This window comes from Manacus candei, unplaced genomic scaffold (assembly GCF_025592945.1).
Source record: "Manacus candei isolate 608988 ecotype Guabito, Panama unplaced genomic scaffold, ASM2559294v1 h1tg000028l, whole genome shotgun sequence".
NCBI classification, from domain to species: domain Eukaryota; kingdom Metazoa; phylum Chordata; class Aves; order Passeriformes; family Pipridae; genus Manacus; species Manacus candei.
Window position 1 is genome coordinate 41,154,112 of NW_026138076.1, and position 288,358 is coordinate 41,442,469.

The window sequence follows — 288,358 nt, forward strand, 5'->3', positions numbered from 1 at the left end:
ATGACTCGACAAGAGTATATCCCTGTGCCTTTCTGATCAGTGCCTGAATGAGGAAATAAAAGCTAGTTGCAGGGTTTGCAGTTTATCTCTTCAGAGGGCACAAGAGGAAATGATGAGGAGAGAAAGCTAATATGTTGAGGGGAAAGATTTGCACTCCAAATGAAGGAACACCCTCAGGAAGAGCTTGTGGGAAGGGACTGTTTTCCAAGAGCCTTCACTGGATGTTTTGAGAGAGCAGGGTGGTTCATGCAGAGACAGCAAGCGTGCAGTAACACTTAGGACTGTCTTCTGTCAGAGGCCCATCAAATTCCGGAGGGCCCTGCCCTTGGTTTCCTACTGCTGACAAGGTACAAAACTGTTGTGTGTTTTGAGGAAGAAAGGATCACGTGATGTAGGGGAATAGATAAGAGAATTAAAAGGGATATGTAAGCTAGTATTTGTACTTTTTGGTTAGCTGATTTAAGGGGGGGAAAAAGTAAGCTTAAAATCATGCAGGGAAACTGCTGCCTTTCAAACCCAAGTCTTCACATATTCACACGTTATCCATCAGCAATAAAATAAATCCACATGTTTGCTATTGTTGGGGTGAATGTACATCTTGCAAGGCAGTGTTCAAACCCTGTCCTGTGTGTGATCAACCTGTATGTATGGCTGGCGTGAACTTCAGAAGCGGATTACATCAAGCTGCAACCTCTTCTTCTGCCTCAGGAGGTAAAGTTACAGAATCTGCAGCTGGGGATTTGGTTCATTTTTTCATTTTTAGAAGCTACATTTTATATTTGATAGCGGTAATTGGTTGTTGAGAGAAGAACCCATTCTTTTAGGCAGTATTGAAGCATGAAAAATTTAAATAAAAAGCATAAGAAAGCTGATGCCCAAGTACCAAGCTGGTGGTAGGTTTGCCATGGGACATTCATACATGGCTTCTTCCAGAACTGGTTAAACATTCATTTTCCCTATCAAAAGAAGAAACTTTTTTGCCAAAGCTGGTTGGCTAAAGTGATGAAACCATAAAAAAGCCAAGAGTCACTTCTTTCCTGTTGTGACTCAAGGCAAAGTGTCATTTTTATATGCTTAAAGTAGCACATGCTAATAATATTCAGATGGACAATGTTGCTCACAGGTAATTATCTGTACCCATCTGCATAATTCAAGGAAAAGCTTAAATCTTTCTCTTAAGTCTGCAATCTACGTTTTGCAATGCATGAGGTGCACTGAGCAAGGACTGTAGACCAATTGCTAGAATATTCTGAGAAACCAATTGGGTTTGTAAGGAAATAGCATGGTATCGTGGTAACATGGGCCCAGAGACTAACATGTCTAGTCCTTTCAAAGGCACTGGGTAAGTGATTATAGATAGCATGAAGTGTGTTTTGTTATCCTCAAGACCATGCAAACACACCAAGGCTGTAGCTTGTCTCTACTACAATTCACTTCTCTGGACACTGGATGTTATCCTTATCTTAACGTGGATTTTTCCAGTGGAGATGTGGACCCTGTATATTGGGTTAATACAAGCCTTCTGACAAGACACAGGTTCTTTCCAGTTATGTTTCTCCTGGTTTATTCAGAAGTACTCCTTAGCCACCTAGCATTCTACTACAGAAAACTCTTATCATCTCCTTTGGGAATAGTCAAAAGTTTGGCTAATAAGAAATCTCTCTGAATCACCTGGCTGACGTGATACAGCTGGAGATGGAGGATGCACCAAAAATGCTTTTCTGTGTGAAGTGAAATGAAATTCCCTTCCCAAACTGTAACTTGAAGGGAGATTGATGATGGAAGTTGCCATTAACAAGGCTGCCACAGGCACTGAGAAATTTTTGTTGTTGTTTCTTGAAACTAGCTTTATATGACATGGCTAATAATATTAGAAAGGCTTCAAGTTGCTTGATTTATTCATGGGCAAGGGACTGTCAAAGAAATTACTCCTCTACCGTAAGCTATGTACACATCTAAAAGCGCCAGACTCCCTCTGTGTACCCACAAGCAATTCTAATGCTGTTGAAGAGGAAGAAATTCCAAATTCTTCCAGTGCAACATTAGTCATGTGAGGATCTAGCTCCATTTCAAATGAAAACATAGGGGGTTTAGGAACAAATGTGTATAAAGTGACTGTAAAATACATTAAGGCTAGGAACTAAATGGAAGAAGTATGGTACCATGGAAAGAGCAAGTTTCTGGAATAGCCTTTCTGAAGTGACAACAAGTTTCATACACTCATGCAGTAACTCTTCCTTTTTTTCAGAGAATGTTAGTAATTTAGTAAAAAGGTTAACCTGGCTTATTGTTTTCAAAGGGCATGGTAAATAATAATAAACAGTAAGAAATAATAAATATTTTTAACTAATGTGTTCCTTGACAGCTGGAATAAAAGCAGTCCCCTCATGACTTAGGAAATGAGGGTGCTCTCAATTTATTTCGTCTCACAATTTTCTGTACTTAACAAAGTCTGTGCCATGACAGCCTCAGGTTGTCTCCAGGTACGCATAACAAAAACCTGTGGTGGCAAAGACTTTGTCTGGCTGCATCAGTCACTCATTGGAAGAGAGGAAGCTAGCAGTGAATTTGCATCTTGATAAATCAAATACTAAGGCTGAACTGGGAAAGTACATGTTAAGGCAGTTACAACAAAGCCCTTTTAGTTATAACTTTACAAATCTCTTTTCTTTGCTGGCAAACATGTTCCTTCTCTTTGCTCTGCAAAGTTTTACAATAAATCCTTTGGAAGGCTGTCTGGTCCTTGGATTACTCCATGACTTTGAAGCTGTTCTTGGATTAGAGTATCTTCCTGGGAAATCGATGGTGCTGTGGGAGTTAGTTTATCTGCAAGAGTGGATTTCATGCCTGAGGTTTTGTGACCATTTTGTTACAAAAATGATGTGTCTAAAAATAAATAAGGTACATAACCCACTTTACTCAGTTTTCTTCCAGTGGGAAGCTGACCTGCGGCCCTCAGATTTTCCATTGGTCAAGGGATAAACAAATTTAAGTTCCCAGAAAGAGCTATCTTTATGACTGGTACATCTAAAATAGAGCGATGTATGGGTTTTTATTTGATCAGTCATTTCAATCTCTCCAAGCTACCATTATGGCTTTCTGTGAAAGCCTGTAAAAATAAAAATATCTTAGACGAAAATAACACTCCCTCATTCTAACACTGTGGAGTGTCTCAGTACACATTTGGCACATCCTCTGAGGCTGTATCAACAACAATCCAAAATAGGCTGATGTAAAAGGCAAATCATAAAAATAAGTGGTGTTTGGTGTCTGGTCCTGTATCCTCTGAGGCTTCTGACATGCACTAAGTATAATCTACAATGCTCACAGGATAAAATAGTGGGCATTAGAGGTTGTGCAGTGATGGTCAAGGTCAAATCCAGTTCTGCAAAAGAAATGCATTGAATTCTTGTTCTGTTAAACTTTTTCACAAAACCTGATAGCAAAGAGCAGCTTCTTCATTCTCTTTGAGATGTACTTTACAGACTTCAGAGTTTCTTCTGCTACACAGTAGTAAAATAAGTACATATGGGATTTGTGATAGGAGAGCATTTTGCAATCTCTTGGTGTGAATATGCATAACTTCATCAAAATAAATAAGGTGCATGCTATTCTCAGACATAAGTGACTTTGTTTAAAACCATCTTTCCTAAAATTGCCTTAAAGACTACATTAATACAGATATTCCTCTTCTGGGCAAACCACCATAAAATGCACTTTTTCAGCCTGTTCGTTTTGAGACTCAACGTAAGCCTTCACAAGCTAGTTTTTTATATGCCATGTGGAACGGTAACACCTCTGAACAACAAAAAGATAACTGGAGGTCTGTAGGACTGAACCAGCAGCACTGACACCACTGCAAGTGAAGCAAACCATCAACATAATCCCCTTTTTTTTTTTTTTTTTTTTTTCTCCAGAGGCACCAGATGGCAGCATTTTTCCCTCACTCTGAGTGTGATCTCATCCTCTCGGATTCACTCCTGGGATCATCAGGCTTTGAGGCTGCGTAAGCCACCATGACCTCAACTGAACTGCACCTTCTCTGTTGCCACCTGCTCCTTTTCCCTACTTTCATTGGATGTGCAGAATCACATTCCAGTGGCCTGAACACAATCCAGGCACTTGAAATCTAGGTTGCCTTTTGCCTGTGCAGGTCCAAGAGTCCATAAGAATCATTAGCATACAGGCACGTAAAAATTTAAACCCAGTGAATATGGCTCTGACCTCTAAATTTTCAATATCCTCTAAATATTAAGTAGCATGCAGTTTATTTGCCATTCTTTTTCATTTCCCATACACACACATGCACAGTGTAATACTTGTTTGCAAGCAAGTTTGGCATGTGTCCTTTTCTATCAATGCTTTATTCTTTGAATCTTCTAATAATATCTCATTGTATGCAAGTTATGTATGATGAGTAACCTTTGTAGCAAGAACTATAGAGGGGTTTTTTTGAGAACTGCAAGCTATGGTTTCTTTTACAGTTACAGAGGTGGCCTAAAGGTTTGTGGGCTGGGAATTCTATTGTCACACTCTCCACTGTCCTGCTTCTTCCCCTAATCCTCATGTTCTTGCTTTCAACGCTGTTTTATCAGTGGTTTTTCCACAGAAAAAAAAAACAACCACGTATTATGTCCAGCTGTAAAAAACTACTCATAAATTGTCCACCTTTGAACTCCGATTCTGAAGCACTGGGATGCAAATGTTTATTTATTTGAGCTGTGTGACTAACATCGACAGACAGCAGAAGAAAGGCTGTTTATCCAAAGTGGAGCTGGATTCCTGGGCCCCAGAGGGTGAAGGAGGAGTAGCCCTGGCTGCTGCTTTCTTTGTTACTCCATCAGGTTGCTGGTGTTTCTGCTGTGGTGACTGTTTTAATGCTTTACAAATGCTATGAGCTCAGCAGTAGACTATTTGGGAATTGTTTAATTTACTAACTTCTGACAAACGGGCCATTATTTTTCTGAAGAACATATGTGACAAGGGAATTTACTTTTTTTAATTTCCCAAATTTCAGCCAAATTCAACATGATTGTCACAAGACAGGGGCACTAGACCCTTCAGTGCTCCACCCTTCCTGTTATTTAATGCCAAAAATTATCTATCAACAAGGAAGAAGGACAGAGGGAAGAGCACTTCTCAAAGGAAGTCAAAAGAATCTTGTATGATGAAAATGTTAGGCTGTGCAAATTTGGAAAACGGTGCTATTTTCTTCTGTTGAGAAAATTTTAATGAAAAAAATGGCTAAAATTCTTCCAATTTTATTTCATTTCCTTGTAGCAATTTCTTTCCAGTTCTGGATTTGCCTGTACTTTGGTACTAGCTAATATATGCAAACAGGACAGATGTAACTTCACTGCCCAAGATGTGTGAAATAAATGCAATGGAAGTACGTGAGTATCTCACCTGAAAGCTGTGTGGCATTACACCACTGAAAGACAATTGTGTGGGTTTCACCTTGCCTTCTAATAAAGGAGGCAAAGAAATTTAAATATATCTCCACGGCTTTTAATGAATGATGCAATCCCTTGTGCACAGTTGCTTTGGAAAGTGGAAGAAAGATTAATTGTAAACACTTTCTTTTGTCTAACTATAGCACTGTAATTACTATCCTGCATCTCTTCTGAGAAAGAGGAGCAGGTACCTGTGATGAGCTTTGCAAGAGGAGAGATGTTGAGGACGTAAAAGGAGTGTTTGGTGTCACTCAGTATGGAATGTTACAGCTTGCCATTATTTCTTTTGGAGCAGTGACAACTGACCGAAAGATGGGAACTATAAATAGGAATGCAATGAACATTAGCTGCACAAGAAGAAAGCAATATAAGCTGGCATGCAGCAAAACGTGTATCTGGCACACAGCTGTCTGTGCAACTCCACTCCCACTGCCATCCTGGGGGATTTTTCTGATTTCCCACTACCAATAATGAATTAGGAACAGCACTATCTCTGTTAGCTTTGGTTCCTACTCAGTAGAGCTGGCTAAGATAGGTCTTGTTAATCGTTTACATATGAAAGAGTCAAGTACCCTTCTACACATAAATTACAGAGAGAAGATTGTTTGTTTTGTGAAGTGTAACTGCCATGTACCATTCACAGACTGCATCTTGCACAGTAAGTGAAATAACTGTTGGAACAAGCTGATGAAATCAATGCTTCCCTTTGCTACAGTCCAGAATGAAAATAGACCAGATAGGGCCAAATTCCACCTAGGAGAGTGCATTGCGTTCTTGCCACTAGACTGGCATGGCTTACACGTTAAGGAGAATGCACCTGTAAAAATTCAATGCATGTTAGCTCTGAATGGGCTGAGACACAGACTTTGGCTGTTTTGTAGCAGAAATATACTCTCCACTGACTCTGAGCTTAGCATTCAATCCAGGGGCAAATTATTTCAGTCTGGTATGTCACTCATACTTTTCCTTCTGTGTATATGTTACTCCATGATGCATACAAAACATGGTGAGTGCCCTCAAAAAGGCATGCCCTGAAAGCAAATCTGTAGTTTCATGTTTTGACCATCCTCACTTTCCCTTCCTGTTCTTGTAACGTTTCTCATATGGCCTTAGCCATAGAACACCATTTTTTTTTCCATAGCAGACAGTGACAATTACTTGTATTAGCAAGTGATGGGGAAGAGGAGGCTGCAAAGGGAGGTTGGGAAGAAGCTGTTAAAATGCTCTGTGTCCAAAAGGTAGGCAAAAGTAGGCATTTCATTAGGAGGGACAAAACAAGATATACATGGCATAAAATTTAAGTTTTTTTCCAGGGAAATGAGAATACCAACTGTCTAAGAGCTTCTGCCACTGATCATATTACAGTGGCTGTGGTAGGACTATGGCTGACATACTGCACATGATTTCTCCCTTGGTGCATATTCTTCGCTGATAATCCTGCACAGGAAAATATACAGGGTCGGTCATCCCCATTCGAATCAAGCTATAGCCTGTTCTCCTGAGTTGGGCTGGATGTTGCTCCGGCTAATACAGTGAATTTAGGATGTCTGAAAACACCTTTAACAAGAAAACATGGCATTGTATAGTGTAGGCAAGGAAGATATACACTTGTTCTTGCTTATTTTGTTTTGTCAGTTGGGAGAAGTAGGCTTTGTTTGTTTGGAATTACACTTTTGCCTTCAGTGAGTGCTCCTTAGCAGCTGAATTAGAGTTAGCCTCACTCAAGACAATTTGTAAGTCTTAAGTAGAGAGTTTTCAACACCTGAATGGGATGAGGTTGATTTCCACTGCCAGCTGAACAGCAGTACATCGGCCATTAAAAACATTGGGTGGATTTACATGTTTGATGCTAACGGCCAGAAAAGGAGGAATGGATAAATGGTGTTTACTCCATTTGTCCTCAAGCACAACAGAGTACACAGCTTTGTTTAACAAACCCCCGTAGCAGAGGCAAGAGGCAATAGTCCTGCTTCCTGGTGCTTGTGATAATTTGCCAGTGAAACACAGAAGTCTCGGATGGTTTGTGCATTGTTTATTGCAGCTTTTACCCCCCCCCTCCCCCCGCAGCCAGATTCTCCCAAATGCTATTTTGTTTTTTTCAATGAAGACTTCAGAAAGGATTTTGTAAATGAAAAAATACCCTCAAAAAACCTGCTGGGGGTGAATGGCTGTTAGCAGCTGCTTTCTTGAAGGAGGCAAGTTTATAAGTGACTAGAAAAAGGCAGAAGGGTATCTGGTCACACACGTGTGGACACAGCTTTGCACTGTTCCTCGGGACTATCCAAGTGGATGAAGCTTGCCTTGGGGTTGCAATGACTCCCTGTGCTGTGTGCCCAGCACCTGGCTGAACTGTTGCTTTGCTCTGCTGACAAAAAGGAGTCCTTTGGCCGTTGGGAATTTAACTGAACTTCTGGATTAAGTAGGAAAAAGGTAATTTCTGTGTTTAAACATCTAGATTCTATGGATGAGACTGGTCGGCCAGCACAGATGGTCGACACTAGGGATATCCAGTGGATTTTCCCTAGATGTACGCCTGACTAAAAGCGAACGGAAAGCACCTAAACCCCAACTCGAGGGTGGCTTATTTGCTCCGGCATTGACCTGCATTCCCTTCCTCATCCCACATCCAGGCTCCTGCCCGGGACGGCTTCTCCCGGCGTATCAGCTGCTCGGGCCTGTGTTGCCGGGGATGGCGGTGGGACAGAGGGGAGAGGACACGGGCGGTCAGCGCTAGAGGAGCGGGATTCCTGTCAGACAACGAGGGGAAGCCAAACCCACCGCTCTGGAAAGGTGAGATAATTGTAAAAAGGCCCAGAACTAAGAAGGCGACCCCGGGCCTGCCAGGACGGACCGCCTCTCCCCTGGCGGCCTCGCCGGGCCGCGGGAACAACCGCAGCCAGCCGGGAGCAGGAGGAGGAGAGGGAGGAGGAGGAGGAGCAGAGGGAGGAGGCAGCGCTGGCAGCCGGGCGGGGAGGGGGCACTCGGTGCCGAGGAGGAGGACTAAGATGGCCACCAGCCGCCGCGGGGAGCGGCCCCGCTCCCTCCGCGGCCCCCTCGGCCCGGCCCGGCCTTGATGGGGCCGGGACGACCCCGGCGTCCGGACGGTGCAGCAGCGGCGGCGGCGGCGCCTCCCGCCGGAGCCCGCCCGGGGGGAGCCGCCCTCCCAGCCCGGCCCGCACCGCCCGGCCGCGGCCGCCGCGCCGCGTAACCCCCGCCGAGCCCAGCCGAGCCCTGCCCGCGGGAAGGAGCGGAGAGAGAGGGAGCAGAGGAGAGCGAGGAGGAGCCGCCCCCCGCCCCCTCGCCGGGCCGGGCACAGCGGCACGGCCGGGGACCCGCCGCCCCACGGTGAGTGCCCGCCGGCCCTGCTCGCCGCCCCCCGGGCCCCAGCGCTTTGTTGCGCCGCCGGCGGGCCCGGGCAGCCCCGGCGCCCCCCGCGGGCCCGGCCCGGGCGCAGGCCCCGCTCCCCGGGGATGCCGGGCCGGGCGGGAGGAGGGGGCGGCGGCGCAGGTGCCGGGGGCGGCGGAGCATTGTCACTGCGCGGGCACCCCACCTCCGGCTCTAGCGCCGGAGCTGTGCCGGGGCCGCAGCCGGGGGGGCCGCGGGAAGCCCGGGGGTCGCGGCGGAGCCCCGCGGGCGCTGGGCCGCCCCGGCCGCCTTTGTTGTGGCTGGGGCGGGCGGTTCTCCCGCGGGAGCCTCGGCGGGGAGCGGGAGGGGCCCGGCGGCCCCGGCCCTGACAGGGCCGGTGGGGAATGCGGGGGGGGTCGCCCTTCGCCCCGGGCCGGCGCGGGCACCGAGCGGCTCCCGGGCCGGGGGTCGGGTCGGGTTTTCCCCCCTTTGTTTTATTTTTATTTTTGACGTACGGGGTTATTTTGGCGGCAGTCTCGAGCTGCCGACCCCGCGGTGCGGCGGGGACATTGAAGTTGTAGCACCCGACAGGTTTGTCCCCGGCGCGTCCCCGGGGACAGGGATGTTGTGGCTCCCAGAGGGTTCGGGACACGGTGCGGGGGGATTTGCGGAGGTGCCGAGGTACTTGCTGCATCTCTGCAGCGTGGGTTTTTGCCCTGCCGTTGTGGGAGGTGATACACGTACATGGAGGGGTTTTCATAGAGACCAGTCAGTGGTGCTGGGTGCTGAGAATCCAGCGCGATGTTCACCTTGAAAGATTAGGACCATAATTTCTAGCTGTGCTTATGTTGCCTGCATAGGGAAAGACTTACGGAAGAGATAGTGCATAGGACTAGATGTGTTTATTTTGACCTGCGGTTTTAATGAATAATTTCTTAGCTAACTAGGGTAACTCACACGGTTTCAGTGTAGACCTGTGAGTCCTGGCCTTACTTTAATGATTGAATTTAGGTTTCTTGGCAGTTCAGGTTTGTGACAAGGTCTGTGTGTGTCCATGTATTGCGTGTTGTAGCAAACACGAGTTATTTTTCTGCACCAGAGCTGTGTTGCTCCCTGGTGCCTGTGCTCGCCCCTGTGCCCAGTTATGGCTGTACAGCTGTAGGATGTTTCTGAGCTCACAGACTCCTATGGATTCAGTCAGGCTCTGCAGAGAGCCAGCTTGATTGCATCCTTGGCACATTTGGTGACAAGCTAGCAGTATGTTGAAGTAGGCTATGTGAACAGACTGTACAGTTTGCATGAACTGGTGTTTCTGCAGTGTTTCCCTCAGTCTGTGCAGTCTTGGTAAACTTGCAGCCTTTGCAAATAGGAAACTGCCCTGCTGTGGGAACTGGTCAGTCGCAGTAAAGCAGCCAAATCCCTTTCTGTGCTTTTAGGTTAAAGGCAGGCGTGTTTATGGTGCAGGACTTACTGGGTGCTGGAAACACGTGTCTGTGTTAATGTAGCGTTGTGCCTTTGCTCCAAGAGCTGGTAATCTAACTTTGGCTGCGTGTTTGGAGTATGAGTGGGTGTCTCCTCATTATGTGGTGTGGGTGTGTTGAGCTCAGTTGGAGCCAGCTCTGGAATTCTTAACACTGTTGATAGCAAGGTGTTTTGGGTAGAAGAAGCCCTCAAATATCGGTGGTAGACCAGAGGTCAGTGAAGAGTATTCTTCAGTTTGGTATGTGTTTGCTAGGAACTGATGTGTTTGCTCTTCTAATTTGCTGGGCAGTTTTTAGGCTGCTAGACTAGGAATAAAAAATGTAGTATGTTTTGGGTTATGTGGTCATATTGCATCTCTTAGCCAGCTGATTATCTAATTGGAGCAAGTTAAGCACAGTGCTGCTGTGATTTTTAATATCTTCAGCACCCATTTAAAAATGTATTATAACATTTCTATGTCAGGGTTTAAGTAAGGGCTGGTGTATCTGGTCAATTGTTTTATTTACAGTTCAGTGCATCAGTATCTGCTACTTGCTAGTAGTGATAAAACATAGTACTATGGGAAAGGAACTCTTATTTCTTTCCTTCATAACAGAAAGGTGCTAAATAACAAAATCATTATAATTCTTAGTATTTTTGACGTGGAAATAACAGTTTTAGATCAGAAGGCTGTATTATCTTGTTGCATCTTGCTGCATGAGTTGTCTGAGAAGGTAAGCCAACAGCCATCTGTGGGTAAGGAAACCTTGGTGTTTAGCTCTGGTTTACTGGAGCCAAACTGCCAGAAGTATGCAAGGCAAGCAGGTCTTCAGGATGTATATATTTGTGTTGCTGTTAGAGGAATTCAGCAACGCATTTCCCACCCACCAGCCTTACATTAACTATTTCATAGTTCTCTGCAGGCGTTCAGTGAGATTTTTTAGCATACAGAAAACTTCTGTGGTGCTTTATGTGCAGGGTATGGGGTTGAGCGTGGGCAGATATTCTGCTTGCCCTTTGAAATGCTCAGGACTGTCATGAGATTGTTTGGAAACTTTGGTGTTGGAACACGGGGTTTCACTTCCCAAATGTTTGTAACTGTTCTGTGGTGTTGGGTTCTGGGGATTCACTTGGGTTTTTGAAGATGTGCTAAGCTGAAGATGTAAAGAAAAGCCAGTAATTTCCTCTCCGTTGGGTAAATTGCCAAAGACAAATCTGCTCATGTTAATTAGCAGTTTCGCTCATCTTTGTAAGTGATTTTTAAGTTCCTATTGCAAAATAGTGGAAATAGTGTTTCAGCAGTGGCCTTTGACTTGCAGGACTTCCTGCTATGAGGAAGTCTTGTGTCATTTGTCCAAAATAAACAGATTTTTGAGAGGGCAGATAAAGTATACTGTGAGAAACCATACATCTAACTCACAATTTACCCCCTGGTGCTTGCTTGTTTTTCTGATAATTAGAACCACAGAAGTCTATTCATATGGTATGTTACTAGAATGAAACTTGTGTTTGGCAATGGGAAATAGAATTTTTTGTTGGTCCATAGTACAATTTTTGGATAAGTGTGTAGGGGGAAAACAAATTATTTCTTCATGGCTTTAATACAGAAGCTATTAACTTCACTGGTTTCCTTCATGATTCTTTTTTGGTGATAGTGTTGCTAATTGCAGTAGTACGCTATTTAAAATGTCCAAGTTGTGACAAATACTCAATAGTATTAGTTTCTTTGAGGTATTTGTAATGCTGATTGTTTTACATACTTTTTTGTTACTTACCTGTCCTGAGTGACCAACAGCTTGAGTTATAACCATAAGCCTCCAGTGAAGGCTGAGGTGTGCTGATGTAAGATTGTCACATCCTCTGGAACAGCTCACTTTAACTTTGTCATTTGGTTTATAGTTTTCATCTTGTAATAAACAGTTTCACTCTTGTGTAGCTCCTGTCATCTTTACATCCTGCTGCTGGGCTGTTCACACCTTGTCCAGGCTGCGTAGGAGAGGACAGGACATAATTACTTAAGGCCCCTGGGCTCACTGGTTGTAACCAGCTTTCCCACAGACAGTATAGAAAGTGTTGCTGAATTCCTATTTGTGCTCTCCTTGCCAAAGGTGCTGATATTGTGTACAAAATTCTGCTGGTGGCTTGTAACATTTTAACTGAAGTCATTGGTGCTGACTTGAGAGCAGCTCCTTGGCTCAGGTGAGAGCACTGCAAGCTTTGCAAGACTGAGTATGCATTATTGGTGATCCACCCTTGAGAGCATCTGTTTGGCAAGCAACCCATGTTTGGTGATGCAGTAGTGCAAGGTTTTTGCTTGTTGGTCACATCCCCTGTTCTTCTGTGATATTACAGGTAAGTGTGTACAGCACTTTTCCTTTTTCTTTTTTGACAGAGGAAAATGACAGAGGACTTAGAGACTCTCTGTGTTTGGGTCACCTGTCAGATGATGGGGATGATTATTTAAGCCAAATTTAAATAATTAAGTGAAGATCTGTAGCACAGTTGTTGAATATCTCGCTCAATCTTTTTGCTGTTACTGTATCAGAGCTTAACAGGTGAAGAAGGAATGGGAAATACTGTGTAAAACTCTTGGGTTAGTGTTGTGTAGCATTTCCTGACTCAGTGGCTTGTTTAAACCCTCTATGTTGATTTGATACTCACAAAAGGAGTTTTTGGAGGGATGGTGCTAATTTGATTGTGATACATATGCCTATAAAAGCGTTCAAATATGTAACTGTAAGGATTGAGGGAACTTGTCTTTTCTGCTTGGTCCTTAAGGAAACTGAATGGTATAGGGGAATTCTTGGTTATTCCCTATGCCCCTTGCCCAGCTCGACATACCTCCGTTTTCGTGAGAGTTAGTCAGAACGTAGCAGATTTGTTGCTCAGCTGAAATAGGGTTTTGCTCACATACTGGATGCCTTTTTCTTCCTCTCTCTCTCTCTAAAAGTTGATACAAACAGGGACTTGGTGGCTGCTGTGAGGACTTGATAGTAACATCTTGGTGAAGAGGCCATGGCTTTGGTCTCAGGTGCTGGTGTCACTGCTGGGGGAACTGCCTTACACCTGCTTGGAGCTCTTGGCTGGTGCCAAGGCTTTTGAAACAGGTGCGAAGGGCAGCTTAGTCCCGTTGAAAGAAGGAAGAGTAGGTCTTGTTCCTATTCTATTTGCTTTGCTCTAAATGTGCAGGAGATTTTTTTTTTTATTTCTTAAGTCTTTTGTGAGTGGAGATGACCTACATCCTTTATTTTTTCCCCATGAACAACTCTGGGGCAAAATTTTCTGATTTTTGTTCTGTGTGGAAATGTGCAATTGCCACAATTTTTGACAATTGTGCTGATGTTTTTGAACAGCAGGGAATATTTTTGTCTTTTTTATGGAGTAAGTTTTTTCTTTTTTCTCTCCCTACCTGTTGAGCAAAGCTGTGATTGTGGAAGTAAAACTGTCTGTATTGAGATTTAGGAGGAAAAAAAAAATTTGCACTTTCTTTGGAATTGGATTATTCCAGTGAGAGCTACATGTCATCTTTTGGGATGTTTCTCTTTTGAGGGAGAATGGTTTTGATTGCTTTGCTGGTTTTGGTATTTCATCACTATCTGGTGATGGATTTCAGCCTGTCTTAAGCATGTGACTTCTAATGCTTCTGTCATACCACAGAATAGGAACAGATTTGCGGAACTTACTGCAGCACATGTAAAAAAATAGCTTCTGAAATTTCAAAAGCAGTGGAACAGTGTTGTGCTAGGAAGGAGGGAATTGTGTGGGAGAAATAAACAATAAGGGTTGTTGAATGGTAGGAGGGCAGATAGCTTCACATTTCTGTGCAAATATTAAGAAATGCCAGAGGAAGATAAGATGGATGCATCTGAATTACAGCAGTTAGATATACATTAATAGAATGTTTAGTTCTTATATCTTCACAAATATTGTTATTTCCATGTCATGCATTTTTGTTACAATACAACAAGGAAAAAGCTTCGATCAGGTTGGCTAACTGAGTATATAGACAATAATGAATTTGAAAACACATGGAAGAAGTGGATTTTCCAGGTGGCTTATTTCATCCCTTTCTTTCTTACTCTAGAGAAATTTTATGTTACACTGAAAGCATGTAAGAGGTAAACTCCTACTTTTTCAGGTTGAGTGGATATTCATCAGTTACATGGGTAATTTAAGCTTCTTATTCCAGTTCTAAGACACCTACCTTAGAGAAGTCAGACCCTTTGAACTATCAAGCTGGTCTCTCTATTGAATCATCCATTTTCTTACTAGTGGCCATGCCAGTTCTGATTTTGAATGTGCATTTGAGGCCTTGTAGGGAAGAGTTTCAGAGTACAGGGGGAGTTACCAAAATTGATCCTTAACTGAAAGCAGCTATGTCAATAAGCAGTTGTAAAAAAAAAAAAGGCAAAACCTTCAGAGCTGACAGTTTGGTATGGTGAGATAGACACGTGGCTAGAAAGGGAAGATACTCCCACATGTTCCTTAGGAGTTTTTTTAGGGTCCTTCATTTTTGGAGTGGTATGTCTTCACTGAGAATGTGGATCAGAAGCTCTTGAGAGAAATGTACATCTGGCTTTCTGTTTCACTGCAGGTTTTGTCAGAGTTGTCACCAAGTATTGGGTGTTAGTGGGTAGCACTACCTGGATTGTCTTGGTGTTACTTTTCTCAGTATCATTCTGCCAGGTGGAGTGTGGGTGCAAGTGAACCATGTTTTATGTTCTTATATTAGCAGAGGATTTATTATTTTCAAATGAAGACATGGTAGAAATCTTGGTATAATTCAGAGCAGGATGGTTTGATTACTTTACTGTGTAAAGTAATAGGTGATGGGATCTTGCTTCAGAAAGTGGAATGTATTTGAATGCCATGGCATTACCCCAAGTTGTTGCTGAGAACCAAAATCTTAGCTCTCAGATGGGCTGTAACAGGAAGGGGGAGCTTGTACAGCAGTGATGTCCTAAAGGTTTTGTTTGGCTACTTGGCGCTGTAGTCATATCCTTTTTTGTATAATTTGAGATTAGGGGAATAGAAAAAGAAATTGCAGGGCTATAAAAATGCTTAGGGCTGTTTAAAGGAAAAAAATGCATACAGAGGGATAAAATATGACAAAATATCATCTTGGCTTTCTAAAAAGACTTTTCAAGTCTTGGATGATGGACAGTCCCAAAAAGGAGAAGGACTGTTCAGAATGTCTTAGGAAGGGTAAAAATCATTAAGAAAGTTAATTGGATATAAGTGCACTCGGCATAATCAGCCTTAGCTTTTGTCTGGAGTTTATTAGACTGGTGTTGGTATTGGCCTTTGGGTTGTTCATTGTAGGTGAGCTGTGCTGGGGGAGACTTTTTCTTATGATAGGGAGGCATCAGTGGCAGTACTAGTTCAAGTGGTTCCAGTAGCCAAACTGTGCAGAGCAGGGGGCAGGTGTTGTATGGAAATAAACTCGGAAATTATTCTTAATTTTGGAGAAAAAAAAGCACAACAAAAAGAGGAAGAAAGCAGTTGTCTGAAGGACAACTGAAGGAGTAATGGGAACCAGGGCATGGGAATTCACCACCTTCACAGCATTCATAGTGCCATTGATGGTCTTAGGATTTGGCTCTGCAGTTGTATGCTGGCCAAGACCTATTGACTTCTAATGGAGGTTTTATGGAGGTCCTTGTGTCTTCATGTGAGAGCCAGGGACGAGGTCAAGGCCTTGCTTTGGGTTTGCATGAGTGCACAGGGTGCAGAATGTATGGCATGGCAGAATGACAGACAGAGCAGGTAACATTTCTTAATGTAAAAGTGAAGCCTTTTTATGTTCTCAGCGTTGCCAACCTAAGAGTTGAAGTGTCATGGTGCAGGCCCTCGGTTGTGAGATTGACTCAAGTTATGGCTTTTAAAGCATTAAAACCACAAAACAAATGGATTTGCTTTTTGATTTTGAGCGTTGAGCATGCAGTTGTCAATTTTTTCCCCTCAACTGTGAGGGGGTACAACATTTTTGAAATCTTCACATGGCAAAACGCTCAGAGCTGAGGTGCCACGGGTATGGTGAGGTTGAGAAAGCTGTGATCAGAGCTGGTAACACTCACACATCAGACTTTCCTGTCTGATAAGGTGACTGAAGAGGAGTGAAATGCATTTTATTTGGGAGTTTCTTTATACTCACAGAAGAAAGGATGCCTCTCTGAACAGGCAGAAGTAAACATTCTTTATAAGCAATCATGTGGAATGGGCATAGAAACAGTTTTGGTATTGCATCACAAATTAAATGCTAATACTTGAGTCAGTAGCAGTTAAGCAGTGAGCCACACTAGAAATGTAAAAACAAACTCTCTGTGGATATGATCTAAGAGAATGCTAATTTGCTTGTTAATTAGGTTTGCAAAAGTTTCTTTTTCACAGTTCTGAGCAGTGAGGCTTAGCTAGTGAAGAATATTTAATTTAGGTTTTGAGTGGGTCATGAAGTAACCAGGGAGTATCTCTTCAAGCTTTTCTTTATTAGAGCGTGTAAAGGCACAGTAGCAACATGTCTTACTTTGACCGTAGTAATTTCTGGAGACAGAAATATTTTGCTTTAACTTTCTTACCAGGAACATAAACATGTCCCCAGCAGTGTTGGAGGGACAATGGAGGACACAACAAGGATGCATACAACTCCAAAAGGCTTCCTTGGTGTCTGAAATCCCTTGCAATTTCACTGGTGATGTTCCTGTACAGACAGGACTCTGGATGTCCTATATTAGTAGCTGGAATTTTTTTCTTAGTTCTAGTGTTGTACAGTGTAGTGGTTTCACCCCAGCCAGCCACCAAGCCCCATGCAGCTGCTCACTCATTCCCCACCAGCAGGACTAGGGAGAGAATCAGAAGGGTAAAAGGTATCTCACTTCTGGGGTGAGATAAAGGCAGTTTAATAGGTAGAGCAAAAGCAGCACATGCAAGCAAAGTGAAATGAGGAATTAATTCACTGCTTCCCATGGACAGGCTGGTGTTCAACCACCTCCAGTAGAGCAGGGCCCCATCACATGTAATGGTTACTTAGGAAGACAAACAGAGTTACTCCACACATCATTCTTCTTCCTTCTTCCCCCTGCTTTATATACTGAGCATGATGCCGTATGGTCTGGAATATCCCTTTGGTCAGTTGGGGTCACCTGTCCTGGCTGTGTCTCTTCCCAGCTTCCCAGTCTCCAGTGTCACCAGTGTGGCAGTATGAAAAGGCCTTGGCTCTGTATAAGCCCTGCTCAGCAATAAGAAAAACATCTCTATATTATCAACCCCATGTTCAGCATAAATCCAAAATACAGCCCCATACCAGCCACTGTGAAGAAAATTAGCTCTACCCCAGCCAAAACCAGCAGATACAGTTTCCTGATGTGAATTGGGATAGCCTGCTGATCAGTTAAACCACCTAAAGCTATAACCACTTTTATTTCAGTAAAGCATGTATATATGTGTGCTTCAGATACATAGGATGATATGAATGTTTAGGTTTTTGTTTGTGTTTAGTTGGGGTGTTTTTAGTGAAAGGAAGCAGATGTGTGTATTGCAAGTGATGTACTTGGAAAAAGCTTTTTTGTCTAGCTGTGTGTCTTTAAATTGTGATCTTTCTTTGCACAAGGAGATCAGCATAGTTAATGTTTTTCTGAAGGAGCTCAGACTGAGTAGAGAATATACCAAGGTGAGGGTTTAGCTTCCTCTGGCAGAGAATAAATTTGAAAGATGAAAACTCTCCTCTGCTTTCTCATCTATTCTCTTTGTCATCATTCTTTGCAGAACAAAGTTGAACTTGCTGCCTGAGTAAAGATGAACATTTCAAATGAAAACATAATAGCACAATGTACAAAAATAAGCTTACTTAAATAAAGTAAAACAAAAAAGGATACCATCATTAGTTTGTGTTGAGTGAAGTTGAGTTTAGATTTCTGTTATTGCGTTAAGCTGAGAGTTGTGGTGGTGAAGTGGAAATCCCTAGTCCTGCTTGTTTTCTACTTTCGTGGTATTCCTCACAATGCTACCTCTGAGTAGGAAAGTGGAGCACTTCAAGCAGTGTAGGGTCATAGTAATTTGAAATACATCTCTTGATTTTGTTAAAGTTCCTGGTTTTTACCAGAGAAGTTAACCAGCCTGTGAATCCGTATGAAGGGCCAAATATTCGGTGTCCAGAAACCAGTAGTCTTTTTTTGTTCTCTGTTGTTTGTAACAGGATGAAGGTTATTTATAGAAGCTTCCTTGAAATACAGTGCTTTATTACTATTTCAGTGAATAGTTAATGCTGTTACACAGCATTCAGCTGTGGTTTGAGACTGTGCTGGTGTGTGTGTGGAGAGAGAGGGATGGATGGATGTCAGGTCTTTTTACTTTCACAGCCTGCCTCTGCAAACTTATCCTTAACAGTGTGTTAGGAGGCATTAATTTCTCTAATGCTTGGAGGAAGGCTCTCTAGTATTTATCTATTATATATCAGGAACATGTTGAGGGGTTTATTCTGGCTTTAAGGATGGACTTGGGTTCAACAGATTAACCGATGCTGTCTTTGAATACTCATCACTGTTTTGTGATGTGAGGAAGGATTTATCTTAAATTTTAAGTTCACCTGGGACAGTTGAAACATGACAGAGACATTTTGGTTGGAAGGATCATCTAATCGTGCTTGAAGGAGGACGTTTGCTGGAGCGTTTTAGTTGGGAGCATGGGATTTAGAGGCTTGGCTTTCTGGAGGAAGAGATAAGGGTGTAGGACGAACTTTTTGTGTGCTTTAAGCAGCAAATGAAAACATGTGAATCTTTAAGATAATTTTTAATTTGATGGGCTATGAAAGTACTGGATACTTTACTGTAACTGTATTTTTTTCAGTGTTGGGCTTATAACTGGTCCATTGCTTAGATTTATTCTGTGTTTGCTCTCGCAGTGGAGGGCAGCAGTGATGTGTCAGAGGCTGTGAGGTCCTGGTAGTGGGAGAGTTAGCTCAGCGTTTGGAAGGCTCTTACCTCTGCTGAGGAGAAAGCAAACTGCTTTCGAGAATTTAAACAAATTATTTATGAACAATAAGTGTCTTTTGACCCTTTTACTTTGCTTAGGGTGTATGTTCAAGGAAACAACCTGTGGTTAATCGGGGGAAGAAGGACAGGAGAGAGACATCAGGAACACCATGACTTGACTGGAAGTTTAGTGTTAACCTGAGACATGGAAAGAACGTTGGTCGGAAGTCGTACTTTCTTGTTAAAGCTTTAAGTAGTGTTTGAGGAAAAAAGCCTCTGAATAACCCAGGTTTTTAAAAGAACTGCATTGTTTGGGATTAATGAATGGTCTTGATATTTAAAGAAGAAAAGTAGGCACACAGTACTGCGTTTTCTTGTTAGCATGTGAAAATTCTGTGCATGGTTTTCAGGAAGATAGCTCTGTCTACATAATGGAAAATGGAGGCCTGATAAAGACTTATTTTTTCTGTGCTATTTTCTCATTAATAGGAGTATTGTTGCTATTTCTTTATGTTGGACTAGAGGCATTTGTCTGCAGATACCTTGAATTTTGTAGAATTCTTTCTCCCTTCTTCTAAATGACTACTTTAATGGCCACATCCAGTTTGCCAGGTAACAAGCAAAAATCTGCCAATAAAAAGTAAAAAAAGCAAAATAGATCCCCTTCCCTCCTCCCTTGGTTTCTTTACTAACAACATTTAAGTAGCAAAAGAAAAAAAATAAAAACAGTATGGCAAACAAGACATGAGAATTTTGTTTTGACCAGTTCACTGTGACTCTTGAGTGTTGGGGTAAAAAAAAAAGTTTTCTCTTGCCCTTCAGTTTTCTCAGCAGATACTGTTAGAATAATGCTTAGACAGAGCTGTGTGGAGCCTGTGTGCTCACATGCACTGTGTTAGTGCTGTTCCTTATTTCTCTCTTACAAAAAGAAAGTGGTGTTCTCGCCCTCCCTTTCTGATTTTCATTGCCATGCTTAAATATTTTGAAGTTAGTAAGTAAGTAAGCTTCTCACTTTTCATTATACTATTTGTAATGAGTACTCCCAAGATGGGAATCCTAAGACCTAACAAGAGTATGTTAAACAGGGCTGGGAAGAAGATGGCAAAGCTTCATCATGAGCTGAAGGCTTGTACTAAATACAGAGTACTGTCTCAAAATTTATACCTCTTAATAGGTTACTCTTATTTCCTGGTGTTTGTTTTGCAATGTCTTGTTGATTCATCTTGAAGAATAACTAGCCCAGTCTAAATTAAATTTTTTTCAATAAAAAGGCTTGGAAAAGGAGGAGGAGAGAAAGACAAAAGGACCGAGAAACGTGGGTGTTCCAGAGCAGCGTCTGAAAAATGTGTGTACTGGAGCAGTATAATTACAGTGCCTGACACCTTTTCACTCTCTACGGTGTCCTTTCTTAGTTCAAAACAACTGCTGTTTGAAGAATCTGGTACTTCACTGGTGATCTTTGGATGACTGTGATTTTTTTCACAATAAGAAATTATTATCCCCACAAGCAGTGTTGCACTGGTTGCAGCATCTTTTATTTGAATGGAGGTGTCTCTTAAAAAGATGTCCAGTGTGATTAATGGCTCTGAGTTGGGGGGAAATCTTACATGGTTAGAAATCTGTTCTCTCGGTGAATTACCACTCTCCTAAGAGGTTTTTATTCTCATACTGAAAGTGAGTTTGCTCACCTTCCAGTACATGTTGTAGTGCCATTATCTGCTTGGTCAAAGAGCCTTGTGCTGTGTAAATGCAATCTGCATGCAGAGATGACCCAGTCTCTTTTTAACTTTCTCTTGACCTTCAGGAATAAATTCAGCTTTCAGTGAAAAATAAAATATATTTAAGCATTTGGTAGTCATTATTTGTATTCTTTGTATTCTGGTTGCCCTCTTGAGCTATAAGAAGAATGACCTTTAGATGTCTCAGGGTTGTCTGTTGGCATCCTGATATACAGAGAAATATTTATTTCCTTCTTTGAAACCCTCTCCTCCTTCCCCAGTTTGGAGATGCCTCCTGCTGCATCCAAGGGTCATGTTGCCGTGGGCTTTCTGGTTGTCCTTTTGGGATTTGTGTCCTATGTATTTGGATCCCTTTTTCCTGCTCCAGTTCCTAGCATGCACTCATGCATTTCACTGTACTAAAATGGATGTTGTTAGAAGGTGCCCTGTCTGGAAAGAGATCCAGATAATTGTTTCAGTTCGCAATTACCACGTACCCCTTCAGTGTGCTCATCCAGGTGCATGAATTATTGGCTTCTGTTAATATATTGGTTACATTAGCTGGGGTACCTTTAATGTGATTAAAGGGAGGTTGCTGAGCTGAAGGTATCAGTTTAATGATGCTGAGCAGCCCGTGGCAGCTTTGGTAGTGAGTGAATATATTCATGTGAGGATACCACATTTATCTCAAAATGATCAATTTAATAATGTGGGTGAGATAGCAAATATAGACGTCTTTGAGAAAGATGTCTGGAAAATCTGAACTAATATAGCTTGTCTAAACAACGTTATCATCATCACCTACAATTCAGTCTCAAAATGGTCGAAATTTCATTACTCAACCCAGTAGGTGAAGGCTTGGAGGGAGTTGTTTCTTTGAGTTTGTTTCTTTGTTTTGTGGGCTTTTGTTGTTGTTTTGAGGTGTGGGATTTTGTGATGCTGTTTTGTGTTTTGTTGTTATGGTTGTGTGTTTTTTTGTTTTGTTTTATTCCCCCTGTAGTTGAAGCATGTCAGATGATTTCAGAATATGAGATCCTCCCAGTACTAAACCAGTTTGTTTCTTTTTGGCTTCCAGCATGCTGGTTGTGTTGTCAACAAGGCAGGGAGATGGAGGTGGAGACAAAGCAGTGCCATTTGTGCCACAGTAGTTCTTGGAAGACAGTTTCTCTTCTGAACGTTCTAGAGAAGTTATCTTAATAGATCTGCAAGCCTAAGAAAATTATATTGCAGTCATCATGCAAAACTCTTCTTCTCATCCTCATCAGTTTAGGAAATAGCACTAGTCAGTCTCACTTGAACATAGAGAGGGATTTGTTCCTGCTCTTTAACTGGAAGAAAAAGTCTGGGGATTTGAGGAGGCAATATGTCTTTTCTGCCTCTGACACCGTTTGCTCTTCAGTCACCCTGAGTTTTTATTTCTACTCTTTGTTTCCTTCTTTCCTTCATCTCACTGTAGTCAGATAATTCCAGTTACCAGTCGCTTTTGGGCACCTCCTGCTGGATGGTGGAGTTCTTGATAGAGGAGGAGGTGCTGTCTGAATTACACTTCACATTATCAACATGGTTATAAGTTTTTCAGCTGCTTCCAGGCACTGTGCTGACAAGTCTGGACAGGCAGACGGAAGGAATGTGTCAGCTTGCCACAAGTAAGAGAACCCAGGTTAGTGACCCATCTCTCTTTCACAGTTAGTGTTTCTCTTGCAGTGTTTGTTCTTGTAAGTCTGGCAAGCTCCTGGGAGTGCTTTAAATGAAACAAATGCATTAATTCGCTTTCCTGTTTGGGTTTCTTTTTCATATTTTACTCTTGAAAAAACACTGCATATGAGAACAAAAGTGTGTTTGTGTGCTGGTTTGTCAGAGCATTCATTTATCCTTTCTGGTGGTTTGAAGGATTTTTTTGGAGTCCTTTTTTGTGCATGTGTGTGTCATAATCTCAATTCTATGCTCTTCCTGATGTGCTCTTGAAAGAAAATTTTTTTATGGGGGCTTTCTGCAGGTCTATTGCTGATCGAGTCTGCTGGGCTTCTGTTTTAAAACAACTGCTTTGGATTTATGCCAAAATGTTGCTTGGAAAAAGATTGCTACAGAGCATTCCTCCAGTGTCCTCCTGGAAATGCGTCAGAGCAGGGGAGAAACCACAGATAGCAGTGTGGAACTGATCCACTCAGATCCTTCTCAAAACTTGCCCCTCCTCCCTGCCTTTTTTTTTTTTTTTTTTAATATGGAGATCCAATTAATTATTCCCCCTCCCCGATTGCTTCTTATAATTTCATTTCATTTACATCCAGGATATCACTGATGTTCTAAATATTATTGCCATTTTCAGAAAGGCAATTTTTATTTTTTTTATTTTATTTTTATTTTTTATTTTATTTTTATTGCTGTTATTTTTATTTCAGCATATACATGCCCAGGTAATGTGGGATCAGCATAATTGTTTCTGATTAAGAGAATCTAGATTGGCTCCCTTTTGTCCATAGGATTGGTGATCAGTGAGTTAATTCAGTTTTATGCAAAATATATAAATCCTAGTTTTGTTTCTTTGTGTTCATTTCATGTTGACTGGGATGATATAGGGATGAAAGTTTTATATTTCTTTTGCTGGGGAGGAGAGTAGCTGTTGAGACTTGACAAGTTTAGGAAGTGGTATGTTCATGTTTGTGTTCTTTTCAGGCCAAAACATAATAAGCTTTGGGATTTCCTAGATTATGCTACTGACAAAGCAGGCAAAAGCCTTTTAATGGTTTTAAGGGAAAAACAAATGACAGTTATTTTCATTACTTTATGCCATTGTTGCTTTCATTTTTTGACCTCTTCCCAAACTAAGCTTTAGAGTTATAAAGCAGGAATAATCAGATTTGAACATCTGTGTTTGAGCTTCTAGTGGTTTAAGTAAATAGATTTTCAGGACTTGTGTGCCCACAAAACTGTGGTCTGTTCCATTTTGCATCTCCTTCATGTCTCCTGGATGCATCTCCTTTTTCCCTCCTGCATGCAGAACTTACCTGCTCAATTTTGTCATTGTTTTCCAAGTCACTAATAATTGCCTTTTTTTTTCCTCTTCTGGTTTGTTCTTTTCTCTCTCCCCCCTTTGAAGAAAGAGGTAGATTTAATTTAATGGGGAAGACTTTTCAGGACCCAGAATGAGTCTCAATTATATTTGCAAAGCCTAAAGACAAATTACCTGGATGTAAAATGCTGAGTGTCTTATGAGGGATTTTGCAGTAAGTCTGGGTTAGTTGTCTGTCCGTTCTTTATTGAGAAAAAGGTAATTATAGACTTGAAGTATTTGATATTGGATAGTGGGTGATTGAGTTAGAAGAAACTGCTCATTAGCTGAGCTGCACAGAGGGCAGAGTTCACCTCTCATAAGTGTGTGGACCCAGCTGTCCATAATCAAGATAGAGTGTAGAATGCCCTTATAGCCCTGGGAGGAAGTAAATACCATTTACAGGTACTTAATTCCCATTACCTTAGACACTGGTTTGAAGATCACACTTTCAGAGAGCTGTTTAATGAGAAGTTATCAACTATAGAGCAACCCTAGGCACCTAAGAAGTGAGTAATTTGATTGTCTTTTAGATGTGTAAATTTACTAATAAGACACATTTTTATATAAACCATTTATATGTGCATTAGAAAGTGGGTAGCAGAGTAAAGAGCATTGGAATCTTAACGATGAGCTTTATCACTAGCTTAGTTTTTAGCATTTAGGTATCTGTCTTGTAAGTAAATTTATTACAATACCAGATTTTGCTTGTTGGAGTCCTGGAGCGCTTCGTAATTTTTCTCTCCTTCTGCTCCTTCCTTAGCACCAAACCCAAAAGGAATGGGTGTGTGTGTAGGATTTTTATATCTTGTCTTTCCACAAAGAAGGTCATCACACACTTTATCCACAATAGCTGTTCCAGTTGCACTTGGATTAGTGTACAGTAGTGTCTTGAGAGTTGGCTGGAGTTGCTTTACTCTTTGAACAGGTAAAATGGTTCCCCTGAGTCCCGAACATGAGAATTGTTCAAAGTGTTTGCCAGAGAGGGAGGGGAGTGAGGGGACTGCTGATGAAGTTGGTGTAAGGGGCGCTTGTTGCAGAGCAGGTCATTAATCAAAATTCGGAGTTGTTGCAGAAGCATTAGGAAAGGTAAGTGGCTTACTTAATTCAGAACTGAGACATTACAGATAAACCCATGCTGCTTTGTAGCATATTCACAGTAAGGGGCTTTAAGGATTGGATTATTGCTATCTGTAGCAATCCCTCATATGCAAAAAAACAACCAAAAACCCTGAAAGATGGAGTTGGAATGTACTGCTCTCCAGTTAAGGTGGTTGCTAATGAAATGCTGCTGTGACCTGGCCACTGCCTCTGAAATTTTAACTGGTCAAGACAGTCTGGTGCAGTGTAGTGAGGATGGTGTGTCAGAGCAGCATTTACATCATTTTCCTGAGGCAAGTTCAGGGCTGGTAAGTTAAGCAGAGAGAAGTGGGCCTTTCTCTAATTGCTGGTCCCTGAATATCTTGGATGTACAGAATCAGTGTGTGGCCAGCATATTCCTTGGTGCAGGCTGTCAGGTTAGCAGCTTCTTTCCCTTGACTAGAGATGGTGCTGTTCTCATCTGTCTCCTTACCCAGGAGCTGACAGGCTGAGTGATGGTGAGGGGAGTATAGGTTAGGTGTCTCCCTTCCTTCTGAAATTGGTCTGGGCTTCCACTGCAAAACAGATCCTGGTATTTCCACTTCGCTTCAAGGGGAGCTTCTGATTCCTGAAATTGTTTCTGGAAGTGGTCTGTGCTGAGCACAAGGGGGATTGCTTGGAGTTCTAGGGGTGAGTAGAAGGGTGAATGTTTGTTCTGTCTTTGCACAATCAGTTAAATTTGCAATGTTCTAGACACCAGCTAGAAAATAACAGGACATAAGTGTCAGGATGGTCGTCTTAGTGTCATTGTTATGGGGGTGGGTTTTTTTATTATTTTTTTCTGAAATACCAGGAGCCTCTTGAGTTTTATCTGGATGGCAGCGGGGATTGGATTATCAGGGATTGGCAGCAATGACATGTACCTCCACATCCAAAGAAATTCAGGAATATTGCTGCATCATGTCTTTTCTGACTCTGCAATGCAGTAGCATTGGGCTGTGAGCCCAAATTATGGTGAGAAGATGTAAAACTTCTGACCCAGAGGTAAGAAGAACCAAATGGACAAGACTTAACAGCATAGGAGAGATAATCACAGAGAAATGCAAATTTTAGATGAGGAGATAAAGCTTTTGTTCTTTTGGTCCAAGTCCTTAACAAGAGGGCTATAATTAGACTAGAATTATCTTTACAGATTCAGTGCTGGCAAACTAAAATTCAACTGCCTCTTAATCTGAATGCAGTATCTTTGCTGTCTTTCACATCTGACAAACCTCACTTTCACTCTGTGCAATGCCACAGCCTACAGGTCTGCACATCACATGACCACTCAGGAAAACCTCTTTCCTGCTCACTCTTCAGTGATGTGTCATTCCTTGTAGGTTGATTTGTCTTCATTCCTCTTTGGAGTATTGTGCCAGTTCTGCTGTAAGTATCTGCAAAATACCCAGTTATAGAGTTAGCACTGTCTTAGTGCTTGGGATTCTTTTGTAATTTATTATTTGGGTTCAAATGTCACGATAGCCACAGAAGTTGTAATGTTCTACAGCAACAAGAGACATCACATTTCATGCAACTTGGCCTTAGGGACAGTTTTCTCCAGTGCAAACATGTCTTCTGAGAGCAGGGCTGGAAAAGCCAGGTGGTACATTCCTGTGGCTTGGCACTGGTGCTAGGACGTGTTGCTTTTAGGGGAAATAAGATGTTTTGAGTAAGGGTCAACATAGAATTTGATGGTTAATGCTTCAGTAAGCTAAAAAGTAATGTTTGAAACTACAGAGCTCCTCCTCTTTAGTAGGATTTAACATGTAGTATTTCATTTATTAGATGCTGTGCCCTAAAAGGACTTTTTTTTGTTGATTATTTGTTTTCTTTATGGCGAGAAGGGCGGACATTGTATAACTTCTCAGGCAGCAGCGATTATGCAACTGATCCTGTTATTGTGGAGCCAAAGTCCTTCCTAGTCCCTGAGCACCAGCTGCTTGTGTTCTGGTTGCTGCTTTTTTCCCTTTCCTTTCTTCCTCCCTGCCCCCCTGCTTTGTTTGCGAACAAGTTATTTTCTTTCCCATGTTGCTGTTTCCTTCTCTTTCCAATGCCAATGAGACAGTAGCTCGTTTGGGTTTATTCTTCAATTCGGTCGCAAAATCAAACTGTCTTTGGGAAGAATTAAATGTGTAGAGTAGTAGAATTGCTTGATATTTTACGGGTATGTAAGGAAAGGCATTTGCTTGGATCTAAATAAAATACTGCAAATGGCCTTTCTTGAAACTGAGGTCAAAAGTTACAAGTTCATGTTCTCATGATATTAGAAACATGTAAATAACTGGTGTTTGCTTGGTTTGGTTTTTTTTTTCCTTCCTTCAAAGGGTGGGCCTGAGAGAAATTTTAATTCTCCTCCCCGGCCTTACCCTGGGATCACCAAATAAAATATAGTACTCCTGTGTATAAGATGAGGTGGTTGTAAATCTTATGCTTTTAGAGCCAAATGATCTCACTGCAGTATAATAAAGGCAGTCAATATACTGTAAAAATGCTTGCCCTATTCACACTTCATTTTCAGTTCACAGTTTATGTCATGTTGTTTCCATTTCATGTTACATGGCTTCCTGTGAGCTTAAGTGACCAAGGCAGGCTGTTTTGATCCGTGATAAACATTTGGAAACCTGCCTGTACAGTACTGCGTGATGGGACAAGGGATGGTAGACTTCTAGTCTACAGTGCTGTGCTCTTGCTGCTTACAGACGAACTGAGTCCACAATATACGAGTCCCAATAGAGGAGAAATAATAGTTGATCTGTGATCCCCCACTGTGTGCTACACTGCTTGTGTTTCATGTCAAATGTGGTCTGCATCAGTCGTAAATAGGCTCTAGCGCTTAGTGTCCTATATCAGGAAATAAATTGGGGTTAAGGGTTTAAGGTCCTTATTTAGTTTGTAAATCTTATGCCAAACAAGTTATAGGGAATACAGAGGATGCATTTTCTTGCTCCTGGTGTCTGTACTGTAGATCAGGTATTTGGGAAGATGGCAAGATGCTGTCGTTTGTATGAAATTGTGGTCCTTTTCTTCTGAGCTGTCTGTGCTGGAATTTCTTTGCCTTCAGTGACAATATACCTCTGCTTTTGGCAGACCAGGCACACGGAAGGCATTTTCTTTTGCAACCTGGACTCATAGCATGTATACCTCAATCCTATCTACTCATACCTCTACCCCCCAAGTTTCTCATGACAGGGACATTGAGTTCTGCTTATGAAATATTGTATGCTGTAGCCATGTTTGTCACTGAGTCATTTGATTATTTCCAGTGTTAGTGAGGATTCTGCGAGAATTCTCACCTCGGCCCTGCAGAGCTGGTGCTATGAATGCAATTGTACTTTACCAGAGCACCTGGTACTGGGGAAGCCCAGAAAGTAATGATGAGAAGGGAAGGATTGAAAAGATTTTTCTGGAAAAATACATCAAACCAAAAATAAAAACTAGATATCATGGCTGGCTCTTTGTCAGCGTGGTGGTGGGAATGACCTGGTCTAACGTAGAGTTCACAAAAGTAATGCTTGTGTAAGACCCAAACTTCATTGAGAATTTTGAGATGGCTCTTCAGACCTTCTTAGTGAGATATTCTGTGGTCCTAATCTCGGTGTATTCCTGGAGTATTTGTTGTTTGCCTCCATGTCTCTGCTTTATGCATGTGTTTTTCCAGTTGATTGATCCTGAGTTTAAGTGGTGTGATCCTCCAGAAGCATTTGATGACTTTTTAGCAGTTTAAATGAATACATATATAAATTAGTATGTGACTCTCTGGTTGTAGTGATGTGTTTGACAAGGTCTGGTATAGTCTGGTAACTTAAAAGATTTTTTTTTCTTACTATTTTTGAGTTAGAAATCTTAGGAATTGAACAATACAGGAGGAAGATGTTTCTTTGCTACTTTGGAGAAAAGATTCCCCTCCGCCCTTTACATTTTCCCTTAGTGCACTGTTGAGTTTGGTTATTGGAGAGTTTATTTTCTGTTGGAGGCAATGGAAAATGATAACACTACACGTGCTTCTATTGAATTGCTGGTGAGGATTGGTACCAATTTGCAGTGGTGTTGGGAGCACACTGGAAATGAACAGCAGCTCAAGTCCAGTAACATTCTTGAAGAATTTCTTTTTCAGCCTGTACTCTCTCGTGTTATGTGCTGTTTGGATTTTCTAATTAACTACTAAGGACATATTCATGTAATGTTAATTCTCCTAAAAGAGAGTTCAGAGTAATCTGTCCATTGCACCTGTACTCTTCCAGGAGGTAAATTTCAATTGAGTTACCTGGTAAGAAGAGACTTGAGAAGAATTTTGATCAAGAGTGGTACTTGATCACACTATTTAGAGACTGTTTCCACTTCAAATTTTGATCAGGAAGAGAACTGAACCTTTTCATTGCAGAGACAGTAAAATAGTATTGCCTAAATTGGTCTCTTTAGAGAAACTAATTCCAACTTGACATCTTGTGACAGACCTGGGTTGCAATATGAAAACCTGTGTTGTTTGGAAGTTGAAAAGCATGAGGGTCTAGTGTTTTATCTTGGTTAAGCTTTTTTTTTTTTAAAAGAAACAAGTGAAGTCTGTATCAACTAGGAAGGTGATGACATCAATAAGCTTAATGACTTGTCTCATACAAGACAAGCATTTATGTTGTGTCCTGGTTCTGTGATACGTTCCTTGAGCTCTGTTTAAGTAAATCTCGGTTTATGAATGTCATTATTCTGGTACCTTGCAGTGTTCAGCAGTGCTCCTTGTTTTGTCAGAGGAAACCTAAATATTTCCAGTTGTGTCACAAGAAGCCAAATTCCTTCAAAATAATACCATGCGAGCTTTGGTGATGTGGACAGCAAGCTAAATGTGACATTTCTTTACAGAATTGGTAGGAATCTACAGTCAACAAATTATGATTAGCTGGTGTCTTTAGAGGTATTTTTCAAAGTAACTATAAGGACACTTCCTTTCCTCTGGAAAAATATATCCAAACACAAATAAACAACAGTTTAAATAGTGTTAACAGCTTTTATACCTTACCAGTTTTTAACTTTCCTTTTACTTCATGTTCACTTATGTAGTAGAATGGTAATGGAACTTTATGATATTGGGCTGGGGTTTGTTTCTTTTTTTCTCCATTATGGACATATTTTTTTGTTAACACTTTGGTTAATGCACAATTAGTTTTAGCCAGTCATGCATTTCTGGTTTACTCTGGTCATTCTAATGCAGAATTTTCAAATAGCTCTAACTTTGCAATAGGAAAAATAATTGTGATCAACTTAGATTGCATTTAGTATGAATAGTAGGATTTTTTCATTTGGTAAATACTCCACGTGGATAGTAGAGAAAGAAATTGTAGAAGGATGGTATTGTTGGTGGCTCACAGGCAGAGGAAGAATAAGTTCTTCCATTATATTTGCAGCAAGTTGAGTAAGAATGTGTTAAGGGCAAGGAAGGATCAAGATGTATCATCAAGCTGTTATATTCCTCTTCCTAAATGTTGTCCCATTTCCCTCCCTCAGCAAAAAAACCAAAACCAAACCAAACAACCCCCTCCCCAAAAAACCCAAGACAAAAATGCAGACAGAAAAATAAAATTCATGCATACACAAACCCAATAACTACAAATCTGTTAGAAAAATGTACTAATGAAGTTGATTCTGTGCCCAAGTAACACAGAGGGCTGCATAACTGTGGAAAAAGAGTTAAAATTCTGATCTGTTGATACTTAAGAGGTTTTTTCATGGTTGGCCATGCAGACCACTCCAATAGTGAGGTAACTGGATGACTGGAGAGGCACTGTAATTTCATATTGATGGGTGACATTTCCTCAACTTTAGTCAGTACATGTACCATTTTTTTTGCCCCTGCATGTATTAAAACTTACCCATTGGAAATGGTCTGGATCTGAAATTTGCACCCATGTCTTTTTACAGATGTTTGAACATTCACCCATGTTTTTCTGTGTAGACATCATGTCTGAAGTCTTGGCAGGACACTTTTTGTGTGGAGGACATGCTTGGACAGAAAGAAAACATGGAAAACTGAATGTGTTTATCTGCATTCTTACACTTTCAAGTTCTTAGGATTGCTAGGCAATACATCAAGTTACACTGTTAATTGGAGGATAAAAATAGGTATTATTTAGGGGTCAGAATCTGATTTACGTTAATAATGCTTAGGAGTGTGTATTATAAGATGTCTTTGTTGGCCTGTGATCTCTTTCTCGGATCTGACATCTCAGAAGAAATGAATGAATGAACTGAGGAATGAAGGGATTGTCTAGGGAGACACTTTCGAGAAACAGGACTAACATGTTTCAAATGCTGAGTGCTGCTTTCTGAAAGAAGAGAAAGAAGTACGTGGTCATAATTTTTGCAGATGATTTTAAGAGTGACTCCATTTAGACCCTTTTTTTTTTTTTATTAGGACTTGTTCTGCAGTAGCTTAGTTTCCCTTTGGTTCAAGAAAAAAAAAATCAATTATCTTAAATTTATTGAGTGCCAGTGATGAGCCACATTGGCAGGTCTGACCCCTCCATTTGTGTAGGGGATCCTGTTCTACTCGGGGGTCACTAAATGAAAAGATGACTTTTTACTTTGGACACTCTTTGATTTCACATTGCAGAATGAAGCAGTTATTGGGATATTCAGTGTCACTTTAATCTGCTAAATTTTTAAAAAAATTTTTAAAAATTTTATTTCTAACACTTGTATTAGCTGGTCAAAACAGGACGAGTTTGGTTCAAAATGAGGTCTCTGGCAGCTGTCAAGAAGGCAGAACCCAAAGCTGTGAGGACTTTGCAGACAGTGTGCAGAACAAGCTCTCCCAGGAATACAGTAAATAATCTTGGACAATATTCAGAAAGTCTGTCTTCTGTCAGGACCGTGGTAATAGTTAAATGGATTTCTTTGTTTCCAGGTAACTACTGAAATAAGACATCGTCTCATTTACCGTCAGAAGCTGGTAAACTGTACAGTGAAACAGGCATTTATGCAAGTTGTTTTCTTAATGTTCCTTTTCTAACATGCCTTGTTACTTCATTAAGTCAGGAGATACTTGGATGTGGAGAGAGCTGTCGGAATATATACTGGTCTTGCAAACTCAGAGTACAAAAGACAGGTTACATATGGGAGTTCCAGGAGCTGAGTAAAAAGACTCTTTTGTGAGATGAGAATCAGAGTTCTGCAGAACTCTTCTGAGATGTGAAGGCTGGCAAATTGTGGTGAGATGACCAGCACCACAGTAGCTACAAAACATGTTACAGCTGTACATGTACTTTGGAAACAGACTCTGGGAGCTGAAGATTTCTGGTGTAGCATGTGATAGAATAAGTACATCTTTATTATTAGGATTTACGTCTATGATCAACTTTGACTTGTTCCGTTACAGTGTTGAACAGAATCTTTAGGTTTTTTGTAAACATTTAAATATGTACTGATCTGTTCCTTTGGTGTTCAGGATGCTAATTGCCTTATCTCTATCGGAGCTGACAAAATTCTCTAGCAAAAAGAGATGTTGACCTAAAGACCTTCTCAGAACAGTAACATTTAATTTAACAACAAGGAAGCAGTTTCTTGAAATATGTACAGTTCAAGATTTGGAATCCAGTGTCACTGACCAGAAAAGAGTTCTTGCAGAACACAAATAGCTGGCTGGAAACCCAGAAATGAAAACTCCTCTGCAAATTGTTTCCTCTGATCCCTGGATATACCTGGACACCAGCTGTGCAGCATGCATTGTGCTTAGCCCAGGGCAGGGGGACTGATGGGAAGTTGAGCAGCCTGGCTGGCCAGGTACCTGGAAGTCTGCTTCCTCTTTGCCTGGTGCCCTAATTTTCCTTTCACTCAAGGAAGAGGCTCAGTGCCGTGCCTGTTTTGAAGCTTTGTCTGAGGCATTTTGGGGAGGGCACTGTTGAAGAGATGCATGTAGGCTAAAGCTTCTGTCTGGAAAACACAGCTACATCTCCATTATCTCTGGGACAATTTCCCCATATCACACATGGACAAAAGCAGAGATGCACAGATGCAGGAGTTAACTGGGTGCAAGATCAGCTCTTGCCTTTCTGAACATGTTACCTGAAGGACAGCACCATGCAAAGAGCTGTGCTGTTGTCAAAGGCAGCTCACCAAGGACAGCTGCTTTTGGGTAGTACCCTAGTCTGGGCTTGACTCCTGGTAGGACCACCAAAATGTTGCCATGCTATGATTGTCTGTGATCCTTGTTAAGGAAGGGTTGTTAGCACAGGTTAAAATGTTGCCCCTGTGCTGGGGTTGCTGGAGAAAAACCTCTCACAGGACTCAGGTGCTGTAGTGGGTGCCTTGAGGAACTTGCTTGAAGTTTTTAGGGCTGGGTGCGAGTCAGATACAGGAGACTCTCCTAGTCAGTAGTGAGGAGGTCTGTATGCTTGGGAGGGCCTGTCCTCTGCCCACCATGGTCTATAGTATGTCTGCTTTCTGTTCTTTTCCTCCTGTTTTTCATTTACTGCAGACTTAATGGCTGGTTTTCTGGCCTCCAAGCAGATGCCTGGAGAGGAAGTTATGTCCACTGGTGAAAGGTTGCCTTCCCTGTTGTAGAGTAACAGAATTGACAGGAAGCTGAAGGCTTCAGAGGGAAAAGAATCTGTGCAATTGGGAGATTTGGGAAAGCAGAGTAGTAAGTCAGCTGACTTTGCACATTAAATGTTAGATTGGGACACTGGGATTAAGACTCAGTATATACATGACAGCAGGGAAAAGACCCTCTCAAGATGACTCAGGTTGGAAGAAACCTTGGCAGGCCCGTAGTCCAACCTCCTGCTTGCAGCCAGACCAGCTTTGAGATGGCACCAAGTTGCTCTGGGCTTGATCCTGTTGAAAACCTCCAAGGCTGGAGACAGCACAGCCTCTCTGGGCCCCATTCTGGTGCCTCTCCATCCTCAGTGGGCGAAGAAAAGCTTCTCTTTAGAGGCAGTCTGAACCTTTCATGTATCAATTTATGCCTGTTGTCCTTTGTCTTCCCACCATACAGTGCTGTGAAAAGCCTGGCCTTTGTCTTTGGTTTGCCAATAGCCTGTGGCACCTTTTAATATAGGTCAGCCTTCAGTCCTTGTTAGGAAGTTGTAACTTTGTGATTAATTAAAGTAAATAAAAATGAATATGAGCTTGGAATTAATGGCAGGGATAACATAGTGATATATTGATTACATTATGCAATATAACATCAGTGAGTGTAGCTATATTGAGCAAGCTAGCATGTAAACACTAATTGAGAGGGAAAAATCTTTATTTACTTTTGAGTGTATTGTTTGGAACAACTTACACACTTCTCTTAGTAGAAGAAACAAATAACCACCCCCCACCATTGAGGCAATTGAACATAGTACTTAAAATTGTGTTGCAAGCCTCCAAATGTCATCAAGGTAGCTGATCTGTTCTTAGGAATACCAGAGCATCTGTCCTCCAGGCAGGCATCTGACCTTTGGATTTCAGAATTTTAGATACCAGTGATTTAGATAATCAGGGTTTGTCTCTATATCCAGAGGGTTTTATTCATTCCTGTGGAAAGCTAAAGGACTAGCCAGGCATTAGCTTCCTGAAGTATACAGAGAACCCCTCTCTATTATTCTGTTTTCTGTTTCCAATTTGATGAAGCAAAATGTTATGTGTGTTCAGTAAGATTTATTTATTCCTTCATAAATAAAGTAATAGCTTGTATAAAAAATACACTTACTATTTGAATGTGTATTTGGCTGATTATGGTTCCTGTCCTTTGATATTTGATCAACTTATAAAGTATTCATATGGTCATTAATCTTTATTTTAGAAGAGATGACCACTGTAGAAATTTTGACTATCCTTATCCTCTTGGAGATGCACAGGGATAAGATGAGAGGCACTGGACATGAGCAGCACAAGGTCATTTACAACTAGGCTAAAAATTTATACCATGAAGGTAAACAGTGGAGTTGGTTTCTCAAAGGGGTAATGGGATTTCCACCCTTGGAGGTGCTCAGAGCTCACCTAGACCTCTGAGTAACCTGATCAAAGCTGACCCTGTGCCGGGCAAAGGTTGGGCCACATGACCTTCATAGGTGCCTTCCATCCTGTATCGTTCTGCACTTACATGTAGACAACATCCAGCATTTTGTTGACAGAAATCATAGTGCTGTAACATTAAGACGCAGTTACTTAATTTGAAAACCTCTATGTAAAAAGATAATGCTTCTTATCAAGCAATATAATTGATGAAATTTTATGTCACAGGTGACCTGCAAGTCAGTTTAACGTATCTACATAGGGAGCATCTGGAGTTTAACGCTGACACATTGTGATTTATTCTACGAGAAGCACTTTTCTTTGCTCTTAAGAGCAGAAGACTGTTTATGGGTGACTGTGGATTAATGCATCCTTGGCAAAGACTTCTGTAAATTGAGGATCGAGTACGGTAGATGAGAGTATTCTGAAGACAACTTGAAATAAATTTTACTAATCTATTTAAATGCACGTGGATTTGATGGTTCATTTGGAGGGGGAATTAGCATTTATTTCCATTTGGAGCATCAGCTTATAGTAGTAGATATTATCAAAGCTTGCAAATTTAATTAGGGAGTAATTAAAAGGTGAAGGAACATGAAGCGTGTATGACAATTTTCTTGTTCCTTTTTCAGACTAATTTTGGCTTTGACTTAATATAAATGCACAGTTTATGGAGCATTTCTTCTTCTTTCCAGTGGCATAGAAATCAAGGCTTGCTTTAAGTTTTCCTGACTCTTCCAAGTGACTGCAGCTACACTGAGGCAAGATTTGGGCTGTCCAACAGAGCTTACCTGCAATAAATGAGACTGGATTTATTTCCTTGACTTTAATTTTCTTGCATTAAAAAAGCTTGAGTTGTTGGTGTTAAACTTCTCTTGCTTTTGAATTCTACCCAGTGCCAAATTGTTCAAGTTTTCTTTTTATGTTCTGCTCTCTGTGTATAAGATGCTTCTGGAGGAGATGTGAATGCAGCTGCAACTTGAGCATTTTCTTTAGGGTGATGTCTCCCTTTATTGTACTTAGTTGGCACTTTGCTTATATATCTTATCAGGCCTTGCTGTGTTGGAAAGAATCTGGCTAAAATGCCAGACTAGAATTTTTTAGGAGGAACTATTGTTTGAAAGACATAGGAATGTGTGGTGCTCGAGATACCTGTCAAGGGGTCTGTAATTTGATTGTGTTGAGCTCTTGGATGACTTCAGTGGAGAGCAGCAACATTTAACAGTTGTACGTATGTATTAAAGTCATTGTAATGGTCATTAAGACCCCTTTCCTGAGGGTCCTCCCCTTTGCTATTGAGTGTGAGAAAGTGTCTGTGTTTTCAGGGTTAGTATGGAATTCGTCACGTTGTTGAACAGAGTGGGAAAACCTAAATTTTTTTTTTCTAATATATTTCTCCTTCTTCTCTAAACGTGATTAGTTGTTTGAATTATATATTCCCCCTCCACTTCCTGAAATTTGTGTTTAAGGTGTGGTGGTGTTTCCTCCCTGCCCACCACTGGTATCATCTTTCTAGTGTTTCCAAGCTGTGTTACACTGGGTCTTGGGAACAGCAAAAACAGAGTTATGGATGATCATCTTCTAAGTTGAAGATGGATGGAGTAATAGTTGGTGAAAATTTTTAAGCAGTCTGTGGTGACAAGTGTCTGTGGACTTATTTGTGTCATTTTTTGCTGTTTTATAGGAAGGTGTAGTGTTGCCTTTATGCATTTCCTTTCGTCTCTCCTTGAGCATGAGGAGGTTAATGGAGTCTTCAGTAGGAAGCATGCATTCATTTGGAAGTATGACAAGAATGCCAAGAGTTGGATTTAAAAACAAAAAGCAAAGGAATCCAGTAATACCTGTGAGGAGAAGAAAGTACCTGGATTGCTGGAGTTGTGAACTTTATTGAAAACAGATGTGGTATCTTTACTTGTTCCTGCATGCCGTTTTACAGTGCTAGAGTTTGCTTTAGCAGAAGCAGTGAATAAGAAACAGTAACAAAAGAGGGTTTTGGAGGGAACCAGACACTGAAGTTCTCTACCTTGAGGTTTTTATTTTTATTTTTTTTTTTAAGAAATGAAGGTGACCCTTACGTTGGCTTTTATGGTCTCGTCTTTGTCAGAGGGAAACATCTGGGTCTTTCATCCTGATCCTAAGGTTAAAACAGCTGGAGGTCCTTAGACAACATATTGCCCACATTTGTTTCTCTTCTAACAAATTATATGTACAGCAGAAATAAATTGTTGCTAAAGTTATTTCTTATCATTGTAGGCAGTATGAATTCAGATGTTGGCTCCTGCTGGTATCTGGTCCTGACCTCTCACCTTATGTGGCTAAAGATGGTCTTTGTCATCATGTCCCTTTGTAGTGCATCTGAGAGTGCTCCGGTGAGCTAAAGAATACATGCTAAGCATACATCTTTACTAGAAAAGGCAGAAAATGCACTTGGATCACATAATGTTTGTGATCCCTTTGATTTCCTTCAGTTAGAGGCAGGATTTTATCTCTGGATGTGGAGTAAGTGCTAGCACTCAATTACTGTAATTCCTAGCAACAACTGTTTTGGGCTTCAACATCAGTGCTTTGTTCAGCTCTCACTGATGTGTGTTTAGTTTGTAGGTAATGTCTTCCTTGATTTCTCTTTGATAAAACGTGTGAGTTTTGTAACATGGAAGCAGGTAGGAAAATGGCTTGTTAGGTCTGAATAGGTTTCTGTTGAATACCTGTGGTGTGTGGCACAGAAGACACATTTTAGGGCTTTCATTTTTTAATATTCTGATGCCACTAGTACAGTATACATGAACTTGATAAACGCAGTTTATCCGCAGAGGAATACTTGAAAATACCTCAAATAAGGGGAAAGCAGCTAAGATGGAAGTCTGAAAAACATTTGTATTTCTTTTTCAGAAATGAGATATACATAAAAACAGATTTTTATGGTGTTACTTTATCAATTTTCTTCTTTGCAGGAATCAAGGGGTTTGTGAGTGCTGAGATTTGTTATTCATCACTTTTTGTGTGATGTCTGGTGAGGGAAGCAATCAACTTCTGTTTGACTTGTTTAGATCTAGAAACAGTGAGTGCTGAGATATTCAGTCAAAAGTAGAGACCTAACTAAGCTCCTGGTTGAATACCTGGTGGGATGCAGGTCTGGAAATGTTTGTTACAACAAGCAAATTATTTAAATGACAAGGACAAAGAAGTAATGGCAGCTAAGAGAAATATTCAAGTCATGCATCCATATTATTAGAATTGATTTAAATTTACCAGCATCAGTTCTGGAGAAGGATGTTTGGATAAGCAGTAGTCAAAGTTCGGTTGACTATATCCTTTGTCTTAACAAAAAGATGTGTATATTAAAAGAGTGCATTTATTATAAAACACATATTGACCAAATGCATTTTGCAGTTAAAAGAACCAAAAATCTTTTATTCCTACATAAATAAACTCTTCGAGGAGTGCCTGTAGATTGGGAGTTGTCTGAAAAAGCAAATATCTGTTAAAATTAATGATAACTGTTGTGAAGTGTCACTTATGTTTTTATTGTTCCCACTCAAGCTGGCCACCCTAATACTATGTTTTGGGCAAACAGTTGCAAATGACACGTTCTAACTCTTGGAACCAAAGGAAAGCCCTTCAGTGCAGCAGGGAGCCTTATGTAAGCCATGGGTGGGGGAGTGTTTTTGGTGACTTGAAACTTGTTTTCTGAATGACACTTGATTTCTGGAAAATAAAGGCTGTGGCTGCTGCCAGGGTTCAGTGGTGGGTCATGGAGATGAAGTGACGCAGAGCTGGGAGCCGGCAGCAAGGCTTCTCCGTCGTGCTGCCGTCTGCTGAATCACACGCTGCCTGTGCGTACAGCCGTGCGGTGTTCTGGGGATGAGAAGTCATGGAGGCTTTTGTTTGCCTCTGCGAGGGCAACCGCGGTGCTCTCCGTTATATTTGTTACTGATGGTTTATTTTTTCATGAGGTAATTGCCACTTGAGACGCTTTTGAAATGGGCAGGAGAAGACACCGGATATGAAATGGGCAATTGGGTTCTTCGCTCTGCTGCTCCTCCATTAGGCGTTTCAGCAGCCTCTGGATAGTGCGCTAATGGGAAAGCCATTAGCCAGAGAGCAAGGTGCTGTGTGTCTGGAAAGGTGCAGTCTGATTCAGGGGGAACTTCTATTCCTTTCTGCGCCCTTTCAGTGGACAGAGGTGGGTAAGGAAGCCTGTAGGCAGCGCAGCCATGGAGTACCATACGTGGCTGCACGTCACATTGTCCCTTTGGAGAGTCAGGAATCTGGTTCGGATGGAGAGAGGGCCAATACCCTAAGGAATCTAGGAAAGGTGAATCTGAGTCGATTGTTTGGAAAACATAGATCCTTTCCTCCAGCATAAGGAGAGGAAGGGTTTGTTTTCAGTGTTTAATGCCAGTCAATGTATTTGCCAGAGGTGTTTCTCCTGTAAGTAAAGTAGGGCTGCTTTATTTTTGGCACAAAGAGAGGCATTTAGTTCTTGTTAACTATGTTTAAACAGTACCTCCTGCTCCCCTGTGTTTATTGGTTTTGAGACTATAAGTCAAAACAACTCTTTTTGTGTAGATAATTTTGATAAAGTGTTTCTCAAGCTATTGTGACCCTGACAAAATATGGAAGTAGGATAAATGTAAGGGACTCAAGATTTAGAGACAAGGCATTCCAAGTGTACTGTGGGAATACATATAAACTAGATAAATTAAACTTTTGGTTCAGGACCAAGTAAATAACACATGTGAAAGAGGGTTGCAAGCCGTCCTCGGGGTTTTACTTCCTAATGTTGTTCTTTACAGTTTTAGCTGGAGAAGGTGCTGATGTTACCCTTTAATTTCTGCTCAAGTAAGCTTGTGGGTTTTGAGTTCTTGCAGCCTAACTGGTCGTTTGAGCCTTGCAAATATAGTAAGTGTTAATTAAGTTTGACACAATCACAGTCTGATTTATTTGGAGCCCATACCTGAGACCTCCATTGTCTGTATTTAAAAATAAAAATCTATTATTTTGAACCTGAGAGGTTGTTGGTTATATAATACAGTTCTTAATAGAGTAAAATGTAGTTGAAGGTAGCTGAAACTGCAATTCCCTATTTGTGTTAAGGTTTACTGCCAAGCTTGTCACAGTAACTGTTTCTCTGACAGAAGGACTGTTTGTTTATCCTCTTAGTTTAAATATTTACTTGCTTCTGTAGAGATAAAAGTGCTCACCCTACTTCTTGTATTTCTGAGTTCCACAGTCCGGTTTCTACTGTTTCACACTCTGTGCACACACATGGTATTTGGTACTGACTGGTGACTCCTTATTTTTCCCTATGAAGAGATGGGGAGACAAGACAGGTAGGAGCAGGATAAAGGCTTTCCAAGGACATTGTGTTGAATAAAGCGAGGATACCGTAGGGTGGAACTCTGGGCTTGATGGTTCTGTGTGGCAGTGTGAGCCTGCGGTGTGTTGCCCAGGCCTGGCATTAACCTGGACTTTCACACTGGCAGAGAAACCTCTAAGATACTGCATAAATCATGGGCATTGGTGCAGTGACACTGTGTGGCTAGATTCTAGGATATCTGCCGGTCTTGAGTTTATCTAGTTTATTTTATCTGTGCTGACCACTGCAGGTGGGAGCTAATCTCCTGAGAAAATGATTGTAAGCAGATGCTGTGTGAGTAGGAGAGGTAGGTGAATTGAAGTAGCGAAGATACTTGAGAATGTTAGTGAGGGGAGCACATTAAGTGCCTGAGTGGATGGATCCCTCTGGAAATTGAACTCATTAGCCCATCATCCTGTGTGCTGGTGGGCATTGGTGTATTCTTCGTGCTTGTTGCTCAAATGTTTTTACCAATTTCCTAGACTAAAACAGGAGTATTCTCTCTAAAAGCAGTCTTCAATCAAAAAGCAAGGGCCTTTAGCTTTACAACAAAATAAACAATTTACAAACTCCAGAGAGTCTCAAATGGCATATTTTGTTAACTGACTTCTCATCCCTGTACTAGGGGTAGCAGAGGGTTTTATGGTCATGGAGGATGGAGTTAGAAGAGAACTTCTGCTTTAGTTGTTAATGCTGAACTCTTGCACTTGCCAGCAAGTTACTTCAATTTTTATTGCATACAACAGCATTGTAATAAAATGTTTTATTGTTTTAAGCTCTGCAACACCTCTCTGAGCAAGATTTTCACATTAGTGCCATCTCTCTCACAAAACCTTTCGAAGGTACCTGATGCTGTGCTGCCTTTTTTTACCCATGTCAATTTGCCCCCGCTTCACAATATCTTCCCTGCTCCCTTTCATGTACCAAACAATAAAACAACAAATGATGTGAATTGTAGTGTAAAGTTTTCCCAGTTACTTTAGGTTTGTACTGTGGCCTGTACTGTGTAGTGGACTGCATTGCAGGAACACCTGTACTACTGGTGCCAAATGGGGCTGACTGGGAATCAGAGGTAAAATAATCAGAGGTCTGCCATCTCATGGCTAATTAACCAAAGTGCAGCATTCCTCCTAATTGTTTACCAGGTCCTACAGTGAATAGTCCTGGTTTTGCTGCCTCTGCCACCTGCCTTGGGTTAGCTGGAGTATGTCACCATGATGGATTCATGGAGTCAGACTGAAGTGAGCTCAGACTTGGTGCCCCTTGTTGGCTTGTGTGTGTCCACTTGCAAATCCTAAGATGAATATTTTATAACTCTGAAAAAAGAGTCAGACAAATTAGGGGAGAGGTCAGGGAAAGCCAGGCGCATTCGGGAGCTTCACATTTGCTCAGCTGGGTTGGGGTCAATGCAACTTAGTTCTTATTCTCCTGCTCTAATGATGAGAAATCACTTAGTTCCTCGGAGGGATGCTCTTGCTGATCACGGGCTGTCAATGCATTAATTAGTGGTCTTGCACTTTGTATTAACTCTCTTAGCAGTTCATGTGTTCTCAGCGAGTACCATTTAATCGGGGAGATAATGCTTATTTAAGCTTACTGCTGTGTGTCAGTCTCTAGTTTGCTACAGTTCCTTTCCCAGGAGCTATTTAAAAGATTTCTTAGGTTTATGAAAGTCCAGTTGTCATAGGAATGACTGCTCATCCATTTCAGAACAGCAAAGCTCTGTGATTTTATTGTCACATTTATATTCTAACCTTTTTCTCTTTTACCTAGTGAGAGAGCAGCTTTGGTGTTGAAGAGAAACCCGGAAAGGAATGGGCCCTGTTCTCTTGAAGCTGTTTGCCCTGATCCCAGGAATGCTGTAGAGGTTAGTGACGTGAATGCTGAAGGGCTTTTGTGGAAATTGCCTTTTGATTTGTAATTGGCACACTCTTCAATAAATTCTGCGTGCAGCAGTTCATTTGCCTGTCACTGAAAGAGAGTTAATTCAGGCACTGTCAGAACACAGCTTAAAATTGCTCTACCCAAACAAAATTTAGGGTTCTGTTTTTCTGTGTAGATGCTGTAGAAATGCATAGCTGGGTGGCCACAGAAAGTTTTGTGGGTGCAATGCATGCTCAGAGACAAGATGCATTAAACTTGAAGATTTTAATTGATAGATTAAAAAAACCCAAGATGAAAATGATCTTAATACATGATTTGTTTTTGAGCTTCTCAAGTCTCTCATTTTTACTTTTGAGAGAAGAATGCTGCTGCTCTTCACGGGCTAGGAAAGGTCCATTCTGTATCCACACAAAGGTAAAGTTATTTCTGTCTCAAGTGACTTGATTTCAGTATTCTGTCCTAGTTCCTTTGGATTATGTACAAGCTGTATAGACTGATTACCGTGAGTGTTTTTCGCAGTAGCTCTATAGTCAATCCTGCTAGAAATATCATGGCCTACAAGAGGCTTCCTCTTGAAAGTAGAATATTCAATCTAGTTTGCTTTCACGTTTTTTGGGAAGCTAAAGAGGATTAAGTGGATTTATCACCCAGTGGATTTCTTCTTAACTAGTGAAGTCAAAAAAAGCTTGTATAGCTATCAAATCCCGTAATGCTTGGTTTTGCTGATGAAAAAGAAATGTAGCAAGTAAAATTAGATGAAGTATTGGGAAGGGGAGCGGAAGTGGTAGGCCTGTTGAAGTGCTTCTAAGCAAAGGGGTGAATTTCCATGGGAAAGTTGAGTTAAAAATCTATTAAATCTGTCTGGTTACTGTAAAGGATTCTAATCTTTGTTAGTTTACTTTAAAAGCATAGATGTGCGTGGTGTGGCTGCTGAAGAGTAGTGTCAAAGCTTTACTAGAATGCTCTTTAAGATATAGACCCTTTTGGAGCAAAAAGAAAAACAACACAGTAGAAAAAGGGCTGCAGCACTTCACAGACACAGAAAGTGAAGAGATGACCCCAGTGGGAAAAGGCATTAGTACAAGGAAATGCTAGCTGACATTGCTCTTTGAGGCATGTAGAGCTCAACAACTACTCTTGCAAGGGGTACCATTTCTTGAGAGCTTTAGTTATTTATATGTTCTCACCATCTTATTTCATATAAAACTGAGAGTTGTAAAGTGTTGAAGGCGAGTTATCACTTCGAGTTTAACAAAAGCATAAGGAAAGACAAAAATCCCCAAACACTTCCTTCCATCTGAAATCCTGCATTCCAACATCAATGCTTTCATTCTAGCTCTGTGCTGCTGCTTTTGTTTCCAATGTTTTATTCATTAACAAGAAAAAAAAATCTGTCCACAAGGGGGTCTAGTAGAAATATGCCTTTTTTTACTTTCATAGAAAATACCTCACTCCCTTCAACCTATTGTGTTTAGATTCTTTTTTATATGTATATATTCTCCTTTATGGAGAAAAAAAAAGATGAAAGGCTCATCTCCTCTCTTGTTAGCCTCCCCCTTGACTTAGTAGAAATTTCAAGCAGACTGTTGAGTGCAGGCTATTTTGTGAATCTGTGAAGACTGTCTTACTAGTATCATGATCTGCTGTTCAGATACTTATGGAGGAAATACTTCCTTGAAACTTAATGCATCCTGTTCTTCCAGTTCCGAGGACGTGCAAGAACTGGCAGAGCTTAACAGCTGGGGTATACCACTGCTGTGGTTTTATCCCTTTCAGAGCTGAGCCTGCTACATTTGATTTGGTTGAGCTCTCCATGGGGCTGCGTTGAGTTTCGTTCCAGCTGTGGCCTGACTTACCTGCAGCTACGTGGATAAGAGTAAAACATTTGATGCAGTTATGAGCACATAGAAGATAATGAGATAGGGGAAGGCAGCCAACCAACATGAATTTGCCAGGGAGAAAATTGTGTCAAACTGATTAGTTTGCTTCCTTGACAGATGAATTAGATTAGTGCATAAGGGAGGGAAGGGGTAGAAGTGATACAAACAGAAGGGTGTGAGGTTTTGAAGGATGTTCTTTTGAATGTAGTACGTGTAGTGGTTTTTTTAAAAATGGAATCTTCCCTAAATTACTATATTGCAAGAGGAAAATTTATTAAAGTGGTTGATTGGAGCAGTTAACAGGGATTCAGGATCACTTGGAAAGGCATTTGAAGTAGGCTTCTGTAGTAGCTTGCCATGCCTGGATTTGTCACTAATGGCATCCATGATTTAGATCATGGAGTACAGTTTACTTACAAAATGAGCAGATGATGTCAGCTTGGGAGTAGAAGGGTGCCACAAAGGGTTTATATGAAGGTGTTTGTGATTGGGGTGAGCCAAGTGTTCGTGTGTGTTCATTTGACTTGACTCACCCAATGTTTGTTTGTCATACTACAGTAGCTCAGCCAGTGTATATAACTTTACTATGTTGATTTTACTGAGTTGGATGGCCTCTTCCAATACAGTTTGTGATAATTCTCTATTCTTTAGTAAAATTACAGCACTGAAACCCAGAACTTGAGTGGGAGTGGTTGTTACTGTAACAAAACAGTGTATCTGGATTTGGGGTCTTGGGGCATGGCTGAATTATACACATGGAAAGTAAAGAACACTTCTGGAAAGTCCCAGGATTTTTCTCTTGTGCCAGAGGGAAGGGAAGGTTGGGCACTGTAGAGTACACAGCTGCTCTTGCAGGCTTTTAGGAGTGCCACCTCCTTATCTTTCCACCCTTGGCACATCAACAGACCCAGCTGGGAACCTGACACTGGGGCTACCTCCCTCTGCTTGGTCTCCATAGTGCAGCTAAAGCAGCTGGTTGGACTAAAAGCAGGTGCTCCTACAGCCCCTCTTCTCTTCCTGCATTTCTGTGAGCATAGTTGAGAGCACACACTGCCATCCCAGTTGCTGTATGAGGTTCAGGAAGGATGGAGGGGCAGGGGATGGGGAAAAGCAATGCTTGAGGTATTCAAGCTGTGAGTTATTGTTTGCCTTGTTGAAGATGTACAATAGGGAAAAATAACTTCTATATCATTTTTGCTAGGTTGCTGGAGGAGTTAGCAGAGCTTCCCTCAGCACCTCAAGCCTTTTTCCTTGCAGGATGTTGCCCTAATGTTTGTTTATTTATAGTAGTTCCTTTCTGCCACAGGGAGAAAGTGCATGAGTAGGGAGGAGTGACCATATTTTTTAAGAGCTTTTGTAGAGTAAGATATGAAATGTGGAAATAATTATCATCTGGGATGGTGTTAGAGAAGTCTGACATGCTGCTTTGTTTTAAAGTCCCGGTGATAGAAAAGGATGTTTGTGTGCCATGCTTTTGTATACACAATGCATTTCCCATAGTTGTCAGGTTATCGTGAAAGATTAATTTCCTGGCTCCCTTAGAGGTAAACACCAATATTTCACACCAGCTCAGTAATTTTTGCTAGTGGTAGATTAATGCCTGAAACTCCTCTTGACATGTTCCCATCTGTTGGTGATGCCATAGTCTCTTACAGATGTGAAGCATAGTGAGGGGAAAAAGTTTTCGAGGTTATTTCTGCGGAGATGCTGCTCGCTGTTTCTGTGATCCCTGCTGCTGTTTCCGTGACTTCTTGGAGTATGGCTCTTTCTCTTTGGGATCCTAGTAAATGTTTTTCTAGCAAAACTACAAATTAAACTGATGATAGATACACCTTAGCAGCAGAAACCTGGTGCACCAGTGGTGTAATTGGAATGACAAGAATGCTGTGAATGTTTCATGCCCCGTCTTCTGTCCCAAGTAGAGGGTGCTGGAAGAGCCACTTCTGATAAGTGATAGCCTGAGAAAGGCAAGCCTTAGGCAGTCCCTTGGAAAGTCTTTTAAGTCCCATGAACTGAAACAACTGGAGGCACAGTAAACCTAGTTTCAGAGCTTTCTCTTGTTTGATTATAACTTCAAAAAGCTACCTGGGAGAAATTTCAAAGGCAGGTTCCTGTAGATGCAGGAATAGCTGTTCAAAGCTGGGAGATGAAACTTCTGTGTAGCGGTTTTTATAAGTGAGGAGATAATAGTGGAAAAGTGGGCTGCTGTCTGGCTGTATTGCAGTGAGAGTATATTCAACTGCTGTTTACTCATCAGTGTTGCTTAAAGGTCACCTTAGGGGAAGACAACAAAGTCACCCCTGTAGTATCTGCATGAGAGAAGTGCTAGGAAGAGACTGCTGCTCTCTGCTTTGCTCCATGGTTCAGGATGACAGAACTCTTTCCTGTGATAGAGATGGCTATCTTACTACACCTTCTATCTAGTCCTCTAACATGGAAGCCTTACACAAATAGTCTCTCTAAAAGGCAGGATTTAATTGCAATAATAATTCCACAGCAAAGGCTTCTTCTCTTATACATCCATATAATCCTTTACGTTTTTGTCATACGTTCCTTTCTTTGACTTAATTTTACTCGTCTGTCAGAATTTTCAGATGTTCTCTCAAATACACACTCCACGTTGCTCCACCTGGGAGTAAGAGAAAGAGGAGGAGCTGCACCTGAATGCTGCTACCCCTCTGAGCTCTGTGTAAATTACTCCGCTTTTAGAGCACCCTTTCTCTGTTCAAATAATAGCTGTTATCTAACAAGTTGATGTAAAAATCCTGAACACCCTCCTATTGTTGCAATTAAATCCTGGTATTGGGCATTTATTTACCTAATTCTTTAATGCATCTTTATCAACTTATTGCTGGGTTTCACTCTGTTTATTGCATTGTGTTTGTCTTAAAAATAAACGAGCAGTTATCTTCATTCTGTGCAGTGCCACTGCTTGCTGTCAAAGCTTCAAAGGGACACAAAACTAGAGAAAAAGGGATAGCATTGAAAAAGCCTTGTTTTCTCCCTTGTGGAGAGCAAGTTCTGTTCCCAGGTTCTTTGCATCCAGAAGCAGCCAAGCCCTGTGCAGGTTGTCCAGGTGAGCCCATATGCTTTCACAGATGCACTGCAGAGGCCAGGACTTGAATTAAATAACTAGTAAGTGATTTCTGTAGCTGTAAATGACATTACAGTGCATTTGATATATAATTACTGCCTTTTTTTTTCATATTGGTGTTTTTTCCTCTAGCAGTGAAGTGTATTTCCTTAGTGTGTGTATTGTGTAGATGAATCCAAGGGGAGAATGTGAGTAACCTCCACTGCAGTAGTTGTGCTTTTGCTAAGTGGGTGTTTAGGCTTTTTTCTGGGGTAAATTCAGTTAAAAGCAGTGTCCACTGTAGTCATTTGAGCATCCTCCTGTGGCACTGTGAGAATTCTTTTCAGAGAGCAACAGCTTCAATCCTGATTTGTTTTCTGTACCTTTGGTTATTACTGGGGAAAGGGGCTAGTATAGTGTCAAGACATAACATGCAATAACTATACCCATAGTTGTTGATAATGGATCTCCTTGGAAAATACTACCACTTCTGAATAGTTTTTATTAAAACAAAACAACTGGCAGTTCTAGATTGTATGGTGCTGTGCATGAAAGTAGCATTGCAAGCTAGAATAGTAAGCACTGTGAAAAAAAACCCAACAAAACCCCCAATAATAAACTCCAAAAAAAGCAGAAAAGTTAAGAAAAATCCACATTGTATCTGATACAGATTCTAGTAAGGAGTGTCTCTTGTTCCTCCCCCCCAATAAAAATTAGTTCTATTGTAACAGAAATTGAAACATATTTACTTTTCTATGAGATAAATAAAGCAGGAAAATGTCCTCTTACAAATTCATTTGTCAGCCGTGATACATCGTTCTCGTCTGCAGTGACTGTGTTGCAGACCAGATGTCTTTTTGCTCGACTATACAGTTTGTCATCTTGTTCTGCTGCTCGTGTGATTTTTGGTTTATTCTTTGTAAAGCAGCTGTGTCAGTTACCGTGGCCTGGGCAGGAGGAGGGATCCCTTCCCTTCATCCACTGGGAGGGACCAGCTGCTCCTTCCCTGACAATCACGCCCGCCTGGGCACTGGTACAGTTGGCACTGGGGGATGTCGGCGCAAAGCTCGGGAGGTCCAGCTGACTGCCAGAAGGATGTTTACTAACGAAGGGCTGGCAGTGGCTTGTAGGCAGAGGAACTTGCTCTCTCCTGTTAATGGTATCTTGCAAGGAGAGGATTTGAAAAGTAAGATGCTTGCGCTGAACTTCAAGAATTCAAGGTAGGATGAGACCTAAATGAATGCAACTACTCTTATTTCTTTGCATGATACTTTTTCGACCCCTAGACTAGCATTTAATTACATGACTGGCTTGTGAAGTTGTACTACTTCTTGTCAGACTCTTCTGGAGTTGTATTTGCTATTGCAGGAGAAACTGAACCAAATGACAAGCTGAGATTTAGTCAAAGTGTAGTGATATTTTGCATAATGTAAGTAATAGTGCACAGTTTTCTGTGTTTAGGGTGTTGGCTGCACAGAAATAAGTCAAAAATAGGTAAATTATGTTTGTCATTCCACCTAAGGAAGAAAATAATTGATTTTAGTTTGACATGTGCATAGTTTTTGAAATACTGGTAATATGAGTCTGTTCTCAAGTGCAGTAGTTCTGCTGTGAAACAAGCATGTTATCCACAGTATTCTTAGAAATTTAACAAAGTCAGAGAACTGGTCATATTAAAATAATATTTTCCTCATCTCTGAGTGCTATAGGCTTCAGTTTTTCTCTTTGAATAAGAGAAGCTCACTTTTTGTGGATTTCTAGCTGTCCTATTTAATCTTGTAGTATATTGGAAACTTCTGTTGAGAAGGCATATATTCACTGTGAAATACAACTTTTTTTTTGGCATTATTGCCAAGCAGGAATAGAACATTGGTAATGAAGAGAAAAAGAAAAATAGTTTTAAAAGTAGTTATGGTAAAGAATAAATACACCAACCCCTTTACTAGCAATAAAAAGTAAGCTAAATAAGTATGGATTTTTTAAAATGTTGCAGTTTTGTCCCTGTACGAGAGACTCCAACTTTAATGTCCAAGAATACCTACACCCACTTAAGTCATTTAATAAGTATGCCAGTGAACATCAGAAAAAAATTGTGACTGGAGAACTAGAGAGAACTGGAAGAGTGCCTTGACTTGAGCAATTAATATTGCTTTAAAAGTCTGCAGTTTTAGTTTGCTTTGTATGTTTGTATTTGTGGTGTTTGTGTTTTTTGTTTGTTTGTTTGTTTAGGTTGACCATGACCTCCCTGGGCAGCCTGTTCCAGTGCTCTGCCACCTCAGTGTTAAGTTCTTTCTCGTGTTGAGGTGGAACTTCTTGTGCTTTAGTTTATGGCCATTGCTACTTGCCCTGTATTGGTCACCACTGAAAAGGGTCTGGCACCATCCTCTTGACACCTACCTTTGACATATTTATATGTATTAATGAGATCCCCTCTTGGTTTTCTCTTCCCCACACTAAACAGGCCCAGCTGCCCCAACCTCTCCTCAAAAGAGATGCTCCAGACCTCTCGTTGTCTTTGTGGCCTCCGCTGTACCCTCTCCAGTAGCTCCTTGTCTTTCTTGTATTGAGGAGCCCAGAACCAGACAAAGCACTGCAGATGTGGCCTCACTAGGGCAGAGTAGAGGGGGAGGATCACCTCCCTTGACCTGCTGGCCACACTCTTCCTAATGCACCCCAGAATCTCATTGGCCCTCCTGGCTGCAAGGCCACACTGCAGCTCATGATCAGATTGTCACCCAGTAAGCCTCCAGGTCCTTCTCTGCAGAGCTGCCCTCTAGTAGGTCAGCCCCCAGCCTTTGCAGGTACTTGGGCTTATTCCTCCCCAGGTGCAGGACCCTACACTTGCCCTTGTTGAACCTCATTAGGTTTCTCTCTGCCCAACTCTGCAACCTAACAAGGTCCCACTTAATGGCAGCACAGCCTTCAGGTGTATCAGCTACTGCCCCCAGTTTCACATCATCAGCCATCAAATGGCCTCAGGTTGTGCTGGGAGAGGTTTAGATTGCATATTAGGAAATATTTTGTCATGGAGAAGGTTGTCAGGGATTGGAAGAGGCAGCCCAGAGAAGTGGTCAGTCACCAGATGGTGACCTTCAATGACCATTGCTGGAGGTATTGAAAAGAAGTGTAGATGTGGCACTTGGGGACATGGTTTAATGGTGGGCTTGGCAGTGCTGGGTTAACAGTTGGACTTGGGGATCTTAAGGGTCTTTTCCAACCTAAATGGTTCTGTGATTCTGTGCTGTATGGTTTGCAGCAGCTGATTCCAGTGGAGCCCAGTGGATGTCTCTGGACTATCCTAGTTTCAGTGTAGGGGAACCCCATCTAGGGAAAGTCATCTCAAGAAGAGTCCATTAAATGCCGTGTTCACGGTGCCCAGCTTCCTCACTGTTTATGGAGGGGCCTTTGCCTAGGGATGTGTAGGGAATGGTCAAGTTCAGCAGCTTCCTGTTGGGTGCAAACAGACAATGGAATAATGTAGTATTTGGAAGAGATCGGTTACTGTCTAAAATGCAGTAGAGTTGTATCTGCAAGTACTTCTGCTGCTTTTCCATTCATCTCTGGCCTGAACTGCTAATTATAAGGTCTTGGGCTGTTTTGTTTTGCACTTAGGAATACTATGAACACGCAGCTTAAGACATTAATTTACTTCCTATTGCTTTAGAAATAAACAAGCATTTGTGCCCAGGGTTTAATGCTGATTTAAATGCTGATACGCTGCTGTTTTTGTTGCCGTCTTTCTGACTAGATGGTAGCAGAGAGAGGAATTTTATTACATCAGCCAAACATGTGCTGGTAGGATCACTTTGTTGTTTTTCTTATCCATGTTGTTAGAAACAAGGGCAGCTCTATGGAGACAAATTTTACAGGTAATGGGCTTCTACTTACTGCTCTTTCATATGCAAATTTCCTAAAGGCAGAAGAAATGTTTTTCTTTTGGGTATATAAATGGCTGTTTTACATGGCTGGAGGAACTCCATGCTTTAGATTTCTGTTGGGAAGAAAAACCACTGCAACCACCACCACAGATGGAGATCTGCTCTGTGTAATACCACGGTCCTTTAAAAAAAAAAAAATCGGTGGCTTTTTTAGCTAAATATGAAAACTGAGCTTAGACTCGCTATTGTCATTGCTGAATTTGCTGTGTGGGGCTGCAGTGCTTTGTGCATGGCCTTGCTGCTGGGATGTACAGGCTCTCTTGTTCCAAGTTCCCTTCCCCATCTTCACCACCGCACATCCCCACCCCCCACTGCTTGGAAAGGCAAACGAACCAAAGCACTCTTCCCCATTCCTAATAACAGCTCACTGTTTCATTATTGATTCTAATGCAGTAACTTTTCTAGGAAGGCTTTTTTTACTTTGCCTGTTTACTGCGAATGCCTGAGCCACCCTCTGGAACACTGATTTTTTCCTACACATTTATTGATGTCTGCATGCCAGCCAAGCACACACACTTGTCTCTTAAGGTCCCAGGCGTTTTTTACTTTTTTGTTTGTTTTTCTCTGTGTGTGCCTGCTCTCCTCTCACCCCCTTATCCCTTTTTTTTAATTTATCAGGAGCTTCTTAGCAGCATTTCCTCTCCTGAATTGCATGGTTTAGTCATTGCCACGCAGGTCAGGTTGGCAAACTAAAATTTCAGTTCTGCTCTATTCCCAGCGGGCTGTAACTAGTACTCTGTTTGTCCTATTAATCCAAATCAGTTTATATAGGCCTTCTGAAACCAAACCAAAACAAGAAAACCAGCATTCAGAGGTGCTCAAGATATTTTACCATGAAACATATCAAGAATTCAATTAGAATTTGCTCTCCAAGAATATTTTGGAAGCAAATAGCTTGTTCTGTTTTGGTTTGGGTTTTTTAACCAGTTGTTACCCATCTTTATAGTATTATGCATATTTTTCCTGACACTGCATAGGTTAGTTGGTTTATAAGCTTCTCGTGTAATGCTCAGATTGATTTCTCCATTTTGGATGATTTTGCTGAGGTGTGAATGTTTCTGAGATATTTCAATTCTCCAGTGTGTTCAAAACCAGAACAATGTTTCAGTTCTTGCTTTTCTTCATTATATTTTTCAGCTGTAGGTTTTTATAGCAGTATTGAGGTTTGCAGGATAATAGGGGTTTGCTTATCTGCTGTGTTGCCAGTTCAGCAGGTGTGATTACCACTAATCTGGTGAATTTTAATTTCCACAAGTGATCTGCTGTGTTTACAGTATATTCCTAAGGGTAACATTGAAAACCAGAAGTTTTAATCCGTAAGTCCATAACCTGTTAACTTACTAGGCATAATTGTCCTGTAAATGAGTGTTCCAAAAATACATGTCGGTGGAGACATTTCTCTTATTTTTGTCATCTTTTGTGTCTGTTCCAGACAAGTTGGGACTTTGCTTCTGCCTACCAGGTTTTTTGTGTTACATGTATTTTTGTCTCCTCAGTTACCACATTTCTCTGGCAAATAGTGTCCTTTACACTCCTTGAAGGAGAGGAAGAGTTGTATGTCCAAAGCTAGTTCAGACTTCGTGGCAGTCAGAGCTGGATTGCCAGCTTTGAGACCACATTGGAACAAGTCAGGGGAGTGGAAAAAATGCCATAGTGGTGTGATTGCACAAGCATGAGCAAATAGTTTCTTGGAGCCTGAATGTCTATGAATGAACCACCTGAATGTGCTATTGCAAGTGTCTCCTTTCTAACACAATACCTGTGTAGAGCCAGTACTTTGATCTTTACTGTAACCTGTGGTTAGGGTTAATGAAACATGGCAAGATACATTTATTTTCTGGAGTGACCATTCCTCATCTTGTAAAGCAGAAAGGCTTCTTTTACACATGAAGAGTTTTCTTTGGTCCTCAGCCCTACAATGGCAATATATTTTGCCTGGCACAAATTATTTAAAACCTCTTCCTGGTACAAATATTACCTTTTTTTTTTTTTTTTTCCAACCCGAGGAGATACTGTGGAGTGAGAACACTTTGAGGTATGGAGTTTTAGACTTCCTTGATGGCTAGCAAACCCAAACTGGTTTTTGGAGATTAGATCTATGTTTGTATGCAGATGAGGTGGTTTAAGACTTTGCATTGAAATTCAGAGATGAAGCTGTGTAGAACCCAGCAGTTAAATGTGGATTTTGGGTAGCCTTAGGGTTGGACTGTATTTGTTGGTATTGTTTTGTGAAGAGATGAAGGACTGTCTATACTGTTATAGGTACCTCAAAGATGAGGTTTTCTGCACAACCTGGTTGGATGTTGATACAATATTTATTACATGCTATTTGGTTTCTGAAAAGTCGGAATTACTCATTCAATTTCCCTGACCTTTTTCAAAAGCTGCTTTTAAACAAATGGTGGATGTACCTATTCAAATGCTGACAATGCAGATTTACCTTTTGGTTCTCATGGTTGTGTGTGGTAGTTCAAGATAAAATAAGAATTCATCTTTCATTTTAGTTGAAAAAGATGTAGAGTAAAATATACCAAGGCAGAAACCTTAAATGAATATATGTGGTCAGTCTAAAGAGCCTATATTTGAGCTTTCTGGCAGTTTGCTTTGTTAGCATTTGCAATTCTGCAGGTTGATTATCAGTTCATTACTGATGAAAGTGGAAGTCTTGTTAAAGTCTTCCTTAAAGAAAAGCAGTACTGAGAATTGGGTTGGTGATGGTGGCAGATCTTAATGGGTGCTAAATGAAGATGTAGGAAGCAAATTTATCATCATCCAGCCAAAAATCCCATTCTAGGTGCAATGTGGACAGATTTGTTCCTCGTAGGAAAAAGTGACCCTCATGTTTGCTTCCTTTTGCACTGTCTTGTCTTTGCTCTCTGTAACAAACATGTTACTCGTTTCTGTTCCACTAAGTTAGGAGTTTTGAACACCGTCCCCAGATATCTATGAACAACGATTATAATCACATCCTTTGCCTCCACATGTGCATCAGGACTCCTTCATGCTGGGCAGCTGTTGTTCTGTGCTATTGCACTAAAAAATTATGTTGAAGTAGGCTCTTCAGTCGCAGGGGCAAAATGGATGGTGGGTCTGCGCTTGAGATGTTGAAGTTGTCTGTGCTTTTTGTGTACAGAAATAGAAAAGAAGAAAATTGATGAAACTTGAACTGTGGTTTGGAGAAGTACTACACGTTATTTTCAGCTGTGGTGGGATTCAATACTTTGGTTTACAGGCTGGATTTTTCAGAGGTGGCGGAAGAAATGTTTGTAGTGTGGAAATATTTTGTTATAGTGCTACAAGTAATTTTTGGAAATTTTGTGGTTATTAATTAAAGCATTAGAAAATGCAATGAAAGGGTTGTCTTCTAGACGTAAGCTTCTACACTAGTAAGTCAAGAAAAGAATAGACTATTTACAGAAATCAAAAGCAGTACTTTATTTCCTTATTTGAACCAGATGAAGTTCAAAAAGTTGATAGAACTAAAGGTCATTTTCATTTAAGTTAATACTAAATAAGAAATATGTGCATTATTAGTCTTTAGCAGACATCTTTCCTCCATCCCTGCAGCATAGGTCAAAAGTATCACTGTTATTTAATTGTTGTCCTTTTACACTGAATATAAAACATTAACCTTCAGGAGGGTACAAACCACAGGAAATCTATTCTATCAGCACTTGCTATTATGTGTCATTATCATGAATAATTTGTGGGAAATGGACCTGCAAAGAAGACTGATAGTCCTTGTTTTATATCTTTTATCTTTCTGACTAACCAGTTACTAAAGTTCTTCATATTTGTTGAAGCATAAAGAATTTTTGTTTGCAGGGATTTCAAGGCATTAAGGTCAGATTGAGCATAAAATAGCATTTCTAATGTTGCAAATAACAAAAGAATTGTATCTGTAACTGTCATCTGATTTGAGTTCAGAGAATAGGAAAAACATGTCCTGAGTTAGGATAGCAAGCCTTTTATTTTCTTTTCTTTTTTTTTCCTTTCTTTTTCTTTCTTTCTTTTTTTTTTTTTTTTATTCTTAGAGGTGTTAAAGCAAAAAAATAACTGCACTGAATTCTCAGATTTGGACACTACCTGTGAACTGAGACACCTCTGTAAGCATCTCTTCAACACATGAAAACAAACCAGTATTTCATTAGATTGACCTCTGCACTCTTATATTCATCTAAGAAAGGGAAGTTTAAACTTTTAGGTGATAACATTAGGTTCCTTGAGATGAGTTTTAAATTATTTCAGTGTGAAAGAAAAGAAAAGCAAAGCACACACCAAAAATCATCCTGAAATAATCGTGTGACCTTGCAAATTTTGGACTGAAATAGCTCCTAGCTAGATGACCAGCTGTTTAACAAGAGGGAAACACAGTATGGGAATAGGCACTTTTATTACTAGGGCAACACACTGGATTTGTTTCAAGCCCTGTCTTACAGGGACCAGCATAATATTCCCCAAACGAGGGTGTGCTAGTTCAGTCTGTCAGGGAGAGCTCATGGCATCCTTTTCAGCAACACAGCTTCCTTGTGCATGATTTTCTTTGTGTGTACATAGCTGTTTTGTTTGGTGGTGGTTGGAATGGCAGGAAGTAGTTGTGTTCCTCGCCTCCCCTCCTGCTGATGTTTTTGTCTACAAAGAGAATTTTTTATTCCCGCTCAGTTCTAAGCACAAATGGATGTGTATCTAGCCAGTAACAGCTCTTTATTGTTTCCTTTGAAGGCCACACAATGTCCTTTTGAATAGTGCATATCCATGATCATCTTCAGAATGTTAGTATTAACTACATGGCTAGGGAATCTGAAATTAAGGAAAGAAATAACAGACCTAATGTGGAGGGAAATAGCAGGTGTGGAATTTACTGATAGTAATGGACTTCTGTGATTCATTAAAACAAGAAGACTTTAATTTCATTTTTCTAAGATAGTTGGGGTGGAGATGTGTGCTGGTGTCCCATTATAATGTGCAAAGAAAGAAGTTGATTCCTGTTTCACTGCTAAGCTGCTGATGTAATACCAGTACAGTGCCTGGAGAGACACTTGTGACTGTAATTATGAAGCAGATAATTACCTAGCTGCTTATTTAAATAACACCCTTTTGGAACTAGATGCACAGCTTGGACCTGTAATAGTTATTGTGAAAATGAGCGTGTCTCATCCAGCTTCTGCCTGTCTATACTTTTTTTTTCTTCACAAATGTTTTGATAGCTCTAGTAGTACTACCCATACATTATCATACCCTAACTTGTGTTAATGATTAGTGTGCATGTTGTGTTTTTCTTGCAGTGTCTGTTTTTGAGCTTTGTAAGTTGTTGGTATTTTCTGTAGCATAATTTATGATCACTTTTCCAACAGCTTCCACTAACAGTAGGAAAACTTTTAAATATTGTGAAGCATAGAAGTTACTTCTTGGACTAACTCCTGTGAAGCTTCTTCAGAATCTCTTGCATTCATCTTGTGGGATTCTCAGATAAATTTAACAGAAAAGTGAAGAACTTGGTGAATGGCTTTATTTCAGAGATGCTGAAATAGATCAGCCTCACTTATGCTCATGGGGAAATGTGCAGCCATCTGACAGCCAGTGGAAGAAAACAAAGGGCTTTCAAAGTAAGGATGCTTGTGCTTTGCCTTCACTGCTTGCTCCGTTGCTCTTCTGGTGGAGGGAGACACTTCTGCTTCTACCACTAAGAGAAAAGGATGTGTTACAAGAGCGGTGTTTTGATTGTCACTGTCTTTGTGCATGTCTGAAATCTATTCATTGAGTGTCTTATTTTAGTTTTGGTCCATACATAGCACAGCTGCCATTAATTCACATTTGTATCTCCAGAAGATGGGTGCAGTAGATTGAACTGCTTCAACCCTCCTGATAAACTGTGTACCTGTCCTAGTGAGGCTGCGTTAGTCTGCTCTTGCTTAGTCTACTCTTTCAGAATAAATTCTGACTTCTTCCTCAGCTCAAAAAAGCCAAAGACTCAACAGCTGGAATGTCCAGCTCACAAATTTGCTATGAAGAATGTACCTACTTGGACCTGCTGGGGGAAGTAACTCATCAGGATGATGATGTAAAGAACGTGTGGCTGCAGCAGGCTGAACGTGCCGGAAGAGGGAATATGAGGCAGGGAAGAGCCAGTCTCCTGTCCTGAGAACTCGTTTCTGTCCTTGCCTCTTCCACAAAACTCCTCTTGAGGTTTTTGGGATTGCCCTCTAATTGCAGCCCTAGTGTACTAGGCGTTTAGCTTTGAGATCACAGGCTGAGAGGAGGAGGACATCAGCTGGTCTCTAAGGGACACAAGGCAAGCAAGCAGAAAGATTCAAGCATTGGAAGACAGCATGCAGGATTAGTTGCTCCCCAAAGTATCCTAAACTAGATATCCAACTTATTAGACATCACCAGTTTTAGCATAAGGGGGTGAGTGTGTTCATTGTGTGTATATTGAGGCTGTTAACATGCCTGTGCTGTGGGGCAGGTTTGTGAAAATAAGTTGGTTTATTGGTTGTGAGTCATTCTGAACTGGCAGTGATGAGTGGGACAGAAGAATCCATGAGGAAATTCACTGCTGGGTGTGCAGAGCAGCCTTTCTGTCCATGTTGCAGTAACTAAGGTGTATCTGAGGGATGAAGTAACAAAATACTGAGCAGCTGCTTATGAAGCATCTTCTGGGAGAGGCAGGAGGCTCTTTGGGGACTGTAGGAAGTGAGTGTGCAATTTAAGACTGTACTGTAATGCATGTGCAGAGCCAGGACAAATTCAAGCCCTACAAGCAATTACAAGGCAGGTGTTCCTTAACTTGCGAGATTGCTTCTCTTAATTGCTGTGCAGGGTGCTTGATTGTCATGTGCTGTAAACAAGCAGTTGTGAACAGGTGACTGCTACTGAAAATACTGGAATCATTTAATTTTTGGCATTAAGGAGAATGCAGGCCTTAATGCTGAACTCAAGTCATGTGTAGTGGTTGCAACTGACTGTGAAGACTGTGCACATGAATTCACTCAGTAGAACAGGAAAGTCCTTTCTTCTGCATCTTTTTTGTTTGTAGGAAAAGGTTTAGGTGTACTGCTTTCTCTTTTGCAGGCCTAAAGCTAAACAAAGAAAACCTCAGTCAAAATATTTATACAGGAGAAAGTAGCGACATGTTCTTTCCCTGTTCACTTTCACATGTCTAAGACTTGGGCCTAATGTTGGAGCTCCCAGAGCCCACAGCTCTCTTCCTTGTATATCCGTAAGTAATCTGTACAATGATAATGAGAGAGAGTATCACTGTATTTGAATTGGCAAAAATAACTCACAGAAATTCTTTCGGCGTTCAGGTACAATATATTTCAGATGATGATGCAAGGAGCCCCCACTTGCCTTTTTTCTAATAGGACAGGAACATAGTAGGATTCAACTCTGGAATAATTCCACAAGTAGTAACTACTCTGAAATTTATGTAGTGTGTACATTCAGGTTGATCTGCAGTGAAACTGAGGGTAGACTTTCCATGATTCTGAAGACTGAGCAGAAAATACTGCCAGATAAAACAGGTCCAGAGGGCAGGTAATATCATTAAAGAAAAGAATCGTGTATTGTAAAGATCTCCAAGTGTAAATATCAGTATTACTACCCCGTCTTCGCTTCATACAATGCAGCATGGACTCTGTATCTGTGAAAAATATCAAGGAAGTGAATATTTTATTGTCAAGAGCGTTCCCAAGGCAATGTCTTCTAGGAGGGTTTTCTTGAGCATTGCAAGGGTGTCTTTGGGACAGTAACCTGAAATTCCTTGGGCATTGTGGTGCTTTGGTGTGTTGTTTGGTTTTTGGGTTGACTTTCTTCTTTTTGGTGGTGGTGGGGGGTGGAGTTCTAACTCAGTTAAGTACACACAGGGAGTATATTGATTTTTGTAGTGTTTTTTTGATTACTTCTGGAAAAAAAAGCCAAAATTAAATCAATGTGAATGTTATTTATACTGTGTTATTTCCATTCTCCCCTCCTCTCTGCCCCATCTTTTACATTGAGGTTTAATACTTGATCATACTATGGAAATAGACAAGAAGGGACCATGGCTGTATTAAGAAAATGAGAGTATTTCAATTGTTCTCTGCATTTGTCATCCCTCTGGGTTAAAACTGCCCCAGTGGAGGTAAATAGATCTCATCTTGGAGATGCTGTCCCAGTAGACTCCTGTTACACGAGGAAAATAATGTGTAACAGTTATTTGGACTTCTCTGACTGTAAGATAATTGCCCCATCTACAGCTACAACTATGTGGCTGAACAAGTGCATATACCTGTTCTAGTGTGTGCTTAGGCTGAAGACAGCAATGGGATTTAAAAGAGAAATTGTCCACACTAGCAAAAGTCTACGGCAGTGGTGGATTCGATGACAATATCATTTTGGGTGTTGGATTTAGAGTTCTCAGCATTTTGTTAATCATAAAAAGAAATATAAAACATTATCTTTAAAAGATTTTATGAAAAAGAAAATACAGCTTTTTTTCTTGCTGCTTAGACAGTGAAGCTTTGGCTCTTTGAGCTCACGTGTGGTATTCTGTTAGTTTACGTGTTGTTACAGCGAGAGAAGAATTCCCAAACTGAGAAGCTGGAAAATGCTTTGGGTTTCTGGAGGAGACACCTCCATTTTTAGCTGCATGATTCATGCTGATTTGAAGTCTTACCTGTGTTATTTCTTAGGGACGATACACTAAAAGACAACTGCAGTTCTGTCTCATTTTTCTTCAAATGTAAAAAGCCAATGCACGTTTCCAGCATGGGCTGACAGTTTCTAGCTTGTACATTGGTGCGGGGTTTTTGATGGCTTCTCATTTCATAAATTCTTTTTTTGCATAGTACCAAAATGTTCAGTAGCAATTAGTTCCTTTTTTTTCTTTTGTGTTAGTAAAATGCTGTTTTTTGAACGTATTCCAAAAAGGTATCTCTTTCTTGGGTTAGGGGGAAAATATTTTTCTTTTATCAATGCTTCCTACTAGTAGTTGATTATCTTCATTTTTACAGGCATAACTCCAGTTTGTTATTGGTCTTATTTTCCTGGCTTTAGTACCCAGCTATCATCTTTCATCGCAACTTAATCTCTGGATTTGAGTTCTTCTTCCCTGTTGCTTTAATCACAGCACTTTTGGAATCATCACTTCTCCTTTTAATAATTGACCCTTCATGGTAACATCTCTTTTGGATAATTGAAATAATTAAGTTCTCTAACTTTCTTGCTGTGAGGCATTATCTACTCTTTAATAATTCTTATAGCTGCTACTGACCTTTAGTTTTTTGACTGCCTTTAAGCAAAGAGATGTAGGGCATTACAATTCTGTGGAGTATTTCACTGCTGGTGGTCTTAACTTTGGGTATGGAGCCGAAACAGTTTCCCTTGTTTTCCCTTACCCTTTTGCTTTCTTGAACCTCGCTGTGAGAATAGTCCCTTCTGCTGCAGTGTCCAGTTTGCTACATGTGTTGAGGGATTATCTGCCCTGACCCTTACAGCTCTTGTGCAAGATCCTGCCTGACAGGCTTTAGTCTCACATTTGGAAGATTTGGTCTGTGTTGTTTCGAAGACTAATAAAGGACTAAATACAGATGTTGTATCAATGGGATGTTTTAAAAATTGGGCACACATGATGTGGTAAAGCTGAACCTGGGCAAGATCAAGCAGGAGTTCAGAGCCCTGAGATCATGAGTGAGGGGGACAGGGGCCCAAGTGATCTTCTACTTTATATTTCCAGTCAGGGATTGGAGTACAGGCCCAGAGCTGTAACTTCTGTGATAACAGGACATTCTTCAAAGAATGCAGGCTGCTGGGGAGAGATGGGATCCACATGCTTATAGAGCAAAGCAATCTGCTAGGGGACTTCAGCCACCCTGATGTCTGCTGGAAAAGATGGTCTTTAAAGGTCCCTTCCAACCCAAACCATTCTATGATTATAAAACAAGTTTTCTTGTGCTTCAAGAGAAGACTGAGGTGTTATTCTGCAGGCCCCCAGTAGCTGAGGTATGAGATGGACGACAGCTCCATTGGATAGCTTTGTCTGTTTGCCATAGGAAAGTTAGGAAAAAATTTAAGCATGTCTCTCTATGATAAAACCAATGTCTGAAACAGTTTGAAGGTCTTGTGTGATTAGATTTTAAAGTATATAACTGGTACTGATTTTATTCTAGAATTAATTTGAGAATACTTTGCAATAAGTAGATAACACTGCTGTAAAAGATGTGGAATGTGCACCTAAGAATTGTAAAAATGGTCTAATAAAAAGTACCAAAGCATTTTGCAGTGTTCAAAGCCTGGCAAGCCGTGCTTTCTGCTGAAGGGTATCGGATCTTTTTCAAAAGTTGTTGGCTTTAAATCCTCCAGGCGCATACTAATCAATGCCTGGCATATAAAATTAGCTCTTAACTGCAGTGTGGTACGTACTGTGGGAGAGGGTGCCATCCATTTAAAGGCTTTGATGGAATGATGCCTCAGTCTCTTGTACTCGTACTCAGTAAGTTCATTTTCCTTTCTGAACAGGATACAAGGGAGCTTCCAAAAGTCAGTCAAGATGAATATGGTGAAGAGGATCATGGGCCGACCGCGGCAGGAAGAGTGTAGCCCCCAGGACAACGCACTGGGCCTGATGCATCTGCGGCGCCTCTTCACAGAGCTCTGTCACCCTCCACGGCACATGACCCAGAAAGAGCAGGAAGAGAAACTTTACATGATGTTACCAGTGTTCAACAGGGTAAGCTGGAGAATCTGCAAGAGGTGTTTTCTTTACTTGAATTAGACTGCTCATGTTTTGTATTCCCAAGACCTTTTTGGTTCTAGCACAACAGAAGGTTTACAAAATTCCACTGGCATCTTTTCAGTTCTCCCCTTCTCGTCACATACTGTTGTGTTAGTGCATAAACTTGCCTTTGGAGATTTTCTTCTAATATCCCTTTTTCTCAAGTGCAATCCACAGTACACAGACTGACACAGAGCTTTTGTGCAGAGCTCACTGTTATTACAGAGTCATCTGATTTCCAACTTGAACTTCAGTAGCAAGTTTATACCCATTTTTTTTGTGACAGCACTGTCCTTGACACTAAATAACTCTTCTCTCGTCTTTGCATTTATTGTACCATTGCATATTTTGAGTCATAGTATCTCCTGTCAGCTTGGTTTTGCTGGGCTACTTGAGCTGAACAATTTTAATCTCCTCATGTGATATATTCTCTATATTCTCTTCACCCTTGTAAACCTTCTCCTATGTACTGAGTTTGAATCCCCTTTCTTGGATAAGGGAGATTTTGAACATGCAATCTGTAGGGAAAATATAATAGTCACTTTTGCAGTGGCATTCATATTTGACTACTCCCTTGTGCTCAGGCACTGAGATTTTGTTTGGAGACAGGACTGTGGCAACTGTCACTGGATTAAATGAATAATCCTCCTGATGTCTTACATCACTCAGTTACGCTGCCACTCTATTGTGAATAATAATTTTGATGGTAGTTTTAGGGTCTTGAAAGAGCAGTAGGTACAGATCTAGCTTTCTTATTTTTTAACCTGCTGTGACCTGAACCCTTACTCCTGAAGTTCTTCTTGGGTGATGGATTTGTGCTTGTATATGATACCATAAAGAACTGGAATAATCCAAAAACTGAAATGCAAAAGCTCCACAGAAAAATCAATACAACTTTCTCTCTGGATGCTTTGCAGACAGTATGGCTTATAATGGTATTAGACACTGCTTGTGTGCTTGCATGCTTGTGCTGGTTTTGGCTGGGCTAGAGTTAATTTTTTTCACAGTAGCAAATATGGGCTGTGTTTTGGAAATAAAGTTGATAATACAGGGATATTTTAGTTATTGCTGAGCAGTGCTTACACAGAGTCAAGGTCTTTTCCGCTCCTCACCGCACCCCAGCAGCAAAGAGCCTGGGGGTGCACATGGAACTGGGAGGGGACACATCCGGGACAGCTGACCCAACGGATATCCCATAAATACAGTGCCATGCTCAGCATATAAAATGGGGAAGAAGGAGGAGAAGGCAGGGAGTTGTTCAAAGTGATTTGTCTTTCCAAGTCACTGTTAGGTGTGATGGAGCTTTCCTGGAGATGGCTGAATATCTGCCTGCTTGTGGGAAGTAGTGAATGAACTCCTTGTTCGGCTTTGCTTGCGTGCACAGCTTTTTACTTTTCTTATTAAACTGTCTTTATGTCAACTCACGAGTTTTCTCACTTTTACCTTTCTGATTCTCTCTCCCATTCCACCTGACAGGAGTGAGCAGGTGGCTGTCTGGTGCTTAGCTGCCAGCTGAGGTTGAACTATGAGAGTGTTGTGAAGAAAAATTAATCCTAGTAAGGACATAAGATTAATAGGATTTTCAGTCTAATAAGTAGTATGCTTTAGTGGATAGATCACCTAAATGTCATTCTCTTACCCTAGGTCTTATTTCTTTGGGTAACCTGTTGCGTGATTGTGGGAGAAGTAAGCTCAGTTCATCTGCTTCCTCTTTAATTTATCTACTTGGATTATATGCCCTTTAGTTATAGACTTTCTTAATTTGTTTTTTACAAATTAGCACAGTGGAAACTTAATCTTGCCTTGAGCCTATGAAGGTTATTTTGATGCTGTTATGCTTAGAAATCTCCCCCTGGTGGTTACAGGTGGCTGATGCTTCTGGAAAAGAGGCTCCTCCACTAGAGCTGCTTCAGCACTTAGCTGTGATCTGCAGGTGGAGAACATTTTTTTTTCTTGGCCTTTGTGACCAAGTAGCTACTGGTCAGTAGCATTGTACCTCTGAAAATTGCAGTTGGTGATATAACTGGGTTTGAGTAAAACCAGTGTAGCAGTGCACATCCTATTTCTCTACAGCAGTCTAAGGAGAGATTTTGGTTAGACTTCAGAGATGAAAAAGAAGAGGTTCTAATTTCTCCATTGCTTCTGCCTTTTTTCCTATTTTCTTTCTTGCTGCACTTTCTCCCCCGTCTTTCACAGCACTTGCTGGCTGTGTCCTCATTCTGAGTCCCTCTGCTGGACTCCATTGAAACCTAGTTGTAGTTGCTCGTGTCTCTGCACCATTGTTCTCTCTCACTGTCCTTCATTCAGCTCATGTGTTGAAGCATTCTGAAAAACAAACCAGTAGCCCCAAGTTTTCTTCTTACTTTGTCAAAGTCAGCTCTTGCCTAAGTAGTCTCAGGTGCCGTTTCGATTCCTGAAAAGATTAATGGTTTCTGTGATTTCTGAGTGAATACATCTTGGCTACTCTTTCTTCCTAGTTCCTAGTTTTTCCCTTGTTTTTAGTAGTTTTTCCTTCCCCAGATTCCCTGTGTCTCTTTTCTATTCTATTATTACAGAATCCATCTAATTTTGAGGATGGGCTCTATCCTCCAAGTCCTAGAGACTCTTTTGTACCCTTCTATAATGAAGTGAACTTGATGCTGAAGACACATTGTTTTGTGTTTGCCATGTTTTGTTTTTCAGTCCTACCTTGGTTGTTTTCCTCCTCTTTTTTTTTTTTCCCCTCTCAGTTTCCTTGTTTGGTTTTAACATTGCTATCTTCAATCTCTAGAGGTTTTGAACCTGTGACCTTCTTGGAGTTGTCCTTCATGCCACAAATACAGGCTGTTGCCAGATGTTGTCACTTCAGTTTTCAATCTCTAAAATGTGGATCATAGCCTGGCACACTGCGGGAAACAGGCATTGCTTGTACTCTTTCACTTCCATTCTCACAGTCCTTGATAACCATTATCATTTGTCACACACTGTTAGTGTAACCCAAACAAAACTGATTTTTCTTGGTCAGTCAGATCTCATCTTGTCACTATTATAGGGGGTTTTTTAGCTTGCCTTTCATATAAATGCATTCTTGTCATCCTGTGTTCAAGAGGCTGAGCAGTTGTGATGTCAGCTGTTTCTACTTTCACAGTTTACCTTTTAAGATTCCTGGCTAATGCCACCTTATTCTTTTGATGTTTACCTGTAGAGTCTGCTGAGGTTTCCTTGGCTTATCTATTTTTTTTTTTCGTAGAGAGTGTCATCTGTTGATGGTACAGCTTGTTTTGGAACAATCTTTCTAGCTTTTAGTAACTCTGCAAGTCATAACAAGACAAACTCTGAAATTGATTGGAATAAAAAATAGTACAGAAGAAATTTAATTTTCTGAAGAGTCTTGGAAGAGATTTTCTGTGGCAGATAGGGTAAATCTTCATTCACTCTAAATTCTGAGGTGACTTCCCTCTGAGAAAGGAATCTTTTGCTGACAGGAAAAACATTGGTATAAGTTCCTTTCTAAAAATTTCCTTATTTCTCAAACATAGTACTTAGCTGCAAATGTTTTAAGCGATCAGTTAATAACTGAATTCAAATTAAGACTCTGAATCCCTCAGTTACTTTGCATAGTTATTTTTATTCTGTTGAAGATTTTTAAGAGAGATTGAGTACTTTTGTGTTAGTGCCTTAAGCAAAGACCATGATGATGTACCATAAAAGCATTATCTGTTACAGGATTGGGATGTCTGTGTTAGGAGAGGACTCCAAATAAATTGTGGAGCTCAGATCAAAACTTTGCCATACCTTGATGTATATTCCAGAACGTCTCTTAAACCACAGTAGTGAGCTGTTGGAAGTGGGAGCTGCACGTGTGTGGTTGGAAACGGGGCAGGGTGTCTGTGCATGAAATCCAGTAAATAGGGTGGAAGACACATTATTTTTACTGACTGCAGAGATCTAGAGTGAGGAAGGTAAGCCTGCTTCCCATAGGCATCCAAATGGCTGGCAACAGGCAGCCAGTTAAATAACCAGTGTGTCCAGGAGCTCTTTTGAGGCTTTCATGCTTAACCATGGAGGTAGGTTTTTTCCCTCTCTTCAGATATATCTGAAGTTTTGGGTGAAATGCAGTTTCATTTTCTTCCTGATATTTTGAGGATTTTTAATCAGTAAATCCAGAAGAGCTAAAGCACTCTTAACTTTGGTTTATAGATAGAGAATGTCTCAAATGTGCTGTAGGTAAAACCATCTTTCTAGTTCTGGTAATGAATGGGTTTACAGACTGTTCCTGTTTCTTCATTGTTCAGAGAGGCTTATGAAATGATGAATCACATAGTAATGAAAAGCTAAATTGGTGCATAATTAACAATTAAAGATTGGCCCTGTGGAAGAGTACTCAAAAGGCTCCTTTCAGAGTTCCACGAGTTCGCAGAAGCATTGCTCCACCGACGTGGTAGTAATGCTTTTGCAGTATATGAAAAAAGTGGATGGGATGATGAAGGGGCTGGTTTTGAATAAGTGGTACATTGTTTACATTATCTTGAAAGAACCTTGCTTTTCCTTATTAAAAAGATGATTTACTGGTAAAATGTGTAATATCCTGTTCCTGGCTTTTACTACCATTTTTAGTCAAAACGGATATAAATATCCAATGGAAATGCTTATTCTACCTCGTGCAAACTTGGGACAACTAATTAAAATTCAGTTGACCTCAGTTAACCTTTCAATGTAACTTTGAGCTCTCTGCATTTCCTGGGGTCTGCTGACAAATTTGAGCAAACTCAGGCAGGTAACAGGGCTATTAGTTTTTCCTCTTCCCTTGGTCTGAGTGGAAGAGCTTTAAACAATTAGTGATGACAAGATGCTCTGCCAATGTGCATCCTGATCTAGATAATCTTGCTTATATTCTGTCAGTGAATATGCAAACCTCAAGGGCCCTCTTCCTTTCTTACAGCCTCGTGGAAGTTAGCTACTCCCTGATGAACTGGGAGCTGATGCAGACAACTGCAAAAGGAGGTCTTGTGAAAGATTTAGGGAAGTTTGGGTTGTCTGTACTCTGTGATTCAAATGAGAGGTGTTTTTCTTGATCTGCCTAAAACAGTTGTCTGCCTGTAATGTCTCAGCTCCCATTTGCTTGCTTTTATTGATAGTGCTGGTTGAAATGTTCTGGATGAGAAATACTTATGCCTTTGATGAAAATTATTTTTGTTTTGAGGAAACAGAGTGTTCGATTTCATTGTTGTATTTCTGGCTCCATTTCATCATGACTTTGCAGTGCAAGTAGGCAGGAAAAATATTTTTGGCTGTTCTGTGATGTGCCAGAGCAACTGATACTAAGGGAAGTCAAACTTAGACAAAGGTTATTCTGTCTTCTGCCTTTTGAGTTTTCCTCAGTAACTTAGGGGTTCCATGGTAAGTTGGCACCATGATTATCTCTGTTGGCTGTAATCACAGATTTCAGTGGATGTCCCTGGACTTGAGAATGACCTCAGCCAAGTATGTCAGCAGCTCAGCTGTAATAGTATAACTGGGTCACCCAGAGAAAGGAGATGAGGGTGAAATAACTGTGGAGTCCAAATCAGTTGTACTGTTGAGATGACATCCACTTTCTGAGAGGCCAATATAACCTGTTGAACAAAAGTTTTACTAAAAAAATACTGTCATCTGGTGACGCTCCTGAAGGTTACATAAATAGCTACAAGGGAGAAAAATGTAAATGAGCAGAGATTGTTCAGGTGTTGAGCAGTCTATTCTGTTTCTTCAGCACTGACACAAGAGGTGATACCAGAATTTGGACTGCATGCTTTGTTTGATAATGAATATTGTGGGTTTATTGTGACTGTTTTAGTGCAAGTTTTACATGGGAAGTGTGGATGGAGACTACTTTTTGTGTGCAGTCTTGAATGAAAAGTAAATTACTGCAGTAACTGGCTAACTCCATTTTGAGATAATGTTGTGTTCCACAGCCTAGTGCAATGCCACAGCATTAACACATTTCTCCCTGTTAAATGTGATTTAATACACGATTTAATAACCTAATAAATACTTAATCATGAAGAATAAGTTACTAGAATTAAGTGACAATTCATAAAAAAACCCACTGCTGTTACGTTCAAGAAGATCTCAAAAGAGGAGAGTAAGTCCTTGGGGTATCAGCAGCATGAGAGGCTTCCTGGCATCATCAGTTTATTGAGGAAAGACTTAACAGGGCAATTCTAATTCCTAGTTCCTTTTAAAAGGTTTTACACGTCATTCTGTACATGCAGTGCACCTCTGTGGGGTGTTTAGGTCCAGCAGATAGTAAAGGAGTTAAAGAATTTGATCTGGTATCTGATCTTTACCCCATTATGTGCAGTCCCAGTCTTTTGGGCCTCTATGGGGTTTTCATCTTGCAAGAAAACTTGCAAATCTCTTTTTCCCTTTCATTCATCAGATCATACCCCCCTGAATGATGTCGTAATTCCAACTATGAATATATTTTAGATCATGCACTGTGAAAACCAGCACAGTGATGACTGCTGCATCATGAAAACAAAAACTTGTAATCTCCATAGGAATACTTCCTCAGAAAGGAACATGGCAGTTTGTAACGATCCTTGTAACCTGAATGACTTTTTAATGCATGCATTTTCCTCTTGTTGTAGGTGTTTGGAAATGCTCCTCCAAGTACAATGACAGAAAAATTTTCGGACCTCCTGCAGTTTACTACTCAAGTGTCACGATTGATGGTGACGGAAATTCGACGGAGAGCATCAAATAAATCTACAGGTATTTATTGCGTGGGGCACAAGTTTGGGCTTTTCACATCTGTGCCTCTTGATTTTCAGATTAGTTGAAATACTATGAGCTGCCATTCACAGCAGCTGTGGAGGCTCAGAAATTGAAGTCTCTGCAATGAAAGTGTGTTGTGTTTTTTTTTTTTTTTTTTTTTTTTGGACTGAGATAGGGGAAAAGGAGGAGGTTAAAGGTTTCCTCCCTGGGTTGCAGAGAAAACTGAGTTCCATGAGCTTGACAGCAGATCAAAGAGAGAGGAGTGAGCTCAGTTGCATGACCTGCTAGGAGAAAAGGGCCAAGAACATGCATGTCGACAGCTGCTGTATCTTGCCTGAGGTGCCTGTTGGTGGTGTGTTGTGTCCCTTGGATATGTTAAGATTCCAAAACCACGCATTTTAAATTAGTTGCCAGCCTGGAAGCTAATAAGATGTGAAAGTACAGCAGGTCCTGCATTATGACCAATGCTGCCAGCCCTAGAAAAATGTGAGTGGACTTCTCTTTTGCTCTGATTATTAAATGTCAGGGTGAGATTTGGTTCTCTTGAACCCTGAATGTGTGAGAACCTGACCTCATATTGGGAGTTGCATAACTGAGGACAATGCACTGAGAAGGCATGGTTCATTAGCTTTCCTCTTTGATTTCCTCTTCTGAAGAGGAACGATTCTGAGAAGTATCAAGTCCTTGCCTACTAGATAATTTTAAGATCTGTGCTGAGTTCTCAGCTTGGATTTGGTGGTAAATAAGGACTGGAAAAGGCTGTGAAAATTATTATGCAGGAAGTCAGGAGTCACAAACTGTGCCAATTACAATATATTTCCATTTTAAGTAGAGTGACTAACAGTGAAACATTCCAGATGGCTAAACAGATATCATAGACAAAACCTGTTCTCTATGGGTAAACAGGCGCAAAATGTCTTTTCTGTGGGTATTTTGGAGAAATAAATGTCCAACAGCCGTGTTGGCAGAATGGTGGTGTTCGCTTGACCTTTCTTCCTGGGGAACATCTGTTATGCCCGCTTGTCAGTGGCATTCTGCTGGGAATAACCATTCTTGTGTTTTTATTACTTCAGTTGTTACCCTTGATTTTCATTGGCAGTGGTTGTTTTGGGGTTTTTTCTTCTTTTCTCCCCCACTTAAAAACTTGACCACAATGACTTAAAAGATGGTTTGGGGCTCTTCTAAGCCTTAATGTAATGAGTACCAGTGTTTCTATTAAAACAGAAAACAGTTGTTTTTCCTCTGTTAGCAGGATTGCTGTTACTCTGGTCAGTAAATTCTTTTTATACCTCCTTTAAGAAAGCCTGGTAGGTCCATGTTCTGTAAATTGCATTGCAAGTCTTGATGGGACTAGGGAATTGCAGTGTCCTCTCCAGAATAACCAGTTAACAAGCTGTTAAAACTCATAGTTCATAGACTTCTGTGTTAAACTGATTAGAGCTAGATATACATTTTTTGTGGTACTGATTTAAAAATAGAAATTATTGGCTGTTTAAAATACATTTTATGTAAAAGCATAATATTGTGTCTATGGATTGTGAGGGTTCTTGCATTATTTTTTTTCTGAACTTCCATTCTTTCTGTGTCCCAAACAAAACAATAGAGCATATCTTAATAGCTGTTGACAGGTATTTATATCTCCTAGCATGTTTTTAAAAGAGAAAAACTTCAGAAACAACTACATGAAGGAAATGTCCCTGGTAATATACAAGTGCAAATTCCTGTTTGTGTGAAGTGCACCATTTAAGTCTACAAAATTGCTGAGCTTGTTTTAGCTTTCCATGCAAACATAATCAAAATTCAACTTCAGATATTTAATGAAAGGAAAGAATTTTACAAGAGCTTGATTTCTATAAATGTGTTGGCAGTATTTTACAGTTGGGGAATGTCGTATGATCAAATCTTACCTGTCAGTGTGTTGTGGTTGGGGTTTTTCTTCCTTTTCTTTTTTTTTTTTTTCCTCCTCTATCTCACAGTGGAACACAGGGCAATTATTTTCATCGGGCCTTTGAATATTTATGCTAATAGCTGTGTGAGTAATGCCTGCCATCGTGGAGGCATATCTCAGTTATTCTTGGCAGACTGTCCAAGTTTCCTCAGAACGGCGTTTTGTGATTCAGTGGTAACTGTGCCAGCACCTTATCTCAAGTGGTCTCTTAACATTGCCACTGTAGTTGTGTGTTCAACTACAGTTTCAACTGTCTTATTTCTCTAGGATGGATGTAATCTTGGAGTAAGGAAAACACAGCAGTTAAAACTGAGTTAAATTATCTTTCACGTTTAAGTCTTTGGTGTATAACAGTGAGCATTTTCAGGTGGCAGCAATAATTGTATCTATGAGAATAAGTGAATGGTTTCCCTTGCCATGGGGTATCTAAGTCTGTTTTAGAAGATGGTGAGGTCATGGTTGAGATACTCCTGTATACTCAAGAGTTTTAGCTGCCACATTTTCCACAAATAAATCCAATTTTGTGTTGAATTGATCAAAAATTATGGTAGTGCTATGTAAAATGTATGTTCAAACATCTATGTCTAGGGTAGTCTCAGTTCTGAAATTAATCTTTCTTTTGGGAGCAAGTGCATCTGGCTCAGAGCTGAAAAAGACTTCTGAAAAAAGGGAAAGGGACAGCTGGAATCTTTAATAAATGTGGTTACTAATGGCTACTTTGGCTGGAAGGGAAGCAACACTTTCATTTAATGTATTTTTGAAAAGACATATCCTGGATGCGATTGGTTCGTCTGATTTTGCAGATATTCCAACAGCATGTCTTTAAAATTGCTGGGAAAAAGGGAGCCTCAATCCATCCCACTCCTACCACTTTGATGCCAGTGTCAGCAGGTGATACCGAGAGCCCTGGAGAGGGATCACAGGTCAGCAGGAAAGCATCTGAAGAGCAGCACAAAGGAATTCCAGTCACACCAGCCAGTAGTTTGGCTGCATCAGAGACACAGCTAAAATGTAAATGTGTCTATGCAAATGCATAGAGCATGAGGATTAACAGGAGAAATTAAGAGACTGCACACACTGCAGAGCTATCTATACTAGCATCGTGGAGATAGGATGGGATGGCTCCTGTGACTGGAGTGTTGCAATGGAAGGATACAGGTTCTTTAAGAAGGGCAGGCAGGGAGGATGAGGAGCAGGTGTCATTCTCTCTGTCAGTGATAAGCTGGAGTGTGTGGTGCTCTGCCTGGGGATGGATGAGCTGACCAAGATAATATGGTTCAGATTTAAAGAGAGAGCAGGCACAGGTGATGTTATATTGGAGGATTGCTCGACCGGGAAGACGGAGTGGATGAGGCTCCTGTAGACAGACAGGACCAACCTCACATTCACAACCCCTGGTCCTCATGGGAGACTTCAACAACCCCAATATCTGTTGAAGGGACAACACAACAGGGCATAGGCAATCCAGGAGGTTCAGAATGATTCCCTTAGTGATGGGCAGTCCTGCATCCTGGAAGGTCATAGCCCAATCAGAGTATAAGTAAGTGTTAGGACAATCTGTGAAACTGTGCAGAAGGGTAGAAAATTGAAGGGTGAGAAAACAAAATGGTACAGCACTGGGCTGGAACTTCTTAGCCTCCTCTCAAAGTTAATTTCAAAAGTTTGGGGTTTTTAATGATTTTACATGTGCTATTCTGTGTATATCACTGTTTTATGCACCTCTTAAATTCAATTTAGTTGTGTCTTCGTTAACTTCAGTCAGTGCTTCGTTTTGTATTTACAACTTTTTCTTTATGCAATTGTCTCAGTATTTACTATTTAATGCCAAATTTATTTTTACTATACTTCTAGACTGTTCAGCTAATCCTTCCTGCCTCCAGAAACAACAATTTCAGTTACTGTTTATACCCTCTGAATGTTGTGGTGGTGTGGTCTTTTCGTGGGGTATTTTGGTTTTTTATTTGTTTGTTTAGTTGGGTATTGTGGGTTTTTATTTGTTTGGTTTGTTGGGTTTTTTCCCCTGTTTTATTTATTTTTGGTTTGGTTTTGTTTTTTAGGTTTTTTGTGGTTCTGCCCCCTGCTTTCTCTCTTTTCCTCTTAATTTCACAGATTTACTTAAACTGTTTCACCACTGAATATGCTTTAAACCTCTTTAGGCACTTCTCTAACAGATCTGGTGAAAGACTGTCATTATCTCATCTTCAAACCACTTTGGGAGATCAAATTGATAAACATTCATCACCATAATGTTTAACTGTTGCAGAAAATCACATCAGTGGTTTATCTTTGGCCTCTGACAGTGCCTACCTTTATTCTTCATAAAATTCTATTGATCTGCAAACTCTGTTTTTATTGTTCATTTTTATTGCAGTTTATCACATCAGCAGAACTAATTTAATATTTGTCCTAAATACCCAAAAGTTAGTGTAATTTGTCTCAGTGCATCTTGCATTTGGGTGAATTACAGATGATAGTTAAAGGAATCTTCTTATCTTCTACTGCTAAGCAGCCTTTCGGGCTCCTCCCACAATGGAGCCTGAAGTTTTCCTCATAGTGTTACTTGCAGTGTCTGCTTCTCTTTGAAGAGTTGAAGAACTTCCTTGATAAAATAAGTGGACCTAGGGGCAACTTTCAGACTTTTTTGGTAAGTTAACTTTTCTTCTGCTGAGAAGAGACTTAGGTTGAAAATCTCACATGCTATGGAAATCTCATATGCTCTGACTACCACTGTCTTGGCTTTTTCGTTATATATGTATCTTTTTCCTGTGGTTCACTTTGCTTTACAAGGCGATTCTACTTTGAATTTATTGAAATGGCTTTGAAAGGCAAAAAGAAGTGTCCTATCAGCTACTATTCATCAGGAGTCAGTTCTGATCAATGACTTCTATATCTTACTACTTTTGGTTAACTTTCTGTTTACTGTTGGTGCTTTTTAACAGATCTTATGGAAGGTAAGTGTAGTGCAGTAGAGAGCCTTTCCAAGAGATCCTAGAAAGCCCATTCTTTTATCATCTGAGTTACAGAGGCTAAATGCTGGCACAGTTGAGTTGTTTATCTTTGGATGAGCAGCCCTCCATTTTTGCACACTGCAAAGGCATCAGCCACTTCATATCTGTGACTTGTGATGACAGCCCTGTTCGATCCCTGGTGATTGAAGGCAGATGTTTTGCCATCCCATTTTCATTTGGGTTGATACTTCTCTATTACTACGTGGGTAGTTGGAGTGATTTGTATTCTGTAACTCTAGATATCTGTGTTTGCAGGTATTCTCCACAAGAAGTAGTAGAGACTTCTTGAAGGTTCAGTTAGAGAAGGGATCTCTGAATTCAGCCTCACCACCTCCCCGACACACCCACCCATATCTCCCACTCTATCTTCCCCCTCCTTGGCATATGCACGGACTTTTTTTCATTATTACTCCACTCTAGAATAAGAATAAGCTATACAAAAGTCTGATGACACTATTATATGCTGTTTAAGGTACTGGAACATCTAACTAAAAGCTTCATGTACTGAATTTGTCCTTAGTGCTATTTCTATAGGCAATAAGGTTGCTTGTAGTGCAGTACTGATTTTTGCTCGCAGTCTGAATGGGTCTAATCCCATTGCTTTCTACCTGCTGGTTTTCTGAAGCCCAGGATGCAAAGACCTGTGTCATCTCTTACATATAAAGCAAATGCTGGTGTTTAATCCAAGCCTCTCTCCTGTATATTCTGAATCCATGCTGAAAAACCTGACTCCTGTGTATTAACATGTAACCACATAATCATGCTCGTACTTACGTGTACGTGCTTGCACAGGTGTCACAAATATGTATGTTTACACATTATTTTATAGGTTTTTGTCTTTGCTTTTTTACTGTTTTTACTAGATAGATATCCCAATCCTAGAGTGGTTTCTTCTGCAGCAGAAGTTGAAGGGCTAAGGACATCTGAGTAGTGCACATAAAAGATGTTACAGTAAAAGGTGACTCGAGCACTTCAAGACCTGGGAAAAGGTACAAGAAATAAATTAAGACCAGTGCTGATGATAGAAATTAATCTTAAATGATAGTGCTATCAAATTTGCTCTGAGCAGATGACAGGAGAACGTCTTCCAGCACTTAAAATGCTGTCTGTGTTTTAGGTAGTGCTTAATTAAGACTGACAGTTTTGAAACTGCTATTTATAATGTTCAACTGCTATGCCATTTAGGATGCCAGCAGCATGACAACTTCCTCAGAAGCATGGACTTAACCCCTGAGTCTCGCTTTCAAAGATGACTAAAGGAGACCCTGGTCCACAGGTGGCTTTTGGAGACTATTCCCAAAGGAGGCTGTGCACACCCTGTTTGGCACCAGTTGTACCTGCCTGAAGTCAGAGAGTGCTGGCCCAGCTCTGTCTTTGGTCAGATAGAAAGAGAACAGACCTACAAAACCACACTTAACTCTGGGCTGGTGGGGTATGGTCACTGTAGAAGCAGTGCACGCTTTAGGCATGCTTGACTCTCAGAATTTAGGAGAACTGACTTTTTCAGAAATTCTGGCATTTTGCCTATGCTTTTAGCATAGGAAATGTGGCATGGTTGTTGGGCTTTCTGAATTGATCTGCTCGTACACCCAACCACCTGACTAATGTTTTGCACTGGTAGTTTGGGGAAACAAAGTGCCCACCAGGTGCTTCAGGTCAGCATGCTGGGAAATTGCTGCTTGTCCACATTTGTGTGAGTTTTAAAAATTGCTTTACCTTTCACGTTGGTATTTCAAGCTTTGTTTTATCTCAGTCTCATGTAGGGAAGCAGTAGGGGCCTCTCCTTACTTCAGCATTACAATTGGAAAAGCCAGTGGTTTGTACAAAATTCTGTTACAGGAGGAAGTCTGCAAAACAAAAACATAGGAGAACCATTGCACAAATGAAACAAATCTGGATTTTTACCTTGAATGTGTTTCTCTGTTTTTTGGTTTTTTTTTGGTTTAGGGAAAAATATATCCTCTTTGCACTGGAAGAGAATGAAACTTGCCAGCATGGGTGATCTCAGAGAGACTTCACATCAAATAGAGCTTTTTCTGTGTGAGAGAAAATCACAGAATAAGAGAGGTCTATTGCCCGACCTCCTGCTCACAGCTGTGAAATGGGACCAGGTTGCGCAGGGCTCAGTCCTGTCATGTCCTGAAAACCTCAAAGGGTGGTTACAGCACCGCCTCTCTGGGCCTCATTGCAGTGCATTTCTGTCCCTGGGGCAGGGGGAAATGTCTCCTTATATTCAGTCTGAACCTCTCTTGATTTAAGCCAATTTTTCTTTCCCTCCAGCCATATAATGCTGTGAGGAGCCTGGCTCTGGCTTCTCGGCAGCTCCCTCCACCATGGACTCTGAGGTGCTGCTCAGTTTGCCTAAGGCTGTCTTCTCTCCCAGCTGAGCAAGCCCTGGTTCCTCAGCCTCTCCTTACAGGGTGGGTGCTCCAGCCCCCAGATATCTCAGTGGCTCTCAGTTGACCTCCTATCGATCATTGTCTTTCCTGTATTGCACTGGGACCAAAACTGGATGCAGCATTCCACACGTGATCTCAGGGCTGTTGTGCAGAGGGTAGTTCTGCACTTCACCTACCTGCTGTCCTCCTGTTGATAAGAGGGTTTCTTTACACCTTGACTTTTGTTACGTTGATTCACCAGGGATGATGGCTGATGATGTTGGCTCCGCATGGTGGTTGTTGCTCTTGTGAAAAGTTAAAGTTAGGAATGTAAACCAAACAGTTTTAGACATCTTCTAGGATCACCTACTTCATAGGTTTTTTTAGTCCAACATAACTTACAGTCTGGTGCTTCAGAAAATTATCTTCTCAATGTAGTCAGTGCTAGAAGTTTGATAAGTACTTTGCCCTATGGAATGTGTTTACTTTCGAATAAACTCTGTCACAGGTATGTGCTGGGAAATTTTGACAGCAGATGAAGCAAACAAACCAATATTAAAATTAGATTTTTCTTCAGTTGTGGATTTATTCCTGCATTGGAAATTCCTTTGCAATTTCTTTTTTTAAGAGATACTGTTCACCTTCCTTTTCTGTCCTTCTTGACACTAAAAGCACTGAAGATGATTGATACACAGTTACTAATGCAAAGTGGTTTTAGGTTTCCCTTAAAGGTAACGGGCAGTCATCACAACTGGCATTATGGACTTCTTAACATAAGTGTGTATTCAGGCAGCAGTGAAATAGGATTACATTTTCTGTTCATTTATTTATTGAGGCTGATAACTTGTTTACTTGGCAGAATATATGTCTGGGACTCTGACTGATATGGAATAGCATCTAATTCCAGAAGTGATCCCTGGATCATAAGAATTAACCTTCTTAGTGTTTTCATTTTCCAAAAAATGTAGGATGGGGATGTTGTAATTGCTGATCTCAGTCTTAATTTTACTTTTTTCCTGTTTTTTATTCCTTTTGTCTTTCTGCACCTTTCCTTCCTTCCAATCTTTTCCCATTATTCTCCATGCTGTTGTTTCAGTGCAGTGCTTTTTTTCAGGTATTGAATATCAGCTTTTTCCACTGAGACCACTAAGTGATAGTGACATTTTGACTTTGGGAAGGACTATGTTGTATTTATTAAAGCCAAAATACTCAAACAAAAGTTGCTGCCTGTTACTGAGATCTGTCTGGTTACAGGATGATGCGTGACCTAATAACGTACTTTTTGCAACCTCACTGGTGTCAAAGCTAAGTGCGTGTGGACGACTGGAATGTGTGTCTGGAAAGTGTAGGCCTAAGCCTAGTCCTTCTTTTCAAGTAGTGTTGTAGAGGTGAATTTATGCTCCGTACTTGGGACTGCTGGGAGAGGACGTGTTCCCTTCTGCAAACTATCAAACTGAATTCTTACTGCATTTTTTTAACTGCCCCCTACAGAGGCTGCAAGTCGTGCCATAGTCCAGTTTCTGGAGGTCAATCAAAGTGAAGAAGCAAGTAGAGGTTGGATGCTGCTCACCACAATCAATTTACTAGCTTCATCAGGACAGGTTAGTCTTAAACTGCAAAGCTAAAAATAAATTGGAGGGTGGGAGAGACAACAGCAGTAATATAATGAACTGCATGAACACTCACTAAAAGATGTAACTATATTCTGCTTACTGTGTTAAAATCCTTTTTCTCTTATACTACCACGGGACTTCTGCTTTAGTTTCTTGGTTTCAGTTGCCTAAAAAAAATATAATCATTCTGGAACTTTAATTTATAATGTTCTTTTGAATTATGCATGCAACTTCTATTGCTTCCCAAAGGCTTCTCTTGCATGCTGCTACTTAGTGCCCCATGAGATACATGTCATTTAACTCACCTAAATAGTTCAGACTTTGAACTTTGGGCACCTCACTGAAGGAGGGCAACAGCAGTTGCAAAAAGCAAAGCCAGCAGCAGTGATGAGTGGGTGGTGCCGTGAATCATTATTGCCTCTGCTTCTGGTGCTGCCCTCCCAGGGAGCCGATCTCTGGCACTTTGCTGGACAGCTGCGTGGTTTGTTATTGCTGTTCTAATCTACCTTTGTAATTCAGCACATCATTTTATCTGTGTTTTAGTATGTCAGCAGCCTCCATTCCAATTTGTCTTTTTTTCCCCACTGATGCTTTCATATTTTCTACTACCTTACTCCTTATGCCAGTTTATACCTTCATGCAAGTGAGAGCATAAATTGAATAGTCCTCCCCTCCACTCCCGTCTCCACTGCTACAAAGAATAGATAACTGATGAGGGCTTGGCTGAAGGTCTTGTTATTAACTTGTAAACTTCTGTTGGCAGAGACTGACAGGTTTTGTTTCTGTCCTGTGCAGTGACTGCTCAGAACTGTGGCAATTAGATGCTGTTGTCCTGTAAATAAATTATCCTATTTTTAAACTTACTGTTTAGGTAGGCATTCAAAAATAGATGGTGAATCTGTACTGTCACGTGAATACCTCACCAAAGGTGTGAGAAAGAAAAACCAGCATTTCAATCAACTGCATTATAGGAGTGTGACTTTTTAAATTGAGTAATATGCTGAACTGGTGTTCTTTTTTTTTTTTTTTTTGTTCTGTTTTCTTCTTCCTCAGAAAACCGTGGACTGCATGACTACAATGTCAGTGCCTTCCACACTTGTTAAATGTCTATATCTGTTTTTTGACCTTCCACATGTGCCTGAGGTAGTTGGAGGAGCACAGAATGAACTACCTCTCGCAGAGCGCCGAGCGCTACTACAGAAAGTCTTTGTACAGGTAAGAAAGGTAAAATAGGTCATGGAATCTGCAAGAGGAATGGAAATGCTGCTATGAGAAGTCAGAAACTTTTCACTTGAACCAGGTTTTACTCTTCCTTGATTCTTCACAAACTGATGGCACAGATGAGGTTAAATTTCCACTCCTCCAATAGTTTTTGTCCTTGGCAAATACTTCTTCCACAGAAATGCATGCAGCTCTGCCACACAGATGCTTAAGAGGAGCAATATGTGCACTGTTATTCTGTTTTCATCTAAGTGGTCCTAGTATTTGGTATCTTTGGCTGTTACTGATTGAAATAAACATAGTGAAAAACATTAGTATTGATAATAATTTATATAACATATGCTATTTTCCCCTATAATTATGTGAAAAAAGCCCTCTGACTAATTTAAACATGAGAGCAATCTGAGCTTGCACTTACTATTAAAATTACCCCTCAGATTTCCCAGGGAGACCAAGGACTTAATCTGACTTGCTCCTTTCTCAAGTTCCAGTTGGAGATCCTGCAAAGAAATTCCTGTATGTTCTCCTGATGAAACTTTTAGAAGGAGCTGACAGTTGCTGTTAGAAGGGGGTCAATGGTCACACTACCTGTGTCAGTGTGCAAATTGGGTACATCTCTGTGCAAGGTTATCGTAGCCATGTATGCAAAACCATAGAGGTCTGTCAGAACTTGCATCCTTCAGGAATTTGAGGGCAGTGGCAGGATTTGTAAGTATAATGTCTGACAGGCATTTTGGTGCTGTCTTCCAAATCAGAAATCACGATGTGCTGTAACCTATCTTTCAGAAATTGCTCTGTTGTGTTTCAATCAGCAGAGTTAATGACCAGTGTTACCACATAGGGTCCCCCCCAACCTACTACTGCTCAGCTCTTTTCTCTCCCTCTTCAAAGGACTCAAAGTGGTGCTCTCAAATAGGCTGGATGGAATAGGTGAGGTTTCAGATAGCTTCCAGACCTGCCCTTCCAGATGCTGACAGCCTTCCAAAGTTGTCTTCTAGTTTTCTGAAAGGAAGCCTCAGCTTTTCCTGCACAAGACACAAAATGGAGATCAGATGTCCTCAAAACACACAGAAAAGAGGGAGCAATGTAGTAGGTTCACTTGTGTGGCTGCATTTTGTCTTGTTTATGGCAACTTGGAAATTCAGATCCAGGTGCCAGTTATTGAGGTAGGTCTGCAGTGTTGCTGTAACCTTTCCTGACACGCTGTTTTGGCTGTTTTCATTTCACTAAGATATTAGGGATGCTGCTCTGCCAACAACCCATCGATAGCCTTCTTCCTGCCTTAGGAAGGGATACAGCAGTTTGCTTCACAGAGCCTCTACCTAATGCAACATTTAGCCTAATTGTAAACTAGGCAACTGGTAGATTCTCCAAGAATGGAATATCATGGTATCCATACAAGTATGCTGTGTCAGGTGAAGAGATTTGAACTCTGCTGCTAATCTTTTGATAGTCATTTTAAACTGAACTGGGACTTAAAATAACCAAGTGTTGAATAACCTTGTCTTCAGTTGGAAATACAGAAACACACAAAGGGAAAATAGCTTGTTACTCTTTTTAATGTGTTTGCTAAGTGGAAGAATGTTTCATCTTTTCCTAAGTCTAGGCAAAAATAGCAATGATCAGGGTGTTAATGCTAGTTGTTTAATGACTTATTATTTCAGATCCTGGTAAAATTGTGCAGTTTTGTGTCCCCGGCGGAAGAACTGGCTCAAAAGGATGATCTCCAGCTTCTTTTCAGTGCAATAACCTCATGGTGCCCTCCCTATAATCTGCCTTGGAGGAAGAGTGCAGGAGAAGTACTAATGACCATATCTCGTCATGGCCTTAGTGTCAATGTAGTGAAATACATTCATGGTATGCATTTCTCTTCAGTATTATTTGTTGGGGTCTTTTCTGTTCTTCTTTTGCAGTTTTCTTAGTTAGGAAATAGGCATGAAAATAATAGCTCAATAATATTTACATACAGGTGAAATTTCAAAGCCCTTGTGTAGTGAGAGAGTGTGTCTCATTCACATTTCAGTATAACATTGGAAGATAGAGTTTCCCCTCGTGTTTTGGTGTAGAGTTTATGATGAGCAAAACGAAAAGCTTTCAGTAACTTCAGTAACTGCCTGTATGGAAAAATATTCATTGGGAAGATGCATAAATTTGTCATTTTTGCTGTGAGCATTAATTCTTAGTAGGAATAAGTTGGGTTTAGTCCTGTGTTTGAATTGTCAGCAGCAGCCCCTTGTAAAGGCACGAGGCAGGCTAGCAGTGCCCTGTTTACAGCTGCTTGTCTGGGTACCACTATAGCTGGCAATAAAAGTGTAGAGACATCTGAGGAAGCCACAGGAAGAGGAACCAACTCCATGTGTTCTGCTGACGCAGTTGGAGCTATTAGAAGGCCATGAAAGCTGCTGCCCTGTAATAAATGCTGGTGCATTATGCAAACCAGGGAGAGCTAATTTGGGTATGCTGGGAGAAGATTCTTTCTCCAAGACAACTTGCTTTTGCGGGAAAAGGCTGGATGAGGCTGTTAAAACTACTGCTGATTTGCAATATACTCTACATTCTCCAGAACATTGGGAGTGGCATATCCTGGTAACAGCAAAACTGGTGTAATATGGTCACTAGGAAATGCTCAAGGGAACATGGGCACAGAAACACTAGACTACAAACCTCCAAGTGCTGATGGATGGAACAGGCAGCTGCTTTCCTGCCCTGTGGTCCAGCCCATCTTCCCCAAGCCAAGGATGTTGTCCCTAGAGCCTGGCCCAGGGAAGCTGCTCTTCACTTGGCTGAGAACCACAGCTGTGGTGAGACAGTCTCTCAGTACTGGTGCTCCTAGGAAGCTTACAAGTAGCCTGCCCTAGAGCCTGTGTCACAACCAAGTGCAGAGATTTTGGGACTCAACTAGGAAGAGCCTGGCTGCTGGATGGGTTTGCAGCCCCTTTTTCTCTGCTGTCTGACTAGACTGCTGACTGTTCAACCAGCCTGCATTTCTTCCCCAAGTCTTCCCCACTTTGCCATACAGCTTACAGACTGCATGTTGTGTGCATCCTGAAGGCCAAATTAAAAATAACTCATGGGCTTAATCCAACCACCAAAAGAACGAAGTATCCAGAGTCATTCCATTTTACCTCCTGTCCCTTTTTTGAGGCAAGCAGCATCCTGACTGTTGCAGGCATGGAAACTAGTGTACAGGGGTATTTCTCTAGCTGTTTACAGATTTTGGTAGCTAATAAAAGTAGTGGTTTACTCATCATATATCTTACAAGACACTGGTAAAGAGGAGGTTGCCAAGCTGGTTCATGACAAAGAACTTGGAAGAGCAAAACAAGATGAAAACCAGTGTTGGAGCTGCCTGGAAACAGCTTTGCATACAAAATACTCAGGTTGCATTAATTGAAAACTGCATGGGTGTTTAGGTATGTAGGACTTGGATTAGGAACTTTGGTAAAATAATGTTTCTAATATTATATTTGAGGCTTTTAGACTGTAGGACCACATAAAAGAAGCATTTGTAGTTTTTAAATTGGACCGACTGTTGAAATGAACTAACATCCTTATCATATATTTTAGCTGTGTACACCTACTGGAAAAAAAGAAACCCACAGTTTGCTCACACCCTGGAAAGCAAGTAGTTACAAGGCTCCACAGAAAGAACCATTTTGACGGTTTATTAAATACCTCAGCCTGCTCCCAAATACTTCACAGAAAATTTCAGTCTGTGTTTTTTCTTGGGCTAGCAGTGTGTTTCCAGTTCCAGTAAAAAAGATGTGAATATACAAATATCACTCGAAAGCACAGCATAGTCATCAATTAAGTATTTTCAGAGAGGGCTTAAAAGGTGATAGGCTTTTTGCCACATCTGTAACAGTCTTCTGGTGGGTTTTTGGTGAGTGTAGCAGGTGTATGTGCATATGTGAAAATGTTATGAAGGGCAACAAAGAAAATAACTAGACATTTGACTGTGTCATTTGGCATATTACAGCTACTACTATTATCTCTTTTCTGTGGGCTTCATCCACAGAGGAGTGAAGCTGGCATGTCAAAAGATACTCTAGGTTCTTTAGAAAGGGAAATAAAATCTTAAAACCAGTCAGTGTTCCCTCTCACTTGTTGAATACAAAAATGAACATGACTTAAGAGAGAACATCTGTCAAGAGGCTCATCTCATATTCAGGGAAAAAAAGTTAAGACATTTCATCGTATGCAAAGGAGCATCCTTTCACTATCTTATGCTTTAATTTGACCTCTGGGAAATTTTGTTATCAGTCTAGCTAGAAAGATTAATGCTTTTGCGTTGCACATGCTGCAAAGTTAAAATAGCAAATAATTGAAGGGGGAACATTTTTAAAATGGAGTGCAACCTAAAATCTCACTATAGATTGGGGAAAACCTTTTACTACTGACCGATGAACTGATGGAGTGAGAGAATTCTGCAGAACAAGACAAGCTGTCTCTCTTTGATACCAGTCAAAGAAATGCTAACCAGAACAGCGATAAAAAGACATGGTGTAAAGGCTTATGTGTAGGGTTTTACCTAACATCAGTAACAGTTTAGGTCAGTGTTTTGTACAGCTTTGTATTTTAAAAGAAAAAACTATGTTTTAGAATTATTTACAGTTGCCATATTTGTCTTTTTATTCTGTTGAGTTATCTGGTCAGACTTTTTAGGTAAAAACCAGTTAAAATCTACTAGTTAAAAACTAGTTAAAAATCTACAGTTTCCTCCTTACAAGGGTAAAGACTATAAAAGGGAGGAAGGGGTTGGCAAAAAGAGGTTAGAGTTCAAATCCAAAGCCACTTGAGGATCCTTCTCATCTTCAAGTACTCAGTGATACTCAATGTTACATGATAAGAGATACTTGAATAAGTTACCTTATTACTGTATTTATAGTACTAGTTATACTTCTAGTTGTGATTGATGTGAGTAAAATCCTAAATTTCTTAATTGCAATTCTTTTCAGAAAAGGAATGTTTGTCCACGTGTGTCCAGAACATGCAGCAGTCTGATGACCTTTCTCCCCTAGAAATAGTTGAGATGTTTGCTGGACTTTCTTGTTTTCTCAAAGACTCCAGTGATGTATCCCAAACGTTGTTGGATGATTTTAGGATATGGCAAGGATACAACTTCCTCTGTGACCTCCTCCTCAGGTATGTAAAAGTGCTTGAAGAAATGCAGACAGATAGCTGAGCTTTTTTTAAAAAAGCTTTCATAATAAAGAATAGGTGGTGAATGGGTTTGAACAAACAAGTGATTATAGATTATTATGGAATGAAGATATTACATTATGTGGTTCTCTCGATTTATGGAACTACATTGTTTAACTTTTTAGTCTTTAGTAGTGATTTATTACTAAATATTTCTGTGTTTAGTGAAGAGAGCAGATGCTTAAAAACAACGGTACTAAATATTTAGAAATAATTTGGAACATAAAATTTTGGCTGCAATTAGTGATTTTTGGATTTGGTTGGGGATTTGTTTTGTTTTGTCTAGGGACATGATTTAGTGGTGGGCTTGGCACTGCTTAGTTAACAGCTGGACTCAATGATCTTAAAGGTCTTTTCCAACCTAAACAATTCTGTGATTATATTATTGTCTTATCATGCTATCATAATGAAAAATCACGTATGTAAGTGGGGTGCATGTTGCAAGGGAATCAGTGTGTATGTGTGTGTATGTATTTTATTTTTTTTTTTTTTTTTTTACTTTTTATTAAGGATGCTACTAATGCATCAGAAAATATGGTAATGAAAATGCCTGCCCAAACAAAACTTGGACGTATGATCTATCCATGATTTTAGTTCTTTCTGTGGAAGAAACTTCTTTCTTTCCTTTCTCAGTCAACAAATTAGTGTCTGTTGCTTTATTTGTGTAAAATCTATGATCAGTGTATGTTGCTTTGTTTGGATATGAAGATCTGAAGAAGGATGCTTAGCTGTTGAAATATATGTGTTTTCCAAGTCTGAGATGGAAACTTGGAAATTATGTTTACAAGTGTGTACCTTATGAAGTATACTTAGGCCAAGGGTGCTAAAAAACACTAGGTCTTAATGAGAGATGTTAATGCTGTTATCTCCGTCTCTCAAGTCATTCATTTTTGGGTACTAGGATGCTGGGGTTTGGCACCTAAATATTTGAACTAGATCTTCCACTACATAATTTTGAGGGATTTTTGTTTGTTTTAAAAGGGTACCAGACATAGACATGGCGTTTGAAATTTTTGATCGTGGTCAAAATTATTCATAAATTATCTTTGATACCACAAAAGCTAGAATGCCTACTAAGGAATTGTTGGAGTTTTGAAGTATGTTATATTTACTAATGCATTAATTCAAAACTGTGTAATTCAAGTGCAGTTGTTTCCCAGAAACTGTCAGCCAAAGTTTAGGTGAAATATGAGGGGAATGCACTGTCATTAGCATTTTCATCTTCAGGTACAAAAGTGATCCTCTGTAGAGCAGGTGTTTTCACCAAACTCTCTCCTGAGCTTACTTATCCTTTAAATCAAAGAATGGGAGATCCCTGACAAAGGTATAGGAAGACTTGAGATATGCATGTCTGATCATCAGGTGACATCAGTGAAGGTTAATAGCATAGAAATATGTTATCCTCACTTCTTCCCAAGGTGGTCTTCCAGAAGCAAATAAAGGTATTTTTCAAAAACCAGTCATTTTGAATAAGCCTGTGTATTGGTCAGTGATGAACAACAGTAACATATTCTCCCTGGACACGTTTTGGATCAAACCTACTGACAGAGACTTGTCCAGCTCTAATGGCACTATTTGTGAAGATGACTGTCACGTAAGGGTGTGAAATATGGACACTGGGCCTCTAGCTACAAAAAAAAAAGGCTTTGGAGCTGGAAAACCAGAAAGATGTGTGAAGAAGGTGGCTTAGTAAGAAACTGCAGAAGGTTTTTGAGGGGCTGGAGGAGCAAGTGTGTAATTGCACCTGGAAGGTGTGAAAGGGCAGGGAATGTGGAGGATCAGTAGAATGCCAATAGATCAGTGCTTCTGTAGTGACTGTTTGCAGGAGGTTCCTGTTTAAAGGAGATTGTTCCTCAGCTATGTCTGACTGAGAAGAAGATGGAGGATGAAGAATGAGCTGCTTCTAAAGGGCTCCCACGATCGCTTGTCAGCAGGAAGAAAAACAGAGCTTGCGTTGCATAAGCAAATAGGAGATTGTGGTCCCCAGCTTACTCCTGGGATCTGCAGAGGCTATACAGTTAGCAAATAATTAAACATGGTGTAATTTTTGATGAAGTAGAAGGAAAAGGAGGATGGTTCTAGGGTTCAGAGTCAGTTTTTAGGGTTTGGTCTGATGGTGAGCTGCTGGCAGGAAACTGGTTGGAATGGGATGTTACATTTCCATTCTCTTGCGCTCAAAGGTAAAGTTTTGGAGTTCTAATGAGGGTGCTTCATCCAGTGCTTCTAAGTGTTAGGCTTCTACCAAGATACCATCTCATTAACATAAAATATTAACTCTAAAGTGGCAGCTGTAATCTAGCAAGTTAATTATGGATTTATTTAATTACAGACTATATATTTGCTTTCATATCCAATAGCTTCATGTCTGTGAGAGGATTTTTAAAGTAATTTTCATGTCTGTACTGCTTTTTAATAGACTGTTGAGTTCAAGGAAAGATTTATGAGGTGAATTTCTATGGCAAATAACTACACTCTTCCAAGGTCAGTGTTTGACTGACTTAATGGTATGACATACAAACATGTAAGATACTGCAGGATAGGGCAGTAAAACTGTGGTCTCTAAACTGAGGAAAATGGGTCTCATTGAAGTGATTTGAGGTGAAATAAACTAATGCTGCTAACCTGATCTATTGTATTTTCTTTAGATTAGAACAGGCAAAAGAAGCTGAATCTAAGGATGCTCTGAAGGACCTAGTTAATTTGATCACTTCCTTAACAACATATGGTGTCAATGAATTAAAGCCAGCAGGTGTTACCACGGGAGTACCTTTCCTACTACCCGGGTTTGCAGTCCCACAGCCTGCAGGCAAAGGTGAGTCTGTTTGCTTTCTCTCTCTGTATGGCTTTTTGTTGTTTTAAATGTAAACAGCAAAATACAGAGAAGCTGTTTACTACACAAACTGTTTGCAACTGAGTCTAGGTTTCTTATATAAGATTGGATTTCAAGCTGACACTTTCTGCGTGGATGTTGTAAGAGATTATCATAGTGGAGAGATGCACTGAGTTGATTTATTGTGTTTTAAGCTGGTCTTACTAAACTGATATGAAAGACTGATGTGCTAGCTTGATTTTTTTTTTTTTTTTTTTTAATCCTCCTCCCACCCCATTTTGCATTGTTAGCTTTTTTCAGCTTACGCAAATGTAACTTGTGAGCTGGAATCTGTTGTTTCATCACCAGTGTTCACAGTGATAAAATCTGTAGTTGTGCTTGCAACCACAGTCAATTATGATCCAGAGATAAGGTTGAGGAATTCCCAGGGGAGAAAGGGTTTTATAAAAATAAACTTATGTTTCATGTCCTCTGCATAAACTTAAAATTCAGTTAAGTCTTGTATGTAACTAAGGAGTTTGGAACGTAATAGTCATTGTGGAGCTAGTTTGTTACTTGAACTTTTTATGAGATTTACTAATACCACTGATAAAAGAAAAAAATTTGTGATAGGATTGCATTTATAGATTTATGGGCTAATGGATTTATTTTCACTGTTTCTCATGTTCCTTGAACAATGACTTCCTTTCTCTGGTATTGAGAGAGTTCATTGTTCATGGGATTTGTTTTTCTTTTGCACTAAATAGAGAAAGGTGGTGATACACTCACAGTTTAATTTCTCCATGTTTTGGTAATAATATTAATTTTTGTTTAGACTAATCAGTTTTTCTGGTACAGTAGCATAAGAGAACCATGGCCTGTTGCAATTTGCAAAAGAGTTTTTTAATTTTGCGATATTTATCTTGACATCTCTCAGTTCCTTTCACCTACTTTTCATTATAGGTGGAAGTTGTCTTTTTATAAAGACCATACTCATTTTTTTTTAATTGCTGCTGTTTAAATCATGTTAGTTCTTGAATTCTGAAGAGCTGGTTAAAATGTCATTTCTTCAGGGGTCCTTATAATAATCAAAGTTAATTTAATAATCTTCCTGATTGCCTGGAACAACTGTTGATACTAAATTAGTGTCAGATATAACTATTTATATTCTATGTTCCTGTCACATTTAATAAGCTCTAAGTCCTCCTTTTTGACATTTTTTTGTAGTAAGGAAAGCATATTAAAAAGTCCTTTTAGAAACAACTGACTGTAACTTATAATGTAACTAATATTCTTCCAGTATGTGAAATTGTTCCATGTTCATTTTCAAGAGAGTTTCCTGTTGTCTTCTGGAGAAATACTAGCATGGGAAGTGGTGAGGCTAGGCATGAACATAATTGAATTTATTGTTAAATTGGACAGCTTAGTTTATAAACAATTAAGAGAACAGTGTTCCACAGAGAATATGTAATAAATCAGAATTCTTTGTTTATGAAAGGATTTTTAAATCAGGTTATCAGTTTGTGTAGACCTTGCTTGAAAATAAGATTTTATTGTTAAAACATCCTAAATGCTTTGTTTGGAATGTCTTTAAAGTCTCACTCTTGATTGTCTATTTTGTTAAAATTATTTTTTACCACTAGTTGTTTTCTGTATCGTGGGATTTGCCCACTGTGACTTGTACTGTTCCTACAGAAGTTAAAAAAGCTGTCTTTGAGGCATTTTTAGTAGACTAAGAGTAATATCTGCCCATAGAAAGTTCTGGGAACCACAGGGAGCACTCATAAATGAAGCATTCTTTGGCTGAATGAATGAGATTTTAATCAGCTTGCAGGTACCTATAAGCAGAAATTTGTACAAGCTGGCCTTATGCTGCCCTGTGGAGTTTGTCTACACTGGCAGTTGCCAAAAGGAGAAATCAAACAGAGAATTTGGTGGCCTGGCTTTGATACTAACTGACAAGGACTTGTCATTGCTTATTGCTCTGCTGAGTGAGGGGATGTAGGTGGCTGTTGTTCTAAACTTAGCCTGCCAGAGTTGTGTTCTGCCTTATGGAATACAGAACATTTTACTGTTGCTTTAATGTGTTCTCCTATGGCCTGGGTAGATGACAGGCAGGCTTTGTTTTGTCTCTAGAACTTATCCCGTTGTACATTTTAGTACTAAATCAGCCTATTTAGCTATTTTAAAGAAATTGTCTTTGGTTTAGCTGCTTAAGTAAACACTTTCAAAGCTGAAGATGCCATTGTAATGAACAGGAGATTGTAGGATTTGCAATGTAAGTGGTTGTGTAGAGACTTCTTTTTATACATGAAATATATTGTTATTTAATTCCCACTTGTTAAAATGCATGAATCATTATTAATAAGTGTACTCATTGTTTATGATGATTAAGAACTTTCTTTTTCCTTTTTCCTCCCATCCCACTTTGTTTCCTGATTTAGGTCATAGTGTGAGGAATATTCAAGCATTTTCTGTCCTCCAGAATGCATTTTTGAGAGCAAAAACCAACTATCTAGCACAAATCATCCTTGATGCCATCACGAATATTTATATGGCGGACAATGCCAACTACTTCATTTTGGAATCGCAGCACACGTTGTCTCAGTTTGCAGAGAAAATTCCTAGACTTCCAGAAGTGCAGACCAAATACTTTGAGATGCTGGAATTGGTTGTCTTCAGCTTGAATTACATACCCTGTAAAGAACTGATCAGTGTGAGCATCCTTTTAAAATCCAGCACTTCTTTTCAGTGTAGCATCATTGCCATGAAGACACTCCTGAAGTTCACCCGTCATGACTACATCTTTAAGGATGTCTTCAGGGAAGTGGGACTTCTGGAGGTGATGGTAAATCTTCTTCATAAATATGCAGCCCTTTTGAAAGATCCCACTCAGGCACTGAATGATCAAGGTAGCGTGTCCACTCGTATTTTTCTAATACATGTCTTTTCTTGATTTGGAATAGTGGAATCTAGCACTTAAGAGGAGGAACAGGAGAGTCTGAACGTGTGCCTCAAGGGCTGAATCATGCTGGGGGCTGCTGTGCCATCTTAAAAGCTCATTGGAATTGCTTCTCTCTTAATGTCCTCAGAGAGGCTCGAGGCAACCTTTAATGAAAAATGCTATATGAATACAAAATAGTAGGAGTTAGTATTTTCCTTTTTAAATGTTTTTGTGATGTGTTGGTTTAATATCTGTTACTTAACATGAAAAAAGTAAAGGAGCAATGCATAACATCCATATTCTTCCTAACAAAAAGTACTTGTGGGTTTCCTTGTGTATGTCTAGCCCCAGCTTTGAAAAAATACTAGAGAGCTCAAATTTAAGCTCTTAATAGGAGTTTTTATTGAAGTTTGCAGACTTTTATAAATTGGGTCTACATTTTTCTAAGCATTAAAAAAAAATATGAAAATTAGTTATCTCCAGAATTGAACATCACAGAGATAAGCTGCATAGCTGCCAGGCCTGCAAAGCAGACACTGCCAAGAGCCATAGGAACCTACATGCACACACACAGAATTTTTGTGGGTTTGTTTTGGTTTGGTTTTTTTGCATTCTTTGTTCAAACTGCAGTCAAGTTAGTGTTAATCAGTGTCACTTACTTTTTAACCATAGCTGTTGGGTGTTTTACCTGAGTTTAGCTGTGTGAATCCTCACTGAGTGGTAGCTGCAGATTAGAGTTATAAGGCTTTTTTTTTACCAGCAGCTCTGTTGAAAAACACATCAATTCTCATGTTCTTGTGAATAAATGGACAAAGTTGTCATATGATTAGGGTGCTACCTGGGCACACATGCCCTTGTCTTGTGGCTTTCCTTTTATTAGAATAATTAAAAAAACCCAAAACACCCACTTTTTTCGGGAGTGTGATGCTGTGTGTGACATGCCATGTGTGATGTTGGTTGGTCTGTTACACCCGTTGAGTCATAAGCATATTTGCTGTAATTATGTGAGTGTAGTTTTGTTTGGAATTTCTCCTTTGAAGTACTGAATACTGAACAAGAGCAGATCCTGTTAAGTCTTCAACTGTGGTTTGATTTTGTGGCTTTGCAAACAATAGCTGAGGATGTGAAACTACACCTACAGCTGTAGTGTCAGACTGCTGAGCTCGCAGTGCTCACAAGTTTCCATTTAAATTCTCGTCTTTATAAATTAACTTTTCAAATGATTCATAGCTAAGCTAAGCTTTCCCAGTACTTTTCCCATGTGTAGACTGAATCTTAATTTGCTTTCGAATGGTTAGGCTGCCTTCTCTCTGGGGAAGCAAAGAAAATAAAAGTGTTGGTGGAAAGTATCCACAGGCATTCTAGTGTGATATTTACTATGACTTTAGCTTCTGAAATTATTTTTTAGTGGATTCAAGAAACAGTTCATTTGAGGACCAAAAGCAGCTGGCTTTATTGGTTATGGAGACCTTGACAGTACTACTACAAGGATCAAACACAAATGCAGGTAAGTAGAGAGATTGCTGCCAAAATATGTATAAAAGAGTAACACAGAAAACCATGTCTTGACTTTCTATCTTCAGACAAGTAATCAAACACACTGAAATATACACTCTCTCTTGCCATATTTTTCCAGTAAAGGGAATAGACAGCATAATTTAGAGTGCAGGAAATAAAGGTGTACAAAATAGTGTTTTAACTTGTGTTTTTTTGCTGTTGTTTACTTGAAGGCAACCACCACACCCCATCACTTTCCAACAGTACTATAATAATCTGCAGTAGTGCTTTTAACACAGTTTGTGTATCAAAAAAATTAGCTTGTAATTAGGAATGTAGTTCAGTGTTCAGTGTCACATCTTCTTAAATGTGATTAGCAATGCTTGCATCTTTAGTTAAAGTTGTTTTTTTGATTCTTAAAGGCTTGTTCCCAGTCAGTATATATAAATAGGGCTCTGTTATGATTGTCCTCTTCTAAATCAGGCAGTTTTATATTATGCTTCATTAGCCAAGACTTAGTGATTTTGAAGTAGACACTATGTGTACCTCAGACTGGTAAGAGCCATCTCTGAGAGATTGAAATAGCAGATTGAATAAGGATGACAAATGTTTTTAAACTACTTGTTCTGTTAGACAAAGAAGAAAATGAGCAAGTGGGAGGGGACAGACTCCACCCTGAGGAATCAGGGAGTTTCTGACCTTGGAGGCCACGAAACATCTTTATTTCGGCAGGTTTTTTTCCTCTTTTTCAACTTTGACTGGTGTTTTCTTCTGGTTTTGTTCATATAAGTAGGAGAAGCTACAGTCTTTGATAAATGTTTAAGAGAGAAATCTTGACAATTTTCCAGCTTGGTTGATAGCTCACTGTTTAAATATCAGTTTATGGGCTAGTGACTTAAAGCTTGTAACTTGTTTCTTTTCTGCTTTTGCCTGGGAAATTTTCTTGTTTAAATTTAGGCTCAGTGTTGGAACAATCTCCAGTGGTGTCTGTGTCATTTAACTCTTGCACTTGATGCGTTGCATTTCAGCTTATGGTTTCAAACCACTTCCAAAGATGACTTTTGAATTCTTCCCACTGAGCATTTATAACATCTGCCAGCTTGGCTTTGTCCACATTTTTGATAAGCAAATTCATCATTCCATCAGGAAAGGCATTATTCATGGCACTTGAGATAAACCCCAGTTGCATGCCCTTAGTCAAGCCGAAGGGCATTGCCATGAAGCAGAGATTGCTCTGTGTAGGTGTTTGCATTGGTTTTACATTCAGTCTGTCAGGATTGCACATAGACCATTTGGTTGGGTTCCTTGTGAGAAAGCTGTGGATGACGCTGCCAGAAGCTTTGCTGAAGCTGTTGTGTGTCTCCTTTGCCACTTCCCTTTTGTCCCCCAAGCTACTCCTCCTGTCAAGGGAAAGGAAAAAAAAACCCATCATTTTGATTTACTAGAGGATTCTGTTCTGTGATAAACAGTAGCAAATTAATAGGCTGAAATAAGCAGGTTTTAGAGAGGAATTGGTATTGGTCACAGGTGAATTGTATTTATCACTCATCTTTGGTTTTGCCAACATGCCAGTACATGGTTTTGCCATGTAAGAAAAGGCAGAATTAGAAATGAATCAGAAAGAAGTGGCATGAAGGTACATGTGGGGGCTTATATATATGGAGAAATTGGGCAAAAGGTGGTTGAGAAACCATTTCCCAATGTCTGTGCAGCGTGACTGGGATGTGGACTCAGTGCCATTGTAGCCAAAGGCCAGCAGAGGTTACAGGTCATCACAGAGGCATAAGTAGGCATTGTGCAGCCTTGTAGTGATTCATACCATATTCAAAGCTTAGTTTCTGTTGCTAAACCAGTGTCTCTGATAAAGTTTCCTGAATATTTCATAACTGCTAACCAAATTTCAACAGAAGTTTGAGTCTCCAGACTCACATAGGTTCCTTGGATAGATGAGAACCAATGCCAAGAGTGGGAGGGGTATAAAATGTTACTTCAGTCTCTTTGAAAATAAGAGACCTGACTACTGAGGAGATGCACTTTGAATGTGAGGGGATGGAACCAGCTTACATGTCTCAGGGTCTGAGGCCTCTCCTTTCACACTAAGTCCGTATCTCATCCAAAGGACACCAGAGAAAGCAAGAGGCAGGAAACTGGAAATGCATAGTGGGATTATGTTTGTTTATGTACATTAAGGGGAATAAACATTGTCTTACTTGTTAATCCTGAACTTGGTCATTTAAACAACCCTTTTGGTTTATGGTCACAACGAAAATGATCCTTTTTGATGCAGTAATGCAGCATTGATCCATTTTCCTACTCTGTTTTCATTTTCAGTAATTAACATAGGGCAGTGCTCTGGGTGCGACAGTGTACTAAACACACATTATATATCATATATATTCCACTTACGATGATTTCAGAATCAATTTTCATATAATTTTCGGTTAATATTGCACATGTGTTGTTCTGAGTAGCCAATAAGCTTGAAAATCATTATTTGACTTAAGCCTAATCTCTACAGAGATAAGTCTTGCCACCGGAAGACAGGATTCTGCAGAATCCTACAACTCTTGCGGATAGACAGAACCATTTCTCAACCAATGCTCCTACTTTGGTCATCTTGTCCAGAAACAACCTAGTTATATTTTTAGTTCATATTACATTTAATTCATTGCTAAATGTAATATAAATGTTACCCTTAACCAAAACAGTGTATAGTCTTCACAAAAGATGGAGGACTTGGTATATTTTTTATTTCATCCTGAGACTCTTTGAGCTCTAGCATGAAAAGAGTAACTACTGTTGGAGAAACAGGATTATTGAGGAAATCCTTAGAACTGACTTCCATCCTTGTACTCAACATCTCTAATGAAAAATATTGCTAGAAGGTATTAAGTTGTATTTTTATTTGTGGCAAGAGAGGAAAGACAGCAGTAAGTTACTAAATCCCTAAGGCTAAAACTCTGCCATTCAGTTTCTAGAAACGAAAATAAACACCTTCTGCGTTGTTTTGTTGTCATTATTTGTTACTGATCGTATTTTTCACACTCCTTATCCCCACCCCTCTTTCCTAATAGGTATTTTCAGGGAGTTTGGTGGCGCGAGATGTGTCCACAACATAGTGAAGTATCCGCAGTGCCGCCAGCATGCCCTGATGATCATCCAGCAGCTGGTGTTGTCACCAAGTGGAGAGGATGATATGGGCACCTTGTTGGGACTGATGCACTCGGCTCCACCTACGGAACTGCAGCTGAAAACAGACATCTTAAGGGTAAGGGAACTGTTGTTGTTCGTGATTCTTGCTCCTAAGATGATGTTTCAGAAAGGAAAACACTGAAAAAGGGATTGAATTGAGTTGGACTGTGTGGATGGTGTTTAGCTACTGAATGTAGATCATCTCTTGAGCTGAAATGTGTAGATTTGATCTGTGATTTTTATTTTCTTCCATCTGTCCATGGTAGATTTCAGAATCAGAGGTAAAGGCTAGTGAGTGAGTAGGTTTTTGACATCATTATTGGCATCAGTCTTAGTGGATAGGAAATGAGGTTCTACAGTTATGATAATCTTTCCTGGTGGGGTATTGTTCAGTTAAAAATAATGAGAATGTGTGGGGAGAAAAAAGCAAGCATGTTACACATAAGCTTATTTTCAGTGCTGGCTTGCATTTTCCTGTAGCAAGCTTATTTTATTTTACCAATTTTTTAGTTATGAATGCTGAAATAATTAATATAAATGTAAGTTATATTGATCATAGTAGAAGATAAAGCCAAAAAACTTGCATTCTTAAGGAAAATAGTGAAAAGGGAGAGAAGTAAGGCTGTTAGTGGAGGAAGAAGTGAGAAAACTTTTATCTGTTTCCTTGTGTATTAGGATTTTTGTCTGTTAATCTAGACCCAGAATTTCTTCTCAGAGTAGCTCGTGTTATTTTTGTAAATTGGCATAATACCATTTATTTTAGGGTAGAAAAGGTGAGGTAAGTACTCATAAGTAAATGAGTCTTACTGGAGAGAGCTCAGAGACATCTAGGTTTGTCTCTGTTCAAAGGAGCTTTACTATTTCTCTGGCATATGAGCAGCTTTATATTATTCCAAAAGACAGAAAGGAAAGCTAGTAATAAAGTTATTCATTTGCAGTGTTTTGTCTGTCAAGGTATTCAGTCATTTTTGAGCATGTGTTACTTGCAATACTTAAGGGGAGAGAAAGGATATTGCAGTTCCCCAAAGAATTTAACATAGAAAATCAGGATTTCTGTCTTTCATGTGATCTGTTGTACTTGTCTTCCATCAGTGCTGTTTTCAGAAGTTTTGGTTATGGAACTGACAGTCCAGAACAGTGTAGTGATATGTCTCTTACTGTTTGTTCAGGTTTGTCAGGAGATGAGATCCTACCTTCAAAGGAATGACAGTCTACCTATTTCAATACCCATCTTCTCAGTGCTTAAAAAAAAATAGCAACACGATTCTGAAAAAGTAAACTTTTGGTCATGGAAGACTCCCCACTAGCTTATATTGGTGTTTCAGTAACATTTTTCTGTTGTTCACAATGCTTCCTATAAGAGATTTTTTTCTTCTGTATTCCATATTCAGATGTGGGTCGAACTTCCCATGACGGTGTTTTTGTTTGGTTTTGGTTGTGTGGAGGGGCTTTTCCACTCCCAGATTTCACAGATAAATGCATATTATCCTCTAGTACCCAGGTTAATGTAGTTTCTGCTGTTAATGCTGTGCCTTTGTATTTATTTGTTCAACAAGTAAGGTTTTATCCACTTTTGTTTCTCACTCAAGCTTATTTTTAGACAGCAACTCTTAGAATGAAGTCTCGCTCAATTCAGAGAGTTATAGAGGAAAGCTAAAACTTTTTTGGCTAATTTTTTGCTACCTGAATTCACTAACTGAATTGTTATGTTTGAGTGCTGTTCTGGCTTCATAGCTGCCAGGTGCTTCTGCGTTGTAGATTTCTGGGTGACTTGTTTTAGGATGCTTCAAGGTTTAGATTCCTCATTGCTGCAAGCAGTCATTTGCCCGCTCTTGTTTGAAGTTGTTTGTGAAGTGTGATGGCACAGAAGATTCCTTTTCAATACTATATTCTCCACTTTATCACTAAGAGAATTACTTGAAAATTTTGGGTTCCGTTCTAGGCTTGGTCAAGTCTTTTCTGCTGACAGGTTTCTTTCTCCTTAATTTCTTATTTCTAAATTAGAGGCAATGCTCTACTTTCCCCCCAGCTCTTTCTTTTTATTTTGTAAGCTTTTGAGTATGAGGACTCCTGCAGTACAAAGTTGATCTGTGGAGACTTCAGGCATTACCCGGTTCTGACAAATGACATGAGGATTTTGCTAGCACAACAGCACTTTGTGAACAAAAATGTTCCTACCTTTTTCCAAGCTGTTTGTAATGCTGCTGCCTTGTTGTTGTTGTTTCCCTGTTTTGATTGTTTGTTTTGTCCATAGGCCCTACTCTTGGTGCTGAGAGAAAGTCACCGCACAAGAACAGTTTTTAGGAAAGTTGGTGGATTTGTGTATGTCACATCTTTACTCGTTGCTATGGAGAGATCTTTGTGCTCGCCTCCTAAGAATGGCTGGGAAAAAGTAAACCAGAATCAAGTGTTTGAACTGCTTCACACTGTGTTCTGCACACTGACTGCAGCAATGCGCTATGAGCCAGCCAACTCTCACTTCTTCAAAACAGAGATCCAGTATGAGAAACTGGCAGATGCTGTTCGATTACTTGGCTGCTTCTCAGACTTGAGAAAAATAAGTCCCTTGAATGTCTTCCCTTCAAATACACAACTATTTCAAAGACTTTTGGACGATGACCTAATATCCCTGGATTCTGTTTCACCTACTCTCAGACACTGCAGCAAACTTTTTATTTACCTCTACAAGGTAGCAACAGATTCTTTTGACAGGTATGAACTTTGCTTCTTTTTTTTTCCCCCTTGCTTTTTTTTATCTTCTCATCCTACCTGCCCCCCCACCAGTGTTCCCCAAAATAATTTTTCTTTCTTCACTGCAAGCTTTTGTATTTCCATTTTAATCTATTTCTTTGTTATTTCACTCCAGTGAGGGGATTATAAGATGGCAACATCTGACCAAATAATGACTTAGCTTACTGGTGTTCTCCAGGGTATGCAGCATTCTCTCTGGTGTTGAATGTTTTTGTCATGGTATCAGTTAAGATAGAGGTACAAGGTTATGGTTATATTTGGTGTTGTGAAGCAGCCTGTTGGTTGATAGGCTGGCAGGTTGCGTTATCGTACAGAACTACAAAATTTTTATGCTTTTATTAAGTGAAATGGAAAATTGGTTGTTCAATGTCACGTCTGAACTTCATGTTTCCTTTGATACAGAACTGTAAGTGATTAGATAACATTGTGATTAGTTCAGAATCATAGAATCATTTAGATTGGAAAACTGTCTAAAAATCCAACCTAACTAGAAAGCTAACACTAACAAGTGCACCACTAAACCATGTCACTAAGTGCCACATCTGCAGGTCTTTTAAAAACCTCCAGGGATGATGACCCAACCATTTCCCTGGGCAGCCCATTCCAGTGCTTGATAAACCTTTTGGTGAAGAAATTTTTCCAGATATCCGATCTTAACCTCCCCTGGTTCAACTTGAGGCCAGTTCCTCTTGCCATAATGCTTGTTATTTGGAAGAAGAGATGAACACTCTCCCTGCTACAATCATCACTCAGGTAGTTGTAGAGAGCAGTAATGTCTCCCTTGAACCTCCTTTTCTCGTTGCTAACACATCAAGACTGACATCTTGTTTTAGATGGATTTGCATGTTCTTTAAAGTTCTAGTCTGTAAATTACTTTTTTTTAAAACACAAATGTGTGTCTTAAAGTTGATTCAAAATGACAGCAAAACTTGGTGAAGTATATATTGAAGTTTGGCTTGTCTTAAAGTGGTTTTTGCCCTTAATTTATCATAATTTGTACCTTAATTTAAGGTACAAAATAGTAAAATGCAGACCTAAGCTTTGTATCTGGGACCCTTGAAGCTTCTGTTTTAATCAGATGGACTGTCTAGTTAGTCAAATACAGGGTCTGATTTTCCAAGTGTTGAAGGTATGGCTGTGTATGTTGATACATTAACAGAACTGCCAGTTAAAACTCAGTGACTGGTAAAGTACAGACTTGATGCTTTTGGTATGAACATTTTGCCACCAAAGCAGCAAATCTTAATGCTTTTCTCTTCTTTAAAAAAAATGAAATATAAAAAACCACAACAGTCTTCTTCCCCCCACCCAAAACAAAACTAAGAGCTAACTCCAGAAATCGATGTATTTGATCTCATTTTAAAGTATTATTAAAGCATTCAGATAGTGGGAGGAAAATTTGTATTAAGAATGTATTACACATCCTGTAGAAGTTATGACACTGGCTAACAGTAGAGAATGAGGAAACAGTGGGGTAAGTAAATCCCATGGTGATGTTGCTTAAGATACCTATGTAAGTTCCTTTTTGGGTTTTTTGGCTGTTCTTTTCAGTGACGCATTCTTCCTTCTTTTTTAAATTTCCTGATCGTCATTCATTGTAAAGTTTACATTGACTTTATTTCCTACCTTATTGGTTATACCTAATTTACTGAGGCTTCACTTTCTCCTCTGGACTTCTGCTGTTTAACACTGGAAGATGTTCTGCTTTACTGGTGTCAGTAGATCTCTTCAGAGCAGTGAACAAGCACTGCAGAGTCATTCTGCAAGAGCAGTACACGCTTTGCATGTCTGGATGTTTACCTGATGCTGTCATTCCATAGCGTCCTGCGTCATCCGTGTTGTTTCTGAAGAATGGATCCTAGTGAAGATTTTACTGGCGCTTTTGTAAAACTAACAAGCTTATGTATGTATGGCCTCTGGTTTCTTCTCTAACCTCTCTGTCCTACCCCTGTCTGTTTTGTCTGTAGTCGTGCAGAACAGATCCCTCCTTGCCTGACAAATGAGACTTCTCTCCCCTCTCCTTGGGGTACGCCAGCTTTGTCCAGAAAAAGGTACCAACCCTTCAAAGAGAAGTTGATCTCGCTTCTGATTTCTCTCTCACTGTTGTGTTTCTTAGTTTGGTGGTGGGGAGGGGCAGTTCTCTCAAGTTGCAGTTTTTTTCTGAGGTGTGCATTTTCACTTGTGTGTTTACTGGATAAAAGTAAGGGCATGTTTCACAGCCAGTCTTGGGCAGTGATCTTGATGGATGAGAGTAGAGGTGTCTCCAGACTCCCAAAGCACTGAAAGTTAGATTCATGATTCAAAACCAAGTAAGGCCTAGTATAAGAAATTATCTAAGGGCAGTATACATGATACTCTCATGAGCAGTTTAGAGACAATCAGACTAAGCTTGTAGATCAATGAATACAACAGGATTTATTTTGCTCGACTAATTTTTCAAGAAGAGATATTTTAAGTAGGCAAGTGAATGTCTTGTTAAGGTGCTCATTTGTTAGTAATTGCACAGAATAAAAAGGAAAGAATGAACCTGTCAGTACTTGACTACCAAATAATGTAGAGACATGCTAAATTAAAAGGTTTGGAAAGAAAGCACAAATGGCACAATTCAGAAATCCTAGTACCCAGTTCCACTCCCAAGCTACTGTCTTTTCTTATGCATCTTAATGTGTCTGGTAGATTTTTATTTTTTTTAAAGTAAAGGTTACTGTTTGAACAACAGTGTTACTTTACGGGCTTGTTCAAATGATGAAAAGATTTTTCCCAGAGTCCCTAGGGAAGGGAGCAGCCCTTTGCCATCTGAAGATGTAAGTTAGGCAGAGATTTGCTTTTGAAAGCTAAGAAGACATTTGAAAGACTCAGGGTTATCTGAGGTGCAGGTGCCATGTGTGGAGAATACAACAATTTTCACTTGGTGTACTGCTTAAAATAAGCCATCAAGTTTCATGTTTGGAATGTAAAGTATTTTGCAAAGGGAAGCATCCAAAGATGCTTTTAGAAACTGCTTTGAAAGAAATGTTGATACTCAAGCAGGTTAGTAAAGAAAACCCTTTTTTTGTCTTGCTGAGTGTTGTTACCCAAGTCGTACCTGGGTATTCTAGAGGGAGTGGCTTGGACAAGGCCACCTTCACAGTAATCCAGAACCTCTTAGACTGTCACTTTCTTTCTTTTCTAGCACATTTAGGAACAAACGCTGTAGTTTACAGAGAAAAAAACCCCTTAGCTGCCAACCTCCTTTCCCTCTCATTTACTCTGAAGAAGCTTGAAAGAAAACAGCATTTCTTAGGGAGCTCTTTACAGCTTCAGCCCTGATACTAACCTCTAGTTGTACAGATTGCCCTTTCCTGTACTACATTTTGCTGTTCTCCCAGGTGTAACAGGTATGGCTGCTCAGGTTCACTGAATTACTCAAACACATGGATATGCAAAGGCTTGCAGCAGAACACATACAATGCCTTCCAAACAGGAGCTGATTCCAGTGTGTAGTGAATAAAGAGTGCCAGATGGGTTGTTGACACAACCTGATAATTAAAAATAAATATAGCTATATGTGAATAGATATGTGAGGCTTCCCTGGTTTTTTGTAGTACTGAAAATGAAAGCAGTTATTTGAAAACCCGAGGCAAAGATTGGGCAATTTAAAAAGTCATTATCTCTGTGGGGTGCCTTGAGCAATTCAGGTAAGCACCAGTATAGTAATCTAGGTACTTGCTGGGGTAAAGAGTGCCTTCGACAGGGATTTTCACAAACCAAAAAGGCCTTTGGGTTATAACAAATTGTGTAAGACTCAAAGCAAAACTGGACAGAAATGATCATGCTGACCTGGGTGACTTTTCAAATAGTTTCTGCAAAAGCATTTTTTCAAGTAAAAAAATAGGACTAGAGTTTCCAAAAAGCTGTTCTATTTGAAGAGCTGTCTGCTTTCTCACAGTTGTTCAGCATCGTGTTTGTCATTCCTAGTGAATTCAGTGCCAGTAGCTGGGATCTTTCTACTTTCAAAAATAAGCAGCTTGGGGTTTGTAGTCCAGTGTTATTTTTTCCTCCTTCTAAATGTCAGACACGGTCAGATTCTCTCAGAGTTGACTCTTCGGAGAGAAGTGTTTGCTCTTCTCTTACTGTTTTCTGTCTCCTTTACTTTGCATCCCTGGGATCTCCCTTGCTGTTGTGGCCTGGTTTTCTTCCTTTTGACTTGTAAGACAGATGCCTGAGGGAGAGCTCTGTGGTGTTTGGCTAAATGAGCAAGCAGACACTGTGCACACAAATAATTCTTATAAATAAAAATAGTACAGTTCTGGTTCTGCACACAGTTTAGAACAGTTCTGTTTGCACTGATATGGTAGTACTCTCTCTCAGATATGTCTTCCACTTCTGAAAGCTCTATTTCCCTATGAACTGGTGCCCTCCAAGTGTTATCCTTTATAGAAGCAGAGCATGTAGGACTCCTGCAGCACAGGCATTGGGATGGCAGTATATGGCTGTCAGCCCTATTACATGAAATGCATTATTCTTCCACACCTGTATAATTTTAATCAAGAACTACAGCTTTTTCAGTTGTTTGATTGCTGTAAATTTTGGCAGAAATAAACTTATCTTGACAGGACATTCTCATAATTTTTTTTTTTTGGAGAGGATACTTTGGGCCTGACAGGATGAAGTAGAGAATAGAATTTAACTTTGACCTTGCAAGACTTTTAGATGTTATTTTTAGAAGATTTGGATGCTGATTACTCTTGGCAAATCATATGCAGAGGTTTATCTACAGTAAATTTTACTTATTTCTTTCCTGATGAAAATGCTGTTGTAATTCTTATCAAGAGTTGTAATTAATTTTATAACTAAAGTTTCAAGTTTTCTTCAGTTATAGTTTTTGTTACATTAGATGGATCTGTATGTCACCTTCAGTACACTCTCATTTTCCATTGTCCACTTCTTTTCTTCTTCCCTAAAGGGGTCATATGAAGAATGTAGGAGCATGGCTAAATTAATTTATTTCAGGTTCCTCACTGGCCCATAGACCTAAAACATGCAGTTAATATTTGGCAGGATTTTGTAGTATCTGTTTTTTCTTTCCTGCCTAGAGATATCTTTATGAACTGGTGGGGGTGTTTTCCCCCATTGTATTGATACAAGTATTCCTTATGTGGAAAAACTAAATACAGAAGATATTTTAAAATTATATGGAAAACTACAGTAATATATGCATTAAGGACATAACAGAAAGCCTAGTTTTGAATGTATTTCCTTTTCAGTTGTGTAGTGTTGCAGTCCAGGCAGTTGGAAACTAGGATCACATTTGTGTTTGTGAATCACACTGAGCAATGGCTCGGGTTTTTATTATGCTCCCCCCATTACTACTGTGTTATAACCTAATGTACCTAATGAGTTGAGTGTGATAGTGCAAATCAACATGCTAAGAAGTAAAATTTGTGCTTAAAAGTAGACAGAAGCTTTGTCTTCAAGAATGTGCTGGAGAATGGAATTTCACTAGACTGAAGAGCGTTTTTAAATGTAAATGGATATTTACTTTTTAAACTGCATCTGTAAAACTTGCATTGAGATGCTCAGGGTGACATTGGAAAGAGGGAACAGTTTACTCCTTCAGATGAAGACCAGTGCTGTTAGAATGTATAAGAAACAATTGCATTTCAATCTCTGCATTAAGACAAGAGAAAAGACGTGAGATAACATCTCTCTGTGATAGTATTATCAGTTGTTATGCTGCTCTTAATGCAATTTAACTTAAAAGAGACAAGTCCTCCTTACCTGCCAGATGTTTCAATCAATGGGTCTGATAGAGAAGTTTAGGAAATTAATGGCTAAGGGTTTATAAAAAACACTAGAAAAGTTCATTTGGGCAGATCGTTTTCTTAGTAGTTGGTTTCAAGAGAATTGCTGTACTATTTCATGATTGCTGTAAGCATTAGCTGAATGAGTAAAGCATCGGTAATTTAATTTTTTGTAAAAAACCTCTGTTTTGAACAGTACTCTTAGATTGTTCAGGTGCCAAGCTTTTTGGTAGGAACCCTTTTATTGGAACATTTTTTATTGAACCTGTTTTCCAGCCAGCACACAGTACTTCCTAGTGCCCTGTCTTAGGCTAAATAATCCATTGTCTCAGCCTTCCCCCACATATATATTTCTTGCTGAGTGGGTGGACTGTGTATGTGTGTTTAGGATAGAATTGCACTTGCAGCATTCCTTATCTCCAATCTATGTCCTCTTTTTCCCAGGAGAAAAGATTGCCTCCTTGGAAGTGTCTTAATGGGTGAGGCACAGCAAGTCTCCAAGCGTTACTTGTGTTAGGGTTTAGATAAATCTCTGTCACTGAGAAATGAAGAGAGGAAATGCCTCTTTCAACTGATTTGGTAAAAAGAGACTCTTTTTGGCTGGATCCACTTCTTGTAAAACAGAAGGCAATATGTGATCTTCAAGAAAAATTGTTACACAGAGTTTGTTCTATTTCATCTTACAAACAAGTGTTTATGATAAATACTGTGAGAATATGAGTGGTTCGGGTTGAGGTTTTTCTGGTTTGTGGGTTTTTTTGTTGTGGGTTTTTTTTTTGGGGGGGGAGTGTTGGTGTAGGGTTTTTTCATTTGTTTTTTGGTTTGTTTTTTTGTGGTGAACATGAGCCTTTTGATTTCTCTTCTGCTTCTAAAGTACAATCTTGAAAGCACAGGCTCAGTAAGCTGCTCGTGCTGTTTGTGGATTGAACCTCATGCTGAAAGAAGAATAATGGCATCAAGCTGATGCCTCCAAGAGTTTCAGTGGGGAACATGGCTACACTTCTCAGGACAAGTCATTGCTTCTAAGTCAGTGTGTCAAAGCCTCTTTTGCCTGGATCAGACTGAAGCACCTTAATGTAAAACTAAATTGCCGTAGCAGTCATGGAAAGACTGAGAGCATACGGATTGCTGGCACGAGTATGCACAGAGACCAACTTTCTGTTCCCAGAGCTGATTGGAGATTGTTGAGAATTTTGTTATAGCGAGTTGTATAATCAGTTGTTAATCAAAAACAAATGGAGAGAAACATATTCAAAGCTGAATTCACCCCCCAGAACAGGAGCAGTGGTAGGTTGCACGCTGCAATTTTTTTGTGCTACCACTGCAATTAGAATAAAAAGAGGGAGGCAATAAAAACAACCTCTTAAGTTTGTCAAACTATGTAGCACCTGGGGAAGAGGCTTCTGAGTTCAAGAACAGTTGAGAAATTGAAATTCTACCAGGCTGTCTTTAGGGAAACATACCCTACAGGTTTGAGAAGAGGAACACATTTGGTCTGTCTGAGTGAAGAGAAAGGACAGGGAAGTAAAGTCTATAGGCCAGTACAATTTTACAGCTGTTTGAAAAATGCAGAGCTTGTAATAGATGGGTGTTGTAACCATGGGATGTTTTCTGTCCTGCAGGCACGCATATCATTCTGTTTCAACACCTCCTGTTTGCCCTCAGAAAAACATAGCTGATATGAAACTCCAAACAGGAACCACGTCCATACAAAGCTCTGATGCGGTCATTATTCACCCTGGTGCTATGCTTGCAATGCTGGATCTTCTGGCCTCTGTTGGATCAGCTACACACCCAGAGGTAGGGAAAGAAATTCTGTGGTCTTCAAGCTTTGAGAGTGATCGGGGAAAAAGGATGGCTGTGGGAAATAGAAAAGCTGATCATGTCCTCTCGTTTTGTGCTGAAAAACTAATATATTTCACAGACCGTTTGAGTTGAATGACTGGTGACATAGAGGCCTGATAGGAATTGTTTTATTTCACAGGCTTTCTTTTGTTTATCTGCTTCAAACTCCTGGCAGCAATGTAAATTTAAAGAAAGGTCTGAAGTGGCCATCAGATATGTTTCCAAACACTGGGATTAATTCATGTTTTCTCCGATGTATCAAGTGTTACTGCATAGTATGAGGAGGATGCAGGATTGAGCATTACAGCTTGGGGCATATGTGCTGTTTGCATGTATCTTACATTTTGTAGAGATTATGATGATGGCAGGTAGCAAAATGAAGCCTGTGCAATCAAAGCAGAAGTGGTGAGCAACCTGGTACCCCGCTTATACACACACACAAGTCTGTGGGGCTGATGGGACCTTCCCAAGGGTACTGATAGAGCTGGTGGAAGGGCTCACTAAGCCACTTTCCATCATTTATCAGCAGTCCAGGCTAGTTGGGGAGGTTCCAGTTGGGTGGAAATTAGCAAAATGTAATGCCCATCTACAAGACTGGCTGGAAAGAGGATCTGGTGAACCACAGGTCAGTCAGTCTGACCTCAGTGCTGGGTAAGGTTGTGGAGCAGATCATCATGTGTGCCAAGACACAGCATGTACTGAACAGTCATGGAATCAAGCCCAGCTAACCTGGTCTCTCCTATGACAAGGTGACCCACTTAGTTGATGAGGAAAAGGCAGTGGATATTGTTTGTGTGGACTCAACTTTTGACATAGTTTCCTACAGCATTCTCCTGAAGAAACTGGCTGCTCATACGTGGTCCTGCCCTTGGGTCACAACAGCCCCATACGATGCTACAGGCTGGGGGAAGAGTCGCTGAAAGAGTGTCTGGTGGAAAAGAACCTGGGGGTGCTGGTTGACAGCAGCTGAACATGAGCCATCAGTGTACCCAGGTGTCCAAGAAGGCCAATGGCATCCTGGCCTAGATCAGGAATAGTGTGGCCAGCGGGACTAGGGAAGTGATCGTCCCCCTGTACTTGCCATTGGTGAGGCCACACCCTGAATTCTCTGTTTGGTTTGGACCCCTCACTACCCGAAGGACAGCACGGTCCTGGAGCGTGTCCAGAGAAGGGCAGCAAAGCTGGGGAAGGGTCTGGGGCAAAAGTCTTATGAGAAGAGGCTGAGGGAGCTGTTGTTTAGCCTGGAGAAAAGGAGGCTCAGGGGAGACTTCATCACTCTCTACAACTACTTGAAAGGAGGTTGTAGCCAGGTGGGGATCAGTCTCAACAAGTCAAACAAATCATAACATGAGTAAATGGCCACAAGTTGTGCCAGGGAAGGTTTCGGTTGGATATTAGGAAAAATGTGTTCACCAAAAGGGTTGTCAAACACTGGAACAGGCTGCCCAGGTATTTAAAAGGTATTTAAAAAAACGTGTAGATGTGGCATTTGGGAACATGGTTTAGTGGTGGACATGGCAGTGTTGGTCTTTTCCAACCTAAGTGATTATATGTTTCTATATTAAGTTACTAGGTCACAAAAATGAAAGTCCTAGGTTCTCTCCAAGCACTAAGAACTTCCAAATTGATTCTCTTTTCTGCTGAGAAGTAGAGATGAATTGTTTTTCTTGACAATAGTTGTGATAATCCCTCATAAAACTTACTACTCTTTTTTGTAAAGAGTGTTTCTTCACACAGACATGCACACATACCCCCAAAACACACACATCCGTGCACATAGAGGTCATTTTGTGTAGTTATTGCTAATGGTAGTTTTCCTTTTCATTATTATGCATAAGGCTTTTATTTTATTTTCCTTTTCAATTTGCCCTTCTGAAGTTTCGTGCTGTTCTTGTTTTCAGCATGCGCTGGATCTCCAGCTGGCAGTGGCAAACATCCTGCAGTCTCTGGTGCACACGGAGAGAAACCAGCAAGTCATGTGTGAAGCCGGGCTCCATGCACGACTCCTACAGAGATGCAGCGCTGCTCTGGCAGATGAGGACCACTCACTGCATCCACCACTCCAAAGGATGTTTGAAAGGCTGGCCTCCCAGGCTCTGCAGCCGATGGTGTTGAGGTCAGAAAGATAACCTTGGAAGTTCAGGTGGACTGAGCCCCCTGCCCGCGCTGTCGCTGGCTCACTGTAAATGGCTTGCAGTGTAAAGAGCCTAAGTGACCTGATGTGGTAGTTGACAGCATAAGATCCCATTTTGTTTCTCATCAAATAGACTGTCTTGCTTCTGTTAATCAGCATGTAACCCTGGAGACATTGGTATTTGGAGAACAGGGAGAAGTATGGAGTGGGGAGATCTGGTGTTTTTCACAGAGATTGTACTGAAGTTAAATGATTGTTTTCTTGCTGCAAATCTTGAGAGGCTATCAAAAATGCTATCCCTGGCTATGTCCTCTGGAAGAGGAAATATGAGGATAGATTCCTTGTCTTTTCTGTGCGATGCTAAATACCTCAGATTAGAAAAACTTCATGCCAGCACTTTTATTTAGAACTTTATGTCTGTGAAGGAAATGCAGGAATGCGATACAAAAGGTATCTGGGGATGCATAGCTTTAGAAGGTTTATCTTTCTGCGTAAAAGCAGGCTTGAAAAGTTTATGAGCATATTATGAATCATTTGTTAAATACTCACACAGCTGTATGATAGTTTGGATTGCTTGTTAGATTCTGGGGAGACCTTCTTGAGGCCTTTCAACATGAAAAGAAGGCTTGAAAGAATGACAGGGAGAGACTTCGTACCAGGGCCCATAGTGACAGGACCAGGACTGAGGGCTGGATTTAGACTGAACATAAGAAAGACATTTTTTACAGTGTGGTTGGTGAGAAAAAGCTTGTCCAGAGAAGCTATGAGTGCCCTGTCATTGGAATTGTTCTAGGTCAGGTTGGAAGGAGCTTTGAGCAAATCAATATAAGCGAAAGCTGTCCCAGCCCACAGCAGAGTGCTTAGACTAGATGACCTTTAAAGGTCCCTTCCAACCCAAACCATCCTGTGATTCTGTGATCTCAGCTGTAATAAGGAACTTAATTGTATTATCTCCTGTGGATTGCGGGCTGGCTGACCTGCAACCAGGACAGCTGCTTGGTTCACCTCAGTGGCATGGAGCTGTGTCAGAAGTGGTTCTGCAAGTGGACTTGCTGCTTGTCACATCACAGGACTTAGGCTTCTCTAAGCATAGATACCAATAGCCTAGGTAGCTGTATATATAGATAATATCGTTATCTATAGATGCAGATGTTGATAGCTGTGAAATCATTCCCCCTACCAAACAGGACACAGGGATAAAACAAAATTGAGGTCACTTACTTCAGCCTGTGGTCTGCCTCTCCAAAGGAGTTCACCTTGCTGAATATGCATCATTGAGTATCCTGATGTTCTCCTATGGGGTGCAGCAGCCTCCTGAAAAGCCTTTGGAATGAAGAGAAGGAAATTAGAAACTTTATCAAAATTGTTTGATTAGTTAAAATAATGTCGACTTTTTAGACCCTGTATTCAAACATTAAATAGTTTCAAATGGATCAAATATCTTTCTTTTAATTATGCATTGGTTTATTTTCTTACTTGAAAGTTATGTTTATTGCAAGTAATTCCTGTCTTAAAAAAAAAAAAGGGGTTAGATTTGGTGCTATTATGGGCAAATAAATAGACAAAATGATTTGCAAATTTTTTTATTCTCTTTCTTAGGGAATTTTTACGCTTGGGAAATCCTTTGAATTGCGGAGCCTGGGACAAAAAGCTGTTGAAGCAGTACCGAGTGCACAAACCCAGCTCACTGAGTTTTGAACCAGAAATGAGAAGTAGGTGCTGAAGTGCTAAAAATTTGTGTAAAGAATGCTTCTCTTATACCCCCCAATTGCACACTTGGGTAAAATCTGTAGATAACCATCCATAAAAAGCTAAGTTCACCCCAGCTTCCTATGAATGTGAAATCATCAGAACAGTTTGATTGGATAAGTTCTAAAAGCAGAATGTAGTACTCTTATTTAGTGTTTATCCAGCAAGATGATTATCATTTCTTATTTTAAGAACAGTACTGTTAAATATGGTAATAGTTTGCTTTTAAGTGTAGAGTAGATCCTGCATTTGTAGTTATTTAACATTATTTTTTTCTCAGATCCTTTCATGTGCACATCATGTTCTGAGACCCACAGTAAATCTGTGTAGTATCATCTCTCGTGGGTTCAGTAAGGTGTCAGATAAAATAGCTGCACTCTCTCCTATTGTTATCCATGAGGTGTAGAGCTCAGGAATAGCTGTTCATGTAGTATAGGAGAGTCTTGGTAAATTATAATACAAAGAAATTATTGAAAAGTTTCCAAAGCATGTGATACTTATTTCTATGTGTCAGCTGGGTCATTGTATGGCTCACTGTAACGCATAGTTAAAAATATCTTAGTAGAAATGTTTTAATTACTTTAAAAGGAACTAGGATGTATCCTAGGTGGTGTTGATTAAACATTAAATAATGACATAAATAAATTAATTAACCGAATTTGTGTTGTATCATTGTGTTCAGTACATTTTAGAAGAGGAGAGAAGAAGAGATTCACCTTATCCCTCGGCCAGAGCTTTAGTTAGTTAGCTACATTAGGGACCCTTTGCGGATGTCAGGGAATGGGATGGCCTCTTGGCTCAGTGTTTTGGCTCTACCACAACCTTTCCATATTATATTGCACAATATGCTCATCTTTTTGCCTGGGTTGAGTGTTTTTATAATGGAAGCAACCAAGTTGTTATAAAGTTCCCAACCCATCACCTTCTGAGAGGCTGAACTAGTTGATGGTGTTTGACAATTCAGCTCTTGCATCGGAAGCACTACTTGAAAAGTCCGAATACAGTCTGAAAAGGCCTCCCTTTTGCAATGCTGTGTTGTTTCTTGGCTTCTACTGTAGATAGCATGGTTACCTCAATGGAAGGTCTGGGTTCTGACAGCGTCTTCGGCGTGCACGAAGACAGCCACTACCGGATAAGCAAGAGCCTGCTCAAGCCAGCAGAAGGGAGCACAGTACCCCTGACGAGAGTGAAGTGTTTGGTCTCCATGACAACCCCACATGATATCAGGCTTCACGGATCATCGGTCACGCCAGCATTCATCGAGTTTGACACGTCTCTTGAAGGGTTCGGGTAAGGTCCCGCGGTGCTCTCAAATAACATGGGGCAACACTGCAATGTTGTGTTACTTTCTTTGTTTTCAAATTGTAACTTTTAATAGGCTGTTTGCAAGCAAAGAACAAATGAATTCTTTAAAGAAGGGAAAGGAATACTTCAAGTCACATAAATTCATTCTCATTCGTTAATGCCTTGAGAGCAAATGCTTGCCATGTGTGAAAGTAGAAGTAGGTATGTATTTAAACATTGATAGGGCCCTCTCAGTTCTGGGTTTCACATTCCTTTTAAAACAAAGGAATGCATGCGTACCCTTGAAGGATTACTGGGATTTACGTATGACATTTGGATGGCCCAGTTGTTCTGAGACCCACCTAAAATTGCTGAAAAACTTGGAAATGTGGAAGTGGGCAAATCAGAAATACAAGTGAAGCAGACAAGGCAGCTATGATGAGTTCAAATAACTGAAAAAAGTAGTATTAACTGGAGGCAGAGCCTGAATATCATGCTTAACTCATTTTTTTCTTTTAGCACCCAGTATCACTTACTGTTTTTCTCTCTCTAATTAAACACTTGCTGAATGAAGCACTTTATGAGGATCATGTAATATGATTTAACTTGACTGTTCAGAAGGTTAAAACATTACACCATTCTTAGCGTCTGTTTAAGGAAAACATTTTGTGTTTTTGGTTACAAAAGTGGAATAGAAAACTCTGGATATTTAGGAACTCTGTTGCTCTGCATTCTCTTCTCAGCTTTCCAAAGCAAGAATGCAACACCCATTTTACATCTAGCCTTCATATCTAATATAATCAGGGACAGACCTTTTTTTTTTTTTTTTTATAACAAATGGTACTATAAGCTCTGTTCTACATCCTTCATAAGAAAAGAGAAAATGCTTGGAACCTAAGAACAACTTACAATAAGCTTGCAAAATGAATTGTCACTGTCATTGCTTCCAGAGATTTGTAGGTGCTGGTAATGAGTCCAGAAGTAACTCACATAATGCAACTGTGACTTCTTGTAATTTCAGCAAGTCACCTAAGAAGGCTGCTGTAATCACTTAAAAAAAAATCTAAAACTTTTTAGTTTATTTTTAGGTGCCAAGAAGTTTCACGAAATCCACAGTTAGCGGACCCTTGCAAGTTACCTGCTTAGAGGGAACTTGCTTGTAGTACCATTGACCACGGGGAATTCACCCAGAGAACAACATTTTCAAGAGAGAGGAAAAAGTATATAATGACAACTGTAATCCAAAAGAAGATAGTAGTGACCAGAATCCTGGGTTGTTGTTACTTTGGAGATGAGTGGTCAAGTTAACTCTTTATGGAGAGAACAAAATAACTCTTAACACTGTCAGGCAACTCAGCTACAGTATACTTAAACAGGTGTAAATGTCAACAGAGTGATGACTCTCAACAAGTGGAAGAGCCATCATCTTTCCTCCAGTAGGACTGTCTATACACATTGGAAGCTGAACTCCTGTGGGCATTCACTCCATTTCGGATGGGTTGATCACTGAAACTCTTTTAGTACCTAAGGGAGGGACTCCTTATATTGGTTTCTGTTGTGTCCACAGCATCAGTGGCTATTGTAAGGACCAAACATTGCTAATTTGGTGAAATATGTTACTCTGAGAGCATACATCAAATAAGAACACCATAGTATGCAATTGCCAGATCTTTTGAATATTTAGCTGGCCTCTTAGAGAGTCCAGAAAAACTCAAAGGCTGTAGTGAGTTATGGTCGCCCACAGAGGAGCATCTTACTCAATGGAACCACATGGGCATCAGTCTCTATGCCTTTACACCAATAACATACACTGCCAGAGCTCTTCATGCAGGAGATAATTTAGCCTCACAAAGAGGCTCTGCTGCTCACAAGGAGCAGTCTTGAGAATTCATTTCTATTTTTCATTAATACATAAAGTCATGAAGAGTGATTGTGTGCTTATAATATATTTTCCTAGGCTATATTTTGTTTGTATTGAACTCCACTTATATTGACTTCCATAAACTCTGGTGTGTTGCTGGTCTTCTGTTTAACAGCTGCCTGTTCTTGCCAAGTTTGGCTCCCCACAATGCACCTACAAATAATGCTGTTACAACAGGACTTGTTGACGGTGCAGTTGTTAGTGGAATTGGAACTGGTAAGTACTCAAGTATGACTGTCAGTGGTGTTTTGTATCTGATGTTTAGTTCTCTTATGTCTTTGTTAGCTGTGAAGTTGGTGTTGGACACTGTGCACTCATAATTGAGAACTTCTTGTGTCTTTTTCTGTGTGTGTGTTCTTGCCCCCAGGGCAATGAAAAGCAATATAAAATACAAACCTGTGATTGCTTTAAAACACAAGGCTCTCAGCAGGTGAAATTGTAATCAGGCAAGCATATGAATAATGAACCTAGGTGCATTAAGAAAAAGTTGAGGTAGTAGTGTGAAGAGCATAGGAAACATGGAATTAATTATGATGCTGTACTTGTGACTTTATTTTGCTGAGTTCTTGACTGCATTGATTACAGGTGTAATTGCACACATCATCACAAAAATCTCATCAAAATTGTTTGCTTTTACATGTTGTTATAGGCTATTCACCCTGCAGGAACCTGGTGTGCTGTGGGATTATTTGAACATGGTCACTTAGTTAAAAAAGGTGTTAAGTCTAAAAACTAAGTTGAAGGTTTACTGCAGTAAGACAGAATTAGTGGGAGCACCCTAGGAGAGATGAAACAGTCAGATGTTTGTGGTGGAGAGATACTCCTCCACAGAGGCTTCTTCGGCAAGTCACACCTATGGAAGAAGCACCTCATCATGATATTAGCCATTTCTGAGTGCCTGATCCTTTTCCACTTTTTTGGTCTAGGGAACTGAAACTGGGTTGCTCTGAACAAACACAGCTTCAGAGTTGATTTATTTATTTTTTTTTTTAGAATAGGAAGGAATAGTGGGCAATTCTTGCTTTACTTTGTTTTGAAAGAAACCCCTCTGAGCTAGCTTTATGTGGCTTTTCCTGCAAACTTGAGTCAGAAATGTAAGTAACACTGAAGTCCAGGAAGGAAAAGTTTGAGAAGGCAGAGCTGGTGTCAGATACGGAAAAAGAAACAGGTAGATATCCTAAGTACTACCTACTGCAACTGTGTAATGGGCTTTCTTTTTTGATTTTAGGTGAGAGATTTTTCCCACCACCGTCTGGTTTAAGCTACTCAACTTGGTTTTGTATTGAACATTTTAGTACCCCTCCTAATAACCATCCTGTGAGACTTCTGACTGTAGTGCGTCGTGCAAACTCCTCAGAGCAGCATTACGTATGCCTTGCCATTGTCCTCTCGGCAAAGGACCGGTCACTGATTGTTTCAACTAAAGAAGAATTGCTTCAAAATTATGGTAAGAGTTGTGTCATGTCATCAGCTAATGCTGACAGTATTTTGGGGATGCTATAACAAGTTTATTTTAAACCTGGTGTCGAGAAGAATCTTGTCTGATGTAACTTTTGTTGCAGCTTCACCAGTTCCTAGTGGGTTTTGACCATGGAAAAATGTAAAATTTGATCATTCGTGTAGAAATTAGGGAGCCTTTATAATTTCCAAATAAGATGTCTGTATATAAAGAAAAAAATTTGCCAAAGTACTATATATTCATTACATTATGGTTTTGAAAGGTTTTTGCCTTTTAATTATCTTGTAGTGTTCATTTTAGACATCGTGTCTCAAGGTGCAAATTTCAACTGTCTTTGCGTTGAAGAAGTTTGGAAATAGTAAACTAATGGGTTGTGAAGGTTTTTTTCTGGAAAATCCCAGCACTGGAGGGCTGTTTGAAAGCAATCAATCATTCATTGCATGTTTTAATGCTGTGATCAGTTTTCAGAAACAGTTTGTAGCTTCATTCAGTATCTGTGACCAAAGGTGGAATTACAAGAGATGTAGTGAAGATCTAGGTGAAGCTGGTGATGCCAGTAAATCTGCTAAAGAACACTATCAGTGCAGTCAGGGGCTTCAGGATTAGCCATCTCCTCTCTCCTGCCTTGTCCTCCATCGGAGCCTCCCAAAGTGGTCAGTTTTGACAGGCCAGTTTACACACTGGGCCTATGGAGGGAGCTGAGAGGAGTAGGACAGCCTTCTACATGTGTTTCAAGCTTAGCTCTTCACCAGACCAACACACCGGGTTACAAGTGGTTATCAAAAATCTGCTCCTGCTTTTTTTCTTTCCTTTTGAGTAGCAGGCACTAATAAAGAATTTATACAGCTGTTGTTATTAAAAAAAACCCAAAACAACACAAACAGCGAAGTGGACTGTTACCAAGAAAATAAGGAGTATTTTGTAAGCAGGCATTCACATCATTAATGGCAGCAGTCTCCCTCACTAGAAGTCAGGTTCAAAATCTGAAACTTGGGAGCTGAAAACCCCTAGTATGAAGGAGGAATTAAACCTATTAAATTACAGAGGTACTGGCAGCTTTTTCTTTCTCAGAAGACTGAATTCTTAGAAAATGAAACAAGTTTATCTTCATATTAACTGCTTTAGCCTGCAGTGGAGCTATAGATCATACGGTTTCAGTTTGTAAGCCCTTACTGTCTAAGTCCTTGAAAGAGATTGGATTTGAAGTGGCTTTGTCAGAAAAGATCTGAAGTTGTCCAGCTAAAAGACTGATTTTTAATTGGACCAGGATACTTTACTTTACTTGTGTGTTACCCTGTTGTGGCTAAATCATAACTGGTGGTTTTACCATCAAGTGCTGAGCAGGTGAGTACCTGAGGAACTGAGATGACAGGCCCACTAACACAGGGACTGGAAGTGCTGGCAGTCTGTTGTAAGAATAGATGAGGTGGTTTAAGGACTGGGTAAGCAAGAATTATTCTCAAAGATGTTTTGCTGAGAGAACTTGAGATTATTTTTGTATCTGAAAGTTAGTTCCAACTACTTTGCTTTTATGATTTTCCTTGTGCTATTTCTAAAGAAATGAGTGTTCTCTCTGTTCAGGCAGCTGTTGTGGTTAAGAGGATTAATGGTTCCTTTTCCTTCAGTATGAAAGAATGAAGAGAGATCTGAAAAGTTCCTGTTTTCTATCAAACTATTCCCTGGGCTTTCTTTTTTTTTTATTTTATTTTCAATCTTTTTTTGTTGGGGGGACTTCCAAGTAAAGTGTGGGTCATTCTGTTTTGTGATGGAGAGTTAATGCACCTGCAAACTGATCTTGCCCTCTGGCATGAAGTCAAAGGATGCCTTTTGGAGAAATTAAAAAACTCCGTGCTGAGGACTAAAAAGTATTTCAACAGTCAGGAGAGGAGAATTGGACACCCATTAGTGAAAAAAGTCCTGGGAAATGCTTGAAGGGTGTGGATGGGTGAATTAGGGTTGGGTGGTCAGCAGCCCCTGTGGAGGCCGGGAATGTGTTCCTGTGTCCATGTGTCTGGAAGGCTGGCATCTGTCTGCGACTCCTCTCACTGTTGGGGTGATGGTGTCCACCGGAGCTGTCGGTGCCATTTGCCTCATCCCACAGCAGCTGGTGCTTGCCCTGACTCAGTGGCCTCTACAACCAGGGCTCCTGGAGGTGGGAAGGGAAGGGCAACTCGCTGTGGTTACAGGACTGAAATGGAACAAATAAGGCATTGTGAGGTCTTTGGTTTGACTTGGGCAGAAACGTCTCAGTCCTGAGCTACCCCTTCAGTGGCAGTGCTTCAGAAAATTAATTTTCCTTAGAACTGCAAAAAGGGAACAAGAAAAGCCACCGTGCTTAGGCTTGAGTTACAAGTACCCCCGGTTTGTGCTTCATGTATGTCTTGCCAGCCAGACATCCTGTTTGTGGCTTTTATTAAGGAAAAATGTCTCAGGCTTTCAACCTCATCTTTAACTTCACTTATGCTTTGTGATTTAGCATGATTTTGATGCAGACACTTTGAAAGGCAATCTTTTCACTTGTATTTTCTTTTATGTGTGACCTAATGGCTCAAGCAATATAGTGATAAGTTCATACTGAGTTTCTGGCCAGGTGCAGGGGATCAAGAGGAGGCTTCTGTGGGGAAAGGGCCAGTGCTGCCCCATGGCACATATAGCTGGGTTTGACCAGCTCCACAGCATATTCCCTGCAGGACACAGCTGAGTCCAGCAACCAGGCTGGGGAAAAAAGAGTGAAACACTTCATGGTGCAAGGAATAAGGGGAAAAAATGTGAGAGAAAGCACCCTGAGGACATGAAGGTGAGAGCAGAAGGAGGGGAGAGGGTGTTAGAGGCACTGGAGTGGAGATTCCCAGTGGCTCTTGAAAGAACCACACTGGAGCGCTTAGTGGGACCTGTGGAGGAGACCATGGTGGAGCAGGGAAAACTAGGAGGAGAATGTCTGGAAGTATGGGTATCCTTCTCTCCACAGTGTGAGAAAAGTGAAATAAAGCTCTGTGGGTTTGGAGAGACATCTTTTTATTTCTTTGTGACTACTGCAGTAAATATAAAAACTTGTTTAGAAAAACAGCAGATCTTTCTGTGACTTGCATGGTGGCATGAGAAAGTTAGTAAATACTTGAGGAAACTAGTAATTCCAGGTAAAGTTTCAAAGGGAGGGGAGAAGGTCAAAAGTCTGAAGTCTGAACGTATCCTGAGAATTTTCTTAGAGAAGGCAAAGGAAGTGGAGTTGCTGATAATACCAAAACTGTAATGGTTTGTTAACATGCAAGTATTTCAGGATGGTCAGCCTGTCAGACTGGGACTATTTGGTCTGAATACTTTCCCAAAAAATCTGATTTCATTCTTCAATTCTTGTATTTGAAAGTCTAAAGTAATACTTTTTAATTGTATGGCTTTATTCTTATATTGCTGTGTTTTTTGTTAATTACATGCTTTCAAAAAAGCTGGCTTTAATGTACTGCCGTAGTTCATATTGCATAAATTCTGATTACATATTTGTCTGTTTTAAGCTCTTACTGGTGCCCACTAACTGGTACTTTCCTTTAGTTGATGACTTCAGTGAGGAATCATCATTTTATGAAATTCTTCCATGTTGTGCCCGTTTCCGCTGCGGTGACCTCATTGTGGAAGGCCAGTGGCATCACCTAGTTCTGGTCATGAGTAAAGGCATGCTGAAGAACAGCACAGCTGCTCTCTACCTCGATGGACAGCTTGTTAACACTGTTAAGGTAATATAAATCTTTCAAACCTCATTTTTACTGCTTGGAGTGATTTTTCTCTCTCTGTGCATAGTATGTGCACAAAAACCCCACAAAAAATCAAGAACAAAACAAACCAACACTATCCCCTCTCCCCCCAGCAAAAAAAAACCCAACAAACTCCCCCCCCCAAAAAAACATCATTTGTCAAGTATAGGCTTTAAGGGAGAAAGCAAAACCTGGTCTGGGGTGTAAATTAGCTAATGTTACTGTACATAGGTACAACCATATGTTGTCTTTCAAAGTTTACCTTCCAATATTCCTTTTACAGAAGGAGGACTGTAGTAACTTCTTATGCTAATAGCTGTGATACATGAGCGTGTATCTGGCCATCTGTCTTGTCATACATGACTACATTCAATAGCTGGTAACAGAATTTTTACAATGCAGATAGAAAAGGCCTGTGAGATTATTACTGTCATTATATATAGGCCGGGATCTTACTCATGTATTTGCTTTATGGTTTGAAAAATATTGCCTAATTTAGTTCATCACGTTTGCACTTTAGCTCAAAACAGTATAGTTACCAAAGGTATGTTTTCACTGGGTGAAAAAGGAGAAACAACACAACTTTGAGGTTGTCCTACTGTTTTTGCAAAAAACAATGATGGTCATAGAGCACCATGTTTTTAGAATCAAGATACAGCCTCTTTAAGCACAGAATCCGTGTATTCTCATCCTGTGTTTTCATACACAGCTTCATCTTTTGAAAGCCCCTTAGCTTCTGGTCTTTGCATTTACTTTCAGTTTAATGTTTTTCACTGCCTGTTTCAACACAGTATCAGAAGACCATATGTTACATAGCAGCTGTCTGATACATCCCCTGGTGTGCAAAAACGCTTTCCCAAATTTCTGATCTTGTCGTCGCGGTACCCGTGCTCTCTCAATAACTTCCCCATGTTTCTCTCCTTTGCAGCTTCACTACATTCATAGCAGTCCCAGTGGCTCTGGTTCTGCCAATCCACCTGTGGTCAGCACTGTCTATGCCTACATTGGCACCCCGCCCGCCCAGCGCCAGCTCTCGTCCTTGGTGTGGCGTTTGGGCCCTACGCATTTCCTGGAGGAGGTTTTGCCTGCCCCAGGAATCAGCACCATTTATGAGCTGGGACCAAATTACGTCGGAAGCTTCCAAGCGGTATATGTACCATGTAAGTACAGTTCACGTGACTTGGCCTGGGTGTAGTGGAATCTTTTGTGTGCAGAAGAGGTGAGAGAGTATGCAGTGGCAGAGAGGAAAAGCTATGGCTGTTCACAGGAAGAAGATTAGTAGCTGCTATTGAAGACAGTGATAGAAATCCAAATTACTGTTTTAACATACTTCTGGTAGTTCTTGTACTGAGATATGATAGGTAGAAGTGCTTGTGTTCCTCACTTTGGTTTTGAACTAGTTGGAAACGCTTAAAACTGTCATTATTCGTACTGTATATTATATTTATCTGTAGAAAGTGAAATTAGAAAGGCATTTTAACCTGTCAGCTTCTGGTGATAACTCTCATTTGCTAATCTGCAATCTGCTCTGTATTTCAAACACAGCTGTCTTGAAATGTCATTCGTAAGGCCCAAATGGGTCAACTGAGAAAAAAATGTTAAAAAGGCAGAGATTGTGGTGCAGCAAATAGTTTTTAAGTATTTAAACCTTTAAATATTCGTAGCTAGCAAATATGAGCAATTTTAAGTGTTCTTCTCTGAAATTGAGGGGAGTGCAACACAAAAAGATTTAAATAACCTTGTTAGAAATGTGTGCCCATAGCCCTGTTTTTGAATATGCAGACACCCAAGTGAACCATTCTTACTCAAGTGAGATTTGACAGACTTAACAAATTATGTCAGCACCCAGCTTCTCTCTTTCTGTGTTAGGTGAGGATCCTTCATGCTTTTCTAATTCCATTCATGTGGTTCACCAGAGTTGCACCTTTTGACCTGACAGGAGCTGCAGAAGTGAATTTCTCTGTTGAGCCTTTAAGTGCTGAGTTTTGCCTGCTTCCTCTGAGGTTGTAGACAGCTGTCAATCACAGTGCTTGCAGTGCCTCACAAGAAGCATCCACTTTCAGAGCAGTGGATAGAAAATATTAAAGATACGGTTATGTATTCTCCTTGAATCTTGCATCTTTTGTGCCATCCTAAAGCGGTTTTTCTAGTAAACCATTGTAGAAAGTCTTTTCACAGGCAAAGATGCAGATGTACCCAATAGTTCTCTGTTTTTTGATTACTTTGTTTTCCTTCAGATGGGAAGTGAACAGCCCTTAGGCTGGACAAGATTACATCTCAGCTATTTGTCAAATCTTTCCTCTATACTTATTCTGCAATATAAATTTCTTAATTTTACTCTTGAAACTGAAAAGGAAAACAGTGGTGTTACTGAAATGAACTTTTATTTTGTCTTTAAGGCAAAGATTCGAAGTCTGAAGGAATCAATCCATCTCCAGTATCTTTGGTACCAGAAGAGAAGGTGTCTTTTGGTCTCTATGCACTGTCAGTTTCTTCATTTACAGTGGCAAAAATAAGGAAAGTTTACAACAAGTTGGACAGTAAAGCTATTGCCAAACAGGTATGTTGGGAAATTAGTTGGTTAATGTCTGTGACTTGTTCCTTTCTTTTAACTTCTTTGAAGACAATTTAGTCAATGCAACCAGGAACAATAATGTACTTGTCAGAAAAGTTGTCCATGATGACTGTCGTGTTTGGGGGGGGAGGAGAGGGGGAGAAAGAGGAAGACTGTAACCCTAGATTTTATTCATATTCTTGAAATTACTCCTAAATTTTATACACATTCTTGGATTTACTGTTAACCATGTATCTTAGCACCTTTTGGGGGTATTTTGGCTTTTTGATGTAGATGATAGTTGTACTCCTATAGAAACACAGTTAAGATTATATTGTTCAACAATATTTCTACTGTTGCATATAACAGAACTGATAGATTACTCCTCTAGCTGTGATTCACATCTGGGAACCAGAACATTAGTTTACTTTTTCTTCAGAGTACATTAAAAATCAGTGAATTTTCAGTTCAAAAGACCATCTATGAGAAAAGACTGAGAGACTTGGCCTGGCTCAGCCTGAAGAGGCTCAGGAAGACCTTATTGGCAGCCTTTCAATACCTGTGGGAGGCTTATAAGAACAATGGAGAAAGACTTTTTACCAGGGCCTGCAGTGGTAGGACAAGGGGCAGTGATTTCAAACTGGAAGAAGCTGGATTTAAATTAGGCATAAGGATGAAGCTTTTGATGATGAGGGTGGTGAGGCACTGGAAGAAATTGCCTAGAGAAGCTGTGAATGCTCAGTTCCTGGAAGTGTTCGAGGTCAGGTTGGGTGGTGCTTTGAGCAACCTGATACAGTGAAAGATGTCCTTGCCCACAGGAGGGGGATTGAACTAAATTATTTTTAAATGTCCCTTTCAACCCAAACTCGTTCTATGGCCTGGTGGGATTGTTTTAGTAGTTAGACTCATCTTCCTTAACCTTTGAGACTGGAGATTTCTCTTAACTTCAGAGAGTGTCTTAATGACTCTAGTTCTCTTTTGTTATATGTTACTCTTTATCACAGGAGGAAAATACAGAAGTTATGTCTAGATTTGCATTAAAAAAACATCTTCACTTCAGCCCCTGCTTTTTTTTCTTGTTTTCTTCAGCTGGCGATTTCTTCTCATGAAAATGCCACACCTGTGAAGCTGCTCCATAACTCAGCAGGACATTTGAATGGACCAGCACGCTCCATTGGTGCAGCTTTGATAGGGTATTTGGGTGAGTTGAGTACTTGAGAATTATGTTCAAAAATTATTAATTACTTGTCAATAAAAACTTAGGTCTAGAAGATAAATCATGTAATTGATGAATGGTGCATTCATGTGGTATAATGGTGCATTGTTATATTTATTGAACATTTTTATATTCCATGGAAATACTATTATCTTTTTTTGCTAGCATAGGATGCTTGTTTCAGTTTGTATAATGTATCATTATGAAAATATATTTAATTACTTTACCTTAGGTCATAAACTATTTTCCAGTGCAATATATTTCCTTCACATCCTTTTCCGAGGTGTCATAGTTCTTCTAGTGACATTCATTTTGTAATTCAAGCAATGCTAAAATGCAAAATGCTTTCATATTTTCACAATTATTTCCTGCAGAAATTAGATTTTATTTTGCTTTAATTTATTTTCTCTGCCTATGCTTAGGAGTAAGAACATTTGTCCCCAAGCCTGTTGCCACTACACTGCAGTACATTGGTGGAGCTGCTGCTATTTTGGGACTTGTAGCCATGGCATCAGATGTAGAAGGGTTGTATGCAGCTGTGAAGGCCTTAGTCTGTGTGGTAAAGAGCAATCCACTGGCCAGCAAAGAGATGGAAAGAATCAGAGGTTATCAGGTATGTAAGAAATGTCTTAAAACAGATCACGCTGATTGAATTTCACTGTCTGTCACAGCAGTTCCCATGGAAATTCCTTGTGTTGTGGTAGCCTGAGTTTCTGTTCTTAAGTTTACTGAGCTCTTGGCTAATTAGCACAGATGAGTTATTTAGGATGGCTTTTAAAGGAGAGGGGGGAAAGTGTCTTTGCCATGTCCTTGTGCACATTTAGGTGCTTTGGTGAAACTGAGCCTTCATTAACAGCACATAAGAGCACAACTGTGGTACTTAGATGGTTCTTTTTCCATGATTTTTGAACCCACCTCTGCAAGCCTAGGAGCTTCTGTCTCTGTGATCTACCAGCAAGAGAGGAGGATAGGGATGCATGAAGCAAACCAAATAAGTGGACTCCTAGAATCATCATTCTGAGGAGACTGCACAAACTTTATAGTTGGTGATGCTGTTTGCTTTCAAGCTGAAGACTTATTACTTCTCCATCAGAATGGGGAAAGGGCAGTCAGTTATGCAGAAATATTGGTTGACTGACTTGGAAAGATCTTCACATGAGCAATGAATTTTATGTTTCTCATGAAGACTGCTTTACTGAAATGGAAAGTTCTGTGGTTTGGGCAGCGCATTTACAAACCTCGTGGTGTTAATGCCTGGTATAGTTACGTCAAAACATATTATTCCAAGTAGCCTGTTGCAGACCTTGGCTTACATTGACCAAACAAACTGAGACAGTGTCCTCCTTGTACCATAAGTAGTCAGTGGATCATCACATATGACCTTACATTCCACTTGTATTGACATCACCAAATAGTGTGGTTTGAGAGAGATTCTTCAACTGTGACTGACTGCCAGAGGGCTGAGAGGTGTGTGTGTGCACCTAATCCTCAGGGCCTAGATACTGTCTGCAGTGTAGAACAGATGTTTTATGAACTGGAGGGGGTCCTGGATATGCCCCTTTTGTAGCCAACTGTAATGCCACTTTCAAGCCCTTTTATCAAGAGTATCAGATGTACTTTAAGGGCCTTCTAAGAAGGGATGCAGACATTCATCTCTACCCTTTGTACTTAGACAACATTGCTGCGTGCTCACTGGCTGCTAATTCCTTTTCTGTTTACTTGTTCCAGTTACTGGCAATGCTGTTAAAGAAGAAACGATCCCTTCTGAACAGCCACATCCTCCATCTGACCTTTTCCTTGGTGGGAACTGTTGATAGCGGGCATGAGACATCCATTATTCCAAATTCTGCTGCCTTCCAGGATCTGCTCTGTGATTTTGAAGTATGTAAAGCTGCACAGAGAAGTGGTGATGATGCTGGATAGTGATTACCTTAAATATTGAACAGCAGCAAACTAGGTTGTTATGCTGAGAACTTACTGTTTCTCACATAGTACAATAAAGCAGCTGAGCAACAAGATTATTGGTGACTTTTCCTGCTGAAATGGCTTGAATCACTGCAGAAGCACTGAATGGGTGCCACAGATGTTTCTGCTTTTTGTTGGTTTAGAGGATACATTTTGTAGTTTTTGGTTCATGAACTTCTTTTAACCTTTGTGTTCTACTGCAGTACATGTATCAAGGCATGAAAGATGCACTGAAAATAACAGTAAGAGGTAAACTTTCAACATAAAACATGGTAATCATTTTATCATACATCTCCTGCAGGAGTAGTAAAGGAGTTAAAATTCTTCTTGCACAACCCATGAAATATTTAAGTGTTGTTAAACTAAGGAAAGTAGCAAAGTTGAGAAGGAAATGCTAGTGTGCTAGAGGGTGATAAACGATTCGTAGACCTTGTCCTTTAGCGTTTGCTCCTTTGGTATTATCTGTACCTAACACAGACTGAGTAAAAGAATTCTGACTCACATATACTAAAATAAATAAATAAAAATACTACTAATGCTACTAAGCTAGTTATAGATACTGACTTAATATCATAAGTCCATCTTGCACAAATGACTTTACAGACTTAACCCATTTCCTTTTTTTAGATATCTATTTGAGGGTTTCAGAGCACTCCTGGAAACGTTATGGAAGGGTCTTGTCTATGAAAAACTCTCCTGCTGCTTACTATAGCATTTATTTTAATAAAATCAACTGATCTTGTTAGGTTTACTTTTTATGACCTTAAAGGTCTTCAATGCACCCAATGCCCCCACTTGTCAAAATCAACAATATGCTATAATTGCGACACATAGAAAGAGGAAATGAGCCTTGGGGTTTTTAACTTTAGTGGGGTTCTAAACCAGAGGAAATTTGTCATCCAACAAAGTTTCCTTTTTTTTTTTTTTAAGTGTAATGTTAAAACTAGGTATAAGCTTGTGCTGTGTCTAAACATAGGGTTTTCAGTATCATGTGACTAGTTAATCTTTAACAAACCTCAGAAATTAAACATAGACTTAATAGAAGTTACTTCATGTGCAAGAGATGATGTTTGTAGTAGAGATCTTAAGTTAGGTGAACGCTTAGCAGAGAAGAGTGTGAATCACAGCCCAACTGCTTCTACAGCGAGGCTGTAAATGAATTCTGCTGAAGACTACTCTTCTCTCTTTTTTTTCCCCTTTTTGTTTTCTTTCCCCCATAAAAGAACCAGCTGAGAAATTTCATCAGTGGTGTATAGTCACTCAGAAGCAACTACAAAAGATTCAATTTGTTGTTGTTTAGTTTGTGCCTGTCTCTTTTTTCCCTGAAGACCAACTGAAGAATGAATCCACTTAACAGATTAAAATAAATTTAAAAATGTGCAGGCAGTAGGTCTGTGAGTCACTAAGAAGAAACTTTTTTTGGTTTAGTTGGTTTTTTTGTTTGTGGGTTGGGTTTTTTTAAATTATTTATTTTCTTCTGCATTCAGAAATCAGTGACCCAAGCATTTCACTTAAATTGGATAAATTAGATGTTCTTACTCATGCAGAACAGGGAAATGAAAAGATTTGTTCTCATCATTTTAGATTATAAGATTAGAAGAAAAGCAAAAGCTAGAAACATTTTTATTTAAACCAGTTTTATACACCAGAGCACAAGTATTAATTATGCTTTGTTCAATGGCAAGTCAATTTTAAGATTGGCAGCTGTAACTGAGCTTTCTGGCTTTTATATCTTTTATTTCTTCTATTGATTGAACAATCGATTTTTTTTTTGTTTTGTTTGTTGGTTTGGGGATTTTTTGCTAGGGAATCTAAATAATTTAACTGCAGGAAATGCTGGGCAAAAAAAATCAAAATCAGGGAAGACCTTGAGTTTAATCTAGGCAGAGGATAGTAAGTTAATTTTACAAAAGACAAAAATCTTCAGTTAAGCCAAATAAACTTAACACAGCGTTTCACATCAGCTTTGTAAACCCCAATAACTGCTTTGCACCATCTGTTTAAAGAGGTGTTCCAGACAATTGTGTAACTTTTTGTCTAGAACTCTTTAGAAGTTTGCAACATGATACACTGACAAAGAATATAATATGTTTGGAAGTGTGCATTTTTTTTATGGACAGGTAAATAGTCGTGTACAAGAACAATTTTAATCTCTTCAAGCCTTTTATAACCTTTGGTATGTTAATGTCCTTTTTTATTCTACAAGTCAGTTTGTGTACCCAACACATCATTGTTTATTCTGTATTTCAGGTCTGGCTTCATGCACCCTATGAGCTTCATCTGTCATTATTTGAACACTTCATTGAACTTCTCACTGAGTCAAGGTATGAGCCAATGCAAGCCTGGTAATGGGACTTACAGGATTAGGTAATATGTAGAGGATGCCCCAATTTTAAATTGCCACCTCCTTTCTTTCCTTCTTCCAGTGAAGCAGCAAAGAACGCAAAGTTAATGAGGGAATTCCAGCTCATCCCAAGACTACTCCTGACTCTTCGAGACATGTCTCTGTCCCAGCCCACTATTGCTGCAATTAGTAATGTGCTGAGCTTTTTGCTTCAAGGCTTCCCTAGCAGCTATGACTTACTCAGGTATCCCACATCTGTGATAGTTCTGTCTTTCTTGTTTTTATTATGTTAATGATCTCTGTCAAAAATACTTAATGGTCATATGGCCATGGAGTGTGTAACATGGAATGCTCATGAACTGATTTTTTTTTTTTGCTTCTCGAAGAACTAGACTGAACTAGACATAACCAGTATGTTAAAGCCTTGATTTGCATATTATTTTCAGTTTGTATCTGATCAAGTATGACTGGATTATCAAACTGGCTTAATGTTCTACAGGTGAGAAGTTAAAGGTGCTGAATTGCAGCTCCCTTGGTCATGTGAAGCACTGAGCGCTTCTCCTAAATACCATTATTGAATATTGAATATTATTAATATTACTTGAGATGAGCTATAATGATACTTCAGGTTAAAGTGCAGTTTTAATTACTATCCTGAGTGAAAGGTTTAGTTCCAGATTTTTTCTTAATCATCACGGTATAAAAAAATATTTAAGACTGTCAGATAGGTTACCATTAATTCAGACTGATGGAAATTACACCAATTATTGCAATTCATACATACAGGAGTATATGAAATGCTTTAAAATTAGTTGAACTCCTTGATAACGTGATTTTTCTCATCTCCCATTTCATTATAAAGAAAATGGATAAAATATTGCAGGGTTTGGGAGTTCTTTGCATACAAATGGTCATGTTTTCAGCTTCTCACTTTAAGTACAATTATAGGTGTCAGAAGCCTCAACCTGAACATGTGACCTGTCTTTGTTTTAATTATACAGAAGAAAAAAATTATTCAAGAATATAACCATTGATTTTAAGCTTAAATGGTTACAGAACAAATTGTAGGATGTCTGTCTGAATTTTCCTTGTTTTCCTTCCTGGAAATGAAAAATGAAAAATATTGCATAACTTGGGAAAAGTTACACTGGCTAGGGATCATTTCAGGTTAGTTGCAGCAGAAAGGGGAATATATTGCATCTCCTTTCTTTGAGTACATCAATGTCTTGTCGTGGAAAACCATGACCTTGTGTTACATAACCTCAAGCTATAGACATAAATGTTATTCCAGAGTTGAGTAACCACTGTAATAATTGATGTAATAATTGTTCATCTGTAAAGGGTTGAGAATAATGTTTTTGTTCTCTTCTCTTTAACTTGAGGTGTTCATTTTACTAGGACTTGGTGATATCTCTGTTTCCTTTCTTGAATCTTAGCATTTTCTGGGTCCCTTACCTGCAGACTTGTCTGCAAAGATTCCATTAATTACAACAAGTTAATTTGTGTTTTGGCTAGTTACTTTGATTAGAGATGATTTTCCTCAATCTTTAGATGTGAGAAAGCTGACATTTCTGGATATCACCCTGTCACTAGTGTCACAGTTTTATATTTAAGGTGAATTATTGATAGATGAGAGTGCATCTGTCATACCAGTGAGTGATGTTTTTTCTATATACGTCAAGGTTTGGACAGTTCATCTCTTCCACTTTACCTACGTTTGCAGTCTGTGAGAAGTTTGTGGTCATGGAAATAAACAATGAAGAAAAGCTTGACAGTGGTAAGTGTTGACATCACTTAGAAGCAGTAGAATAAAAATACTTTGTGATCTCTTCTGTGCTTGAACACATGAAACGTAGAAATAGTGCCATTAGCAATGTCATAATTTTGTTATAACCTGGCTGCCTGTTAGTACTGGTACTTTGGTTTTCAGTATTGAGTGCAAAGCAGAGCAAAACCTTTTCAGCTTTCTTTTGTTTCCTTCATATAACACTGTATAGTTTTGTTCTCTTTCCTCCACTTGCTCCTTCAAATCAGCTGTGCATCTCTGCTTCTTTGTGAGGAAAGGGAAAAAAAAGGCAACTTGTTACTAGGTGCATCTTTACTAGGTGCATCTTCCCTCCAGGTGTAGAAGAAGTGAAAGAATTAACTAAGACAGCCTAGTTATTTTTCTTAGGAAAAAAAAAATGTTACTGTCCTTCAATAATTTTTATATTGAGTTATATTGAATATATTGAGACCATTTCTAGCCTTGTTTTCCTTAAGATAAAAGGCTTATGCAGTTGCATTTTCCATCAGTCTCCCTGAGCAGAAATGTTTTAGTCCCACAGTAAATGTCACCCAAATAACTAGAAGGAGTACCTTAAGATCCTATGTTTCTGCATCTCTTGGGAATATACTGGTGAGCAGGGACAAGTGAGAGATAAGTATTTCTGCTATAAAGTTAGTTTTATTATCTGGTTTCCTGAAGAACAAGGTTTAGGCAGACTGCACTTTCTGGAGAGGGACTTTCCGCAAGGGCATGTAGTGATGAGGCGAGGGGGGACTGGCTTTAAACTGAAAGTAGGTTTAGACTAGATATTAGGAACTAATTCTTTACTGTCAGGTGGTGAGGCACTGGAACAGGTTGCCCGGAGAAGTTGTGGATGCCCCATCCTTGGAAGTGTTCAAGGCAGGTTGGGTGGATAGAGCAACCTGCTCTACTGAAAGGTGTCCCTACCTGTAGCAGAGGAGTTTGGAACTAGATGATTTTTAAAGCTCCCTTTCAACCCAAACCATTCTGTGGTCCAGTGAGATTCATCATTATTCTGCTGTGCCTCACCTCTTCCTTCTCAATACCTTTGCTTTTTGTGGTCTCAAAGATGATTAAATTTGAGCTTTTTAGTAAAAAAGAGGCTGTGGGTATTGGAGAGAGATCCAGATTGATGTTTTCACTACAGGCCAGCCATGATTTTTTTTTCCCCAGGCTAACCACAGCCTGGCTGGTTTTTTGCCTGTCTAGGGGACTGAAGAACCTTGGGGAGAAATTCAGGATGTGGCAGGAATAGAGAGAGAAGCTTTTGAGGCAGAAGACAAGAAATTTTTAGGCTAGTGGTGTTCACCAGTTCTTCTGTATTTCTGTCATAGAAGATACTTGGTGTTTGCATCTTGTGTACAAAACCTTGGCTCAGAAAGTATCCATTTATCTGTCTTTATTTTTGTTCATATTGCCTCAAGTTGTGATTTTATTGATTTTAAATAATGTAAAAGCATGGCCCTCCTCTGATAGTATAAGGTACAGGAAGAGGAATTTGCAAAATAACTGTGAAGCTAGTCCTGAGCTGCATGGATTTGCTTGGCTGCAGTGTGTTTTTCAACTGATGATGAGCTTGGGGATCTGTTAAACTAATTTTTGTCTCCATTTCTTAGATTGGGAGGGATTTGGGAAGTATCAGGATTCCCACCAACCTAGCTTTCAAAATGCTAAATGTGCATTTAGTTAGCATGTTACGCAGTTTTGAGAGAAGGGAGGGGAATGTGAAGGGTATTTGATTGGTTTTGTATATCTGCCTGCCAGGAGTGACTACTTCAGTTTAGATTATTGTCTGAAGAGTTGTGATTACCTTTTACCTGTTCTTCAAACTGCCCAAACTGTGTGTGACAGTGGTAACGGGGCACCAAACATTTCTCAGCGGTGTATGTGTACTTAGTACACCTTCCTTTGCTTATGGATGGAATTTATGAATTGTCTTAAAATGAATAGTCTTAAAATGCCCAAGTTCCAAAAACCTAATTTTGTTTTTGTTTTTTTTTTTTTTTTAAAATATTTAGGAACAGAGGATGATTTTGGAGGACTTGTTTCAGCTAATCTTATTCTACTACGGAACAGACTTTTAGATATCCTTCTGAAGCTTCTATATACATCTAAAGAAAAGACAACTGTTAATTTGCAGTAAGTACAAAAAAACCCTTGAGGTAGAGAAAGGTTATAGTTTTTTATTTCAAGGGTGAGAATTACACAGACCCCATTTGATTCACTGAATTACCTTTTAATTACCTCTACCATGCCAGTAGAGATGGAATACATGATTCATGATGCTGTTTTCTCATAACTTCATGTGTGGCTATAGAGAAAATAAAATCTGTCAAAGAGGAAACTTGTGTTTTTAGAGAAGTGGGGTAATCAGCTTCTCATTTGACTGAGATCAAATGGCTCCAGCAGGGGTTATTGTTAGGATCATTGACCGTAGAATGCCCCTTAGTTACTTAAAATTGCATGTGAGGGAAGAATAATACTGTAGTTTAATGAGACCATAGAGTCATATGGCAAGATGGAGAAGAGACATTGAATCACTCATGTTAAACCTTGACAAAATACAGCTTTCAACCCAGTAGCCTGTCTGGAGTCTGTTGATGGCATTTTGTGAATGTATGGCATCTGTAGATTATGTAGGGATTGATGGACACACAACCCAAAACTGTTTAAGCTTTTAAGGAATAGTGCTTTAAAAAAAGGGAAAAAAACCCCATGTATTTTCAGATATTTTCCAAGCAACTCTTCCCTTAATAAAACCAACCAAACAACATTCCTTCACTTTTTTTAATACCGGTTTCTAAGAAGACTTCTGAAAACTTCCTGTATGGCTTAACAAAAAGTTTCCAGTTCAGAATTCCATATTCGTTATCACAAGCAACAGTTGGAGAAATATCATGCAATGCAATAGTCCCAGGAGCTGTAATTAGTTTTTTCTTTCTTCTAAATAAATACAACTTAACTGTTCCATCTAACAAGATTCAACGAGTGACATTCGTGTTTGTAGCAAACTTACATAAGAATTCAGTTAACTCTTTGATAGATCTGAATTTGCTCTCGAAGTTTGCCCTGCACTGGAGGACATTGTTTTTTGCTGTCTAGTAGGAAACTAAATGCTGTAAAATGTGACTTTTTTTTTTTTTAACTCTCTTTACTTAGGGCTTGTGAAGAACTGGTCAAGACACTGGGTTTTGATTGGATTATGATGTTTATGGAAGAACATCTGCATTCCACCACAGTCACAGCAGCCATGCGAATTCTTGTGGTCCTGTTGAGTAATCAGTCCATCCTTATCAAGTTTAAGGAGGGTCTCAGTGGTGGAGGCTGGCTCGATCAGACGGATTCTGTCCTGACCAATAAAATTGGTACTGTGCTAGGTACGCATCTCAACTCCTCAGGATTTAGGGATTACTGGGAGCGTCTGTGCTCATGTGTTGAGGGAGGGGGGTTATTGTATGGATGCTGTCTGGGAGGTGCATCCTTTCTGTTACTGTCTGTGTCGCAATCAGATGCTTCTGCTCTTTGTTTTTCTTACAACTAAGAGTTAAGATTTCCTAGGCAAAAGGGAGAGGTTTTACAAAACTGCCCTCCAGTTGACATTGCACAGATGTCATCTGCACAAAACCTGTGTAACCAGTTGTTTTTTTCTGTTACCATCATGGTAAGGTTAAATATGTCCCATGGGCAGGCACATCTAAGCTATAGATGAAAAGGTAGTATAGCATAGGACCTTATGTACACAGCTAACAGAGATCCAGTAAAATTTACTTATTTGTTTACTTTTATTAGTTAGAGCATTGTGTGGTGTTATACTTGAACTGCTTTGTCTACTCAGTTCTGTGCCAATCAGATTTACCAATCTGGACTTTTATTTTCTTGGGAATTTCTGTGTTCGTGGTATCATCTCAAAGTTTCTTTCCCTCTCCTATGTTCGGCCATACGCAAACATGCTCTCTGTTATTAAAGACTTTTTTTGCAGGTTCTTAAAGCCTCACTTATCAGGGTTATCAGACTTCTCAGTTACCCCATGTGACCTAGAATTCAGTGTATAACACTTCAGTCTACAGGACCCATTTTGAGCATCTCTCAACTGTCTGAAATGCATCTCCAAATGTCTGAAGTAATGGATGTCAGTTCTTTGTAGACCTGGGGTTTTTTTCAGTCCAAATAAGATGGAATGTTTTAGATGAATGTCCATTCAGGCCCTGGTGCAAACCCACTGATTGACATTAAATGGGAGTCTTTCAGGAGCCTGAGTAGCCTTTAGACCAGAGCACTTGTATCACAGTACTTTCAACTTAAAGCTATTCCTAAAATAACTGTACAAGGAACCACCTCTCTGTGTTGCAGCAGTGTATGATCTGTTTCTGTGCCAAAGGCTTTTCTGAATTGGTTTATTATAAGGAAATAATTGTGAAGTGTTGTTGAAAGTGATCTTACTTCAGGAAGAGGGCTCTTCCTGAAATGAAAGTATAAAAATATTTAAAAAAAAAAATATTCTGCTTTGTCTCTTTGATAGGTTTCAAAGTATGCCATCTTGTTGTTTTTTTGCATAAATAAAACTCTCCGTTAAGTTTGTATGTTTACAGTTTCCCATAATATATCCCTTGGGATATTCAGCTAGGAGCATAGGATGGTTCTTTCCATTAATAATGATTTGCATTAATAATTAGGAAGATTAAAGAAAACAGCATTTCTGAAACCGTATAACACATGCAAATATTTATTGTTATCATAAAAAGCATCTGTTGTTTGACTAATTTTGATTAATGTTCTGTATTTTGTTTAAGAAACAGTTTTTGCACAAGCATTTCCCTTGCATGATTGTGCCTAAAAACTTGAAAACCACTGGTATTTTGGGCAATAGACTGTTGTTTATTCAGTGTCTGCTTTAAGCATCCAATAACATAAACACTTTCTTCAGTCACAAAATCTCTCTAAATAAGATTTTGATATACAATCACATTTGAAGAGCATTTGTAGAGTTTTCCTATTTTTCTTATTATATATATTTTTTTGGATTCTTATTGAATCCAAGCTAGACTAAAATATCCAAACAGATATTTTTAAACTTGTGTCTCATCAACTGATAGTGACAGATTATCTAATTTTTGTACCCTGTGTTTTTTAATAAGACGGAACATATTGGCTCCAAAATTTCTCATGAGGTGAAATACGAGCCATTTTTGTTGAAAGTTACTGATGGAATTCCCTCAAATTTGTAGCACAGATTTCACTGGTCTGATTCCTGATAGATGTTTTCTGTTTAAAAAGTCAGTTTCCGGTGGAAAGTGTATCTGTATTTGAGTCTCAGAAAAACAACCTGACCTCTGGCATTGTCAGAAGAATGGCTCACTCTGCTGATGTGGAGACTGAACTGTCTTCCTGCCTTCTTCTTTACTTGAAAATAAGAACTTCTGCCATCCTGATGTTTTGGTGGTTTTTTTTTTCATTAAAGAGGAAATTCAAATACCTAGGTAGAAGTGGGGTCACAAAAGGTGGCTCTGGCAGCACTTAAATTAAACAAAATAAGAGCACTTAATACTTAATACCAGCTGATTAATCATTAACAAAACATCTGAAATAAGATGCCCCTGAGACATCTTTGGAGAAAAATTAGCTGCCCATAGACTTAAATCGGCCATGGAATTGCTGCTTGGTAATATAAGTCTGTAACTGAGATTAAGGTGATAACTTCCCTCTCAGCCAGCAAAATATCTTTTTTCAGAAGCTTGGGTGTTTCAGAAGTCAGAAATTGTGGTCGCAGCCAGAAAATGGATCTGTGTGTTATAAGCAGTAGCATTGGGCAGTCTGTATGGAGCAGTGTCATCTATGTGGTACTGGAAGGCTATAATTTCCTTTTTTTTTTTTAATTGTTTAAAAAAAGTGGACATCTGAAGCAGAATGGTGTCATATGTGTGTGTCAGTCTGTATGCACACATTCATTTTTTACAGCATCAGTTTCTGAGGAGGCACTCTCTCAAGTTCACTGCATGGGTAAGAGTGATCTTCACAGGCAATTCCCTGTTAACATTTTTGTCTTTGTGTGTTGTTTTTCATCTTAGGGTTCAATGTGGGCAGGAGTGCTGGCGGCAGATCAACGGTCCGGGAGATCAACCGGGATGCTTGTCACTTCCCAGGCTTTCCTGTTCTGCAGTCCCTTCTCCCGAAGCACACTAATGTACCTGCACTCTATTTCCTCCTCATGGCCCTTTTCCTGCAGCAGCCAGTCACTGAACTGCCTGAAAACCTGCAGGTCAGTGCACCTGTCATCAGCAACCAGTGTAATCAGGGTTGCCAGGTAGGGATTATCTAGTAAGATGTAAATGTAGTTCTGTCTGTCATGAAAGAAAATAACGGATTAACCAGACCCCCTCCTTCTCCTCTGCAGCTGACTCAGTCAGGGTGTGCTGTTTAGTGCTGAGCTGTCTGGGGTGGGAGGATGGGATACCCTGGGGGTATGTGGAAGCCAGGCTGTTATGGCTTAGCCATCATTTTGGTCCATTTCGGGGTCAAATGAGAACCAGATCCCTAGTTCAATCTGATGGGGTATAGGCATTGAAGGGAACATAATTTTTTGCTTGCTTTCTTTGGTTGTGGGGTTTCTTTGTGGTTTTTAAGAAGTAGGGAGTTGTTGTGTTAAAGAGGGCTCACAAGGTTACAGACAAAACAAGATAGCTTTCATTTCAAAAAGTTTCTGTGGGTTTTTTTTGGGAGGCAATCCAGTTGTTGCTGAAAAATGTTGGTTGCTCTTATTCTGAGCAGGTTGATTTGGGGCTTGTTTGAATTATATGTAAATGAGTATATAGTCTACAACAGAGTCCTAGAAGGCCTAGGGTAGTGCTTTATGATGAAAAACCACACTCGAGATAGACAAAGTGCCTGTTTAGAATGGATGCAGTGCTAACATTTATTTATCAGTGAGAACTGAAAAGTAAAAGTTTTCAGACCAGGTAGTATTCTGTCTGCCTGTATTCTCAAGAGCAGTACTTGACAGCACATTCAGCACTGTGCTAACATGAAGTAGAGGCATGAAGCTCACTCATCTGTTTACAGCATTGAAGTATGACACTGTTAAATCAAAACTAAATTCTGCCACTTAGTAGCACTCTTAATGCAGGAGGTGGGAACTTTGTTAAATGTTTTAATTCATTTAATTGTTTAGACTTGCTGGAAATTGCAACTTGATTTTTTTGTGTTGTTTGTTATCTTTTTTTCTTTCTTCTGTGGAATACCATGTGGGTTTTACTGCTAGATGCAAGAAGTAAACTGAGGAGATTGTGCAGCCTGTGTACTCTTTTGTTTCAAAATACTTAAATACTTTGTGAAGAATTGCAGTTACATTAGCCCATTGTTGAAAGAAATTTTCTTCAGTGACATATGACTTTCATATGAAACTTATGGTGATAAAGTCTGGAGGATGCAAAACAATTTTTTAAATACTGCCAAATGAGTGCATTGTATGTGTAATAAAAAGCAGTATCCAATTGCACAAGAGAAAGGGATTATTTCATGTCTTCTTTTTTCTCTTTCACCTCTTACAGTTTGATTTAGACTCTATTTGGACGTTCATATTTGGAGTTCCTGCCTCCTGTGGCACTGTTACCTCTTCAATACACAGTGTTTGCACAGAAGCTGCCTTCCTGTTGTTGGGAATGCTGAGGAGCATGCTGAATTCTGTAAGCATTAAAAAAATTTTGCTTGCATTTGAATATTATGAGTTGAGTTTGCCATGTGGTGAAAAGCCAAATTAGAAAAATTTTTTGTGAAGTGTCACGACAAAACCAGCTGTGAGATAGGCTCGTAATACTTGGGTGAAAACTGTCATTTTAGTGGGTTATTCTATGTTACTTTTTTCCCAGTGTCTGTGGAAATATTAGTGGCCACAAAAAGACTGGGCTCTGTGTTTAGCTGCAATTAAAACAAAACAAGAAAACAGAAGGATAAAATGTCCTTGGCAGAGATAATTGAATTTCTTTCCCAATTAACATCGTGGGGGCATGTTAGAGAGAGTATATTCCATCTGCTCAGAGCTATGCGAGTTGCAGATTTTGTACACGAACCTTCCACATGCAGAGAAGTCCCCTGACTATGAATAGCCACATGCTGGAGGAAATGAATTTACTGCCAGAAAAATGTGTCATCTTCTCATCTTTGAATCTAATGTCAAGAGTAGTGGAAGTTGGTCTCTCAGTGGGAAAATTCTGTATTTCCTTGAATCTCGAGTGTGTTATCTGCTGAAAATTATCTCAAAAAATGCTTTAAAAGCAGCACCTGTCTGGTTATCTCCTGTTTGGTCGTCATGTGTTTGTGATGTGCTCCATTGCTTGCATGTTTCTCCCATGCTAACATGTTTAGAAGCATCTTCTGGACATGTGTACTGGTTATGCCTTCATGACCTGCTGCAGGGCACATTCCTGTTGTCACATGGTCTATCTCTTGCTGGTCACCTGTCGTGGTGGTTGGTCACATGTTTGGTCGGGTGTTTATCGTATGGTGACATGCTTAGATATGTGTTCTATCACATTGTGTCAGGTTTGTGTTGGTGATGTACTCAAACTCGTTTTCTATCACTTGTTTGATCAGTTATTAGGTCACATGTTCAGACACTGCGTCTTCAGTCAGGTGTTCTGACAAGTCCTTCAACACACAGTGACATGTTCTTGATGTGCTTTCCACAGCTGGTCATGTGCTTGGCCCCCTATTCAATCACTTATGTCTGCTCTGCTTGAACAAGTGCTTGTCCATGTGGTTGGTCACATTTGGCCCCATCTTTCATCACGTTACATCGTGTATGTCATTGCATGTTTGACAGTGTATTTGATTGCATATTTGACCCTGCAGCTTCTCTTCCTTTCTGAAATAAGCATTCTTCAATTAGTGCTATCTGTGCTGATCTGGTGTTTGTTTTTCAACCCAGCCTTGGCAGTCAGAGGAGGAAGGCTCCTGGCTTCGAGAATATCCAGTCACCCTGATGCAGTTCTTTCGGTATTTGTATCACAATGTGCCAGACCTCATTTCCTTGTGGATGAGTCCAGAGTTCCTGTGTGCGCTGGCAGCAACAGTGTTCCCTTTCAACATACGACCTTACTCTGAGATGGTAGGAAATCCAACTATTTAGCTGTTTGTTTTTCCCCTGAATGTTACTTTTGAGGATTTATCAATTAACAGTCATAACTCACCCTGCAAAAGAGGGCATTGTCAAGGCTGGGCTGGACATTTTGTACTTGGGTTTTGGAGCTGAAAGAAGCACATCACGTGTTCAACAGAACAGCATTTTAGGGGGAACATACACAATTTGTTTGTTTTCTAGTGGACCATTATTTTCAATTATATGAAAAATATTAGCTCGTATTTACAAAAGCTAAAAAGACTGAGTCAGCCTGTGCATTCAGCCCTCTGCTCTGGAGGATGTGATAAAATCTAAAACTTCTTTTTTCTTCCATTTACCATTTCTGCTTTTGTGGTCTAACCACAAAACAGTGTTCTTGCATTTCCCGGAACTTCTGAGTTCAAGCCAGGAGAGGGTGTGAATTCAACATTGCTGCCTAAAGTATTCTTTGAGCTTAGTGCCATTTACAAATAATACTATTTCTAGAAAATGAATGGAAAGAAACAGGTACTGCTAGCCAACATCTAAAAGTAATTTTATTAAGAACATGGAAGGATAGTTGGGCTACAGGTTGCCAAATGCTAGAATAATGGAGGGTATGATAAAACAGTTCAGGAAATACTTACTGGTGGTATGCTATCGTTTTGTCAATTAAAGTGGGAGATCAGTTTTTAACAGAGCATGCTGATGAGTCATGAAAAATAGGGGTTTTTTTTTTGCTTTTATATTAGCAGGAGCTTGGTCTCTCTCAAAAAAGTGCTACTTATAAACTAGTAATGCTGATTTGGCATTCACCTGTAGAATTTTTAGAGGAGCCTTGTGTCTCTGAGCAGATTTTATTTTAACTGCTAGATCCCTTGGAACTTTGTATAGCTGCCTGACAACTTGAGCTCTTCACAGTTTGAAGGCTCTCGTGACTCCAAATTGGTTTATTCCTCCAGCATTTCCCTCTGCCTAAATCAATCCCTTGTGAAATAGCTGAATAACAGCCAGGTTTCTGCAACGAAACATTATAATCCAAATTCAGCCTTGAGAGAGAATTCTTAACTGATCTTTCAACTTTTCTGAGACAGCTATTAAAACTAGAAAGAACACATATTTGGAGTCCTCTTAATTTCTTGGGAAAACTCTCCTACTAAAGCAGACCAAATGTCCAAAATGTTTGGTTATTTCACATGTGAGTTGGCAATGGATAAGCTTGTTGAGGGAAATCATGTTGTACCTTCTTTCACTTGGAGGAGGGAGTTACATGAAAAGAGTCAGTCTCTTGGATTTGACAGCTTTCATTACTGTTTGTGCTTTTGTTGCAGTCCTCTTTAAGAGCTAGCCTCTCAAAGGTTTCTGTTCATCAGAAATGGGAAAGCTGTGGAGACCCTTTTTTTTTTTCTCTTTTTTTAGAGATTTTTGGGAAACCGGCTTACCCATAACTGCACTCTGATGAAGGTATCGTATTAAAAAAAGAAAAGGCTCAGTTACTTTTTTGTTTTCTGTTATGTAAGCTTGATGGCCTTTTTTTTTAGTTGGTTTCTGTCTTGGTTTTATTTTAACTGCTTTAGTTAATAACTTTTCAAAACTTTATTTTTTTTTTTTTGTTTTTGCAATGAGAAAATTTATTTTTGCCAAGTGTTTAGAAATTGCTCAAGTACTTCTGTTGGTCAGTGAATGTGAAATGTAACTCACACCAGTCTTCACTGATGATTGATTGCCTTGGGAATCTGAAACTGGATGTTTCTCCTGTTGTGTATTAGGAAACTGATCCTGAACATCATAATGCTTCTTAAGAAGCAAAATATGAAGCAAAAAAGCCTTAGAAAGACAAGCAAATAATAGAAAAGTGAAAAAACTGCCATTAATTTGCTGATCTCTACAGTTTTAATGTGCTCTTTTCCACAGGTCACTGATCTTGATGATGAAGCTGGGTCCCCAGCTGAAGAGTTTAAAGCCTTTGCAGCTGATTCTGGCATGAACAGGAGCCAGTCAGAATACTGCAATGTTGGCACCAAAACATACTTAACCAACCATCCTGCCAAAAAGTTTGTGTTTGACTTCATGCGTGTGATGATAATTGATAACTTATGTCTCACACCAGCCAGCAAACAAACTCCACTGGTAGATCTTCTGCTAGAGGTAGAGTTTCTTTGAGTTTTGTGTTTTGTTTTGTTTTTTATTATTTGAACTTATTGTGAAGTTGTAGCTTTCTTCAAGTTTTATTGTTGTGAAGTATGTTTCATTTGTTAAACACTTTTCTGACCATGACAGCTGTATTGACTTTGTTGAGAATATAAAATCCCTGCAGAAATATTAAGGTTTCTGTTTTATTCACATTAGATAAAAAGAAATGTTGCCATAGATGGTACCAATTAGATAAAAACACATATGGTGCCATATGCTATAAAACCTCACAAAATAACTGTGTTATCTTCCTGTAAATTATCTTTTAAAGCTTGTTACACTTGATGAAAGCATCATCCTGTTAATGGTGAGGCAGGGAGGTGAGGAGTTCAGTTACTGTTTAACTGCCCACACCTCCTTCAGACAATGTATTTTGAAATGTTCAGTTCACATCAGTTCTCACTCTTCCTTGACCTGCCTTTTTGCCACCTCATCTTATGTATTGCTGAGTCTCCCTGATCTTTTTTGAAAGCTGCGGGAATTTTGGACCATGCTTGTACATTTCCTAACAAATTTCCTGGGGCAATTGGGCACCTCTTTGCTGTCACAAAGCAAAAAATGAAATGTCAAAAGGTGCAGTTATCCACTGACATCAGAAGGAGAGTTTGAGACCATATACTGTTGGTTGCCATTGCTTTACAGCTGTTTTAACTTGTTATCACTCATCAATGTTACTGGCCCCCTAGAATAAAGAGAATTGGGTATGTAAACACTGCCAAACTTAATGCTATATTGCTTTCTAGGAGTGTTCAAGTGAATTGTTCAGTTAGGGGTGATCGTGTGTTCACTGACCAACACAAGGTGCTAAAGTCATTTTCCCCTTTAGTTTAGCCCATATATCTATTATATGACTTTATCAAGGCTGATTTAGTAATATGCAGAACCCCACATAGAAGTGATGATTGATTACATTTGATCTATCCCATTTACTCATTTTACTGAAGGAGGGGTGACTTTGTGAACTGAGGAGATCAGAGTTTAACCATATGTTTAACTATAGTTAGAGTTTTGTGCACCTTTTCAGAATGTGTTCTTTTCCAGTTCCTATTATGGCAGAAGATAAATGTACTGGATTTAAATAGGAATAATGCCTGCTCTGTAAGACTGCTTGCAGCCAATGTATCCTTGACATGCACGCTTAAATTTTTAGATAAAGCCAAAACTTTTTACTTGGGACAGAATGTTAAGAGAAAATAAAAGTAGTTCACAAGAGCTGAGAAAAGAGGAAATCACCTAGGACAGCCTTCCTCTCCCTCTTTTTTTTGCTCAGAGATATTAATTATCTGAATATTATCTTCATATCTTTTTTCAGGCTTCCCCTGAAAGATCAACACGGACACAGCAGAAGGAGTTTCAGACATATGTTTTGGATGGAGTGATGGACCACTTACTTGCAGCTGATGTTTTATTGGGTAATATAACAAACTTTAATCAAAACACAAGGTTTTGGTTCTATGACTTTTTCTTTTTTTGTTGTCCTGTTATTTTGCATCTTGATTGTCTTTATTTTTCTCTCTGCCCTTTCCTCTCCTCTGATGTGTAAATGGTGTTGCTGTCCTTGCATGTCCCCTCACTACCTTGATTGTGCCGAAGCTGTAAAATAGGTTATTCAAAAAAACTACATGGCATAAATCTTTTGGATATGAAAGTCAGACAAATTGCAGTCACAGCAGAAAGAACTGAAACTGGATCTTGCATAATCTGTCATGTCCTTATTACCTTGGTAGAGTATCTGGAGTTTGTGTCAATTTATCACAGGTTAAAAGTTAGCTTTGTTTCCACTCCCTCCTACTGTAGCTTTATTATGAAGGCAGCACCCCAGAAAAAAGGATTAACACTCCATTGATAAATGGATAGGAAGAGAATTAGAAGCTTGTAAGTTGGATGTCAGTAGGGTAGGCTGTTCCACCAATGCATGGATTTAGATGATCAGGAAGGGGCCTGTAGGAGTATGGCTGCTCGGGGGCCCAGTTGGATTTCATGGTGGCCTGCTGGACTTCCCAGGAGCTCTAGGTCTGCCCTGTCTCCATCCTAGGTGTCATGGGGCTGTATGCATTTCTCTTCAAAAGTGCTTGTAAGGCTCCCCATTTCTTGCCATAGCAGTGATTTGTCTTTCACTGGGTAGAGTCCATTAATAAAATAAATTCAGAACTATGTTTGCTTACCATCAAAGCTTATTGTAGGGAAGCCATGAGGTTTTAACTTTATCTTTGACTGAATCTCTTTTGCAGAAGTCTAGAAAGCATGAACTAATGTAAGTGTATTTATGCAGATGGGTTTTTCTGATAAATGAAGAAAACTTTTGTGTTCTTTGTTACCTAGGGGAAGATGCATCTCTGCCTATAACGAGTGGAGGAAGCTACCAAGTGCTGGTGAACAATGTGTTTTATTTTACACAGCGTGTGGTAGATAAGCTTTGGCAGGGCATGTTCAACAAAGAATCCAAGCTTCTTGTGGACTTCATAATCCAGCTCATTGCACAGGTAACAGTGTTGTTCTATTAGCCTGCCTGCAAAACCATTTTTGAAGGTTAGGTTGAAATGCATGGAGTGGTGTCACTAAGCAACCTGCTAGTGACACATGTCAGGTCAGCATAGAAATATGCTTTTCTTCCCCAGGCTTCCTCTCTCTTTACTGAGCTTTCTTAGCTCATCTTGTCAGTGTGGAGTGCTTTAATATGGGTAGTTGAGTAAAAACTGCTCTCAGATGACATTATTTTTTAGAAATCCACCAAAATAAACAAATATACCTTGCAGGAATTTTGGGAAGCTTCCTAAATTTACCTTGATGTTTTTGGAAAGCCAGTGTTCTCCTCATATACTTTTATTGGAGATTGTTAGAAGACTGTGACTGTTAGAAATTAGCAACATCTTTATAGATGTTAGAATTATAAATGTATTATCATTAATGTAATTTTTGTCCTTGAAATTCACGGGATTGACACTTTTGGTAAAATACCAATTGTGAAAAATGAGCATGGGTCAATTCAAGGGAAGATTTTGTGCCAGTAAAATGATTTTCTGCTGCTATCTGATCATGATTTTTTTGCTCCTCATCAGTCAAAAAGAAGATCTCAGGGACTATCGCTGGATGCCATTTATCACTGCCTGAACAGAACCATCTTGTATCAGTTCTCAAGAGCGCACAAAACTGTTCCTCAGCAAGTGGCTCTCCTTGATTCCCTAAGGGTCCTTACTGTGAATAGAAACTTAATTTTGGGACCTGGGAATCATGATCAAGAGTTCATCAGCTGCCTGGCTCACTGCTTGATTAATCTGCATGGGGGAAGGTAAATATCTCAGACAGTTCATTCAAAATCAGGGCTGTGAAGTACAAAAATGTCCTGTTCTTTCTCAGTAATGGTGCTCACCTTGAAAATACATCAGCAAATTCTGGATAACTGGTTGTAACTTCCCAGCCAGTGAATTACAAACAAGCTGAAGAGATTCATTTTGAAACAAAATCAGGTTTGAAGATCCTGGGTATAGAGACCGTTTTTACATCCTTTTACAGAGGTATTTCAAAATGCTGACAAGTGTTTATCTAACCATTTTGTTATTATCCTTTTGTAATTTGAAATGTTTTAAAGATAGAAACACTGGTGCTAGGTAATTAATAAAGGTCCCATCACTTGATTTATTGCCTATTGAATCATTTCATACGAATTCTGTATCTTAGTACTTTTATGTAGAGCATTGAGTAAGTCCAGTCATGCATTAAATCAGGTGTCCATGACAGATGCTGTAGACACCCACTTTTCTGCATTGCTTCAAATGCCAGCCTGGCATTTTCATTTGTTCTTTCCAAAAAGATGCACAACTTGTGTTTCATCCAGAGACACTTGGCAAGCATCCTCAAACCCTGTTCTCTATTTCTGGCCTCGTCTGTTTTGTGTTTCTTCAAATATCACCATCTTCCTCTAGTGACACCAGTGTCCATGGCATGTCATTGTTTCATAAACTTTCAGTTCAGCTTGTGACCACGGATTGTCAGAACTCAAGTGAAGATATTTTGCTGTGGTAGCATGTATTAGTCTTTGTGATACTGTTACAGGGGATCAAATGCTTTAGCTTGGTATGTTGTTGGTTTTTTTTTTTCTGGTGGTTGTTAATTCATTGTGTGTTTGTAGCAATGTTGATGGGTTTGGATTGGAAGCAGAAGCCAGGATGACAACTTGGCACATTATGATCCCCTCTGATATAGAACCTGATGGAGTCTACAATCAAGATGTCAGTGAAGGTAAACTGAGAGTGACAAAGCCACAGATGTCACATAATGATGCTTCTGTATTGTCACCACTAATCTTTTACCTCAGTAACTCGGGGCAGGGGGTTATGGCGGGGGTGTTACCCAGTTACTCTCTGGAAAGGTGTGTGGGCTATGTGTGTGTATAAAAATATATAAAACATTAATGAAAAGACACTTGGAAATACCAAGACAGACATATCCAGGATAAGTTAGTGTTCTGTTAAAGTAGTAAGAGGTATTTATTCTTGTCTGGACATGCACCAGAATTAGGAATACTGCATTATTTGCACTGTGTTAAATGCAATGGAAAGTGGGTTGGTATAAACTATAAAATTATTATTTAGTGGCATCCTCAGGATCTTCCACTCAAAGGAAATGTATGAACTAGCTGTGGAAGAAAATATTCAGTGAATTTTTTTTTTCTTACATATGTACATTTAATATTTATGCATGTATGTACTTAGGCATACAGTCGTGTAAAAATACTCAAGCATATAGACACAGACTACTGTAAGGTTTGTTTCAATCTCATTTTGTTAGTAGATGGATGTGGGAGATGAACCACAGCTGATCAGAGCCAGTGTTTCAAATTCACGGGGGAAAAATGGCCAAAGTTAATTGATAGCATATTAATGGCAAAAAAAGACAGTCTGACCAAAGGCATTTCACACATCATGCAAGAGGGGAAGAAACTAGAGTATAATTGCAGAAATTATTCATTTCACTACTGTAAAAATACCAGTTCTGTAAGCGCTATAGAGAGCTTGCTGCTTGTGATCTTGTACTTGTACAGGTCGCCAGCTTCTTTTAAAAGCCATAAACAGAGTGTGGACAGAGCTTATCCACAGTAAAAAACAAGTTTTGGAAGAAGTTTTCAAAGTGACTCTGCCTGTCAATGATCGTGGCCAAGTGGACATAACCGTTGCAAGACCTTTTATTGAGGAAGCGAGTTTAAAGTGTTGGCAAAATCATTTGGGTAAGTATAGCAGTGATGCTATAGCTACTTCTTGACTCAGAAATCTGTTCAGCATAGGAAGCAGTTTTCCAGGAAAAGGACCTGGGATTCCTGGTGGACAACAAGTTAAAACAAGTTAGTTCTGTGCCCATATAATAAAGATGGTCAACTGATGCTTGATTGAATTAACAAGAGTTTAGACAGCAGATAATAAAGTGCCATAGATGTGACTCCTTTGATGATTACACAGTTCTGAGGTAATTGAGGTTAACCTGGATGTATGGAAAGACTTTCTGGAAACTATCTGGAACCTTCTGGAATGCTTGGTTTTACAGTCTCTGTATTTCTGGATATGCTTTGTCCCTGGCTGACGTTTGCTCCATTTTCCAGTATCTCCCTGATAGTATATTTGCAGAAATGTTTTGAGTGGAGTCAGGCCTTTCTGAAGCAACAGAAAAGGTTGAGTTTTTTTAAAAAACCCAACTGTAATGGGGGGCGCTGTGGAAATACCTAAAAAGCGCTCCCAACACTTTGTTTTTCAGCTCATGAGAAGAAATGCATCAGTAGAGGGGAGGCTTTGGTTCCAGCCACACAGTCCAAACTTTCACGAGTTAGCAGTGGCTTTGGCCTCTCTAAACTGACTGGTTCCAGGAGAAACCGCAAGGAGAGTGGGCTGAATAAACACAACCTCTCTACACAGGTAATTTCTGTCAGTTAATAACATGCAGTCTAAAATCCAGCAGTGTGTGTTCAGGGCTTGTGATAAATATCCCAATGGAGGGAATCTTGCAGAGTGTGAAGTGGTATCTGGTGCTTGGTTTTCTTTCCCTTTTTTGACTGTCCAGACTGGGCATCTTGCTGCTGTGTGTCCTCATCTACTAGGTCCATCTGCATATCCTTAACATTAAGCCAAGAGTTAAACTCTTTGTTGTTGGTGAGACTGCTCAGGTGCTTCTGGATACATGTGTGCTTTATGCCTTTGCTAGTCTGGGTCTTCAGTTCAGTTTGCACTACTGCACTGAAATGGAAGCTGTGAGGCAGATGTTTGTCCTCTTTTCCATCCTGCCCTCAAGATTATGTGGTTTAGGAATAATCCCTGTATGACCATGCATGTATAATGACCAAACAAATGCTGCTTTGTGCTGATTTTATTGTGCTACAAAGAAGAGTTCAGCAAAGCAACATGTGATGGTAGAAACCTGCTTGCTTAAAAAAAATTCACTTTACAAACCTGCTTGCTAAAAAAAAATAATTTAAAAAGAAGTCCAGAGCAGAGTAGCACAGCAGGGGTGCTGGTGCTCTCAGTAGAACTGTACCTAATGGGGCAGTGCAAAGAGTGTAAATTATTTGGGGCATTGAAAACAAAGGAAAGAGGGGTTTGAAAGTTTTAGAGGATTAAGTTCTTATTGTATTTAGTACTTGAAACACTGGGGACATGTTGGTTCAAGGTGTATTCCTGTCACAAGGAAATGTTTAACTCCCGTTGACTTAATCTGCGTTTGTGTCCTCTGGAAAAAACATGTTCCTAGTTTTCTTTCTGATCTGCAAACTAGCCAATAGGTTTGATAAAACAAAGAATTCTCAGTGCTCTGTCCTTTCCCTGGTGAGCAGGCATACACTGAAAGTGAAAGGGAAGAAACTCACCAAGAGCTGATGGGAACTGTTGCTGACTGTGTCAATAGAGGAAGCAATAATTGAAAACAGGCATATTGTGGGACAGAGTGAAGAGGGATGGGTATCTTCAGGATTTCCAGCGAACAAGGGAGCATCCACAAGATATTACTTATAAGGAAACAGGGAAAAGTAGTAATATTTGTCAGTGCCAATGTTTGGCTGTTTGGGAATGTTCTGAGCTATTAGTCATGTGTTTCAAATATTTTCCAAATGTTTGCCAGGTTTTTTTTAAAGGATATTCCTACACGTAATTTTATCCCCTTTAGAAAAAGGAACAAAATAAGAAAACACCAAACAAAAACTTAAATACTGCTGTGTGCAGCAGTTTGAAATTCATCATCTAAGTAATTTTTTTAAAAAAACTATTATTTGCAAGCAAATTTAGCAAGGCGATGAATTCATACACCTTTTCATACACATTTATTCATACACATTTTCATTCAAACAAAATTTTCATAAAGTGTCATTCTGTCTGTTCTCTTATCTTTGTATTAGGAAATTTCCCAGTGGATGTTTACTCACATTGCAGTGGTTCGGGACCTGGTTGATATGCAGTATAAAGAATACCAGGAGGTATGGTGGCTTAGAGGATTAATTACCTGACACTGCTACTTTGGTCTGTTAGGTTATGCCAATGCCATTTCTGGCATCATGGGGCTTGTAAAATATTGGCTTGTCATAGGTGAAACACTTGAATGTTTAGATACAGTTGTTATTTTTCAGGGGTTTTTAAGTGCAGTCCAATAAACAAATGAGGAAACTCATTTTGATCTGGTTGTAGATTAAAAGTCTTGTAAAGAAGCTTAAATAGTCTTTACTTAGAAGTGCAAAGAAAAAATAAAACAGGGAACAAAAAGAGATTGGAAATACGCTGTCTTTCTAAAACATTGTGCAGAAGGAAGAGAAGATGTGGAGAAGCATAAAATTTTCTGATGTCATGCAGTGATAATAAGTGGCTGCTCTGTGCTTTCCAGAATGAAATTGTTGCACCCTGTGATTTCTTCCAAACATTCTCAAAGACATTTGGTTCAAAGTAGTTGCTGAGCTGCGTGCTTATATAAATCTTAAGAAATCAACTTCTGAGAGAAACAAGTCATTGAAAGCAATTAGTTAAAAAAAACAACCACCAAACTCTGCTTCATTAAACTTCTCTCTACAGTGCAAATATAGGCAGGAAGACCTCCAGAACTATTTCATTCTTAAAATCCTTTTTCAACTTCAGAGTGGTTTAGTGTTAACATTTCTTTCATGTTTGCCATTTAGAAATATATTCAATTAACAATGCAAACCAAAAAGCAGAGTTTTTACCGTCTTCTTTTATTTTTTTTCTTTTTTCCCCCTTTCTTTTTTTTTTATTTTAAGAAGATTACAGTATGACACCTGCTTTTATGGTAACTGACACCACAAATACTAGAAAATGGTGCTGGAATTATTACTTACTACTTGCTTTTCTGTAGTGTGGTTGAAATGTCTCTGCTCATATCAGAGACAGGTTTAAAAGCCTCGCTCCTGATTCATTTACCAATGTCTTTGTGTTCAGCGTCAGCAGAATGCATTAAAATACGTGACAGAGGAGTGGTCTCAGATTGAATACGAGTTACTCCGAGAGAGAGGTTTGTGGGGTCCCCCCATTGGCTCCCATCTGGACAAGTGGATGTTGGAGATGACTGAGGGTCCCTGCAGAATGAGGAAAAAGATGGTGCGGAATGACATGTTTTATACTCAGTATCCCTACATGCCCGAAGCTGAGCAAGAAACAAACTTGCTGGTAAGTGTTCAAGAGTTTGTGATGGGTAGTTTTATGTCCTGCTGCAAAATCTATTTTTTTTTTATATAAGTTTTTCCTAAGAAATGTATTTTGCTCTGTTGGTATTATGTGGTATTCTGTCTATGTCGTAAATGCTTGGTAAAGCACTTGGCTCAAAACTAAAGGAACTTGAAGATTAGCAATTGCTACATCAGGTGAGGTATGCTGAGTGTTCCTTCCAGCAAACAACACAGGCACCTTCACAAGCCTCTAGAGGCTGAGAAGTACCATAACTATGGGAGATTTCAGTCTGAGCTCTCGTCCTTGTTCTAGATAATGTGGTAAACAGGGGTCTGGGAAAAAAAAGGAAGAAAAACCAAACAGAATATGGTCCTTGGTCTGTGAAATGTACTTTCATCCATCTGTGATTATGAAGGTGGGCTGTGTAGCAGAAATGTGTGTGGCCTTTGAAAGCTTGGCAGTTAGCTCCTTTTCATTTTGGAGCACAATTTTTAAGAAATGGAGCAGTCTTTATCGTGTCTTTTTAAGTATATGTATATGCATGCAGGAATTTTTTTCCTCAAATTAAGCCCGAGTGTCAAAGTACTTAGAACAAGTCAGTCACATCAGTCAGTCAGTTTTAAACCATCAAGTATATTTTGCCTGCTTGTGATCTGACACACAGTAGCTGTGGTGACAGTCTAGTTCACATGAAGTAGAGAACTGCCATCATGCATTCTTCTCAAAAGTGTTCTTTCTCTGATGCTTATGTAATTGATGCCCTGTTTTCAGTCTGACTTCTCAAGCAGACTTCCTGAGACATCTGATGATACCATTCCTCAAAAGGTAAAGAAACAAGTACACTGACCGAAAGAATGTCAAATAAATACAACTTTTTTCCTCCTGCATGTTAGGCAACCTTAACAAGGCTTCTACATTTGGCTTTCAACTTGCTCTTTCAGTACATAATTCCAGGCCTAAAGGTTTTTTCAGTAATCACATTAGAAGACGTTACTGTGCTTTCCTCAACCTTCACCTAATAAAACTTTCTGTAGATCTTACCTTCTTTGCTGCACACTAACAGGCTGTGTTGGGCTGTGCTACCACTGTTCTCACTGTGTGAAGTGTTGTGGCTTTGGGGTCTGAACTAATGGTCGGTGGAACATGTTTAGTAATGGGCAACACGATCACTGGGAAGCACTTAGTGGGAAAGTGTTTCTAAGAGAGGATCTGGTGAGCATTTTTTCTCCTTTTTGGCCATAATGGGCTGTAACAGGCCTATTTCTGTTAAAGCCCTTATTAATTTTGTCTTAGCTGGCTCTTCTCAGTTTTACTCTTAACGAAGTATACATATTTGTTTAAAAAGTGTGAATCCTGCCTTGAAAAGACCTGCTTGGAAGTGGCTTTTCTGCAGTATTACTCTTTTCAGGATTATGTGCTTCTCTGTTAATTAGATTTGCAGTCTTGCCCATCACTAAGTACAATGTGTAATGTGCATTCACTCATTTTGAATTACCGTCAACAAGAAACTAATACGTATAAATGGAAGTAATTCTATTATACAGAATATCTAATATAGATTGTTACTGTTGTCCTTTCTTCATCTTAGCAGTGCTATTTAGGCTTTCTCTTTCTAGGCTATAGATAAATTGTTTCCACAGGCGTTTTAAGCATTGTCTGAGTGGCATTTTTGTGGTGATAAGGAGTGAAGGCTTGGCTGAACATAAGTGAGCAAATTAGATCACAGTGCCTTAAATTTTTTATTTTGGGAACAGCCAGTTTTACATGAAATAATAACTCTCCATCTTGCTGATCTTAATCACTTCGTCACCCCAAGCATCAACTTGTAATAAAATTAGTTTGATTTTGATTTTTTTTATGAGTCGTTTAGTTTCCCACTATACTATTATACAGTTAAACACAAAAAACTCCAGTAATTTCTTATTTTAGGTATGTCCAGTTAATACTGCAAAAGTGGAGAAGAGAAGATCTTGACTTAAATGGCAGTGATATTCTACAATTCTGCATAATGTAAAGCACTGAACTGGATTTCTAATAATAGTATTTTGTCATTATCCCAACCTAATTTTGAAATTCATGGGAGATAATGCTGCAAAACAACAAAAAAAATTATTGTGATGGAGAACTGAACAAATTGTAAAAACTTTCTAGAGTTTGAGTGTGGGGTTAAACAGTAGTCAGAGAAGAAAATTTCCAACTGCAGTATAAAATCAATGGGTTTTCATCCATCCGTGTGTTTCAGTTTTGAAAAGACCCTTGGCTCTCTAATAACACTTTTATCTTCACCTGTATTTCCCGTGATCATTCTAACATATTAATTGTCCTCATTTAGTTCTTCTGAATGTTGCCTCCATAATCAAGTGAGGAACATAAGAATTAGCGTGTGATGGGGAAAGGGATGGACAAGGAGGGGAAAAAGCACCACAGACACACAAAAAATTCCAAACCAAACCAACAAACCCTCAGCAAAACAAAAACCCCCAAACCAAAAGACCAAAAACACCACCCAAAGGTACAAACAGTGCTCAAAGAATTGCTTCAGTTAAATGCATACTCTTGTACCAGTCTCCTGCCCATGAACCATAAGAATCTTTACCAAAAAAAGGAACAACTGAATTAGTGAAGAATTTTTGAACCTTAAAGCAGAGCCCGTTAGTGCTTTTAGGTCATATCAACTTCCACATATCTATATCTTTCCTCGAGGCAATTTTTTATTCAGACTATTGCCTTACAAAGAAGTCATCTGTCTAACAAATAAGCTGCAAATGTTGTAGGGAGTTATGAAAGGTGACGAAATGGCCATCTGATCAATCAGTTTTAAGCACAAGAATCCCAGCCTTTCATGTCAGTTCATAACATACTGGCCACACTTCTTATTTCCCATGTTGTAGGTTTATCTGCAGGCTTTTCTGCAACCCCACTATTACTTGAGTGGCTTAGTAGCTGCCTTGCAAATTAGCTGACAGATCAGAGATCCTGAGGAGTCCCTGTTCTGTATATGTGTTGGTGTATGACTGAGCACGCACAAAGCACTTGATGGGCATGCACTGTGCTGCACCCCCTGTTCCTGAAACACCTTCACTGAGTGAGGAGTTGACTGACCAAACAATTTCTTCAATTATTTCCAAGAAACCTGCTCGTTACCGCAGAGCCATAAGCTATGACAGCAAGGAGTACTACATGCGCCTGGCTTCTGGAAACCCTGCAGTCTTCCAGGATGCTATTGAAGAGAATACAGTGGGTGAAACAACTCAGCAGGAACCAGAACATGGGGAGGACACTATTGCAAGGGTCAAAGGTTAGATCATTTTGTCCTGAACTGTTTTCTTGAAATTTATCTGCCTTTATATCTTCTCATGCGTTTGCATAAAGATAAGCATAAGGAACCTGTAGGACTCTTGTTTTTCTGTCTTGGCATTGGGTCAGTAATTTGAAAGATGATAGGTTTTGTGAAGTTGATTTTTTATGTTTCAGGGTTTTATTTATCTGTCTCTGTTCTTCTTTTCCAGGCCTGGTGAAGCCTCCCCTGAAACGATCTCGCTCTGCTCCTGATGGAGGAGATGATGAGAACCAGGACCAGTCACAGGATCAAATTGTTGAGGGGAGTTCGATTGATGAAGAGGAGAAGACTGACAATACAACTTTGCTTCGACTTCTTGAAGAAGGGGAGAAGGTACTGTGTACTTCAAACACACTAAGAAGTTACTGCATTGGAATTTCTGCATTACATGTCACAAGCATGAATAATGTCCTATATAACTTCTCTGATCTGCAGCTGAATTTGCTGTATATTTCATCAGTTTCTTCCTTGAAACCAAATGTGGGCTTTGGTTCAAAGAGATCCTGACCCTGAAAACCCTGTACTGGGAACATTCTTTTTTTTTAACTTCTGCCTAAAAGGGAAAAACGAACATGTCCTGAAATGAAAGCTGTGAGTTATCCCATGCTTGGAATATAGTGTCAGCTTATTGAGTCTGGACAGAAAATATACAGAAAATATGAATGCTGAACTTGGCACACTGTCTATAATTAATTGTTCTCTTCATTAGAATGAAAAAGATTGATAACTAGTATTTTATCCCCAAGAACAACTTTGATTTACCATGCTGTATATTTAGACTTTGTCCATCTGAAGTATACCAGTAAATACAGTTGTGAGCTTAGTTGAGTGGTCTACAGGTTCTAAACTATGTTCAGGAAGCATAGTGCAAGTGGATAAATTGGTAAATAGATAAATCTGTATCATACTGAGAAGAATTTCTTTAACTCCCTCCCCAATTGCTAGTTGCAGGCATTATCTCTGATTAAGGGAGAAAATGACAGGATTTTTGCTGTATCTACAAGTGATCAAGGTCTGTGGCTTGTTCTAACAAGGCAGTGGTCTGAGCCTGAGCTCATTAATGGGTTTTCTCGAAGTGTTTGCCTTTGATTACAGATCCAGCACATGTACCGCTGTGCCCGGGTCCAGGGCCTTGACACCAGCGAAGGGCTGCTGCTCTTTGGGAAGGAGCACTTCTATGTCATTGACGGATTCACCATGACAGCCACCAGAGAAATACGGGACATCGAGACGCTGCCTCCTAAGTGAGTGGATTAACAGAGTTTCCTCAGTCTTTAATAGCTGAGCAAGAAGTATTTAATGAGATTTTTGAGAAGTCAACTCCAAACCAATGTAAGGTGCAGGAAAAACTCAGGTGCAACTTCCTCTGTGCCTATAAATTGCTCCATGTAGTATGGGATATTGTGAAAATCAGATTTTTCTGTAACTAGACTCTTACGAATTAAGAGAATAATTCTTTTAATTTCTCTTCTTTTTAATCACTTCTCTCTTGCCTGTTTATGTTGATTTACAGGATGCATGAGCCAATCATACCTAGAGGAGCAAGGCAAGGTCCAAGCCAGCTCAAAAGAACTTGCAGCATTTTTGCATATGAAGATATCAAGGAAGTGCATAAAAGGAGATACCTTTTGCAGGTAACTTGGACACTGTATTTGGATTGAGGAGACAACTTTGAAGTTTTGTGACAGTGTTGTCATTTTTAAAAACTAAAACCAGTATGTAACTCTCAGTGTTTGGAAAGTGAAACTATTGACTGTGTTGAAGTGTTTAAGTTGGGCATCCTTGTTGGCTCACCCTGGTTATTGTGTGTGTCAGTGAATATAAGTGGTCCAAAAATAAGACATCTGGCTGCACTAAGCAAAGTCTGCTTCTACCTAAGTTGGTGCCAGATGTAATATGACTAAGCTGGTCTGCACCTGACCTCCAGAGGTGATAAGTTAGTGTTGACATGGGTTTGTCCTCTTTGTTTTCAGCCAATTGCAATTGAAGTTTTCTCAGGGGACGGACGAAACTATCTTCTAGCTTTCCAAAAGGGCGTTCGAAACAAAGTTTATCAAAGGTATTGTAAAATAAGTTGGAACATTTAATATGAGTATTTCCAAATATCTGCGTTGAGCCGTTTTTGATGCCTGGTGGCACCTCAGTGCTGCACGAAAGAACCACTAGAAGGCGCTAAATGCCTTCAGCGAGAAACCTGTCATTTGATTTTGTTGATGTTCTGTAGCAGACTCACAGCAAAGTCTGTAACGGTACTAATTAAACTCTGATTCTCAGGAGATGACACACCCAGGACACAAACACTGATTGTAATCTCCTTTTCACTGCTGATGCAGGTTTCTGGCTGTGGTGCCATCTCTGACCGACAGCTCGGAGTCGGTGTCGGGGCAGAGGCCAAACACCAGCGTAGAGCAAGGGTAGGTGACTCTGTTCCTCACAAGCTCTAGAGCTCATCAGTTTCCAATACATGATGCTTGCATTAATGTCAGGATTATCTGGGGAGTTCTGCAACCTCTGTTTATAATTGGGCATCTCCAAAATAAGTAACTAGTGATGATGTGGTCCAGTTACTTTTAAGTGTATTTAAAACAAACACACAAACAAAATGACACAAAATGTCAAAATGAAACAAATGACAAAGAAAATGTCATTGGCAGCACTGGTGTATCCTCTTACTAGTTAATATAGAGTTTCAAGATTAATGTTGTCAGTATGCAGATACATTCTGAAAAGAATTAGAGTGCTGAAGCCATTAGATGTGTCCAAGTTCTTAAAAATATTTCATGCAGTAGACACCACTGGCACTGAATTGCATGGTTAACATGCATAATTTTTACAGTATGTGTTTAGAAGTTAAAAAAGAGTACTGCTAAAGACCCATTTCTCTAATTGTTGCAATTTACAAGATTTATTCCTGAAACTTTGAATTGTCTTGTGAAGATGTAAGCCAGATCTTACTGCTAAGTCAAACAATGCATGTTCTTCTTCCCATTAGGTCTGGCTTGCTTAGCACTTTAGTGGGAGAAAAATCTGTTACTCAAAGATGGGAAGTAAGTATCAAAATTTTAGGGATTACTTTATATTAAATTCTACATTTTGTAGTGATATGTAATTAATCAGCACACATAAGTTGCATCCTCTTATTCAAACAGCTGGAATATACTACTGTAGAAAGTGTATCTCAGCATTTTAGTTTGTAATATTTCATTATATCATCTTCAAATAGGAAATGATTGTGCCATTGAAAATGCAGCTGGGGTGGGGGGAGGCTGTAGTCAAAGTAAGATGAGCATTGTAATATTGAAATAAATTTCATATGTTTGGGGAGAACACTGAACACTGACAGTCTGACAGTGTAGACATTTGATTGTTGTAAAGTGAAAACTTTACAGTGCTGTTATCTGTCTTCCTTAAGAGAGGAGAAATCAGTAACTTCCAGTACCTGATGCACTTAAACACTCTGGCCGGCAGATCCTATAATGATCTCATGCAGTACCCTGTCTTTCCCTGGATCCTCGCAGACTATGACTCAGAGGTAAATGAAGTACCTTGTCAACCTTGCCACTAATCTTTTATAAGTTGGAGGTTTTGCAGATATTACAGTTGGCTCATGCTCAGGTAAAACCAAGCATGGAACCTTTATCAGTAGTTCTTTAATTCAGTCTATTTTGTTTCTCCCACTTATCAGTGGTAGGGTATGAGAGATTCTTGGCTGTCTCGTGTGTGCAGGTCCTTGCCTGTGCTGATTTTACAGATATTACAGTACACAGGTGAGGGCTTGGGATTTGTAGGGAGGCAGTTGTCTCTCTAGGCTGCATTAGTTCCTATAAGCCTTTACATTAGCTTTTTTCTGAATATCCTGAAGTCTCCTAAGCCCACAGAGAAAGCATCCTTGTCCAGAAGGCTGTGGTAGGGGCTACAATGAAATCTGGCCCCATGGTGAAGAATCTGCTTCTGAAAAAGATGAAACATCTTATTAATGTCTTTGTGGTCAGGCATTGCCATCAGCCAGACCATAACGTAAAATATTGTTAGTGTGCTTGTCGAGTATTCAAGAACAGAATTAGGGGGAATCGAGGACAGGATGAGGGGAGCAGGACAAAAGTTATCCAGAGCCCAGATGTGATTTAAAATAAAACACACTGACTCTCTTGGATCAGACTGAAGGACTGTTTAAAGCATATCCAACATTGCACCTGCTGTGTGTGTCAAAAGCAAAGATAACAGGCTCAGGAGGTATGTGGCATTAAATATAGTAATCAACAGTATTGAAGGGGTTTGATTTGGTTTGGTTTTATAAAATTGTTGTCTGTTTTATTTTTAAAGGAACTGGATCTTACAAATCCCAAAACATTCAGAAACCTGGCGAAGCCCATGGGAGCTCAAACAGAAGACAGGTTAGCCCAGTACAAGAAGCGATACAAAGATTGGGAAGATCCCAATGGTAAGTACTGATCCATCCTTCAGGAAGAGCAGAGGGAGGTGTGCCTGTCATGTCATGGGAGAGACTCATGCATTTTTACATTATGGGTAAAGAGGTCTGGATATGGATATGCAGAACTCTACTATGTTTTTTAGTGACTGTCCAATGAACACTGAATTAGAGCAAAGGGGTGTTGGTTTTCTTGCTGTTTGTTTTAAATACAAATGACAGGTTTTGTTTGTATGTAAAAACAAAGACAAAACAGTTGCACATTTAGAGGAGTTTAAAACTGTCTAAAGTCTGGAATGGGCAGGCACATGAAGCACAATCAACTCTGTCTGCTAATACAATTTGAGTGTTGTGTCATGAAAATAAGTACTAGAAAGAATGAAAATACTTCTGCATTAGCAGTATTGTACCTTTTTCATTTCTAATCTTAATGCATGTTTTTTGGCTAAAGAAACAGCAGTTTGTTGACTAAAAAAAAACTCAGAATGAGATGCAATTAAGCTACATATTCATGATTTTAGAGCTTCCTTATATATTGAAAAAAACCTTTTGTATGGCAAAGCAACTCTTCTTATATGTTTTTATCAAAGACAGAGGCTTGTTTAACTACTGCAGTGCTGTTCTGTATCAAACACAACAGGTGGCAGAGGCATTCATTTCTTGAAATGTATCAGTATTTTCTAAGTGTGTTTATAAAGACTTTTCACCAGGAAATTAAGAAAGTGAAAGCTGTACATAATCTGTAGCCAACAATTCTGATATGTATTTCTGCCTAAGGCTTTAATTCCACAGTAACTGATAAGTCTAAAAGTAAAGAAAAATAATTCACAGTTTTTTTAAAAAACGTTTCTTCAACAGAAATCTCCATAGCTGCACTGCAACGTTTCAATTAGTTAAAATAAAAAGTGACTAACCATTCAGTATTGCTTTGCAGAGGCCCACTGAATTAGGGCTACTGGACTGCAGCCAAAACTCCAGGGATGGCCTTGACAAAATATAAAGCTTTCAAATTTCTGAGAATGAAAATTTCAGATTCCAATTTTAAATGTGACCATGGTCACAGAGTAATTAAAATACAGTACTAATTCTTTTTTTCCAGTCAGTACTGAATTTGTCACCTAACTGCTTTATTTCTTCTATATTTCTGCTGTTTAATCTGTAGGGGAAACCCCAGCTTATCACTATGGGACCCACTATTCATCAGCCATGATAGTGGCTTCCTACCTTGTTCGGATGGAGCCTTTTACTCAGATTTTCTTACGGTTACAGGTAAAAATTACATCACTTTGTATTTCTTGCCTGTTATGTATTTCAGACATAACTGAAAAATATGATCAGTCAGCTTTGTTTTCATAGAATATCGTGGAAGAAATACCTTTTGGCAGAGTTGTTATTGCCTGGCAGGTTTTTGATGTGTCTTTTAAAAAGATGTAATGAAATACACTTTTTTTTCCCTTGTAGTATGAACATTTTTCTAAATGTATGCAGAACAAAGTATCACCAGACAAAAACCAAAGCAAGTTTTGTAGTGAAAAATACTTTGCTGCCCATGCTTTATTTGTATGTTGTTGAAAGAATCATATGCCAGTTGTTTAGTTCTGTGCTGCAGGTGTTGAAAGATTTTTATTTTAAACCAGTATGTTTATCCAAAGAGACATTTTAGTACTGAGTGTTAAAAGAAACAAAAGTTTGCAGGTCCTGGAATTGTTTGCCAGTTTGATGGGTAATGCAGTTTGTAATATTACATGTCACATATTTTCCTAGACAGAAGCCATCAGGCAAAAAAGATTTGTGTTTCTCTGTAAGAGACCGAAGTCAGACTGGATATCTCTTTTCTTAAAGTTTTGTATCTCGGTGCTCTATGTTTACAGTTATTGTGTTCCAGAAAGTAATGCAGCTGATCAAATCCGTTGTGTTAGAGGAAGAAACGTGCTACGTTCTAGTGTCTTTATTAGGCAGAGGATGCTCTGATTTGCCTTCTTGGTGAAACCTGCTGTGCTGAGAAATAACTGTGATGTTGGTGTGCCTCCGTTTCTGTCCCTCAGGGCGGTCACTTTGACCTGGCTGACAGGATGTTCCACAGCGTGCGCGAGGCCTGGTACTCAGCGTCGAAGCACAACATGGCAGACGTGAAGGAGCTCATCCCAGAGTTCTTCTACCTCCCTGAGTTCCTGCTGAATTCCAACAATTTTGACCTAGGTAGGCAATAAGAGCTTGATAGCATCTGTATGGGTGTAAGAACAGTGCCAGACAGTCCAACATGAGATAAAAGCGTCTCCTGATACAGGCGGAACTGAAAGGTTACTTGCACATTCTGACATGAAAGCAAAAGCAGGAGTACTTAAGGTATTTCCTGATACTTTATGTTTATTCAGTGTTGTATTTGCAAGTCTGAATAATTCAGAACTCATCTTTTCACTGGGAAGAGTGTAGCAGGAGTTGTTCTTTCCACTGTGATACCTCAGATTTATTTTTTCAGATTTATCATTTAAGATGTTTTCTCAAGCAATGAGTGTTCATTTTAAGCAGTTCATACAAAGTTTTTTCTGAGAATTGCTGAACAAGTCACTGAAATACCCAGAAAGGTTTTTTGTTTGAAGTGGTTTTACTCGATTTTGGGTTTTTTTTCCATTCAAAATGGAAAATCATATTTTAGTTGGAGTTTCTCTACTTTGCATTTTTCTTCATGTAACTTGCTACTCCTTGATGGTGTTCACTATCTTTGTGTGCTTATTTTTTTAAGCTTTGCAAAATCTGTTTGGCAGTCTTCACTTTTAGAACTTTGTTTTGAAGTATTCCTAATGGTTTTGTTGAAATGTCACAGCTTTTGTGACAGTGATACTCAACAGGAGTCAGATATCACACCTGTTCTCTGTAGGACATGCATGTTACTTAGGGTTTTTTGTAACTCTTAACAGTGGCATTAAGCTCTTATATTCTGAGCTCTGTGCTGTGAACCTAACAAGCAACAGCACAAGTACATAACTGAGAAGTCTCACCAAGTACATTTTTGGTAATCACAATATGCCCCTATTTAATGCTCAGAGTGGGAATAGGGCTGTCCAGGGCAGGATGAATGTATTGTGCCCAGACCATGCCCAGGGGAATCACCTATATCCTTGGACATGGAGCTTGGGGGGGATACCAGTTAGCTACTCATTGTTAGGAAATGAATATTTAGCCTGTATTCCTATGATGTGTAGCCATTCTCATGGGTAGAACAATAATTCCATTACATGACACAGAATGTTTGTATTGTGATGTTCCACCAGGGTCTCTCAGTACAGTTTGCTGTTACACTGTCTCATACTGGGCTTTATTTTCTTCAAAAAACACTCATTTGACATGTCATTGCTATATACATGCTAAACAGATGCCAAATACAGGTTATTACCCTCTCTTAAATTGGGACCAGCACCTTTATTTCAGTTTTCCTCACAGAATGAGAACAGTGAAGTCAAACAGAAGATAAGAAAATGACCCTTGCTGTGCTGATTCCTCTGTGTGCAAAATGGGCAGCTGCTATGGTAGCAGTTCCCAGTAGCAGGGTTGGCTGCTCAGGTGGGAGCTAAACTGGCACAACAAGGTTCTGGCTGTGCAGTGATCACAGAGGGCTGTTTTATTGGCTGGTGTTTGCATTAACTTTCATGCATGGCAGTGGATCTTTCCTGTGACAGGAAGAGAAAAGCAGAAATTTACTTAAATAGAAAAATAGACAAAATAATCATGTTCCAAGAACACTTAAAAGAGAAACATAGAGGGTTTGAATTCAGACTGTACATTACAGTATTGTGAAGACTGAGGATGTGTAATCTAATCAACACCACTAGCTAGAAGAGTAATGTTAGTTTTGAAGACCATATGCTGAAACACTTCTTCAGAAAACTTAGCGTGGAATATTTGAATTCTTCTTCCTGCAAGCCGTCTTGCATGAACAACCAAGGCAGAATTTTTCATGTTTTGTTGCTTGCCAGTTAAAAACAACATAGTATTTTAAAGAAAAGACAAAAATGGCTTCCTTTATGAAAGAGAGGTGTTAGAATTTGAATTTTTTTTCATAATATTTTTTCACCTTTGCTGTTGCAGTGCAGTTTCAGTGCTTCTCTCCAAACTTTTGTTTTCATTTTTGTCTTTTTAATAGGTTGCAAACAAAATGGCACTAAACTTGGTGATGTCATACTCCCTCCGTGGGCAAAAGGAGATCCTCGTGAATTTATCAGAGTTCATCGGGAGGTAATTTGCACTTTAGTAATGACAATAGAAAGCCTCAGTTGGGACCTTCCACTGCATATTAATCTAAGCTCAGTTTGTGTGGTCACAGTTAGCAGCCAGTTTGTGAGTTCAGGGTTGATGGCTGATTGTTGTCAAGGTCTGTAGAACCAGCTTTTCCTCCCCTTCCTTTTTGGCCAGGGAGTACATTGAGGCAAGACTTGCTTCAGTGAAAAGCTGTATCAGAACATAACAAAAACATGTCAGAATATGTTCTGCATTTTTCTTTGTGGCAGGTGTAGTAAGCTCAACCCATGACCAGTCTGTCTAGTTTTAATGCATGCCCTTTGAATTTCAGGCTCTGGAATGTGACTTTGTGAGTGCACACCTGCATGAGTGGATTGACTTGATCTTTGGCTATAAACAGCAAGGTCCTGCTGCAGTAGAAGCTGTAAATGTCTTTCACCATCTCTTCTATGAGGGGCAAGTGGACATATATAACATCAATGACCCATTAAAAGAGACAGCTACCATAGGATTCATTAATAACTTTGGACAGATACCAAAGCAGGTATACCCGTTGTAGAATTCTTATTTTGCGGTTAACACTTAAATTGAAATGTGTTAATGTGGAACAAGAAGGTGTTTTAGGAGTAAAACTTGTTCTTCCAGTGATATGAAATCATTTACATTTCTGTCATACATGATGCAATGATTAACTTTAGGCTTTCCCTGTGAGATTAGAAATGTCTTTTTTTTCCCCTTTACATCCTTAAAGGCAAAATGAATTATAGCTCAACTCTAAAAATCAATATAAAAAAAAAAAAGTATGTTCCTGCTGCAAAGTTAGAGGGGAGGAGTGAAAATGTAGTTTCAAAGTAAAGCCTAGTGTTTAGGTATTTTAGGTTATCCTGTAATAAAATTATTTCTATAATAGCTATGCTTCCTTTTTTTACACCAGTCTCTTGACGTTCTACAGGGCTTGGCCACATCTTTTATTTGAAGAATATGTTGCAAAAAAAATTAAGACTTTAAATTAAGAAGCTATGACTCTTGTAGGACAGCTGTAGTTGAGATAGATAGACACATTTTAAAGCTTTAAAGTTTTTTTTCTCTTTAAGAGATTAGATTTAATATTACATTTAATAATTTAAAGTTTTACTTTGTGGGGTTTTAGGTTTGGGGAGATTGACTGGGGGTTTTTTTTGGTTTTTTTTTTGTTTTTTAATTGTGCATTTCTTTAGAGTCAGCAATTCACTGGGAACCCCACTAATGTGTTGGAAACTTTAGACTCAGCTCTCAGCACTTAATGTTTTAGGACAGCCACGGGATATTTCCTGTGGCAACTCACTGACAGCTGTCGGTCTCTCACAGCTTGGAAGGAAGGCTAAGAACTGTTCATCTGTCTTCTGTGGCTTTTCTCCTTTTCCTTCCTTGCACTCTCTCAATAATCTAATTATGTAGTGGCTGCAGGGTTTTCTCCTCTTACATAATAACCAGTCACTGGGTTGTGATGATAATCAGACATGGCCCAGCTAAAGCCAGATGAACAGATAGGGGCGGGGCAGGGCAGTGGAAGAGCATTGCAGCTGAGTCTGAAGGTCTGCCTGAATCTTCCAATGTCTGTTGGATACGAATGTGGTGAGATCTACCAGAAACTGCATGAGGAAATAAGCTGCAATAAAGTCAGGAAACTCAACTTCTTCCAGTCATTTTTGGTGGTGAGTGCTCTTGGAGCACATTTTTATGTGACTGTTGAGTTTTTCTGTTACCCTCTGACTTTCCACAGAGGATCCAGGGCAGGCTGTCTCAGGAAAGGGCTCTGCCCTTTTTCACTTCTTTGCTGCACGGAGATGTAACATGGAGACTACATCTTCTTTATCTCATCTCTTACACTAGTAATGCACCTTGTAGTTTGGTTTTCCATTTTAAAAGTCTGTGATGCAAAACGTTGCAGAGCTGATGCTATGTTTATAAGAGGGCTCTCACCGACTGCAACGGGCCTGAGATGCCACACCGTGAGGGGCAGAGCAAAATGAATAAGCAAGAGGAACAGTCATTCAAAGGAGGAGTTGGTTTTTTTGTTGCTGGAATTGGAGAGTTTTGAGATCCGTTGTCCATGTGAAACACTGTATGATGGACCTTCTCTCTCAGTCTTCCCATAACCCAGCCAGACAGGAGGCATGCTATCGTTCAGGGACGGGGGTGGCATGCAGGCTGTGTTGTTATTTGTACCCAGGGGGTTGGTACAAGCAGTAGAAACACATCTACACCATCATAGTTCAGCTACCTCAGGCTTATGCATGTTCCCTCTGCTTTGGAAAGGCAAACAGGTAGCACATTTCAAGGGGCTCAAAGGAAAACAAGTTTCAGCATTGGAAATTCAGTTCTCCTTTCAGTGCTGTCGTAGCCTCTCTGTGAAAGAGCTGTTGAAATCTTGCAAAATACCACTCCACGTTTATGTTTGTGAGTTACATATTGTAATACATAGCATCTACCACCTAAGGTGTTTATTATTAATTTATCAAGTGATAAACCTTAGTGTGTGTCACTGATGAACGTGGCCTATTAGAAGCAACGATTGCCTTGTTTAACACTGGAATGGTCACTGAAGCGATAAAATGTAAATTCAGCCCCTCATAATGAAAAGCTATGCAGAAGATAATCAGGGACTCAGATGCCTTTCTTGTGCATGATTGTCATATGGGGTCCCATTCCACACCCACCCATGCTGTTACTCTGTTCTTTGGTAGCCTGACCACCTCCAAGCGAGTGAGCTGCTGTTTGTGGGACACAGTTTGTTTCAAAGCCAAAACTTAGCTTTCAGTTTACCATGGGTTAGAATTTCTTACCGCGTTATGCATCAGCTTTGGGATTTTTGCTTGCTTTAATTCAGCTGCTTTTGCAACTGGGAGCAGCTTTAAAAAAAACTTTGCTCCTTGGAGGATTTCATATTGTTTGTTGAAGTTTTTTTGAAATGATTGCCGTAAGTTATTAGTGAATACGAGAGCGGTTAAGTAACATTTGCTGACCTGCAGAAGTTTTAGGAGGTAAATTGGACTTATTTATGATCTTTTTACATTTGTGCCCTTGTAAGCCTGTAATTTTTGATCGTAATTAGTTTCTTGATGAATTTCAGCTCTTCAAAAAACCACACCCACCAAAGCGTGTTAGAAGCCGACTGAATGGAGAGGCTGTGGGAACCTCTGTGCCTCCTGGTTCCACAGGTGACAAGATTTTCTTCCATCATTTGGACAACCTGCGGCCATCTCTTGCTCCAGTGAAAGGTAAACTGTAAAGCCACAGTAATTGTTCCTGTTTCATCTTCCGAGCATTCAGAGTTTCAGCAAGATAGTCCCTTTTCATCTTTTGCTTAGTTCTGATATTGCTACTGCCTGTAGTTTTGTGAGAAGGGCAAATTTAAAATACTCTAATGGTGTAAGATTATGTTCTTAGCTGCTTTAAAGTGTACTTGGGAAGCACCAGTTTAATAAACTTTGTTTAAACAGAGGGATAAAATGGGGCCCAAGCACCTCTTTATAGAGTTTTAGTTTAACAAACAGCATTCAGAGTATGTTGCTTCTGGGCCTGCACTAACCTCGATTTTTGTGATTTTCATGGCAAAAGGCTTCTTTGTTGCAGTGCCAAGAAATACTGAGAAGTATTGGCAGGAAAGGGTGGTGTTGGTAGCTGCACTGAGACAAAAGAAGGTGGTTTTTGACTTCATATTTGACGTTATACTGAGCAAAAGTTAATTGTCTGTGAGGCAGGTAAATGCTATACAGGGATTTCTTTCCTAGCTGAGTCAGTGACTGTGCCTGCCTGCTGTAAAAAGAGAGGATGTACTATTACACAGGGCATAGTAGGGCTTAAGTGTAGACTCTGAGTCAGGAAATTAGAAAGGACTAATCTATATTTGCAAAGCTTGGGGAAAAACAAATAGGACACTACGAGCTGTAGTCAGGAAAGCAGCTTGTGGGAATGCTTGTCCAAGGTGTTGGAATCAATATCAAAAACTCATTTTTATTTGTGTCAAAAATGTTGCAATCACTTTTAATGACCACAGGCATCTTGTCTGAGGGAACACCTTGTGCAGCCTCACAGATAGCATCAGAGCTGTCTGTGGTCCTCAGAGTATTCTTCCCATTGCTGGTGGTGCTCAGGTCTGTGTTTGTTAGGAGTGAAGCAAAAATTGCCATCACTGCAGCTGAAACAAAGATTTGTATAAATAGCCAATACAGAGACCTTACTTTTGCAGAACAGCAAGTACTTATTGGGATCAGATGATATTTGTCTCTCCCAGCATTAAAACATAACCCCATCTTCTTTTTAGAGCTCAAGGAGCCTGTGGGACAGATTGTGTGCACTGATAAAGGCATTCTGGCAGTAGAACAGAATAAGGTTCTCATCCCACCTACCTGGAATAAAACCTTTGCTTGGGGCTATGCAGACCTCAGCTGCAGACTGGGTACCTACGAGTCAGACAAGGTTGGTAATCTGAAATCTGTTTTGGTGCTGAATGTACCAAAGCAATTGGTACTCAATAGTGGAAAAAAAATCCAGCAGTGGAAATTTCTTTCACATGTGAATGAAATAATTTTGTACTGCCTAAGTTTTTTGCTCCTTACCTGGTTTTCTTCATTGGAGCGCTGGCAGAATAACATAAACCAACTAATAATAATTTTTTTACAGGGTCTGCAAAACATGAATGAATTAAATCTGTGCAATTAAAGCTCATCTTATATTACCTCAGGAGGCATCTTACAGAGGCAGAGGCTGGAATTGCTTGTGTTTGAGGAAAAACTGCATAAGGGGTAGCAGTGATATCTTAGTGACTTAATGAATGTAAGGTGGCAGTCAGGTTTTTATTTTTTATCCTACCAAATACTGGTCCTGCAAGTAATTCTTCTTTGTTTTCTTTATTTTTAGGCAGTGATAGTTTACGAATGTTTGTCAGAATGGGGTCAAATACTGTGTGCCATTTGCCCCAACCCCAAACTTGTTATCACTGGAGGAACAAGCACGGCAGTGTGTGTGTGGGAGATGGGTGTCTCCAAAGAAAAGGCTAAAGCCCTCACACTGAAACAGGTAAAATACAGTAAAAATGCCTTTTATTTAAATTAATGTTACAGGATCAAAGTTATTATTTCTCCCTTAGTAGCCTTTGAAGCCATGAGTCCAGCAGATCTTTGGAGAAGGGAGGAGTCGAGGTACAGATCTGCATCGAAAGTGGGCAAAAATGCATCTTTAAAATTGCATCATATTTAAGGATAGTGGAACACCAGGAGCTTTTGGTAGTGATGTTAACAAAATTGTACAGGTGTGTTTTGTGAAATGATCTGCTTTATTGTAGTGTTATATGTAACCCCCCATCTAAAAACTGTGTCAGGAAGGATGGTGAAAGGAGGCTACCTTAAAGGTTAATTTTCCTCTTTTTAAATTGTTTTTTTCTTAATTACTTTTTCTTTAAAAATATGTATGTTCAAATTACATTTCTGTGCAAAACTTTTGTCTTTCTGGCAATAATGTTTGTGGAGCAGAGTATACTTCTTTAGGATCACCTGAAGTTTTTTCTTGCTTTATTAATTCAAGACAGCAAGTTCTAATCTAAAGCAAGCAACTGCTTTAAAGTCAGTTGCAGCTAAGTGCAGAGAGGGTTTTTTGTGTTTACTAAGGAAAAAACAAACAAAAAATCACAAAATGCACACACAAACAAAAAAAAAAAAACCCAACCCTAACTAAATCCAAATATTCTAGGAACTGTGTATAATTGTTATAGGTAGTTAGGTTGTAGAGTGTTACTGTTCCTGTTGGCATCTTAACAGTAGGACTTTTTGTTAGAGAAAAGTTTTCACTCAAACTTAAGAAATTTAGAGAATTATTTAATAACTTCCCTTGCTCAGTATCTAACAACTGTACAGGGCTGTGTTTCCAAAGTATTTTACTTCAGAACAGTGCAAGATAAAACACTGTATGTTAAATTTCAGGGTAGTATATTGAAGGCCATCTACTGTACTTCAACCAGTGATTTGTGACTGAGTATGCTGCAGTTAAGCCTAAAATATAAAAGTTGGGCCTAATATGAGTAGACACTTGTATTTTTCTCCTCCTTCCAATTGACTTTGCCTTTTTGGTTGCAGCTCTTTCTTGTCTCTTTTATCTTCTCTTAAACATCAACAGAAGTTTATAAAGGAGCCATTAGTTTCTTTTTTCAGAATGTAATTTCAGGTGCAGCCTGGAACACATTCTGACGCTATAAACAGGCTACTGCTGCAGAATGGTTTTTACCCAGTGTAAGGCTCTATGCCATTAGACTCTTGAAATTCTGTTTTGACAAAGTACTTTTTAAATGGGAAAAAAATTATTAGTCTATCATTTTCAATTATGAAAATAGTTATCAACTGAATGCTTGTAAGGCAGCTGCATCTTCTGATAGAATATTCATGTTACAGTATCTGAATCTTCTAGATAAGAGGGTTTAATGTGCAATTTTTGTGCTCTCTCCTGATTTCAGCTTGTTCCTCCTGACTTGTGTTTTGCAGGCATTACTGGGTCATACTGACACTGTCACATGCTTAACAGCATCACTGGCTTATCACATAATTGTGAGTGGATCACGGGATCGCACCTGCATCATCTGGGATTTGAATAAACTCTCCTTTCTAACACAGCTTCGAGGTCACAGGGCTCCAGTTTCAGCTCTCTGTATAAATGAATTAACGGTAAGAACCAAATGCCACCCATTCAATGCCATTCCATGTGGGAACAGTAGCAAGAGTCGGAAATTGTTAAACCGAGAAAAAACAAACTGGGCTCTTCTGTTAGTTTGTCAAAAATCATATAAATCATCTGAAAACTTAATTAGCTGGTTTAGGAAATAATTTGTGTCTTTTGTCCAGAGTTACCCATGGATTCATTCCATGCAGAGTAGCTTGAGCTCAGCAGAGGTTATTAACAGTGCTAGAAGCAGTATAGCTAGTGTGACATTCAGAATAGGTTGTCAAACCTGCCACAGGAGCTAAGAAAAGGTTTTGATATGTGACCTTGGCTGACTTCTCTTAAGCTTAACATAAAGGAAGCAGAAGATACCTTGGGTGAAGCTGCAGTGCCAGTTGTAGTGGAAATGGACACATCCTAAAAGCTTGTATGCCTGGTGGTCCTATGAGTTACAGGTCATCATTTGTGCAGCTCCCATGCATGGTCAGCAGGGCTGGATGGACCCTGTTGCAACTGGAGCAGATGTAGTGATTGAAATCAAGACAAAATGGGGCTGTAATGCACAGAGGGGGGTAGCAAGAGGCACAGCTTATTAGCTGTTAGTGGTCTGGTTGTAGTGTTGCCAGTGCTTTAGACTGCAGCTCCTGTTTTCTCTCTACACTAGTTTTGACTGTTCCCAATAAGGAAGCAAATGAAATTTAAGGTGGTACATGTCTGTGAAAAAGAGAGGCGTCAACATTAGCAGAGTCTTTGGAAACTGAGAAGGGAAAGTATTGAAAATGTGCTGTTGGATTGTTATGCTGTGAGTAGTGGAGGAATTGGTCAACTCACTGTACCCTGTAAATACAACAAATAGGTTGCTACTAAGTCTAATTTTCTAGGTATAATTAAAAAAAAAAAGGCATATAATCCTAAAGGTTTCTTCAGGTGGCCAAACTCAACTCGACTAAAACTTCTTGAAAAGTTGAAACTTCTTGCCAGCCTGAACTTGGCTGAACTTGGTTTATGATCGAACCTGGCTTATATTTTTGCTGAAGACTTGTATTGAGGTGTTATTTGTCTTTGCAGGGAGATATTGTATCCTGTGCTGGCACTTACATCCATGTGTGGAGCATTAATGGCAGCCCTACTGCAAGTGTCAACACTTTCACTGGCCGAAGCCAGCAAATTATGTGCTGCTTTGTGTCAGAGATGAATGAGTGGGATACCCAGAACGTCATAGTAACGGGGCATTCGGATGGAGTTGTCCGGGTAAGTGCCAGGAATCGCCGCTTGGAAAATTAAGTTTACACCTTAGTAGTAACAGTATTTAGAGAAGCCATGTCTATCCAACACAGTGTCCTGGCCAGTACCAAAAGCAGTCCTGCTGTACTTGGGTGTTTCACCTGAGCAGTTCTTTCTCCCCTTCGATGCACCCATTGGGATGTGGTAACTAGGAATGGTCAGTAGCAAACATCTTCCTTCCTACTCTGTTTTGATCACATTTTGGTCACCAGCTTTTGTGCCTGGAGGTTGTAGTTTTTGTTCACCATTTTTGTTTTACATAGCCTGAGGCATTTCAATTTGTTGCCTGGAAAGAAAAGAGAAACTTAGTGTCATCTCTGATCAGTGTGAGTCTAGCCCAGTTTTCAGTACTTTCGTGTGCAGCCTTGGGCTTGCCGTAAACAGAGTCTGCTGGTGAGATGGCTCTGTGGAGTGGGTTCAGGCATGAACACAGATGTCCTTTTATAGTATCTAATCCCCAAAATCAAAGGGATGTGACCTGCCTTGCACGCTACCAGTGCAAATATACAGTTCTACTCACCCATTTTAACTCTATAAGTAGCTCAGAAGAAAGACAAAAGTTCAGTAAAGTGCCACTTTGCCTATCCCTTGTCCCTCCAGTTCTGGCGGATGGAATTTTTGCAAGTACCAGAAACACCAGCTCCAGAGCCTGTAGAGATGCTGGAAATGCCAGAGGATTGTCAGGAAGCACAAATAGGTATGTTTTGTATTTGCCTTTTATCTGATCTTTGCTATGTGTAGGTGAAATCCTGTGGTTACAGAGTGCAGAATGGATGATGGAGATTTTGTCTTAAAAGACAGTAGGCACAATAAGTAGAGTATCTGAGTTTTGTTCACCACCTTGCCCAAGGTGGTTTCATGTTGCCGTGAGTAAGAAAAAGTGTTGCCCATCATAGTTTTTTTCCTGAAGATGGAACTTTTCTCTGTGTGGTTATTTGTGCTATTGGTGAACCCAGTAGATGCTACCATTGTCCAAAAGCTACATATTCTTTTAGTCTGAAATGGAATTGTAGCATAACAACAGAGTTAAAAACATCTAGTGATGGAACAGCATGCTGTTTAGGCAAGCAGAGATATAGTTTGCCCCTGTTGGAAGATTTTGGTCTGCGCTTGCTGATTGTTTGCCATCTCATTTTCCTCTTGCCCTCTTCATGTTGAAGATATGAGATCCAGATCCAAATCCAAACCATGATACTCTTTAGTAATCATTATATAAATGCAACTTTCTTTTTCTGTGTCGGTGGGAGTATAAATGTCTTTGGTAATTGCTTTTTTGTATTAACAAATGTGCATCATATTTTTCAGTCAGACAGTTTCAGCATAGCTGACTGTGCTGGTGTAAGTTTTGCTGAAAGGTTTTGCCGACTTGAGCATTTTTGAAGGTTTTGCTTGTTGTGTCTGTCATAGCCTACCTCAGGTGGACTGTTGCAGGAAATAGCTTCAGCTAAGGAGTGTTGTTTTCTGACAGACCAGTGCAAAAGGGATGAATAGTGGGATTCCTGGCAAGAGCTGAATCTTTGCAAAGGCTTTGAGATGCCAGCATGCTGTTTCCCTCTCGCCATGCAGTGGTGGTACCCGCTGGGGTGGGCAGTGGCAGTATTTGATAAGGCAAAAGCGCAGGCCATGGGCAGCCTTGCTATCAACATCTCTCTTGTTGTGTGAATCCAGGGCAGGAAGCCCATGAAGAGGACAGCAGTGACTCCGAGGCAGATGATCCATGCATAGGCCAGGACACAAAACTGCCGGAGAGCCAGAGTCAACCAGGCAGCACCAGCCACAGGCCTAGGTCATCATCCAACAGAGCAGCAGCAGCGTGGTCAGCAGACAGCGGCTCTGATGACTCCAGGCGTTGGTCAGACCAACTCAGCTTGGATGAGAAAGATGGTTTTATCTTTGTGAATTATTCTGAGGGACAAGCAAAAATTCATCCCCATGCTCAGGTTAACCACCCACACCCCAGCTATGCTGAAGCACGGCACTACAGCAAGCTTAAACCAGGTAAAAAAAATTGGGCACACTCCTTGGTTTTATTCCCTAGTGTAATGTTATACGGTGTGGAATATCCCTTAGGTTGGTTTGATTCAGATGTACACCTTGTGCCCCCTCCCAGCTTACTGCACACCTCCAAACTCCTGAGAGGGGATAGGCTGCAAAGTGGGGAAAAAGACACTCTGCAAGTACTACTGTAAAATAGGCAAAGCACTGGAATGTCATCAAAACTGTTGTAGTCACATACCCAAAACACAGCATCATATGACCTTTTATGAAGAAAATTAATGACAGTTGGAAATCTAAGTCTTTACTTGAAAAATACAATGCAATGGTTAAAATAAATTAAAAAAAAAAGAAAGTGAGGCTCTGCCAGTCCTTTCCAGCTTTGGTACAGGGCTTCACTGTGTCCCCATTCTCTGCAACTCCCAAGTGGACTCAGAGAAACTGGATGCTTTGTGCATTGTTGTGTATCCTCTCCATGCATACATGCATTGGAGAGCAGTGGAGAACTCTGTTTTCCCTGAGTGAAACTTGAGCCATAGAGAGTGATCTCCAGCAGGACATTTTTTCTTTCTGCAGAGTTGCATGTAGAAGTGTTGGGGGAGGAGGGAACAAAAATGAGAACCAACAAGTTTGCTTTATCCCTTCCTCCTTCCCACTCATTTCTAGGATACAGATGGGAGCGCCAGTTGGTGTTTAGAAGCAAACTAACTATGCACACGGCATTCGATCGCAAAGACAACGCACACCCAGCAGAAATCACTGCACTCGGCATCTCCAAGTGAGTAACTCACAAGCTATTGCTTAAAACATTCTTGGGTGTTGTCAGCAGGAAGTGTCAGAATCACAGACTATTCTGAGTTGGAAGGGACCCACAAGGATCATCAAGTCCAGCTCTTAGGTGAATAGCCCGTACGGGGATCAAGTGGTACCAACCACTTTGCACAATGCTGTTTTGTGATTCTTCTGTTTGGGGCAGCCTTCTTCAAGAACTGAGATTAAAACAGTGAAATAAGTAGATTTATTCAGCTGTATTATGTTACATAGTGTTGTAGCTCCATTTCTCAGTCAGACCAGGCTAATTGGCATGTGAGTTACTATGCAACAGTTCAACATCATACTGTCTCTGACATGTACAAACAGCCATCGGTGCCTGCGTGTTACTGTGCCAGAGTTGTTACAGGAATGCTTTTGCTTTTTTCTTGCAGGGATCACAGCAGGATTCTTATTGGGGATGGCCGGGGCAGGGTGTTCAGCTGGTCTGTAAGCGATCAGCCGGGTCGATCCGCAGCTGACCACTGGGTGAAGGATGAGGGGGGAGACAGCTGCTCGGGCTGCACCGTCCGGTTCTCACTCACTGAGAGGCGTCACCATTGCAGGAACTGTGGACAGCTCTTCTGCCAGAAGTAAGCCAACCAGCAGTCTCCTTTGGGCTCTTTTCCATGCAGAATTTTAGGCTGGGTAAAGCTGTTGCATGCCACGGAACTCTGGCAAAAGATTGAGGTTTCCTTGACTGACTTAAACTGTGTGCAGGACTGTAAGGATGCTGATTTAGGAGCCACTGGAAGGCAGCCTCAGACAGGAATATGTATGACATGGAGGCTGTATGTGAGTTCCTCTTATCCATGAACTGGAGTGGAACCTTTCTGGTCCACTGGGTCAGAGATGGTATTTCTAGTTTCATCTCTGTAGCTCTACGTTGAGTCTAAACTGGTGACAACAGCTGTTTCTAACTGTCACTCAGAGTCACTGCACTGATTCTGTGGCAATCATATGAGTTAAATTCTGCTTCTGCCATGTTGCATTGCATTTCCATGTCAAGATAAGGTTGGAAGTTTTCTGGTGTTTGAAGTCATGATGACAGTTTACACAGCTGGATAGAAAACGCATGGAAATGGAGGGGACCTGTGTTAAGCAATGCTTTATTTTTTTCTCTCCAGGTGCAGCAGGTTCCAATCTGAAATCAAACGACTGAAGATTTCCTCACCAGTCAGAGTATGCCAGAACTGCTTCTACAACCTGCAGCACGAGCGGGGTTCAGAGGAGGGGCCCAGAAATTGATGGAGTCCCGGCAAACGGAGCCCTCATCCAGCCCCGCTGTCACTCCAAGGACTAGTGAGAGCACCGTGCGGTGACCGGAAGGGATTAGAATATTGTCTGTTTACACTTACGTTTATACTGCGTTTTAAGCACTAAAAGTAAAAAGGGATCATTGAGTTGGTTTGTGTTGACAGAAGGTAAACGAGGCTGACAGCAAAATGAAGAGCAAGGCCCAGGAAGACATGATTAGTAACCGCAAATCCAACAGAACTGTCAACCCCTAAACCTATGTGACGTGGCTATGGAGAAAATCCTCACTTATCCTAAACACCCCTTCTTGTCTTGTTTTTGTAGAGCTAGTCATCTTATTCGGGGGGAGGGGGAGGGGAAGGCTTTTTAGAAGATAGTTGTAAATCTGCCTTCTTCGCAAGCAACTGTGTATATTGTAAATAGGTATAATGGCCTTTTTATCTAAATATGAACTTAACTGCCTGTTACATGGGACTTCAGATTAACCACTGTACTTTGTGTGACATCTTTATCTCATCTATCAATTTAAATACGAATGTTTAAAAAAAAAAAACAAAAAAACCAGAAAACTCGAAGGCATTATGTGTATTTCTGTTAAAAATCCAGTCTGTGCATGTTTGTTCTTTCAGTTGCCCACAGTATCTTAATTTAAGTGAGGCTATTCATAGAATTACATGGATTTTTTCAAAAAAAAAAAAAAAAACCAAAACATTTTTGAGAATAGGAATTTGGAGTATTTTATTCTAACTGTAAGATAACCAGGAACTAAATTGTACACTTGTGTTGCATTTTATACCAAACTATTTACCACCTCAGTGTTGTTCATATTTAATAAGGCCTCTTTTATACATATGTCAGAGCTGCAGTTTTATTAATTACTTACTGTTCGTTAGCAGCTGATTCATGCAGTGCAAGAACCAGCTTTTACCTTCTTTAGTCAATAGCAATTGGCTTGCAGATAGGTACAGAATGAATTCCTTGTGCATAAAACTTAACCGCTGTTGTCCTGTAGCTTGTTTGCAAAAAAAGCCTTTTGGAACAATAGGCATTGCTCTAAAACAGGGTCATATTTAGTCATGTCAGAAATGCTTCTCGGAGCCCTCTCTGTCTTTCAGCACATGGCATCAACTTGAGGACAGCAGTAGATTTCCATTATGGTTTTTAAGTTCCAATATGAATTTAATTGCAATATTTTTTTACTACTATGTCATTTATTTTGCACTACATGTGGGATGAAGTAGAGACACTGATATCCACTGGGATTGGAACACGTACATTGCATAGGCCCATGGACGTGGACTTAATTTCTGCATGAGGTCTTACCAGTGGGTTTTTGGTTGGGTGAGGGTGGAGAGGGAGGGCAGCGGGCAGGCTGGTGTTCGGTTTGGTTTTGGTTTTTAACGTATGTGTATATATTTTGTAAATGGGTGACAGACTGATCTAGGTATATTCACAATGGATTCTTCTAAATAGCAGTAGGGATATGGCCCAGACCAACAGAAGACAGGTGGCCTCATGTTTGCTCTGTTACTACTTCAGTGAGTGCCATCGCTCACAACTTCACTTGGAATGAGTTGGGCAGACTCTGGCCCTGGGATGGCAAATAATTAAAACTGTTGCTGTTATCAGAATCACACCATCAAAAATGCCCTCTGTGCTGGTGTGAGCTCCTTCCAAGAAGGTCCTTGACACTGTGGGGGCACACCTGTCTTCTCTTGATTTGAACTTTTAGCAGTGAATAATTTGTTAATTCTGACCACCTACTATTTACCCTGGTATCACATGTTTATGCACTGAAGGTTAAATATGTATTTTGATACTTTTTTGTTTATTATGTATGTGCTGGTCTGTAAAATGAGATATATTCCTGTTTTGGTATGTGTACTAGGTCCCCAAATGAACAGAAAGGCTTCTCTAGAGCCCTTGCACACTGTTGAGTAAATGCAGGTTTGTTGAGCTTAGCTGACCCAAATTTTGGATCCAAAGAGTGATGGTCAAGTAGCCACACTGCCTGGCTACCCTACAGATTTGACCCTAAAAACAGGAAAAGGTCCTTGGTAAGCACGTGCAGAGCACTGGAATTTCTGTGTTCAGCTGTTCTCTCTAACGTTGCCTTCACCCTTCCCAAAATGATGCAAAACCAGCATAGTTCAGAAGACAGGCTAGTGGCCTTAATGTTTTCCGTTTGAGCAAAAGGCTGTTTCAACAACTCCTAAATGCCTTTGAGTCCACAGAGCTTTTCTTCCCCTTGCCTCCAGATTTCAAATCAAACCCAAATTTAAGGAAGCCTTCTTTTCTGTGGACTGGAACTTGTACAGCCACATAATTAAACCCTAATAAAAACAAGGTTATGGCAGTAACACTGATACAATCTTAACACTAAAAGCAAGCAGTTGGCATGTAGTGCTAATGCAGGCTCACGGGGGCAGCAGACCATCAATGCAGAGGTAGGTGGTCAACTGCATCCAGCACGGGTGGTGTTGTGCACCTTTGATGTTTGGCAGCGTACTAAAAAAAAAAATTCATTATTCTTTACAGTTTCCTTAGTGTAGAGGTCCCAGTTTACATTTTGCAAACAAACCAGCACAACCCTCTTACCTAATTCTTCAGTTGTGCTGTTCCAAAAAACCACATTCTTTCTTGCTGGAGGTGGAGGGAAAAAACACACCTGCTCGTATTTCCTCTGGCAGCTGGTGCTGTGGGCAACTGTTGTGTTCACGTGGGAGTGGGGGTTTTTTTCCATTTCATTCGAGCTTCTAAGGCAAATACTTGCTTTGTTTTCCATGTAAAAATCTGTTGAGCGAAAATATACTCATGTACACTAACATTGGTAGACTATATTCTCTGCAAGTACCTCACATGTCTTCTCCTGCCTTGTTCTTTGTAGTAAACTTATCCATGTACTCTTAACATTCGTATGTAGTGTGCAACTGTAATGTCATGCTTTTGAGAGGGGGTTGGCTGCCTCCAGCCAACATTCATCAGTTCAATAGCAAAACACTTTAGATAAGTTATTTTGCACTTTCTTATGTATAAAATTGGTAGAAACTTATATTTGCTTTGTATCATTTAAAGACTCCTTTTGTTTCAGTAAATGAACTGTGTATAAAATACTTATGCAGTTAAAACTGTTTTTAGAAAGTATTTTTAATTTCAGCAAGTTTGGTTACTTGTTGCATGACTATTAACACAGCTGACTTTTTGTGTCAGTGCAATGTATATTTTTTTTGTCCTGTTATTAACTTGTAAGCCCTAGTTAAATGGCCATTTATTTGTACAGCATCAGGAGTAAATTGAAGATAACTGGCTAAGACTGGAGTGTGGAATTTTGTACTATATTGCAGAATCCAATATCTGTTTTTTGGTGGTTACGTAAAAGGCCTGACGATTTACTATCTAGTGTGCAATCTGTGATATCTGAATGTTCATTGTATATTTGTCTCCAATGCAAAAAGGTAGAGTAACACAATTACAACAATACATGATTAAATGCAATAGTTCAGGTACTGAAGTATTTTTTTTTTCATTTCAAATAAATACCTGCTATTTACCACCAAAAAGCTGGTTTGCATTTGTTGGAAAGATGCAACATTTGCAGCTGAATAAACATTTTTAACCCGGGAGTGGTAACTAATGAGTAACATGTTTCTGTATTATCACCAGGAGTAAATTTGTATTGCTTGTTACAGTTTTGCTTTCTGAATGTGGGTATGGCCATCCATAATGATGCAGCTGGAAATAATGTCTTAGTTTATTCTTTTTTGCTTTGTGTCACTGTAGAGTGTGAATTAAGAATTTGAAGATGTGTAGAAGAATAGGCTCTGCCAATATAGAGAAAGCAGACAGAATAACTATATGTCATACTGGGATAAGAACAGTGGAAAAAAGGAGGTTGTATCAAAATCCAGTTTAGATCATCTTCCTCAAGGAGAGAATAACTACTAGAGCAGAACTTGACCTTATCTGGTAAGAAACAGCCTAAGATCCCCAAATGTTGAAGCATTTTTCTAATTCTTCAATCCATTTTTATACCTTTTTCTAAGCTGGTAATGCTAAAGAATGTGAGGTTTCATGTTGGCAGTGCCAGCACTGGTGGCCACAAGTTCATCTCCCAACTAAAAACTGGGTTTTAATGCGTTTGGAGCTGTTCCTTGGCTGATGGGCACCAGACCTGACAGTGCATTCTTGGAATTTGACAGCAGGTGATTTCTTTAGGTGTAAAAAAAAAGGAACACCTACCAATGAACTTAACTGTCTGTGTGTACTGTGTTTCACATGGACTCCTTCTGTGAACTCTTGGGTCTTTTTAGTTATACTTCGGTGTGCTCTTGAGCAGTAGTTATAGAAGCCATTTTCATGGCCCTTCCTAAGCCATGTCTTGGTTATATGGGATTGGTAACATCCCCTTTTCATAGGTTCAAGGCATTTCCACATTTTCAGTCTTTCCATACACTGAAAAAAATGCTTTCTCTCTAACAGTTATGGGGAGTTACTGTGATTCTCAGCGTGGCTGCAGATGCTGACAGCTGCAGCCCAGCATTCTGCTGTCATGGAGCAGGTCATGGATGAACCTCACCGAAGCATTCTGAGCCAGGTAACCATGCTGACTGTGGGTTGTGGGGTCTGGCATCACCTCCCACTCTTTTTGGGGAGAGATACCCTTACTAACAGTAGCTCCAGGCTGGGCTGTGCAGCCTGATCATTTAGTATATGGAGTATTTCAACTTTATTTTCCCTGGGAAAAAATGATGTGACCACCTTCTTTGGCCTGTGCCATGTTAAAGCACTTAACATGGGCTTAACTTGGTGCAGCCTTTTGAATGACACAGAGAACTTGCTGTCAGTGTCCCATCCTGCCTGCAGAGTGCATGGCAGTGCCTCCTCTCCACAGTTTGTCATGTGATGGAGGGCATGGCTCCGCTGTGGGAAGGTGATCCAGCCCCATGAGGTAGTTTTGCAGTCCTTGCCCTCTGCACCCCAATGTGGACCTCTGCACCTACTCTTCTCAGCCTCTGCCAGTCTGTGGCGTGTTCAAAACCTCCCTTCCACAGGCCTCTGGAGAGCCTGCCTTGGTGAAACAACAACAAAAAAATTGCCCTTTTTGTTTCCCAAACAGGTTGTGAAGCCACAAACTGAGAGGCATGGCCAAAGCATGGGAAGCACTGGCATCCCCCAGGCATGATGGAGAGTGGAGGTGCCAGGAATAAGCATAGGGCAGGGGCCACAGTCCTGATGGACCTTTTGACTGGGAAAGTGCAGTCCCACCCCTGCCCTGTGGAGCGCAGAATTCAGTGTCAACATTAAGACAGTGCAACTTGGAGTCCCAGTTGCAAATCAGGTGTTGGGAGAGTTCATTTGGCTCCTTTGTGTCCAAACAAAAGGAAAGCCATAGCCTTTTGGGAGCTTCCTGCCCTAAACCTGGGTCTGGGAGAAGGTGCTCTGGGAATTTGTGGCAGCTCTAATGTTGGTGTTGGAACTGTAAAATCCCAACAGGCGTCAGCTGGTCCAGCAGCCAGTTTTGGAGTGAAACAAGGCAGTGGGTGAGTGATTGGGCAGCTCATGGTTAGTGCACCAGCCTTTTTAACTCTGGCTCTACCACAGCTCCCACCAGGCAGAAGCACTGCCCAGGGCCAGGCCTTCAATTTAGCAGGTAAAACCCAATTTGTGGCCAATTTGCTGTGACCAAATTGATTTTCATGACAGTTGCAATAACACTGACAGTTCAGAAAGGTGAGGTCTGGAGCTGCTTTTCTAAGCTCAAGTGTTCTGTGCTATAGAAAATGCATTTGTGTTTTTAAAGAATTGCTGGCAGTGGGACACGTCTATCTCCACGTCAGGACGTGGATTTTATTCACTGGTGAGGTCAGTGTGCCACACCACGCAGGGAGGATGGGGTATGCAAGAACAGAAGTGGGAGTGATGTGCTGGGAGCCAAATCCTGCCCTGTTCCTGAGGGAATTGAGTGACCCTGCATAGTGTGTGGCTGGCCCCAAAAAAGGGCAAGAAACAGGACCAAAACTTGAACGTGGCCACCGATGAACCTAAATACAATCATGCCTGCTCAAGAGTGTGCCACAGCCCCTGGCACACTGCCCCAGCCGAGGGCCTCCATGCTGTGAGGTGGGCAGGCCAGCAGGAGATGTGACAAGTTTTTTTTTGAAGTGGGAACAAATAGGGAAAGCTGTGAAGTCATGGAGGGGAATGACCAAAAAAAAAAGTAACACCCACGTTAAAAAAGTAAAAGGTAAACCCAGGCTGCTGAGGGCCAGTGGTAGCCCAAATCCAACTGGGCCTTTGGCTGATCCGCCAGCACTTCCTCCCAGTAGCAGGGGCAGCTCCCTCCCCACTCCCAGTGCCACTGCAGCGTCTGCAGCGTCTGCAGCCTCTGCAGCCTGCTCTGCTCTGCTGGGCAGAACTGTGCAAGAGCAGAGACAACCTCTGGGCAAGAGTAAGTTTCTGCTGTAAATACTGAGGTATGGGGGATGTGTGTGGCAAGGCTCTTGCCCAACAGCAGTGACGAAAGCTCTGTGCCATCAGCCACGACCCCCGCCCCGTGCAGGTGAGCTGCGAGGGGGTGGTGTTGACACAAGCTCCAGGAAGAGCTTCCAGCCCTTCCCAGGGGCCAGCTTCTGCCTGTGACAGCAAAGATTGCCGCTCTTAAGGCTTGGCTACTCTCCCCACACCATCTTGATGAAGCTGGGTGGGAACCACCGTGGTGCTGCTGGGATCCAGCCGCTCTCCTCTCCTGCAGACAAAGCAGCAGGTCACAGGGATACTCGTTACAGGACAAATACTCCGACTGCAGAGTAAGCTGGGATCCATTTCCCAACTGCTGTGGAAGGGCAGAGCTGCCCAGCAGGTTTCCCGACGCGCTACCCAAGCTCTCAAAATTCACCCATCTGAGCAGTGACGATACCACCATGATATCTAAGAGCTGATCAGCTCCAAACTGAGCTGAGATGTGGATTGGCCACAAAGGATAACAAAAAAGACCCTGAGATTAGCTCAGTGAAAAAAAAATACTCACTTTGGTCCTGAAAGGGAGGGCTGGGGCTCAGCTATAGGAAACTGCTAAGACTTCAGTGAAGTCAAGGCTGCTTATTTCAAGGGAGAGAGCATAAAATAGGTTTGAGCCCAGCTGGAAAAATCTGTACTAATTAAAAATATTAGTGATCTCAGGGCTACTTCTGCAGATAAGGTAAAAACCCTTGGCTCTTATTTTCTTAAAGTGCAACAGAAAAGTCTTGATTCATGCAGAAGCAAAAATACATTCTTTTCCTGAGAAGGCCCAATTTGTTTCTTCGTGCTGTGTCACAGGATGACATTGCTCACTGTGACAGCCGCCCAGGCAGACAAAAATAGCAAGTTAGAACATGTCGCCCTGATGCAGCAGAGCCCAGAGACAGAAGGTACTTTGCACTGGTTATCACTGGGAGAATGTCTTTGTAGGCAAAGCTTTGGTTATCACATGCTTTTTATGGCAGGGACTGAGGCCGGGGGCTTAACAGGATGGTCATGACACAGCTTGAGAAGATGAAACTTTTCTGGTAGTTTGCAGTGCAGGGGAAGTAGAAAAATCCATTTGTAGTGATACAACTCCTAGAAGCAAATTCTTTATTACAAGATCTTGTAAGCATTCCAGTACAGACTTATCTCCTCTGCTGTAGCTTTGAGTTGATGAAAATGAACAAATATTTTTAAAGAAAAAAGAAAAGGGAAAATGGACAGCTCTATAAAACGTAGTAGCACATGAAATTTGGACAATGATTACATCAAAGATAAACATCAAACCACAGGAATTACACACAGTCCTAAGGCAAACTATGCAATGAATGTATGCAATTGCACTTGAGTCTGTACAAAGTTATGACACACACCACTACCCAAGCACTCGGTGTCCTGGGTCCCGATGGATATCTCTGCATGCAGAGCAGCAGCTTCAGAACCAAGGAATACCCGGAGTGCTGCTGTACCATACATTCAGCTTGTTGGGTGAGTGACCAATGACCTAGCACTGCCCAACTGACTGTTGTTCAAGAAAAAAATCAAGTTTCACTGGTATCTCTTGTTTTGTGCTTCTCCCTTAGGTAGAAATCCCAGTGCCTTTGACCACAGCACATCCACCTGCCAAGACAGAAAATGTGGCCTGATACCCTGATCCTGTCGAAGTCAGCAGAAATCCTGTGGTGAGTCTAAACTCCTCATAATTTTTATTTCCCACAAGTATGTAAAAAGCAGTGATATTGATTTTGCTCCACACCCCAATTCTCAAGCACAAGCTGTGCTCCATCATTACTCTCCAGCCCTGAGCATTTTGGTCCAAAGGGACTGACTGCATTGAAGGCCCATATTAAATTAACTACTGGATCTCATCCCCATTTTAGTCTCTTGCACTGTGTTCAGCACCCAGAGAGACCAGATCTCCTAAATCAAGGCTCCAAATGACATTTTTGCGAGTTCCCTCTAAAGCACAAACCCCTCCTTTCCAGGTGGCAGCAACTAAGCTGGTTTCTGAACACCTGCTCTTTCTGTTCAACTGCTGTGTGAACACCACTCGTAGTTAATACTCCAGCAATGTGAGGTTCCCCCCTTGCCTTCCATATCCTTACAGTAAAAATGAGCACCCAGCTGGACAGCATTTTTTGCCTTTCTGCACCCACAACTCCCCCTCCTGCAGCGCCTGTACAGTGAGAGATTGCCCTGCTTCAGGGGGAGTGTTCAGGCAAAAGAATACTCTTATCAGATCCATTGGGCTTTGGAATCCATTCCCTAAAAGGCAGGGGAAAAGCAAACCCTTGTTATGGTCTGCTCAGTAGGTCACCCTTAATCTTTGATTCAGTCTGCAAAAAAAAATATTCTTTTTGTTGAAATATCAGATGCACGAGAAAGACAGTGAGCTACAGAGCAAACAGTTTCCATTTCTTTTCATTCAAAGTGTGAGATCCTGCAATACCCTGGAATAATAAACCTCTCTGACGGCAGCTGCTGTTGTGAGGACAATTTGCTCTTTGTCCTCAAGCTGAAAGGAGCTCTCTGCTGTGCAGGAGCATTTCGCTGGTCCCTGGAGTGTACAGCTGGTTGCTTGCAGAGCTGCTACAGGCAGCAGGAGGCTTAGTGACCAGATAGAAGAAAACCTAGAAGTGTGCACAGGGTCTGGCTGAGATGGAGCTCATTCCCCACAGCAGCCCCGTGATGCTGGGCTGGGCATTGGTACCTACAAGGGGGCTGGTGACACACCAGTGTTTTGGCTGCTGCAGAGCGATGCTCCCACAGCATCAGCACTGTCTGTCCAACGTTCCCCCCTCACTCTGCCCTGCAAAAAAAGTTAGGAGGAGGGGGAGGACAACAGCATTTGCTGTTCCATTTGTCTTCTAGAGCAACCACAGTGCACTTAAAGCCCTACATCCCAGGAAGTGGCCAGACACTAAGACTAAATCTTTATTTAATCCACTTTATTAAAATACCTTTGGTCTTGGCCAATGTGGGTTTTTTTCCTTTTTATTTCCTCCCCCCACCCTATCCTGCTGAGAAGGGGACTGATAGAGCAGCTTGGTGGGCTCCTGATGTCCAGACAAGGTCAACCCTCCATGGTCCTTTTTGGCACCGATGTGAGGCACGAGACAAGGGCAGCTTTGTTTCCAGTGTGCTACAGCTACAGCAGTTACTAAGTGGGGAGCTCCTGTGTGAGTCATGGAGCATGTTGGCTGCACTGCTTACCTCTTTATTTTGCTGAACTTGGGAACACATTAGTACAAACAATGGCTCTGGGCTTTGTCCCTGGCACTGATGGCCTTGCTGTTCCATGGGAGCTGTCTCATCTCCGTAAGAGGATGAGGGAATTCATCTCCCTCTCCCTACTTGGGACTGATGTGGATGACTGTGCAGGTTCCAGAGGTTCTTGTTCACGCCTACGTGAGCTGTAAACAGTACTAACCAACAGTGGTGGTGTGTTGTGGGTTGGTGGAATCCGATGTCATCTTGGTGTAAGAGAAGGGTTTGGGTGAGGCAATACTGAAATGCGCCCTGAGGCGGCATTCCCTGGGTGGCAGAGTGTGTGGAAGGATTTGGGCAGGTTCCTAAGACAGATATCACCTCCCATAGCCTGGGACTTTGCACCTGAATAGGCAAGCAACCCTGGAAAACTGATGTGTCACCTGATGGAAGGGGGCCTGGCCTTACCCCTGTGAAAACCAGCAGCCCCTCACCCTGTACTGGGGCCTGGCCCGTGCCTATGGAGACACAGTTCAGTGCTCTCAGGGGGCTGTGGTTGAGGCAGGACCCAAACAACAGGAGCAACTACAGGAATTGCCCCAGGAGTGCAAAAGAAACTGTGGTCAAGGAAAAAAGCAGGTCCATATCATCGATTAGGAAGGAAGGAGGAAGAAGGGGAAAGGTTTGATCAAGATGCCGGTCCTCTAACAAATAAATTGGAGGAAGGAGTGAGTGAATTCAGGCAAGAAGCAGAAACTACCCTGTTGCTGACCCCATTGGAGCTTTGAGACATGTGGGAAGATTACAGGACTCCAGGTGAGCAGATTGCTGCCTGGTTCATCCAATAGCTGGCTGGGATAACAGGACTGACAGTGAGCAACTGGAAAGTAAGGAAGCCCAACAGCTGGAATCCTTTCCTAGGAACTGGGGAATTGAGAGAGGAATTGGAAAAGAGGCAGCAATTTGCAGTCCCTGGAGATGGCTCTTCCCAAGTGTGAGGATGGTCTTGTGAACTCCCCTGCAGAGGGGACTGACAGAGATGAAGGCATCCATTACCTGAGAGAATCAGCAGTGCTGGGAGCCATCTACAGTGATCTGCAGGAAGATGAGGTCTCCAAAGATCCAGAGGATGTCCTGTGCACACAGGCCATGTGGAGGACAGCGATTCGTCCTGTCCCAGCATCGTAACAGCTTGGCAGCAATGTGCTGCCTGGGTATGGATACACCAGCTATGGAGACAGTGTCTTCTTTGGTCCAAAACTTTGAAGCTGATTTCTCTACCTCCTCATCCCTATGGGCCCCTTGGCTATCAGGGGTGCCCCAGTCCTCTCCTGCCCCAGGCACATGCTGCATGGTGCACCCTGGCTCTTCCCACGTGACCAGGGGAGCACGAGGAAGTGGGATGGTGGTGAGCTGGGAGCCCGTGTATGTGACCTGAGAGGGAACAGAGCTGTTAAGGGGCCACCCAAAATAATGGACTGGTAAAGACAGGAGGTGAGATAATGCCCAGGAGTCCTTCCCAATCTAAGTGTTTCTGTGATTGTACAAAAGCAGTAATAGCAACCACCAGTACATCTTTATCTAATCATCTATTTCACAGAATTTGCCTTATCCCTTTATAAAATTCAAAAGAAGTTATGGATGGACCCTCTTCTGAGAGGACAGCCACTTTATTAGGAAGAATAAAAGCCCCCAACTGCTTTTATTCTCTATGCAATCAGACAACCACACAGGGATAAAGCAAACAAAAAAAAAAAGCCCCAGAAATCTCCAGTGAGAAGGAAAGCTCTCACTTCATGTTACATCTGGGTCAATGTTTAGAAGCTGTTTTAGCTGCCAGGTCACTCCTCAGAGCACCTGCTCCTCATTTGCAGTGTTTTTCATTAGCAGTCTGCATTTAATACCACGTATTCAGCTTGGCAAGTACCCAGCACTGCTCATAAAAAAAATTAAATCTGTGTTTACTTGTCACGAACACCCCCAAGCCCTTGGTATCTCCTGTCTGGATAGATGGCTAGCTGCCCAAACTGAAAGGAGCAGCATTTAGAACAGGACAGTGTCTATGGAGCTTGTCCAAAGCCCTGCAGTGCCCCTCAAGTGGGTCCGACATTTGATACCAAAGCCACCTCCACAACAACTCCCTCTCCAGAGGCTGACTCCAACCCTTCCCTGTGCCTGGAGTAACTGCTGCTGGCTGTGGTTAACCCTTTGCTAGGAACTACCAGACTTGCTGTTTTAGCAGGACACTTTGGCAGGAGAAAGACTGTCAGGTGTTGCTGCTGCAGCACAAACCAGAGCAGCTCTCTGAACCTGTCAGGTGCAATGTCTCCTCAAGTGCTTGGGAGAGGCTGTGTTTTGCTATTTTTGGGTTGTAGGAATTTTCAAACTTGCTGCAGACTGAGAACCTGCTCTTGCTGGTACCACCTAAAAGTGCTGTCCCAGCCTCAGGTAAGCCAGGCTGAGCCCAGGATCAGCAACCATTCTGACCCCAGGCAAACACCAAACCACAGCCCTGGGGAAAATCTGAGGACATAGAAGGAATTATGATTGTACAACAGTGGACTGCTCATTACAGAGGCCTGGGCACTGTACAACAGAGATTTATACACACAGACTCACAAGCTCTCTGTGCTTATGAACTGAATATATACATTATACACACCATGTAACACACCAAGTGATGGGACAAAACCAGCACACTCCAAACACCGAGTACCTAATGATGTCAGTACAACATGGTGCTCTGCTGGGTGCTGCAAGGTCTTCAGCCAGAGGCAAGGAAAAATGTGTGGAATGACTGCCTATGTGACTAAGTAACCCTGGACTAAAAGGAAAGGGATAAAAGTAATGAAGATAAGTGCTTCAAACTGTAAAATGAAGATCAGGGCGGGTACCTCAGAAATTGTTTTTGCAAGGTGACTTAGTATCTTTTGCCTCTTTTGATTTTACAATTGTGCAGATGGAAACATCTGTAGAATGAGAAATACTGCAGCAAGCCTGAGAAAATACCAGTTTTTCTCTGCCCATATTTCATTGCAACAGGGTGACCCGGAGGCCACAGGAGCTGCACACCTGATGTGAAAAGAAGGAAGGAGGTGGTCTGAACAAGACAACAAGACATGCTGGGACATATCTTCACCTGCTGCCAACATGTCACCTGCAGTCCATGTCACAGCAGCGAAATGAGCTGGCTCAGAGCTCTGGTCCCCCCATGCCTCGCTGGACACAGACTCCCCCCAACAAGAGAAGTGGAAACACTTCCTTCAAGTATAAAACTATCTTGTAGTGTCTGAATATCTGACACCTCCTAGAAACAATACCCAAAACTTACAAAAATTACCTTAAGTTATGCTCTCTCCTTTCTCTAGCCTGCTTGGGACATTTTACATCTCCCTATATACCATAAAGAGACAAGGGAGATCACAGCTTACTCAGACAACTTCAGCAGAGGGCACAAAAATCTTCGTGTATTTATGAAGAAATAAACTGTCTTACACATCAAATCTTGAAGAGTAAACTCTTTGAAATTAGCTTATTTTCTTTATTTAAAAAAAAAAAGAAAAGAAATTCAAGTTGATGAGAGTCTCTGGGTATCAAAACTGTGCGTCTTTTTCCCTGCTGTGAAGCACTGACACAGCAAAAATAAGACAGGGCAGGGGACTGCTGCATGGTCCACAGAGACTGTACAGGCTTTGGACCCAATGGAGAAAGGTTCCCATCTGTCCAACAGCACGTGGCTCCAGCCTAATCTGTCTCCTTGGAGCTAGAGGATCACGGATAATGGCATAAAGCCCTGCAAAGCAGCACTGTCTCAGAAGTTGTACAGCTACACTGAATGCCACTGGCATCAGAACCTAAACACTTCTGAAACTTCTGCCTTATTTTTCACCCACTTCTCCTGAAGCACAGGGGAATTTTGGGTGGCTGCAGCAGAGGAAGACAACAAGCCCTCTTTCTGTCTACCCAACAACATTGTGCGTTTGTTCCCCCACGTATTAACGTACAAGGGAGCCAGCATGTGGCTCAGACTTAGAGCTGCCACGTCACTAAGGGTCCTGGGGAATACAGGTAGGTATGGAACAACTGTGCAACCCCTCCAGCCTCAGGTGAAAGCCCAGAGCCTCGTCTATGTGAACAAAGTGATGTGCGGAGCTGCTGGGACTACAATCCCAAATGGCTGCCTCAGTGCCAACTGGAATAAAGGCAGGCAGCAGAACAGAGTCAGCCGTAAGCAACAACGGGGCGTTACGCACCAAGGGAGCGTAACCTTCTAAACACTGGGAACAGAAGAGATGGACAAGACACTGAGTCAGCCTGTGAACAGATGGACATGTTCTCCTGTGTCCAGATGATGGCAGGGAAAGATGGCTGTGGCAGATCTTCAGGCCCACCTCCCGCTGGAAGCGAAGCTGCGGCTGAAGGAGAAGCTGACCTCGCCGTTCTTGTACTTGCCCCAAGCTCCAAAGGGCACTATGACAACCGTGCAGTTGTCTTCAGTGCCAAACTGCACTGCCTGAAAGGAGAAACACAGTGTCAGCCCTGATGCTCCACTCTGGTATGCTCCAGAATTTTCCACAGGATATGCCACCATCCAGAACCGTGGTGAGACGCTGGCCATTTCTGTCTTTGCCGATGACATATTCAGCACAGGAACAAGCTGCAGTTACAGTGGACTGTGAGCTAAGCAAGTTAATTGAACTGATGCCTGGCAAGGAGGTGGCGAGACCCAGGGTAAGGAAAAAAGTCCAATTCACTTGGATGTATGGTTGTATGCTTGGGGTTTTTTTAAACCAAAACAAACCAAAAAAACCCAACAAGCACGTGGTGCCCAGAGAAGCCCTGGCATTACCTGCTCAGTAACAACGTGGGCAGCTTCAGCAGGATCATGGCACTGGCTTATGGAGTCGCAGATCTCCTGGCTGTTCACTATGAAGTTAATCCCATCTGTGGTAAGGACCAGAAAGCTGTCGTGTGCGTGATGCAACTGCAATAAAGGCACACAGAATGCACAACAAAGGGGTGAGTGCTGCAAGGCAGATTAACTGCCTTCATGTTGTTACACTCTGTTGCAAAGCACTTTTTCCAGGGGTACTGCCTGCTCTCCTGCTTTCTGTGCAAGGACTAACTGGAACCCCAATTCTTGGCTAGCCAAAGGCCGCACCTTGAATCCTCAGGTACATCCATGGGTCACACAGACTGTGTTCCCTGTACTGGAGGAGAGTGTCTTAAGGTGCTTCCAGTTCTAGGAAGCCAAAAGACCAGATCTATTACAAAAGACCAGATACATTATCCAGTAAGCAAAATTCTTTCTGAAAGCCAGGATTTCAAGGGAGACATCATAGCACTGCAGTCACCTCCCTAAACCCCTCAGGCCTAGTGGGTGGCATTTTTATTAGGGCCAGTTGAATGTAAGTTCCCGGGGCCCTGGGAGGTGCATTGGAAAAAAGTAATAAACAGAATGTGAGCTGAAAGGAGAGCCTTCCTGCCAAAGTGAAGGCAACTGTGCTGAATACCTTCTGGGTGGTTAATTTGTATTCCACACAACTACAGAGCTATGGTAAAATGCGTCCAGCTGCCCTTTCCTCCTCCCTCTTTCCTCTTAACTGTGCAAACCTTTACCTATTCTACTTTTTTTGATGGTGGCCCATCCATATCCCACCTGGTTCTCAGTGATGGTTCTATACCAGCGTTCACCTCAAAGTTATTCATTTGACCACAAGACCCAAACAGACTAATTATTTCAGTAATAGATATTATATGTTATCTTTCTTCCCTTATCCTGTATTTTTCTGTGAGAAATGGGTTTTAGAAGTTGATCTGGTTGAATCTAGTACCAGATTCTTTTCTGTCCTTTTAGTGTTAATCTGAAACAACTTAATTAGAATTGCTCTCTGGTTACTTTAGTAGAAAACAACGTGGCCATCAGGCTTCACCTGGGCTCATGTCGTGTGGGTGCTGCCACCTGCATCAAATACCTATGATGCCCCTTAGTCCGAATGTTGCTGTCCCTGCTAACCAGACCTTCTTTTACCTGGACCCTTTTTGTTTCTGGCTGGGCTATCACACCACTGTTTTTAAGATCCAAATCTCCTATGCTCCGCGTCATTGCAAGTCTGCCATTCACGTGAGGTCGTCCCAGACTGTTCCAGGAAACGAAGCCACCGCACTTCTTAATCCTGTCCAGAGGCACAAAAGGAGAAGTGAACACGAGTTAGTGCTTCACACCATTACCCCCCTCTCTATCACAATTTCTGTCCCTAGCTACAATGGGGAATGAGGTATGGGGCGTCTAAGCTGGGAGACTGAGGGTTGGCTTTAGCTGTTAGAAGGTTCCATGGAAGGGATGTGTCTTGGTGGGATGAGTCCTGACCTGGGAATCACAGTGCATTTCTTCAGGTCTTGGTTCTAACTTGGCAGTCTTGGACAAGTCTGAACAACGTAGTCATGGCTCTGTACTGAATCTTAGTTATGCTGATCTTACTGCTGATGGAGGGCTTTCCACATCCACAGTCCTCTAAATGGAACCCAATGAGTTAACTGGAGCTGTGCTGTTTACTGCCAGCTCAGAGGTGGCCTCAGAGCACTATGTTCAACTCTCTACTTTCTTCTGGCCCAACCCAGCAGCAGAACACAAGCTCATCCTGACTGGAGGCTGTGCTCTGGGAAGCCCCATCATCAGCCAGCAGGTACCTTTCCTTCTCCTCCTTTCTTTCTGGAGTATGGTCAATGGTGAGTTTCATGGCCTTTCCCTTTCGGCACAGCAGAGCACGACTGTCTCCCACACTTGCCACCACCAGCTCAATGCCATCCCGGAGCAGAGCCACTGTTGCAGTGGTCCCAGAGTTCAGCAGAGTTGCTATAAATGTCAGATGAAAGAGAAGTTTTAGCACTGCCTCAAAGCGTGGAACTGTTTACAGCAGAAACAGTTTCAACTGGTAAAATGAAGACAACATGTGCTCTACATAACCAGTAAGTAATTGCTTCTAAGTTTAAACTAAATCTACACATTAAACAACAAAAAAAGAGCAAACATGCATGCATGTAGGACTGGGGAAAGAGAGAGGAAGTGGAAGAGATAAGTATTTCTGTGCACCAACATGGTTCCATGCAAACAGGGCAAGTGGAATAAAAGCACTGCAAGTTACATGGGCACCCTTTCAGCCTGTAGCAAACAGTTTTTTGTCCCACTAGCTCAGCTCGAGTTACATTGATATTGTCCTTATCCCTGGCCACAGTGACTGCACAGGTGATGGCTCTTCCCTTCTGTTAAGTGGTGAAGCAGGCGATTGAGTAATAGTAATTGTAGCTCCATGTAGGTCACCAGAGGAAAAGCAATAGATCCCTCCTTTCCCACTCTGTGGCACCCTCCCATTGCTGTCAGAGCTGTTACACTCCCTCTCTGCTTCTCCCAGCCTTGCCAAGGGAAGAAGGGTTCAGCCAACAGGCCACAGATCTTTTTCAGGGGGGAAATGCTACTCCCTTCAGATCCTGCCAATTTGCTGGAGGTGAAAAGGTGAAGCTGGATTCTGGAATTCTGCCTTGCCTCGTGCCTGCAAACTGATGCAGTCAGGTGGCAGTGGCTGCCCAGACAACCTGCCCCAGGGCACTGCTGGGATCATTTACAAGGGTGTAGACTGACTGCCTAGAGGGCAAAACAGAGCCCTGGGTGCTGTGCTCCTTCTCCTACAGTGAGCTGAGCTGGCTGACTGCACTCAGGGACCTTGGATTAACTTGGCAAGTAAATTTAAGGGCTTTTCATTTAGATTTCTACAATGCTCAGGAATAAATAGAAGTGCTCGAAAAGAAGAAATGTGAGTCTGCATATTTTAGAAAAGATCTGTAGTTTTATCTGCAGTGAAGAAAAAGCTTTCCTTTTTTTCTTTGCTTTTTTGAAAGGAGTAGTCCCATTTTACAGTTAGTACCTTCCCTTCCTGCAAATTCTGCAAAGGTAACCCAGCGAGAGTTGCCTGGAAAACAGCTACTCCTGCTGACTTGAGCTATTACAGTAAAATGTCTGGGCAGGACAAGCTATTTGCATTCACAGCCAAATCCCCTTGAAAGGCCCTCTGTGGGTCACCTGCATTCTGGGCTTTTCCAGTTGTTCCAGTTTTTCAAAGCAAGCCAATTCGAGGTGAGTTTTGGGCTTACTTAGGAATGTAAATCCCCAGTTATATTCCTGTTTTCATGTCACTAACAGTTAAATATCTTTCTATCACTGCTTCTGCAGAGCTCAGCTACAACTATCTGGCCCTGCAGGCCTGACTCCAGGGAATGGAGACAGATCTGAGACAGGACTGCATGTTTGATCCCAAGGAATGCCAGCCAGCCCCATCTCTAACCAGCTGCCAGCAAACAGCAACAGGAATGCAACTGCTCTGGGGTCTTGACAACCTCTTTTCCCAACCCTATGAGGCCTCGACACCCTGTAAGTAAAACAGAGCTGGGAGTAAACTGAAGTGCACAAAGCCCTGAAAGGTGCATTGAGCCTTGTTGTGCAGTGAAACCAGCACGTTGATGGATCAAAAGGAAAAACACCCTCACAAAACAGTGTTAACTAAGCTTGTGTTATTATTTAAAACAGGTATTATTACTGCAGCAAGGACTTGGTTTAGCTGTACACTGAACCAGCACGTCCATCATGAACATTGGCCAAGTCAAACCGTGGACTATGTCACGGCTGCCATGCAGGCTGTGATATTCTAAACTAGGTGCCGGCAGCTTTGGACTGCTCAGGCAAACACTGACATCTTGTTTCTAATTTGAAGCAAGGACTAGTCTGGTGCAGCCTCACTTTGAGGCACACTACGAAAGTGAGATGCTAACAAGTACCAGTGTGATTAGGAATTTAAGTGGAGCCAGTAAAATACCTGTTTTAGGCAACAGTTAAAAGAAGTGAAATAAAGAACCTACATAAAACTACCTTCTTTTTTTTTTACAGAAAATACATTTTACTTAGACATTAAAATTAATGCAGAATTGCTGCTACTTTCCCATTTCATTCTGTGGTTTTGGGACTATGCTGAGAAACACAAGATATTTCTGTAAAAGTTAAGATCCGTAGCCTTTAATTCATAGAAGACTGAGAACATTTGGGTGAATCTGCACCTTTTGAGTGCAAACACCCAAAGAAAAGAGCTGCTATCACAAAATCAAGCGATGGTATTAAAGAACAAGTCAAGATATTTTCCAGAATTGTAGTAATAATGGACATAGTGACTTGATAGTTTATTAGTTAAATAGCACTTCTAGAAAAAACACAAATGCTGCTCATGATCTCTTCTTGGAACCAGTTCATGATCTGGGTAGGGATGCAAGAACATGGATGCAGCATTATGTGATTTCTAGCACAACTCCAACCCACAGGAATGATGATGGGAAAACATTTCTAATGCTTTACGACAACTGCTGCTAGTTTATTTAACAATACAAAATACGTTGCATCAGCATATGTATTGGCTTTTAACAATTAAAGATTTTATTTTGTTTTCATAACAATATCACTATAAAACTAAGATCTTTCAATAGGTTCTTAACACTCACTGGACAACTTTTACTGCAAGTCATCTCAACTAATGTGACAAAGAGGATGTGGGAACCTTCCAGTAGTCCAGGAGCTGGACTCCTTCACCTGGGACAAAATTAAGCAGATCTCTCTTTCCACTGAAGCCCAGCACATGTCCAGGGCCTCCAGTTCTAGAGCTGCTGACCAGGTACAGTGTCTGCCACAAATAACACGCACACAGAGGCAAATAGGAAATTCACCCAGGGACTTTGTTCAAACAGAATAAACCTGCAACACTGGAGATGAAAGAGTAAGGGCTGCAGAACAGGGGAAGTATCACTCTCAGGTTTGCCTGCACTGCCTGTGCAGGTCAGATGGGAAGCACTTCAGGCTTGCATGTGCACCTCTGGCCACAGATAAATCAGCCTCGGTGTTTCTGGGGAATTGCCACTGTTCTCACCCTCTTTCTATAACTGTGTGACAAAACCACCTTAAATTCAACCAAAATAAAATCTACATTTTTTTCCCCCTGTGGAGATAAATAATCAACCAACAAATTAACCAAAGAATTTTATCAATGCTAGAGGGCCAGCTGCCTCATATATGGCAAGAGTGGCCACTTTGAAGAACATCTTTAGTATAGAATATGGCCAAATCTGTTTGCTCAATTTATTTATATATATATATATATAACACCAAAATGGGGAGTCCAAACCAGTGCCAACCAACTGAAATGGGGTCATCTTAAAGGCACTGAATTGTGAATTGTTCTGACCCATGGGAAATATGCAAAATTAACACCCCTTTAATATTGTAATTAGTAGCTTCTAACTTGATTAGGTTATAATCAGGGTCCTTGGATTAAAAGGCTTCCTTTGCAATGTTGATGGATTTAGGAGATACTTAAGTACAGTTTCTGCAGCTCTCTCTTTTCCTCAGTGTTGCAGGTTAACATATGTAAAGAAATAAAAAATCATTTTTTGAATGGCAACTTGAAAAAAAACAACGAACCCAAACCCCACTACTTTTAAAATTTAATTATTTTTAAATAACTTTTGCTGTTTGCTCAGCATAAAAATGTTCAAGAGGTGCCTTTCAAACATCGATACACCAGTTAATACCTGGCTATGTTTTAATGAGATGGCTATTCCAGAAGTGAGTGGTCACTGTGGTTAGAGCTGGATGCACTGACCGTGGAGGTCGATGGACAGACCACCTGTAGTTTTCTCTGAGCAGTGGCTACAGTGAACAGGATCAGTAACAATACCTTGTGTGACTGCACTGAGCCAGGAGAGGGTTTATCTTACATTTCTCCAGGGAAATGCTCCAATTCCCTCAAGCACACAATTCACATTCTTATTGCAGTCCTTGCTGAGTAAAGCTATTCAGCCTTTACATTTCAGTTTTTATGGCTGGTCAAAAATATCCAAAAATTCTGCCCATCTGAGGCAGTTATCCCATGGATAATGACATTGGTTGGATGTGAGCTTCCTTTGCTGTGCCCTATACCTAAGTTTAGCTGTGACTTGAAAGTGACTGGATATATTTAAATGCGTGGAAGGGAATGAAAATGCATTTTTGAAGAGATACCAAACACCAAGCTCCAGGGCTCAGGCGTATCTCCAAGCTGTTAATGATTAGACAGGATTTAGGCAGAGGACAGATTATTCCAGACATGCCTACAGCAAGTTTCTTATGCTTTTGTGTGAAGCAACAGGTACAGATCACTGTCAGAGTGACAGTCTCCAGCAGGCCAGCACAACCCTCCAACAGCACTAGTGAACTGCATGCCAAACACAGTAGCAGTACCTTTTTTTTTTTTATTATTGAAAGCTTGCAGTAACTATTAGGCTATGTATTTTCCATCTGTAATTTCCAATATTTTATAATTGTAAAGTGACCTACAAAGGGCCATGCTCTTGAAGACATAGCTAGGGGCTCCAACAAGGCACATCTCTAGTTCTGTTAAATTTGTGCCATTATGTAAGGTTTTTACTCCTTAAATAGAAAATACAAACAATGCCTTAAACACGCAATCTTGGCTACAGGGATTTGTCCCAGGACTTAGGTTCCTTCAAACACCCAGGTACACACCCAGGTCAAATTCGGCTGTGTGTTAGCAAAGTCCTGGACACCCTCAACATGCACTGGTTTTTTTTGTTTTTTTTTTTTCAGACACAGTGAAAGGAACGAGCCCTGGAAGGGCCATTTACTGGAACAAGACTAAGCTATCATTCCCCACTTCATCAGCTGTGGCCAGGTTTCTAAAGGAGGTCAGTCTTGGGGAGCATCCACCGTATCCCAGACACACCATTACACAACCAGCCACCATCTTCAAGATATTCTAGCAACTGTCTGGACTGTCACATCTAGAATAGCCACAATTAATCAGACATTTTGCTGGCAAACTGAATCAGTTTGGAATTAGGCTTCTAACAGACACATGCCAAGCACTGAAATTTTATGTAACTTTCAAAACATGAGCAACAACACAAAGCAGTCAAAATATGGTATTGAATTATTTTAGCAACAGATATGCAACAAGTTTAATCCGTTCATAAATCCGTACCCTGTTACTCCATTCTTTGCCTTAGAGCTTGATTTTCAGCCAAGAGCACTGGGCACTTAGATCCTACAGGCTCCTTCAAGAGCTTGCAGGTGCTCAGCCTACCTGAGAAACACTGAGTGCCTTCCAGAGTGTGGCCCTTGTGGATGTCTGACAACACTTTTACCTTCTATTTTGCTCGACCTCAAGCTTTTTTAATTAAGAGGTCTTGTCCAGTATCCTGATAACCATTGCATAAGTTTGCTGGCATTAGGCAGCACCAGTTAGTTAAATGATATGAAAAAAAATCCTACAAGCAGTTCTAAAATGCTCAGCTTGCTGCACAACTTGTCTATGAAATATTGCTCTAATCCAGTTCTGTAAGTCTCAGGTACAAAATATTCTAATTGGAAACCATTTTCAGAATAACAGAATAGTATATCAAACACAGTTCTTCACAGTATATCAAAAACAATCCTTCTCCTCAAGGAGCCACTCTGACACTTAACAGAGGTTACTGCAATGAGCCGAACCAAGAGCTGTCCTACTCACAGGGGGGCAGGGAGGGGGATGAATAGATCTTCATGTTAATGAAAATCTGAGGTTCTGATCCAGGAAAGCACATAAAGTAGCATTCAAATGCTGTCTTGGATTTGGGCTTTTAAGAAAACATACTTGCAAGGAGGCTCTAGGATAAAAAGCACGTCTGCTCTACTGATGAGTCTCTCATGAGCTCAGTTAAAACTCACCCCATAGGTCAAAAATGACTCTTGACTTTTTTACCACTGAAATACAATGGGAAAACGAAATGTATAGATTTAATACCTTTAAGGGCTGCATTTCAGGACTGAAGAACTTTTTCCTGATACCTTAGCCTGTACCAAGGAAGAGGAAAGGTATGTATCCCTCACAGTGCTGCAACAATCAGGCTACCTGTCCTGCCAGGAAATAATTTGAGTCTACCTAGATTCATCTAGCAGTTAAAGTGCAGGAAACCATTCCATTACTTGATTGTAGTCATTCCCTGCTTAAGAAAAGCAGCTTGAGAATACAGTATCACTTCAGTCCCTAGAGGGCTTGTTGGTTTCCAGTCTTTCTTGGAGAGAAGACTTCTACAGTTTCCATTCTGGAACAACCTCAGTCATTTTTCCAGAGCCTGTACCAGCACTGGGACAGGTTGGGGTGGGGAAGGTGGGTTTGGTGGTTGGGGTCTTTTCATTGTTGTGGTTTGTTGGTGTTTTTTTTTTTAATTGGCCTTTTGTTTCTTGGGGTTTTTTTAAGATTGGCTAAACTGACTCTCAAAATTTTACTTATGGCCAAGAAAACTCCTGTGACAGAACTGGGACAGGCACCTCTATCTCCCTTCCCAAGTTACTCTCTATAAGCTCCAGTTGCTGGAACTGGAACTTCAGATGTACTTAGTCTCTAGACATGTACACAAGAACTTCTTTAACAGCCAGGATTATGGAGTTTAAAAGGGCTGGTGCCAGCTTTACCACAGCCTTACCACAGCCAAACTTGTTTTCCTCTTCACTGCTTTTTTCCCTTTCACACTCAGCTACTCCTGTGATTCTGTTTATGCAGAAGCAGTATCTATTGCATTAATTGTGGCTTATGTTCCTCCTCAGGTGCAGCAGCCAAGTTAGAAAGGGAACTTTGACACTGCTGCTTTTAAACCATAGGAATAACAGCTTCAAAACAAACAAACAAACATATAAAAACACCACTTCTCCCACACACAAAAAAACAAACAAAACCAACCCCCCCTCCACGTTTCTTGCACAATAAAATTATGGTCCTTGCAAATCTAAATTGCTCTTTGCTACCTTGACAAACACTGTCCTTGACAGAATCACATTAAGAGAAATTCACTAATGATTATGCTAACATTCAGATTTGTAACTCCCACAGTAAATTTGATTGAGACTTTGGGTAGCTATTTCATTTTAAGGAGGTAAACCACAATTGTTTCATTTGCAGTTAAGTGATCAGAACTAGATCCTGTGTTAAGTAAAGCTGTTTTCAAGCACTTTTCTGGACATTTTACTGCAATACTACTGAGCAAATAAGACATACGTTATTGTCCGCACCCATATGAGTAGAATATCTTTTTACCTACCATCAGCAGAGAGATTAGCATGCCTTTCATAGGCTTTGTTTATTTCTAGAAAAGCTTTGCTCAAAACATTCTCCAAGTTCTCCTCCTCAGCAAGAAATTCCCTGGAAACAAACAAGCAAACAAAAAAACTAAACTTCTCTCCAAGAAATACACATCTTGATCAATCTGCTTCATACTCCTATCTCCTCCTTGCACACATTGAATAGTGCTGCATTTCAGTGAAAAGGTAACATGGTTTTACTAATGACCTGCACTGGAAGCATAATCTTGTAATTCTGGAAATATGTAAGTTTCTCTTCCAACATCCAGGGATGGGATAGAGAGAAAAGAGTGTAAGCAAACTGCAGGTCAGCAATCACAGTGACCTCATGTGAAAACAGTCAATTCACACTCTCCCTGTGTTCCCAGTCATTTCCTGGATGGGGAGTACAATTGTATTTTTCTCTTGTCTTTGTGGGCTTGCTCCATAGGGCAGGCACCACACAGAATAAGTAGTTCATAGCACGTCTGTTCCACCTAATGCTCCTGCTGTCCCGTTAGGACAGGTGGCTACATAATCTAGGAAGGTAAAACCCTCCGATTCTCCCTCAGTCCTAAGGAAGGAATCTCTGCTGAAATTTATTTGACACACATTCCATTGATGTGCACTTACTTAATATATTTTTCCATGTACTTATCACAGAAGTCAGCTGCTGCTGCCCCACCATGTCCATCGTATACTGCAAAGTACAGGATATCCTCCGTCAGCTGAGAATAATCAAACCGGTCTTCATTCTCCTTGCGCTTCCCGATGTGGCTCGCGCAGCCCACGTTGGTCAGGCTCACTTTAGGAATCGGCTTCCCATACTTAATGCTTGGTGGGAGGAGGATAGGCTCATCAATGCGATTGTCCCAGATGCCAAAGGTGTCCCATGTGGTCGGCCGGCCGCTCCCATCCGGATCGAAGCGGGAAGCACGGCGCTCAGAGCTGGAGACGTAGCAGGCGCCCGTTGGGCGTTTCTCGTCTTGCAAGAGGCGGGATGTGAGCACGGCTCTCCTTCTTACTTGATACCCTCCATTTCGTACCAAATTAATTAAAGTAGCTGTTGACATAACTTGTCTTCACAGAGATTCTCAGGAAAAAAAGATCAGGAGCAAAAGATACGGCAGCTGCTGGAATGTCTTGGAGAACAATGAGGAAACTGATCGGGAAACAAGAAGCGCGGGAAAGAGGAATTTTCAGTTACATCATTTAGGAAACAACGTCACCCTCGGAGCCTGCTAATCATGCCAAGCACAGCTCTGCCTGGAAGCAAGTCCAGGGCGGTCTGCGTGACTCACTGACAAACTATCCTACACTCAGCAGCACACATTTAACCCGAGTGCTGCAGGCAGAACAAGGTAAGGCATTCCTGCTGGCCACCTGCCAAATGACATCCCCAATTTTCAATGGTTGGGGTGGTTATGATGGAGCAAATGAGAGTGATAATGACTTTACTAAAATATCAGTATGTGAAAATATGAGATAAGGTTGTGAAAAATGAGCTTATCATACATGCTTTCCAAACATCCGCACTGTGGCTCCCCGGGGAAAAGGGGGAAGAAATGTATTTGCTTAGATTTTAAAGCAGTTTTTCATCTGCACAGGATATTCAGTTCTGTCATGTTTATGGAGGTCTTGAACAATACTTTTCAACACAAACCTGCAAAGTTAATTGTGATTTTTTTTTGCACTAAGAATGACCACTAAGAGTGTATCCTTGGACATCCATAATTGCACCCACAACCTTCCCCTTCAAACAAATCCCATGTAGCTATTTGCTGTTCTGTCTGGCCTGAACCCTGAAATGGATTCCTTTGGCTAACATAGGCAAGCAAGATCTTCTACTGGCTTCTCAGATCTCTTTTGCAGTCCAGATAAATTAAAACATTCCCCTTGGCTCAGCACAGACAAAATTTCACTAATGATGACTCATCTAGTATGCTGAAAAATGTTGAAGATTGGCTTATTTGACCTTTTGTAGAGAAATAGCTAACTCAGTGAAACTCTGGGATGCAGTTTGTGGTAACTACATGTTGTTGCACCAGAGTAATTTGAACTGGACCATCAGATCACTGTAACTAATCACGCAAAATTTTAAGTGAGGGATTTCTAACTTAATTGCTTAAAGTTTGCTGAGAGCAAAATTATGAGTGAAAGGTATTATATGCCATAATAAAGGAACTAAAAATATCCAGGCTTATGGTGAATGCAAAAAAAAAAAAAAAGGCACCAGAGTAGTCTGATATAATCTAGCAGCAAAGAGCAACACATGTACCCCAGAGACATTGTAATTCTGGGCTGGCATGCCTGGCTCTGGTACTTTCCCCAAGCCTGTCACAAGTGCATCTGTAGATCCGAAATATTTTTTTAAACTGTGTTTTTAAATAGCTTCATAAAATCCATGTGCTTGTAAAAAACATGCAGTCAAAGGTAACTTAGTAAGTGGTTGCTTTAGTAGAAAATGGCACTGACACAGCTTTTGGGAGGTATTCATTAAACTTGTTCACAGCTCAAAGCATGTTGCTTTAGATGCTCTTGGTTTACCTTTCATGCAATTTCTGCATGGAAAGAGGAAAGGTTTCTTTACTTAGCACTTAAAAGTTAACTCCCGATTTGATAAAAGGCTGAATGTTCTGGAAATCACTGTTGTTGCATCAGTTAAATGTGGAACCACTTGGAATTTTAAGATTTTCCATTTTACTGCAGGTGATGGCAATATCACACCCTTATTTCAGTCTACTTACAGGTATTTAAAAACTGCTTTTTCTTTCCTGTTATCCTTGAATCGTAACAACAATACATTAACTTCCTTTTGTGAAACGCAGCACAAGCAAATTGAAAGCCTGCCAATTAACAAAACCCACACTCGTTTTCACTTCTGTCAGTTTGAGGAGAGAACATGAAATGCTACTTATATTTAGATTCCCCTGTATTCACAGCATGAATCAGAGGATCAGTCCAAATTCACAAGCTAATTAATGCATTTGTTCCCTATCAAATTCAACTCTCAGAAGGCCTCTTATTCCAGCCAAAAATAAATGCTGACGACAGTTTTGGTTTTCTGTTTTCTAGCGTCTCTGAAAGTCAGGAGCAGGAACCTGCTCTTCAGTTTCTGTTATGTAAACAGTGTTGCTTTTAGCTGGACATACAACAGTCTGTGCTTTGCTAGCTGGTACGTCTGCAAACACGAACTGAGGTATTGAAAAGGGAAGGGGGCACTGCTGCTAAAGCCAAAGTGCAAGATGGACAGTTCTAGATGGAAATCTGCTTCGAGGCTCTCCATCTGATCTTGTTCACCTGTACGCATTTAACTCAGAGAAACAGTGTCTGCAGGCAGGAAGGGAAATAGAATGCCTAAGGTAGTGAGCAATTAAAACTGTAGATCGACATGCGTGGTGCCCCTTTTTACAGGCTGGCTGCTGCTCGGCAGATGGAAATTTTCCAGGCTGCCAGAAGAAAAGGGGGGGGAAAAAAAAGGAAGCCCGGAAGAAAGCGAAGGCATGCCTGCTGCCCCGGGGGATCCGACGTATGTGAAAAGGAATGTACAACTCCAAGTGCACTTGCCTCGCGTGCCTTCCCAACCCCACAGATGCAGGCAGGACCGAAGGGTACGTTAACTGTTATCCTAAGCTCGACTTAAAACAGAGGGTTGGTTTGTTGGTTTTTTGTTTTTTTTTTTTAAATCGGTGACAACCTAATCTCGCCCCTCCCTGCCTCGACAGCGAACTGCACACATACAGCACCAATTTAAAGACGACTCCGCTGCAATATACTAATCACGAATGACTAGTTTACTAATCGCAGAACCGGGTTTATTCTGTGCATCGTGACAAAAGCTGCGCGGCTCGTCGGGCAGCGCCGTTCAAGCCCCCGCTCCCTGCCATTCCCAGCCCCGCTCCCTGCCATTCCCAGCCCCTCTCCGTGCCGTGCCAGCCCCGGGGGAACAGCGGCGGCCCTGCCGCGGCCCTTCCCGCCCAGCAGCCGCAGGGAGAGCCTTCCGCGCCGCGGATCCCGCCCTGCTCCCCGCGGCGCCCTCCCCTCGCTCAGCCCCAGCCCCGGCCCGGCCCGGGGAGCGGCGGCTCTTACCTCCTCCCGCGCCCGGGCACCGGCGGCAGCGCCCCAGCGGAGCGAGAGCGGCGCCTCCCCGGCCGAGGCTGCGAGCGCTGCCCCGCTGCCGCCGCCGGCTGCGCCCCGGCCCCGCCCGCCCAACCGGCCCCGCCAATCGGCCCCAGCGGCGGCGGCCCCGGCGGCCGAGCCTCCTCCACCGCCCCCGCCCCGCCCCTCCAGCGGGGCTCCGGCCTCCCCCTCAGGCGGGAGAGGGGCTGCGGCGGGGGGAGGCGGCGCGAACGGCCTAGGCCGAGGCGGAGGCGTCGGGCTGGTGGCGGTGTACCTGCGCAGCGCCCGGTCGCACAGAATCACGGAGTCAATTAGGTTGGAAAAGACCTCTGAGATCAAGTCCAGATTATCACCTCACACCACCGTGTCAACCAGACCATGGCACCAAGTGCCACGTCCAGTCCTTCCCTAAACACCTCCGAGGGTGGTGACTCCACCACCTCCCTGGGCAGCCCATTCCAATGTCTCCTCACCCTTCCTGTGAAGAAATTCTTCCTAATGTCCAACCTAAACCTCCTCTGGCGCAGCTTAAGACCGTGTCCTCTCGTCCTGGGAGAAGAGGCCGACCCCCACCTGGCTACGGCCTCCTTTAGCTGTCGGCAGGTGGAAGCTCCATTGCGGGACAGCCGAGCTGTGCCTGCAGCTGCTGCCCCTGGGCTGCTCAAGAGGCCTGGGGAAACAGCGGTGACGTCTTTACGGAAAAATACATCTATAGATTCAAAACGCTCTTGCGTGCGCTGCTCAGAGGTGGCCGCTTCTACGAGAAAAGCCCTGCTGCCTTCTTAAGTGACCCATGTCCAAGTGGGACCATAAACAGATCATTTACTTTGCGCTGTGCTCCTACTGACACAGTCTTTGACCTTTGACGCAATTTGGCAAATCAGATGGCTCTTATTACAAAAGCCTTTGAAACACGCTGTCCCTTCCACGCTGTACTGTCTGCTGGGGACCAGGGTACTTGAAAACAGACACCTGAAGAGAAAAAAGAGAGCCAGTGCAGTTTCCGTAGGAGCTTAAGGAGCTGTCAAGTTTATCCCAGATATTTGTGAGGTAAGAAGGCTTTTGTTTTGTTGAAGCAAGGGTTTTGGTTTGTTTGTTTTTACTTCAAGAGCATTATCTCCTCTAACTTTTCTTTGTGATTAACATGACCGTGCAAAAAGCCCTTTAAGACATGATACTGGACAAATAGGTTTACAAACTGACAATTTCAATTTCCCAACTAGGGATTTCACAAAGGCACCAATATTTCAGGAAACTAAGTTCTTTGGTTTCCTGATTATGGCTACAGATTCTTAAGAACTTGGACCTATGTATCTGTATTGAGTGCCGTTATTAGGTGGCAATCCTTAACCTGTCCAAGCTGCCACTAATATTAGCATCCACTGCAATGCACCTTTGCTGTGTTCTGAAAGAAGCTTGATGTCAGCTGTCTCCCTTCTGTATTCAGCAGGGGACAGCTAAGCAGTCCTATTGCCTACTGCACGATGTGCCTTGACTGCAAAACCCATCAACTTCTGGCCAGAGAAGCAGCAATAAAAACCCTCAGAGCTCTCAGTGTACAAGTCTACTTGTAGATGAAGAGTTTAGGTAAGCAGGGAGCACCTGCCAGATTGTTCTGGTTTCCAGTTGTGTGATGTCTCACTCAGCATTTAGAATGAAATTTGACCTTGCGAATCTTTTGGGGATGGCAACACTGTCATCTGTCACTGCAGGTTGTTTTTCCCTGGTTCCCATTTTTCTCTGGTGAGACGGATGAAAAACAGTGCTCCATGGAAACCAGCTCTCCTGGCATTGGACAAAGAGCAGCAGATCTCCTGAGCAGAAATGACCCAGGCTGAAGTGTATCCAGACTAGCACAGTGATTTATTAAGAACAAACCCAGCACATTACCTGTAAAACAGGTATTGGTATTTACAGAGTGGCATCAGCAGGGGCTTCCAAGAAGTGTCAGGGTCATATATGATATGGAGGCACAAGTGCTGGGAGACAATTTCTGCCCCATATAGTTTGCAGTGAAAGGCCAGCGTGGAAATTATAAATGTTCATGCTGAGCCTTTATGTGCAGTGGAACTACCCTTATATTTACAGGGTTTTGGAAGGCAAGTGAGAGGCAGCTGAAGTTGCAGCAGCATGGAATTTGAGGTGGCTGGAGAAAGGAGGCAGCGAGCAGAAGAATAGCTTTCTGAGAAGGCAGCAGGCTTGAAGACAAGGCCAGGGCACAACACCAAGAATATGCAGAGGAACAGGTTGGGGCATGGGGCAAGGGGATGGGCTACGGTGCAGCACTTGGTACTCTGGGGGGCCTCTAGCAGCACTCAGAGGACAGGAGGCAAAAAAAGTCAGAAACCAGAAGGGCAGGAACTTGTACTGTGCAACATTTGTTTTTGACTGCAAACAGTTAATTTGGACTTTCTCCTTGCTTTTTTTTTTTTCCTAAAGGATGAGTTAAGTTTTCTAGATTCCAGCTCTCCTCATAAGGAATTTCTGCTCCTGAAAGATTATCTCCCTTGTTCTTTTCTGTCTTCCTGCCTCTGGTTTTGCTTCTTCGTCATGTTCCTGACCTTTCCTTCCCCTGCCACCTATTCTACTTTATTTTGTTCTCCTTTCCCTTCATGATTTGCACATATTTTTCTGTGATTATTTCTGTCCTGCTACCTCTCTTCCCTTTTTCGCTCATCCTTCTTTCCTGTGTGCTTCCATCACCAGATTCTAAAACCTTAATCAACTAGCTTGAGTGACTGGAAAACAAACCAAACTACTGTGGGTCGGGGCAGGTTGTTTGCCCATGTGCTAGCAAGCTGTCCTGCCTAGCATTGTAACTGAACACAGCATCTGGGATTCTTGGGTGGGTGGAAAACAAATGTCCATTTTAATCTCCATGTATTAGATCTCAGATCAAGCTATAAATGCAGAGCAAACTGGGTCTGAGCACTGTGCTCTTCTTATCAGCATGTGCTCTGCAATGCCTGGCATTACAAGTGGGAGAACTTTTACAACTTTCTGTCCTCCTAAGTGAAGAATTTTGCCTTATGGCACATTTCTAGCTAATTGTCTCTCTAGCAGATCAGAAGAGACCAGAAAACATCCTGTGGCTGCGGTGAAGGGAAGTAGCTACTGTCTTAACACTGACTTTCAAATAACTGGCAGCAGCTGTGATTTCTCACAGCACTTTTCAGAGGCAGCCCTACAAAGTCAGGTGGGGTACTGTGGGAAAGGTGTGCATGGATGCTGTTGTGTGCTGAGAAACTCTGCAGGCTCTACCTGCTGCTGTCACCAGCTGGCCTGGCTCTCCCTGTCAGGTGCCATGGAGCTATCAGTGAGGTCCCTGTCCGCTTCGCTGTCACCCTTATCCCAGCTTTGATGGAGCAGCCATGCTACTCCTTGCTGACAGACACTGCACACAGTCCTCAGGGTGTGGGTGAAAAGCAGCTTTCTTCTTCCTGGGAAATGTGCTTTTTGGCACTCTTGCTGGGTACTGTCCTTGCATAAATAATCATAGTGTTAACATTGAAATATGACTAAGCAAGCTGGTAGGTGTTCTGATTAGAAACAAGAAATAGAAAAGCAAAACCCTATTGGTTTTGGCACTGTTCAAATGATGTGCAATGCCTAATTCTCTAACTCATGCTCAGTACTTTTACAGGTGATGTGACATCCCTTCTGTGCTTAGACTTGAGGACATGGTAATCTTTTTTCCCTCTGGTTATCTTACTCAATAAGTTTCTGTCTCATTTGGGACTCGTGACTTACACAGAGACAGAAGACGTTCTGAAACAAAAGGATGATGGTGTAACTTGAGCACAAGCACAGGAGTACCCAGAACAAACTGCTGGCTCTAAACCAGTTCTGATTCCTAGGAAAGACGGGAGGCAAAAGTACATCTGTTCCCAGAGGATTCCTCGGATGACATGGCTTGTTTCTGTCCTGGTGAAGACGGAAAATAAATTCCTATACCTAAACACTGTATATTTTCTGGGAGGATCAGACCAAGAGCATGCCTAGAGGATTGGCTGTTATCATTAAAACTAAAGTCAGGTTTCTGTCCTTGATGATCTCAGGAGTAGTGGGTTGACCTTGGCTGGGTTGACCTCACCCACAAAGCCACTCTGTCACTCACCCTCCTCAGCGAGCAGTGCCAGCACTGCTCAGCAGCAGCCAAAACACTGTTGTGTTTTAAACACCACTCCAGCTACAAATAAAAAGCACAGCACTATGAGGGCTACTGCGAGGGAAGTTAACTAACATACCATTAAAATACATTGTGTTTTCTGAAAGTGAAAGAATGTCATTGAATTGTTTATCCTGACACTTTAAATGGCTTTTGAGGATTCAGCAGTTTATTTGGAAACAGAAAAAAAAGTTTTTGCTGAGCTTTTTGTGCCTCTAGTGAAGAATATGTCCTCTTAAATGCCAGGAAAAGTGAGTTAGAACAGGATGTTCCTAGCCCTTCACGTTGTGCCTTTGGCATTCTCCACTTACAGCACGTTAGCTGTGCAAATCGAATTTGTCCTTGAACTTTTTCAGCCCAAATGATTCTATGGCTCTTTAGGGAAGTATAAGTTAGAAGTTGTGATACTTCAAAATATTAGGATGTCAGACATGATAACTTTGTATTAGGAATATGTAGTTGAAAAATCTGATCCTTGGAATGGCTGTGCTGTAGCACAGCTGATTTTGTTTCAGTGACGTAACTTCAGTTTTACAAAGATAATACCCCATATCAGAATTTCGTCATCTGTCTGCTGAGAAGAACCACGTGGATGTTTCTGTCTTAATGATTAAAGAATATTCCTAATGATCTTTGAAGAGCTGTTGTAATTTGACAGCAGGAAATTGTTCTGGCTTTTGAATATGTAGCAAATATTTTAAAGCAGGCTTTTAAGTGGTTTCCTTAGCAACCACTCTTCTTTAGAGATCAACACATGCTAATAAGTATACTACTGGATCCGGATCAGCTTTGCAATATTAAAGGCACTAGTTTAAGATGCTGCCAGGTCATGCACAGTTCCTTGCTGTCCAACAGCCCTGGAGCACAGAGGGAAGCTCTCTCTGCCTGCCAGACTTTTCTCCAGACAGGCAAGGACACCACCTCTTGGTGGTGATCTCCTATAGGTGTCCTGAGGGGTGGAGAAGCTGAGTGTGCTCACTATTGACTGCTCTCTCATCCAGCAGCCCCAGGGAATGGAGGGCTTTATTTCTTATTCATCTACCCTCCACTCCCACACCCCAAGAAAATGCTAGTGACTTGTGATTCCTTTTTAAAAGAGGTATCAAGCACAGCTCTTAACTGAGCAAAGCCCATATTCTTTTATTTTGGTCTTATATTTCAAGTGTCTGGGGCATCGCATAATTTATCTTTCAATCCCATATTCCATATTTATGATCAATAGGAATATAAAGCCATTAATGGTGGAGAATCTGAGAGGTGTCATTAATATAAAGAAACACCATCTTCTGCTCTCCTCCAAGGGTTTAGTTATGTATTCTGACTTGGATTGCCATCCCTATTTGCTTTGAACGTCTGGGATTTAAGGCAGCTTTAGCAGAACTGACCTAAGAATCTTAAGGAAAACAAATGCTGCTCATGGCAAATGTGTTTAGCAGTGATCCTAATGGAGTGCATTTGCCTGATGTTTGTCCCCAGCCCTGTGAGAGCCTGATCAGATGCCTCAGCTGGGGTCTCTGGGGCAGACTTATCATTGTTTCTGGCTGGAAGTTTAGAGATGGTTCCTGCTGCCATAGAGTAAAAAGGAACGAGAATAATTTTCTCCTGATGCCTCCCCACTGTGTGCCTTTGCTACCTTGCTGCAAAGCCTTTATGTGAAGCTTCTCTCAGAAACTGTTGAGAGTCATGGAGGCAGGCCTAGTGCTGTACCCTCAGCATGTTCAGCGCTGAGTAGGGGGAGTTCTTTTGTTCTACTCTTGCACCTACGAGGTCTGGGTTTCTGAGAGTGGTGGGAAATGCCAAGTCTTACCAATAGACTCCTGAATTAATTAATCAGGATATTGCTTTGAGAGACAGGCAGCTTTTCTGTCTTCTGTGCCTGAGCTAAAAATTGGAGCGAGTATTCAAGAGAGAAGAAGAGGGGCTGCCACTGCCCTGGTCTCTGACAGTCATTGCATTGTTGGTCTGAAATAGCCCATCCCTGTTAACCTTCAGAGCTGGACTGTGGTGACCTTTTTGGGACAACTTGGAAAATAGAGTGCTAAAGCAAGGTAATTGCTGAGAAGCATCCTTCAAGAGATTCTGATACCTGTATTTCTTTAGGTAAGCCTGCTCTGTAGGAATAGCTTCTTGTTTGGCCGTGCTTTTCTTTCTCTAACTCTCATGAGAAAGGCTTTTCTAGAACTGACACAGGAAAAGAGTTCTTTGAAAGTAGTTGCTACTTTGCATTTGTGGTTTTGAAGGCAGAAATCAGCAGAAATTTCTCAAGGTAGAAATCATACAGAAGTCAGTTCATGTGACCCAGCCTTTGGCATTATTGTGCTTAATAGCAGTTTCTATTTCCTGTTGATGCTGTACTCATCTTTGCTTACTTGTTAATCCAACCACTGCCTGCTACTATAGGAAGGGTAACTGCTTCATCCTAAGAGCAAATAGGAAGAATAGGATAATAGGCATTCAGTGTTATAAACCCATGCCCCTTCTGTAAGACAAAAACTGAGGCAATATTCAAATTAAATTACATGTTTGTAAAAAACCAAAAAGCACAAGGCCCACATGCAAAATGAAATCCTGTAGCATCATTTTGTAATGCGGATGATTTCACGAAATCCTGTGTTTACAAGTGAACCTGTGAACTTGCAGGGCAGGGCCTGACACAAAGCATATGGGAACTTCTGAGAATCCTCATCTTGACTTTTGAGGAGGTAAACACATCTTGATTCAGTCTGTCACCTATTGTATTCTGGGCAAGCCTGGCCCAGGTGTAGTCCTGAATGAATAGTGAAACACTGGACGTTATTCCATCAGTTGGGAAAACCTTAGCAAACAAACAGAAGTGTTCCCTCACAGATTCCCACAGGTCCTAACTCCACATGCCTTGGATCTCTGCTCCTGGAGACACTTGTGAGCTGCTCAGCCCATTGGTCTTTGCGTTTCAGGCACAGTTTGTTTTCATTTTGCACAGTTGTATCTGTGCATGATTATGTTCTCTCTCCCATTTGGGGTTTCAGGTTGCCCCCAGCCTGTATTTAGGATCTCATATTTTTCCACACCACTGCAAAATGACTGTTTTTCCAATATGGCCCATATATGGGCCATGTATTGAAATAAACAAAACCATGTTTTATGCATGGTGCAACAAATAGGAAAATGCATGAATGAGTCAGACCATACTCAGATAAGATCTTGGAGAGGTGCAGGACATAGGGAAGTGCAACCATTCCTTACCAAAACATGGTGCTGTCAGGCACATCCCATGTATCTTGCTCAACTGTAAGTATGTGTTATAGTGGGCACTCTGCTCTTTCTTTATTCCAGCCTGTGCTTTTATATAGTGTTTGCATTCACAAGCCATGATGCTTTTTCAACAATCTACTTCCAGAATTGGAATTAATGACATTCAGTGTTTTTTTCCAGAACCTGCTTTTTTTCTTTTTTAGTGGAGGCCAAGGAGGGAGGATTGTCTCATAGCAATAAAATAAATGGGAATTTTCTTATTGACACCAGTAAAGCTTCAACTGCAACACAGAACCAGCCGAAATGTTCCATGAAAGTACATTTAACTTGTATTAAATCTCCCCCTTCTCTGGCCCCATTCCCTGTGATCATCATGCTCTAACTGTGGCTGACCAGAGTTCCGTCTTACGCAGAGCACAGTGCGATGCAGTTGCACCCTGCCGACTTCTTTGAGGATTTACAAGGTCTGTTTTTAAATGCCCTTGCAACAAACAAAACCTTATACATATTCTCCTTCTGTCCTAACAGCTGTTAATCCTAAATCACAGTGTGAACAGCGAATGAGACGCTGGAGTGCATCTTGTCCAATATGCTGCTTTACGTCTGGGCTGAAAATGCAGAGCCGGAGTGGAGGATCCTTTCCACATGCTGCAGCATCCATAAGTAGGCTCTGGGCAGGTGGGAAGGAGACCCAGCTGTTCCACAAGACATCTCTGAAGGGGCTGATAACCAATATTCCTGGCACACTGGAGACATGGATCCCTGGTCTTAATTTCAGGGAAGCCAAGACCAGAAGACCAGCAATGAGGGTCAGCATTAATACCCTGTGCAAGGTGAGTTGAGTTGCTTGCTGTTTCTGCAAGATTTATACCTCCTCTTCTCCACAGGCACCTCATCCCTTTTTCCTTTACTTCAGCAATGAGGCCTCTTCTTACCACAACAGTCACAATGTACCTATTTCTGAATTCAGCATATTACTGCATGAACCTTTGGAAAAGCAGCACTTTTAGATTTCTTTTAACTAACACATTTTAAATGGCATGTTATTAAATGTTGCTTATCACTTTTTGACCACATAGGAACGCGTGACCTTTGCCCAAACTACATTAAAAATATTTGACAAAGCCATGCAAAATATTTTCCTTATTTCTTACTGAAATTTCAGAAACATCTGACTAGAAAAAACATAAAGGAAATAGATCTGCATGATAAAATGTCACTTAATGTGGACAGTATGTTACCACCATCCTTCAATGAATGTTTTGATGCTGTAAGGCTGGAATAAAGAAAAAGCAGAGCGCTCAGTATAACATAGCATACACCAGCAGCAGCAAATTTAATTTGTTTATCTCAAAGGGCAAAGTAATACACTTAATTCTGTAGTGCAGCAAACTCTAATTTCACAGACCTCAGTCTATGACAGTAAGAAGCCAGCAAACTGGCAGATGGCCCAGCTCCTTCTTGGGCACTTTCCCAACATGTATAAATCAGGGAGGGGTGTAGCAGTTACAGGTGGACAATCCAGCTGACAGGACAGACCATCAGCTTCTTTGAGGGCAAACACAGCAAGTAGCTGTAACTCATCTGGTAGCTTTATGTCTGTGCATGCATCTACATAATAACACAAAATGGATTCAAGTGAGTATAATATCCAATGAATGAAGGCACAAGCAGCTTTAACAAATGTTCACAATGTTATTTCTAATATTTTAAGACTCATCCATATACCTGAATTCCATTTCTGCTTTACTCTGTGACAAATCTAAACCAGCATATTCCAGAAAGATAGAGTTAATAAGCTGTAGAAAAGAAACAGGAAAACATAACCTCCAGCAATGTTTTATGATGGTAATTTGTAAGCTGGTGTTTTGATTTACACCTTGATAAAAATTTAATTGCCTGACGCCAAGAAAACCTGTCTGTCATGCTGTGCAGGTGTTTGTCTGGAATGACTAGATTGCCGTGGAATTTGCAGGTGACTTACCCATTTGATTTTACTTTCAGCCTCGATGGATAAAGATGTTGCCTTTTGATTCTCACATCGTGTCTCTCTCGGGTGCTAAAGGAAAAGGTCTGGTTAGGATGTTGCTGTTAGGGGACCTCCTTGTACCTTCTTCTGGAGAACTAGGGCCTTTCACAGGACCAGACTGGGCTGGCTTTGGCTGGGGTAGAGTTAATTTTCTTCACAGTAGCTGGTTTGTGCTGGAAACAGTGTTGATAACACAGGGATGTGTTATCACTGCTAAGCAGTGTTTACACAGAGCCAAGGCCTTTTCTGCTCCTCACCCCACCTCAGCAGTGAGTGGGCTGGGAGTGCACAAGGAGTTGGGAGGGGACACAGCCAGGACAGCTGACCCCAGCTGACCAAAGGGATATCCCACACATATGGTGGTGTGCTCAGCATATAAAACTGAGGGGAAAAGGAGGAAGGGAGGGACATTCAGAGTGATGAGCATTTGTCTTCCCAAGTCACTGTTACATGTGATGGGGCCCTGCTCTCCTGGAGATGGCTGAGCACCTGCCTGGCCATGGGAAGAAGTGAATTCCTTGTTTCATTTTGCTAGTGTGTGGAGCTTTTGCTTTACCTATGAAACACTCTTTATCTTAACCCATGAGATTTCTCACTTTTACCCCTCTGATTGCCTCCCCATCTTACCAGGGAAAGGGAGGGAGGGAGGGAGTGGGGCTGAGTTGCTTGCTGACTGGGGTTAAACCATGACACAGGTGCAGAATTACAAACGCAGGACCACAGTCGTGCATTGAGACATCTTTTTATTCTGTGCCTTCCTACCTGTTCAGCAAGTGTTCTGGCTAGTCTGAGGGTTGGTCCAGTCATTGATACTTCACCAAAATGAGACAGCCAGGTTTGTCTGCAATCTGAGGGCAAAGCAGTGCTACAGCCACCCACTGGACAACACCAGCTTGTCACCCACCTCTTTAAATGTGCTGCAATCAAAGCTGCAGTTTATGGGAAGTGTTCGATGGGAATACTGAAGACAAAAGTGCCTTAATGAGGAAGAAAGCAAAAACCACCCAAAGGCCAGACTGAGGGGTGTCTGAGTATTTACAACTCATACACATCTTGGGCAACAGAAAAAGCCGGGGTTGAGGTGGCAGGTGGACTTCAAAGTTATTCTAATGCCCTTTCCCTGAATCATTACATGGGCAACAATCTGGCTTCCCACAGAGCTATCCTCCCTTGTGCCCTTGTCTGTATAGGGCAGCCAACATCTCCTCTGTTGGAAATGCAACGTTTGTAAATGCTTTACCCACTGACAAAATTACTTTTGTGTCTTGCTGCTAGTCATCAGGACCAGCTCTGAACTCAGCAGTTCTTCTAAGACATGTGTCTGTTCATCTGCCTTCCTCGTTCCCAGCGAGCACCCAAAGGACACATTAAATATAACCTCAGACTCTGGTACAGAAATACATCACGAAACATGACCCTCAGGTCAGTCAAATAAGTCTCATTGCAATTCCCATTGCACCGATTCGTATTAGAAAGTATTTCCCTTTTATTGAAAAGACTCCATGAATGCCAGCTCCAGGAAGAAAAAGAGCCCAAAGCACGAGTACCAGCCAAGTCCTGCTGAGCTCTGCAGCCCATGGTGACAGGTCACCCATGATGACAGGTCACCCATGGTGACGGGTGTGTCTTTGCTGTTGTGTCCCGTGTCCAGCCGGGGCTGTGGTTCCCCCCATTGGCAGCTCTCTTAGGGATCGGCTGTGCGGTGCCACAGGAGCCAGTGACTGGAAAACCCATTTTTGAATTCCCAGCTTCGGCTTGGTCTCTGAGGGAAGCCCGCAGGGTGGTTCCTGCAGGAAGGAGTAGTGCTGCCCACAGGCAGGAGCAGCTCAGGTATCTGGGTTCCCCGGATATCCCACGCTGAGCCAACTCTGCCGCAGCAGAACCTTTGTGCCGGGTCTCCACCTGAGCATGGGGAAAACATTGAAAATATTTCCTTCCCTGGGCTGCAGACCCAAAGCCACGCTCAGAGGCACAAGAAGGCTGGAATACCATGCAAATCCCCAGCGATGTATGTTTTACCTAGAAGCACAGATCCCAGTACTAGCAAGTAGCAGTCTAAGGACAGATGAGTGCAAGATGCTGCATCATCTGCAAAGAAACTCCTTGAAGGTCACAGCTGCTGCACAAAGACCTCTGGGCGCAGGTTTTCTGGTCTAGGGAGGCATGTGTAGCATCTGCATACCCACACAGCTGGCTCACAAAGACAAGAGAAAGCTGCAGTAAGCAAAAAAAAGTTGCTTGTGTGGCTCATCTCCTGCTGCCCACTTTATGGGAGAAAGGTGGAAAACAAAACTCCCCAGTGAGTAAAGTAACAATGAAGAAACAACGTCTGTAGCATGCAGCAGTTTATAAAGTTGATGATACTCTGGTAGAAATGAAATTTTTCAACTCCTTAGATGGGAAAAGGAGTAAGATGGTAATAGTAAGTTGATTTAAATATCCCAGAGTAACTACCATGTAAGAATTGCCTTCCACGCTGTGACACTATTCTGCCTCGCTGGAGGAATGAAATAGCTGAGACTTGCTTTTCTGTGGGGTCTCCCTGGCACGGCAGAGCAAGCTTTCCCAGTAGCTTGTTAACATGGGACAAAAAGCAGCATCCTTCCTCCTCTGAGACCAGGCTGCATGTATTTGTATTTATTTCCCTTAATGCTCACCAAAGCTACATGCAGCGTACTTGAGCCATGTGACCCCGAGGCACTTCATTCTTTTCCCCTCCTATCTTGGGAGTTCTTCCCGCCCGAGAGAGTGATGAAACAGCGCCAGCTGAGATTTAGTTCTCGCTTCTCCGAGTGCGGTGCGCGCAGGGCGATCCAAGGGCTGCTGAGGACCGGGATCCGAGCGGGAGCGCGGAGCCGCCGCCGCCCGGTGGCCCGAACGCGGCCCTGCAGCGCCCGTCCCTCCTCGCTGCCGCCGCCCGGTGGCAGAGAGGCGGCACTGCGGCCTTGTCCTTGTCCTGTGCCCGCTCCCTGCTGGAGTTCTTGTCCTGCCGTTTATTACCCGGCAGAAGAGGCTGACCCTCACTTCGCTACGGCCTCCTTCCAGGTGGTTGTAGAGAGGGAAAAGGTCCCCCCTGAGCCTCCTTTTCTCCAGACTAAACACCCCCAGCTCCCTCAGCCCCTCCTCATAAAACCTGTGCTCCAGACCCTTCGCCAGCTCCGCTGCCCTTCTCTGAACTTGTTCCAGCACCTCAGTGCCTTTCTTTTATTGAGGGGCCCAGAACTGGACACAGCACTTGAGGTGTGGCTTCACCAGTGCTGAGTGCAGGGGGACAGTCACTTCCCTGGTCCTGCTGGCCACACTAGTTGTATCCTTCCTGATCCAAGCAGAGGTGCCATTGGCCTTCTTGACCATCTGAGCACACTGCTGGCTCATGTTCTTCAGCTGCTGCCAACCAGCACCTGCAGGTCCCTTTCTGACAAGCAGTTTCCCATCCCTCTGTCCTCCGCCTGTAGCACTGCATGGGACTTTTGCGATCCAAGTGCAGGACTCAGCACTTCACCTTGTTAAACCTCATACCATTGGCCTTTACCCATTGATCCAGCCTGTCCAGATCCCTCTGCAGAGCCTTCCTGCCCTCCAGATCAACATTCCCACCCAACTTGGTGTCACCTGCAAATTGACTGAGGGTGCACTCAATCCCCTCATCGAGATCATTGATGAATTCCTCCTGCTATATTTTGTCTTTTGTCCCCTTTAAAATTTTCTTGCAATGTCTCCCTCTGAGCAGTTCAACCTATTTTTAAATTCTCACTATGTTTCTTGTACCCTCTCACTTTTTATATTATTTTTTTCTGTGTTAGGTTCATGTATCCAGGTTTTGGTAGCAGCAGAGGTGCAGGGGTGGCTTCTGTGAAGACATCAGGAACTGTCCCTGTGGCAGACAGAACCAGTTCCAACAGGATGCAGAAAAGATCTGCCACTGGTCAAAGCTGAGCCACAGCTCTCCAGATGCGGCATCACCAGTGTGGAGTAAAGGGGAAGGACCTTTAAACTTTGCTACCACTCTAAACAAAGTGGCTTCCTCAAATACTGTAAGAAACAGAGCTATTCCTGTCCACTAGCCCATCAGACCAGCCCATGAGGGAGATGCCTGGTGACTGGAGGGAGGCAGAAGAACTGAAGGTAAGCTGTGCAACGTGGTTTTTATTTCCACCATGTCAGACAAAATAAGTTCCTGTGGTCAGAACTGGTTATACGTTCTCCTGAGTTTGAAAGATACGTGTGAAGTTTCTTGCTTCAATTACTAAGGTCTAACATCTCTATTTCTAGCAGAAAGGCTTTGTGGGAAAAGAAACTATTTGTCTCCTTATAAGGGGTTGTAACCTCCACCTAAGAATAATTGTGGTTTTGTAATTCAGAAGCCAGGATGTGTTATGTAGCTCTCTGTAAATCTTTGGAAACATAGAGGAAGCAACATCTCCTGTCTCCTCCTCTAGCTTTGTCCATTTACCATGAAACTGGTTAACTGCTTTGAGATTTTGTCTCTAGCACCCAAAATTACTGGCCTTTGTCATGTTTCCTCAATGTGAAGGGGTTCTGTAGTGTCTTTTTCTAGTAATCATTATGTAAGATAAGGACAGTGGAAGTACCAGAAACTTTCCTGATCTCAGCTTCCCTAAATCAAATCAATTCAGTCCCAAGGATCTTTATACAGGTTACAAGGAAGGAGCAGTCACTACCCTTATAACACAGTGCAGACAGAGAGAAGGTCACCTTTAGAGTCACGGAGGGCTGAGAGTGAACAGCTCAGTCAACACTTCAGGGTATGACTGTTTCTAGAAAAATGGGGGAAAAGAGAGTCTTGTTCAGTCTCATCCTTTCAGGTTTCCAGTCTAAACAAAATGGATTTCTATTAATTCTATTTAAATGGTCAAGCTCTGAATAACACTTTCTTATTGCTAAATGTGTCAAAGATATTTTTAAGTGTTCCTAAGAAATGTAACCTTCTGGTACCATTTTTTTTTTAAAAAACCAGCAGTGAAAACTAGCAGTTCGTGCAAAACCAGACTCTTTTAGAGAAACCTGCAATTTTTTTTTTATACACAGACCATCCAAACTATTATCAAGTAATCAACAGGAACCATGTTTTATTTAACATATACTTTTTAATCCACCAGATAAAACCAAGAAACTTTCTTCATAAATCTGGCAGTAGTGTTGGGCCTTTCTTTCTTTGTAAGATCTATGCAGTCAATTTATTTAAACATGTTTAACTTCTGGGTAGAAATTATTTTTAAGAATCCAAACAAGTCTACTAATTTATTTTAATAAAAGGAAAACTCAAGAGACTGCACTAGCTTTTGTTGCTTTCTGTAACTGAGATTCTTTTTTTATCTAATATTTATGAATATACTGCACAACAAAATCAGTATTCTTGTATAACTTATTTATGTACTCCACATTTGAGGAAGGAATTATCAGCATTTTACTTAATATCTGTACCAAGAAAATTATTCCTTCCAGATGTAAAAAAAAGCAATCTTCCCTTTCATTTTAGCTGTCATAAAGCATACATAATACACGTTATCCCCAAATTTCCCTTTACTTTTACCTTACAAGCAAAGTAAAACACAAGCTCTTTGTTTTAAATTCTCCTCTCTCCTTCTCAGATAACTCCTACAACTGTTTTTACACTTCCAGTTTAGCGAATCTTACAGTCCGGGTAAATCTACAGAAATAACTTGCACAGCAAAAAAGCAAAACCAACTCTGCACCTCTGCAGAGCAAGCTAAATCCTGGTGGCCTGCTTCCATGGCAAATTCACTTCAGTTAGCTTTATACCTAAAAGCCTCTAATTTAGGGAAAAAAATATTTAATTTTGTTATCTATAACTCTTTGCTTTTGCCGACAACAAGCAGCTATTAAGGAATACATTAGTCAAACCTAAATTTCATCTGGAGCAACATTAGTCAAGAGTTCATGTGTAATTTAGGCAGAAAAAAAGCGTGGTCCAAGTGCTTTGCCAGGCAGTGTCCATTCTTGGTGAGTATATGCTTTTCCATAGCACTATTACAGCCTATTTAACGTTCTGCTTTTGATTTTGCTTCAAATTTACATTATTTAGCTCGCCCTAAATATTTGCACCACAGTGTAAGTCAAGACTCAGTCAGCCTTATGCCTCATTGACAATATTTTCCTTAGAATTCTGGCTGGCTCCCTGTTGTCCTATTTTCTTGTACGGATATAGCTTTCTTCCTTTATGGGTCCTCGTTAATTAAAAATACTTCGAATAGTTTCAATCCCACTGTAGCAAAACATTATGGCATAACACATAAATTATGAAGAAAAAAACTACTGCTAGCATGGATCACTTCCCAGCATTCCTAATAACAGGGAGCAAGCACACTGCATTTCTAGCCCCTCTCACCTCTTGTGCTGCCTGCTGAGGTCACAGCCTTTCCCTGCAGCCCTCCCCCTGCCCTAGCAGTGGGGAATGGGAAGGGAAGGGAGCTTCCCTTCCTTGGGAGTGGGCCACTTCTGCCCTCTCCCCCAAAATCCCCATCCCCTTCTGCTGCTGCTTTGGAGGGTGGGCTGGAGACACTGTGCACAGGCAGAGCCAAGGTACTAAGAGTACTGTGGTTGAAAGAGCAGAAAGCTGTTTAGACAAAAATAATGGTCTCTTAGTATAAGTACAATTAAATCTGGTCTCTGTGGGGAATAGAGACCAGATGTTATATGCTGCCTCTTAATTTTTTACTTCTGCAAATTAAACAGGATACGGGGACAGATCGTGCCTGTGCTCCATAATCCTCTGCTTTTTTAGATGATACTTCAGTGGATTATTCAGATTTACCTGTTTTAGGGCATTTCTATGTATTCTATCTACCTTTTTCTTTTTTATTTTCTTAAGCAAATGATTGAATACCAAAATTTTATTTATCTCTCTGTTTCTCAGTTCTCTGGGTTTTTTTCCTGATATTTGATAGAACAATCTAAAATTTATCCATAAAACTGGTACTGAGTTTTCCTTAAACTGGGATATCATGCATATTTTTATACAAGCTTGTTTTAGCTCATTATGCTTCTCTGAAAGCTCTGATTCTTCTATAAAAGATTATTTTGTAGAAGAGCCCCAGTGAGGTGATTGACCATTTTCTTTGTCAGTTATTTCCCATCAAATTTGCCTATGGTGCAGGTTAAAATCTCTCCCCCTTTAATGCCAACTCAGCCATAGTTAATTATGCAATTTAGTCTGATGATGATTTATTCCATCTAATGATGCATGAGATATAAAAAGCCCAAAGGAGGAGTTTGGGGAACTGGAAATTAGGAGGGGGAAAAAATCCCAAACCAAACATTCCCACCTTTTTTCCTTGCAAACTCAGCATATCTTATGCTGAAATTACTGAGACACCATGGAGCCCTGCTTTTTTTTTACAGTCTCTTGGTGCTGGAATCACACTTTAAATCATTCTCCAAAAGCATGACTTAGTTAACACTTCATTATGCAAGAAGATTTCCACTATGCTGTAGTTGGCAGAAAAATCTGACTTTCCTCATGCATTTTATCCAGCACCCACTTCAAATTAAGAAAATGAGACTTTAAGATTTTTTGTCTAAAAGGCATGTGCCTGAATGCCTATTTACCCAATCATCAGTTGTATGAGGCCAATATGTTAAAAATATGAGAGATCAGTTAAATTAAGATATTTCTGTCATTTTTTTTCTCTCCTTTCAATGTGTAAGTATTTCACTGTACAGCATTATTTGAAGAGTAACATGTTTCATCTCAAGGATCATGAATGGCTTGCAGTGTAATTTTACAATGTGGCTCGTTAAATTAATTTAGTAAGTGGAGAGCACGGTTATTTGCTCACATAAGTGTTTTCAAATTGTACACTTTAGACTACCAGGTGTCTGAAGTGTCACAGGAACTGGCACGTCTGTGGTCCCAGGGCCAAATCACCTCTTTTACAGCTTGTGTTAAGATGATGGGAGCCTCCAAAATATTTGAGGGTAGCAAGTGGTGTAGGAAATCTGGCAGTCATAATCTTAGTGGAAAATTCTTTTTCAAAAAGCAGAAAATAGACTTAGCACTAGAATAATACTATATCCAGTCCCCGACAACATTCACACTCTCGTAACGCTGGAATTCAAGCTTTTAAAAACGTGTGGATACTTATGGTTATTTTTTACAGCTGAATCCCAAACCCTTTATTCATTTTTTGCTCCTTTCTTTAAGCAAGACTGCAATTTGCAGTATTTATTAAATTCAAACAGTGAGGTTATGTGCTAACATCTGATCCCATCTATTTTAATTTTGTATCCTTTTGAGATACAAATGTAAGTTGAAAAAGAGAGATCCTTCTTAAACGGATAAACACCCTTGCCATGCTACTGCAAGGGTGCTTAAAATAAAAGAGGAGGAAATAACAACCCAGAACATTGTCATCAGAACCAGTACAGCTGCACTACCAGAGCATGTAAACCTTTATTTCTGCACCTAAGCCTTCTTTTTTGGACCTCTTTCAGCTAAATACAATGATCTAACTGAAGAGACCTCAGTGCATTTCAATAGGCATAGGCTTAGGCAGAAAGACTTCTCAACCCTGGGCTCAGATCTGTAATAATTTCCTGACAAAGAAATCACAGAAATATTTTATAGGAAGTGCCATCAAGAAGTCATCTAGTTCACTTCCTTACTGTAAGTATGTTTAGATCAATTTATATAAAATGTTGAATAAAAAGTGCAGTGAATGTTGTAGAAAATCTATGCTATTCTCATATAATTTATTTTTCATCATGCTAACAACACACAGCATTTTTGTACCTCTGATGTGACTGGGTATCAGAAAATATTTGTAAATCTCATTTTTTATAACAGCCAATATTCAAAATGAGACCATTTTTAACAATAACTTGAAATACCTCTAATTTAAAAATATCACATTATACTTTTACAAACTGCCTATACACATAGGAAAGAACAACTAAAAGATAGCCTCCAGTCTGTATTTAATTTGAAAAAAAATATTCTACATTAAATCAGGCTGTTAATTGATTCCATCTTTGAAATACTCATGACAATGCAGATCCTGATTTGAAAACTGACACTCCCTCCAAGAAAGAAACTCACGTACTGGTACATACATTTCACACAAATTGAAAAGAAAGGCTGCCAGAAATGAACCAGTAAGGATTAAGTTTAAATTAGGTTCAATTAACATGGCTAAGTTAAAATCGTGAGTAGCCTCTCTGTAGGGATAGTAAAAACTCAGTTGGACAGTGCCCTGAGCAAAGTGGTCTAGGCTGGCCTGTATGACTGTTAATTCTGTGAAGAATGTAGAGTGATTGAGTAATTGAGGTTGGAAAGTACAGTCAGATTGCTTAGGGTCTTATGCATTCAAGTTTTTTAAATTTTCAAGGTTGTGGACTCCACAGCCTCTCTGGCAATGTGCAACAGCATGTAACACCCAACTCCATCCCTTCAGAGCCACAAAACTTCCATTTCTACTGCTCAGCCCATCCACTCTTCCAGCCCCATACACTTCCTTTTCACATTTGAACTGAGTTAGGAATTTCCTGTTCAACCAGTCTGGCTGCCTGCTGTGCACACCCATTTTCCTGCAGTTCAGGGTGGACTGTCCTTGTGCTTTCAGGAGGCTGGCCTCCAAGACTGACCAGTCTCTGTGGCCCTTTGCCCCTTAGAGCACCCTCCCATGAATCATAGCGTCACAGAATGATTTGGTTTGGAAGGGACCTTAAAGATCATCTGTTTCCAACCCCCTGCCATGGGCAGGGACACCTCCCACTAGACGAGATTGCTCGAAGCCCCATCCAACCTGGCCTTGAACACTTCCAGGGATGGGGCATCCACAGCTTTCTCATGAGATCCTGTCTGCCTGCTACCTGAACAAGCTGAAGTTCAGAGTATTTAGTCTGCCATTGCTGCTTCTACTCTCTGCTTCTGCTACTACTACCTCCCTTTGCTTTCGAGAAAAAAATAAAATTCTGAGGGAAGACCCAGTAAAGTAAAGCTGAAATTGTGCAAAACCACTCATTTTTTAAAATTGCCAACACTAGATTAGAGTTTTATCTGCTGCATGGTATTACATCCAGTTGCCTTCAGACTGTAAAGGTGGCATAAGCTTACTCCTTGTTTTTCCAAGTGTCAGTTTTCTTCAAGGAGAGAAAAAGGAGATGAAACAGCTGCCACTTTGTGACTATGATACAGGTACTTATGGCCTGGGAAAGAGGAAAGAAGAAAAAGTGGCAAGTAATATTCTCCATTCTTGTGTCTCTGTGCTTGATACAAGGTTATGGGCATTTAATTTTTGTCTGAATACTTTTATGCTCCTTTGAATTTTTAATATCTGAGATCTGTCAAGAGAGGTACTGGCCACTCTTGAGCTGTAACACTCCTCAACGGTTTCTTTACCAGCTTTCTCCACAGCATTTCAGTGAGAGTAAAGGAGATCTGCTTCCATCTTCCAAATGGAGCATCTCAAAAGTTGTCATCTGCTTTCTATCATATGATGTATCATGATATAATTCCAACTGCTTGCTCTTTTTTAACCCTCTTACTCTCTCTCTCCACATATGATATAGAGCTGTCTTTCCTCTTCTCTTCACTGCGAGTTTGTACATTGCCTATCTCTCAAGTTACCTCTAGAGAGGAAAGTTTCTAGAGGGAAGATTTCACAGAGATTTGGTTCTCAAACTCCTCTAAAAAGAAATATGCTTTCCATGACCATTGAAGGATCCTTTAAAAAATTATCCATATGTTTAAATCTACTCATCCTAGGATTTGAAGACGTATTTTATTTTAAACAAGAGTCAGGCAATTAAAAAAATTATCCTAATGCTGAAATTGGCAGTGACAAAACTGGAATTTTATCAAGTACAACCTATTTGGGACTTACTTAAGTGACTAGTAAAGCATTTAAAAAGCACTTGGTATTTCAGGTATTTACATAAACTTTGACTGCATGGTATAGAAGCCTTCCTGTTGTGGTTCCAGTAGAGCACAGTTATTTGATTTCATTCCTTGGGCAGTTCTTCTAAGGGTCAGTTTGAAATAGTTTGCCCATTATTGGAGGAACCTGAAGGCCCTGAAGAAATCTGGATGCAGATAAGTGACCACATTGCATCAGGACTAATGCAACTTAACTGACTCCCACTTCTCCGGAGCTACGGGCACTTGCAGGAGAACTGAGCTCTGGTTCCTGTGATAAAAGCAAAATGTCAGGCAGGAAAGCTGAGAGAGACATTTCTGCTGAGGAGAATCAGTTATTTCAACTCTAAACCTGAATTCAGTAATATTCTCTCTTGTATTGTGGGTTTTTTGTAAGGATCTCCCAGTTTGTTGAAGGAATAACCAGTCTTGAGGGGGAATGGCTGAAGGTGGTATAGCAACATGTCAACCCCCTTTTTTCCACATTATAAATTCAACTGCCTAGGAGGAAACCACCTCATGACTTGGAATACTTTAGGATAGACATTAATAATAACAAATTCTAATTGGTCATTATTGCTTGAACAGAAACTATCAGATTTCATTTTCACCAGGAGGAAATGAAAATGTCATGTACTGTAATATGACAAGCATGGAATTTACAGTAGTGATATGTACTTGTAATTACCTTTATATGTGTAAATGCACACAAAGCAGAACACCAGGGAGGCCGTTTTACAACAGATTTAATCAAGAGAACATCTACGTCTCCTCATAAACTTACTTAACCAACTTTGAAAAAAGAATGGAGTTGATTAGACAGGTTAATGGGGTGATGTCTTTATAAATGACAGATGGCCACGTTAGAACAGAAAGTTGTTCACTCTCCATTTTTTATTTTATTTTACTTATGAGACTGTTTTACTATTTTTTTTTTTTTACTTATGAAAGCATTGCTCATACATTTTTGATTAGCAGTGGTTCACTGGAAAAAAAAGCAATTTCCAGTGAAACTGAACTTTTAGCTGGATGGATGTTGTCATTATGCTTAAGTGGCAATAATCAAAACTAAAATACAAAATGAATTTTTTGGAATTCCAGGTCCTTATAAACATCCTGACCTCCCCACATTGGCCTGCAAATGGAGAAAAGTGCTTACAGATTTGCAAGCTCATAAGAACATAACAAAGGAACGAAAACATGCAGAAGAAAGCTAGCTTTTTTTTGTGTAAGAGGAACCCATTAGTGGTGAATTTGGCAGAGTAATTAAAAAATTACAATTAATAAAAAAGCAAGAGTTAGTTAAGAATAATAAAAAATATTGTTATAATGCAAAATTAGCTATGCTTGAAAAACTAATAATGTTCACCCTGGGCACCTCAGAATTATCAAAGCATAGGATGTGGAATAACCTAGATGGTTAAATCTTTCCTCAAGTATCTGAGGTGTCCAAAAGTGAATCACAGCTAAGAGTGTAAACTGAAGGAGCATACACTAACTTCCTTCACAAAGCCCTCTGTCTGTGTGCCCTGGGGACCCTGGCCTGAAGAGGAGGGTGTGCAGTACCTGAAGTTGCTATTGGAAGCCACTGTGGCAGAGCAGTTCTTGGCTCTTTCATGGATAGCACGTTGCTTGGCAGTGGTCTGTGTGCCACCACTGGCACGTGCCATGATGTGTGAAGCTCTGTCTGAAGATTTCCAGTGCCTGCTCAGCTGTTTGATAATCAAAGTTGTGCAACAGTTTCTGTAGAATTCTCCCATCTCTCTTCTTCTCCTGTATAAAATAATATCCATTCCTAAATGGACCATGAATTAAGAAAATAAGCTGTGCATTGCTAACCTTCTATTCTTTTCCTCTTCCTTTGGCATTTTTCACTGACACAAAGTGTACAGCTTCTTCATCTGGTGCAGATAGTTGGTTAAAACAATCCTGTTGAGCATCTCTCTGGCCTTCCATTTGTGAATGTGAAAACCAAAGCCTTCCAGGAATGTTTTCTCTTGAAAGTTTCTCTCGGAGTTTAGGATTTATGAGAACCACTAGATTAAGTATGGAAAAATCTCTGGATATTTGGGGCCTTTTTGCATTCATCAGGATTGTAGTACCAGTGCAATGAAACAATCCTTAAGTACATTTGTGAAACTCTGCAGCAGAGAGCAGTAACAAAAGATAATTCTAGATAGGCAGGATAATGTGGCTGCAATGTCTGGATCAGAATTCCTGGAGGCTTTTCAGTGCTAGGATACTGCTGTTTTTTGGGTTTTTTTAAATAAAGTACAGTAGCATATCACAAGTTTAATTGCATTTATCTGGGCATATGTAAATCAATAGTTTCCATAACGGTGTCTAATCCTCATTAACAGAAACAGATCCGCTTATCCCTGAGGTAGGTGAGTAGGTGGCTGGCAGCTGCAGAGGTACAATAGTCCAGCTTTTACTAATAACATTATGATCAACAGTTTTGGGTGATAATTTGACATCATATTTAAGTCACTACACAACTCAGTGGACGCATCCCACAATCCACCTCCCATGAACACAAAGAAGACAAATTTCACACAGAGTATCCATCGAGGTAACAGCTGTGACTGGCTTTGTGTTCCTTACTGGTACTTCCACAGATTATTTGCTGTAACGTCAGTAGCACCTCTTATCAATGTATTACCATCTGGTCAAGTGTTATGGACATAATGCTACGGAAATGATTTAGATCTACCTTTGCTCAATTAATTCCTTAATTCTGTGTCCTAATACCACTGTCAATACCTGCTGCCAGATCCGAGATTTTTCCCGGAGCTCCTATTTCCCCAGAGTCAGCTGGATGTTCACAGCATTTTGAGGTGAAGGTACGTGTGTTTTTTTGTTTGTTTTCAGTTGGTGCTAACTGGAGTAATCGGATCAGTGGTGAATCGCCGGTTTCATAAATCTAGTGGGGATAGGATATAGGGGATAATACAGAAAGGATTATGTAAAAGATTTGTATCTTCAGGAAATACTGATTTCCACAGTGCCTGATCCTTAACAGTAAGCTACTGTCTTCCAGCACCTGGCTGCCTTGCAAAGTAGTCAGTTTGAGTGCCTTGATATGCAAAATACCACAGCTAATCTAGTCAGACAATCCTTGATCGTTTTGTGACTTCTTAAAGTAAATAAGTATGTAAAAGAATGTTCCTTAGTACACGTCTGTTTTAATAATCTAATGAAAGACACTGCAGTTTGGAAGAGCCTGGTAAATGCAGCAGCCTTCTAAATATTTTATTCCTGTTTGCATCCTATTCCTAAAGCACTGATTCCCGTGATTCATTACTGCTCTGTATGGATTGTCTCCCTGAACACTTCCCTTGCCATTGATCCCTGTTTCTATTAAAACAAGGTCATTCCATTCCTTTCACTTTCTGCTGTTCTCTCTTCTGTTTAATTCACCTCATTATTTTGATACCATCCTTATCCTTCCTTACAAAGCATGGGGTTCATCTCCTCTTCCTTGACCTGCTCATCCTCCTACACACAGCCCTATTAAATTTCCTCCCTCCAGCAGAGCCTCCTCCCTCTGAATCCTACACAAGCATTAATTCAGGGGGAGCTTTATTGAAAAGAAAATGAAATAGCAAAAAAAATATGTGTGACGGATAAAAATAGAAGGAATTAGTAGTTATAATAGAAAGGTTTCAGGTGAGCCAAAATTAATACAGGATCCAAAATGTGCATAGGCTGGTTTAAAAAGAAGAAAATGAAATACAGCATGAATTTTCAGAGAGACCCCATGTCCCTTATTTTCTTTCCATTTTGTGTAGCCACCAGTTGCTACGCAGTCCCTGGGAAACAATGACTTAGCCAAAATCCTCAGGCTTGTCTATTCTTTTCTAACTGTTTTTACTTTACTGTTGTGATCCAGAGAAGTACTAAAAACCAGAGGGAGATTATCCAATTTTTGTGTTCATTGCTCATTACAGGACCATCTCTAATCTTTGTTGTTCAAACTATACAATAGAACTGAAAGACTGAAGCAATACATACCAACAGTGAGCTGTTTGTTATTATCAGTATAATACTGATAATAATACAAGTTTTTCTTGCTCGTTCCTTTCTGTGATGTAGCACAGGCCTGTAACTGCATTTACTCCACAGATCTTAATCCAGCCTCTGTGAGAAGTAATTTGTTGGGGATTTCAAAACATCCTCTGAGATCATACTAGAGTTTTATGCAGAAAACCTCTCATAATCCTTCTCAAAACTCTAATATGGAGCTATTTCTGGATCTTATGCGTCTTTTGGACCAGGCTTGGCTGGAGAGTTCGAACAGTACATGGGAAACAACTGTGGTGCAAGCTGTGTGTAATGAGGGATGGGCACAGCTGCAGCCAGGCTGGGAGCAGCTGCTTCCGCAGGCTTGCAGAATCCTTTGGGTCCAGCATAGCAAGGTAAGCACAAGTGCAAAGACACCTCCCTCCAGCACACTCTGCAAGTTTACAGATGTGTGATCTCATGAATGTGGCATTTAAACTTGGCTTTCAGTGAAGAAACATGATTTATAGTGTCTTCTGTTTGCACCTTTATTTTGCCCAAAAACAACGTAGGGTTTACTGCCAAAGCAGAAAACAGAGCAAATGTGTCTTACAGTGCTGCCAGAAACTGTATTCTTAAGAGGACTTTCACAATTACAATTATATCTTTTAGTACAAATGAGAGAGTGGAAAAAAGGGTAACAAATCAGGGTGCACACTCAAAAGGAAAAGTAAGGAGTGCTCATTAAAAGTAGTGCACAATGAGGTGTTTCGTAAATTTATTCAGACTTTGCTGTGGTACAAGTTCATGAGATATTTCCTGCTATAGCTTGGGTAGTGTAAGGAATTACACTGACATTTTGAAGACCCTAAAGAGATGAACTAAAGCAGCTTCTTCAGCTCAGTACCTGCATAATTTCCTTGGAGAATGGAAATGCATTTTCCAGTGCCACCTAGCTGGGACTCATTAGGTATTCATTTATTAATTCTGTCCTTCTAAAAACACTGATAGCAGCAATTCACCAGTGCTGAAAATGTGATGCTGACAAATGAAGAGATAAACTGATTACACTTCTAAACAAAAATGAGGAAAAATCACCATATGCATTTTAAAAAATACATTATAAAAAAGTAAAATTCTACATTATAAAAACACACTGAAGTATATTTAAAAAAATAAAACAATACCATCTAACATACTGAAAAAGCCTTCCCACTTAATCAAAAGAAAACTTCCTCAAAGCTAATCTTTGTTTTGGGATGACGTTGCTCTCCTGAAGTAAACACTGAGAGAACCTCTCATATTTAAGGTCAACAGTATTTAAAAACAGCTTTTTAATTTGGGTTTTTATTTCTAGCCAAGGATTTTTAAAGAAGCTCTTAATGACAGAATATTAGAATCATTTAGGTTGGGAAAAACCCTCTGAGATCATCGAGTCCAGCCCTTAACCCAGCACTGCCCAGTCCACCACTAAACCATGTCCCCCAGTGCCACATCTACATGTCTTTTAAATACCTCCAGGGATAGTGACTCAACCACTGCCCTGGGCAGCCTGTCCCAATGCTTGACAACCCTTTCATCCTAATATCCAATCTAAACCTGGCACAACTTGATGCCATTTCTTGTCATCCAATGTTTGAGATCAAGATAAAGAAGCATTTTGTCATAAAAAGTTATAACATTGTATACTATTTCTTTTCCCTCAGTTCACTTAAAGGAAGAGTATTTAATTGCTAAAATGTACTTAATTCAAAACTTTTTCTGAAATTGCTTGGTGTCATGAAGCCCCCCCAAAGCCCAACAAAACTGAACACATTAATTTAGTTGGACTGTGTAAGCAGAAGAAAGTTATGAGTTATTGTGGACACTTGCTTTCTTACCCTATATGAACTAAATGGGTGCTTCTACGTAAAAGCTCTGATCCCTGAGCACTGTTCAGATTTATCTGCAGCAATTTAAAAGGGTAATGGCTCCAGCTGCCAAAAATTGCTCTTTCAGCAGATGCAATGAAGCTGGCAGTGGGGCTGTTCCTCAGCTGTTGTACTTCACTCCCACACTAGCTATTAATGCACGTTGAAAAGATCCCCCCAAGACTTCTCTGCCTTCAGCTCTCTCAGCCTCTCCTCCTTCACCCTGTCTGTGGCCTGCCACAGGACCTGCTCCAGTATGTCCACGTGTTCCTTGTACTGGGGAGCCCAGAATGGGACACAGCATCCCCAGTGGGGTCTGATCAGTGCTGAATAGAGGGTTCAGAAGGTTTGAATAAAGCCAGAACCCATGGTAATATCTAAAATGTTATTTAAACAGAAAGTATATTTTTCTCAAAATAGACTTTAGAGAATTTACTAGTACTTTCCATAAAATGTTATGGGGTTCACTCCCAATCTGGTGGTTTAAATTCATTCTTAATCTATGCTTTTGGATTTTAAGGTTTAGAGAAAACATTTTTTTATTCCCTTATCTCAGCAGTTCCACTTTTTTTGTGGGAGACAGAACCAGCGTTAGACTTGTAACCCACACTAGGGAAGCTCAGGACAGAGGATTAAGACAGGGTTCATTCCCAATTCTCAGCTGTAGTTTAAATAACTTATATCTAATGTATTTTATTTCTCCAGATCTTTGGAGGGGAGGGGGTTTGGCGTGGTTGCTTGTGTCGCTGATAATGTCGGAACGGCCAAAGCGACACAAAAAAGGTTCCAGCAAAGTTTATTCCAAGGAAAAAGCAGGGACAGCCACCCGGGGCTGCTGCGCAGCCCCTTAAGTACAGTTTTTGAACACACGTAATGCACACGGATAGGACAGTTCAAACTTTCACACCAGAATTCTTACAGCTAATAGGTGCATTTTCTAAACTCTACTTTCTCACAACAAGTTTGCTCTTTCTCAAAACAGCCCAGTTCTTTCCCACAACAGTCCCGAGCACCTGCTCTTATTTTTCTCTCATGTTGATGTTCTTCCCAACCACTGTTGTTCAAAACAGGTCCTTGTTCTCATGAGACAGTGTTCTCTGTTACCACAGGACAGCTTCTTCAGGATGCATCAGTATGTTGTCAGGATCAGGGCCTCCATTTTCAGTCCTCTCTTTCAGTCCATCTCAGGGGTATACTTTGATCTGGTCAACATCTATTGCTTCGTCAGTATGTGCAAGGTGCTGACAGACCCGCTGTCACCCCTGACATGCTTGAACATAAAACCAGCCCAAAAGGAGATCACCTGGAGAATTTAACATTGTTTTTACCTGGATGAAAAATCAAATTAAAACAATTGTCTTTGGAACCCTAAACTGGCAGTCTGTTGAACTTTACCTGCCTTGACCAATGCACATACCCCACTGCCTTTAACAAGCAAGATGGGTCAAGAAGTATTTATTTATCTGTAAGGAAATACAGGAAGATCTGACAGGATTCAGCATGACAATGCCATCTGTACTGGCAAACTGGATTTGCTGGCTATTGGAGCATGCAGTTTAGATGAAAACATCTGAAATCGATTAAGCTGGATTTTTGCAATTAATTTTATTTTATTTATTTTCTTTCCAGTGTGATGTTAAAACAAAGAAGAAAGCAAAAAAATATTAAGAACAAATGTTACATTCTATTTGGATAACAGGAGGGGTCACAAATAGAACTCATACTCCCAGTCACTTAAAGAATACTCCCAGGTACGTAAAGAATTCCAAACTTTATTTCATCTCTGCTTTTGCCTGGTGGCAGATAGCCTGATGAAAAGCTTAAAGATAAAGGCCAACCAGGGAATACTTAAAAGCAGGCAGGTAAAAATGATGTGCAAAAACATGTACTTATATTTTCCTTACAAGAGGAAAGATAATACTGTAGGAAACTACAGGTGACTCAGAAAGACAAGGAAGCTCAAGCAGTAGATGTGAGGAATCCAAAACATGCCTAAGAAATGCTGGCAGCAGCAAACTCTTAAGATTAAAATGTCAAGATTACACAGCATGTGTATAACCACACAAGCTCACTGTAGAGCCTGAATGTGTCAGCATTACAGTTCTAAACATTTCTAATTCCGAGGAAGAAACTGCAGATGTTTGCAGCTCAAATTAGATATCAGCATCTCTCCCTAATAATGTGTATGTATGTATGTAACTTACATAATTATGTATGTATGTAACTAAGGAAAATAAGGAAAGAAAAGAAAAAAAGGAGCTTAGTCCTCTTTTAGGACTTGGAAATTCAAACAAGAGAGCAGATATGAAATATTCTAGTCTTGACACACACTCTATAGATAAAAGTAACAATGTGAGAAAATTATGTAGGAAGGGAATGGAACAAGCACTGAAACAGAAAGTGTTGTGGAGTGTCTTTGATTTTTTTGGCCAAAAAACATAGGAAATTTTATACCAACACACCCAAAATATGGCATTCCCAAATCAGGCCACAGGCAAGTTAAAGGAACATTGCACATCACTTCAGAAAAGCATTTTCTGGAAAAAATGTGGTTTGAGTTTGTTTGTACTTTTTTTTGGTGTAAACAGGGTCAGGGAGGTGAACATACAAAAAATTCTGTCCCAAACATGGTGTAGTATGAAGAATAAGGTGCAATTTTTATTTCCCAGACAAAACACCCATCGCACTTTTTGGTTTCTTTAGCACCAGATTTCAAAACGCAGAAGTTTTTACCAATTTAAAGATTCATTCCCTTTCCCTCCGTAGAATTAAATAAATGACAGCTTTGTATATCACGAAGATGTGAAGCTTTAACGTGTACGCATATTTATATTTGTTTTCGATATCTGTTTGTGTATCTGCAAGTTATGCTCCCATCCCTAAGATGATCCTTCCTTTGGAAATCTCTGCTGCTGCCATGTTGACTGTGAAAATGTGTTAATAAAACTCAAACACTTGCCTGTGTGTTAAACAGCCGGTACAAGACCCAACAGTCTTTAGAAGCGTGTCTAATCCCTATTAACACAAGCAGTCTCCTTAAAAATGCAGAGCTGAAGACTGCTTGAATGAAGAGTTCGGAGGAGCAGACCCTCCTCCTTCTTTATTAACAGATACTCGGGTTAATATCAAATAGATTCCCTGAAAGGTCAAACAAAAGGCTCCTTGCGTCTGAGATAGGATGGGATTTATAGCTCAGGTCACCCTGGGAGGTAGCACAGAAAGGGCACCACTTTGTGCTTTACAACAGGCAGGAGCAGGACCCGCAGTTGTACGCGGAGGTTACACCGCCCACCCCGCGGCTCGCCGGGGGCTTCGGGGCCCCGGCTTTTGGCACTACTGCCCCGTCGGTGGGAGCGGGCGTGACACCGGCTCTGGGAAACCGAAACAACCGGCGCAGCTCTCACAGGCTTTTAACCTGAGGGAAGAGGGCGAGTTTTCCTTCCCTCCTACTGCACCCCTTTCACCTCAGCTCGTCACGTCTGGGCGGTGTCTCGCTTGACCCATATCCGCGCCCCCTGCGCTCCCCAGGGAGCAGCGCCCGGAGGAGGAGAAAGGACGCCCGCCCATGCTGGAGGTTTGGGTGGGGAAGCGGCTCACCCGCCTCCCCGGGATCGCTGCGGCGGCAGGAGCTGGAGCTGGGAGGTAGGAGCTGGAGCTGGGAAAGCTCCTCTCCCCCCACCCCAGCACAGGCGCTCCCTGTCGCGCCGTGGTTTTCCTCGGGGTTGGAGCCGCGAAGGCAGCTGGCGACCCGCTGTGCGCGTACGCTTTATTAAAAAAAAAAAAAAAAAAAAAAAAGAACGAAAAATACCCCACTCCAAAACCACCCCTCTCTAAAAAAAAAAAAAAAAAAAACCACCAAAAATTGCTTCAGAAGCGGCAGACTCCAAGCAGTTATAGAACTCGGCCCTAATGAGGCCACATCTGGAGTGCTGTGTCCAGTTCTGGGCTCCTCAGACGAGGAGCTACTGGAGAGGGTCCAGCGGAGGCCACAGAGGTGATGAGGCGTCTGGAGCATCTCTTACGAGGAGGGGCAGTGGGAGCTGGGTCTTCTTTCGTCTAAAGAAGAGAAGACTGAGAGGGGATCTCATTAATACATATAAATATCTCAAAGGCGGGTGCCAAGAGGATGGTGCCAGACCCTTTTCAGTGACGCCCAGCGACGGGATGAGGAGCAATGGCCATAAAGTAAAACACAAGAAGTTCCAACTCAACACGAGGAAGAACTTCTTTGCTTTGAGGGTGGCAGAGCACTGAAACAGGCTGTCCGGGGAGGTCGTGGAGTCTCCCTCTCCGGAGACATTCCAATCCCATCTGGACGCGTTCCCCGCGTCACCTGCTCCAGGTGAGCCTGCTTAGGCGGTGGGATTGGACTGGATGATCTGCAGGGGTCCCTTCCAACCCTAACGATTCTGTGATTCTGTGAACAGCGCAGTAAAGTCTGGGGCACCGGCCGGGTGCACGCAGGCGCCGCATCCCCGCAGGAGAGCAGCCTGCCCGACGGGGCGCTGCCCGAGGGGCAGGGCAGGGAGGGCCGGAGCGCTTCCCTCCCGCCGCCCCCCTCACCTGCGGCACCTGCGCTCACCTGGCCCACCTGCGCTCGCGCAGCCCGCCGCTCCCGCCCCGCGCGCCGGCCCCGCCCGCGCCCGGCCCGCGCAGGCGCTCCGGGGGCTCCGCGCTGTCATGGCGGCAGCGAGCGGCAGCGCCGGCAGGAAGGAGATGGGGCTGGTCGGCACCGCGGTGTGAGGCGGCGGCAGCAGCAGCAGCGGTAGCAGCGGCGGCGGCGGCGGCGGCGCCTGGAACTTCGGGCGCCTGTCGGCGGGCGGAGGGGCGGCCGGCGCAGCCCAGCCCAGCGCAGCGCAGCGGGCAGCGCGGCAGCGCAGCCGCCTCCCGGCCCCCGAGCGGCGCGTCGGGGCAGCCCGCGCCCCCTGCGCAGCCCGCGGTGAGTGCGAACTTGGCTGGGGCGCTGCACCTGCGGCGGTGCCGGGGCAGGAGCGGGGGGGGTGGGGGGGGCGCGGCGGGCAGGAGGAGCGGATTCCCTGTAAGAAAAAGATAATAATAATTGTAATACTAAAAGATAAAGAGATTAAACCCCTCGCGCCCGGGTCCCGGAGCACTTCCGCGGGGAGAGGCGCGAGCGCTCCCGGGGCGGCCCCGCGGGGAGCGGGGCAGGGACCGGGACCCGCGGGCTGTGGGGCAGCGCCCAGCGCTCCGCCGACTGAAACACCCCTCGCGTTGTCCTTCAGGGCTGTAAATACCTGCCTGGGGGCAGAGCGCTGTGACAGACGCCTCCTGCTGAGGAGAGAGCCGGGATTCCGAGGGCGCGTCCTCCCTGCCCGACACCCTCCCCCGCCGGACGCCGCTTTCCCCGGGAGCCGGAGCTGAAGGGAAGGAAGGAGTGGGCCGCCGCTCACCTTCCCGGCTGCACAGGTCGCTCCTTCTTCCCGAAGCGGCGAGCGTGGAGCTGGCGCTGGAAGCCCGAACCTGCGGTGAACTAGCCATGGCGAGTGAGGACAAACAAGTTGTTCAGCCAACAGGTGATGATGGAGGAGGAGGAGCGGGAAAAGAAGGAAATGCTGCTGAAGGGGGAAGTGTGCTGCAGCCTTTGAATCCAGGAGTCCCCATCCGAGGTATCAAGATGAAATTTGCGGTGCTGACAGGACTGGTGGAAGTTGGTGAAGTGTCCAACAGAGACATAGTCGACACTGTGTTTAATCTGGTAAGTTGATTGCCAGAATGAGGGAGAAGAACAGCACGGACATGCAAAAGAATCCCACAGTTTTTTGATGTTATCTTTCTGTTAGTAATTTTTTACATGTTTACACCTTCATCATACTGGATTTCAACTAAGTTGTTTTTACTTACCACAAAAGCTGAAAAAAGAAAAGGATGTGAGCTTCTAAACATGCATACTTAAACTTGAAATAGCTCTAAACAGCATCCTCCTTAGTTAGCCTCAGAGAAATTGTTGCTTTATTTAGAGCTGGGAAGCGTATTGTTGTGTTTAAACATTTAACAGATATGCTCAACAAGAAAGTTAAATGTTAATTTAGTAACTCAAACTGTCATCAAAACATACATATTGTCGTTCTAAGTGAAAACAAGTTTTCCCATGAAGATATTTACACCCCTCTTTGCTTTTCATTTGCTTTGGAGGTAGGCAGAACTTCCATGTACAGGGGATGAGGGTTTCAGGGAGCAGTTCATTCAAATTCGTTACATAGTCTGCTTGTTGAGAAGAGTTGAATGTGGTTTCAGTGTCCTTTTTTTATTAATGAATTAGGGAGTCAGCTGCTATTTTTTGAATACCATGTGGATGTGTTTAATACTTCATAACAGATCTCACTAAAAATTGAGGATACAACTTTTCCTGCTGAAGCTACAGACATCATATATATATGTTGAACTTCTTGGGCCAATTGCTTCAAGTTGCAGTTTGCCTAAAGCAATTGGGCTAGTTAATAATGTTTCTTTGATGCAGGAGACCGGTCATTAGGAGAAAAACTGCCTTTAAGTTTACAAAGATACTCTGCTATTATCAGAGGTCTTAATGCATCTCTAAAAATACCTGTCGTCGCTCCTCCTTCCTTTAAGTGAGCAGCTTTGACTTTGAAACAATGTGGTTTCTGACAAACCAGGAAGTGAGAGTGTGTAATAGCATAAAGCTCAATAACAAGAAAAGTTGAGGCAAAAGTCATACTGGGTTTTTTAAATGCTGTTTGCATTTCAGTTATTTTGTTAGTAGCATTCCTTGCTACGTGCAAATTTTAATGGTCACTAAATATTTGTGGGCTGTGTCTGTTTAATGTTTTTCAGTGTTATCTTCTTGGGTTATGGCGAATGTTTATTTTTTGAATGTTTTTGTACAATGTTGTGCTCTAAATTGTTTGCGTGAAAGTCTCAGTACAGGGGAATTGAAGTAGTGACAAAAATAAAGTGCATATCAGAGGTTTCATGGATGCTTCAAGTATGAGGAAGTGATTTAAGTTACTTGGAGTCCACTTGACTATTGTTCTGGACAAAACCCAGTGTTTAGATATAAGGACATGAGGTTCAAAAGGAAATTCTGGTGAATAGTTTATGATTTAGGACACTTGTGTGAGGGGAAATTGTTCATGAGCGTGTTAAATTTTACCTTGTTTCTAGTGCGGTCTTTTGAGGGGTGTACTGGAGGTGTATTTTATGGAAGCAGTGGAAAGAGGTTCAGCAGAATAATTAAAAATGTAAAAGCTTCTTTATTCTGGGATTCCTGTTCTGCTCCATTTTGAACAAGAGAAGAGCAAAAAAATTCAGCTTGATTCAGAGAATCCTTGATTTTAGGTTTAAGAGGTCTGGAGAAATGAGCTATGGACTGCATTTTCCCAGATCTTCATTTCCTAAAAAGATAAAGGAGAGTTTCTGGCCCTGGAAGCCTTTGAAAGTGCGTTCTCACTTTTTCTGCAAGTGAAACAACATCCCCGACCTCTCTGAGAAGATTCCTCAACAGTTTTAGCACACCTGCCTGCAGTGTGGGAGGCTAAAGGTCAAGCTCGTGTCCCACGTTATTTTGTCAGTTGATAGGTATCATGAAACAACCAATAGTTTGGTAGGTTTTTTTTGGTAAAGACTGTTAAGCTGACTTTTTAATGTAGCTTTTCAGGATATGAGGTGTCCCTACAAAGCAATACTCCTTCACCTGTCACTCAGTTTTGCCTCTGTTCATTTGTTAGCTGTGACCACTTCATTTTGTCGGTTAATACCACTGACATCACGCTGATCAGAATGTAAAGCATGTGAAGTATTGGTTAGCATTAGTGTGCTTATTTTTCTGTGTGTGTGCATACAGAAAATATGCAACTTTTATTCTTAACTGTGGCTTTTCCAGTAGTTTGTTTCCCTGTAGCTTTCAGAGCAGGTTTACTCGTGTGTGCAGGTTCAACTGGAATCATGCCGTGATCTGTTGTTACTAAAGGGGTTAAGCCCAACGGGTTTCATTCTTTTTGGTGACTCATAACTGCACTACCTCAGGGGTGTGAGCACAAATCAGCTGCCCTGCTTCTTGTACTTTGAAAAGAGGAGACATACGGTATTCAGGGGATTTTTTGATCACTAAAGTGACAAGTGAGATGTCTTTAGACCAAAGTGCAGGCAGGGCTGGGCAAATCTTTGTCGAAAGGTTGGTTTTACATATTCTTTATGGCATAACCACTCTCAAATGTGAAGGGTTTGTTTTTTAAAAAGGGATGTTAGCTGGCCTAATTTTAATTTCTTGAGAAAACATGTTGCTCTTAGTTATGCCCTTCAAGCTTGCTGTAGCGTATGGAGGGAAGTGCTGTCTTGGTGTTTCTTGTCTTTAAGTATTTAAGAGATGGTCATGCTTTATATGTGAAAGACTCGGAAGGTCAAAAATCTAAAGTGCACAATAATTGACCTGCTGATTATTGAAGACATTTAAGCTTCTGTAGTCCTGACTGCTGAAGCAAATACCTTGGTTAGTTCAGCAGTGTTGGGTCTTGCAGCTGAGAACTACATGCAAAATTTTCTCTGTCCAGCAGCGTAACAGAGTGCTTAGGGATGCATGTTTCTAGCATGCATCAAAAACCTACTGGTGTCATTTTATTGCCTTTGGAAATTCTATTCTTAGAAATATTCAAATTGATCTGCTTTGTTTTGGTCAGTATTTTTGATGAATATAGTTTTCCGGCCCATGTTAGATGTGGCTTTGTGTATTTCAGCACCTCTTAAAATTGAAGAGGGAAATACAGATTTCAAAGAGGATGGTTATTCTGTGAAAAACTTTGAAAGCACATTCTTGTTCCAGTATTAATCTGTTCTGTTACTTTTTTTTACAGAATGAGCTATATAATGAATATATATTCCTTGTGCATTGTGAATTTGTTTTTAATTGACTTTGGGCAGCAATTAACTCCTTGAAATTCCTTTGTATACAAATCAGGTGAATTTCTGTACATGACCTTGTATATGCCCCCTCCCCCCTTAACTCCTGGTAGAAGATGATAGAATGGAAAAATAAATTATGTACAGTGGGATCTGTTACTAACTTATAATAACTATGTGGTTTTCATAGTAAAACAGAAAGACAAGTTGACTTGCTATTAAAGAAAAAAACTTCTAGATGGAGTACTAGAAATAATTCAGCAAAAGTTAGATTTCTAGATTTCTGATTTTTCTACACCTGAAGTTCTCAGGTGTAGAGTATGAATTCTGTTCTGAAGGCTACACAACCTGCATTGGAAATACAGGAGGTCCTGCAAAGTCTTTTCTAGGTTCAAACTCCGAGTGGAGCTTCTCATTTACTCTGTTCTAAACAGGCTTGTGTTGTATCATATGTCAGTGTTGTCCAAGTTATTGCAAGTTTCCTGTTTATATATAAAACTTAGGCCACTGGATATCCTTGTCTTTCAGTAGGTAAAGAGTTCTCACTGGCAGGTGTTTTGTTCATAACGAGTGCTGTATGTACAGGGTTAACTGTGCTGTGTTATTGGGCTTGCAGAGGGAAGGGGATGTTCTGGAAAAATTCTGCTACACTTCAAGCAGATGACTGTGCAACTGTTGTCCTTCTCTGTGGTGTTGGTATAATTCAGTTTGGGGACTTCATGCCAGAATTTACTTGGGTCTCAAGTTGACTAGTGTGTATTCTGCTCTTCTCTAAAGAAATGCCGTGCCTTGCTCTAAGCCAATTTTGTTTTAAAAAGCTTTAGTGCTTCTAATTGTTTTATTGAGTATAGTATAGATTGTTATTTGATTTAGTTCAATTTTTTTACCCTCAATCTGTGTTGCAAAGGCTTGTTTTCTAAATGTTCTGTCTCTTCGGTGAGGAGAATGTGCTGTTCCTTCTGATTCTGTTCATGGATTATGAGGTCCTCATAATCCTAGAGTTCCCTAGTGCAAATGAGAGAAATATTAGTTTTTATCACCTTCGGAGGAAAAAAAATATGAGATATGAGGAGCAGAGACTAAAATTATTTTGTAAATTTCATTTGTCACCTCTTTCACTTCTGCCAGACTTTACTAAAACCACAAACAAAAGTCAATGTAACTGTTAAAAATTCTTACAGTTTACTTTCCTGCTGATACCACAGGTTTCTAATTTGGTATGGGTGCTTCTGGAACGTTAGTACAATGGATTTTTATGAAGTATAAATTCCCCTTTTCTCATCTTTGGTCACAGACTCATTTTGTGTGTACCATCTTGTGGAAAACCCACAAAGCTAACGCTGATAGAATTAGATGTATTGCAGTAGTAAAATTGCACCACAAATGTCTTTATAACAATGCATTCTTTTCATTACATTATTGTATGTTTTTAGAGACTGCTAGACTTTATTTTCTACATAAAGTTACCAATGCTGATGACAAGTGAGAGTAACCAAGTAGTTTCTAGAGCATTGCTGAATATTGTGGATTTCTTAATATATACAGTCTTCCCTAGCAGGTGCACCTCTGGCTACAGATATCCTAGTTCAGTCACTTCTGTCCACTCACAGTATAGATGATAAGGTAAGTCTGTGGCTTTAGCTGGGTCAAGCTTGTAGGTTTTTTTTTTCTTTTTAAAAATCATAGTAAATTGAACAGTCAGCTGTCTTAGTGGTTATGCATGGTTTGACTCTTGTTGAGTGAGTGGAATTCAGCAAAATATCTCTGTTGCTTCTAATCTGTCTCAAAGTCCCTCAGGTGCAAACTTACTTCTTGCTGGCCCTTTCAGAGTGGGAGGCTTGTGCCCAGTTTGAGGAATGAATTTAGGCTCCTTGATTCCAAGTCCATGTTCATGCTTTTGAAGTCATCTGATCTGGGATCTGGTAACAGTAAAAGATGATTGTGTAAGTTTAGCCGACTAAATAAGGCTGAGATGTCTGACCAGATGTTACCTGTTTCAGAATTGTTGAGTAATGGGAGTCACTAGTTCTTCCCTTAAAATGGGAATTACAGACTTCCATCTTGCTATAATGTGTTCTGAGTAGCTAGGGGTACACCTAGTATGGAAGTGATGCACATTCCTCAGGTGTTGATGCCACTTGGACATTACTTTGTAGTTAGTGGAAATATCACCCTGCATAGTAGGTGTAGGAATTGAGGGAAATCTTGTGGTCAGAAGAGAAAGGTATGGAATGTAATAAGTGAGATGGTAATGGCAGTCTTGAATTAGGCATGCTCAGAAAATTGTCTAGAGGAAAATTTTCTTCTCTGAAGAGGAGCTGATTTGTACTTCGGCCGTAGTATCAACTCACTTCTGTCACTGCAACTTAAAACACAGTGTAGGACAACAAAATATTGAGGACAAAATCTTAAGATCACATGGGAAAATGTTCAGTTTTTCTTACTGTGACTCACCAGATTTTTAGAGCTGCTCATGTCCAATCTGTAATTTCAAGTGTCTGTGAAAGCCTGCGAATTACATGCTCTCTGTTCTTCAGAAGTGTTGGCATCCTGTACTGACATTAGTAGGCTCTGTACAAACATAAAGCTAAAAAAGCAAGGCTGAACTAGGCATTTACATATATCATGTCTTAATGACATAGACAGTTTTTAATTAGCAGCCTGTTCGAAATGTGTTCATAGCATAGCTTAGAATTCCCCTTTGGAGGGGAACACATCAGTTCAATGACAGATTTTTCTGGTTGGTGTCTGGTAACAAAGCAGAGAGAGTCAGGTTTCTGTTGTGGTTTCTTTGCTGTCTCTAGGTAGTGTCTCTCTGCTTCTGTCAGACAATACTGGGCTGGATGGACCACGGGCCTGACCCAGCAATGCAGAGAGCACAGTAATGTAGTGGCCATATGGATTGGCTCAGGAAAAGCATTTGCGGATTAGGGAATAGAATGAAATTAGTCAAAAGCATCAGGGAAACAGGTGGATGGCATGTCAAGGTTGCTACAAAGGCTGGACATGGCAGAGTGAGATAAAAATAGATAATTATTTGTGTATGTTGAATCTGTACACTTTGGTTTTTCTCTTCAATAATCTCTTTCAAGAGGAGTGTGAGTGAAGTTTTTTGAAGTGATTGTATTGGATGAACACAGGAGATTGAGGAAAATCAAAGATGAAGTATTTTGCTTAATTTTTTTTTTGAGGTAGTGTTGGTTTGGTGCAGTGTTTGGTTCTCAGTGGCTCCTCGGTTGCTGATGAGTATGAACTCTGAAAGATAAAAATGAGTTTTCTATGTGGTTTCTTTCACTGTATGTCTATTTGTTTTACCACCTTTTGGGGAACCTGCAGTCGTTCTGAACTGTGTCTCACCTGATGGTGTTCTGACCTTTTACTTTTTTGCTAGATAAGTTGCCAGCTTAAAGCACTGATAGCTTCTGTCTTCATGCAGTCATGAGGTTTTTTATGAACCTTAAGGAGGAAGCTTTATTCCATTACACAGATGAAATAAACTCTACAGTTTAGTCATTGGATGTGAAATAGCTTCTTGCTACCTTTGGTGTTTCGGTGTATAAAACCCTTTAAGAATCTATTCTGTCAAATTCAGTCTTGCATCCATTAAATTTATGCATATCTTTTTAAAGAACTTCTATTTATTTTAAATGGGTCAATCTGGAAGAAGGGTTTTGTTCATAATCACTAATTACAGTTAGCTAACTTTCTGCCATTCGAGTGTCTTCCCCAGCCCCTGGAGGCTTTGCTGGCCTCTTCGTAAGGTTTAGCATGATGGTTTTTGGTATTAGCTTGACCTAATTACTAATGTCCTAATTTAGATTACATTTCTGCTTTAACTCGTTCTGGATTTTTCTGCTGGACTTGATATCAGGCTAGAGCATATTGTTATTGCTGTCCGAAAACTAGTTTGGCCATTTTTATTTTACTCTGGGAAACCTTCAGGCTTTGTCTGGGAGCTCTGGCCATTTGCCAGGAGTCTGAGGGCTCAAATGAATATGCGTAAAACAGGATACTATTGCCACCTGCTTTTTTTTTTTTTTATCCTGTGTGTGGCCAGTGGAGACTGTAGTTTCCAGCATGCAGTGCTCTGTATTTAGAGCAGATAGCAATCGAGATGCAGCCTTGCAGAACTGCTGTGAGCGAATTCGCTAAAGAATGATACTGCACGAGTTGCAATAGCACCTTTCCCTGAGACACTGTAGTCTTTGTGCTGATACTGGAAGCTTGGAGTAATTTGTGAAGAGCTTGCATTGCTACAGTGCTTTAGATTCCAGAGCGTCACAAATAGGCATAAGTAGTTTCTAAATAGAAACTAATTTGTGGAGAGGAAAAATCTAATGCCTTCTGTTGCACTGGATTCCCCTAGTAGTAACCGGGGAGCTGGGAGCAGCTATGTCCCAGGCATGATTTTCTTGTTAATAGCTGCCTTGAGAAGATATTTAAATGAGAATTGCTAGTGGGAATAGGATGTGCTCTGTTGCCTCTTGTAAGTGCTCTGAGAGTTTGAGCTGCAAGTCTCTTTGCTGCAGCCCGTGTATGAGTAGTTTTGTTGGGTTTTGTATTCTACATATATCTAGGAAAAAAATTTCATAGGTACTATACAGCAATTTCACATTGTTTTTTGTGTGACTGTAAAACTGGAAATGAGTTGTTCAGGCAAAAACCTGTTCTGTTTTGTTGATGCGACTGAAGAAATCTGCTGGGTTATCTTTCCTTTGCAGCTGCAAATCAAAACCAGAGTAACTGTGTAGGACTCATCTGTTCTGTGAAAGTGTGTTATGTGTGTTTGTGGCAGCGTCTCCCCTTTTGTGTCAGCAGTTGTTCTCTGAGGTGTGAACAGAAGCTACAGAAATAAATTCATGAAATTGAGCCTATTCCATTTGCCCCACTTAGATACTCCAAATTTTTAGGTTTGTACTGGACTAGCCCTGTAAAACAGTGACTGTAAGAATGCATACTGTGACCTGCAGCTTATTTATTCTTTCTTTGGGAATGCTGAAAGACAAGAGGCACCAGGAAGCAGCAGGTAAGATGGTAACTGCAGCAGGAGGGCAATTTCTGTAATAAAAGACCAGCAAGAGAACCAGCAGCATCTTGCAGTGAACTGGGAAGTATGTGATTATGAAGTCCAAGATGCTGGATGTTTGCTTGATAAATCTCATAGAGTGGTTCCTTTACCAAACTCTGTAGGTTTGGGTGGGAGTTGTACTGTTTGCTTTCCCAAATATGGTTAAGATGGGGGTAGATGGGGAGTAAGGTAAACCCTGTTGCTGTAGAATTGCTGAATTGCTTTTCCAGATCATACAACTTTTAAGTTTTAGTAGTCCATTATTAGAGAAATCACTCAGTTGTACTGTTTACACTTCTTGGGATTAAAACAGCGTTTGTAAGGGAAAGTGTTTTTTGCAGGATTATTAACAATCCAGGTGGACCTTGGAATCAAGTAGTGCTAAAAAAAACCCAAGAGGTTCTTTATGTGGAATCATAGACTTCAGTTGCACAAAATGGCCAATGATATAGAAGTAGAATTGCTGATAAGCCTTAAAACAATGCAATAGGGGGGAATATAGGAACCAAATGACTAATGTTGGTAATGGTGCATGACTGTTAAATAAACAAATGGAAACTATCAGCTCAGTCAGCATCTGCCTCCTGCTAATGTTTTTGTTGAAACTAAGCATGTGATTTGTCTGTAGTTGCGGTTGTGAACTTGATTGAAAAGAACTTGCAAGCGTTTTTTTTTTTTTTGTCTCTCTCCAGTGGGAGCTTAGTTATACTGTAGGATTTGGTTCCAGAGTATAATTTAGGTTCCCTAATGCCTGACTTTTAGGTATCTGGTATGGAGTATGAAGCTGAGTAACTGTGACTATGTTTTTTTAGAATGCATTTTGAAGCACCTGACATGAGATGAGCTTTGTACGTTTAATGTATTGCTGCTGTTACAGAATGGGAGAACACTGAGATGCTGGGAATGGATATTTCCATTGGGATTGCTAAAGGTTCTCTGTCCAGTTGGTAATCTACAGCCAAGGGTCACCTTCTGAAGCTATGATATTCCTAACATTTCAAATTTCCTTGAGTTAGACAGTGGTGCCCCAACTTAACAGTAAAGTGCTGTGAAGAGTTCTCAGGACCAGAAACTACCAGTGGTTTTCCATCTTTATGTGAATCAGTAAATGCTTATGGCGAAAATATTGCCTTGTTTTCTTGTCTGTTTCTTCCTCAAAAGTAAAGTCCCAATTTTGTGCCATGCTAGATTATCTGCTGTCTGACCTCACACCAGGGCACTGCTTTGTCCTTCCTGTACCCTCCCCCCTGCCTCTTCTTCTGTGACCTGGCACCTGCTGCCTTCATCCTTGGCTGCAGAAGCAAGTCCTGAGCATTCACTGGGTTCTGTGGAGGGCTGGGAAGCTGTGAATGCCACTGTGTGCTGCAGTTGCTATGGATCAGCTGATTGGCAGGGGCATTGCCTTTGGGGAGATGTTTATTCCATGACTCATCTCAGACTTGGGGCTAAAGACTTGTGCTGTTCCTGTGTACTGTTTTTAAAGTGAAATGTGTATTGCTCTTTAGGAATTTTGCTGGTTTAGTGAGGTCTCACCTTTTCAGGAAATGAAAGCCACCCTGATTTCTATCCTTGGCAGGAAGAGATTCTAATTGCCATTTGTCAGGAGTGCAGAATGATGGTAGTGTGACTTGTAAAGGGATATTTGTAACACCTCTTCTGCAAAGACCAGGCTCATATACAGTGAAGAATGGCAAATTCATGAGTATGCAGAGAAGGCACAGAAAGAAACAAGTCTCAGACCTTGTGGGGAAGGTGTTTGAATAAAGTTCTCCAGTCATTCGTACATGACAGGGAAGGTTTGGAGCTGGAAGACAGTGGATTTCTTGCCCATGTGTTAGGACTTTACTAAAGATTTCTTTATGATGTACGGAATCCTGATTTTCTTCCTGGAAAGTGAATTATTTCCAGGTGAAAGGGTTTGTTGGGTGAGTGAACAATCACCAGAGTTGCTTAGACATATCTCAAAAGCACTGAATTTAAATGGCAGAGCCTTGGATTTCTTGCTTCTAGGTAGAGCTGTCATTTTTCAGGTGATATCCCTGTTTCCAGCTAGATGTAGTTTTAGGAGTGTACTGGGTACTTCTGTGTCCTGTCTTGAGAGAAGCCATGAGGAAATTGAAAAAAATTTCATGTAAGACTTCCAGAAACAAATTAGTGTCATGTATAGTCTGCCCCTTCACCCCCCAGAAAAACCCCAAAAGTGTATGGTGAAAATAAATTTTCACATTGCCAGATGGAATAGAGGACTGTAACCAGGAAACTTGTTGGTTCAGGCTTTCCCTCAGTTAGCGTTTGTGTGTGTAAATTGAGAAGGCTGGAAGACTGGAAATGGGGGGAAAATATTGAAATTTCGCTTGAGAACTACCTTAGTCTTGATGTCTTTGTTGTTCTTAGCACTTTAAAGATGGATATGTCTGTAGGGATTTTTAATCAGGTGTGCAAAGAGTTGTTGGGATCTCTTTCAATTCCAGTCATATGAATACAAGTAGAGGTAAAATTTTAGAGGAGCAACCTAACTCTGCCCAAAGAAGTTATCTTAAAATAACATCACAAATGAATAGTTCAGTTTAATCACTGTAGTCTACTCTAATAAAACTTGATTATAAACTATTTGTTTCAAATTCAAGCTTCTGAATTCAAATCCTGCCTGTCTACGTCTCATGACCTTGTCACTGTTCATCATATTAGAAAAATCATGGCAGACTGGTGAAGTTACCAGTGACTGGAAAAGGGAAAACATAACTCCCAGTTTTAAAAGGGGGGGAAAAAGGAAGACCTGGGGAACTACAGGCTGATAGGATGAGGGGTAATGATTTTAACTGAAAGAGGGTAGATTTAGATTAGATATAAGGAAGAAATTCTTTACTGTGGGGGTGGTAAGGCGCTGGCACAGGTTGCCCAGAGAAGTTGTGGATGCCCTATCCCTGGAAGTGTTGAAAGGTAGGTTCGATGGGAATTTGAGCAACCTGGTGTAGTGAAAGGCCTTCCCTGCCCCACCAATGGCGGAGGGGATGGAACTAGATTATCTTTAAGGTCCTTTCCAAACCAGACCATTGGGTGATTTGGGAATTTGGTGAGTCTTTGTTGATCTCTGTGGGAGATACGACCTAAGTACACAAGAGTGTCAGAAGTTAAAGCTTAACTTACATGTTGGAGGCAGGGGGAGGGAGAATTATTTCAGTGGATTTTGACTTGTCCATCTCTGTCATGTATTGCTTAGAGTCTGTTTTCATTTGCTCTGTAGTGTGACACTGTATATTAGTCCTGTAGCTGTTGCTACTGACATGAAGGGTGTAATGAGCGTTTCATGGCTCTTTCCTACTCTGGTAGCTGAAGGCCAGCATCCTCCTGAACAGGATATTTCTCTGCATTGCAATATAGTAATGCCACATATTACTTGCAATAGGACTAGTTGGACACAAACTTAATGACCATTTTGTGGCATCCATTACACCTATTTGGTGGAATAGCTCTTCAGTTTTGAAATACACTTACTGTATATCTTCTGTGCGTTGGCAGTGCATTTGAGTTCTGTAGCACTGACTGATCTTGATGCTTCAATTTCCTGTTAAAGTAGGTATATGGGGAAGGAGGTGAACAGCTTTAAATGCTTATTTATAGGTCTCTTTCAGTTGAGTGTTCAACTTGACAACTTCTAACAGTCAGCCTTAATATTTCCTATAGCTCTGTCATTCAAATATATGAGCCTGGAGACATAGTTAGAATCCTGTTTCTCAACTGTGTCTAGGAGTTTTGTTTATCAAGGATACCTCTAAATGGGTTGGTTTGCTTGTGACCTTGCCGTGTCCATTGGAAAAAATGCTTGAAAGCACATATGGATTCTTAAAATAGGTATTGATCACTATAACAATGGGATCAATGCAGAGTAAAGGATTTCTCAGTTGCAGTAATTGTATGTGCAAATTCCTATATTAAAATGAGCATGAACCTCAATATTAATCCAGAATTTTGAAGGAAAAGATGCTGTTGTTTAAGAAGGTTAATAGTTTGGCCAAGAGGAGCTATTGTCCATTACCAGAAAGAAAACATAATAATCAAATGTATGTATGGCAACTATATGAATTAAATACTAATTACCCAAGCATATGTTTTTCATCTTCTGGCAGTGTTTTGTTATGTGTGCTGTTGTAGTTGTGATCTGTGGTGTTTCCATGTTCTGGTGCTGGACCCTGTGAGGTATTTATACAGTCACTGCCTTTGGTATTATGAGGTAGAATATTCCTCTTTAACGTGTGTTTGTGCCTCTTACTTGAATGATTTCCGTATCAAAGATGGGTGGTATAAAAACAAGGATAATGAAGCGATGTTTTTACTCACTAATTCTGTAAACATAAGCAGGGCCCTTAAGAGTCAGGCTGGGCTCTTTCCTTCCCATCCATCCAGTGCATCAGAATGTCTGCAGGCTGAATCAAGACTGACTTCCTCAAAGTAGACTGTCATGACTGATACTGCACATTCATTAAATTTAAGTTTCTTGGGATGAGGGATGAGAGTCCGGATTTTCTACAAGACTTTAAGGATACTTAGGGTATCAAAGGCCTAGAAAAAACTGCTACTGTACAGGAACTATTGCCTTTGGAAGCATTCATGCATAGGGCAGCAGAGAACTGGTAGAACTAGTGATAATTCTGGGTGGGTGATGCCAACTAAAGTGCTTTAAGGCAACTGCATACAATTGCTCCTGGGCCGTGCTTCCTGTGTAGCTCCATCAAGAGATATTTCCAAGTCATGCCTTTGTTCTAATGGCAGCATAAGTCAATGAGAAGTTCTGTCTTTGCATTTTTGTATAATTTGTTCTTACAGTCCACAGTGTATATTCAGCATTGGCATTAAAAAGCTTGATCTTCAAAAGCTTTTATGAGTTTATTTATAAACTGTTGTACGGAAACACTTGGAAAACTGTCCATTTTCTTCTTCATGTGACCTGGTCCAGGTCTAAATCAATGGCATCTTTACTTCTGCTGGACTGCATCACTTGGGTTAAATTTAAAATCTTCAGAATTAAACTCAGAAAATGTGAAAGAATCAGTTTGGTTCCTCAAGATGGAATCTCAGGGTTTTTAAAATGAAAACTAGAAAAGATGTAGAAATAATTGAAAAGAGTCATTGGTTCATACACTAACATTACCTGATGTCTTCTGTTTTAAGCAATTTTCAAGGATTTTCCCTGAAATTCTACTAATTTTTTGCGGCTGCTTTATGACACTGCACCCCAGAGACATGTTGTGGGTTCAGCCTTTGTTCAGATAACCTCTTCTAACCCACAGACTCGTGCTGCACACAGACTGTCCCTACTGAAAGCAGGCAAGTTTAGATTAGATGTTAAGAGGAAATTCTTTACTCAGTGCATGGTGAAGCACTGCAACAGGTTACCCAGAGTGGTTGTGGATACCCTGTCCCTGGAAGTGTTGGAGACCAGGCTGGAGCAACCTGAGCAACCTGATGTATTGGGTATCTGTGCCCATGGCAGGGGATTTGAAACTAGATCATGTTTAGGGTCCCTCCCAACCCAAACCATTTTATGATTCTGTGCTTTCAGAGCAGCAGCAAATAATGTGTTTTCTGTTGGTGGGGTCAGGCACTAAGTAATTTAAGTTGGAAACTGGGAAAGAACAGTCATGTTGACCTTCCCACTGCTCAGCCCAGCAGGTTCCTACGCTTCCTACTTGGAAATCAAGGAATATTAAGACTGTATAGTACCTGGCTCTAGAGCTGCCTTATTATGCTTGTTGCATTGTGTTTTTATGGGAAGCTAAACTCCTTTTGCCTTTAAAAGGAAGAAAGGAAATTGTATCCAATTCAGGCATCTTACAGCCATCATCATGGGACAGTGTGTAGCTCTATTATTGTTTCTTTTTCCTTCTTCTACACTTGCCTCACCTCCTGAGAAGAGAGATATGATATAGCCTGGGCCCAGTGATACCTGGGATGTTATCTGTGTCCTGTTATCTGCTGTGGTGGTTGTTTCTGTAACTCCAGTGGCACTTAAAGGCTTTAAACGCTGACTTAAGTTTCCTTCCAAAGTCTTGTAATATTTTTCAAAATTTTGGTAGCTTTAGTGCGTCCACGAGCCAAAACAGCAGCCTCTGTGTGCCTTCTGCTACTGTCTTAGTTTCGTATTACTTCAGCAGAGTATTCTTTCCAAACAGTACTGAAAAAGACAACTTTACTTGGACAGGGAGAATGCCCTTTTAGAGAATTAACTCTTCATCCTCACTGTATATGCAAAGACATGAAGTATCTTCAGAATTTGAAGAGTTCAGCAAATATGGTGAACCTCATCTTCTGGTTTAGTTTTTGAAGCTTGAGAGAAGGAACTGGTGAACCTTCCTTGGAAACAACCTGTGCTTTCAGGAAGCAGCTGAAAGTGTTGTCGGGTATGAATTATGTGTGCATTTCTTTTTACAAAGACTAATTTGATTTCGGAGAAAATATGTTTTGAATTTTTTCAATGTGCTTGTCCTAATAAACTTCTGTCCTAATAAACTGGTCTTCCTGTGTTTCACCAAAAGATATTGTGGCATAAAAACTATCCTAACTAGAAGTCATAAGCAGTTACAGTTCCTAATTAGAAATTGCAAGCAGAGTAGTGTTAGTCATAATCTTGAAGGAAGACAATTGTGCTGGTGCCTTTCTGAATTTGGTGGCTAATGTTGAATTAAGACTCTAACTGTATTTGTTGTTACTCAGAACGTGACTATACCAATAAATAGCCACCTATCTGGAATGAAATATTAGAATTGCAGCAGCACCCATTGTTCTTGTTGTGCAACAGGAATTGTCCAAGGCAGCTGTGTGCAGTTGTAAGACACTTTCCTCTTGGGCCATGCTTTCTGTGCAGCTCCATCAAGAAAGATTTCACAGTTATGCCTTTGTTCTTTTTCACTGCAGAAAATTTAACACTCCAGTCTTCTGGTAAGACTTCTTGGGGCTGAGAAGCTACAACTTTTTTATTTTTTAATCTGTTGGGAAAATGACAAACTTCTGTATTTTGTTGCCATAGGTTATTCTCCCCTAAAGCTAACCTTCTGCTAACTGCAGTGAATGATGAGATTTTAGCATCTTTCTGTATTGAGAATGTGATTGCCAACCACTACTTTTCATAGTGCTTAGTTATTGAAGAGGAAGTGAACACAAAAGCTGTTCTTGGTGACTGACAGTGTATGAGAGGCTTGTTTCTGTGAAGGCTGTGTTGTGCAGACAAGTTTCTGAAGCAGGGTATCCTGAAGTCAGTTCATGGGATAACTTCAATGTGATACTTGCTTGAAACCCAATAAAAGTAGGTGTGTGAGAAATGTTTCTTTTTTTTTTTTTTTAAGTGAAGAATACTTTGTATCAGTAGAAGTAATAATTACTTTTTGTATTGGAAAATAATTGCTGAAGAAAGCATGTTGAAAATACAGAGGTTGGTCCTATTTGCTAGGCCCTAAAAAGTGGGAATTGTTTTTCTCTTTGACCTGGAGTGCACATACCAAGGAAGCAGCTTGGCATGGAGGAAGATCTTAATGTGGAAATGAAAATTCTCAGTTTTTTTCAAATCTGCAGTCAGATATGTGTAACAATTTTCAGCTAAAGCTCTTTGGGGTTCCTGTATATTATGTGAAATAGATCCATTGTGGGCAAGTCTGTTAAGTTGCCCAGTTTTGTGCAGCAAATGCCGAGTGTGAAGGAGGATGTCTGAGGAAGCACAGATGTGTTATAATTTGAAGTATCTGTCTGGCTTTGCCGTGGGTGCAGCTGTTGTCACTGCCATCAATGCAGGTGGTCATAATCATGGTTACTGCCAATAACCATTTGAGGATACAAACACTCCCAATGTGTAAAGCTTCTTACTTACATTGGTAACTGGACTAGTGTAAGTTGAAAAAATTAAGATCTCTTGTTCACTAGGATGATCTTGAATTTATGAGACTCTACTTGTGGAATTCATGGAAAGAATTAAGGGCTAGCAGGGTGATCTGTGCACTGAATGCATATTAAATATTGAAGTATGTAAACTGGACTACTTCATAAATGTAACATCATTATGTAGTGTGAATAAAAACTATTATTAATTTTTGGAGGGATAAGCAAAGAAATTTACTCTTGTCTCCCCACCAAATTCCTTAAAATTCTTCCTTTAATGATGCATTTCTCAGTTTATTTATGACATCCTTACAAAGTTTGGTTTTTTTGCATGATTGACTTCATTCACATATTTTTGGCTTCCAAAAATGTTCCCGCTCTATAAATCTGAAATTAGTTTTATATTAAGCACAGAGAGGAATAGGACTGGAACATAACAAGAAAAAGAAATCTAATTTTATCTCTTCTTAAATGTTATTATCTCACAAGAGCATTCTTCTGATTACCTGGAGTCATTTAGCACCATCTGCAGTGCCATGTGTAACACAGTTAAAGTAGTATAATAGGATAAACACAGTTAAATTAAAAATGGTTGCTAAGCAAAGGGGTGTGTAATATTTTAGGAATTTAAGAGTCTACCATGGAGAGGGAATTTTTATATGTAGCTTTATTTTCCATAACCCACTGCTTTCCCCTTTGGTTCTCTCACTGCAGAGCTATGGTGTGGCAATGAAGTAATTGTCACTGGTAAGTTTTCTTGAAGAGAATGCTGTTACTACCTGTTTAATCTCTATTTTCTGCTCATTAGAGAACTCTGTTAGTGCTTTAGGTGTCATTTGCTGCAACCTCTCCTCTTTGCCAAAGGAGAGAGAACCACTGTGATGATTGTTCTTTACTTTGGTGGCACCAGGATTTGTATCAGTCTCCACAGTTAAACAGCTAAATGAGCTCCAGCCTGTTGCAAACAGCCCGTGGACTGTTTAGGAAACAGTGGTGAATATAATGCTCAGAACTCTGGCTAGTTGTCTTAATGAGAAATACTTAAATCAAAAATAGAACCTTGCTTCGTATGACCTTTTGAATTGGAAGGGTGGTGACAGTCAGCGAGATACTTGTGATTCAGTAATGTGGTAGATTGGCAATTACATTGAAAGTAATTTTGATTTCTAGTTACAGCTTCGTTCACCTTGTTTTTGGAAAAAGGGATCTTTGCTATTCCACTGATTTTGTCAACTCATTCATAGGTATTAAAAGTCTTTTGTCAATGTTGTCGTCAAATGCTTATTTGTTAAAATTGATCTAGATGCTGTAAGCTGTTTCCTGGCTTGTCTGTAAATGGCTTTGTGCAAAGGTTACAAACTGTAGCTGGCAGCATTTTGTCTGAGTATGAATGACACTACCTTTATATCTTGATGAGGTTACAAATAAGTGTAACTTGAGTTTCTTCTTTCTGTAACTTTTACTTTTCTTCCTGAACATTTCCTTAAGTCTTTCGTTATGATTTGGTTGGGCTGAACATAAATGTGTTTCACATGTCCCTTTCCTGTCTCTCATCTCAACATTTGCATGAGAGGAAGGAATGAAGACACAGTTGAAATTTTCATATTGAAGTACTTATGAATAATGGTGTCTGTATCACAGCAGCCTTTTGTATTTTAGATTGACCAGTTGTGTCTAGGTTTTGCCAAAGACAGCATTGCATATAAAAGAAAACAGGTGAATGGCAGGAAAGATGAAATAAGTTTTGTGATCATATTGAAATAAGAATGGTTTCTTAAGTAAGAGTTGTATTCTGTGCTGAATGCTTTGCTAAAAGTGCCCAATAATAAATAAAAAGTGAACAATCTCATCCTTTTTTAAAGTTATACATGGAGAAAATAATACTATTTTCCCTTTCACTTTCCATCCACTGGCACTATATTTTCCCCAGTTTTCGTAATAGAATTATATATTTTTTTAAATATTTCAGTTTACATGTGTTAAAAACAAAACCAACTTGAATTTTTGGAAGTGTGTAATTTCACAGTATAGATACATGCAAGTAGTGATGTCATTGTATAAAGTAAGAATGCTACAATTGTACAGCTGAGTAGTCATACATGGGGCACCCATGTGCTTCCACAGACTTACTACCTTGAAGAGGGATTAATGTGGATAAAATGTTAATCTGCTTCACTCACGCTGCATAATTCAGTCTTAAGTAAATATTAAATAGGAAAAAGCTATATCATAAATCCCAGAAGGAAAATTGAGACTTTGCTGGGTGGAAAATACCATACTTTCCAAACATCTTAAAGGTGTTACAGGAAACAGGGTTTGTAAGTTCAGTTGGCTTTTCAAGGCCTCGTTGCACTTACTGCAAGTGTTTGAGTAAACAGAGGCAGTTTTTCTTTCTTACTCTCTGTAACTTAGCAATTGATAGAGCTGGAATAATGTGGTGGTTATGCCAAATTCTATATTTGTATTTCTTGCTTCACTTTTCAGTTACAGAAAGTGAAGTGTTCTGTAATACCAATTGTATGCTCACCTGTCATGCCAGGAGGAGGACAGGAGAGGTTTACTTTGGGTTTTTATATTAATTCTATGTGGATAACACAATGGGAATGTTGACATGTAGAACCCGAGCTGGGTTAGGTTTGCAGTGTATAAAGCTATTGCAATGTACTTAGTGTACATTAAGACATAGCAATTTACACTGGAGAAGTATTAATTTTCAACCTTTTTGAATTTAAGATAAAACCTTGTATTTTGCACACTTTTTTAGCTTTTTATTTAAGCTTGCCTGCATATGATGCAAGTCTTATTCTCTTGTTGTACACATACAGTGTCTTTTTTTTATGTTTGGTTTTTTTTTTTATTATTTGTGGTCCTACATAGAAGTCTAAGAGAACTATATTGTTGTTTAACAAAACCAGTTAGTAGAATTCCACTGAGGCAGAGTGGTACAAATTAGAAGTGTAGTATTCTGTGACATAATCGTGGTGTTTGAAATGAAGAGGTAGGAGGCAGGGCTTGCTGTGTTGTGATAGTGAAGCAATCAAATGTGTAAGTGTTAAAAAACAAGATACAAATGTTTGAGAGGAGAGCAATGTTCTTCCTAAAATTCAGGTACTGAAAAGCTTGTCTTGGAATAGCACTTAAAATTAACAGTTGCCAATAAAGGCTTCCCTTGAAAGAGTGTCAGGTATAGATTATAAGAGGGAGCGATCAATGTGTTAATGTGACCTCCTGCATAACATCAACCATAAGGCCAACTAATATTTTATGCAGTTAGTCTGCAGACTAAGTGTTGCCAATAAATCTTGGCAAAGTGGATTAGGGGACAGCTTAGAACAATTGCCAATAAGCCCACAGTTGTTTAGGTTTGAGTGGCAGTAAGTTTAACAGTGCAAAAACTTAACAATAGACAAGTGTTTCTTATATGAGGTGTTCTGCCAGAGATTTGAAGATGTTGGAAATACCGTACTAAAATGAATTCCATGGAGTCTTATGGAGTGCAGATCACCCTTGCAGACTGAAAAAAGCTGTTTTTTATGAAATACCACAGTAAATGCTGCATAAACTTTGTAAAGGAAAGAAATTTCAGTGCTCTAATGAAAGCCCAACCAAAGATGCTACAATTGACTCAATGCATTGGGTGGAACTTTGTGTTTGACCTTGCAGTAATCTCTCATCTTTATAAGGGAAATCTAGAAACCTCAGTAATGTGATATATGAACTGGTATGGACCTGCCTGGGTCAGGAACAGAAAGATGTTGAAGTGGCTTTGATAATTATGTTCTCCTTCATACAAGATATGTCTTGGCCTAGGGTTAATTTTTTGATGTGAGATGAAATTCATGGGATGAAGCTGAAATGTTTGTTACCAGGCAGGGGTGGTGACCAAACTTAGTTTCTTCTGTGGTGAATTTCTATAGGTGAGTTGCTAAGAATTATTTCAGCTGAGTTTATACACAGAGTTTATACACTGTCCTGCTAAAAGTGAACTTGGGAAAAGACACTTGTTTTGATCCTGATAGTTTAACAGAGATTCATGTGGTAACAAGACAAATTCTGTAACAGGAATTTATAACATTATCCTCCTTATCAACTTTGAAGGATCTAGACTGGCAAATTTATTAAGACATTGTGAGTGGGAGCTGGCTGAGCCTCAGTGCTGAGGAGGGTGTGCACAGAGATCACTGTGCTGAGTTTTGGAAGGGAGCCAAGGAAACCCTGTAGGGTTTGCTCGGAAGGATTACACAGAGTCATTCTGATCTGCATCTGAAATATTAGATCTGGTTTGACCCTCAGCAGCAGGGAAATGATTGCAAAGGTGGTGCAGCCAAGTGACAGTACAGTGTCTGGTTAGAGAACTGTAGCCTCCTCTTCCAGGTGCTGACCACGATATTCTAATTAATGCCTTTCCCAGAACTAGATTGTGGTCAGGGTAGGGAGGGACCCAACTGTGCTTTTATATCTCTCAAAAATATGATGTTACTCTAGAATTAACAATCTAGTTTTTGTAGTGGAGTACTTAGCCAGGAGTAGCTTTGTATACACTACTAGAATTTACTCTATTTACTGCAGAGATGCTTAAAATGCTGTGATTAATCTTTTGTTTTGGTTCTTGGTTTGTTTGTCTTGGTTTGTTTTGGTCTTGGTTTATTGGTTTGTATCCAATAAATGAAAGCAGTAAAAAAAGTTTCATTTGATGTGCAGGGCTGGTGAAAGCACTCAAAGGAGCAAAACTAGTTTGACTGTGACTATTACAAGATATTTTACCTGTGAATCTTACAGAAACTGTAATGAGCAAAACTTTATTTATTAGAAGTTTACTTAGCAAGGTGAGTTGTCTGTAAGTTTATTTGGTATTAAACTTTTCAATTAACTGAAGAAAGATCAAAATGTTTTGTGCTACAGCAGGAGTATCTTTGTAACCTGAACTAGTAGACAAGTGAAGGGGGATGTTCTTTCTGAGGTACTGCTATTACTGGGTAAAATTTCAACTGTATTGTTGAATGTCAAGTACTCCAAGTAATGTGGCCCACAAGACTGTTTTTAAAGAGTCATGTTTTAGTAATTCTAGGATCTGCAGGAATGGAGGTAAACAATCTGTGAGATTCTCATTAATTATTGTTAAGCTGAAAAGAAAGCATACAAGTATGTAATCATGCTTTTAAAATTATTTTTTTGGATTACCTACAGGCCTAAAAGGGAAAATAAGAATTTTGTTTGTACTGCTCTCATCTTATTGTTTGAGAACTTACTTTTAGAGTCCCTGTGCCAGGAAGTGGATTCTTTGGGGTGGGGGTGAGGTTAATTTAATGTACATAACTGCTTATAAATACTTTTTTTAGTGTTTAAATACTTCTAAAATTCTTCCTTTGTGAATGTGTTAATGTTCCTGTCTGATATATTTGCAGTGACTAGTTTTTAGAAAAGTCCATTAACTTGTGCCACATTTTCACATCTAAGCATCTAAAACTTTGAAATTATGCTTCTATGTTGTTCAGTTTCAGTGTGTTTATTTTGGAAGGTAGATCCATATACTGGAGAATTCACTAAGTTCTATTTTCTGTTCAAAATCTGTTACCTGAAATGCCCATGAGATGGTGCTCATCAGTCTTGTTTCTGTGTAGCAGCAGGTCTGTGTATTGTTCTGAATTTCGAGTAAGGATGCACTGGTTAGCATTCTTGCCTTTCTAAGAGGAGGAAAAAGAACAAAAATCAGCTTACAGTAAAATACCCATTGCTGTACTATTTTGAAGTATGTGTAAAAACAGTCTTGATATGTGTGCTTATCTTTGGAAAGATGGGTTTGATGCTAGTTTACACAAATGATAGGTAAGTACCTAATTTTTCTATCGTAAAAACATGCTTCTAAATAGCCAAAGGATAGAAAAGTTTACAGACATATATCCTTTTTGTGCTGCTTTATTTCCTTCTTTTTTTTTTTTTTTTTTTTTGCCAAAGATCTATGAAAGTTTTCTTTATTATTCAGGAAGCATTCTGCTACTAATCCACGATAGCGTGTTCAGTTCTGTAATGTCTTTTTGTGGGGATCTGATTAGTTTGATTTGTCTGTGTTTTCCTTTGACTTAGACAGGCAGCCTATAACAGGGAGATAAAGGAGCAATGTTGAACTCCTGCTGACTAAGACAGGGAGGATCATAGAATAGTTTGGATAGGAATTCACCTTAAAGATCATCTAGTTCCAACCCCCTGCCATGGGCAGGGACACCTTCCGTTAGACCAGGTTGCTCAGAGCCCCATCCAGCCTGGCCTTGAACACTTCCAGGGATGGGGCATCCACAACTTCTCTAGGCAACCTGTACCAGTGCCTCACCACGCTCACAGTACACAGTCCCCTCTTTCAGTTTAAACCTGCTCACTCCTTGCCCTGTGACTACAGTCCCTGATAAGATTACCTCTCTGGCTCCTCCTTTGTAAGCCCCCTTCAGATCCTGGAAGGTTACTGTGAGGTCTCCATGCAACCTTCTCCAGGCTGAACAGCCCCAACTTTCTCAACCTCCTTTCATAGGGAATACTCCTTCATTGAGCTGGACTCAGTGTTAGAAGCTCCAGTGCTGTTTTCTGAAAGTGCACTATGTAATTGCAGATGCAAAATGGGCAGAAATAGCAAAATAAGAGGGAGAGTTGTCTTTTTGAAGTAAGGTTACAGAAATACTTGTAGCACAGTAGAATCAAATGTGTTATTTTGCATTCTATTTCATACTGGTTTTATTGGTATTTTGAGAGTTATAACCAGAATGGTCTGGGGGGCCTGGGAGGAGATCTGGAAGGGGACACAACTGACATAGATGAACTCCCAAGGAAGGAGTTATCAATACTGAGAGATGGATGTCAAAACAAGGGTTTGGTTGTATGCAAAGTGTAATGAAGTGACCAGCACCACTGTTATAATTGACTAAGCTAAGACACACTCAAGGAAAGTATCTGCTAAGTATTATTAGCAGAGATTACAGGCTCTGAAAATGAGGACAGCTTTAAACTTGATGAGTTGATCTAGCGGAGGTATTCAAAGATTGGTTTTCTACAAAGGCAGTCTTTGTACAGGCTGCTTCAATTACATCAGAACAAGAGGACAGGAAAAATCTATTTCCTCTGGAAACTTCTTTTCCCTTCCAAATTCTGCGAATGGTGCTATAATCAATGTTTCTTTTGTGTGTTTTATAGGCTTTTTCCTTTTTTTGTTTTGTTTTTTTCTCTTTTTCGAATTACTGTAGCTCTACTGAAGTAAGAAACCTGAATTATAGTTGTCTGTACGTTCTGTTCTATCAGTGACTGCTAAAAGCAGTATTAAGGCAACACAGAATATAAGACACTAAAGTGCTTGAGAAGAGCACCTTTACAGGAAAACACAGGCAAAACCAGAAGTGGACACAGAGTAAGTAAAGACAAGTACCAACTGAAGAGTTTCTTCCATTTTTATGTGAAAAAGAAAAAAAAAAGAGTAAACTCTGGCTGAATTTTCTTTGGGAAAATGGAATTAAAAGTTACCGTTTTGGAATGTTAAAACTTCACCTGGAGCCGAAGGATTCACAAATGTTCTGGACATGCTGAAATGAGTGGGACAAAAGGTTTCAAATGGTTCCAAGGTGATGCATCGTATAGGAGGCTGAGAGAGATGAGCAAGGAGGATTCTGAAAGTCTTTTTGGCTAATTTTCAAATTGATGATGATGGTGAAAGAAGCAGCTCTGTCATTTGTGTATTGATGCTGAGTCATAGGTGTTGGGATGATTAGCAGTGGAACACCTCTACTATGAGGGAAGGCTGAGAGAGTTGGGATTGTTCAGCCTGGAGGAGAGAAAGCTCCAGGGAGACCTTACAGAAGCCTTTTATTCAATACCTAAAGGGGCTCTAAGGGCGATGAAGAGGGACTTCTTTCTGTTTGGCTTTAAACTGAAAGAGAGTAGGTTTAGATTAGATATTAGGAAGAAATTCTTTACTGTGAGGGTGGTGAGGCCCTGGCACAAGTTGCTCAGAGACGTGGTGGATGCCCCGTCCTGGAAGTGTTCAAGGCCAGGTTGGATGGGGCCCTGAGGAACTTGGTCTTGGCAGAGGTGTCTCTGCCCATGGCAGGGGTTTGGGACCAGATGATCTTTAAGCTCCTTTCCAACCCAAACCATTCTATGACTCTGTGGTCCTTCCTGCCTTAGTTAATAAGAGTTTAACGTTTCTCCCTTCTCTCCTTATTATAGGCTGCATATGATAATTCTGTGATTCTGTGATAGTATATGAAGGTCAGATAAGATTAAAGAGGCAGGGTAACAACAAATATTCTTCTGACTCTGCTCCACACTGAGCAAGCAAGCCTATACAAAGGAGATTTCTGCTCTAAGAATATGGGAAAGCTGAATGAAGCTAGGAGTAGTAAGTACCAGTGTGAGCAGAAGAGGAAACCAGGGAGAGGTATAAACATAATACAATTTTTGTACCTATTTCTATGATATATGATAATATAGTGGAAAATCAGTGTTGGTTTGTCCTTTTCACACTCCAGCATTGCTCCCTTGAAACCCTTTGTGTCTAGTGAACTTTCCTTCTCTGTGAGAAACGTATGGAATTTGCTTTCAGATTTAGTCTTCTCGACATACTGTTTCACTGAGGTGAAAGTCTGTAATTCTCATTCTATTTATTGTCCCTTAAAAATAATTCCTTTTGCTATGTGCCTTCAGATGTGTTGTTTTGTTTTTTGTTTCTTTTTTTTTTTCTCCTTCATGTCTTTGCTGGTTTACCTGCCCTGTTTTAGAATGTTTCATTTAACAAGAAATAATGCTGCAGTATTTCAAGGAAGTTGCTGATTATGGAAGAAGTAAAGATGGACTATGAAATAAATCCAGGAGATTGTTGTGTTGGTGTCAGAAAAAAATACCTCTGCTGAAAGTAGGGCCAGTATAAATGAGGAAAATATGTGACTGCAACTCGTACGATGAAAACACCAATTTTGAACCTAAACCATTTTGACAATTCTTAAAAGTGACATCTCTGAGAATTGTTTTATTCCAAGAAGTATTTTTATTTCGTGACCCAGAAAAACTCATCTCTCATCAGATACTGATATTTTTCAAAGAGTACAAATCTCATATTGAACAATTCCAAGAAAGTAGGTTTTCAGAGAATTGAGCTTAAGTGCAGTTCCCCAGGAATCAGTATTTTCATTCTCATAGGAGAGTGTAAAGAGAGCCAGAAGTCTTGTAATAATAATTCTAAAAAGATAGCAGTTGTGTTTCTGAGAAAATCAGTGTTATACAGCTTGGAATATCACACAGCTTAGAATGCAGGGCTGTTTGTGTAGGATTGTTTGTATGGACATTTTCATGCAAATTGAAAAAAGACAGAAAAATGTGAAACAAACAAGCAAAAAGCTTCCTATATGTAAAATTTTGAGTCCATAATCAATAAAGAGAATTTTTAAATAAATCACAGTTTACTGAACTGATAATAGAAGTTTTAAATTTGTTAAGAATAAAGCTTAAGGCACAAAGTTCAAAGTTTTGTTGAAATGAAAACACCTATTTTGCACTTCCTGTTTATTGTACATTAAGGTAACTACTGTACAATGAAAAGATTGCTGAAGTACCTGTGTGGGTTTTGCTTGGTTCTATGACTTGAAACAAACAATTTTTATAATACATTGTAGTTGAGATGAAAGTAGGTTTTGAAGTAAGCAGTTGCATCCTCTTCACCAATTGTGAAGCAGTGTTATCCCAGCTACAACAAATGATTATTGTTTTCTTAGTCAACTATTTAAAATAAATTATTACCTTATTAAAATAATTGACTTTTGAAGGTAGTATCCTGAAATTTAGTATTGTTACTCCTTGAAACAGAAACCAACCAGCTGTTCCAACCACTTTGGCTGACTCAGCTGTCAGCATTAATGGCTTCTTGTCTTGAGAAGCAGAGAAGGCCTTGGACCTGTGTGTTTGATTTCAAGCCTGTTTAGTTTTTGGAGGGATCAGGTTAAGCAGGTGTAGAATAAGTGATTGGGAATCACAGAATATTCTGAGTTGGAAGGCACCCACAAGGATCATTGAGTTCAACTCTGAAGTGAATGGCATGAATCTTTCACTAGCAACTAAATAATGTTTTTCATGAGTTTAAAATATTTAAAAAAAAAAAAAATCAAATGGCAGAGTTTTCTGACTGTTTAGAATATACAGAATCACTTAGGTTGGAAAAAACCCTGAAGATCATCGAGTCCAGCCATTAACCCAGCACTGCCAAGCCCACCACTAAACCATGTCCCCAGGTGCCAAATCTACATGTCTTTTAAATACCTCCAGGGAAAATGACTCATCTGCTGCCCTGGGCAGTGTGGTCCGGTGCTTTACAACCCTTTCTGTGAAGTAATTTTTCCTAATATCCAGTATAAACCTCCTCTTCCATTTCATTTTGTCCCATTGCTTGTTACTTGGGAGAAGAGACCAACCCCCACCTTGCTGCAATCTTGTGAGTGCCCGTGACTTCTGAGAAGTACATGGAGTAGGAGCAAGTGTTCTTTTTGTTACAGTCCACTGTAGAAATATTTTCAGACTGAAGTGTGAATAAATTATTATAATGGCGGAACCAAACATGAATATAAAATCAAGAATTTCACTGTATGCTGGTAGTATCAGTTTTCATCCTCATGAATATATCAGCATATCAGTGCTATATCCTGATTATGTCATCTATATAAATTAAAATGATTCTTTTTTATAGGAAACTTGTTTAAAGACCATGTGGTTTTCCTGGTATCTCAAACAGCATGTAAATCAATCAGGTCCACCCTTGCTTTTTTGAACTTATTTTCTGCAATCTCTTTTCCTCCCTGCTGCTACAGCACTCTTTTATCAGTGTTTTAAAGAAAGAAGAAAAAAGTCTCTGTGGATCTGACTGCATGTGACAATTCACTAGTAATTCTTTGATACTTCCTTTTATTTATCTCATTTGCAGCTACTAAACTAATTTTTTGTAGAGACACTATGACAGTCATAACAGGCATTATGAAAAGAATAAGAGGGACTATGTAATGAAAAGCAGTAACTTCACATTGGCACAAAGTTTGACTACAATGGCATATACACTTTCTGCTTAAGGTTTTAGAGGAATTTGAATTTGGGATGAAGCTTCTTACCATCATTGTTAAGAAGGTTAGGGTTAGGTTAGGTAAGGTTAGGGTTAGGTTACCATTATTTGGTAAAAGGGGTGGGAGAGAACATCACATAGAATTTGATAATTTTCCTTTTTAAATCTTTACAGTGTGAAGTGAATTACTTTTTTAGTTACTCAGGTTGCTGTCACATTACAGTGTAACTGCATAAATAGGAACTTGAGCTGATCACTTGTGTGGGAGAACTAGTGCAGGTAGCAGAGCTGGGTGGCTGTACTTGAGTTGATTTTGTGTGCAGAGTATCTCAAGTTTGATGTAGGTTTGTTTTAATACTTTTAAACTGTCCTTACTTTATAAAAAAAGTGCTTGTGGTAATACCTCCCTACAACTGGATATTGAGTAGCTTGGGCAAAACGATTGCTTGCAGAAGTTGATTTCTGCTATACCTATTTGAACTTTTTTTTAGAATACTAGAGATGAGACTGTGGATTTTTCCACTTCTTAAAGCATGGGCAGTAGATTTTAAATGTGCAACAGTCTTTTTTGACTGTTTTACTTCAGAATTTTGTAATGAAGCAAATTATTGATGAATTGACTTTTCTGACAAAAAAAGAAATGTTTCTGTTTAGAAAAAAAAGTGTGATAATAATCTGACAGGATTACCAAGGTAATCAAATACTTATGTGGTTTTGTGCCAGCTCTGTTTTGTTGCTTTTCTTTATGAGCTTTTTGTTCCCTTCCCTGAGAGTCTGAGCCCAGGCAATTTGCTGCTCTGAACTCCGAGTTTCACAGTAGCTGGTTGGTGTGGCAGTATGGAAGTCCTAAGGATTGCAGTTTCAGTGGGTGTGTTCTGACTGTTCCACAACTGAAGAATCCCAAGAGCTGTACGGTCCTCAGGTGTCTCCTAATCCATCAGGAAACCAGGGTTGTTGCCTTGGACAAGTTCATAATTCAGTCAGTGAGGAGCAGCAGCAAACATAGCAATGACGATATCAATTCCAGCCAGCAATGTGCTTTCCCCCCTGCAAACGGTTTTTCCGAAGTGGTGGGAAAAGATCGTGGAACTGTAAGTTTCAGTAAACTACTTTTTGCATTTATCTTGGCTTTGGGAAGAGTTTTCTGAATTCCAAACTGCAACAGAACTAGTACTGATGAAATGACTATGTATTTTTTTTTTAACGTATGTTTTCTGTGCAGAACCAGAATGAGTGGAAAAACTACAGATACTTTGAACTGTATATGTTGTTGCACAATTAAGGGGAATAGAGAAATATCTCTTAAGTTGGAAGAATGTGAGATGTTAGAGGAATTAGTGGATTTGGGTATGCCTCACGCAGAAATGGGCACACTGTAATGACTGGAGTTTTGGAACAGTGCCACATGACTTAATCTTTGACCAAAAAAAAAAACCCAACACTGAAGCTTACTGTATGAATGAAGTTGGTGTAACTTTAATGGTAATCTCATCTCATGAAGTTTCAGCTACCACCTTAAAGTTGTCTTTCTGCTCAGAAAAGTATGATGCACTATGCAGAAGAGTGTGTATGTACACACCAGTGTTAGTGCTGGGGCAGATGGTAGATAGCACTGCTCTTTTCTTTGTTCTCCAAAGTTACACTGGAACAAAAGGTAATGTGTAGACTGAAAGGAAAAGGCTTTTGTTCTTTTTGTTGTTGTTGTTGTGGGTTTTTTCCCCCATCTTCCTCTTAAAGGCATATGTATCCATTAATTTCAAGACATATACTCCCTTTTCTCACTGCAAATATCAAATACTTGCGCTGGTCTTTGACTTCACACCTAAGAGACCACAGTTTATACTGTTGTCGGGTTGCTGTCTTGAAACTTGTTTCATGATTTTTGTGGCAATTACATTTTCTGTTGTTGTATTGGGAAATCTCTCAGAAGTAAATATTTACGTGTGTGGAAAGTCACAGGAAATGCCGTTACTAAGGGCTTGATTTGATAAACTTTGGGGAGTGCATCTGTGATTCTCCATAGCACTGAAATTGCTTGGCAAAACTTTATTTCTGGAAATAATATGCCAGTAGAAGGAAAGAAAATGAAATAGCTCCTCTGTTAGAAGCTTCACTGATCTCCAGGCTTAGAACTTAAATCAAAATGTTTTGCTTATAAGCTGAAGATATTTTTCTGTTTACTGTTTAGATGGAAAATATTGAAGTCCTGTATGATTTCCAAGTGTTTTTTTATTTGTAAATTCTGTTGTTACCCTTTCAGTCCCAGAATCCATGACTATGATAGATGTTACATATTTCTTTGAAACTTGTTTTATTAAATAAATACAATTCATATAAGAGATACAGATTTTAAGAAACTAGGAAGATGGTTACTTGTTTTTTTATTATTTTTATTATTTTACTAACAGAATTTGAGGGAGAGTCTCTGTAGGACTACAGTGGCTGTTAAAACTAAAGAAAGAAAGGGAAAATAACTTGGATATGGAATGAAATAGAGGATTGTGCTAAAAAGATTGTGCTGTTCTTTGTTTTGACGGCATTAAGCTCTCCTTTGATAATGATACTTTCTTTTGTGTTCAAGTTGAGTAGCTTTTCACAGCGGCAGATGTTCTTTCCTTCACTGTCTCACTGAAGCAAGATTTATTGTTCATTTAATCATACTTTTCACAGGGAAAAGAGTATTCTAAGAAACACTGTGTCACATACTCATACATTATTTGGATGTAGCCTTTTTCAGGTTATATATGTTATCACTTGTGGATAATAATTTAGTTTTGATTCACAGTTTTTTGAGGGGGAAGTGTGTAAGCATTCTTCTAAATACTTAAATCCTTATGAGTGTAGTAATTCCAGAAAAAGCCTTTTTGCCATGATGCATGATATGACAGTGTTGATGAAAGAATGGTGAGAACACCGTTAATGCTTTGTTTTTATCAGAATTCCTGATAAATCTGTTGAATTTGGTGTTTAAAAGAATTCTTTTAAAGTTAAAAATAGCAGAGGTCAAGCCTAAGCAAATGCTGGCTTTGCTGGCTAAATGCTTGATTCAATATGTAATTCAAGGCCCTTTTGTCTGACAGTTATTCCTTCCCCTCAGTCCAAACTGCAGTTGGTCACAGGGATTGGAAGGGTCTTGCCAGGTTTTCTGTAGAGTACGTGGCAGTTGCTGTTGGAAGTATTTAATTGCAAAGTTAAAGAAGTAAAACAGAACGTGGTTTGCCCTTGTGGTAATTGAGGCTGCTTTTACCTTTTTAGGTCTAACTTTAATTGCAGTGCTGGTCAACAGTCAAAAATTACTTTGGTGATAACACCATCTCCTTCTGTGTATAGGACACGTTACTGAAGTAATTTTCACACTGGCCTATGTAAGAGTGACTCTTGACAGAAAGAAACTGCTGTGAACTGGATGCGTAGAGCTGCTTAGCTAAATCGTGGAATCATGGAATCAACCACGTTGGAAAAGACTTCCGAGATCACCAAGTGCAACCGTTGGTCCGACACTGCCGTGGTTACTAGACCATGGCACTCAGTGCCACGTCCAGTCTCATCTTAAAAACCTCCAGGGATGGAGAATCCACCACTTCCCTGGACAGCCCATTCCAGTGTCTGATTACTCTCTCTGTAAAAAATTTCTTCCTAATATCCAACCTAAACCTCCCCTGGCACAGTTTAAGACCATACCCTCTTGTCCTACTACTCGTTGCCTGGGAGAAGAGACCAACCCCCACCTGACTACAACCTCCTTTCAGGTTGTGTGGGCAGATATCATGTAGCTAAGTCAGAAATACACTGTTTTCTATTAAAATGGAAAAAACCAAGCCAAGTTGTCATACAGGGTGATCAAGAGAACAACTGGAATTTATTAGGAGAAGCACTTATCAGGAGAAGAGTGGGGCCATTGTAAACATGAGGGTGTGTTTGTAGGTGATAGTGATAATGTATGCAACGCTAGTAGTCTTTCTTTTGCTTGTTTCTTTGTGGTTTTGTGCAGTTTTTTTCCTCTCCTTTACTGTTGTACCTGTTCCTTGGAGACAATTTGCAATCAGTCATTGCTTCCATGCTGAGAACAGGGACAAGGGAGAAATGAAGGTGGGTTAGAACCTTAGAGTAATAGTAATAGCAATAGCAGTAGCTTCTGTGCTAAGCAGGAAAAAAACCCAACTAACCAGTGTTGTGGCAAATCAGGGAGGAGGGAAAGCTTTAAAATGGTTTTGCAAACACAGAAATGTAAGCCACTTGTAACAAACAGTATGTATTGGAGTCACATTTCTGTCCTTGCTTTCAATATTGCTTTGTGGGAATTGAAAGAAATAAAAGTAAAAATGGTGTAGTTGTGGAGGTTTTACTGATGTACCTGTTCTCCTACACCTGTTTTCCTCTGGTGTAGTTAGTAGGAATCATTAGTTTAGCAGTGTTTCAATACACTTAATACACTGGCTTCCAATAATTTACATTTTTAAACTTTAAACAATGGAGTGGCACAAATCTGAGGGGGGCGGGGGGTGGGGTGAAATCTGAAGACAAAAAAAAGTAAGTAATTTCTTGGTAAGAATAAACAAAAGGCTGTTATTTATTGTAAACACCCTTCGTTCTTGGCAGGATCATCTGCATGGTTCTCCCACATTGATCACAGCTACAGAAAATCTAAAAAATGGCAACGTGGAAAGCTGAGTGTTACGTTTCCTGTAGCGTGTCATTTAGTATTTCTTACATCCAAACTCGTCACTGTCTCTGCTGTAGCTGTGGCAGCAATCTCTGCCAGTCCTGAGAAGGCAAGTGTGGCGTTTTCCTGCTGTTCTGGATCGAGGCAGTGCCAGAAATGACAGAAGCAGATGTGCTGGTTTTTTTGTTTCTGTAGGGATTTGTAACCTGGTGCCTTGAGTTGTGCTGAAATTCTCTGCAACTTGTCTGCTGAGTTGTGAAATGTGAGGGCAAGGGAGGAGCTGGCACACTTTTGCTTCTGGCCCGTGCTATAGGAGGGGCTCTGCCTTTCAGTAGGAGGGGAAATAGTTGACATTATGGTTGCTAAATCTGATAAAACCTGCCAGAGCTTTATAAGTAAACTGATTAATCACTTCATCCTGTATTCCTTCTTGACTTTTTGAGCTTCAGTTTATTTCCCATGTAAGTTTATTCTTTGTTATTCTTATACAATTCCATGTCTGGAACATGTCCTCTTTTTTTCCTTTTCTGTGATTTTCTTTGTTTATTTTACCTTTCTCCCTTGTAACTCTTACTCCTTAGTGTCTACAAGCTGGCAAAATACCTTCACACATGTTTTCTAGAATAACCTTCTTTTTACTCCTAGAATTCAACTGCTACACATTTTTTAAAATAATATACTTTGCAAGTGTCACTAAGTGGATATCCAATTTAAGTGAAAAGTTACAAAGTTCTGTGAAGAATTGCTTGTGTAAGACTTGCAGGATGCAGACTTCAGATTCTGTAAAGAGTGGTGGCTTCCTACCCTTGACCCTCGATCCACTGTAAAATATCAGACAGATGTACTCTTTCTGGAGAAAAATGTGGGGATATATTACCTGTTCTCTGGCATCTACCCCATCATTAAAAAAACAATGTTGAGCATGCACCCCCAATAAATGCATACCTGTTATTTATAGATTATATACAAGTGTTGCTATATTAGTATATTATGTAGATCATAAACAATGCAAAAATAGAAATTGAAAAGGGTTGAAAGTTAAAATAGAAATGATTATTAATTTTTATCCTGTATTTAGTAATGATACAAAAAGTATTTTCTTTCTGCGCTCCAGAGGATTGTCTTGCACAGCTGCTGGGGTGCACATACCTCACTTTGGATGCACTGGGAAACTTTCTGAGAATTATTTGTTTTCTTAGTTTAGGAAGCTGTAATTTTCAGAAGGTCAAATATAGTATGTTATTATACATTAATTATTCTTTATGGGTATATATATTTTTAGAACTAGTCTTGTTCAGTATAAGTGGCATACACAGGAATAATTGTGTAATTGTTTGTACTTCTTTATAATTGGATGAGATTTAATACACTTATGCTTTCCTTGTACAATTGAAATAAATTTAATAATCAATTAATAGAATCATTAATAAAACTAAGTGTTTAAGGGAAGCATCTTAAAATGTTTTCCTATTGAATTGTTATTACTGTCTTTGCACACCAACTTGGTTGAAGGAAAGCATATCTTTGGTAATCTAATTAAATTAATCTAATTAATTTAACTAAATGTAATAAAAAAACCCCCAACCTGTTAGTTTGTTCAGATGCTGAATACTCAGCAGGTTAGAAAATGTAACTGAATTGCACGGAAGCTTGGGCAAATTGTTTCAGGTAAGTGGTTTTTTTGTTTTTCTAGTTGTCTCCAAATCTTTTTTTGGACTTGAATTTTTTTTCTTTCATTGGGCATTGCAAGAGAAGACTGTTCTTTGCCATGGGAATCAGTCTTTGATTATCTTAACCTGTCTAACTTGTGTGTGGGCCCTTACTTTTAAGTATATGTAAACCACAGTTATATTTGTTCAGGTGTGGTGTCAGAGTTGGGTTTTTCCTGACTTGGCCTGTGGGCAGAATGAATTGACTTCTGCCCACAGCATGCAGTGTAAATGTCCTGACTGATGGAGGTGTGCACAAGGAGGGTATTCCCTGTAAAGGCATCCTGACTGTAGGGTTTGTTCTCCACTCTGGACAGCAGATTGGTTTTGTTTGCTGATGGGTGATATTTGCAGAATTGACAAAAACTTAAGTGCTTGATGAAGTTACCCATGTCTGGTTCCTGAAAAAAATCAATTTTTATTTCAAATGAAAGTGTTAGAATAACTTTTAGACATGTAGCTAGGGAGAGAAGTGCTGCAGTAATGAAATGGACAGTTGGTACAGTGCTTTGCTATGTGTGTTTCATGCATTTGAGTTGAAATTCAGAGTAATGTAACTCGAGCAGACTTTCTACTGGATGTCATAAAATGACAGATTTCTGATTTTTAAAATGTCAAAACCATAAATCATTAGTTTGCTAAGATTGCACTAGCAAGCTATTAAAGAACATGGCAGTATTTACTGTAGATAAATGCAAATTTAAAAAGGTTCTCTGTATCATGGTTTAAATGATTTATTTGCTTTCAATGCACATATGAATCTAATGTGATGTAAAGATTTAAGATATTTCATTTTCTGCATGGAGCTACAAATTTGCATGTTATTAAACCATCTCTTGGAGTCATATCTTTCTTGTATGTCTTAAACGGTATCACAGGCTAAGGTACGCTGAAAAAAGTTAATTAAAAACAAAACCAGAATTTAATGCTGCTAATACAGGTACTGGAAAGATAGGAATTTGATCTGGATTTAAGTATAGTCTGTGGTCATATTTATAGAGATATTTAATGTAAGTCAAACAAGAAAAACTACCCGGTTTTGTAAATACTGTTTGGAGTGTGATGAAATTTAGTCTTGAAATTGGTTTTGCAAAAAGTCAGCTTGGTAGTTCTTTGTTTCCTCGGGGATTTGAAATAAAGCTTAGAGTCCTGTGGCCTCCTCAGGAGCAAAGGGCCCCTGTGGTCAGCATTTTGCCTTGGAGGAAAGCTGGTAGAGAATCAGTTTTATCCCATCTCCCGTTTTCTTTACTGAACTTTTCCAGTGGCCTAAAGGTTTGCTGGGTGTAGCCACTGTTTGGTCTGTGCCAGGGTGGTTCCCTGAGCCTCTGGTACTCCTGTTCTTGGCAATCCTTTTTGTATTAACTGTCCCACCACTTGATGGGTCAGTGAAGACTGAGAGAAGGGTAAAATTCCCGATGTTTGACTTGTTTATGCCTTTCATCTTTGGAATATGTTTAATTTTAGAAGGGAAGACAGAAGCACAGTGCACAGTGGTATCACAGAATCATAGAATGGCTTGGGTTCGAAGAGACCTTAAAAACTAGTGGAGTGCTTTAACTGTTTAGAGTTTGAATGTGGTATTTGTTTTTAATTTGAACTGTTTGCACTGAGATCACTTTTTGAATGCATACCAAACTGAGAAAATAAATGTAGAATTGTTTTTCCTGTTTGCACAGGATAAAATATCTCTCTGCTAATCATTTATCTTAAAAGTGGGATTGTTCCCTTTATAAGATACTGAATTTAAATTTTTGGTATGTACTTTAAAAAAAATAATTTAATAGTTCTTTCTAAAACACATTAAACTCAAAAAGTATATAATTTGAAATTCACAGTGCTGTTCTCCTTACCCCCATATTTAAGAACACTGCGTAGGGCTAATTCTTCCTTGCGTTGCTCTGTTTGCACTGGGACTTCAACTGCACAAACCGAACTAATCGTGTTAGTGAACTAATCTGACATCAAAATGCTTGCAAACAGAGTGAAAATATTAGATTATTAGCTAGGGTAAATAAAGCATCATTGATTACAGCATAATTATATTCTAAAATATATTTCCCCTGCCTGCCCCCTTCTGTTGGGAAGAAGAAACCCACAGGTAAATGTCATCGCCAGGAGGGTGCTTCAGATGTGTTGTACCTACATGGTCCAGAATTTTGCTTTTGTGCATTTGTTATTTTGGCTGAGAGAGTAATTCTCGTGTATGCAAAGCTCAGTGCATTTTTAAAGAAAAGTTTTAATCAACTGATTTGTGTCTCAGATTAACTGGGTGGGAGATATTTGCTACTTTTTCCTGTGTAAATTGGGTAAACTGTGTGCCTTCTATCGTTGGTTTTGCAAAGGTGAAGAACCTCTGGTTTTATAGAAAGCAAGACTTAAAAGTAAACTCTTCTGCTGCTTTGAAATTTTATCCTGTATTATTTCATCGAGATACAGCTTGTTTTCATCATTGTGACAGAGCACAAGGTATAAGCTGCTGATACAAAGGTGTCTTGGGGAGCAAGAGAATGATGCTGTGCTGAGGCTTTGTGTAAAAAGTGTGTAATGCTGGGCTAACAGTCTCAAATACAACATTAGGTGGCAGCAGTAGACCCTTAACACCTTGTGGGGGCTTGTTCGATTTACTTTTAGGCAGTTTTCCAAACAAGAGACACATTTGAAGAAATCTTATTTTAATATAGAACATTTCGGTTGCATCCCTATGCAGGGAAGCAATGGGAATGTCTTTTCCCTGAATGATCCAGCTTTGATCATAGTTAATAGCAGTATTGAACAGAATCCCATAAATGCATCGAGGTTAAAGCAGGTGCAATGTTGTTGTGCAATGCCACTGTTGATATGCCTGGTTGAAAATGGATTTATGTGCCAGTTAGATGAGGGTGTAGCCTTTGTTAGGAACTTGGCAATATAGACAAAGCAGCTAATTAGGAATAATTTTTTGTTTTTCCTCCTTAACATCTTTTTTCCCTTATAAAGCAGAGTAGTTTAGTACTATTAGTATTCTTTTTTTGGAGTATAACTGTTGGGTAGTGTTGGATGGGTAGAAATTGGTGACGTGAGCCCGAGGCATCAGAAGGAGAAGTTTGTGGTTTTCTGCTCAAAAAATACCTGTTTGCTCTTTGTCTGATGGTTTTTGGTTTTTGATTTGTTTTTAGTTTTGTTTGAACTTGGGAGACAGCAAGCCTAGAGTTGGAGCAAGATTTAACAGGACAGTAAAGAAGAATCTGGAGCAGAATCTTTCCTTCTGTGAAAGAGTCACTTGCAAATTCATGGTCTCACTTTACTTTAAAACTTTGTGCTGAGGTAGCAAGTGCCTTTAGATCACCTCCATCTTGCTGGAAGGTTATGATCTTGCCTTTCTTGAGTGGCTCTTTGTGCTCTGTCTAGTTTTTCTACAGTTTTTTTTGACATCCAGGCTTTTTCTGCTTCTTTTTTGCCTCCCTATTAACCTCCCTGGGCCTGAGCCCTGTTTGTCATGATTTCACTGACTTGATGTTCATGCTAGTGTCACTGTTTGATATACTTATCCAAACTATCAACAGGCTATCCTGCCAAATCTCCTTAGGGCTCAGATTTTAATGTGTTCTCACCTCCAAGTGTTGTGTTAGTGATAGAAAAGGCTGCATGGAAAAGAGGGGGGGTGAAGGGCAGAAAATGGATTGCTGCAAATTAGTATGTGTAAGTTATTCTCTTTCCCCATGTTTTTCCTCTTCTGTTCTTTAGAAGCCTTTCCAAATCACAACCACCTTTTTATCACGCCCAGGATATGTACCATGGTGCTGACTTTTGCTGTTTATTGTGTGCCCTTAGAGGATTTGACTAACTTGGGATCACCCACAATCCTGTGATACTCTTACCCTAAAGAGATTTTAATTCTAATACTTCCCAAATCTTTGGCATGTATTTTTGATGATCAGTAATATTTGTTTTGAGTTTCTGAATATGTGAAAGGGGATGGACTTAAGGAGGTGAATTATCTCTTTGGTGGAAGATAAATGTAGGCAAAGAATATTTTATTTGTTGTTACTCAGGAACATTATACCTAAAATGAATCCATCTTGTTTGTGTTTTTCAGAAGCTGCATTCAGACTTGGTTATCAAGGGTGGAAAACCATAGTGTTTTCTTGTTTGGTTGGGGTTTTTTGTGGTTGTTTGGGTTTTTTTCAGCCTTGTGTTAGCTGACATGATATAAAATTGCATTAAGAATAGAACCGCTTTGGATAACATGGTTATTTTGTGAACAGAGGTAAAAAGTAGGGTGTATATAAAACCTTTAATTGTTGAAGTAGCAATTGGTTTAGCTTCAGCACATTGTTCTTCATGTTTATCTCGTGTAAGTACCTTAATTTTATGAATAGAAGATTTTCGGCTTTTATCGGGTTTTTACATGCAGCTTTGCAGGTTCTTATTAAGCATAACATTTTAAAATTTTCACTGAGATAGAGTCAGCCTATTTGACTGTGTTTTTTTTAGTTCATGGGGTAGATGTTTTCCACTGGATAGGCATTGTCCATACCCCTTGTTTTCAACGTTCTAAAGAAGCAATTCTGAGATTTTACAGAATCATCATCTTGAGGCAAAGGGAGGTCACAGTTTGGTTGATAGTCCTTCATCCTGGCTTTAGGGAACAAATACTTGGTGTCTAGGTTATCTAACAATCAGAAGGATGAGGAAACTCTGTAGAAGTGAAATCTTTTTTGGAAGTTTGGGGTAAAAATGAGAAGATCCAGCCCTGTAGTTCTCCCAAGTGTAGCGAAATTGGCTTTTCCAGGAGAAATGCTCATTTTGGACTTAGTTTCTTTTTTTTGGTATGTGTATTATAGGTCATTGAAATACCTGTTCTCACGTTTTCTTACAAGCTTGTGAAATATTTTACGTCTGTTAGTGGCAGAAATTATTTAAATTAGATTAATAATCTAGATCATGATCTTTGAGGAAAGTGGACCTTGACTGAGTTTATTCTAATCTGTTTTCTGCATGCTATAGTTTGGTAGTTGGTCACCCAAGCAGTGCACCATCTCTTTTATATCTTGATCACTTCCTGGCAAAGAGAGGTTTTGTGTGTTTCAGTTGCCTTTTTGCTTCTCTTTAGAAGTGTTGTAATGCTACTTTATACTTAAAATTAGTGCTATTATGTTGACTTCTTATTAGTTTAATTCTCTAAAGGAAAAAAAAAATTACACTCTGTGCATGTGTAGTAAAAAATTGCTCCCTGTTCTCTGTCAGCCAAATGTAGAAACATTTTGCAAAAAAGCTTGAGCTATTGGCTTAGTTTATATATATTTTAAAGGTAAATATAGCTAGCAAAGTCTAAAATTTGTGAGGATGTATTTGAATACTGCCCTTTAAAGCCATTCCTGTAAGCTTACACTTAATTCTACATGCTGAAGAAAGAAAACGTTATGCCACCCTGTAGGTTGCTATAAAGATTGTTTATGCAGCTCAGCATAGGACTTAAAATACGTTGAATTGGAGAATTTTGAAAAATGTACTGTGCGACATAGGAGACCAAATCATGCTAAAGTGCAAGGAAAGACTATACATCAGTTCAAAGGCTACATTATTCAAAAAAATACAACCATAAAAAAGGTAATAAGATTACATTCTCACACTTCATGGCTAGTAAGGTGCATTAAGCTGCTCAGATATTCATAACTTACTGTGACATTTGGGAAGATTACATTTTGCTGTGCACAGCCATTACTGCAGCTCAGATAATAACTAGCCAACGCGTGGACCTGGATTATGATCCCTGTCATTGGAAACAAATTTGTGTTTGGAAGGTTGATCAGCTTCAAATCACCATTAGAAAGGGTTAATATGACATACTGGGGGGGATGTGTGTGTGCTTATGTGTATCTAATGGGGATGCATACATATAGTACATCAGCTGCACTGGGCCTTGGGTGTTCTGCTTTCTCTGGGTAATGGTTTTTGTCCTCACTTCCCTTAAAGGAGGTGTTAAAATGGGAATTACTTTTTTTACCATAGCATATTATTTCTAGAATGTACTTGCTGAAATGCTTGTGTTTGCAGATTAGATTGGAAACTTAATTTGACAGCTTCCTGGATGGGTGGTTACTGATAATAGTGTATCTAGCCAAAAATGAAAGATTGGTGGTGTAGACTATAGGGTGAAGGTAAGGTCACCTCTAGTTGCTGTATATGGTTTTGGTGTGATAATTGAATGTTGGCTGATAGTTAAAACCAAATGCATAAAGAGTTGAATTTCTTGTTAAGAATTAGCAGGTGGTTTGTGACTAGAATTTAACCTTCAGCTGTTCTCTCTCCACACAGAATGCTGTATTTTCTTTTCCTCTTCATGGTAAGAAGGAGAGCAGCTTCTTGAGGAATACCTCAGTTTTGTAGAGGATAAATTTAGTGTAAAATGAAATGCAACATTGGTTATGTATTATGTTTTCAAATGCTCTGTTCAGGTTTTATTTAAGGAGGGTGTCCTCCTTCATTTGCATTTGTTTTGAGATAATTCTGTGTTAATTCATTCTGCTCAGCATTCTCCCTTGAATTTGGCCTTACAGAGCTTTCTTGGGGTAGGCCTCTGCTCCATCTTTTGGAAGGGGAAAACTAAGGCTTGAGGAATGGTAATGATTTGATAGATTTGTTTGAGTTGACACATGAGTTGATATAGAGAACCTGGGAATATAATTCAAGTCTCCCCATTCAGTTCCTATGGTTTCCCTAGATATTCAGGAAGCATCTGATAGTAAATTGTATAATTATTTTTCAAGACCAAGAGGGGAGAAAATGGAAAATTGTAAATTACTGTTTAGAAATTGTCGCCGTGAGACATTGTCTATTCTGTCATAAAAGCAGTAACTTTCTCTGCTTCTTGTGGTGTTTGGCATTACTGATTTATGCCCAGAAGTCCAAAGATTGCTTCTTCAAAGTGACAAGATTTAGACACTTGAGGAAAATGTATGGTAATTTCAGTGGTTAATAAAGAGCATATATTCTGTTCCATTGGGTAAGTTTATCTTTGTATCCTGACTAGCTGAGAGAAGCTGTTGGAAGCAAGTTAGTATGTGCATATTAGAAAGAAGCTAATATGAAAGCAAGTTAGTATGTGCATTTTGGGGCAGTTTCGATATGGTATGACTTCAGGAGTGACAGCACTGAAGCTGTTAATGGTCAACGCCTGTGAAAGGAACACCACTTAGGACAGAAATAATGTCTTATATTAAACAAATTTGTAGAAGTGAGAACGAGTTGAAATACTTCTAAACATGAGTCCATTTTGATAATTTGAGTTGATGCTGTCTGCATTCCTGTTTGTGTGCTGGTATTTAATGGGTAGTTTGGCAAGCGTGGCCTCACCTTGAATATGGTGGCAATTTGGGCACTGCAACATAAGACAGACACTAAGCTATTAGAGAGTGTCCAAAGGAGGGCAATGAAGATGGTGAAGGGCCTTGAGGGGGAGCCATAAGAGGAGCGGCTGAAGGCACTTGGTCTGTTCAGCCTGGAGAAGAGGAGACTGAGGGGAGACCTGAAGGCAGTTAAAACTTCCTAGTGAGGGGAAGAGGAGGGGCAGGCACTGATCTCTGCTCTGGGGGGAACAGTGACAGGACCCAAGGGAATGGGCTGAAGTTCTGTCAGGGGAGGTTTAGGTTGGATATTAGAAAAAGTTTCTTCACTCAGAGGGTGGTTGGGCACTGGAACAGGCTCCCCAGGGCAGTGGTCACAGCACCGAGCCTGACAGAGTTCAAGAAGTGTTTGGATTATACTCAGGTACATGATGTGACTCTTGGGAATGGTCCTGTGCAGGGCCAGAAGTTGGACTTGTTGATCCTTGTGGGTTCCCTCCAACTCAGCATATTCTGTGATTCTGTGATTTTTAAGGTTACTACAGTTCTAAAATCCAAGAGAACTTTAAAGAGCGGAGAGAGGGAATTGGGATAAAGGAGTTTAGTTGGTACAATGCATCTTTCTTTCAGTTGGAATTTTTGTTTTATTGAGTAGATGAACGATTGGAGCAGGTTATTTCCTTGGCACACACATATGTGGTTAGTTATTGAGTTCAAATAAGACATGCCTCTAGGAGACCTAAAATACTACAGGGTTTAAGTGTCATACCCAAAGCATTGTCAAAGGCTTGGAATGGTGCTGCTGGTCCACATTCATGCAAATATAGCAGGCCTTTGCTTCCTTTTACTACCTGTGAGTGCTAATTAATCTGGCAGTTCCTACTTAACCAGCTTTATTCAGTATCTCAAGGAATGTCTCTTGGGTGTTCATAAGTGCTAATATTTCTGATGTGCATCAGCTCCTTTTGGCTAGAATTGCTCTCTTACCTGAGGAGTGTTAAGCTCATGCAAAGGAAAGCTCTTGGGGCACTCCAGGCCACTTAAGGAATCTAGGCTGCTTTGGCACTCTCACCTGTTTTAGAACACTCACTTGATGTCTTCAGCTTTGTAGGGCAACTCAGGACATCTGTATCTTAAACTACCCAAATGTTTTTCTGCAGCCATTGTCTGATAGTAAGTGACACCTTAGGAGCACCTTTGTTACTTAATAGAAATTAAAACAGAAGAAAAATGAGACAATATATTGATATTGGCCTCATTATGGTTTTTTTAGCCTACTTCTTTGATGGTTTTCTTCTTGCAGAATGAATAACTTCAAACATGGAATAGTACTTTGATACAGTTGTCTGAAGTTTTTTTTTTAAATATTTTTGTCTGAAAGCTCGTCGGAGGCCATTTTGACTTGGAAATGAACTTTATCATCCAGGAAGTAGAGGGCATCACCTGCATGTTGGACTTGCTGGATAAATGTGACGTGACCTGCCAGGCCGAGGTGTGGAGCATGTTTACAGCAATCCTAAAGAAAAGTATCCGCAATCTACAGGCGTGCACGGAAGTGGGGCTGGTTGAACAGGTGCTCAAGAGGATTGACAGAGCTGACAACATGATTGCAGGTACAGTTTCACCCAGTGTATGACTCAAACTGTGGTTTTCCTACGTAAAACCCCATGGACACATTAATTACATGATAGAAATTTGACACCGCATTTTATCAAGCACTTATGTTGCTGTTCTTTTTCCTTTTCAGATCTCTTAGTAGATATGCTGGGTGTGCTGGCCAGCTATAACTTGACAGTTCGAGAGCTCAAGTTATTCTTCAGCAAGCTTCAAGGAGAAAAAGGGAGATGGGTAAAAGAAAACACAAAACCGAAATCATTTTTGTGGTGTTGCTTATGTTTTTCTTAATGTTCACAAGTTAAGACTTGTTCATAAACTTTATAATAAACAAATTTTGAATGTACCAAAAATACAGGAAGTTTTTACCTGCAAGCAATTAAAATACAGAGAGTAGAATAGTGATGAAATTAAAATTCGTCTTGGATCTGTGAATTGGATTGGTCTTTCTGAAGACCTGGGAATAATATGACTCTGAGCAAGTGTTTTTATGCACATGATTTTATTTTTGTGATTCCAGGCATGTGAAATTGAAGGAAAAAGGCTTAATATTTTTTTATTTTAAGTCATGAGAGAGAAATAAATTAAAAATGCCTACAGAGGCAGTTCCATCTGCTCATATTTTCACATGGCTGTACTTCACCTGAAGACTGAAAAAACTTATCCAGTTAGGAAAGTGAGAATTTTTGGCAGAAATTGAATTGAAGGAGATAAATTCCACTGAAAAATTATATCATTTTTCTCCTGTTCCTGTGTAAAACAGAAAGGGAGAGGAGGGTCTCCTTTTACTGTTGAGAACCTCATTCCCTAAAGTAAAAATGTGTATGTTGTAGAGACCACTGGAGAAAGTTTTGTTTAACACACAATTGTTTTGCTGGACTTGGAAATTATTTTAACAATCGTTTTACCTGATTTGAATTTTAATTCAGCTCCTGTTATCTCTAAACAGTCTACCTAGTGTAGAGAAAAGGTAACACAGTGCCTCTGTTGACTTCAAATGGTTTTAAAAAAGAGTATTCAATATAACAGCAAGTATGCATACATAATACAGCAAATTTTAAAAGACCCTTTGAAATAAATAAGTTTGGAGATCTTAACCTGCTTAAATAAAAATACTCTTAACTTCATAGATGGTTTAAACTTAATTGAATATACAGAGCATATTTAACCATAGAGTAAAGTGGCCTCTTTAACATTAACTTTTTCATTTCCTGTCTCTCTGCTATTTGCATTTAATTTCCTTTCTTTATTAAAGACTAAATGCAGAGTAAAGGAAGAGAGAAAAATGCCGCTATTGCATTGCCAAGGAGCTGTACAACTTCATAAATCTTAAAATCAGCAGTGCTTTAAGGATACCGAGTATTTTGCTAGTACACAAATTACCTGGTCAAATTGTATAGTGCTGAAGACATCTAAGCAGTTCTCAGCATTTCCTCCTCAATTTGAGTTCAGATTCTTGAAGCCCTGTTTAACTGACTGTAATTTTGGTACATTTGAAATACTTGTAACACATCATGCAATGCTTAGTTTTCAGAGACTGTTTACAAGAGGGGGAAAAGGGCACTTTCAGGAAAATATCAGAATTATAAAATTGTAGTTTAAAAATAGATCTCCCAGAAGACTGCGATGTGATGAAAGAAGACACACAAAATTGTCCTGTGACTGTTACCAGTATTTGCTGTACTTCTGTTGTTGTGAGCTCATATACTTGATTTGGAGTTTATAGTTACTGAGTATTACAACAAAATCAGTGCAGAATTAGGATGGTGGGAAGGTGTTAAGTATTCACACTGAGCACTCAGTTTAGGTGCTCCAAACTGCCTTTGAGAATTTAATCTTTCTCCATGGGCTTACAAGTCACTTTAATGTTGTTTATCACTGTAGTCCTGATGAAAATAATCCTGTCTCCTGGTCCTCCTTTTGCTAGGAATTCCCCATCTCCCTTGTGCTGGCACGGGTTTCCTGCCGTCAGAGTCCAGAACAGCTGTAATTAAAAATTAGTTTGCATTTGTTTTTCCTAAATTAGTTTTCATCTGAATCAGTTAATTTTCTTCAGCTTACTGCAAAGTCACGTGGACTGCTGATGGGAATGAACAGATAGAGGGAGGAACCAACACTGCGGCTCAGTTTAGTTTGTGCTTGGTGAAAGTGGCTCTGGTCTTAAAGTCCCTACTTAAGTTACCTAGTTAATTGTCTTAAAGTTTTATACTGTCTTAAAATTAATTTTTTGTGTGTTTATAGTATTTCTTATGGGTTTGTTTTATTTATTCACAAGTGTGATAATTCTCTTTGTCAGCCACCGCATGCTGGGAAGTTACTGTCTGTGTTAAAACACATGCCTCAGAAGTATGGACCTGATGCCTTCTTCAACTTTCCAGGAAAAAGTGCTGCAGTATGTAGATATTTTAAGTCTCTTGTTTGTTCATCTGTTTTTCTATTATGGCTGCTGGTTGTTTTCATTTGTGGTGTTCTTTGTCTCATCTGTCATTGTCATACGAGTTTCAACCAGATTTTTTTCTCTACCCACCACCTACATTGTGCCTGAATAAATCGTGCTTATAATAGATGTGCAATATCACTATAGAAGGACAAATACTATTACACAAAGAATGGATATAAATGAGGCTGCTTTTTTTGATTTTGTTATTTTTTTCAGACTGGTTCAGTTAAATCTTGTTGCAAGGAAAATCTACCTACTTTTCCCCCCTCATGTTTTGATAGGAATGGTGCTTCTGTTAGTATCCAGTATGTGTGAGAGTGGCTTTCTGGTGGATTGAGCTTGGCTGGATGCCAGGTGCCCACCAAAGCTGCTCTGTCACTCCCCTCCTCACCTGGGCAGGAGAGAAAAAATACAATGAAGGGCTTGTGGGTTGAGATGAGGACAGGGAGAGATCACTCAATAGCTGCCATCACGGGCAAAACAGGCTCAACTTGGGGACATTAATTTAGTCTAGTACGAATCAAATCGGAGTGGGGTAATGAGACATAAAAACTAAATCTTAAAACACGTCCCCCGCACTTCTTCCTTCTTCCCAGGCTCCACTTCACTCCTGATTTCTCTACCTCCTGCCCCAGAGTGATTCAGGGGGACAGGAAATGGGGAATGCAGTCAGTTCATCACATGTTGTCTTTACTGCTCCTTCCTCCTCACAATCTTCCTCTGGAGTTCCACCTATTGAGATAGCCCTTCATGAACTTCTCCAGTGTGGGTCCTTCTCACGCACTGCTGTCCTTCAGGAGCAGGCCACTCCAGCGTGGGTCCCCACAGGGTCACGAGTCCTGCCAGCAAACCTGCTCCAGCATGGGCTTCTCACGGGGTCACAGCCTCCTTTGGGCCTCCACCAGCTCCTCCATGGGCTGCAGGTGGATCTCTGCTCCACTGCAGACCTCCATGGGCTGCAGGGGCACAGCTGCCTGTCCATGGTCTGCACCACAGGCTGCAGGGGAATCTCAGCTCTGATACTTGGAGCATCTCCTCCACCTCCTTCTGCACTGGCCTTGGTGTCTGCAGAGCTGTTTCTTTCTCAGTTCTCACTCCTCTCTCCAACTGAAGTTACCATTCCCCTGGTTAGAAATTTTATCCCAGAGGTGCTGTACCATCACTGACAGGCTCATCCTTGGCCAGCGGTGGGTCCATCTTGGAGCACTGTCTCTGCTGGACATGGGGGAAGCCTCTAGAGGCTTTTTACAGAAACCACCCCTGTAGCCCCCCACTACCAAAACCTTGCCACACATACCCAATACAGCCTTACATCTACCTTTGCTAGTGAAAAGTATTGAACTAGAAGTGGTTCCACTTCTACCATTTATAATTATTTCTAATGATGGGATGATGTGAATAACATATATTGCTTAGAAGAATTCTCTGAGAAAACATAGATCCTAGACATTTATATGCTGAACAATACTGAAAAAGATTAACTTTAGCCATGATTAGTCTTTTTGTAATTGTTCAAGTGGTCGAACAATTAATTTTTAAGTTCTGTGGTCTTCACTTGAAAAAAAATTCAAATCTAAATAGGTAGTTGGAAAGCTCTGTGGAAAATCTTCTGTAGGAATTCAAGTATGTCAACACTTTTGCTTCTGAAATTGTAGGATGAAAAATTATGTTCAAAATTTCATGCTTAATTCAGAACAAGATTTGAATAAGATTTATCAGATGACTCTTTCCAGTTTTCTTCACATAAACCCATTACCTTTCAGCCCTGGTGGCTTGAGATTACGTTTCACCAACTTGATGACATAATGAATTTTTTTTGAAATGAAAACTTGAGACTGAAAAATGCAGACTATTAGGAAAATGCTTCTGCAGTTTTATCACGTGCAACAGAACTTGGCAATAAACAGACATGTTTTTGTTCCTTTAGGATATTCATGTAGTGTTTTTGTATTTAACTTCTATTAATTATGTTGAGTGCTTGAACCATATGTGGTATTGGGGTGCCTCAGTAACCTTAATGTGAATATTCTTATATATTTTTAAATTTAGAAGTCTAGGAAATTAAGTATTTATTATAATTACTCCAAGATCCATTGTGAGTTAAATCAAGTGATAGTCCTACCAGTTCCCAAAAGCTGGGCTCAAAGACATGCAGACTGATTAGCTGACTGGTATAGAGAAGGATTTATAGCATTTTCTTTGGACAGGAGTAGCTGAATGGATCATGGGAGCATAATAAGGAGTCTGGCAGCACTTGAGTTCTTTGATGTTTTTTTGTTCATTGATATTGATCATCTTGACAATGTCTTTGATCAGAGGTTATGGCAGTTTTAGTTGAAGTGTGTATTGCAAATCTGTATACCAAAACAGTGGAAAGTTGATAGTAATGTTAAAAAAAACAAACCTGTAACCAAACAAAAAAATCCCCAACAATAAACCCCAACTGTTTGAAACAAAGGGTACCAACATACAGTTTGTAACTTAGGAGCTTTTGGGCTAACAAAGCCCATGTTTGAGATGAGGATTTTGGCTGGTGGGGATTGTATTAACTTTCTTTTAAGGAAGGTTATGATTCTGTCATATTTCTCACTGGAAATCTATGTAGACATGAGTTTCAAGGGAGAAAAGAATCTGTTGAGATGTGCACAGCTTTTCCTTCATAATTGGTTATTTTTCTAAATACCAACACTATGTGAAGTTAAATTTATAAATCTCATTATTCTGTCAGGTTACCACAAACCCAAATCTACTTAAATTTGCCTTTTGAGAAGTTATTATACTCTGTCTTCAACTAAAGAATTTGAGTTTTAAAATGGAACTTACTGTTAATAATCTTCTTTGAGACGTAAAGACCAGTTTTTAAATATTTAGATGAATTAAATATCGTAACAATTACAAAAAGCACAAGTTAGGCCAGATCTTCTTTAAGCATAGAGAAAAGTGTACATGTCTGCAGTGTGTGTCTTTGTATCAGTATACATTTGTAGAGTGTGTGTCTTGACCTGTATACTTCTACTGTTGTGATGTTGATCTTTCTCCATGAATAACTTTTTGCTTCCTTTAGGCTATTGCCTTACCTCCTATAGCCAAGTGGCCATACCAGAATGGATTTACTTTCCACACTTGGCTAAGAATGGATCCTGTAAATAATATTAATGTGGATAAGGATAAGCCTTACTTATATTGGTGAGTACTATGTAAAACCACATTTCTGATGTTCATTTTCTATTCATTGTTCAATGATTTCTGCATCTGTGTATGTGCTGATTTTGTTCTAATTTGTCAGTTTTCGAACAAACAAAGGACTTGGTTATTCTGCTCACTTTGTTGGAGGCTGCCTGATTGTAACATCCATAAAATCAAAGGGAAAAGGTTTCCAGCATTGTGTAAAATTTGATTTCAAGCCACAAAAGGTGAGTAACGATAATAAAATCTTTCAAATAGGTTTAATGAATTTAAAATTGTAGCCTGGGAGTGTGTGTTGTAGCTATCGATTAGGCTCATCTTTCTGTACAACAAAAGTTACATTGGAATGAGCAAAACAAATCTGTGTTCTGAAATCTTATTGCTTTTTAATTATGCAATGTATAAGAAAGCTAGAAAAGCACAACTTATTAGACGTTTTATGAATTTTTGAGACTTGTATGAGTTCTCTCAGAATTCTTAGTCCATAGACACAGCTTGAAAGTGAAAATGCTTGTGATTTTTTTTTTCCTTCTTTGTTTTCTCATACCTCCAGACATTCTCTTCTCTTTTTTCTAAAAGGTTTTGCTAAGGCTCCCCTTTATATCATCACTTACTCCATGTGGGCAAATGCAGTGTTATTTTAAGAGAGCACATTTACTAACCCACATTTAATTTTCTTAATCAAGCAAAGGCCGTTAATAGGAGTTTGATGGTCTTACATGTGGTAGAAAACAGATCAGTCTTGAAAGAATGTTATGCTTTGTGTTCATCCAGGTTGTCCAACAAGTAGTCTCCTTGCATTTGCTGCTATATTCTATGTATCTTTTTAAATGTAAGAATTAAAATGTGAGTTAATTTTATTGCTGATATTCAAGGCTGTTTTGCCTATTAAGTAGTGTTATGCAATGCTGAATATCTCCTTTTTCAATTAGATATTCTGCTAATGTTTCTGGAGCAACTGGTGTAAACATTTTGTGGGAGAACAGACCTCCTCAGGAATTTCTTATCAGTAATCCTTTGCTGTAAATATGGATCCTGTTTGTGATAATTTGACATGCACAGCCTTTGATAGGCTTTAGTCTGGAGCCATCCTTGCTCTTTGGAATGACATTTTTAGCAGTCCATCATGCTACGAGTAACCCAGCTTAGAACTTATTTACAAATGGTTTCAGTGTAAGTTTGGTTCAGCAGTGCCATAAAGATTTTTAAGTTATATACCATAAATATCTTTTAAGCTTCTGTGTCATCTTTTTGTGGAAAAAATGGGATAATATCCCTTGACGTAGCAATGCAAGAAAACTCACCAGTGACTTATTAATCTTTTCTACTTCAAATACATTTGTCAGTCTTAACTTATTTCTCGTAAATTTGCTCTACTACGCCCCACTTGAATGGTAAACCTTCTTTAGGTATCTGTAGAATTATGTTAATTGTTTTCTTGTTGTTTAGTGGTATATGGTTACTATAGTGCACATCTACAACCGCTGGAAGAACAGTGAACTTCGATGTTATGTCAATGGGGAACTGGCATCTTATGGAGAAATAACGTGGTTTGTCAACACCAGTGATGTAAGTAATCCCTGTGCATTAATACCTATAGTTAGTTGATCATATTGATGGATTATATAATTATTCTTTTCCATTTTTTTACTAAACCTCCCTCGTTTCATGTATTTTTAAAAAATGTTGAAATAAAAATAGTAACTTTTTGGTAGAGGGGTAAATTGTGCTTTTATACATCTCAGAACTTTAAATTTGTTTCTACTGAGACCCTCAAATACTTGTTTATATAAAAAAATATTCCCTGATAAAATGTGTATTTTTTTTTTTTGTATAATTTGTTTGTGTAGCATAGATTAACCCTGTTACTGGGTTCTGTTTTACTTTCAGACATTTGACAAATGTTTCCTGGGTTCTTCAGAAACAGCAGATGCCAATCGAGTGTTTTGTGGGCAAATGACATCTGTTTACCTTTTTAGTGAAGCTCTTAATGCTGCTCAGATCTTTGCTATTTATCAGCTTGGTCTGGGGTATAAGGTATGTCAGAATCGACTATTAAGAGTTTAATTGTGCTAAGGCTATGGTGGATTTTAAGAATGTTGTGGCATTGTAACATCATTGTAACGTGTGTAAACTCTTCCATGTTTCCTCTGTAAGCCTGTATATTGCCTCACAGACTACAACTAAGCGTTGATTCAATTATTTATTTTCTTATAAAATAAAAAGAACAATGTTCCTGTTTGCGTCTCAAAATTTCAGTGTTGGTGGTTGGGAGAGGGAAAACACCCCTGGTATCTCTGATCAGGTTCGCTTTTTCACTGAGGTTGAAAACTTTGGATGAAGTATGATGTATTTGTTTTAGAAATGTAGCTTTAGAGTTGCTTGTGCTAGTTGGGTGTTTTTAACATGTGAAGTTAGTGCTGAGGATTAGTTTTGTTGCAGTGATTTATTATTTGTTTTGTCTTAGCCTGAGGGGCACTAATTGAAGGCTGTTATTCCCTAGCAGCTGTACAAACATAAGCTAAAAAAGATGGTTTTATTCTATCTGTTCCTCAATTATTAGTTCCTTCTGAGTGAACATTGCTGACAGTCATGCTGTTTCCAAGCTAATGTGTTTCTTTTACGTTACCCACCATTTTGGCAATGACACTCTTCAGGGGTCCAAAAAATTCTGCAGTTTTAATTCTGTAAAATTGACTTTGACTCAATGTTCTTGTTGAGACCTCTTCTTTATTAAATACTTCTAGATTAAAGAAGCAGTGTTTTAGTCATTTTTTTGGCAGTAGTTATGTTCTGAACTGTATCTTCAATGTATGTAGTCTAATTTTTTTTCTTTTTTCCTTACTCAACCCTGCTTCCCAATCCAGGGAACATTCAAGTTCAAGGCAGAAAGTGATCTCTTCCTCGATGAACATCACAAATTGTTGCTATATGATGGCAAACTATCCAATGCTATTGCTTTTATGTACAATCCAAGGGCTACAGATGCACAGCTGTGTCTAGAGTCATCCCCTAAGGATAACCCTTCTATTTTTGTTCATTCACCACATGCCCTCATGCTGCAGGTATGTCAACATTTTCATAGATTTTGAGTGTACTGATGATTTTTTTGAAAACCTAAAATCAAGTTTTTATAGGGATTTGGATAAGATTGGGAATTTCTTATAAGTTGGGTTTTTTGGGTTGGCCCTGCTGCTACCTCCCGTTTCTTGAACTAAAGGATGCATAAGAATCCTAAGAAGAAAGTTTGTTCTGTGTAAACTTATAACCAAAAAAAAGTCAATATTACAAAGGCTGTGTGAGCTTTAAAAGTAATCCTTCTTCCTCATTTCTGACATGTTCCCTCCCCTGCAGATGTTACCTATCTCCCATCCTTTGCCCTGTTGATATGAAATCCTTTTCTTCCTTACGCCTTGAATGCCTTCATCTATTAAATTGTCAGAACCTTTTCATGTATTCTGTTCTAGAGTTTCTCTGTTACTAGAGAGTTGTTTTAGAATTTACAAGCCACCTCCTGTGTATTCATCTGAGGGTCTCCACTGTAGACTGTATCTAGAGCAGTAGGTCAGGCAGACTGGACATTTAGTGTGGCTGTGGCAGCCAGTTTGTTGTTCCTGCTGTTTCTTTATATTTGGCAATAATACAACTCTTATATTGAAAACATTAAAAACTATTTTTAACGAACTTCTTAGCAGTTCCTGAAGGAGGTTTCAATATTTCTTGTTTCTTCTTTCTCAGGATGTGAAAGCAGTCTTAACGCACTCTATCCAAAGTGCCCTGCACTCCATTGGAGGAGTGCAGGTGCTTTTCCCTCTCTTTGCACAGTTAGACTACAGGCAATATTCATCAGATCACATTGACACAACTGTTTGGTGAGTGAATGTGCTTATTGTGTCCTGTTCTTTGTTTCTTTGTAAGTAAAGGAAATTACCTATTGCTTTATTAAATGGCATAGTAGTTAGCATTGTCTTGTGTGACACTGAGTTATGTCTAACAACAAAAAGGTGGCCTTGCCACAGGCAGGACCTCAAAGCGATGTGCTTGTTTGCAGCAAATGTTCTCTGAAAGTTCACACGGAACCAAAATGTACACGTTTTATACTTCACGATTTTTTTGTGTAGGAGAATTGTGAATGATTCTCTTGAGCTTATTCTTGTCATGGAGAAAATGCACTAGGGAAGGCTTCAAGAGAAATTCCAGAAAGGATGAGTTTTTTCAGTCATTGCTTGGAATTTTTTTTTTTTTTTTTTAGCCTTCAGACTTTCTGGAAGATACTGTTACTTAGGGTTACTGCCAGGCTTTTTCTGTGGTTAGAGCTCTGTTTCAAGTACATCCAACTTTTGAACATCCAGGTACAGAAGCTGGTGGAGCTCCTAAGTTAGAGATGGTAATGGTAACAAAGGGATTGCTTTCTAGAATTCTGGTGTAGTTTGCTTTGTTTCATCGCAATTGTAGTTTCATGGCTGTTTAAAGATGAGCTATATCCGTATTGTTGCTAAGAAGGAGTGGTCACAATGTTCCTTCAGTCTGTTTGGACATGCCTGGAAGTTTCCTGAGCTGGCTTAGGCTTGGGCATCTGTGTGATAAGTCAGGGATTTGCTTTAGTTGCAAACTGGCCCAGCAATAGAGGGGTTTTCAGCTGGCCGAGACCTTGATCCATGGGCATTAGTGCTGTGACACGAGGGGCAGGACAGGAACATTCCTTCTGGCAGCAGCATAGAGCTGAATTAGCTTGAATCAATAGTAAAGCTTTGTCTAGAAAAATATCTGCTCATCTGAAATCCATGGGAAGCAGAATGGCATTTGTTACTGATCTTGCAGAAGTCTGTAAGTGGAATACGAAGCAGAGAGAAGTACAAGGTTAACTGTTGCCTTTCTGCAAGAACATATTTTCAGAAGAGTTTTGCTATTGCACAGTTGTTTTAGAGTCCAGGATTTCAAGTTAGAAAAATATTAATAAGAAGCAAGAAGTTACAGTTTTTAAAATGTAGTCTTGCTTTTTGTTTTAATAGTTCTGATTTGAGCATTTATATAATATTGAATGTATCTCTGGGCTGTGTGATGGAAGTGTTAATTTGGAAATATTTTCTGTCTTGTTGTAAATGTTTAGAACATTTTTGTTTACTAAACCATGTTTTTCAGTTCTACTTTATTGGCATTCATCATGGAGTTGTTGAAGAACTCTATTGCTATGCAAGAACAGATGCTTTCCTGTAAAGGCTTCCTTGTGATAGGATATAGCCTAGAAAAGGTAAAGCAAATATTTCTTGATGTCTTACATGAGTGTTGAATTTTTTTGAGAGAAATACTTTTCCTAGATTGTTACAGGACTCTCTCCTTAAGCAGATCTTCTTTTACAGTCTTCCAAAGCCCATGTTACCCGAGCTGTTCTAGAACTTTGCCTTGCCTTTTCAAAATACCTGAGCAACTTACACAATGGAGTGCCCTTGCTGAAGCAGCTGTGTGATCATGTTCTCCTCAATCCTGCAATATGGATTCATATCCCAGCACAGGTAAAATTGCTCATTCTTCTAAATAAGACAGTTATGATGTATTGATTTGGGAGTGTTGAAACTAAGCCTGAACTCCAGGAGTTACAGGTCTTTGCTCCCCAGCAGAAGTCATGCAGGAATTGCTTTCAGACAATAGCTGTCAAGTTTTGCAGACTCCCAAGGTTTTCAGGGAGTTTGGAAACCTGCAGGGTTCTGCAGAAGAGAGTTGTAAGTAACTTTTGGAGTCCCCGACCCAAACTGAGAGGGAATTTTGGGTGGACTAGTTGCAAAAACTCAGCAATTTTTAAAGAACAAATTATGCTTTGAAGTCTTCATTTAAATTGACAGTGAGTGTTTTTGTTTTGGTAAATCTCTGTTCTCTGAGTGTGAACAACTTTGGTCAAAACTCACCAACTGATTCTATTTGAAATCTTCTTACCAGCACTCTACAGTTTTAGAAATATAATGAAATTTTTCATCAATTTGCAGAGGTTTTAAGGGCTTTGTGACTGAGCTGTGCAGAGAAAATGTATTTCTCTAAGACATTTTAATAGATGAAATTTAAGAATTTATTTGTCTGACATGCTGTAATTTAGGAACAAAAGTGATTTTTGTTCTCCTGATTGTATGTTGTAGGCTCAGCTGACCCTGTACACTTACCTGTCTACTGAGTTCATTGCCACTGTTAACATATATGGAGCAATCCGACGGGTTGGGACAGTTCTTTTGGTCATGCACACCCTAAAGTATTACTACTGGGTAGTGAACCCTCAGGATCGCAGTGGTATAACTCCCAAGGGCATAGGTATGTATGTATATTAATTTTTACTCTCACAATCTGATCTTTATTTTTGAGAAGTGTTGTAAACGATGTACAGAACTGTGAATGTTCCAGAAATAATTTCCCTTTAATGGGGTGGGTTCCCTGTAACAGTTCAGACAGTGTGCTTCTGTCCTTGAAAGATTGTTTTTTGCAATCTAAAGGAAATTTCTTCAGAAGTCATATTGTGCTGGTTTAAAGGTAAACTGGCAGGAGAAATGAACCCAACTCAAAAGAGATTATAAGTCAGAGTTACAATTTAATAAAAATAATACAATAAATACAATTATACGGACAAACAATTGGTTTTAACCCACAAAACCCAGATGTATAACCCTGCACCCTGGGGCACGAACAGAATGGTGTTCGTTGGCCCCATGCTGAGCCCCACGTGGTCCCCCTGACTCCAAAGTAAAAGGAAAAGAAAACCTGTTGGTGAGAGTGCTGGTCACAGTCTGGTCGAGAGTGCTGGTCGCAGTCTGGTTGAGGTTCTAGTCCTCCTCTGGATCCAACAAGTGGCCCAGAAGTCCCAAGACCCCAAGATTATATACACTCAGGTTCAAGTGGGAATGCCCAGTACCTCCCCCAGTCAGCTGACTGGGGGGTGGAACCCAGCCCATCCACAAGGGATTTAAACAGCTGCTGGGAGCGTGGCGAAGAGGAATGGGCAAACAGGGACATGGCGCCTTTTGGCATGGTGTCTTTTGACTGCAGTTAGCAAGGCCACCTCCCAGTTCTCTCAGGTGAGCTTTTTTTTTTTCCCTCCCCACAACTCAACGAAAGCCAGCAATGGTTTCCAAAAAAGCAAAAGCCATTGGTGCTGCTGTTATCACAGGGGGTGTGTTCACACAGACAGAACTTCCCAAGAAGGACACCAAGAGTGTTCAGGTCTCTGGGCTGCCCAGAGTGTTTGAGCCTGGCGTTAGTACCAGGGGACAGTGTGAGTGGGGTCTGTGTACGATATGAGCAGGTGAATGATTTGCTGTGCCTGGTGGCAGAGCTCAAGGAAGAGGTAGAGAGGCTAAGAAGCATTAGGGAAAGCAAAAGGGAAATAGACTGGTGGAGTCACACCCTTTCACCCCCAAAAGAAGTTCAGCAGGAGACGGTGAAGGCCTGCCCCTCCTGCCATCAGGCAGATGGAGCAAACCAAATAGACTGGGGGAGTGGAAACATGTCCCTGATCAAAGAGGTAAAAGAATCCCCTCCCACCCCACATTACCTCCCTGGGTACCCTTAAAGAACAGGTATGAGGCCCTGGACCCAGAGAAGCAGGTAGAGGACAGTAAGGAGGAAGATCTGTGTGGAGGGTCTCCTGGTTGCACCCTGTCTACCAGACAGATTACAACCACAGCTATAAAGAAAAAAAGAAGGGTAGTTGTAGTCAATGAGTCCCTTCTGAGGGGAACCGAGGGCCCTGTATGTAGACTGGACCCATCCCACAGGGAGGGTCTTCTGCCTTCCTCTGGGGCCCAGGTGAGGGATGTTAGTAGGAGACTCCCTGAGCTAATTCAGCCCTCAGATTATTATCCACTGCTGGTAGTCCAGGCTGGCAGTGATGACATTAATGGAAGAAGTACCAGGACGATTAAAACTCATCGTATCAATAGGTGGCTAAAGGATTGGTGCCACCAGCGGAATTTTGGGTTTTTTGACCATGGGGCAAATTCCATGGTACCTAGTCTATTCGAATCAGATGGGCTTTATTTGTGTAGGAAGGGCAAAAGGGCTCTAGCCAATAAGTTGTCGGGGCTGATCAGGAGGGCTTTAAACTAGGTTTGAAGGGGGAAGGGATTGAAATTGGGCTCTCCAGAGAGGAGCCTAAGGGTGGAAAGCCTGAGTTAAGGGTGAAATCAGCAGCCCAGCTGAAATGCATGTACACCAATGCACACAGTATGGGTAACAAACAAGAGGAGCTGGAAGCCATCATGCAACAGGAAAGCTCTGATGTAGTCGGCATCATGGAAACATGGTGGGATGACTCGCATGACTGGAGTGCTACCATGGGTGGTACAAGCTCTTCAGAAGGGACAGGCAAGGTAGGAGAGGTGGAGGGGTGGCTCTATATGTTAGAGAGTCTCTTGACTCTGTGCAACTTGAAGTCAGTAATAAGTGTTTTAAGATGAGACTGGATGTGGCACTTAGTGCCATGGTCTAGTAACCATGGTGATAGTGGATCAAGGGTTGGACTTCATGATCTCAGAAGTCCTTTCCAACCTGGCTGATTCTATGATTCTAAGTGTAGAGCCATGCCTCAGAATGTGGGCTCTTTATGGAGCTTGGTCAAGTACTGGACAGTGTTTTAAGTGTTCCTATGATCTAATGATAGTAGCAGAACAGCTGAAAACAAGCGTACTAAATCTATCTGACTGGTGTAGGGAATTGCTGGAAAAGTGCTTAATGAGCATGCTTAATTCCGACAGTGAGCTCATGCAGAAAAAGAAATTTAGAACAGGTGTTTAGTACTTGTCATGAAACACAGAACGAGTATACTGATCCTAAGGAAACAAGCAAAAGGAATAGCTGCTTGACTGAGAAATCCAGTATTGTAAAAGGAACTGGGAGATGCAAAGCGTGCACCAGCATAACATAAACATGTGCAGATGGAACTGGCACAGATAAGGGAATTCATGCTGTTTGGAAGTATGACTTTACAATTTTTATTGCAATTGTTGTTCTGTGTTTTGTGGGGTTGGAGACACAGCCTTGACAAAGGGAGAATAATTTATGTCTCTACTGTCTTCTGTAATGAAAAGCTCTGGAATTTCAGAGAGAGGAGGTGATGGAAGAGAGCTAGATATATTAGAAGTGAGTGGTCCTTAGATGTGTCCAACTTTCTGCCACCAGCTTCTCAAAATCTCCAGCCCTTCCTGTTAGATGGTTGTAAAGATTGTTTTGTAGTATTTTGCATCCTTTAAGAAGCA

General features: G+C 40.4%; 4 protein-coding genes and 1 long non-coding RNA gene across 17 annotated transcripts in view; 4 read left to right on the top strand and 1 right to left on the bottom strand.

Annotated features, from left to right (window-relative positions):
- Positions 1–7,600: 7,600 nt before the first annotated feature.
- On the top strand, positions 7,601–174,608 carry WDFY3 (WD repeat and FYVE domain containing 3). 9 transcript variants are annotated; one of them, XM_051790880.1, is made up of 69 exons: positions 7,601–7,883; positions 8,084–8,243; positions 42,234–42,327; positions 61,733–61,943; positions 68,600–68,723; positions 77,552–77,661; positions 78,727–78,888; positions 80,559–80,751; positions 83,853–84,039; positions 86,742–86,908; positions 89,350–89,817; positions 91,258–91,356; positions 94,421–94,614; positions 96,793–97,250; positions 99,257–99,340; positions 104,695–104,872; positions 106,819–107,033; positions 108,651–108,763; positions 109,859–110,090; positions 112,121–112,221; positions 113,234–113,452; positions 117,011–117,192; positions 118,139–118,370; positions 119,610–119,770; positions 120,854–120,965; positions 121,403–121,593; positions 122,709–122,861; positions 125,196–125,269; positions 125,372–125,533; positions 126,972–127,066; positions 129,097–129,217; positions 130,238–130,455; positions 133,144–133,379; positions 134,623–134,757; positions 135,999–136,178; positions 137,589–137,633; positions 138,084–138,317; positions 139,675–139,774; positions 140,685–140,845; positions 141,422–141,651; positions 142,492–142,601; positions 143,404–143,586; positions 144,108–144,265; positions 145,735–145,812; positions 146,780–147,007; positions 147,779–147,832; positions 150,137–150,305; positions 150,517–150,680; positions 151,443–151,591; positions 151,861–151,981; positions 152,321–152,406; positions 152,681–152,761; positions 153,340–153,394; positions 153,760–153,879; positions 154,671–154,788; positions 155,939–156,045; positions 156,822–156,975; positions 158,918–159,009; positions 159,344–159,556; positions 162,125–162,272; positions 163,319–163,473; positions 163,915–164,073; positions 165,528–165,707; positions 166,771–166,953; positions 167,587–167,683; positions 168,655–168,984; positions 169,648–169,759; positions 170,187–170,384; positions 170,919–174,608. In XM_051790880.1, exons 4-69 carry the CDS (start codon positions 61,764–61,766, stop codon positions 171,037–171,039), a joined length of 10,629 nt encoding a protein of 3,542 aa, XP_051646840.1. In that variant the 5' UTR covers positions 7,601–7,883; positions 8,084–8,243; positions 42,234–42,327; positions 61,733–61,763; the 3' UTR covers positions 171,040–174,608. The 9 variants fall into 9 exon arrangements, with proteins under 9 accessions (XP_051646840.1, XP_051646839.1, XP_051646844.1 ...); XM_051790879.1 differs by lacking the exons at positions 7,601–7,883; positions 8,084–8,243 and adding an exon at positions 8,424–8,798; XM_051790884.1 differs by lacking the exons at positions 7,601–7,883; positions 8,084–8,243 and adding an exon at positions 8,424–8,798 and having other exon boundaries at positions 133,144–133,334.
- Positions 174,609–178,645: 4,037 nt separating this feature from the next.
- On the bottom strand, positions 178,646–199,743 carry PPM1K (protein phosphatase, Mg2+/Mn2+ dependent 1K). Of its 2 annotated transcripts, none has more exons than XM_051790980.1 (7): positions 199,637–199,743; positions 195,578–196,106; positions 194,926–195,026; positions 187,450–187,615; positions 186,791–186,935; positions 185,609–185,743; positions 178,646–185,272 (listed from the first exon to the last, which is right to left on the bottom strand). In XM_051790980.1, the coding sequence occupies exons 2-7, from the start codon at positions 196,015–196,017 to the stop codon at positions 185,141–185,143; spliced, it is 1,119 nt and encodes a 372-aa protein (XP_051646940.1). In that variant the 5' UTR covers positions 196,018–196,106; positions 199,637–199,743; the 3' UTR covers positions 178,646–185,140. The 2 variants fall into 2 exon arrangements, with proteins under 2 accessions (XP_051646940.1, XP_051646939.1); XM_051790979.1 differs by lacking the exon at positions 199,637–199,743 and adding an exon at positions 199,034–199,153.
- Positions 196,169–209,118, top strand: LOC127472551 (uncharacterized). The gene is made up of 5 exons (XM_051790987.1): positions 196,169–196,305; positions 197,654–197,693; positions 198,359–198,555; positions 206,994–207,298; positions 208,470–209,118. Exons 3-5 carry the CDS (start codon positions 198,378–198,380, stop codon positions 208,827–208,829), a joined length of 843 nt encoding a protein of 280 aa, XP_051646947.1. The 5' UTR covers positions 196,169–196,305; positions 197,654–197,693; positions 198,359–198,377; the 3' UTR covers positions 208,830–209,118.
- LOC127472558 (uncharacterized) lies at positions 199,993–206,980 on the top strand. 2 transcript variants are annotated; one of them, XR_007905050.1, is made up of 5 exons: positions 199,993–200,113; positions 200,511–200,650; positions 200,776–201,309; positions 202,127–202,259; positions 202,696–206,980. It is a non-coding gene; the product is annotated as an uncharacterized LOC127472558 (long non-coding RNA). The 2 variants fall into 2 exon arrangements; XR_007905049.1 differs by having other exon boundaries at positions 202,707–206,980.
- Positions 209,119–230,083: 20,965 nt separating the features above from the next.
- The window catches only part of LRBA (LPS responsive beige-like anchor protein), a 401,405-nt gene continuing 343,130 nt past the window's right edge, over positions 230,084–288,358 (top strand). For all 3 annotated transcript variants that reach the window (XM_051790889.1, XM_051790891.1, XM_051790890.1), the window contains exons 1-14: positions 230,084–230,242; positions 230,547–231,019; positions 273,267–273,498; positions 273,633–273,733; positions 275,796–275,891; positions 279,004–279,125; positions 279,226–279,352; positions 280,575–280,694; positions 281,016–281,162; positions 281,993–282,190; positions 282,864–282,997; positions 284,268–284,376; positions 284,486–284,638; positions 285,254–285,422. In XM_051790889.1, the coding sequence (XP_051646849.1) occupies positions 230,801–231,019; positions 273,267–273,498; positions 273,633–273,733; positions 275,796–275,891; positions 279,004–279,125; positions 279,226–279,352; positions 280,575–280,694; positions 281,016–281,162; positions 281,993–282,190; positions 282,864–282,997; positions 284,268–284,376; positions 284,486–284,638; positions 285,254–285,422 (1,927 nt within the window). In that variant the 5' untranslated portion in view covers positions 230,084–230,242; positions 230,547–230,800. The remainder of the gene's footprint in view (positions 230,243–230,546; positions 231,020–273,266; positions 273,499–273,632; positions 273,734–275,795; positions 275,892–279,003; positions 279,126–279,225; positions 279,353–280,574; positions 280,695–281,015; positions 281,163–281,992; positions 282,191–282,863; positions 282,998–284,267; positions 284,377–284,485; positions 284,639–285,253; positions 285,423–288,358) is intronic.

What these genes read in the sequence shown, in the direction of transcription:
- WDFY3 (XM_051790880.1), top strand. Translation starts at nt 61,764, where the DNA reads ATGAATATGGTGAAGAGGATCATGGGCCGACCGCGGCAGGAAGAGTGT. An exon ending in TGAAAACAGACATCTTAAGG is followed by an intron (nt 94,615 to 96,792) that starts GTAAGGGAACTG and finishes TTTTGTCCATAG; the next exon opens with GCCCTACTCTTGGTGCTGAG. An exon ending in TGAGGAGCATGCTGAATTCT is followed by an intron (nt 134,758 to 135,998) that starts GTAAGCATTAAA and finishes TTTTCAACCCAG; the next exon opens with CCTTGGCAGTCAGAGGAGGA.
- PPM1K (XM_051790980.1), bottom strand. Translation starts at nt 196,017, where the DNA reads ATGTCAACAGCTACTTTAATTAATTTGGTACGAAATGGAGGGTATCAA. An exon ending in TACATGGAAAAATATATTAA is followed by an intron (nt 195,027 to 195,577) that starts GTAAGTGCACAT and finishes GTTTGTTTCCAG; the next exon opens with GGAATTTCTTGCTGAGGAGG. An exon ending in TGCTAATCTCTCTGCTGATG is followed by an intron (nt 187,616 to 194,925) that starts GTAGGTAAAAAG and finishes TGACATTTATAG; the next exon opens with CAACTCTGCTGAACTCTGGG.
- LOC127472551 (XM_051790987.1), top strand. Translation starts at nt 198,378, where the DNA reads ATGGAAATTTTCCAGGCTGCCAGAAGAAAAGGGGGGGGAAAAAAAAGG. An exon ending in GATGCAGGCAGGACCGAAGG is followed by an intron (nt 198,556 to 206,993) that starts GTACGTTAACTG and finishes CTGTCCTAACAG; the next exon opens with CTGTTAATCCTAAATCACAG. An exon ending in GCATTAATACCCTGTGCAAG is followed by an intron (nt 207,299 to 208,469) that starts GTGAGTTGAGTT and finishes TTTTACTTTCAG; the next exon opens with CCTCGATGGATAAAGATGTT.